The sequence below is a fragment of the Camarhynchus parvulus genome, chromosome 14 (genome assembly GCF_901933205.1).
Source record: "Camarhynchus parvulus chromosome 14, STF_HiC, whole genome shotgun sequence".
NCBI classification, from domain to species: domain Eukaryota; kingdom Metazoa; phylum Chordata; class Aves; order Passeriformes; family Thraupidae; genus Camarhynchus; species Camarhynchus parvulus.
This window is the reverse complement of record NC_044584.1, coordinates 10,621,176-10,861,271: the sequence shown is the minus strand read 5'-3', so window position 1 is coordinate 10,861,271 and position 240,096 is coordinate 10,621,176. Positions and strand designations below refer to the sequence as shown.

General features: G+C 41.9%; 12 protein-coding genes and 2 non-coding genes across 27 annotated transcripts; 10 read left to right on the top strand and 4 right to left on the bottom strand.

The window, feature by feature from the left end:
- Positions 1-1,682: 1,682 nt before the first annotated feature.
- LOC115909165 (putative short-chain dehydrogenase/reductase family 42E member 2) lies at positions 1,683-11,889 on the top strand. The gene is given in 11 exon segments (XM_030958278.1): positions 1,683-2,024; positions 2,547-2,642; positions 3,603-3,660; positions 4,212-4,330; positions 5,711-5,786; positions 7,219-7,301; positions 8,542-8,679; positions 9,695-9,760; positions 10,429-10,492; positions 10,989-11,062; positions 11,644-11,889. Coding segments are annotated over 11 exon segments (1,362 nt in total).
- A 1,493-nt stretch (positions 11,890-13,382) lies between these two features.
- On the bottom strand, positions 13,383-13,464 carry TRNAL-UAG. Its single transcript has one exon. It is a non-coding gene; the product is annotated as a tRNA-Leu (tRNA).
- A 291-nt stretch (positions 13,465-13,755) lies between these two features.
- Positions 13,756-44,374, top strand: EEF2K (eukaryotic elongation factor 2 kinase). Of its 6 annotated transcripts, none has more exons than XM_030958317.1 (19): positions 13,756-14,428; positions 21,697-22,016; positions 23,808-23,858; positions 25,577-25,677; positions 27,240-27,300; positions 28,109-28,146; positions 30,339-30,510; positions 31,645-31,794; positions 33,326-33,458; positions 34,128-34,255; positions 34,641-34,842; positions 35,130-35,182; positions 35,921-35,998; positions 36,804-36,866; positions 38,120-38,254; positions 39,227-39,415; positions 39,775-39,899; positions 40,473-40,651; positions 41,284-44,373. In XM_030958317.1, exons 2-19 carry the CDS (start codon positions 21,774-21,776, stop codon positions 41,391-41,393), a joined length of 2,211 nt encoding a protein of 736 aa, XP_030814177.1. In that variant the 5' UTR covers positions 13,756-14,428; positions 21,697-21,773; the 3' UTR covers positions 41,394-44,373. The 6 variants fall into 6 exon arrangements, with proteins under 6 accessions (XP_030814177.1, XP_030814178.1, XP_030814175.1 ...); XM_030958318.1 differs by lacking the exon at positions 13,756-14,428 and adding an exon at positions 17,538-17,660 and having other exon boundaries at positions 40,473-40,656; positions 41,289-44,374; XM_030958315.1 differs by lacking the exon at positions 13,756-14,428 and adding an exon at positions 17,538-17,660 and having other exon boundaries at positions 41,284-44,372.
- Positions 44,375-47,270: 2,896 nt separating this feature from the next.
- TRNAL-AAG lies at positions 47,271-47,352 on the top strand. The gene has a single exon. It is a non-coding gene; the product is annotated as a tRNA-Leu (tRNA).
- On the top strand, positions 47,285-75,742 carry POLR3E (RNA polymerase III subunit E). Its single transcript, XM_030957997.1, has 21 exons — positions 47,285-47,559; positions 51,504-51,585; positions 52,672-52,722; positions 53,412-53,489; positions 54,986-55,101; positions 55,381-55,463; positions 56,190-56,297; positions 56,747-56,796; positions 57,093-57,212; positions 57,760-57,845; positions 58,872-58,916; positions 58,997-59,088; positions 59,785-59,905; positions 61,613-61,694; positions 63,824-63,883; positions 64,823-64,980; positions 65,259-65,323; positions 66,811-67,307; positions 71,674-71,751; positions 72,549-72,674; positions 74,905-75,742. Exons 2-21 carry the CDS (start codon positions 51,550-51,552, stop codon positions 74,959-74,961), a joined length of 2,109 nt encoding a protein of 702 aa, XP_030813857.1. The 5' UTR covers positions 47,285-47,559; positions 51,504-51,549; the 3' UTR covers positions 74,962-75,742.
- Positions 75,264-90,555, bottom strand: CDR2 (cerebellar degeneration related protein 2). Its single transcript, XM_030957999.1, has 5 exons — positions 90,309-90,555; positions 85,068-85,180; positions 80,406-80,554; positions 80,079-80,243; positions 75,264-78,934 (listed from the first exon to the last, which is right to left on the bottom strand). The coding sequence occupies exons 1-5, from the start codon at positions 90,385-90,387 to the stop codon at positions 78,067-78,069; spliced, it is 1,374 nt and encodes a 457-aa protein (XP_030813859.1). The 5' UTR covers positions 90,388-90,555; the 3' UTR covers positions 75,264-78,066.
- Positions 90,556-90,788: 233 nt separating this feature from the next.
- On the top strand, positions 90,789-108,237 carry LOC115909327 (transmembrane protein 180-like). 7 transcript variants are annotated; one of them, XM_030958555.1, is made up of 8 exons: positions 90,789-90,806; positions 94,122-94,296; positions 95,096-95,139; positions 96,069-96,759; positions 99,663-99,817; positions 101,267-101,350; positions 102,375-102,518; positions 107,127-107,259. In XM_030958555.1, the coding sequence occupies exons 2-8, from the start codon at positions 94,144-94,146 to the stop codon at positions 107,257-107,259; spliced, it is 1,404 nt and encodes a 467-aa protein (XP_030814415.1). In that variant the 5' UTR covers positions 90,789-90,806; positions 94,122-94,143. The 7 variants fall into 7 exon arrangements, with proteins under 7 accessions (XP_030814415.1, XP_030814414.1, XP_030814418.1 ...); XM_030958554.1 differs by having other exon boundaries at positions 90,796-90,806; positions 94,118-94,296; XM_030958558.1 differs by having other exon boundaries at positions 90,800-91,639; positions 94,202-94,296; positions 107,127-108,237.
- Positions 108,238-112,815: 4,578 nt separating this feature from the next.
- METTL9 (methyltransferase like 9) lies at positions 112,816-130,670 on the top strand. 2 transcript variants are annotated; one of them, XM_030958409.1, is made up of 5 exons: positions 112,816-113,333; positions 116,855-117,045; positions 119,241-119,450; positions 119,888-120,072; positions 129,936-130,670. In XM_030958409.1, the coding sequence occupies exons 1-5, from the start codon at positions 113,160-113,162 to the stop codon at positions 130,139-130,141; spliced, it is 966 nt and encodes a 321-aa protein (XP_030814269.1). In that variant the 5' UTR covers positions 112,816-113,159; the 3' UTR covers positions 130,142-130,670. The 2 variants fall into 2 exon arrangements, with proteins under 2 accessions (XP_030814269.1, XP_030814270.1); XM_030958410.1 differs by having other exon boundaries at positions 129,939-130,668.
- On the bottom strand, positions 123,273-129,194 carry IGSF6 (immunoglobulin superfamily member 6). The gene is made up of 6 exons (XM_030958411.1): positions 129,128-129,194; positions 127,184-127,531; positions 126,177-126,277; positions 125,102-125,155; positions 124,425-124,508; positions 123,273-123,311 (listed from the first exon to the last, which is right to left on the bottom strand). The coding sequence occupies exons 1-6, from the start codon at positions 129,192-129,194 to the stop codon at positions 123,273-123,275; spliced, it is 693 nt and encodes a 230-aa protein (XP_030814271.1).
- A 4,721-nt stretch (positions 130,671-135,391) lies between the features above and the next one.
- On the top strand, positions 135,392-168,484 carry OTOA (otoancorin). Its single transcript, XM_030958244.1, has 29 exons — positions 135,392-135,491; positions 135,826-135,854; positions 135,957-135,987; positions 136,081-136,108; positions 136,989-137,076; positions 138,502-138,633; positions 139,239-139,474; positions 139,685-139,788; positions 142,185-142,291; positions 142,739-142,878; positions 145,318-145,441; positions 145,799-146,014; positions 146,527-146,694; positions 147,005-147,145; positions 147,725-147,780; positions 148,146-148,263; positions 148,786-148,859; positions 150,140-150,275; positions 151,132-151,322; positions 152,739-152,832; positions 153,941-154,070; positions 157,357-157,544; positions 161,194-161,349; positions 162,761-162,903; positions 163,302-163,438; positions 164,387-164,484; positions 166,335-166,527; positions 167,724-167,813; positions 168,364-168,484. Exons 1-28 carry the CDS (start codon positions 135,413-135,415, stop codon positions 167,789-167,791), a joined length of 3,405 nt encoding a protein of 1,134 aa, XP_030814104.1. The 5' UTR covers positions 135,392-135,412; the 3' UTR covers positions 167,792-167,813; positions 168,364-168,484.
- Positions 168,485-175,971: 7,487 nt separating this feature from the next.
- Positions 175,972-188,553, top strand: KDELR2 (KDEL endoplasmic reticulum protein retention receptor 2). The gene is made up of 5 exons (XM_030958024.1): positions 175,972-176,177; positions 182,680-182,780; positions 185,187-185,345; positions 186,409-186,661; positions 187,337-188,553. Exons 1-5 carry the CDS (start codon positions 176,087-176,089, stop codon positions 187,369-187,371), a joined length of 639 nt encoding a protein of 212 aa, XP_030813884.1. The 5' UTR covers positions 175,972-176,086; the 3' UTR covers positions 187,372-188,553.
- Positions 188,554-189,155: 602 nt separating this feature from the next.
- Positions 189,156-201,651, top strand: DAGLB (diacylglycerol lipase beta). 2 transcript variants are annotated; one of them, XM_030958492.1, is made up of 15 exons: positions 189,156-189,371; positions 189,925-190,076; positions 192,229-192,403; positions 192,885-193,146; positions 193,224-193,349; positions 194,372-194,499; positions 195,409-195,535; positions 195,857-195,940; positions 196,374-196,451; positions 196,844-196,924; positions 197,008-197,135; positions 197,590-197,658; positions 197,754-197,826; positions 198,825-199,078; positions 200,522-201,651. In XM_030958492.1, exons 1-15 carry the CDS (start codon positions 189,277-189,279, stop codon positions 200,712-200,714), a joined length of 2,025 nt encoding a protein of 674 aa, XP_030814352.1. In that variant the 5' UTR covers positions 189,156-189,276; the 3' UTR covers positions 200,715-201,651. The 2 variants fall into 2 exon arrangements, with proteins under 2 accessions (XP_030814352.1, XP_030814353.1); XM_030958493.1 differs by having other exon boundaries at positions 189,189-189,804.
- A 500-nt stretch (positions 201,652-202,151) lies between these two features.
- On the bottom strand, positions 202,152-216,272 carry RAC1 (Rac family small GTPase 1). The gene is made up of 6 exons (XM_030957916.1): positions 216,102-216,272; positions 209,952-210,023; positions 208,501-208,618; positions 204,714-204,776; positions 203,856-204,015; positions 202,152-203,709 (listed from the first exon to the last, which is right to left on the bottom strand). The coding sequence occupies exons 1-6, from the start codon at positions 216,134-216,136 to the stop codon at positions 203,579-203,581; spliced, it is 579 nt and encodes a 192-aa protein (XP_030813776.1). The 5' UTR covers positions 216,137-216,272; the 3' UTR covers positions 202,152-203,578.
- Positions 216,273-224,540: 8,268 nt separating this feature from the next.
- Positions 224,541-230,837, top strand: LOC115908952 (small integral membrane protein 10-like protein 2A). The gene is made up of 2 exons (XM_030957917.1): positions 224,541-224,776; positions 226,270-230,837. The coding sequence occupies exons 1-2, from the start codon at positions 224,591-224,593 to the stop codon at positions 226,288-226,290; spliced, it is 207 nt and encodes a 68-aa protein (XP_030813777.1). The 5' UTR covers positions 224,541-224,590; the 3' UTR covers positions 226,291-230,837.
- Positions 230,838-240,096: the final 9,259 nt, after the last annotated feature.

Here is a 240,096-nt window from a genome sequence, read left to right as displayed (position 1 = left end):
AACCAAAGAATTCCTTGGTTTTGTGCCTGTAAGTCCCTATGGAGTCCCATCATTTCAGTCCTGTAACACCAAACCTGTGGTTTGTCATTTTGGGTAGGATGCTGTTTACATCACTCTTATAACAGGACTGATTAACAATAATTGCCTTCAGTACATTTGTTTATCTTTCTTACAGATGCAGTATTTGAGATTTTAAAACAATCCTCAGTACCAATTGGGAATAGCCAGCTCTCTTATTTCTGTAGGTCTTTACTGAGTCTCAGTTTAAGCTGACTCTTGTTTGAGTTACTCCTACTCTAACATAACTGCAATGTGTCTTTAAGTGACTAAAATTTAATATGAACGTTCAGACATAGCACAGCTGTAGCAAAAGAGGTAAATGTGTTCAAAGCTTAACTTTTGCCTGGAATGGGTAACTGAAATTCTGCAGCTCCTGACCCTTATGACACCCTCCCAGGCTCAAATGACCAAAGGGAGGCTCAGGTGGAAAGTGCCTATTTGTTTATTTGTGCCTCTTTGGGAACTCCTGCTGTTTTGCAGGTGTCTCACAAGTTCTGCATCTCTATGAGCCATGTCCTGCCACCGACTGTCCAACCAGCAGGCAGGAGGTGGTGTTTTTTTCCTGAACAACCTGTTGAACAGGTACATCAGTGTGACCGGAGCCCTCACTACTGCCAGGATGCTTTAGTGCAGCAGTCACAGCTGTGCGAGGACACTCGAGGTAAGAAGCGCGTAGAAGATCTGGCAGCCCAGGAATACCGTGACATGCTGTAGGATCCCCAGGATGCTGTGGGCTACATGCTGTGTGATGAGCAGAATCCCAGGAAAGCCCTGCAATCCCAAAGCTGCTGCCAGATGAACGGTACCCAGGGGTTCTGTGGGAGCCTGGGGATGCGGTGGGATGTCAGAGATGCTGCGGGAGGAGAGGGTGCGGGGATGCTGCGGGACCCCGCGGGGCCGTGCGGGGGCTGTTGCGGGGCCGGGCCCCGGCCGGAGCGGCTCCCGCGGCGCTGCCCGAGCCCGGCACCAACGGCCCCAACGGCGCCGCCCGCGGGAGCCGCCCGAGGCCGGGGGTCGGCCGGGGCCCGGGCCGAGCACGGGGCCCTGCGCTGCCGCCCCGCCGGTTTGCAAGTGAGATACAGAGAGCCCCGGCGGGGCTCGGGTGGCTTTGAATGTTTAATTGCGGCCGGGGCAGGGACTGGGTGTCGGAGGGAGTCGGTAGCCACAGCCTCTGAAATGTCCCGACTGCCGGTGAGGAGCCCCTAGAAGGGCAAGAACCTCCATGCTCAGAAAATAAGGGATTCACGAGTACTTTTTTCTTAATGCTGTTAACCTTTTCTATAGTATAGCAGCTATTTTATTCGAGTTCCCCTCGAAAGCAAGGGATTTGATAGCCTTGTTCTCTGATACACCTTCTAAAGTTATAAGGATCAGGCATCCCTCTTCCCTCCTGACAGCCTCATCTATCTCAACTCCAGCACTGCCAATGATAACAACTCAGTGTATTCTTAATTTATGTTTAGCTGCTGGTACTTAGAAAGAAGCTGGAAATACCACTTCTTTCAGATGTCTGTCTTGGCAGTAAACTGGGGACTGTAAATTTTGGGTTGCTTTTGTCTTTATCTCTCTTAGGCAGGCTGCATTAAAGCCACATTTTGCTGCTGTGACTAGATCTTGTCAACATGAAACTCCCTGAAATTGTTTGCATCCAGGAGTGCTATGGAGCAACTTTCACCATGTAGAAGGAATTTTTACATGTATCTGGTAGTGCTGGGCAGTATTTCATTGACACAAAACCAAAAATGAGTGGAGTAGCAACACCCACCCACCGAACCTCTGACTGCAATAAGAGCAAACGTGCTGGAACACTCAATAAAATCGATATGAAAGCCGTGGTGACAGGAGGTGGTGGCTATTGTGGATACAAGCTGGGATGTGCTCTTGCCAACATAGGAGCTTCTGTTGTTCTGTGTGACATCCACAAGCCTTTGTGGGTGATTCCCAGTGGAGTGGCTTGGATCCAGGTATGATAAATAATATCTTCCCAACAGTCAAAGTTAGTTCATTTGTCTTTTCCATAATGTCTTCCTAGTTTTCACAGAATCCAAATACCTATTGCCAATTATTTCAAATTTCTGTAACCTTTTTAACTGTGTGGACATCCCACATGAGTTTTGGTGAATGGATTTTAGTATATCTGAAATAATGAAACCAGCAAAACCTGTAATGCATGGAGCAGTTTCTCTCCTGACTCCTCAGGATCCTGCCTTCATCTAGGCCTTAGTTAAACCACCTGTAGAATAAACACAGGACTATTGTGAACCTTAATGAATGTCTTTAAAGTTCTTTGGGTTCTATGGAAGAAAAGTATAATTATCAGCAAGTAGGGAGGTGTGCCCAGTTTTGAGTCCCAGCATACTTGTACAGCAAGTACAGTTCTATATATGCATTTCTATATGGATTCCCTCTGTGCTAACCCACTGTATGACAAATGCTCACCTGCAGCTTTGATCTCATGTCCAAATACATTTTGTTGTGTGTTACAGACAGATATCAGGGATTACAGTGCCATACTGGCAGTCTGTGAAGGGGCTGACTGTATGTTTCACGTAGCTTCCTATGGAATGTCAGGAATAGAGCAGGTGAGTCCACATAGTTTGGTTTTTGTCTGTGTGACTGCCCACACAGAGGGTGAGAGCCTTTGATGCTGTAACACTGCATGACAGATTTCATCTCTTCATAATGCCCTGGTCTTTTGGTAAATTGCTCTGTGCAAAGTGGAGTGCCACCTGCAAGCAGGCTGCTTGCAGTGATTTCCTCTCCATTAGAGGAACCCTGGGAAGGTGTTTGAGATGGAAATGGCATTGAAAAGATCTGAAATACTGTGAAAACAAAATGAAGGACAAGGGAGGCTGGTTCCCTCCAAAACCCTGATTCTTCCCTAAACCTTCACATGGATCTCCTAGGTGTAAAGTCACTAGGAGGAATAAAACCTTAACTAAATTATAAATGATTTCATATATCTGAATTATAACAGTAACAATATTTGAAGTCTTTAATTGTTCACCATAGGGTAAAAAGCTGTACAGATGCACTTGATGTAGGACTCTGAGTCACAATTTTATAATTAGAGTTACAAGCACACACACACATCCACACACTAACACACCTCCTTCTTACTTTATTTACTAAGAGGAACTTCAGTAATTACCCTGTCTGGACAGAACAGCTCACTAAAGTTCTTTGCCACTGAGCAATGCATAATTTGAATTGCTGTGGTTAGAGGCAACTGGTCACTAAAGTACTACTGAAACACAGATATTTAACATACTGCTGCAAGATATGTAATAACTGGACATATATTTTTAGAAGCACTAAAATTTTCTTTGCTTCAAGCAGACTAGCCTGTAAAAACATATGGAAAATACACATATAATTTAAAAATAATGATTAGACTTCTTTAAGGCTAAAACAGCAGTCTGAATGGCATTCTTAACAATCAAAGCACTAAATTATGTTTATTTGGGGACATTTATAACATCCCCCTATTGAATTGAATATGCATTATTACTACAAAATGCACAATTTTTTTCTTTTCCTAGCTGCATAAAAAAGAGATTGAAAGTGTCAACATTAATGGAACAAGATTCATCCTTAATGGTATGTATTTAACTGTGCCATTGGGTGTTAGCATATCAAACATCATATCCCATTTAGAGAAAGCCATATCCCATTTAATGAAGGCCTTTTTGGCACACTCTGTCTGTCACCAAGTACTTGACATTGTTGGCAGAAAATGAGGAAACATGTAATGGTGGGGGTGGAGTGTTATGCACTGCAGTTCAACTACTTCAGCTTTTCAACACCTTGTTTGATGTCAGAATCTGTATCCATGTAATGAGTTAACCAATTCCCTGTGTATTTCATAGTAGTTAACCTACTTGCTAACAACCTGTACAGGCAGTGAGCAGCCCTTGAAGCAGAAGGAGTTCTGTCCTCTGCCCAGCAGGCTGGGGGAGCTCTCCTGAAGCAACTAAAGCACTTGCTTCTACATGGATGTCTTCCCTTTCAACATGCTCTGCATTTCAACTCACCCAGTTACAGAACAGAAGGATTTTCTCTTTTAAGATTTGACACTTTCTTAGAAAAAATGGCACACAAACTTTTTTCCCAAATAATTTTCCACTAAAGTAATTGATTATTCATTGCAGCCTGCAGAAAAAAAAACGTGTCTCGGCTGGTGTACACCAGCTCAGTGAATGTGGTGTTTGGAGGGCTTCCCATTGAAGATGGGGATGAGGAATCCTTGCCGTATTTCCCAATTGACCAGGTATTTCATTGGATTGATTCTACAATTTCTCTGTTTACTTCCACGTTTCTGAAAAAGCCTGGAGTTCTTATGACAGAGTTTTGCCTGATGGCACAAGAAAGGCCAGGTGGGATGATGTAGGGGGATAGAATATAGGAAAATAAAGATAGTGTAGAAAGTAATCTTACCCCTAAGGAGTTGCAGCTGGGCCAATTATCAAAGATCAGGATCAGACCTGACTTTAACAGGCACAGCTGTAAGCAATGAGAAGAATGCTATAGAAGAGTGGGGGGGCTGCTTGAGAAGGGAACTGGAGTCAGTTGGCTGCTTTGTGGAGAAGAAAGAGTCAGTGCTCTGAGGAGTTGCCCACGAGAAACACCCAGAAGGTATGGAACTTTTGTGATAGGAGACAACAGTATGGAACCCCTGCAATAAGATGACAACAGGATGAGAGTTTGAGCAACCTGTGGGAGGTGCCCCTGCCCATGGAAGAGGGGGCTGGAACGAGATGATCGCTGAAGTCCCCTTCAACCCAAACTATTCTGTCATTCTATGAAAGAAAAAAGAAAACTCTTTACACTCTTTGGAGATGCTATTTACAACCTTGGCACATCAGTTTTATGTACATCAATATATATACACTTTTTGTTTTCCTATTAAGGCCTTGATTTTGGAAAATAACTCCCACAGTGCTGCATTAGCATCAGGGATATTCCACCTAGACATGAGGATTCTGTGATATGGCTTGGTGCCTCTTTAGCTATTTATTATCCACATCATTTTTCTGGTTTTCCCTTAGAGGATGCTATATATTCAAAGTAGAGCTGATCTGGAAAAGCAGCCTATTTTTATATGGTTTTATGGTATTTAATTAAAAAAGAGAAAGTACTTTGGCTACTTTGCATACACAGTTGTTTTTGGTGTCCCTCCTCTTTCCATCAAGTACTTCACAGTCTTTCAAGAAGTAAATATGGAGATAAAATATGAATATTTTTAATAACATTTTAAATAACGCTTTCTCTGGGACAATGCCACATGGAAGTGAGCAGGATACTTCAGACCAAGTGTAAGGACTTCAAAACTTGGCTTTTGACTTTTCCATTACCTGAAGAAGAAATCCAGATTACAAAGTAGCGATCAATTACATTCCTGGCAGCATCCAAAGCATACATATATTTATTGCTTCTCAAATGTGCTGAAATTAATTAACCAGATTTGCATATACAAAAATGCTTCCTTATCCTAGAAATATTCATGTGTTTTACTCTGAACCTAATACCCCACAACTTGTATTTTGAGGTATTTGTTGCCATCTGCTAAGTGAAATCTAGTGAAGAAGAGAAGCTTCTCTGTCCTACCATTTCAGGAACAGATACAAATGTATTTGCTTTTTCTCTGTAGCTTGTTGACCACTATTCCAGGACCAAATCGATTGCAGAACAAATGGTACTAGCAGCTGATGGATCTTCACTAGAAGGTACTTTTGTCTGATCATGAATTCATAGTAGAATTTACTCCTCCTCTTCTTGTTCCTCCCCAAAACCCTGTGTCCTGTATCAATCCTTAGTGGACAAGATTGCCCACCAGTTATGAAATTAGGTTACCAACCCCCTCTCATAAATTAAAGTATTTTAATTTAAAAATTACTTTTAATTGGTTTTAAGTTCCCACAATGTCTGTAAAAGGTTTTAGCATGGTAGCAGTAAGTTCAGTATGTTAATGAAAAATAATAAGACAGCTATAAATTAAACAAAAACAAGCATTTAATGTCACTGTCTCATGCAACATAAGTAAAACACGAATGCTGATTAAATTGTTACATCCACACACCCCCTCAAGTTATAAATTAAAATCTGAAGTAGGTACCTGAGCCTAGGGCCTGGAATTATTTATTAGTGCTTCCCAAAGTTTTCCATGTTGAGGAAGTCAGTTATACACTTGAATACTTAAGCTCACCTGTGAGATACTATAACTGCCAGTGCAAAACAAATTAATGTAAAGTGCAACATGATTCTGTGTGACCAAGTGATACTGAGCTAAATTTAGCTGTGGACAACTTAGAGAAAAGACTCTTCACTTGATACTTGCAGAGGGCTATAACGGACAGAAAGTCTATGATGGGAACTCCTCCCAACAAAATTATTTTGTTCAAAATAAGAAAAGGGGTTTTTTTCTCCCTTTATTTCCTCAGCAGCTCTTCACATCAAAGCCTCTCCTAACTACAGGACCAATACACAGTTCTGCATTTGTCAGTGAAATAGAACCAAACATCCCATTTTGATTCTGTGCCATAGCAGGACTGAATATTTTATATGTTTACAAGTACTATTAAGAACAGTTATTAGCAGATGATGAAACAGCCAGCTGATGTACACAGGAAGATTTGATTTTTATGATCCCACTGAAATTGTCAAGAGCTTCTACCTCACTCCAGTGGGAGCTGCAGCTGCTGTTGAGGGAATCTTTCAGCTCTGCCTTGTACTGCTAACAGGTCACTGCTTCCCATCAATAATTTTGTGGGGATTAGTTGGTTTCATTCCACTATCCAATATATTTTTGAACAACCTGCTCATTTCAGTGAACTCATCACCACAGCCAACACATTCATTCACTGCTGTGGCACAGGGACAAGGGATTGATTAGAAAGAGATTTTTAAATATCTGGTATTTTCTAGGAACACAACTATACTTGCAGGACTTCTCTGAATCTTTTCTTGCTATTTTGCATGCTCTGATTCTCCCATCTTATTATCTAACTCCTAATGCAGCACCTTTTGGTATGTATTGTTTTTTAAGGTAGTGAAATTAATTTAGAGTAAGTTTTGCTGCCTCAGCCTTTGGGTCATACAAAAAAGATCCAATGTAGTGATGTGAAGGTCTCTTAAGAATGATCTTATCCCATGTTCTAGGAGGTGGAATACTCCATACGTGTGTTCTCCGCCCACCAGGAATCTATGGACCAGAAGAGCAGAGACACTTGCCAAGACTAGCAGTATGTCATCCAAATTCTTTAACCAGCAGAGTTTTCTATGATATGGGTAAAAAGCTGAAAGGAGCATCACTTATTTGTGTTATAAATTGACTGATCTTATTAGGTAGCAATTCAACAATTCAGTCATCTGCTGAGGATATTATAACTTTTTTTAACAAGCATTATATCTGTAAAGTGTAGATTTTAAAAGCCTTTTTTTTATTATTAAATACAGACACATGAAAATCCAGCTTTATAATTTAATGATTACTGTAAGATTCAGGCCAATCCATGATATTTCAAATGTCTGTTTACATGCAACTTACACCAAATGGTTTTAAATATTAATGAAAAGAGATACAGCAAAATATCTTATTTCCAGTCTCAACTATTAACAGCTTTCCCTGTCCAATGGAGCAGGTTCCAGAGCTGGAAGCACCCTCTGGTACAACAGGTTACTGAAGGGCAGCAGCTGAGGTGTTCACATTTTACTCTTTTTCACTTGCTTTTAAATTGCAGGGCCAATAGATGACATTTAGAGCATGGTCCCTGTAGAATTCTGTGAGCCAGTTATTTTAAAAGAATTAGTGTAACATAAAGTTATACACAGTTTTCAGGAAATAATAGATTCAAGTTGACCACATAATAGATTTTTTTTTTTGTGGCTGAGGTAAAAAATTATATTGCAGTCAGCCAAATTATATGTTATCATCTTGTAAATAATTTTAAGAATGGAAAATGTCATTTTAGTTAAATCTGAGATTTTATTTTAGCCCCTTTAAAAATAGAATATTTTAAAATTTCTATTTGATTTTGAGCTTTATTATTTTGAGCCAAGTTTAAGGCATCATGCAAATGTCATGTTTTGCAGTTTCTAAAATTTACCTGTTCAATGAAAATTGGGACATTTTCCTTCCAGCCCAAGTGTATCTTCCAGTTTTTCCTGGCCAAAGCTATTTGACAAATTTGATCCAATTTAGTAAATACTTTTGATCCACTCAGAACTGTAACTTACTTGCCATACAATATTTTACTTATCCCTAGAACAGACTTGTATTTTTTGTAAATTCAGGACATATTGCAATACATCTTTTGACATTTTCTCATGAGCAGTTCCCTTGAATATTTTTAATTGATTCATGTATTTCCTTTTTTTTTTTTTTAAGTAGAGCTAAACCTACATGTAGCTGGACAAGAAAGTACACTTCACCTCACTCTAAAACTCATTTTGTTATGATTTCATGTTTGTTTATATCTACAGAAGATTATTGAGAGAAGGCTTCTTAGCTTCAAGTTTGGGGACCCTACTGTTCAAATGAACTGGATACATGTAGAGAATTTTGTACAAGCTCATATTCTAGCTGCTCAAGCTCTCACCCCTGAAAAGAACTACATAGCTGTAAGTACACAGTAAAACCACCACAGATCTCACTTGACAGTGGATCCTGCACTGCATCCTGTGCTACAGCAACCACTGCAGTAATTAGTTATTGTCCTTCAGCTCACATTGTTGTCTTTGTGTTTTCACCTGATCAGTGTGCAATGAGCAATGTGGGATGGGGCACAGGGTTGGTGTTGGTTAAGAGATGGAATATTCAGTTCTGTAAGAATGTCTCCATCTTTGCATTTTTAAAATGCAATATTTATAATTTCTGGAAGATGAGCCAAGAATGTTTGCTATGTTGGAAATGAAAGTGGAAGTTCAGGCAGATTCATCCTGTTCCCCTGTACAGATCCAGATTTAATGTTCTGAACTGTGATGGTCAGTTCTTGCCAACAGAGGCACATTTCATTTGGTTTCATTGCTTTCAAAAACAATCACAGCTGTTTTCCTCCTTGTAAATACAGGCTTTTAATCATCTAGAAGCATTGCCCTGAGAGTATATTAGAAAGGGGTTCAAAGTAGATTTTCTTTTCTTAAAGAAAAGTTCTTAAATTTCTTTTTTTTAAGTTCTTAAACTACTTTTTCCTAAAACCCTGAGAGCAAAAGGAAAGCAAGAACATAGAGCTTAGCTACACAGGAGTGTTCTGGGTTCCAGTGAGCCTTAACCAGCCCCAGAGCAGAACATGTCCCCCCTTTGGTGGATGTGCCAGCAGCAGCAGTGAGATCCAGCACCAGCTCCAGTGGTGTCTCTGCACATCAGCACAGCCACTCTGAACAGGCACATCTGTAATAAACCATTTATTCCAAGGCAGGTTAACCACACAAGCCACCTGCTCACCAATTCTCTTGCACCCAACAGTGCCACTGAATGAAACACAAGCAGAGTGTGTGATTCATGTGTGCACCCACTCATATTTGATATTGCTGAATTATTTTTAAGCTGTTCATAAGGGGTGAGATAAAGAAAAAGAAGTCAATATATATGCAGTACTATTTTTACTGACTTGTCTCTTCTCTGCCTTTTTAACAGAGTGGCCAGGTGTATTTCATTCATGATGGAGAAAAATCCAACCTTTTTGAATGGCTAACTCCCCTTGTACGTGCAATACTGATCCTCAAGTACCTTCATTTCTTTAACTGTATGCAACTGCAGCTTTTGTGTGCATGCTACATTTTGTATGTTTGCTTTGGGTGTGAGAATTCCACATGGAACTCTCTGAATGTGGGTTTAATTCCTACTTGAATTTCAGTGTGATTAGCACTGTAACAAAGCCCACCCAAAATACTACATTAAAGCAAATGTCTTCCCTGAGACCAAAGGACCATCTACACCAGCACCCAGTCCTGAGCTGTTACTGTCTTCATTTATGGGGCATGCAGATGGGAATAATGGGCATTTTGGGTGGGCAAAAAATAGAAATCCTAAGTAATCATCTGTTCATTCTTTTCAAAATACCATGTTGTTGTTAATGATAGGCTCAAAACCATAAACATGTCATGATGTTAAATTAGGTATCAGCACACTATGACATTTCAATTAATTATTGTAATTTCTTTCATTCTTTTAAGATACAAAAATGACATAGTGTCTGTGGGTGACATTTAACTGGCATCTCCTTAAAAATGAAAAATCGGAAATACTAAGAGCCATGATTAATTTTTCTGTTTTAACAGTAAATATTTCCATAAATATTTTCTATATTGAAACTTCAAAACTTGTTTGAAGTTTCTGGGGATTTTCATTGTTTTTTAAATCTTTTTCAGTTTGAAAGATTAGGTTGCAGTAAGCCATGGATACGTATTCCTACTTCTGTAGTCTATGCATCAGGTAAAATATTTTATCAACATTTCTCTTTCCTGTTCATGCTACCCTCATTCCTAACTGTAATATAATATTGTTTTACTTACCCATAATGTTCATTTTCATGTATAAAAATGCTATCTGCTCACCTAGTGTTCAGCAGTGTAAAACTCACCTCTGTGCAGTTGAAACCAGAGTGGTCTCTTACTCAAGTCCCACTAAAAGAGGTTCTCTGTTGCCATGTTTTTTATGAAGCCTCATGACCTTTTCACTAGATCTGTGCACAACTTTTTCCCTTTTCCAAAACCTTTTTCCACAAGCACAATAATTAAGATTAAATTAAATTAGATTAGAATAAATTCCAGCCCCTTGTGAGCAAGTAGTTAGATGGTGTTAGTAATGGTGCCCTGAGCTCTCAGGTCTGTGATTATCCTGAGTGAGCATTTACAGTGTGAGATGTCACAATCACAATGGCAAAGCAATTTACTGTTCTTACCTCAAGTCAAAATCTTTTGTTATGCAGCCACATTCATGGAACGCCTTCATGCAATTCTGAGACCAATTGTTGACCTGCCCCCACTGCTGACCAGAAATGAGGTAAAGTCTGTGTTTGTAAACTTTCCTTAATTCCCACGGGATCCATGCATGTTCATCTGAGGGAGACTTTCAGTCAGCAGAAAATAAAATCCACCCAGTGCTACTTCAGCCTTCAGTTTCCAGGGCAAGTACAGGCATTGTGTACAATTTAGGCAATATATTGTGCTTGGTTGCCATGATTTTTGAAAAGAGCTTGTGCTTGCAATCTGGGAGAGGCTTCTTCAGCTCCTCTCTTCCAAGGGTCAGTGTCCTGCATGACTTGGCTGGGCCTTTAGGAACCTACCAGATGGCTTTGACCTGACTCTTTGAGTACCTAAGCAAGAGAACACTTGCAGAACATTTTTTGTGGACATTTACAGATTCTACTTTGCATCTTTTAATGTCTCTTTGTGCTTTCAAGAATCTCCTTTTGAGCGGACAATTTTAAGAATAATGTGTGCAATACTCATAGGACATGGATATAATGTTGTGGAGTTTTTTGTATTTTACATTTCCTTTAACTGTGTCTTTGCTACCATTCACAGTTTGTTCCAGTTGCCTGTGCAGTCATACCTCTGTATGTTGACTCTTTTGCCCTGCAGGTGCAGAACATTTCTGTAACTCACACATTTCGAATAGACAAGGCACGAGCTCAGCTGGGGTACCGCCCACAGAAGTTTGACTTTGCTGATTCTGTGAACCACTACATTGAATCCAGACCACCCTCACATTATAAGCTCTTCCTCAACATTTTCCTTACTTTATTTGTTACTTTAATTTTGGCTTTTCTTTTTACAAAACTTGGTGGCCTTTCAATTTTGCGTTTTTTTAAAGGAAGACGACACTGACCTGCACAAACTGCACGGTCACAGTATTGCTACCCAGATCATTCTAGCTTCCACTACAGTTACTGGCACAGTTTAACAAAGAGGCAGCTACTTTTGAATTTACAAACAACATCATAACAAACAAGTTGCTGGATCTGAGAAATTAAAATACAGTAAACAATAATTGCCAAATCACTGAAACACAACCAGAGTCATGACTGTTGCCTCTATTTCAAACCAAAACAACAACTTTCCAAATTGATTGCTGAAGTAAATGAGAACCTGCAGGAAAAACAAGAGCTGCAGACAGCCTGCAGTGCTTCACCAGTGAAGAAAAATGGCTGAAATAAGAAGAAAGACTGACCACAGCTTCTGTCATGGCTCACTACATTGTGGAACAGAGGAACAAAGGCACAGACAGAACAGATTACTGCAAATAACACACACCAGGCCTACAGAGACTTCACACTGTGTGATTTCATGAATTAGCTCTAGCACCACATCTGAGGGAAAATAAAAGTGTACTTGAAACATTGCTGAAGTCCGTGCTGTGCCTCTGCACAATTTCCCAGAACTGCTCCCTGCCCTGCCCCTGGCACAGAGCTGTGGGTACATGCTGGTAGGGCTTTTCACAGGGTATTTTAGTTAAATTGGAAGTTACTAAGTAAGTTACATTAGTTAAGTGTATTTATGACACAGTAGAGGAATCTGCTGCTATGGCTTGCACAGATCTTTGTACAGCTTTTTTCACCTCCTGTAGTTAAGGGCAACAACTCACAGAGTTCAGTTGCTCCTCAGCTGAACTTAAGGCCTAAGTCTGTTTTGGCACCAAATTTCTGAAGTACAGCAGCTATACTGAGCAAATCCCTGCAGCAGCTAAAGTGAACAATGTGCTTTCCACATTACTGTTCAGCTAAAATGGACCTAAAGCACAGTCCAGCTCCCTCCCATCCACCAATCACAGTGGGAATTCATCAGAGAAATCTCTTTCCCACGTGCATCTTTCTAACCTGTAACATAGAGAGAGAAAAACCAAGGGCAAGATGCAAACAGTAGAGAACTTGGGAAAGGACTAGGGATGAGAGCTTGAGAAATCAGGGTCTGGAGGGGAGTGGTTATGGATGGGGTTGAGAATTGTGGAGAGGGTGCGAACACTGGCACCTCCCCTCCAGGGGAATCCAAGGCAGGCCACAAAACCCAGGGTCGGGCTGCTGTAACGCGAAAGCAGCGCGGAAATGCAGAACCCCTGAAAATTACAGCGTTTCTCGTTTTATTCTTAAAGCAACAGACTCACTCACACAGTGGATAGCCCCTTTTCTCTAGATATCACAATTTTCTGTAATATTGATAATATCGATTGTGACCGACAGCCCCCAGCACCCTGGGCGCGCCGTGCCCGGCCCGGGCAGTGCCACTCGCACCGTGCGGGCCCCGGGCCGCCGCCGCCGCCAGCTCCCGCGGTTCCGCTGTGCGGAAGGCGAAAAGGAACCGCCGCGGCGGGGACAAAAACAACTTGGCAGCGGTGGGATTCGAACCCACGCCATCGAAATGACTGGAGCCTAAATCCAGCGCCTTAGACCACTCGGCCACGCTACCGCCCGGCGAATAAAGCGCCCGCCAGGCCTCTTTGACGGCAGCAGCGCCGCTGTTCTTTCCTCCCACCGGCGCACATTGCCCACCCGTGTCCGTGGCACCACCCCGCCTGCAGCGCCCGCCGCGCCCCGTGAACACCGCCGCTGCTGCCGGTCCCGGCCCCGCGCTCTCCGTGCCCGCAGCTGCGGCGGCGCAGCAGGCCCGGCCCAGCGCAGTCCCCGCCCCTGCCCGGTAGGTGGCGCCGCCGCCCCGTGCCCGGCGCCGCCTGCGCACGTGGCCCCGCGCTCAGCCGGAGGAGCGGCTGCCGGCCGGAGCTCGCAGCCGGGCTCCGGCTCCCTCTTCCCGGTCGGCCGGGCCTTGCGCTTCGGCCCCTTCCTCTCTAGGGGCTTTGGGGCCATCGGGCTGCACCTCGGGGCACTTCGTCCGCGGCAGGCCCAGACCGGTACTTCGGCAAGGCGCTACCGTGCGGTCTGTGCCCCACAGCCGCCGCGGCTGTGGTGGATCAGCTCCAGCTGGTCCTCGGGAGGGCTTGGCCCGTGCCCTGGTCCCGCAGGGTAGAGGGCTGCCCTTGGCTGGTGCCTGGGCAGCCGCCATAACAGGTGCGCACACACTCCCGGCCAGGAAGAGGGTCCGTCCAGCACCCACTGCCTTCCCTGCCCACTGCAGTCGCCTCTGGCCCACCAGGGCACACGTGCTGCCCAGGAGCTGCCAGCTCGCTGCGAGGCCAGTGACGTTCCGGGGCAGCTGCTCCCTTGGCAGGGCAGTGTGTCCTCAGCTGAACCATTCCCACCCCACACGCCTTTATCTCGCTGGCCGCTGGGGTCGGGCTGCCCGCACACGCTTTGCTGTCCCGCCTGTCGGTGCCTCCTTACCTGCTGCTGGGCTCCGGACCGTGCGCGCAGGTGGTTTCCTTGTCCACCTCAATGAGAGCGCTGGCTTTGGCAACCAGAGCCTGATTCAGTCACTGGTGAGTAGAAGATGAATTCTCATGTTCTGGGAGGCCTGCAAGAGAAATTTGTATAATTGCTTTGTGGACGGAGCTAAAAATATCAAGACTAAATGCAATGCAATTAAAACAATATGGAGAAATTATGTCCACCATTGCCCTTCTCCCATAGACAGTCATGTATTGGTGCTCCAGGAAGTTTTAGGTGTGTGTTACATGCACCTCCCGTATGACTGGAGTGAGGTTTATGACCAACTTGATTCACCTTGTAAGACCAGATTGTCATAGGAGTATGAGGGCAAAAATTGTCAGGAAATTGATTGATTTAAAGGCAATTTTTAAATCTGCAGATTTAAACAAATGCAGAATAAAATTTCCCTGCAAGTTAGTATCATATGGGGTGTCCTTTACCTTCTTCCTTTCAAAAACCACAGTTCCCTAGAACAATTATTTCTAAATGAAACCTTATTTAAAATGAGCACACTGGAACTTTACAAGCTATAGTGCTCTTGGAAAAAAATTCATGCAGTGCTAAACATACTGAATGGGAGAATAACATACTAGACTTGAAGGTCACTGATTCCCTAGGTTTCCATTTCTAATTTATTTTTTAATATTTTCAAACAACAAAAAAAGTGACTCAAACTCTTTAAGTGTATACATAATATATAAATAGAAAACTAAAACTAGAACATACAGCATGTCTGGGCCAATGCCTGATTTCAACATGTCTTTAGTTTTTCATCATCACTGATTGTTCTTTTAAAAAATTTTACAGAGAATAGAAGAGAAGCCCCAGGCTTAAACCTGGGAATAAGTACACCCTTGCACCAGGGTAGCAGAGCTGGCTTATTTAAAAGCATGAGAAATGTGTAGCTTGACAAGGCATCACCTATGTTCCTGATAGAGCAGAACATTCTCCATGAGGATTTATTGCAGAAGGCATCCTTTTAATCCAAAATAATGCCAAGTATTTTGTGTCCAGAGAAGGGCAATGGAGCTGGTGAAGGGTCTAGAGGGTAAATCCTACGAGGAGCAGCTGAGGGAGCTGAGGTGTTCAGGCTCAAGAAAAGGAGGCTCTCTGCAACTCCTGAAAGGAGGTTGTGGCAACATGGGGACCAGTCTCTCCTCCCAAGTAACAAGACAAAAGGAAATGGCCCCAGGCTGCATTGGGAGGGGGTTCAGCTTGGATATTAGGAGAAATTTTTCCACTGAAAGAGTGGGTTAAGTATTGGAACAGGCTGCCTAGGGAAGTGGTGGAATCACCATCCCTGGAAGTGTTCAAAAAACAAGTAGACGTGGCACTCACTTTGTGATACGGTCATGTGGGTGTGGTGGGATTCAGTAAAAGGTTGGTCTTGACCTTGGAGGTCTTTTGCAACCCTAATGATTCCATGATTTGCCGAGTTTAAAACGAGCTGCTCTCATGACATGTTCAGTTGTGCTCATGGATCACACCAGTTACAGTACTCCACCTTTATCAGTAGCCTACCATGGCAGGTGGTGATTTTTTAACCATTATCAACACAATTTCACACGGTGGGAACCAGACATCTGGCTTCTCCTAGGCTTTCAGAATTCATTTGATGAGTTTGTGTTCTTCCCAGGCCCTGCCATGAAGCATCCCAACATCAGCCCTGCTGGGTGCTGCTCTCCTCAGGGTGCTCAGCTGGGCTGACAGCAGAGTGCAAAATGAAGAAATGCAGGTTCTGGTGCTCATGGGGCAAAAGTGCTTAGTTATTGATAACTGCTAATATTTACCACAGTGATTTGCAGCTGGGAGATGAACAGGACCTCAAGAGTTTTTTCTGCACAATCACTAACATTGCAAATGTGTTAAACTCTGCATGAATTTGAGAAAAAATGTGCTCTTAGGAGGCAGCATTAAACAGGGGCTCAGTTGAGTGTCTGCTTGACATTCTCAAACCAGGGCTTGCAGCCTCAGCATGGTGCTGGAAATTGGTGACAAAATTACAGGTACCATCAAATTGCAGGTGGTGTTCCTGCATGGGTGTGCTGCTCCCTCCAGTCCCCATGCTGAGACACAGTTTAATTTATGTAAGTAATGGCAGATTTTCCTGGCAGAGAGTTAGAGCATCTGCTCTGTGTGTTTTTAATTAAATATTGGTAATCTTCCTCCTGAAGATTATCTCAGCAGCAGTGTTTTTCTGCTCTCTTTGGAGAGCACAGGGATTGTGCATTTTTCTGTCTGTGGTGCTGCAAGAGACCATCCATCTGTCACAAGGGACGTACTCACATCTTCCAGTCTCGGTTCTGTAACCTCTACTCATGGTAAAAAGCACTAATGAGGATTATTTACATGAGTAAGGGATTGAACAGCAGTAAAAAAGGCAGATTCTTTGCAGGCTGCAATAATACAATTAAGCCAAAACCTATTTTCATTAATTTCCATGTAACTCATGAAAGGATAAGGAGTTTTGTTTAAATTTTCCACAAATTCTAGCTTGAGGAAAAGCTTAAACGCGGGCATTTTCAACCCAGAAAGCCAGTGTTTTGGGACAAATTCAAATGTGGCTGCTCTGAGGAAACACGGACTTTGGAATGTGAAATCTGGTGCATAATACTGCCATTTCTTATGGGGAAATGTGCAACAGCACAATTTAATTTAGCTCTAAAGACCAACCTGAAGCGCAGGCAGGCCCCGTGGTCGCTGCTCCCTGTGCCCTCCCTCAGGGCTGGGATCTTCGGGGGGCTGCCCTGCAGGGGGTGCTTCCCATGGGAGCACCTGCCCCAGGACACCCCCTCCTTTCAGCTCCGTGCCCAACAGGAACAGAAATGAAAGCAAATTTGGGTGGCTCTGCTGTGAACAGCGGACACCCATGAGACCCATCCTGTGAGACCTGCACACCCGCTCTCCTTCCTGTCCGCACTGGCCCCGGGATTTCCCCATCGCTAATACCGAACGGTGTTAGCTGGGGGTTCTGCTCCGATTTTTGGGGGTTTTCTCACTGGAATAAAGCACCTGGCAGGGTCTCGGCGCCGTAGTGCAGCGAAGCGGCGCGCCAGTAGCCCCGGGGGCCGCTGAGGGAGCGGGAGGCGGTGCCTTGCCGGGGCCGCGGGCGGTGAGGGGCGGCCCCGCTGCCCGGCTCCCGCCTCCTCCCTCCCCTCAGCGGGTCGGCTTCTCCTCCCACCGCCTGCCTTCCCTTACCAGGGCGGCGGCTGGAACACGGTGTGGGGGTTGTGGGGTCGCTGCGTGCTGCTTTGCACGGCGGATCTGGGCTCTCCTAAGCCGGTAGGTGCCGTCGCGGTGCGGGGCCTGGCCCGGCGGCGGTGGGGAGCTGCCTCAGCGCCGCCCGCGGCGGGAAGCGCGGGAAGGGCGTTTTTAATTGCGGAAAATGACGTTGGGGTGGTCAGAGCCTGCGAAAGGCCGGCGGGCAAGCTTCTGCACGGGCCCAAAAATAACCTGATTTGTGGCATTGGGCGGCAGTGCTGCGCTCCCACCTGAAGCTTGGCATTTCGTCCATTTATTTTCCACGACAGTGCGCGTAATTTGGTGCTTAGGCTGTTTAAAAGTGCCAGGTGCTGTCTGTGACCGTGGAACAGCTGCTGTGTGCGGGGCTGAGTCCGCCCTGACAGCCTGGGACGGCTCCAGGACGGTTCGTGTTCGGAGAATTCTTCAAATACCTCAATGCGCATAAAGCATGGAGTTAATTAACAACGTGAGGTGCTGAGCAAATGCCTGCAAAAAGTCAGCGATAGCTAATTGTGCAGAGTATTTAAAGCCAGTTGAAATGACAGGTCTGTTAATGGCAGTGGAAGGATATTTTAAAGTTGTCTTGGAAGTTCCTTTTGTGTCGTTTTCAACCCCCGTGTTTTGGATGCTGTTAGCGTAGTGTTTATTTGCTCTTTGGCAGCCGGGTGGATTTCACCGGGAAGGGCTGTTCTTGTGCCTCACTGCCTGCAGCTCTAAAAGCCATTGGTGTGTTTGAAGCCGTGCTGTGTTTGCTTGCCCGGGGTTTTGTCTCAAATGCTTCGTATTCTGAGCTGGTGCAGTTGAACTCACCCTTTGCTTCGTGAATTTTGCATTGTTGCTCTCTAACACTCAGGCTAATAAAATTATTACCCAGCTGTGCTTGCAGGCAAAGTGAATGGGATTTGTGCCATGGTGTTTGCAGTAGTGATGCTCTGGAAGGGACCTGTGTTGAAGGCTTCTCATTAGAAATCTGTCTTTGGTAAGACAAGGTTTTCAAAGATGGACAGCAAGTTGAGATATCTCTGGGTTTTCTTATCTTGTTTTTTTGTCACAGCTCTTACCTGGACTCACTGAACCTGTTTTCTTGCAGTGTGTGGTGCAGATGAGAATAGACATTTACTTTGCAGCGGTCAATTGGGTGAAAGCACATAATTCTTCAATATGCAACAGGACATTAACATAGCTAGTAGGATTGTTTTGGACAAGTTTATGTAGCTTTGGGTCTGTAGCTCATAATGATGGTAATACTTTTTAAGGTGCATAGTCTGTATAGTTGCTTAGGTTAAATTTTGTATCTGGAGTTTAAAATAATGTTAATCTGAAAGGTGAGTTCTCTCTTTTAAGAAAAAACTTGTTTGTTACTCTTACAGGTATCCTGTTAAATGGCTTTAACTGATATGGTATTAAACCAAAAGGGATTTAGTATTATACCAGGGAGAGCTGGGTCATGCTTGCTTTAATGCTTCTCCACAAGACAAACTGGGACTTCTGTTACAGAGCAGTTCCTGCCCCCCTGTCCTGTGTTAAGGAGTTGCAGGTGCTCTGTCTGAGCTGAAGCAGTGAATTAGAAGGAAATGGAGATGCTCCAGTTGTCCCCTCTTTTGCTGACTGTAGTATTTCTGTCACTGAGCTCTTTGGGATGAATTAAGACAGGTTTTTAGATGCTGAGGCCACTATAGAACCTCGGCCAAGAGTCTCACTAAACCCAGCAGTGCTTTGTAGCAACAGACACCCACAAGAAATAAGTCACGCTTCAACAGCCCTGTGATGTGAATTTTCCCTGCTGTTTATCTGTGTTCACATATTTGCATGTTGTCCTTGCCACTCACCTGCCCCTCCTGGCTGCGTGGCTCCTGGTTATAAAGGCAAGAGAAGGAAAAATACTTAAAACAGGCATTGGAAAAACAAAATAAATACAGACTAGAGCAGATTAAGAACTGTATTTTAAATTATCTGCATTTTGAATCACATAGTACAAGGTTGATGAAAAATGGAATAAATTTTCAAAGTGAGTTGGAGTGGGTAGTTAAAATTATAGGTTGTGTGTGATAATGCAGGCTGGCAGGCTTGGTTTAGTGCAGTCTCACCCTCCTTGTTGCTTAGCCTTAGGAACGCTTCTGTAATGGATATTAAAGATTAAATGATCAAAACACAACAGCAGTAGTAACAGAAATTCCCATATAGTACAACTTCTGTGCTATAATGCAAAAACACAGAATATAACTCTTGGGATGAAGCTCAGGCTTTTTATAAGGCTTTTTGTCAAGCAAACTTTGAGCTTTAGAGCAGTGTTTGTATAGTTCAAAATGTGATTATTGAATTCTGTTTTAAAGAGCATTTTATGTGAGTATGATTATTGGTACAAACACTCCCAAAGTAAACATCACAAGTACTTTACAAGAACTATGGTTCCAAGAAAAACCAAGAGACTTTCATAAACACCATTAGCTTTAAATAGAAACTGATTTGTGTGGTGATATGTCATTCACACAAGTCAGAAATCAGAATGTTTGCAGTCACTGCTGCACAAACCCACATTCCTGCATTGCTGCTGCTTCTCAAACTGTCCTGAGCCCCATGGATCTGCTGATGTGTGTGACAGCAGGAGCAGAAGGGAGTGCAGGACAGCACAGGGTGTAATGGGGCTGTCCAGTGCTCTGGTATGTCCTGGATTAGTCACGTCCTTGAGGCATCTGTGACAGCTGCTGGCTGTGTGTGACAGGCAGAAGGCGTTCTCCAGCACTCAGTGCACACTGGTGAGACCATCACAGTGAAAACGGCAGAGGCAGCTGAGGACACCTTCCCCCGCCAGGTGTGTGTGCAGTGACACCTTCCAGGTGTGTGTACAGTGTCGCCTTCCCCCACCAGCTGTGTGTGTGCAGTGTCACCTTCCCCCACGAGGTGTGTGCTACTGCCCCTTCCCAGAATCGGCAGCTCCCAATGGTCTTTGCTGGAGGAGCAGGTGAGCCCTCCAGAGCTGCTCCAGTGCAGAGTGAGGTGAGGTGAGCTGGCTGAGACCTCCTCCAGCAGTGGTGTTCCAGAGCAGCTGCTGCCTCATGGAGTGCTGGAGTTGCTGTGTTGCTGCCTGAAGTGTGGGAATGCTGCCCCCATCAGAAGAGCAGTAACCAGCGAGATAATGCTGCTGGTGGACGCTGCCTCATGTTAAGGCACTGTTTCTGTGGTGACCACTTTCTCAGTAACTGGAGAGTGAGGTCAGCAGCTATGAATACTTGTGTAGGAGTCTATTCATCTTCCTGTTTCATGCAGAAAGAAAACTGAAAATGCAAAGGGCTGAGGAATAACTGTAAAGCAAAACTGAAAACCTTGGTGTATGGTTGTTTTATTAAAGTAGCTGCGTGAAAATCCCTGATTTTGCTGGGTGGGTGAAGAATTAAACAATGTGACACTTAGAAGTGTCTGTTTTAAATTAAATCCCGTTGCTCAGCAAGCATCGTGGCCAAATTTTGAGTATTCTCACTAATCCTCTATTTTGTACATGCCAGTATTTCCAGAGTATCTGTGTAAACTTCCACCTCTTCCAAGGGCTTTAGTCATTCCTCCCCCTAACTCTTCTGCAGTATGCTACACTTTCAGCAGCCTGTGGGCCATTGGCTGTGTGTAAGCTAAAAGCCAACTTAAGTCTTGTGGATGGTGGAAATTTTTTCTTTACTGTCTAATTCATTTGACTGATAATTTGTGCAAATATCCTTGAGAAGACTTGTCCTGAAAAGATTTGAAAATTTGGCGTGGTGATTGAGGTAAGACTGTCTCAAGTTTCTAAGACTAGTGGTGTGAAACTCGGCATTTCATATAAGGAAGAATAAAGACATTTGGAGGAGGAGATAACCAAGGATACTAAGCTCCTATCTTCTCTGTCCTGTAGCAGTTTAAAACCAGAATGCTGCTTTTCAGCAGCTCTAGCAGAGGTGTTCAAAACTACATGTAGGTACTTGAGGATTATTTTTTACAGAACCAGATGCAAATATATTTATTTTCTGCCAGTGTGCTGGCATCAGTGTCATGCATTATTTGTTCTTTTAATAACAACCTTTTCCTTTTGTCCTCTCTCACCCAGCTTCTCCCCCGTTTGCATGTGCATTGGAGTAGAGGGTGTTCCAGTCCTGGCAGGAGTTAAACCAACCTCCTGCAAACATGGCAGACGAGGACCTGATTTTTCGTATGGAAGGGATTGATAATGCCAGAACAACTGCAGTGGACTCTGGGAATTATCTTGATGCTGATAGTGATGATGAAAACAATTATTTTATCTGTCCGATAACTGATGATCCAGTTTCTAACAAGTCTGCCAATACCAAAGTAGATAATTATTACAGCAGCTTAGCAAAAACTGAGCAGTACAGTTCAAGCTCTTCTCCCAGAAGCTTTAGCTTTAAGGTGAGTATTGGCTCCAGTCTTCATTAAGGTTTTGGTTTTACTTAGTTGGCATGAGACATTTTCTAGCTGCTTCATCTCTTGTAACTAACTCTTTTCAATTAAGATATTCTTCTTTTTTTTCCAGACCTGCAGTTAATTCCATTAAGCCAATAGTCTGACACTGCCAGGGAATTGCTTACTGTCCCCTTCAGTTCAGTGGGGGGGATCTTCCTCCATTCAGTCCAGGAGAAAATTCACTGCCATTAGGATCAAACCATTTACAATGTAGTATGTTGATTGGGAGATTCAAAAGATAATACAATTGGTGTAAGAAAAATTGGGGCCTGTCAGAAGATAATCTATTATGAATTTTGCTAGTCTGTGATATTTTGAGTTGGACAAATAAAATTGTAAATTATAAAATTGTAAGGGTAAGTTTTTATCTTATAGCTCCTTCTTAGGGAGCTTTTGAAATGTTGACTGTCATGCTTGGGCATGAGGCATCACCCTGGCAGTAGCTCCTGACAGTGTACACAAGCAGTATCTGACTTTTTGGGATGAACAGCAGCTACAGCATTGCAGGGAGGTGAGAGGGGCTGTAGCTGGTGCTTCCTTGGCAGTGTGTCCTTTTTCACTCAGCTCCCTTCACACAGATCAGGCCAGGCGACGGAGCCTCAAGTGACATCCACTCTGTAACTTACATATCCTAAATAAACACAGTTTGTGTTTTGTTATTTGTGTTTACATGCTAAACCGGCATGTCTCTTAGATTTTCCTATATTTAATGTGTTTTATTAACACATTTCTTATTACAGATATTAACATTTCTTTAATAGATACTCTAAAATCTCGGTTATGCCTAATGCATGCTTTAATTGTGAAAAAATACTGGGGGTTATTTCAGTCAGATAACACAGTGGGTAACACATTGAAAGTGAAGCTGGCTTGTCTGCAGGAACATTTTTGCCAAAGCTAGTTCATAGAAGTATTAAAAGGTACATATGCCTCAGGAAGGTGAGGAGCAAAAGCTTAGTATAGAAATAGGACAGATGTTGGTGTATGCTAAACTAAGCAAGTTAAGACCTGATAGGGAGCTTAGTCTTCACTTGTGTGTACATTTTAACATGTACTAAACACTGGCCTCTGGGTCTGCAGTGCAATTTCTGAGTCATGTAGTCTGAGATAAAACTGATAAGGACTTGAGAAATTGCAATTATTTCCTTCTTCCTAAGCTGTCATTTTGCTTCTGCAGAATGTTTGTACCCATGTTTTGGTCTCTACGATGTCTAGTTTGGAATTGTAGGTTCTATCACAGATTAATTGCTTTGTGTTGAGATGTGGAGCAAGGCGGTGTCCATCTCCTGTTTAAGCTGCAGGACTGGTGATTTCCAGCACAATGAAGCAGACAGGCAGGGCTGATGGCATCCTAAACCCACAGCCTGGCCTAGCAGAGCCTGCCTGTCAGACCTCAAAGCTAAAGCAAGGCAGTGTGTGCCACTGATAATGAAAGGCAGAGTCAGAGAAGTTAACTCTCTGCTTTAAACAGGACTCAGCAATGTTTAATTAGCTAGTTAATAGGCAATACCCTTTTAATAAATACTTTCCAATTTAAAAAATTACCAACTTACCTCAATAGGTTTCTTCACAGGTGTTCTAAGAAGGAACTTAAATTGGGAATATGAATTGAAGAATGGCTTTTAACTGGAATTTTTTTGGGTTTTTTTTACTAACAAAGAGAACCAAGACTCTTTGTCAATCATTTGTCTTATCACATGTATTTTCCTACTTTCATGTCTCTCATGGATCCTTTAGAATGACACACAACATCGTTCTAAGCATGGCTCTGTGGTTGACCATGGTCGGGTAGGTTCAAAAGCAAATGTCAACACCATATCTAATAGATGCATTATGATTTTTTGGTTTGGTTTTGTTGGGTTTTTTTTTCCTTTTATGGCTTTTTTTTGTTCATTATTTTATTGTTTGGGAGGACTGATTGCCTCAGCCCATAAGAGTCATCAAGTCAAAACTAGAAGAGGTACCTGTTAAATGGAATAATACCCATTGTGTGTTCTCTACCCTGAAATTTCACTGTATGGCAGCCATATGCCTCCAGCAGGAGAAAAATTGCACTGTTAGCACCATTTCCATGAAATCCAACTAGTGTTTGTTTGAAGATTAGGATAGAACTTTTGTACAAAGCACCTCCAGAGATCAAGCACGAGTAATTAACTTATTTAAATTATCATCTAAAATGAACACAAATCACCTTTTGGAGAGGGAATCTACCCAAGAACGATTTGATACAGCTGATTAACCAAGCAGTTCTTGTTGCTGTCTCTCCTTATTTCTCTCATAGGTATTTAAGTATGCAAATTCTCAGGTCCATATGAGCTGTCATTGCATGACCTGAGGCAACTTCATTTTCTTATGAAACATGTAGAAAATCTTTCTCAACAAGTCCTTTAAAGTAATTTTCTTTAATGTAGTGTTGTTTTCATTTTCTGTTATTGTCAGAAAGGGGTGCATTTAAATTGTTTGCAAGGTATGCATGGTTAAAGCTGAAATTCAAAATAAACACGAACATTTAAAGCTTAGCTGCTTCAAAAACTTCCTTGATGCCATTCCTGACACAAATTTTAAGTGTATTTTTTGTATAAAAAAGGACTGATTTTAATTCCTGAAGATAAAAAAACAATCACAACATTTTAAAAGTTACTGTTTCTGCACACTTGGAGTTCAGTCAGAGAGGCAGTAATAATATCTCAGAGCTCAATACTTTATTGGCAGGGTGCAGAGTGCTTTTTCTCCTGCTCACTTTGCAGAAGGCATTTGGCACATCACAGGATCATATCTCCAGTTTTCTTGGAAATATACAATATAAGAGAGGGAGAACAAAATGTTAAGAGTAAAGCATACAAATTGGCTGGTAGAGAGAGACTGTACTCCAGAAAACTGCTGTGATATTTTACTCTTGACTTGGTGAACATTGAAATAGCTACTTGTCTGGAATTGTTATAATAATCAATTTTTACAACATTCTAATTTCTTCTTTCTCATACTGAGCACAGTCTGGGACCCTGAGGTTCACAGAATTTCTTATTTTATCCATATTGATTTTATCTTCAATGGACTTTTTTATACTTACTCTATTGCATGCAAAACCAGCATATGCTGCTACATATGAAAAGCTAAAAATCAAAACAGAAAAAGTGAATTAATATCATCTGGGTGTGCCTTATTGCCATTTGCAGAGCATGTTAGAGATATCTGCAAATTGCCACAGGTTTTGTAAATTGTATCTGGTATATACTATGCCAGGTTCTGTTCTCAGTAACTTTACAGTGGTGCAAATTGAACTGAAATCTTTGCTTGATATATCTGAGCTGGGTTTTATTATAATTGAAGTTATTAAAATGTCAGAGTTGTCTTTGGTACTACTTGGTCCCTGCTCTGAGCAGTGCTTTGGGGGCTTGTGTGGTTGCACATCTCCATAGCATTGGGATCCTGATGTGCTCTAGAAAGTGCTGGTTTTGTGAGCTGCTGCTGATTATAAATAAGGTGCCAATCTGTAACTTCATCAGGAAACCTGGAAGCATGCTATTGAGAAGGCCAAGCACATGCCTGACCCCTGGGCAGAATTTCATCTGGAGGACGTTGAGACAGAGCACGCCACTCGTTACAGGTCTGTGGGCCTTCCTGCTTTGGATGCTGATACTCAGTAAGACTGCTGGTTTGTGCAAGGGCTGAGTTTGTGTAGTGCAGAATATCTGGCTGAAGAAATTGCATGATGCCCAAAGTGAATGGGTCTTAACTCAATCTCCCAGGAATATGTAAATACTGCACATCATCAAAAATAAACATTTCAGCAAAACATTGCCACACTTTCTCTTCCACTTAAGCAGTATGTAGGACTTCCACTGTGTAGACAGGAAACAAGGCTGAAAAGTATTTTCTGGTTTATTTGTTAATGCCATAATTGTAATCTAATAAGGAAATCAGTCCCAACTAAGAGGAAGCATACTTAGTTTAAATAGTTAGGGAAAGAAAGCAACATAACCCTCCACAACTTTCCTAAAAACAGCAGTTTCAATTTTGCTACTCCATGCAGTATTGTTCCATGTGGCTGGAATTTAAATCCTTATAAAGCCCAGAATAGCTCAGTGTGGTCTACGTGCTAAAAGGGAGTTTGGCCCTGAAACTGGTTTCAGTGCTTTAACATGAGCTTTGCCAAAATATTAACTCTACTGACACAGGTTTCTGGGAGGAAGGGTTAGGGGTTAGAGGCCACTTAATCACCACTTAGCATCAGTGTTTGGAGAGGCCTCCCTTCCAACCCCATACCAGTCATGCAGTGCTGCTCTTCCCCATAGACTACATCTGTCCCTGGTCAGCCCCACAGTCCTGAAATAGTTTGCATATTTTAAAATACAAATAAGTGATAATTTTAGTTTCGGGATACTCAATATCCTGTTAAAAAGAGATGCCTCTGATACTCTTGCTTTTACCTCTTCCTTTGCTGCGAACTGGGGTATATATACCAATAACATATAAGTGAGAGTATGGGGTGTCTGCATGCATGAATTACTCTGTGCAGGTTGGGGGAACCAGGCTGGAAACAATCATGTGTTGATGACTCAGCTGCTGTGGTTCCCAGTTTGACTTTCACTGTGTTGGGAGTTCAGGGGGTGGGGAGAAGCCACAGTTGTACTCTTTGTACTATCACAGGGTTGTGCAGGGACTCACTCCTCCCTCAGTGCAGTGTTGGGCAGTTCCTGGCCCCACTGTGTCTCACAGCTGGTGCTGCTCACATTCTTCACAGCCCCAAGGCAAATATCCAGCCAGAACCAGGCTTATGCAAGCTCAGGCTTGAGGGAGACAACCTGTCCAGTGTGTAGAGCTTGGTGAGGCCCTTTCTGCCCCCAGCGTGCTGCCCAGGCATCTCAGAGGAGGTTTAACTTCAAAGCAGATAAAGCCTGATCTGAAGTGTTACAGAAGTTCAGATTCTGCCTTAGAGTCTGCTCATTGACAGGAGGGTTCAGTGTCTCTTCAAAGAGCTAAATATGTTTCTGCTTGCCTGCCCAAAATGAGGAGGGCCAGAGTGTAGTGGCAAGACTGGAAGCTTTTGTGTGGGAGTGGCAGCAGCACTTTCCAGAGTCAGTCACAGATAAGGAAGGATAGGTGCTGGAAATGGGAGGATTTGGGTTCCCTTTGCATTCTTCTGAGATGTATCTCCTGATTTTGCAGGTACAATGCTGTTACTGGGGACTGGGTTGAAGATGAAGTCCTTATCAAGATGGCTTCTCAAGTAAGATCACACTGTCCTTCATGTTTGCTAACAGCAAGTGTGTAGTTTCCTTTCTGTTCTGAATAGTGACAGCAATATGTTTGCCTTATAGAAATTTTGAAGTCTCAGTGTAATTCTTTTCACCAACCTCTTTTTCTTTGTGTCCTTCTCTCCAGAATAGAGTAGAAAATGGAGTCAGACCTTCTCTGTCAGCAACATGAGACATTTGTTCCATTCCCAGTGATTTCCCTTCCATGTCACCCCTCCCATTTCCTTCTGGCATAATTTCCCTGCCTGGCAGTAGTCCTACTATTTTGTGTGCTCCCAAATAATTTCTGTTGTTAGAATGAAAACCACCTGGGTTTTCTGTATGTGAGGGTAGAAGGCACTGTCATTTCCCAGTTAAGTGTTGGGGTTGCCTTGCTCTGTGCTGCTGGCTAGCTAGCATCTGGGGAGATGATGCTCTCATTGGCACATCCTCTACAAAAGTCTAAATGCAGAGAGCATGAAGTCTTTGAAGCTTCTTTAGGCAGTCACACAGAGCTGACTCCCAACTGGGGAAAGAATTTAAATAGTTTATTTAAAAGACACAGCATTTCTTCTCCATGGGATATTGGTGGGGGGAGTTTATCCAAATGCCTTTTCCCCAGATACCTGCTTACACTGCCAGTGGGTTTTCACTTTTCCTTGAGGAAATATTTCTATAGAGCCTGTTTGAAAACTGCTTTCTGCATGTATAAAGGGGAAGTCATGGTTGTGTCTCTTACTGGTTATAAATCACTTTTGTGGAAATGGCAATGCTGGGTTTTTGCTCTTTTCTTTTCCCCAGCCTTTTGGCCGTGGAGCAATGCGAGAGTGTTTCAGAACGTGAGTATCTGCCCACTTCAACTTTGTGGCCCTCCTTGAAATATTTTTTTCTGTGGTGACTGGAATTTCACTCAGATGTAGTGGAAATTGTGTAAAGCTCGACTCCTTTCTAAAAGGCTTTGCTGAGGGGTTTATCCCAGTTTGTGGATACTGGGATACACCTGCAGGGTGTATACACCTGCCGGGAGTGGAGTTCAGAAAGGAGAATGTACTCTGAATGTTGTGCTTCAGCCATCCCTGGGAGGCAGAATATTCATGGAAGTATAGTAACAGCCACTTAATTTCTGTGTTCCTTGTGTGCTAAAATATCTTAAAATTTGATACGAGGTCATAGATGTGTGCAGCCTGGAGACCAACTTGAGGCCTATAGCTAGGCACAGAAAAGAGAAAGAAAGAAATCAATCAATTTGCTTGGTGCAGTCTCAACTGGAGAAGCCTCCACTGGTGAAGAAGGTTATCCTCCTAGAATTTGCTTTGGATCACGTATACCAGTATCATGTTCTGAGTAAGGCAGAACTTGAACACTAACAGTTGTGCTTCCCAGAAAGATAAGGTGTGGGGGAAGACTGAGGAGGAACTTTTCCTTCCTTGGAGAGTGTTATCAAATGTTATTGTGGGGATCAGCATCGAGCTATAAATTGGTGTGTGCTAAGAGATTACCCCACCCCTTCCAAGCTCTGGAAATAAATGTTTCCTGGAAAATGTTGGGAGGTGTGTGTTTAAAAACATTCCCCCTTCTTCCCACGTGTGGAATCCAGAGAAATTGCACTTCATGTGTGGTTTCAGCTCTGGAAAGATGTAGACACTCCTGAAAGATGGAAATGGGATGTTTTGAACTTGAGGCAAAAGGAACAAAAGTAACCCCACACTGCTCCAGCTTGGCATTGGCACTTCAGTATCAGTTCATGCTGGTGGCTCTGTTCCTGCAAAGCCGGCTGGATACAGTAGTGAATGAAGCCTAGGAAGTAACAAATCTCAGCCTGCTGACATTGCTTTTAGTTCTTGTTACTTACCAAACTCCCCATTACACAATATTTTGAGTAATGCCATAAACAGAAATTTGTTAGCAGTTTTGCCTTAACCTCTGGTACTAAAACAGCATAACTTGAATGTCAGCTTTCTGCTGCTGGATTTCCCATACGTGTCAGTGGTACAGGGATATTTCCCATCTGGAGCTGTCTCCTAGATTTTTGTAACTCTGCAGGTTTTTAGTGAAGACAGCTGCCCATGGCCCAGTGAACCACTGTGAGGATACTGATTTTAGAAAAACGTGAGCTGGCTTGTTTTATGCAGGGGAGTGAGTTCTTTGAAGAACTGGGAAGGTTTGGGATCTGGCTGAAATTCTTACCTCATTTCCTCGTTCGTTCTTTCCAAGGCCTCTGTTGCTGTGACTGTGTGCCCATTCCTGCAGGAGGACAGGCAGCATGAAGTTGCTTTGCCTGTAGAGTATCCCCTGTACCAAGACCTCTGCTCCAAGTTCTTGGCAGGGAGAGGAAGATGAACGAGGGGGAAGGGTTGAGTGTTTGGGTGCTGCTACTAATTAAAGCACCTGCCTAATGCATTTGTTGGCAGCCAGCAGATCCTTTCTTATCAAAGTTTTCCTGTGCTACACACTACCACACCCCCTGCCTCAGCCCCCTGCTTTGGAGGGATCTGTGGATTAAAGATTTGCACGTCAACAAAAGGGAAAAGCTGCATCATGACAACTGTCAGGTGCAGTTTTCCTTCTGGGAGTATGTGGGTTACTGAACAGTCACTGCTGAGTGTTGAGAAGCAGCAGATTGCTTTTATCCCAGGAGAGGTTTCTCAGTTCATGTTTGAAAGGCCACTCCCTGTTAATTTCTGCAGAAAATAATTGTTGACATTAGAACAGGTTATTGACAAGGCACCAGCCCTTCATACTCCAGGTTTGAGAGGAACAGGAAGGGAAAGGAATTGAGAAAAGGAGAAAGTTCAGAGCACAAGTAGCTGCAGCTAAACCAAACAGTTTGGCACATCCCAGCCATTCCCCTGGGATGTTTCATTTTCCCTTGTCCCTTTCCTGTGCTTCACATTTCAGGTGAAAGACCTGATAAATGACTGAGGGTAATGCTCATCTTGGAGCCTGGCTCTGTCCATGCAGGCAAGGAAATGGGAAAAATTGAATTAAAATCCTTGGGTTTCCTTTCACCAACGATTGATTTATCTTTCAGAAAAAAGCTGTCCAACTTCTTACACACTCAGAACTGGAAAGGTGCCTATAATTATGTTGCCAAGCAATACATAGAGAGTGTGAGCAGGGATGTTTATTTTGAGGATGTTCGACTGCAGATGGAAGCAAAACTCTGGGGAGAAGAGTACAACCGGCACAAGCCACCAAAACAGGTGCATTCAAAGATCTTGCTAAGCAAAAATGCAGTATTGTTCTTCTGTTGGGTTAGTTTTCAGACATAATTTAGAGGGAATTATTTGTTCACATTCCATCACATTTAAATGCTTGGATAGATTCTTTCGCCCTTCTATGTTTTCTGTTAAACGATAGCTGATTTTGAGTGGAGTAATTACAGAAATTGCTTTATATTTCCAAGACTAGGGGCTGTGTGTTTGTGAATGTCTGACTGTCCTTAGCTGTTGACTGAAAACCAAAATAAAATGATGTTTGTATTGTCTCTGATGTGTGCCCTGCTGCTTTTGTGATAACCAGAGATGTCACAGAATTTTTTGCCAGCAGCAGTCTCAGCAAGCACTTAACTGTTAGTGCTCCAGGAGGGTAGATGCTTAAATCTTCTACACCTACCCCAACATGTAACTCCAATAATTTTTGAAAAGAGCTGGAAACCTGCTGGAAACTTTAGCAATTTTAATGGCCAAAATTAATGATTTTGATATGGGGGATATTGGCATTACCTCCCCTATGAGGAGCTGTTACTACTATGTTGTTACTACCTGGCTTGTAATGGCAAGGTTAGATCTACAGTGAAGCACACAGAGAGAAATCTACAAATCTAGAAGTTTTAAATGCCATGTTGGAGAAAATATATAAGTGGAGAGAGAGTTGTGATGGTTTCTGCTTTAGGAATGTATGTGGGACAGAGGGAGAAGGTGAGGCAGGATACAGAGATACCTGAACAGTAGATACCCTCAGCCCTTCTCTGAAAATGCATTTCTTTCAGTTGTGCAGTAGTGACTGTATGTTTTGTTCTCTGGGTGCAGACTCTTTGCAGAGTACTCTAAAGGTACCCACAAGATAAAAAAGAAAGCCAGCACTTGCTAAGAATTTTTTCAGAGGAGTTTGTTGCAGAAGTGAGCTGTTTTGAAATGACTGCTTTTAATTTATGGAATTCCTCCAATAACTCGAGAAGCACATGACTCTTTCCCTGCCCCCTTGTTAAACAGAAAGATCTTTGCAATTGTTCAGATTCTTGCGTTGGGAAAGTTTTCACAGCTGGAGGATTCACACACACTTTGATCTGAAGACAGTATGCTGTTAGTCACTGTTTATCCTCTTTCCCTACCCAGGTGGATATAGTGCAGACCTGTATTATCGAAATGAAGAACAGGCCTGGAAAGCCTCTCTTTCATCTGGAACATTACATTGAAGGCAAATACATCAAATACAACTCAAATTCTGGATTTGTGCGAGACGACAACATTCGTCTAACTCCACAAGTGAGGCTTTGTTTCATGCTTTCCATGGAGTCTGCTGCAGAGAATTTCTGGGCTCTCTCCAGAGGTCTTGCATTACTGCCAAGAAAGGAAACTGCAGGCTCTGCAGTACAATGCCAGATAAATTTCTCTGTTTGCAGTTTGTCTGCCCCTTACTTGGGACCTGCTCTTTCAAGGGCTGAGGGCTTCTTTATTTGATTTCAGTTGATTACAGTTGAGTTGAACAGGGTTAATACTCTTTGGAACCTTAAGCCCTTTGACTCTAATTATAACTGCAGATATCAAAATGTTTCAAACTTTCTTCAAATTGAGGCAGTGAAGGGATCTCTCATGTACTATGTACTGAATGGTCTTTTGGTTCCTCACGTAATACACACGAGGTGTCTGGTATCCAACTCATGTAAATAAATCTAGTCCATTTGCATATAAAAATGTCAGTTTTTCTAGCTGCAGCCTCTGAATAGCTGAATCTGAGATTGCATATAGAAATACAAGGACAGATTTCAAGTGATTCTTGAATCTTGTAAAGTAAATTTAAAATATTATTGAAAAATGCAAAGTGGTCAATGTAACAAAGACATATTTTTACTGGGCCTTGAGAGTTTTCATTTTTACATTTTTTTCCACTATATTTAAGGTATTTGTCATGAGGCTTAATGTAAGCAGAGAATTTGTGTTCTGAGCTGTCATTTGTGCACTGAATCAGTGCTGTGCTTTCACAGGTTGGGAACAAAATGTTCCCTGGTATTTGCTGCAGTTAAAATGTTTGTCTGTCACCACCAGTCACCTCCCCCAGGCCTGGCACCACTTTTTTGGAGACCTTCCCAGAAGATTCCTAATATCTCAGCTTTATTTTAAAGAGAAGGGCTTTTTGTACCTGATTCTTGAAATGTGTTTTTTCAAGAGCACAAATGTACATTTCATTACTGATACACAAATGTAGACACAGAGCAGTTGCTCAGGGGGATCACTCAAAGGGGAAGAAGAATTTGTCTGGATGCTCACATTTATTTATGGGTTCTTTCTCCAAACTGTGGCAGAGCTAATGCTTGTTGGCAGAAGGAAGCAGTGTCCCAGGGATGCAGAGCCTGCAGATTCACAGGCACAGCCTGAATGTTTATACAGAAGTTATTCTGTACTGGCTTCAGAGCCTGCTGTTTTGCTCTCTGCCAGCCAGCTCCCCACTACCTAAGGTGAAGACTATAGTGGAAAACAATCTCTAGTACAAAAATGAGGAATTAAGGAATCTCCTTTCCCCTGCCTGTTCCCACTGCTGCTTTTCACTTTGCCTTTTTTATCCTCTCTGCAAGTTGGAGCAGGTTAGAGAGACAGGATACTACATGCTTTGGTCTCTTGCTGCTTTCATCATGATATTTATACCAGTTATATTTCACTGATAGGGTTATCAGACTTCCCATTTATAACAGGGGAATATGTGTTGCTGTTTCCAGTAGATGAAGGGAGAGTTTTCTCAGACATCTTGTACAATTGCTTTTGTAGAAGAATCTCAGACATCTTGTATGGTTCTTTCCAGGCCTTCAGTCACTTCACCTTTGAGCGCTCAGGACATCAGCTCATTGTTGTTGATATCCAGGGAGTTGGAGATCTTTACACAGACCCTCAGATCCATACGGAGAGTGGTACAGATTTTGGAGATGGCAACCTAGGTAAAAATCAATGATTCTATTTCACTAAGGGGTGCTTCTCTTTTCTTCCCAGCTCTGCTGAGTAGCCACTGCGCTGGGTGAGCTGACACATTTCTGAGGGTTGTCAGCTGGGGAAGTCCTGTTGTAAGGAGTCCTGTACAGGTTAGCTGTCATATAAGGGCAGTCTTAAAATGAGAGCTGATCTTGGCTTATGTCTCCTGGCCTACTCCTAAACAAGTAATGTAATTAAGTAGTTTTTACATTGTGAGAACAATAATCATGGCCTTTGATTTCCTTGCCACATTGCAGGAATGGATACAGCTGAATGCAGAGAGATAGGCATTGTGTATTTTTGAAGTTCCAAGTGTCTATATATGAAGTTGTTTGGAGGACACTACAAGTTTTTTAAGCAGGATTAAATTCAGGCACATTTCTCAGTGATGGATTAGATTTTTGTTATATCTTGTTCATACATAGCTTTCCAAGATTTTTTTACTTGTTTCACTCTCTCATGCAGAGAGAGTGAAAAGCTCTTACAGTTGTTGAAATGGAAGTGGGTTACGTGTGTGCTACAAAGCATTTTCTCTCTCTTGACTTTTTTAGGAAAAGCTTTGAGACTTCCAGCTTTTAATAAGTAATTGTCATATAATATTAGAGTAAACCCTTTCTTAACTTTTTTTAATGCCTTAGGTGTTCGAGGTATGGCCTTGTTCTTTCATTCTCATTTCTGCAACAACATCTGCAAAAGCATGGGGCTTGCACCATTTGATCTTTCATCCAAAGAGAAAGATGCCTTGGATTATAATAAAAAATTGCTTGTAAGTGTTTGATGAGAAAGTTTAATTAACGGGGAACCTTGAAATTAGTGTATATTTGGGACCAAGTAGATCTTAGAATGCTGAAATAAGTTATAAATTTTGGATCTCACAAACCTGATTTGATGCTTGTTGCAAACTGATCTGTTTCAGTAGATTTTGATGGCAGTGGGACTTGATGTAACACTTGGAATGAAACTCGGCCCTAAATAAGTAAAAATGTCAGGGTTTGATATTGTGCTGCAGTGTAGTACTTTTCAAAGCAAATACTTCTGGATACCTGTTTATATTTATAGAGGACTCCTAATAAACATTCACATAGGCTTGTATAGCATGCTTAGAATTCACAGAAGGATTATTGACGGGACTTTCTCGTTGATTTCCCAAGGAATCTGCTCAAACAATTCTCCGTGGCACAGAGGAGAGGTGCGGCAGCAGCCGGGTGCGGACAGTGTCCGGGAGCCGCCCCCCGCTGCTCTTCCGTCTGTCGGAAACGTCCGGGGATGAGAGCATGAGTGATGTGGCGTTTGACTCCCTGCCCTGCTCTCCCTCCTCTGCAACCCCTCACAGCCACAGGGTGGACGTGCTTAGTGAGTGAGCCTCTCATACATCACCTCCGGGGGGTTCCTGAACATTGGACTTGTCTTACATTGGTTTTGTCTTACTTTGTTGCTAAGCAGAACAGCATTGATTTAGTCCAGAACAGTTGTTTCTAGTACTCCTCTTTGAGCAGAAATAAAGCTGAACATACTTCTATATAGATAATTAATGCACAGATGCTTCTGTGAAAAACACAGCAGTAAAATGATGATATCTAGAGCTTTTTCCTCAAGCATATTATCCTTATAATAACAGCAAGGTTTTTTTTCTCTTCTAGATTGGCCTGTGTTCAGTGAAGTAGATAACTTGGATCAGCTTGACAACAAAAGGGTGAGTGTCTTTCCAACAGAAAATGAAGCTGCAGTTGCCTAATAAAATGTCTCTATAGAACTTCCCAAAGGTTTTGTTCAGTAAAAGCACATAAAGGTACCTGCCTATTTCTCTTGTTGCGGATCATGTTGCTTCTGTGCCTTTGTTGTTTCTAGTACAGGAAGAACATTTTATCTTAATATTTTAGTATTCATTATTTTGCCACCAGAAATCCATTTGCATCTGCTGTATTTTAATGGATACTTAAAGCATGTGCCTGTTCCCCTGCCTGCATATTGTGTCTTGGGTGCTTGTCCCAGCTGCTGTGGTATCAAAGCTAAAGAATCCCTATGGATTAGGTCTCTGCAAATATTGGTACCGTGGAATGTTAGAGAACCTTGCCTGAGGAGGTGTAGGAAGTTTGCAATGGGCATTTTCCAGTGCTGGGCCTTAGTGCCAGGGGCTGTCACTTACTGGTTTGTCACTGAAGCCGAAAACTATATTTAGTGGATTCTTGATTTGATAAAATGTGGAAGTCATCGATTTATTTAAATGTATGTAAGGGAGAAGACAATCTTAGATCACTTTATGTATCATTAAGTCCTGCTCCTTCTGACAGAGGTAGCACAATCATTTTCATCCAGTCTAATCATCCAATATTTTTCATTGAAAGAACAAACCATTTGCCCTGTGAGAAATGTCAAGTTGAGGTCCTTACAAAGTGTAGTGCTAATGCTGTTCTGTTCTTGAGTTCTGTAGGATTTTGAAAATGGTGGAGACAGTGGGTATCCCAGTGAAAAGAGAAGTGAGACAGAAGATCTGGATCATAGAGAGAGGGTAAGAACCTGACTGGTATAGCAGAGTTGGTATAGCCTATTCATACTTAAACTGCTGTTGTAGAAGAATCTTTTTTATCCTTCCTGATCTAGATCTGATCCTGATCTAGACTTCGAAAACAGAGGAAACAAAGAAATTCCTCCACATTACACCATTACTTATTCATATTGGGAATGACACTCTTACAAGAAAAAGATTATTTGTAATGAGTAACTTAATTTCGAATATCATATTTGATTCAATGTTATTGTGTGGGTTTTTTAAGTATTACATGTTGCATTTAGGATGTGTAGCCATCTTCTTGTGGGGAATCCATGAATATGATCTGCTTTCAGAATCATTTACCTTCTCTACTTGGTATGGATTGAAATATTACAGAACTTAATGTTGTTGTCAGGTAATAATATGGAATTTTAGAATTCCTAGGGGTTAGTTGCTTACTCCTCTAAAATTTTTAAATAAATGTTTTTTGACCTGGAGATCTTAAGATATTTAATTAGAAGACAGGAAAGAGAATACTGCTTCTAGAGATACCCCTCCTTTTGTCACCTCCTTTGGCAAGGTATTTGTCATGGCATCTCTAGCTTATGGGATTAAAGCCCATATGTGCCAATTTCTTTATCATTTTGGTATGAGTCTTAATATATTGTGATATCACTGAAAGAAATGGATGCAGTGGAAACAGTTTTGGTTTTTATTAATTCACTGTTGCTATTAATTCTAGAAGGTAGGAATAGTCTAGAGGCATATCTGGCACACATCAGTGGCTGCAAAGTGAATGATGCAAATCTTTACATCAACGTAGGGCCATTCAAACAACAACCGGAGGCAGGAGTCTGATGAAGACAGTTTGGGAAGCTCTGCAAGGGTAAATAAAGCAGAAATGTTCACAGGCTGAGTTTGCTGCTCTGCTTGTCCCTTGTTCCACTTACCTGCCACCTAACCACATCACTGAACCAGATGTTGGTTGCCCTTCATTTTCAGCTACAGAAAATATTTATTAATGTCAACTTACCACTCTGTTATTTCCTTTTATGTTTTGTCTTTGTTTTCTTGTTAAAGAAGTACTGTGAAACAAATTGTCACCTCTGTCATAAATTAGTGATTATGTGTGGGTTTCTCACTTTCAAAAAAAAAATTACAGCTCTGTGGATTTATTTTCTACCTAGCTAAATTATATTTCCTTTCTGCACTTTAGTTTTGGAATTCTATCCTGTATGTAGTTGTTCTGTAGTTGAAATCATATCCTGTATGATTTCTTAAAAACATGCAGTGTTTGAAACAGATACACAGTGAGGAGAGCTGCTGTCACCTAACTGAGTTAGGAAAGACCAGAGCTTGTATGCTTTTAGAAAATATAACTTCTGTGATAATTGGTCTTGGATATAAGCTGAAATAACTACTGTGAAAGGAAAGAAAAAACAGAGCTTTGACAACAAATAATAATTTATTTAGATACAATTTTCTTTTCATTATTATATATTCCTGTTTCAGAAAATTGAAACAGCTTTAACAGACTGAAGTTCTGTGCCAGCAGCCTTTCCTGTTGTGTTTTCTCTGTGTAACTGTAAAGGCCTTAATTATGATAGGATTATTTTCAGCTACTGTTTCCCACCAATCCATTATGTTCAAAAATTTCTTCATTTGGGTTGGTCTTCCTGAGAAATGCCAATGCATGTATCTGCCTGTAATCTTCTGCATGGTTACGTATCATTTTTCTAGAGTTCTAGAATGCAAGCTGCATTTAAAGTGTTGGGAACAGAAATTCTGGGCGGAAAAGTATTGGTTTCAGGGTTTTTTTGTGCATGGATAACTTCAGTGCTTGCAGTGTGACTATTCAGTTGCTTATCTGTGTAAGTAACTTCTTCTGATTCAGAACTTTGAGATGATTCTTCAAAGTGATGATGTTCGGATTAGAAATAGAGGGGCTTATTCCATTTCTTTAATGAAGACTAATAACCAATTATTCAGCTACTAACATGACTTTTGAAAGCTGTGTTTTAAAATACAATATTTACTACTAAGTAACAATACTAATAGAGGCTTTAATTCCTGGATGGTAATCCATATGGATGGGAATTTTAATTTTGAATATAAATAATAGTGTATTTTGTATTTCAGGTCAGTGTGGAGAGATGGAATCTTTATAACTCTTCCAGAGTCCACATCCACAGACCGTCCTGTGTTGCCCAAGAAATTCAGAGGCTCAATGCACTAGAACTTGAAAAGAAAATTGGGAAGTCAGTCCTTGGAAAGGTGGGATGAGTCTGCTGATACTGTTTTATCCAACAAGGAATATCTTGTATTTATTACTTACATAGAGGTGTTGCCCTGCTTGCATTTATTTGTGCAGTTGAAAATAACACATCTATTCCTTTCTGTCACCTATCCATGTTGTATAAGTGACCTTTAGTTCAGGAACCCATGAATTCGATCTGCTTTTGGCCTTGTAACTTCTGGGCTCCTTTGGGAAGAACCCTGCTGCTGTTAATCTGTATTTCCAGAGGCATCACACAGGGAGGATACATTGGGATGGGTATGCTGTGCCTGACCCACATACCTTGCACAGAGGCAAAGCTGAGCTCCTGAAAACTGGGAGCATGGACTGACTCTTTACTCCAGACTATTCCAGATAATTCAAATGTGAATTAAGTTTGGGGTTATGTATGGCCTTAAGCCCACTCCTAAAACATGATATAAATCTTACTGAATATCCTGGGAGCCTTAGGTGTTCTCAAACCTTTTGATGTAGGAAGAAACCTGTTTTTCACAGAATCTTTTAGGTTGGAAAAGACCTCTAATATCATCAAGGCCAGCCTGTGACCAATCACCACCTTGTCAACCAGACTATAACACACTAAGTACCATGTCCAGTTGTTTCTTAAAAATGGAAAGAAATATTCTGGAGCTGTGATTCCACAACTTCCCTGAGCAGTCCATTCCAATGTTTAACAGCCCTTCCCATGAAGAAATTCTTCTTGATGTCCAACCTGAACCTCCCCTGGTGCAGCTTGAGGCTATGTCCTCTCATCCTGTCACCAGCTGCTCGGGAGAAGTTGCTGATCCCCATCTTGCTAGAACCTCTTTTCAGATAATTGAAAAGAGGGCTGGGTTTCCCTGAGCCTCCTCTTACCTCAGGACTTAGCTCTAAAACCTGGTAAAGTTCAAGCAGAGGGCTTTTGAAGGATCACATCCCTCATGCTGTGTCTCCTGTGCAATTGTGTGCAGGTGCACCTGGCCATGGTTCGCTACCATGAAGGCGGGCGCTTCTGTGAGAAGGACAAGGAATGGGATCGGGAGTCAGCCCTGTTCCACCTGGAGCATGCTGCAGACTGTGGGGAGCTGGAAGCCATCGTTGGGTTAGGCCTCATGTGCTCTCAGCTGCCGCATCACATTCTGTCTGAGGTCACTCTCGAGGTATGGAAGATGCCAAAAAGCAGAATTGTAAATATACCGTAAGCATAGCAGGAAATGGAGATGAAACAAAAACCATAGTTAGGTGTTCTGCAGCCTGTTCAGAGAAAATAGATTACTTTGTAATTAAGGATTTGGACAAAGCAGCAAAAAAATGTTGCCTCTTTCTGGTTTTGCCAGCAAATTACTGCATGCCTTTGGAAAGCTTTTGAAGCCACCTCTACTGTTCAGCTGCTTTGTTTCTTGTGGCTGTGCCAATTTCTCAGACATACTAAATACTTGCCGACTTTGAGAAACTGCGTTTAATGGTAAAGGGATGGTTTTAGAAGCATGCATTTTAAAGGTTTTGTTTTCTTTACTAGGATACAAAGGAGAACAGAAATAAAGGATTTAATTACTTGCTGAGAGCAGCAGAAGCTGGAGACCGGCCTTCCATGATTCTGGTAGCAAGAGCATATGATACAGGTGTAAATCTTGGTGCAGACAGGTACTGTGCATGGCTGAGTAAGTTAACTTGGTGGTACTTCACTTAGGCAAGGCTGGGGCAATGATTTTTCTGCTTTTGTATTTTAGCATGTCTTTGTTATTTATGTGAGTTTTCTGTTTTGCACAACAGTGGTACTCTTTAAATTTCCCACTGTCAAATAACATTAAACTTCTAATTGAACTTCACTGAGCATTCTCAGTGTGCAAAATAACTGATTTTAAAGTATTTATGAAATAAGACTCTGCAACTTGAGGGTTTTTTCCTAAATTGGTTGCTCTCACAAATATAAATGCCAAAACCATACAACTGATAACGAAGCTCAGACTCTGGAGTTCAGGAAAACACTTCAGTCTGATACTTTCTCCTGTAATTTCTGCACAAGGTGACCCCAGCCTCATTTTGCCATGGTGACCTCATGTCGTAGTGCAGTTAGTGAGTCTCCATGAGAACATTTGCTTTCTTGGAGAGCATTAAGGTTCTGAAAAGTCAGTACAAAATCGCATGCTGAATCTCCGATGCAAAGTGCATTTGTTTCCTAAGGGAACCATCTTCAGAAATTATTTTTGACTTCAGGGCCCAGGACTGGAAGGAGGCACTTCACTGGTACAACGCCGCGCTGAACATGACCGACTACGACGAGGGAGGTGAATATGATGGCACTCAGGATGAGCCCCGGTACCTGCTCCTGGCCAGGGAGGCAGAGATGTTAATGATGGGAGGGTTCAACCTGGATAAGGATCCCCAGAGATCAGGTGAGGCCTTCTTTCTGTTATCTGTAGTCTTGCTTTTCCTTCCCTTCTCCCCAGCATGTACTTCAAAAATAGATTTCTTACTTCAGCTGTTACAAAACATAGAGAGGGTCAATACCTTCGGATTTAATTGTGCTGGGTGTAACAAGGATGGATGTACCAGTGGAAGAAGAGATCTTGGCAGAGACAGGGTAGTGGGTGGTGCCTTGTCCAACCTGTGGCACACTGAGTCACTGCCAGGCAACCGTCACTCCCTCTGAGGTTGCTCTTCTGGGTCACTCCCCTGAGCTGCAGGTTGCTGCTTGTAGTTTGAGCTACACCCATGATTCCCAGGCCCTCCACAACATTCTCTTGGTTGCTGTGTAACCTGTAGGAGTCCTCGGAGGGGGCTCCTACAGGCTGGTCCTGTTTGCAGTCCTTCCAGATCCATTGGGGAGCCATCAGCAGCCCAGCTGTATAACTTGGAGAGCAGAGCCAGGTTCCCAGCTTGTGTAACTCTGACACTGTTAAAACACACCCATACATCCGGCCCTGCAGTTTGACCTCCATTTCTCCCTTTGTCCTTTATTTGCTTCAGGCTAAAGCCATATTCTTTCTTTACTCTGTCAACATAACTGATGCTGTTTCCTTTCTAGGTGAGCTTTACACAGAAGCAGCAGAAGCAGCCATGGAAGCCATGAAGGGCAGACTGGCAAATCAATATTACCAAAAAGCAGAAGAGGCTTGGGCGATGATGGAAGAATGACACTGAAATTAAGCAGATCTTGTATATAAATTTGTTATAGACTTGCTGCATTTGCAGCTACAAAGATGTATTTTTATGTGATGTTACCAGGTTGGTTTTTTTTCATATTTTAGTTTTATAATTTTTTTTGAGAGTAGAAATCTAAATGTAAGTAGTATGTAGGGTGCCATAGCATACGTCTGTTTGTGTTTTAAAGTTGTAATACACACACTTGAACCTTTTATACTTTTTTTTACTGTTAGAACTGAGGGGCCTAGTTTTTTTGACAAAAGAAAACAAGGCCTTATTGTTTAGGTTTTACATGTCCTGTTTTTTACACAGCTAATGATCAGTGTGTTTACATTTTTCTTCTCCTCCCCGCGTACAGAAAAACATTTTCCGAAATTCTCAGCATTTCGTGATCATTTTTGGTGTATCTCTCCAAATTTGCACATGAAGGTAAATTTTCAGTTTATGGATGCAGCTACTGATGTTAATAAGTAGTCCCATTCTATTTTGCTAACATTATTGGACACTTATTCTCAAATGAATTTCGGATAGAATCCTTAGTTTGGGGAGGGGTAGGGAAGATGATTCAGATTGGCTGTGAGGATATTCAGGGTGGAATGTTTTATTCATTACCAACATGACATATTATACCATTAGAAAATCATTCATGTTCCTGATGAGGTGAGGTATCCATGAGGTACCTCTCTCATTTTCATATTTTGCACCGTATAAAAATTTATTTGTATAAAAGTCTACTGATCTTACATTTGTTCAATAATGTACTTGTAATGCAAGATTTGTAATATGTGGGTAATTTGAAGTTAGTTTTACAGGGGCATCTCAAATCTCAGTGAAGCTAGATCATCTCACTTCAAATGAGAACTCGTTTTCCACCATTTCCAGATGGATGTTTGAAGAGGTTAGGAGATGTTGATTTACCTATTTCTATGTACAAAAAACAATTTACATGGTTTAAGTATATTTTTAATGGTATTTTATCTGCAAATACTATTTAGAGAAGAGTTTTTGGTTAGAAAGGGAAAACAGCATTACCCCAAAACACTTGAATTTGTGTCCTCCTTTGCCTAATCTCAATCAGTGAGGGGAGGACAAATACCTGGTGGTGGTTGAAATATCATTGCATAGAGATAAGTTTCTTCAAATCCAGTCTTTTATTCCCAAGCTGCAGTGACATCTATGTGGATAGTACAGAAGCTGCTCCTGTTCCTTGGTTGTGGTTAACAGTCATTTTGCAGGAGATGGAAGATGGAACTCCTGCCTCCTTGGCCTGGCAGTGTCCTGAGGTGTAAATTGATGTGCAGGGGCAACCCCTGTGAAGTGCTGAATGACCTGTGATGCTCACCACTTCAGCCAAGCAGGTGTAAAGTTAAGCAGGCCATGAGATGATGCAGAATTCATTAGTATTTCTCTCGTGCATAGCCAAGGAATATTAATGTCTTGTAAAATACAGAAGCTGTTCAGGGAACAGAAATCAGTTCTTCCTTTCCTGTGCAAGTGCCTGTCACTGGAATCAAATTATGCTCCCATTTTCTCTTTTTTATGGCAAGTGGATCTTGAATTGCTGTTTAGACATTTATCCAAGGGTGATGTCAATAACAACTGCCACTGTCTGAAAGAGGTGAACTCCTGGTGGTTAAGGGAGAATTTGAATCCTTTCTAGGAAAGAAGGGAAAGTTACCCTTGGATGTTGTGCTTCTGGCTGGTGCTGTAACCCTCAGGCAGCTGTAGCTGTGAGCAGCCTTGCAACACATGGCAACATCTTTTTGCTGTAGATTGCAGAGGTTGTGGGAAAGCAGTGCCCATGGCCTTTTTGTTTTTTGTTTTGTTTTGAGAGTAAGGACAAAGCTCTTCACCATTAATGGAGGAATGTCTCGTTTCTAGATCTCAGCTGGTCTTAGGTAATGAGGTACTAAAATGACCAGATTTTTGGACTTAATATTTTTTTATACCTAACATGCTGAAATAGAACCAGAGGACTGCAATTCAGATGAATGTTTTCAGTGCCTATCCACAGTTCTGCTTTAGATGCCTAAAGCCTCTCTGGGATGTGGCATTTTTTGCTATTTCAGTTCATAGCATTAAGGTATCAGCTGTCAGTGAAAGATGAAGCCCCTCACCTCTGAAGGCAATTGAATAGTCTGTTTTGTGCAGAACCTATACAGTGTGGGAACTATAAATCAGACACAAGTATTTGTTTCCCTTCTTTGGTGATACCACATCTTTGAGATTTTCCTTGAGAAGGAAGCATGTGTGACAGCACCACTAACCATGTAGGGAGGAGGTTGAAAATGTCCAAAATGTGCATGCAAAGGATGTAGAGTGTAATTATTGACACTTTTTGGTGTGGTTTAATTTGCTAAATTCAGTAGTTGCTCAAGTTGCCGATAGCTCTGTGTAGATCTGGTATATAAATGTTCACACAACTCAGTGCAAAATTAATTAATTCTTTGTTTGCAAATACTTTTTGGTGATGAAGACTACATTTTGTCCTAAGGTGTATCAGATGATTTAGCCATATAATAAATGGGACTGTCAATAATATGAAAATGGAAATTGTTTACAGAAGTATACACAACTTATTCTGTGACATTCTTTTGAAGGGGAAAACTGTATATTTTAAAGACTTTTGCAATGATATTGCTTTATGCTGTATTTTTAATCTATTCACAATGAATAAATAAAATCTGTATTTTTTAAAAATGGGAAAATAAATCTGAGGCTCAGCCTGCCAGAACTTACCTGGGTTCATTGTTTCCAGATGTCAGTGGGAATATTGCTTGGGTAAGGATAGTGAGATGGAAGACTTTGTATGTCAGACCAGCAAATACTGCTTGCCTGCATCACTTAGTCCTCTCATTCACTTTTCTGGGTTCATTCTGGCTAGTAAATAAAATTGTTCTTTTTGTCAGTTTTCTCAGTAGAGTTTTACTCATTGCTTGTGGGCATTTGCTTTTGTTTGGTTTTTTTTCTTTATAAATTGCCAAAATTCAATCCTACTATTACAAGCTTCCAGAAATCCTCTCTATCATTTGTATTATTCCATTCCCAATTTCATTCCCTTTCAACAGTCAGGAGTAACTAACTGGGAGGAAATTATTAGATGTGCAACAACAAAATCTGTTTTCCTCCAGAAAACAAAATGGTTGATGTGCTCTCTGATTTGCATTTGATTACACATGTCGTGTCTGTAACCAATGGGGGATAAAATGTAAGGACAGGAAGGCTCATTTGCAGGGTGTACAGGGGCCTCCCTGTGCCTTTAGCTTTTGTTTAGTCCTGAGAATGGGCTGGAAATTCCTGGGCTCTGTGATTTGAGGTGGGATACAACATCTAATGATACACTCTCATTTTGCTATGATTTATTTCCCTTTTTGTGCCAAAATAATCTGTTTGATACAGACCCTTTCAAACTGTTCAAAAGGGAGCTCTTAGTGTTGCTTTTTTATTGCTTTATTCAGACAAGTGGAACTTCTTATACCTGTGTAGTTCAAACAATGTGAAATTATCCTCTAGCAAAGGCACTGTGAAATAGCAGAATTTCCTAACAAAAAAGCACCATGTGGGCCTCTGCACTGTAGAATCAGTAAGATGAAAAATGGTGAAATTTGGCACTGCTCTAGCTTTATAGCCTGTGGAGGTTTTAGATATAGCTGCTGTCACAGAGATGGAGTGTTTGCAAGTGGAACAAAGTAAGAATAGTCTTCTTCAGAAACCATGGAGACAGCAAACTCTTATAGCTTATAAAGTGTAAATAAGTATATTGCCTGTTTCTTAATTACTGGTCTGTGGGACTGATTTGAATCTCATTCTCTTCCCCACAGATGTAATTTCACTCAGAGTAGAATGAGTGCTGACAGAGCCAGTGTAGTTACCATGGGTCAAGTCAGGACTTCTCATCTGAATTTGGACAGGCAGAATTTAATTTGAACCTCAGGATGGATGAAGGGCCGTGCTGCCAGGGGTGAGTCAGGATATTTTCAGGTTGAAGTTTAGGGATATCTCTCAGTTGCTCCTGCTGATGGACTAACTCCTGTGTGGGGACAGCTCAGGGCTTTGTAGCCCTTGGGCCTGGCCCTTAGTCTGGGAGTGTTATATACTCCCATATTCTCTGGCTATCCTGTGCTAGAAAACAATGTAATAAGCCTGGTAGCTTGTGTTATGTTGGAGTTCTCCTATATGTTAATTCTTTAATTTGGAAAAGGTCCTGCCATTGCACCTGATGTTGCACAGGTGAAATGAAAAAACTAGTGACCCAGCTGCCACCCCCAAGGGACAGCCTGTGCTCTTGCCCCCTGTCTGTGTCACACATGGCTGAAGTGAATAATCTTGGGTACACAGGCTTCCTTTGGTGCTCAGGAGAAATGTCTCTGTGGCCAGGCACAGAAACATTTCAGGGGCAGAGGCTGAGCTCAGCTGGGACAGGGCAGAAAAGCACTTTTCAGGAGGGTGTTGGTACCTTGCTCTGCCTGGGCAAAAGGAGCTGTGGGACTGAGCAGCCCACTCAGTAAGGAACAGTTTGTAATGAGTGTTCCATGCAGCCTCCTGCACACACACACACACACACACACACACACGCACACACACACACAGAGGCTTGGAGACTGTTAAAACTGACTTTTCTGCTTGAGCAGGTTACAGGTGATTTGCTGTGTGAAGCCAATTCAGGTCTGCCTACCTTCTCTCCTCCCAGAACCTCTCCTGCTGCTCTGCAGTCAGCTCCCTCTGTTCTTAAAAAAACCCCACATCCTGAAAAGGCACTGAACTGAGGGTGTGAAACTGTAGCAGCACTAGAGGAATTTAGTCATGTTTACATGTGTGTGCTGTTATTCCTCAGTACTTGTAGGCAGTGAATGAAGTTTTTAGCAAGACTGTGCAGTGCTGCAGCCTCTCACAATGAGAGTGCCGAAACGCTGGCACAGGTTGCCCTGAGAGGTGGTGGATGCCTTATCCCTAAAAACGCTCAAGGTCAGGTTGGAAAGGGCTCTAAGCTATCCAATCTGGTTGAAGATGTCCCTGCTCACTGCAGGGTGTTGGACTATCACAGCTTTTTTGGACACTTCCAACCCCAACCAAAGCATTCCTTGCTTCCATTTCAGCAGCTCCCTGGAAAGAGAGCTGGCACCGCCGGGTGGTGCAGGGACAGGCTGTGGGAGGTGCCAGGGGAAAGGGTTGAATGATGCTGTCAGCCGGGCTCCAGCAGATTTATTTTCTCTATGCTATTTAAATGAACTGCCACAAGGACAGAATTAAATCAAGCTGCATTAAGGCTATGTGACCTTACCCTAGAGAAGGTGGAATTTTTCTCAAAATACAACCCTTCCGTTGTAGTTAAGTGGTGAAAATAACATTAATTCTTTAAGAAAACTCACCAGACTTTCAGGCAAAATGCAGCCAGAGACTCACAGAGGCAGATTCATGGAGAACAGCAGCTGAGGTGCGCTACCACCTGTTTGCACAAGTGTACTGAGTACTGCCATGCTGCTGACTTTTGACTTTGCAAATTCAGTGAGCTGTGGCTTTGCAACGGAAAATTAGAATTTAGAACTTTTTTTAGGCTTTCAGAGGGGGTGCCCTGGCGGTGCCACACGTACCGCGCAGGGGCTGCGCTGCTCCGTGGCATCCACGTGGCAGCGGGCGCGGCGCGGAGGGCTCGGGCACAGCTGTTCCCGCCCTTCCGTCCCTGGGTGCATCGTGCAACTCAAAGTGCCGCCGTTTGGGAACGGGCTGAAAAGGATTCCCCGCATTTTATTTTTCGGGTAGAAGGGGTGTGTGGGCAGAGCGGTTGCTGAGGATGGAGAGGTGTGAAGGAGACGGGGAAAAAAACTGGTGTAGAGTAAAAGTGCTGCTTAAAAGTGGCACAGTCGTAGTGGTAGCGTGGCCGAGCGGTCTAAGGCGCTGGATTAAGGCTCCAGTCTCTTCGGGGGCGTGGGTTCGAATCCCACCGCTGCCAATAGCGTTTTTTTGCGCCGCGAGCCGGCGCCATCGCCCCCTGCCGGCGGCGGCGGCCGGGAGAGCATTGTGGGTAGGAGGAGGCGCCGCGTCCCCACGTGCCGGCCCGGGGGCCACCAACATGGCGGCTGCCTGACCGCTGCCCCGCCGCCACCGACACGGGGAGCGGGGGAGCGGCGCCGCCGCCGCCCGCCCGGCCCGCACACAGGTACGCCGGGCCGTGCTGTTTTTGCGCCTCCCGGGGCCGCCCCGGCGCAAGGGACCCTGCGGGCGGTGGCGGGGGAGGAGCGCGGCCTGGGCTGGGGTGGTCTCTGCCCGTCCCGGGAGGACGGCGGAGCCGAGACTGCGAGGACTCGGCAGCGCGGGGGCAGCGGGGGCGCGGGCCGCAGCGCCGTGACAGGACCCGGCACGGGCCGGGGTGCGTGGAGGACGGGCCGGGTCCGGCCGCAGCCGCGGCCCCTCGGCTCCCGCAGCAGCACCGGGGAATGCCGGCCGCTCCTCCGGGGGCTGCGAGCGGCGGCCCCGCCGGTGCCACCGGGGCCCGCAGCCCCGCGCCTTCCTCTCGGGAAGGACTCGGCGCACCCGCCCCGAAGTGCAGCGGCTGCCCCTGCGTGGCACCGGCTCTGCGGGGCCGCAGCCCAGCCCAGCCGTCCCGCCCGGGGGGATTCGCTTCGTCCCCGCGGTCGGGGCGGCTCGGGCGGTTCGCTGTGGCCTCTCCGCGGACCTTTCCCCGAGCCCAGCGCTGCTGGGTCAGGGCAGGGCGGGCGCCAGGGCCGCGGAGCCGCGTCCGGCGGGAGCGCTGCCCCCGGGGAGCACGGGACGGGCACCGCGACCTGGCCCGGTGTGTCACACAGTGACCCCTGCCCTGGCAGCACGGCCTGTGCTGCACACGGGGTGAGGTGGTAAAGAAAGGTTCGTGCTTGATGCATAACCTGGTAAAACCCCAAAGGTGTGCTGCGGTGACATCACGTCAGAGATAGGTCCTGGTGCAGAGGAACCCTCTTGGGTTCGCTGCCAGAAGATGACTGTGCAAAGCTGCTTGCAGGCGAGGAGAAAATGAAGCAGGTAATTGGGTCAAAATGGTAATTGCCATAAGTGTATGGAAGGTGCTTTAGCTTCTTCTGGCAGGTTCCATTTTACTGTGTGCCATGGGCCACCCTGAGCTAGAGGGCTGCTCAGAGCCCCTTCTAGAGGAGCCTGGGTGCCAGAGGTAGTTGAGGTAGTGATTCAGGAGATGGCGCTTTTTACATGCTGCTGTTTCAGCATTTATGCTTTCAGGCACTGATCCAGCAGGAATTCTTGGCCTTTCTTTGGCACTGTATGATTATATGAAGAATATTTCAGGTTTCAGTGGTAGCACTTTGGGGGTCCATTATAACTGACAAATTTAGGTAAAAATTAAATACTGGAGCATTTTTTGCAGGCCTGACTAAGAGTCTGTGTGTCAAATGATGTGCAGGTTTGCAATTTACCTTCTTGCAGTTGCATTTCAGTCTTTGATAGTAAAATAAAATTAAATCTCTAATACTCAAATGACCTTCTAAGCTCAGAGTGAGATGCAGGATTCAGTTGCCTCATCACTGATGTTTACAGTTCTTTAACCACAACATTGTTCTTCATTGGTTCTACATTGATGGTGTTATGGGCAGCTAATGAGCAATTTCAGGGATTGGTCCTTGCATTGGTCACTTTGCAGGAGAAATGAGAAGATTTATATCTCTTGCCCTCCTGCAAGCTGATAACTCACACTATACTTTGATTTGCAGATTAGAGGAAAGTCCATAAAACAAAAATGTTCTACCAAAAGAAGTTTGAACCTGCTGACCATATTTGCTGTTTCCTAATGTTTGATTCCATTCTGTAACTCGTGTGGTATCATAAATATATGTATATGAGAAGTGTGGAAATTAACACTACATATGCATATATCAGACATAGGATTGTGTCTGCATGCCTTCCTTCTGATTCAGAGGATTTCTTCCAGTTGCATGAGTATTATGAGTTGTGCTGGGACACACTGCTTCCTATTTATAGATGTGTCAGTCTCACTTTCCAGTAAAAGGATCTGTAGTCATGCTTTGTCTTTACAGGACCAAGAGAAAAATGTAGTTTCTGTAATACAGCATTTCCCCTGAGTAGTGCCAGATGGATTCACAAAGAGGTTTTGTGTATATTTACATAGGCAGTGTTCAGTGAGGGGCCAGAGACCAGGTCCTTCAGGCTGAGTTTCTCTGTCCCTCCTTAGCCCAGGGAATCTTTATTTCTCTTCTCAAAAGTGCAATAACTTTCTCAGAAGAGAGAGAACAAGCCTAGCAGATACTTGGCCTGCAGGCTGTCAGGAAGGGAAGGGTGGTTCCCAGTGTGGGGAAGGGGTGTTTGGATCCAGGTGTCCCACCTTTGGGTGTTACCACATGTCCTCACACACCTTGGGCATCCTCCCACCATCAGCTCTGTGCTGAGTGCAAACTGCAGTTGTGCCATGTCTGCAGAGCTCTCAGGTGTTGGGCTACCTGGGGATGTGAGCAGGGAAAGCAAAAACGGAACTGACAAACCTCATTTCTTTAAAACATATCAGTGTGTGTTTCTGGGAGGAACTGGGTGCCTGATCACAGAAAACACTGGTATCAGTCAAATATCGTATTCTCAGGGTTTTGCTCACAGCCCAGCCTGTGGCTATGATACTGGCTTTTTACTGTGAAGGTGTTCTGCATTTCTACAAAATTACTTCACATAGGAATCTGAAATACTGAGGCATAAATTTTCAAATACAAATGTATGGTACAAAGACCCTGGGACATGCTGGTGCATAAAGAAGTGGAGAATGCCAGCTCAGTACTGGGAGGGGCACTTTTTTGGTAGCGGAGAGAATGTAACTGAAAAATATGGAATTATATTTCTAGGTGGAATGGCAGAAACACTGTAAGCCTGAATGAATGTTAATAACATTTGTATGCAGAATGTCTAGCCTCTCTGAAAGGTTTCTTAGATACCTCTGTGTACATTAGTGTGATATTTGAGAAGCCTGTATGTCAGCTGAAATATACTGAGCTGCCTAAATTGTGTGGTGGCTTGAGTATTTGAAAAAAATGCCATTGTTCTAGATGTAAAATGGATGCTGGGTTCCTTCTTTCCCAGCTGCTCAGTTCCCAGCTGATCCTGGATGCTGCTTGTGTCTCTTTCTCTTCCTCCATAGGAAATCCAGCAAAGAAGTAAGCTGTCCTCAAGGAGTGAGGACAATGAGGGAGAGTTCCTGAACAGATTTTGTTTCTTTGCCTGATCATCTTTGTTGCTAAAACTTTCCTTGGTCAGTTTGTGAGAGGTCGTCTTTTTTTATGCCTATCTTGACCAGTACTGGCTGATTAATGTAACATTGTTGCAGTGGCATCCCCGAATAATTTGTAAATCCTTTTGTTTGATTTCAGCAGGGGAAAACTATTGTTGATTTAGCTGAGAGATCATTTTTTATTCAGAGGTCTGAACCAGGCACGACACTGACTCCAGCACTGGATTGAACATAATGAACCTTTGTTCCAGAGTATCAAGTCCTTAGTTAATATCTTATTTTCATTGGAGTTGGCGTAGTTGCGAGGAAAAATCTGTTCTGCTGCTTCTGGAGGATTCCAGGAAAGGCTGAGCAGTGTGTTCTGGAGCTCTCATTTAGCAGTACAATCTGAAGAGTGGCAGGTCAGGAGACAAGGCTGCAGCTTGTCAGGGAGATGGACCCAAAGTCAGGGTATTCCCAGACTGGAATATCCGAGACAGTGACCCTGCAGGGCCAGTTGTGGCTGGAAAACAGCTGCTACCTGTGTGTTACTGTTGCACAGCGTAAAAAAGATACACTTTATGCAATTGCAAAGGGCTGTCTTTCCCTCAAGGCACTAGTTCAGGGCTTTCTTAGTAACTGAAGCTTCCACAGAAGTTATAGCAGTTTACCTATTTTTGAGACATTTGCTTGCCTCTAGAATTTTGTGGCCTTTGGTTAAGATTGTTGAGTATCAGGGACCTGTTCATGCAAACACATACATTCCTTCAAAGTACAGACTAAACAGATTATCACTGAAAGGAACCAAGTTAACTTGAACAATACTCTAGGCTGCATGTGGTATGTGACACAGATGAAATGATTCATATGACATTCCTGTTTTCTTTCAGGTTGTGCCAAGGAATAAGCCAAGAAAAAGCTTTGTTTTATCCTAGCATGGCAAATGAAGAAGATGATCCAATTATACAAGAGGTAAATGTGCATTGTAGCAACAATGATTGTACATAAGAATTTTAAAATTATTTTTATTACTACAATTCCCAGTATTCCTACACTGCTGAAACAATGTGTCATCAACATCAGTGATTGTCTTATAACCAACGGCTGGGGCTATGCAAAGAATTATGTTGTGTGGACCATGGTATCTGTTTTGCCAGAATATTTTGTCCATGTTGGCAGATGCAGCTCAGGTTTTTCACCCTTTGTAATCTGTCCATGGCAGAAGAGAAGGTGGGGATTTGCTTCTACCATTGGGTGCTTCCAGTGAACTCCATTGCATGTCTCTGGGAGCTGAAAAAATTGGAATGACTTTGATGATCTGTTAAACATGAATCTGCAGTGTTCATGTCTTCTGCTGAAGTAAGGAGTTGTGTTCTGAGTCTGGACTTCTTTAAAGGACTGCTGTGTCCCAAGAAATAGCCACGGTGTCTTGTCACTTGATAATATGTGAGTTTACACACCAGAAGCACAAGGAAGGGCAAATCCATAGAAGGTGAAAAGCCATGAGAAAAGGAGTGGCAATTGTCAGGAGTGTATCTGAAATGGCAGCTTCCATATGTCTTATTCATGAAACATCTGTGCATTTTCAGTTCTGATGGCCAAGTGCAAGTATTGAACCAGCTTGAGGATGTGGGTGTGTCTTGTCTAATTCAGAAAGATTTTATAAAATACCAGTTAGGAACTTACCTTTCAGTCGTGCTGCCAAACTGAGAACTTCCTCCTCTTTCTATAATTGTGATAACAGATTTGCTTCAGATCCTTGGAGGAAAAAAATTCCTCTTTCACATTTGTTTGCCAAGTTTCCTTAGAGAGGAAAAACAGCTAGAGCCACTGGCTGCTACCTCTTTGTAGTGGAATTTTTAGGTTTGGTTTTTAAAAAGGCCGAATGTAGAATGTCATGTCAAAGTCAGTAGAGAGGAAACTTTTGGCAGGAGAGTCATGAATCTATTTTATGTTAGAGTTCATAATGAAAAGCTAATGTTGTCAGTATTTGAGCTCTAAGGGTTCTACTTTTATTACAGTTGGCATCTGATGAAGGTTATTTGTTTTGCTTTTTAGATTGACGTGTTCCTGGCCAGAAGTCTACTGGAGAAGCTCTATCTATTTCAGGTATTTCAGTTAACTTTTATGCAGTGATAGTTTGTTTAAAATAAATGCAAAGATTATAACTTAATGCTTCAGTCTGCCAAGGTCTGGGATATAGAGAACCTGTTTGGGTGTCAGTTTGGAGGCAGGACTGAGGCTGGTTATGGTGGGGTCTGTGGGTGTGCAGACCTGGCAGCTTTGGCAGGATGCTGCTGTGCTGGGAGATCTCACTGGGATGCACACTGTCCTCTCAGCATTCCCAGAGGTCAGAAGAGAGACTCATGTGGCTAAACCTGGATCTACTCTCCTGATCAGCAACGTGTGGCCTGTACTTTCTAAACTAACATTTACTTGTAGACCCACAGATATTTTACTTCTAATAACTCTACAGAGAGTTAATGCTGAGGGATAAGGTTTTCTTTTTCTGCTGGACTAATGTGTTACAGGTTATTGTGGTTTGTGAGGGGCAGGAAGGGGTCTGTGAAGGGACAAAAGCAGAGGGCTGGGAGGAAAACAAAAGACTTTCTAGGTCATGTTCCCAAATCCCCTGATGACTCACAAATCAGTCAATTAATGGTTTTTTTCTGGGTGTCTTGTCTCTGAGATCTGGCAAGTGGATATGCATGTGAGGGGACAGGGGAAATTGAGTTGATTTCTGTGAAATTCTTTGATCTTTAAGAAAAGAGGGGTGTATGAAATGATCTGTTTTGCAGTATCCCATTCGCCCAGCTTCCATGACCTACGATGATGTTACACATTTGTCAGCGAAGATAAAACCAAAGCAGCAAAAGGTTGGTCATCATTTGAGTCCAGTCTGTAGAAGTTTTTTTATGATATGCAGAATGTACTTAAGAAAAGCACATTATGCTGTTGAGCTGTTCTAACCATGCAGCTATTTGCAGGACCAGATCTCTGTGCTTGAAGGTATGAAGAGTCTTTTACTGTGTCTGTAAGGTAGAGTTTAGAATAAAAGTTTATAAATCATAGTGGGAAAGCCATTATTTTAACAGAAAACAGAATCACTCAGGGAAACGTAGTTACTGATGATAATTCAGTCTGTTCGTGCTTGTGTGAAAAGAGCTCTAATGAAAAGGTCTGTACAGTATTCAGAGAAGGGTTGAAGAAGGACTGAGCCTTGGAGCCATCCTCTGTTTCAGTGTCAGTGCAAGTCTTGATTTCTTTCTTGCCTGGCAGTGAATCATCAGGAGTCCTTTTGAAATCACTGGGGCAGTACAGGTAAAGTATAGCCAAAGCCACAATCATTGCACTTGCTTGCAAATGTATCCCAGAAATTTGGCTATTATTTTACAATATCTTATTTTAAAACTGCAGCAGTAAATGTCTGTGTTACTTGAATTTGGTTCTGGGAAATGGTTAAGGGAAATGCTTTGGTGAACTTTGGAGTTAGAATGCATGTTGTGTTCATGATGTCTTTTATTAAAATCAGCAAACATTTGCACTGTAAGCCCTGTACAAACCTTTGTAAATATGCTGTCTCATCCAGGGACTTGAAACTAGTTCAGTTTATGAATAACATAAAGGGAAAGAAAAAATAAGATGGTAGCTGTGATACACGAATTTATAAGGGCTTTGACATGCCCTGAAGAAGAATATGCTCTGTATTGTCATAATATATAAATAGAATTATTATGCAGGAGGATGCTTATTTTTGGACATTGGTCTGAAATTTAAAGTGGGGGGGAATAGTTCTTCTTATAACTAAAGGTTTGGATCTTGTTACAATGCTCTGACAAGTGAAAGTCAGGAGTAACTGAAGTCAGTGCTGAGTGCTGCAGTCTCAAATTAGCAGAATGGAGGCCTTTGCCTCTGAAGAGGACAGAGTTACTTTGTATTCTTGGTACCAAACTAGGAGATCCATCTTATGAGGGATTCTGAATGGTTCCTCAGTGATGGGGAGGCTTGAACGAGCTTGCTTGTACACCTGATCTGTACTGATAAGTAAATTGGACTGATAGTGTCATGGAAGGAATCCAGCAAAGTGAATGTGTATTTCAGGACTGCCTAAAGAACTTTGCTTTTTCTGATCCCATTTGTGTACGTGGGAGTTTTTGTATCTCCAGCTTGTTTTAAAATGACCTCACCATACCAAACCCATCTATGTGCTGTTCAGCTCTGGGTGAGATTTGCCCTGTGGATTTGAATGATGCTGCTTATGTACTTAAGTTTGCTGTAAACCTCTGAAAATGGAAAGTGTGGGGGTGGGTTTTAATTGATATGTTTGGGGTTGTGCCATGGTAATTAGCTGTCTTTCCCTGATATTCTTTAGGTTGAACTGGAAATGGCCATCGATACTTTGAATCCGAACTATTGTCGCAGCAAGGGAGAGCAGATCGCTCTCAACGTGGATGGCACCTGTACAGATGAAACAAGCACCTATTCCTCGTAGGTGTCCTCTTTGCCTTCCTTTCCTTTCTGGGGTGAGCACAGATAGCTGTGTGTCCACCAGTGGCTGCTTTGGACTCTGTTCTGTAGCAAGTATTCTTGAGAGTAACCTACATTTTTGGGCTGCATCACGAATTCAGATTTGCAGACAGAAGTGATGGTTATTTGTCTGGTGCGGTTGTTGAGATTCCATTTTGGGAATTGGTGCTTTCAGACTTTTGGCACCTGCATGCCACATTGCCTGTGGAATGCCATCTCACTGCCCTCCTCTGCCTGCAGGAAGCTGATGGACAAGCAAACTTTCTGCTCTTCCCAGGCTGCCAGTAATGTTTCCCGCTATGCAGCTGCTGTTTATAAAAAAGGTAAGTTTCTTTTGCTTAACCCTTCCATCAGGGAAACATACTCATTTCAGTGTTAAGATAAGACCTATTTGATTTTTTTTTGGGCCTCAGTTTTAATTGACTGATGGGTCTTTGAAGAAAGGAAAATTTTCCCTTGTCAATGTCCCAAGAGTCCTTGAGTAGGTCTAGCAAAACTGTAAATATCATGTAAAAGCACTCTGGGTTTGTAAATGCCTCCAGAATCTTAACAGTTCATGGTGGCCTGAAATAATATGCACTTGTAATATGAACTTATCATTATTATTTATATTGCTTTCTTAATCTAATTGTGTCTGTCTCATTTTCCTGTTCTGCACTTTTTGTCCCTCTCTTGACTGCCCAGCCCATCACAGAGTTTTGGTCCGGGGGTCATTCGAGATGACAATATGGAGATTGTTTTCAGTGGTTACTATTTTACTAGGGGTCTTCTGGACTATGGGTCAGGCGTGTGCCAGAATGTGGCTCTCTGCAAGATCTGGTTTCAACACAAAAGGCAAAATTACAGAAACAAGTCTTGATCTTTCATATTCCCTTGAAATCCTGAGCACTGGATGAATTTTTCACTTCAATCCTTTTTTACGTTTTGCTGTATTAAATATTTATGCTCAATTGAAGCTGTGGCTTTACAGAGACAGGGAGATAATGAAAAGTTGTGTCCTCGTGCAGTGGAAAAAATCAATTTTGACCATCATTAATTCTCTTTTTCAGGTGAACTTCACTTGACTCCACTACATGGAATTCTTCAGCTGAGACCAAGCTTTACCTACTTGGACAAGGCTGATGCAAAACACCGAGAAAGAGAAGCTGCTAATGAAGGTAAATTCTCCACAGCTGTGTTTTGTGAGGGGAGGTGAGATACAAGTACTCTATAATGTGGCTGGTAAGAGTCATTCTGTTCTGAAGGTGTTTATTCTAACAACACAGTCATTATTAGGCCATTTCTTAGATTGTTTCACTGATTTTGCTTTTTTTGCCTAAATGCTTTTATGGGCACAGTGTGAGGGATCGGCAGAGGGATGGGAGGTGCTGGGAAGTGACAAAGGGTGGTGGTGGGGACTGTGTCCCCACTGCCACTGGGAAGGCCATGGCAGCAGGATGTCCTATCACAGGAGCAGTGTGGTGCTGTCATACATGGCACAGTTTGGCAGGCTGGGATTGAATCCATACATATGGAGTTCTCAGTGTGCTGTCTTCCTGCATGGGCCCCCAGACTGGCTTTGGCTCTTTCACTGCAGCAGTGTGTTCACTTTTGTGTTTTCTGGCAGGTGGTGATTCATCCCAGGATGAAGCTGAAGATGATGTTAAGCAAATTACTGTATGTCCACATTTTCCTTTTTATGCTGGTTCAGGCAACAGTTCACAAGAAAGCTTGAGAGTTCAGAGTGAAATGAAAGGACAGCAAACCTCAGCTGGTCCTGCTGACGTGGGCTGGGGTGGGGGAGGCCAGGTGGACTCACCCTTGTTGCACAGGCATAAAGATGGCACTGAGAGCAAGGGGTGATTCCTTGCAGCTGGGGCCCTTAGTTTGATACTGATACACCAAATCAGTAATGCAGATGGGCTTTTCCCAAGGGTTTTAGGGCTGTTTTGAATGATGCCCAAATCTTCCAGGTCCGATTCTCCCGCCCTGAGACCGAACAAGCTCGGCAGCGACGTGTTCAGTCCTATGAGTTCCTGCAGAAGAGACAGGCAGAAGAGCACTGGGTTCACCTGCATTATTATGGCTTGAAGGTAGGTCTGTGCTGGCTCCTGAAGAGGCTGCCTGGGCCTGGAGGCTCAGCCAAGTTCAGAACTTTTTTAAATCTTTGCCCATGGGAATCAGGGAATCATCAAAAGAGTGAAGAGGAGCTCTGCAGGCTGGAACAGACCCTGAAGTGCTCTGTATCTCCTCTGCTGGATTATGCTTTGGAGTCTCCACACTTCAAAACTGAGAGCTGGACAAATATAAAGGAGATCTGAGTGTAAGAATCACTTGGGTCTTGGATTATAAACTGGTCTTTGTGAAAGACTTGGGAAGCCCATTCAGTCAGGTGTGAGAAATCCTGTTTGGCTAACTTGGGCATGTCTGTCAGGAGGTTTCAAAGGCACAGCAAGGGAAATGTTCCCACATCACATGAGCATCATACACGGAAGTGAAAGCAGAACATCAGGTAGCAAGGTGGAACAAGTGGTGGAATGATGACAGGGTGGTCATAGTTTGGAATGAGAAATCCAGCTGTCTGGCATTCTGTATATTTTCAGTATGTGATAATGACTCTTGTTTTTTCCCTGTTTCCAGGATAGCCGTTCTGAGCACGAGCGCCAGTATTTATTTAGTCAAGGTCATGGCCTTGCTGAAAACACAGAATTAATTAAATCTCCCAGGTAATAGCTTGGTGGTTTCCTACAGAAATGGCATTAATTAGTTGGGATTGTTTTCAGAGTAATAAGCAGATATATTCTTTAAAAATCTGCTCTGTGAAAATCCTGTTTGTGACCAAAGTTGAATTGTTTAAAAAAAGTTGAACTGTTTAAAAGAACAGAAGCAAACTGGCTTTCATCTTACTGAGGTTGCTTTCTTTGTTTCCCTATACCCTTGAGATTAAAACCTCATGTTTTTACTCAGGGTTGTAGCTTCTTGTACGTTATCACAGCCCTACATTATTTGGACTGTGAATATTGCAAAGGAAAATTAAAACAAAAGCTTCTTCTGGTTAATATAAATTAATACTCTGTAGCCAGTAACTTCCATTGTTAGCAAATCTTACAAAACTTCCCTTTGTGATTTGTGGGGACAACTGAAACTACTTGAAAGGTGTTTGTGTCTGTTTCTTGGTGACTGCAGCTCTACAGGAGCCTTCCATAATGCAGTCAGTGCTTCCCTGTCACCTGGGACAGCCATGGCCCAAGTAATAGTGAAGTGGCAGAGTCTGGCTCTGGTAATGGTGTTGGCATATTTTTCTTGTAAATCAGTGATAGCTGTTCTGAAGAGTCTTTTGGATGTGATTCTTTCTCACAGGCACTGGTAATTGCATGGGTGGGACAGAAATTTTGCTTTTTGCTGGCCTGATTCTCTGTGTGTGTGGGGTTTCACATAACCCTGCTCATGGCTGTCAGATCACCTGTGTCTAATATATTTCCTTGTGCACATCCTCTGTTTGGATACCTCTGCTGTACAAAAGAGCTGGGATTCTGACTCACATTTACTTCATACTCTCACTTTGGGCAGATGAATGTCAGTAGCTTTTACTAGTTCTGAGGAAGTGGGAGTGGAAGGGAGAGCTCTTTTCAGGCTGATGTTTGTTTTGTAGATTCACACAAGCAGGTTTACTCTAAGTGAGAAATTATTGTACTTAAACCTGGCAAATCTCAAGACAAGCATTTTAAAGAATGTGTTTCCTTTTCTTCTAGTGAATATTTAATGATGCTGATGCCTCCAAGCGTAGAGGAAGAGAAGTAAGTGTTTGTACATAGTGTTCAAAGTCCACATTGGCTGGATTCTCCTTTTCATGGGCTGCAAATCTGTTTATCTGCAGTGAGAAACCAATGGCTCCAAGCAATGTGCTTTCTATGGCCCAGCTGAGGACTTTACCCCTTGCTGATCAGATCAAGATCCTGATGAAGAATGGTCTGTAGCTTTTGTAATACATTTGCACTTCACTTTGTGACTTCTTGTTGCCTCAGATAAAGTGCTTTCCCCAGTATTACCAGTTCTGTCACCCTATCAGACAGACTGTCTGGCTCTTTGATTCTCTGAAGAATCTAAATCCCAAGCCTTTCCATAAAAAGAGCAGAGACAGCTGATCTGACTGTTGATACACTTGCCATCAATTTACTCTTAGAAATTTCTAATTTGATGATAGCTTTCTGGATACACATTCAGCGAGTATCTCCTAAAATGTGGCAGTCTGAGCATGTACAGCCTGCCCTTTGGCATTTTCTGGGAAGTTTTTAATGATACACAATTCATGTGTGTCACCTAGGAATTTTATTTTGTCTCTTTAGGGTTACTCTCTGATGAGAGCAAATCCTGAGGATTTTGCCTCAGGAGCGGCCTGCCTTGTGAGGCATCTCTGCTTACAGATATTGCCAAAGATATAGGTTGGGGTTTTTAAATTATTGTTTTATTAATTTGTGACCAGTTCAGCCAGTCAACTCTGCTGTAACACTAGCAGCTACTTTCAGAACAGATGATGCCTACAGCACAGGGGGGTATACCTAAGGCTTTATTTCTTTCCCCAAGATAAGTCTTTGCCCGTGCACACGCTGAATCCCCGTTCCTGGGTGTGTGAGCGCTGTTTGTGACTCCGTGTTTGCCTTGCAGTGAAGGTGATGCCGTTCGCCAACCTGCTGGGTCTGCTGGGCTCGGGCACCGACCCCACGGCCGTGCTGCGCTGCGTGCAGCAGGTGGCGCTGCTGGTCCAGGGAAACTGGGTGGTGAAGAGGTACGGCCCGGCCCGCCTTTGTCCCCGGCACAATCCGCAGGGATTGTGGATCCCTCCGGAACTGCCCCGGCATCGCGCCGGCACCGCCCCAGCATTGCCCCGGCATCGCTCCGGGACCGCCCCAGCATTGCCCCGGCATCGCTCCGGGACCGCCCCAGCATTGCCCCGGTATCCCTCCGGCATCTCCCCGGCATCCCCCCGGGACCGGCCCGGACCGCGCCGGGACCGCCCCGGCATCCCTCCAGGCCCCCGGGCTTTGTGTCCCCGCCCTCAGCCCAGAACACCCGCGCTCCCAACTCGCGTGTGAAACCTTTGGTGTTGTCTGCATCTCAGTGCAACTATTCTGTATCCAAAAGGTTGCTGTGAAAGGATAATGCCTTAGTACCGGTCCCCAAGTGGGATTGTGGCTGAGCAGTGATGTAATCTGTGTTTTTGCATCTGAGTTGTGGCAGGTTTCTGATGTCTGCGCTCATGTTCTTTTGTGAGAGAGCTGAGTTCTTGCAGAGATTGGCATCAAATAGAAACACAGAAAATTAAACCAATGTCAGCTATAGTATCTTAGCAAAATTCAGTCCTGTAAGGATCTCTGTGCAGTCCTGTTGCTGTTCATCAGTGGATACTGCTCTTGTCAGCTGAAAACTACCCTCAATAAATCAAGCATGGAGGTACTGAGTGTACCACATGAATTGGAGTCTGTATCATCCTGTTTATTAGGATAGAGCATCCTCTTGGGAACTGAAATCTAAAATGCAGTGTGATTTTTTTTTACCTGTGTGGAGCCCTGCATGCAGAGATTTACAGTCTCTGGAGTAGCTGTGTTAGGATGAATGGCATCAGCTGCCAGTCCAAGTATGCCAGCAGGATGTTTCAGCTATTGTGGTGCAGGCCTGTATTAGCAATGTGACCAGCTTTTACAGCAACCCTGCTGTCCCTCCAGCTGGTACAGGAGGATACTGGGAGCAGCTTAAGAGACAGTATGTTAGCATTCAGATTGTTCTTAGGTTATAGCTGATTCTTTGCTGCTAGTCTGAGGAGGATGTGAGGATCTCTAGTGAATGGGATGTTTGGGCACAAAGCAGCACACATCAGAGCTTTGAACAGAGTGGGGACCCATTTCTTTGGCCTGGGTAGGATCAAGATCATGAACCTGAGTTGCTGTGGGGCTTTGGAGAGCCTGGTAACACATGTAATCAGCTGGCCCTGCAAGCAGACAAGGACACAGACACACAGTAATGCTGGTCTTGGGGCTGTTGATTCAAGTATGGCATTTTGTAATATTGTTCTGTTAAACCCTTGATTGCTGGGAAGGAAATAAAAAACTGTCTTGCCCGTACATCAGCATTTTGGCTAAATGCTGCCTTCAAGGCTGCATACCAGGTTAGCCTAAGCACTTCTTAGGATCATTCTGGTCTTGTTTACATGGATCCAAGGGAGGGTAGGCTTTGCAAGAACAAAGCAGAGCTTGTAGCTGTGTTGCACACACTTGCTTGCCACAAGGCTGTGCTTTGCTGGTCTAAGCCTTTCTGTACTAATGTAATTGCAGTGGTGTAATTACACCAATGTTAATGCCTTTAATGAAAACCACGCTTTGCATAAAGGTATAATTTAACTGCAGAACAGGGAGGGCATGTTTGTTATGTTACTCTTCACTAATGCCATTTTTCTGGAGTACCTTGTAACTAATTTCTCTTCCTTTTTAATTAACAGTGATGTTCTCTACCCGAAAGATACTTCTAGTCCCCATAGTGGAGTTCCTGCAGAAGTGCTCTGTAGAGGGAGAGATTTTGTTGTAAGTATAAAAGTGTTTGTTGCTTTTAATGAAAACACAGGTGAGGCTTGCCTGGGAGGCCACAACATTGCAAAACTCTTCTGCTCTGCTGCAGCGAGGTGTTTCCTCCAAGGAAGTTGTTTGTGCTTTAATCCTGAAGGTGTTGTTACAAGTCTGCTGTGGGAATGTTGGTGTAGGCTCACTTTGTGTCTGCCTGGCAGGCTCAGATCATCTGTCATTAGCAGCATTCATCCCTTTCTAGCACATGCTGCAGAGCACTATCACATTGCCCCCACAATTCAGTGTGGGGCTTGCAGAACAGCCAGGACTGGATAATGAAGTGCTTGTTTCTCCAGCTCTGTTTCCAAGGGCTCAGGACTGAGGGCTCAGGAGGGCAGTGTGGGTAAGCCTTGTGCTCCCTGAGCATGCACTGGTGATCTTTTAAAAGGACTTTATTCCCTAGGGCTGCTAATCAGTGAAAGGACTTTGTTCCCAAGCACCTTTTGTGAGCAGTAGCTGCACATGGAAGTTGAAATGAATATGGGTCTTGTAAACACACACATAACCACAGCAAAAAGGAACAGCCTCTGCATTGTGTTTATTTTCACTAACCATGGAAAGAATTAAGGTCCTAAGTGGTTCCTAAGTTCATAATCAGTTTATGGCTTCTGCCCCACCAGAGCAGGTCTGAGTGCACAGCTCTCATTTGTTTCAGTTAGACCTGACTGTTATTGCAGACTTTGTTCATGAGGTTTAGCTCTGAACTGGAGAATGCTGTGCAAGAGACTTTAAGGGTATTACAGTACTACTGTAAGATCAAACTGATGGTGATTGAAGCTGACTTTTCCTTGTCTCTTGGTGGCTGCCCAAGACACTGCCAGATGGAGACCTGGATTCAGGTGTGACCCAGTGACATAAGTGTTTAGGACACAGCAGATTAGGTGACATATCTTGTGTAAAGTTCAGGGACCAGAATTATTGTGCTCAGTTAAGTAAGGGATACTGTTTTAATATTTAGGATGAAAAGATACATTATTTTCATTTGGATTATGTCAAATATACCTTCTATGAGAAATGGATCTGTGTTGATCTTAAAGGCAAATAATTTACTGATTAATACTACAAGAAGGAAAAAGTTTAAATGTTAGGAAATAGAAAAGATCAATATTTCTGGCTTTCAGACAAAGAGAAATGTGTAGTTTTAAGACTCAGAAATAGTATTTAATGCTGTGTGACATCTGTGGAGAAAATGTGTTCTAGCTTAAAAAGTGAACTTTATTTCCCTATATTTGTGTGAAGTTATTAATAAGTTTAAAAAACATTTATGGACTTCTTGTGCTTTGAAACAGAAATGCCCTGTGGCCTAAAGTGAGTGGATTGGGTTTGTGTGTTTGTGGGTACAGAGAAGCTGAATGGGAGAGAAGGAGGCATGGATGATGTTGTAGGCCAGGAAGAAATTGTCAGTAATGAGATTTTGGATTCTTAACAACATTATTAATCTACACAGACTAAAAGAGGCTGTAGCTTATTTAACGGAGACAGGAAGAAATGAAAGGTCATGTTCAGTGTTCTGCCCAAGTCCTGTCAGCCTGCCCTCAGCAGCTGCTGTGCAGAGCACCTGGCTGTGCCCTACCTGGGGACAAGTGTGTGAGTGACAGGACATCTTGGCATGACTGAGTGACTGTGATGGGGGTGGAAGAAGGGAACAGGCACTTGGCAGGGGCTCTGTGCTGCTGAAGGGCAGCAGCCATCAGCCTGCACAGGCCCCTAGGAGTGCAAGGAGAGTGTCCCTAGGCTGATGATGAGGTATGAGAGAAGTGACTTCTGGGGTCCCAGCATCACTGCAGTGGTTTTGTTGGGTGTTTTTTTTTGTTTTGAAACTAAATGGAGTTTGAGTTCAGGAGATTCTTTGTAGTTTTTGTAGTCATAGGTTTGCCAAGGCACACCATGGACTCTCAAAGCTTTGAGGACAGAAGGAGCCAGAAGATGTTTGTCCCCCTAGCTGGCTGAGAATCACTTACTTTTACATTCTTGAAAGGAATGGGGGTTCTATTTTTGTGGTAACATCGTTGAACAGGCTGATTGCTACAACTTCAGTAAAGCCACTGCTACATGCAGTTGTTAGATTTTCCTCTTTTGTTCCCTTCTAGATGTGGAAGTTCACACAGGACCGCTGGGTGGTGAGAAAGGAAGTAGCAGCAGTTACAAAAGTGAGTGGATTCCTTTTCTTCCCAAATCCAAAGGTGGTGATAAGCTGGCCAAATGTTGCTGTGTGGGTGTAGATAGTGGGTGCTGCTGTGAGCCTTTCCTCTCACAGTGCCTGCTTTGCTCTCCATCTGGAACAGGTACAGATAATACTCTTTCTAGAGAAAAACATTCTGAGCAGCTCCCACAATTTTCCACAACTGCAGACTGACCTTGTAGCTGAGCCACTGGAATGCATTCTGTCCTCTGCTGTGTTTCAGTGGAAAGCTGGGCACAGATTGAATTGAGCTGACTGAAGGTGCTTACACAGCCCACAGAAGCTGCTCTGCTTTGGGTGTCTTAAGAGCAGCTCTTCTGTTGGCATTTGCCAGTTGCAATACTGAGTAAAAACTTTAAAGTAACTCAGGCACCTGAACTTTCTGTTAAAAGTAGCAAATGAATGAGGAACATTAAGTCAAAAGGACAAACCCCAAATTCTTTAAATGCACTAAAATGATGAAACATGAGTCAGTTTATGCACAGACCATCTATTTTTGGAATGTAAGAGCCAGTGCTGCATAAAAGCTGGGCATGTGTAGGTGCAGCATGTCTGGCCTGCAGCTCTAAAATAAGATTAACATTGTAGAATATGCTTCTCTTCCCCATAGAGCCTTTTCATCTCAGTTTGGAAACTCCCTTTTCTTTGCAAAACATGCCATGAGCTATTTGACTCTGGGGTGATTAATCACCACGGCTCTCTGAAGTCCTGGGCTTTTGACAGTGTGTGAAAGTGTTGTGCTGCAGAGCAGGATGAGCATCTCTGACTTAGCTGGGTGTGTGCCACAGAGGTGCCCCATGCACACCAGATCAGCCCAGCTCTCCTGTCCCATGCACAGCGCTCACTGCTGCATCTGTCCTGGCTAAACTGACTTCCATGCTATTTATGCTTTTGCTTTTTCTTTTAGCTTTGCCCAGAAGATGTGAAAGACTTCCTAGAGCACATGTCTGTGGCAAGAATAAACAAAGGTTGGGAGTTCATGCTCCCTTACGATGAAGATTTTGTTAAGAAGCATCCAGATATAGTTCAGAGGCAACAGATGCTGTGGATGGGCATTCAGGCCAAGTAAATATTTTACTGTATTTTGGGGAATAAGCTAAAAGCAAAGAACTGTTTAGTACAAGGGTTCTGTAGACACTGATAGGTAATGTGATCTGTATTGCCTCCAAGTCTCTCCCTCACAGTGCCCAGGCAGTGGTGTGGTGGGAGGTGTTACTGCATCCCTAAAGTCATTCCTGGTTCCTGGAGAGATGGAATGTTCTAGCTAATGGCTAAAGCTGGCATGGCTGCATGCAGACATAACAACTGCAACTGTCCTGGAATATTGTGTCTTTGTCTTTCAGATTAGAAAAGGTCTATAATCTCTTAAAGGAGCACTTGGCACCAAAGAAACAAGAGGCACAATCAGGTAAATGGAATTGTGCTTGGATCATGCTGAAGCACTTGCATGTATTCATCTGCCCATCTGTATTCCTGAGTGATGTTTTGTTCCTCTCTTATTTTGAATGTGGTGGAGACTGGTTTTGTTTAATGTATTTTCTTTCTTACTATTTTCCTCTGGAATATTTAAGACAGATCTTGGTCTGTACTAATGTCACTGAGGTTGGGGTGACACCAGCTACTGTGGCATCCTTGTAGCAGAGCCAGGAGGAGTCTGTGGCCCTGGGGACTCGCTGTTTGACACTGTAAAATCAGCTGGATCTCTTACCCACTTGCTCATTTAAGGCAGCTTGTGGGGTGTAACCAGCTCCTGAAGGGAGGACAGACAGAGCCAGTGCACAAATAATTCTCACCTCTCAATTTAATGTTAATGCAACTTAATGTGAGTGAGGTGATTTTTTACTTCCCTGATTTGCAGGAGGCTCTCTGGTGTGGTTGAGGGCCCAGCAATTACTGGAGGATGTAATGGCAGGAGGCTGTAAGGAGGTGTGAAGCTGTCTGGTTTTGGTATCCTTCTCCACTGGGGATGCCAGTGAGAGTATTAAAGTAGCTGCTCCAAAATCCTAAAAGATTGTGAAAACTTGAGATTCCAGAGTTTTAACTGGACATTTGACTTGGTGCCAGACACTGGAGCAATTGAGGAGTGTAAGCAGGACTGACAAAGGAGCATATGAATCCATTTCAATACCCTGTGTCTGATCTGCTCAGAAGGATTAGGTGGTGGGTTATTTGGAGAGGATTAGTGAGCCTAACAGCAGAGAAGGTAACAGCATGTGTGCTGGGCATGCCTTTGCCTCAAACACTGCCCTCCTTGCTTTGGCAGGGACTGGGCTCCTCTGCTGCCAACACACCCCTTCCTTTCACCTTTGGATGGCTGGGTGTGGAGAGGGGAAGAAGGGCAGGATTCCATGGGAGAGAGCTCCTTCCTGTCCCTTTCACCCCATTACTGGGTACTAACACCAGCAGAGGGTCTGAGCCTCTCGTGCCTTGCACCTCGTGCTGCAGGGCTGTTCAGGGTCACTGTTAACCCTTCCTCACTCCTCCCTGTACCTGCTGACATCCTGGTGCTGCCTCTGGCAGGGGCTGCACCAGCCCCCACCAGCCACTACAGAATCTAAAAGACAAAAAGAAGAGGTGTTGGACAGAAGTATTTGGGTCCCAAGCAGAGATGTGTAAACAGTTTGTATCCTGGTTTCCTGAAATGTGGAAAAGGCCCTGGTGATTGAACAAACACACTTTGCTTTGGATTCCTTGACTGGAATACCCTTCCCCAAACATTTGGCTTTAGAAAAACAAACACACACTGCCCTCAAAAATCCAGCAAAATCCCTCAAAATGTAAAATCTAATCAACAGACTGGGTTTATGCCTTAGATTTCATAATCAGATGATGTTTCCTGGTTTCATTTCACTATGAGCCCTGCTGAGATTCATGGTACCTTTTGTTTCTCACCAGCTCATCCGTTGCTGGTTTCTGGGGAGCAAAGGGTCAACATGGCTAAAGCAAAAGTCAAGCAGAACTATGGGCAGCTGGAGAAGGAGTTCCAGAGGCAGAAGGCAGAGATGAAATCCAACGACAGCTCGGCCAAGCCAGATGTTCCCAATATCCGCATCAAGGAGGAGCCTGTGAGCCTGGAGGAGCCCATGGACACCTCAGCCCACGAGGGCCTGAACAACGGCCTGGTGAACGGCCTGCACCCAGCCCAGGGCCCCTTGGACCCTGTCAATGGCCACCTGCCCGGGGGCTGCATCGACAGGGTCGCCCAGGAACTGAAGGCCTTTGTGTCCTCCACGTTTAAGAAACAGTTTGTGCTCACCCTGAGTGAGCTTAAACGGTTATTTAACCTCCACTTAGCCAGTCTGCCTCCAGGACATACCTTGTTCAGTGGCATTTCAGACAAAATGTTACAGGACATGGTGTTGGACACTGGCTGCAAACAGATTTTGGTGCCTGTAAGTATGGTATTCCCTTGGTGTGCTCTGGGGGAGGGATTGGCGGGGGAGCAGTTAAACATCTGAGATGTGAAATATTTGTGTTCTGTGCTGATGGACCAGAAGGACAGATGTGCTCAGACATGATGGAGCTGCTGGAATTCTGTCTGGGGTCCTGCTTCTGGCAGGCTCTGCGCTCTGCCCTGTTGTCCTTGGGACTCTGTTTCCACATCCAGGGTGTTGGGTGTGATTTGCTGTCCCAGCTTGCTCCTGTTAACATGGGCAGTCCCAGATTCCCATCAGCTCTCCTGGAATTGCACAAGCTCCTTCCCTCGGGGACAGGGACCCAGCTGGGGGGGAAAGGTGACATTGACTGCCTGGGAGCAGCAGGGCACACCCAGCAGAGCCTCTGGGAAGTGGCAAAGCCCATGTGCAGCAGGTTTCCTTGGCCTCTCTGTTTCCTCTGGGCTGTGCAGAGGTGTCTGTTTCTTTGTCTGTATGGAAACAATGTGGGTGATTGCGTGAGACAGAGCAGGGCTGGGAGACTGCATTGCTTAAGAGAGCAAAGGCAATCTGGCATCATGGGAAAGAGCCTAAAAGGAAATTAATTTTACAAGACATCTGGCACTGCTGATTGGGTTACAACCAGAAGGAGCTTGGGAGCAGCTGCCTTTGGGGAGAGAGGAGAAGGAACATGTGAACTGCTCAAAAGAGCAGGAAGCAGGAGGGCTGGGAGAGCCTGGAGCATGGGAGCTGCTGGGGGCAGCAGGAACGTGTTCAGTCGTGTGCAAAGTACATGTTGTGGCACCTGGGAACCAAGCAACAGCCTGGAAATGTCACAGGGAGAGCACCAATTGTGGTGCTTGCTGCTTCCTCTCCTGGCAGTTTCCAGGTCCTGGGGTGGTGCTTGCCTGGAACTGTCTCAGTGCTGGCCAGGCTCTCCCCTGCACCTGGTGTGATGTGTGCCTCTGCCATGCTGAGAGTAAACAGCTAAGATCATCCCTGCTCTGCTCCTTGGGACTGGGGCTTGTTTGCTTTGGAAATTTGAGGATTTTAGAAATCCACACGAGAAGTGAGAGTGAGATCATTTCTCTTTTCAAAAAGCAAAATAAAATCCTGCTGAAGAGAGGTGGTCAGGAGCTTCCTTCTGTGTGGAAAACCCTGTCACAGGAGACCTGCAGAGGTGCAGAAGTGGTCCCTGGAATGTCTCTTGAGGAGACTCTTGCAAGTTTTAGTTCTGCTGACTCAGAATTCACTGCAGCTCTTGTGTACAAGCCTGTACTGCTGGCAGCAATGTAAATCACTGCCCCTGAGCCTGCCCTGATGCTCTGTGCAGATGGCAAAGGTGCTGGGGCTGGGTTTCCTCTTTGCATGGGCTCAGACACTTTGGTGTTTCTTGATTGTTCCCCTGGACAATTTTGTCAGAACCCAACAAGGGCGCCTGAGCTCAGGGAAAGCCTGGAGGGTTGTTCAGTGTGGGATTTCATAGTTACTCATTAGTTTTCTGTAATTGGAAGTGCTTTGGTGATAAAAATCAATGATCTGAGGTAATTAAAATGATGTTCTTTGGTGGATGAAGACACTCTTGGCTTGACTGCTTACCTATTATAGAAAATGTGTGGCTGAAAATGGCAATTGAAACTTTACCAGGGGAAAGTAGGATCTGTTACAGAGCTGACCAAGAGCACCCAGGGTGTGAGATAAACAGCATTTGTGGGGAGCCAGGAGAGGCCACTCCAGCTGCAGCTGAGGCCGTGGGGATGCCTGCAGGGTGCTGTGCTTGCTGTCCCTCATCAAGTGGGGGGGAAAAAGCACAGGTCAGGAAAGAGAAATCCTGAGCTGGTGCTGCCATGGGAGAGGGTGAGGAGAGGGGACAGACAGAGGAGAGGAGCCCTGGGCAGGCAGGACTCGGTGCCTGTGCCCTGAGCTGAGCCACTCTCCCTCCCCATGGGAGGTGTCTTGCAGGACTCTGGCTCCTGAGCACCCACACCCATTTCCTGCAGACTGGGGGTGGCTGCTCCTGCCATGGCTCCCTTCCCATGGCCCCTGCAGTGGCAAGGATCTGCCCAAAACTTGAGGATATTTTTGAGGCCTCAGGAAATGATGTAACTGTTGTGTGTGCCCTCCCTGGCTGGGCTGAAGGAGGGGAGTGCAGCCCTGCACTCACAGAGCCCTGCAGGCTGTGCCAATGCCAGGCTCCCTGAGAGGTGAGATCAACAGTTTACCTTTAGGATTTCTCCAGCTGATAAGTTTTATTCTGGCACTCTCAGCCCCTTCCATCTGGTGTAGCTCTAACTGAGGCTGCCTGGCAGTGGCTCAGTGCTTGAGGGAGAACTTCCCAGAGCCCAAGGCTCCTCCCTGAGAGGTTCCACTTGAACGTGGCAGCCCTGGGGCAGCGTGGAGTTCATCTCCCAAGAGCTCTGCACTTGCTCCAGGAGCTCAGAGCAGGAAGGGACACAGGGCAAATATTTTAAAAAGGATTTTAAGGTAGCAGAGAACTGTATCAGGGTGAGGCTGGGGAGACCAAGGTGACATAAACCAGCAAAGGGACAGCAGATGGCAAGGCAGTGAACTGTTTGTGCTGTGTCTCTCTGAGGAATCCCTGGTGGCATTTCCCACTCCCAGGCTGTGTGACAGGAGCAAGCAAGCAGGGAGCTGTTGGCTTGCAGCAGTTTGCAGAGGGAGGCTGGCTGGGAGGAGGAGATTCTGTGCGTTTTTCTTCCCAAGGATTGTGTTTGTTTGGAGCCGTTTCCTCCCAGAATGGCTGGATAAACACAGCTGTGGCTGAGGCAGGAGGGGTTTGCACTCCAGGCTGTGCTGGCTCACTTGTCGAGCCCAGCAGGTTGTGCCTGGGTGCTCCCAGTGCCCTGCTGCACTTTGCCTTTCCTGCTGTGTTGTGTGGAGGGAAGCTGAGTATTTGATTTTATCTCTGCTGAAAACCTACAAGAGAGATTATTCCTCAAAAGCAGGTGTCCTTATGGGAGGAGAATTACGTCAGGTGCTGTGAGCCTAGTCAGCCTGAATCCTGGCTCTAAACCAAGTGTAAAACCTTGTTAGATCCCAGCCATTTGGACTAACCTGCAAGTCAAAGCTGCTAATCCCACTAGGCAGCTCCCACTGGACAAAACCCTTCCCCTTTGCAATAAGATCAGAGGCAGAGCATGAAAGGAATGCTGATCCTTTCACTCTGTGATGCACAAGTCTGCTGGCTGGTGATGGAGGCTGGGAAGAAAGGTTTGGTTTGTACCAGCAGCCAGGACTGAAGGATGCTGGAACAATTGGGACTGGCTTGTTAGCTTTTCATAGATGATTGATTTAGGTCATCTGGCTGGTTAGCAAGGAATAAATCATTAGTGACAGACAGGAAGAGACATGTCAGGAGTGAAGGCATATTCCAGCAGTGCTCATTAGTCACTGCTCCAAGGGGAAATGTTAAGGCAAATGGATGGTATTTTATTTTTTTAGGGGGAGAGGCAGTTGTGCTCCTTCCTGTCTGCAGGGGTGTGAGGCTTCTGCCTCAGAAAAAATGAAAGTGTTTCTCTAGCTTGGCACATGGGGGGAAAACAAAACATGCAAAACCACTGTCACTTCTGGAGCCTGAAATGAGCAAATGGCTGGCTCAGTGTCCCTCAGTGTTCAGTCTTCTGAGTGCTGTAGTCTGCCCCAAACAGAGATGGCAATACAGCAGAAGCACCTGCTTGTCAGTAATGCTCATTTGGGATTAGTGAAGCAGATAACTGCAGGATGCAGTGAATCTGTAAAACCTGCCACTGTAAAGGTGAAAACTGCCAGAAGGACCCTGCAATGCACTTGGTGCTCTCAGCTGTTCTGGATGGTCTGGAAGCAAACACTGCTGACAGGAAAAATCTACAGATACCTTGCCATGGGATAGCATCAAGGTCCAAGCCCTGGGGTTGTTCTGGTACACGGTGGTCAGCTCTCCACCAGTGGGAAACTGTCCCCTTGCACAGTTCATGGGATTCCAGTATGTCCAGCAGTTCCCTTGAAAGCCCAGCTGTGGTTGGTGTGTGACAGATGTGGCACCAGTGCCCCGGGCAGGGTGTCCCACCTGAGCAGAGCCATCAGTCAGAGCTGGGCACGTTGAGACACCTCAGGGTGCCATTCCCTGGGTCACAGCTGTGACACAGACCATGTTTCTGCTCTGGCACTGGGGCTGTGAGAAGGTGCTGGGCAGGCACAGGGCTGCCAGAGCCAAGGCACCCCTTCCAGTGTGGGGTGAGACAGCAGTTGGGTTTTTTCAATAGTTTTTATTCCATGGCAGCCAGAGTTTTGATTCAGTAATGGGTGTCCAGGGATACAGTATGATGGAGTCATTAAACAGAACTCATTAAATAGCTGGTTATTTTTAACAGCCTCTTGTTCTCAGTTTCCTCCACAGACTGCTGCCTCACCAGATGAACTAAAGGTCTATGCACTTTGGGAAGCTGGTGACACTTATGATCAGGTAAAGATAAAAGAAGTGACATTCCCCCCTATATTTGTATTGAGTGTTTGGCATTGTTTGTATTCATGTTTCTGGAACTGGTACAGCAGATAGTTTTCCTCTTTCTCTATTGGTGTTTTCAACACCAACCTGTTTCTAGCTGAAAGGAAGCTCATAACATGTTGGTAATTGTGTCAGTATCTCAGTGGCTATTTCTGAACCTGTGAGAAGAAAGGATTCTCCAATGCAGGCCTCAGACCAGGATCCAGTGCAAGGTTTTTTTCCTTTTGATGGTAATGCAACATTAACCAGAGATTACCAGTTTCTACTTAAGAATAGGAAATGATTGCAGCATATGTGAGGATCTGCTGAGTTCTAACTCTGTCAGAGTAAACGAGGTGAAAGGGCAGGTGCCTGATGACCTCTGGGTGGACAGTGCAATTACCCAGCTCCATGAACTGAGCACATTTCTATAGGAAAGAGGCAAGAACCAGCCAACCTTTGCCTGGAGTGATGTGCACTCCCATGCAAGCATTTGAGAGGAATACCTTGCAATGCCTTCCTCAGTGTGTTTTGTACCTTTGGAGTGCCCCAGGTCACAGAACAGGAGCAGCTGTGGCCACAGGGTCTGCAGAGACCCCTTGGAGGATAAGGCACTGCTGGAGAGCAGCAATATATGGGATGGTTTCAGGATTATGAAGCAAGAATCCTCTAATGTTGTTCAGGGAATGCTTTGTACAGACTAAGGCATGTGCAGTTGTGATAGAAAGACAGGAATAATTGTTCTCTGTGGACTTACAGTACATTTTCTTTTAAAGCATCGCCAAGTTTTGCTTGAAATCTTTTCGAAGAACTACCGAGTGCGCAGGAATGTCATCCAGAGCCAGCTGAGTCAGGAGTGTGGCGAGGATCTCAACAAGCAGGAGGTGGATAGAGTGTTGAAGGTGAGCTTCTGTTCACTTTGGGTTTGAGCCAATTAATACATCAATTTTAATGCTTGATTTGAGCAAAGGATTATATTTTACCCTGAACTGACAAAGGATAAGGATGATAGAACAGTTGTTGTTGGAATATGGACAAAGCCTATGTTTCAGCTTGTTTTCTTAAAAATGCACTTGTCTCACTCCGTCTTCTTTCCCTCCAAGGAGCAGTGGCTCACACATTATTTTGTATTATTGCAACAAATCTCTCTATTCTCTTGAAGCAGCAGAGAATAGAGGGTAGTAAATGTGATACTTGAGTTCTTTTTAAATAATGCAGAATTAAACATTAAGGAGGTGGGAGGGCTCTCCCCAGTGCTCTGAGTTACCAACTGCTGCTGGTTAGTGCTGAAGAGCACGAGTGCCACATGTTCAGAAGGAAGTGGATTTTATTCTCTAGCAGAATGTGCAGCTTTGCACAGAGCAAAACCCTGGCCAAAACCAGCAGGCAGAGTAGTAGTTAACACATCTCATTGTAAATGTTTATTTAAATCCTTTCATCTCTCTTTGAAGATGCACCATTTACTTGCTCAAGAAATTTAAGGTATAAAGTACAGACCACACAGGCCATGACTTTAAAAGAGATGCAGGATGGCCAAGCAGAAAGTTGCCAACTAATGTAAGACTTTAATCATTGTGGCTGGGCCTTTGCTCACTGTCACCCACTTCAATAAGAAAAGTGCTTAAGTACTTTATTACATTGTGATCTGCAAATGAATAATAGCATCTTTGAAGAACTACAGATCTGTTGCTGTGATAATAAGCAAACTGGTCTTGCTTGAAAGAACCTGGTCGTCTTAGCAGTAAAATAAGCTCAGACATTTCTGCCTGCTAGACAATATTTCCTTTGGCTCCCTGTGCTGGGGCATTTGTCAGCAACTACATGAGCTCAAGTATCAGCCCTCCTGGAACATCTAGACAATGTACTGGCATTAGTTTTTCATGATGCTGTTGCTACAGATAACCTATTTCTAGAAAAAATACTTTCCCCTAAGTCATCAGGCACTGTTTTTATGTCAGTCAGTGGGTGACCAGCCTTGTGTTGTGGCAGGCTTTATTGTCTTGAATACATTTGTCACAGGACTAGGGGAAATTACCTTTGTTTCTGAAATAAAATTTAGAAGTGTGATTTAATGAAATGGGAAGATTCTCTGGCTTCTTTAAGCCACAAGAGATTGGATTCCACTTGAAGTGAAATTGGTTTTGTTGACTCCTATTTCCCCATCTGCCTGTGCTCATTTTTATACACAGAGGAACAGACTGACAGGGTTTGTATTTTTTGTATTTATAGATCAGTCTGCAAACCCTCTTTCTAACCTCAGGGTTTGTTTTTGTTAAGGACAAGCCCCAAGACTTCAGAAACAAAGATACATTTAAGCTCCACAGCCTCAGTTCTGCAGTAGTACTTGAGCCTGTGTTGAATTACCTTAGAGGGAGGTTGGAGGAAAAGAAAGGGAAGCTGTTAGCTCAGAACTCCAGAGACTTTGTGCTCACCTAATAGAAACAAGGAAATGAGCCCCAAGACAACCCAATTCCTGTGCTCCTTTGCTGAGGCACACATGTGGTCACAGCAGGGCTGAGGTTTGACACTTCATTATCATAGAAAGGGTTTCTTAAAAGGCTTCATATCCAGTGACTGCCCTCACTCTCCTGCTCTGTCCTGCTGCTCCCCTCAGCCTCTTTTTTCCCCTCTTTACCCCTCTCTGCCCTGCTCCTCCAGCCCTCTCATATCCTTCCCTCCCTCAGCCGGCTTCTGCACGAGCCCCAGGTTCTCCCCCAGGAGCCACTGCTGTTCCTCACTGCCTTGGCATCATTTGTCCCTCTGTGGCTCTCGGCCTTCCCCCCGTGTGTCTCCTCCATTGGAGCCCTCTGTCCTTCGGGGTGGGAACACCCTGTGCCCTGGGGTCACACTCTCTCTGTGCACTGGAGAAGGGCATGATTATTGTCCCAGAGCCAGCCAGTCATTCCCAAGGCTTTATGGACTTTAGAATCATAGAATCTTCAAGGTTGGAAGAGACCTTTGAGATCATCCAGTCCAACCATGAATGAAGCAGCAGCACAGTAACCAGGAGACATCACCCAGCCGCAGATGCACACACCCCTTACACACCTCCAGGGATGGTGCCTCCAGCACCCCGCAGCCCCTCCCAAGGGCTGAGCCGCCTAACAGAGCCTTCCTTTCCCCTCTCCCCAGGACTGCTGTGTGAGCTACGGAGGAATGTGGTATCTAAAGGGGACGGTGCAGTCCTGACAGCGGGGCAGAGGTGTCGGGTGACCTCGGGGACACAGGAGGAGCCCCAGCGGGGGTGGCACAGGCGGAGCAATGCCGCGGCCTCGGCAGCCAGGGCGGGATCTGGGCTGCCCTGGGGCCCGCGGGCAGCCCCTGCCAGCCCAAGACTCAGAGTTTGCATGGCCTCCGAGGCGCGCAGGCGCCGCGAAGGCACCGTGGGACCCTGTGTGCAGCTTGATTAATCTGGGATTTCTAATGTATTGCAATTCTCCTTCTGTTTCGTTATGACAAAATAAAACCATATAGTGACACAGACATGATGGAAAATCATGGTCTAAAACTTTATTTTGTAAGTAATGCCAATAAATTAAATTTGTTTACAAACATCCCAGTTTTTGTTAAATCCCTGGATGCTCATACTTTAGTGTGAGCATTGTCATAGCCCTTGCAGCCCTCTTCATAGAGAGCAGGTGGTCGTGTTCATGGGAATGTCAGGCCTGGGAGGGGGGAACAAAATCACTGTCTGTGAACTCTGTACTACATAACCATTGTTCTCACCTGTTGTCTGTGAAATGAGTTATTTGGAGAAGTACCTACATCTGAGACATGGGGAACAGCTACTGGATTTCTTCTACTGGTGTGGGGATCATTTGAGGGACCTTGTGCATTACTGTATGTGACAGAGCAAGGTAAGTAACTGAGGGCACCCTTTGGAAGGCATCCATCTGTAGTTACCACACGGCAACCATGTAAAACCTCTATTTTGTGTAATTTTTAAATAAAATTTTATCTCAAAGGTCAATTCTACCCCGCCTTGTATTTGTCCAAGAAGAAATAGAAGCTGCACCTGCTCCTTTTACATCCTGAAGGCTTGGGGAGGAAGGATGGAGGCAGAGAGCCAAGTGAGTGCAGTCCCTGAGCTCCCTGGGGAGCCCAGCAAGCAGGGACAGGGACCCAGCCCTGGTGGCTTATCCTGAACTGGCCTCACCTGCAGCACCAGCAGGAGGATCTGCTGTGGGCATTGCTGCTCCTGCTCTCTGCTGCAGCTCCCAGCACATGGGAAGCTAAAGGGGATTCCATTGATTTCCTCTACTTATGCTCAGAAAAAGCTGAGTTGAGTTGTTGACCAAAATAAGAAGATTAAAATAGTTAATCCAGATAAGATTGGCTAAGAATATTGTCCCCATACCTACAGCAGTTCATGGGCACACTCGCCCACACTCTTGCACACCCGGGCACACTTGCTCACACTGGAACTGCTTCTGCCCAGCAGGTGTGGTTTGCTCCATCCCTAGAGTGGTGAGGAACACTGGCAGTGAATCACTTTGTGTCTTTCTCAGGGTGCTGGTTTCCAGTCTCTGAACTGGGGTGAGACAGGTGCAGGTGGCAGGGACACAGTGACATGACAGAAACCTCATGGCAGAGCAGCTTTTCTGCTTTCCCCACCCTTGGCTTGTTTTTGAACAGCATTGACAAAAACCACAACAATGAGGAACAACTACTTACTTCCATCTGGATTTCTGTCCTAGACAGGTCTGTTCTTTTCCATGTAGCATAACTCTTCTAAAATACAAATTTTGTGGGAACTCCATCTGAGCTCTGTAGGAAAGGTGGCAGGACTAGATAATGCAGGTGCCAGCTGAACCAAGTTCAGTTTCCTGATTGGCACAGATGGATATAATTACTACTTACACATGCAGCTTGACTGGATTATTTATTTGCTTAGAAAAATATTCAGAAGATTCAGATTCCCATTTTTAAATAATTTTCAGACTGCAATACATGTTTTAGAGAAACTCCCACAACATGAAGTGTTAATACTGCACCTGAAGGATGAGCAGAACAGAGAACAGTGTAAGGCAGCAGAGCTGCAGCAGCAGCAGCTGGACTAAAGGTGAGAAACTGTCAACATTCTGGGTCAAGGGTTTGGTACCTTGCAGCAAGTCAGCAGGGAGCTGCTTCCCAAAAACTGCTGGCCACATTAAGCTAAGAGACCCTTTACAAGGAGAAGGATGTCACCTTTCATTGTGCCTTTCTTCCTTCCTCCTAATTTCTCTATGTTCTGAAGAACAACCTTTTCCATGTTCATTGTTTTTCAGAAACTAAGTATTGTATAAGTATTACTATTAGGGAATGGAAAAGGAGAGGGAGAACAAGAGTATGGTCCCATTTTCAGTAGAATTTGTGCTGGCAGCCCCCAGGCAGCATAGAATAGATTAAGAGAGGCCAACACTGGAAGCAAGAGACAAAACAATGTAAGGTTTTACCTGGCCTGTCTCCCCAAGCACTTAGTTTGTGATATGCAACATTAAAAACTACTCCACTATGTCAATGCTACTTCTAAAGTTAAATAGCTAAATAACAACTCTCTAACTCACCAAATACACATAAAAATGTACTTTGCAGACATTCCACCAGAGAACCGTAGGTCCCAAGTAACACATAGAGTCAATTCACAGTATCTTGCCTTAAGACAAAGTGCCCTACAAAGGAAACCGTATCTAAAAAGCCACACAAACTTTACATCAAATCCTTTCTTAGTAGAAAGACATTTATACTAATCTGTGGGAGAGCCTAGTGATTGTGAAAACGTGGTAGTAGCTTAAAGCAAGCACAGCTTTCCACCACCCTGCCAAAGCAAGATCAGCTGGACTGCTCCCCTCCTGGAGCTGAGGAGTTGCTGCCCCTGGGACTGGCTGGGGCTTTGCTTTTGTTCATTTTCTCCATCAGTGTAGTCACAGGGCTAGATCATCCCTGTGAACCCAAAGAGAGCTTGAGTCTGGTTCTTGTGAGACATTCAGAGATCTCAGCTCTGTTATTTCTGAAGTGGACTAAAGAAACAAGTGCCAGTCACTGCTCTGGCCAGAGATGAAGTGTAATATGAAGTAGTAGTGTGGCATAAAGCTATGATGTTTGTCTGCTTTACAACCACTGGTTTGTGTGACAGTGCTAAACATTAAATCTACTGCTACACAGGAACAGGGAATCTAGCTGATAACTAACTAGCTTGTTAACTACAGGGCTACCAGCCTATCCAAAACATTCATTTTTAGTGCTTAAGAAACTCATCAGTTTAAGGGGTCTTCTGACATTCATATGAAGTGCTTTCTTGACTAACAGATAAGGTTACGGCTGAGAGGAGAGAGTCTTGTACTTTGCTCTGTGTTCATCTATTTCTTCTTTTGTTTTTCTGATACAGCTAAAAATCTCCTTGAATAGTGCTTTGTATTCAGGGGGAGCATTTGTGGAAGAGTCACTTAGCTCAGCAATCGTGAATTCTTGACTGCTAGCTGCAAGATCATACTGGGTGTTCCCCACGTTTAGGTCTTTGGAATACTGCTTCAGTGTTTGTACAGCCTTGTGTTTCAAAGAATCTTCATCCATTTGACACTTCTTCAAAAGTTCCTCATACTTCACTTTCAGAGCATTGTACTGAGCATCAACTTCATTGAGTACAGAGATCCCTCGCTGCTTCACAGCCTCAGCTCTCCTGATGCAGGTTTCTTCATGGCCCCTGAGGATGTCTGCCCCGGCCGCGCTGCTCAGGAGGCTCTCGCTGCTGCTCCGTTTTAGTGCCTTCTTCTCAAGCTCCGATACTGTCACAAGTCCATCATCTGCCAGGCTCTGACCAAGCTCCCTGTCCAGAGATTCCCTGAATGAAATGAAAAAGGATTCTGGCACCAATTTCTCTGCATTGTGGAGCGTGTTTTCAGACTGAAGGATCTGTCGCATTTCAGCTACTTCTGCTTCCAGCTCCTCTGCCCGAGCCCGATACAAGTCTGTATCGACCAGCCTCCGCTCCAGCTCACAGTTCTCTTTCACCATGAGACTGTATTCCTCTTCCATGGTTACCCTCTTCTCTTTCTCTACGTTCAGCTGGGCTTGCAGAACTGTCACTGCCTTCTTCAACTTCTCATTTTCTTCTTCTAGAGGACTTAGCTGACTATCCATCGAAGTAATCTTTTCTGCAAAGACGTGATCATAAACGAAATACCTGCAGAAACAAAATAAGGATTATCAAAGATAGGAAGTACAGCTGACCACACCTAAAGCTTTTCTGTCCTGGGTAACTAATGACATATTTAAACTGTGTGCTAACACACTTCAGAGCACTAACAGGGGCCATTGCACTAACCAATCAGTCAATTTAGTAATCAGAGCAGAGTCTGTAAGGACTTACATGCCATCGAACCAAGCTCACAGCTTAGGCAGAATGGCAGCTTGTTAACAGTTTCATGTTACAGACAAGCTGATTGAATAATGTAAATTTAAATTATAATTTAAGTTTAAATACACATTGCCTCCCTGTACCACGCAGTACTTTCTAACACTAATTTTTCCTACAGCACTCCACTCTTGTAACTTTTGTCATTATTGATGTAGAAACAAGCTTCATAATTGACAAAGCAATGCTGGAGGCTGGTATTTTCACAAGCCTTTGGCAGCTTGAAGGATTCAGTTACCTTTTGAATTGTCAAGAAATAACTTCTTTTGGATTTACGATTTATTCTATATATACTCTATTCTATATATACTCTATATAATTTATGATTATATAGAGTACCTCTATGTAGACACAAGAGCCTGTTCTGTCTGTAGAGATGCTTTCTTTACAAAATTGCTCTCTAGGCTTGCAGTTAGTCTGAGGTTTTACCAGGTGATTGTCCCGATGGCCCCATTAATGCAGTTCAGCTGGGTCAAATAGCTCTACATTTAAAAGGCAGCCCAGTGGCCCAGGTACCATTTTCCCAGTTTAGGTGTCATTTTCATCAGCTTCAGCTCAAAAAAGCTAAGGAAATATCCATGGACATCCAAGGAAAGAGTAAGTTACAGGAAATATTTTGCATTTAGTGAGTTTGTTTTACAGATTATCTGTGTGTTTGCTTTTATCTGCCTGAAAACACTGGGGTGCAACTTGTTGTAAGCTTTCTAGGCTACCATTTGATGTGGGGACAAAGCGGAGCAGCAATACTGGTGTGGTCTAGAAGCAGGCCAGAAGTAATGACAGCACCATATAGCAGAGTTACTTTTCTAGTTGTGAATATCAGGTAATTTTTTTTTCCAGCTTGTGTCTTAGGTTTTAAAGTTTTGCTTAAAATAGTTTAGTGTTCTTTACTACGTAAGGTAAAAAGTCTTACTGGCGGAGGTCGTAGAGCTCCTTCAAGCATGAGAAACTGTGCATTGATCTTGGCTGCTCAGATCTCTCCTGGCTCATCCGGCCTCGTCCAGGCTTCTTCAGTTCTTCTACTTGTCGCTGCAGGTCATCTATGTGTGTTTGTAGACTTTCAATAGTCTCTGTCAAGCTAAAAGGTGAAAAGACCTTTAAATAAACCTAACCTTTCAATTTGCCAGTATTGTAGAACACCACTAGGCAGAGACAGACACCCAGTAACTGCACAAATACACCTGGACTGCTCTTATTGATATTAACAGCTGGGGGGAGGGAATCTCTAGAAATGTTTTACCTTATTATCTTTTGTTGTGAAGCTCTACTCTCTGCAACCAGTTTTTGATTAGTGTCTTCCAGTTCTCTTGCTGTCACATCCAGCTGTTCATAGACTTTGGCATGCTGGTCATTCATCTGCCGCAAGAGCTCCACTTGCTTTGTGAGGTACTGCAAGACAGTTCTGCTGTTACTGTTTACTCTTGAAACACGAGCCACAGCTCCTATGCTGCATTTCTGCTCACATTCAGAGAGAAACTCCTGAGTTTTCCAAATATAAATTGCTGTGTTTGCTTTGGTAAGCTGAAGAGATGCTATCAGTACATAGGCAGCTTGCCTTTGTTATGGAGGCCACCCCAGGCTCGTGGAGCAGCCCTTACCTGGAGGAGCTGGGTTGGATGGTGCCAGCTGTCTTTATCTGTGCCCAAGCCTGCTGCATGGGGCTGTGCTGCAGTCAGCACTGATAGAGCCTTCAGGCTCCAACACAGCCCTTACCTGTCCCCCATGTGCTAAAGGTTGCAGTCTGCTCCAACAGAAGTTTCTTATCTGCGTTGACCCAACAATTTTCTCAACATTAGAAGTGAAATGCTGGGTAGCACCATCCATAATTAAACATATTTTCAGCTGACCCAAGTTATTCCAGTCTGAAGCAGCATTAGGTTCAGCATGGCAGAATTTAGGATGCGGTCACTCTTAAGATAGTATGTGGCTAGTATGTGTTAGGCAGTCTAAGTTATTGAATTCAAATCTTTAATTACTCACAGGGAACTATTCCAGTTACTGTAATCCCCAAACAAAGGTCTCATGGCCTTTTTTAAAAAGTAAAACCTCACATGAAGTATTCTCAATGTAATCCTCTTGGATTTTACAATTAACTACACACACTATTTAGTTTCTTGAATAACGTCAGAAAGCTTGGAATTCTTAGTCTAAGCAGTTCACAATCACCTAAAGCTCTTAAAAGAAGTGTCTTGTATTCTCCCACCCAGGACATGAGCATTTACATGAGACAGGTCTTTTCTGTTTGAGTCTAACCCCCTAAATGTGAAATATTTTGTTCTTGTATAGAATTTGTATTTTACAATATATTCTGTATTCCTACAAGTTACTTTCTTAAAACTAAGCTTCAAGCAGGAACATCCAGCAAACTCCTAGGCAGAATTACTTCTCTTTACATAGGCCTGTTACATACTCAAAACTTCTAATATTCTACTTAACCTTTTACCTCATTAAAAGATTGTTGGGTTTACATTTTAGGCAATTTAAGAACAGATAATAAGTTAATCTAGGACTAGTAACTGCTCCATACAGACTTCTAGAAGATCAACATGATAGCTGTTGGCTAGATCCTTTTGTAGCCTGTGCACACATGACAGAGGATTTACACAAAAATAGAACGTAGATTAGCAGTAGAATCTCAATGTGACCCATTTCAGATTAACTTTCCCTATTGGTTATAGCTGAAGGAAGGAGCTGGAGATCCTCAGACTTTCTTCTGCAATACAAGAGTGGCTAAGCACAGGAGCCAAGGTTTGGTGCCTGAAGAGACGTTGGTACTTAGTACAATGGGCTCTTGCCGACCTTTGAGATGAATGGAAGGGGTGAAGCATCACTTCCTCCTCCTTCCATCTCCAGTATCTTCAGGGCTGGTGTCCAGTTGGCCTGGTATAACCAGACCACCAAAGATGATGTAATAAATACTTAAGAAGTTCATGTTTAATCTATGTCCCCTGCAATGGAGCACCTAACACAAAGCAGCACCTTTCATTCTAGCACATGAAAACTGGAGAGTGTCAGGATTTCCAAGGTGTGAGGGCTGAGAACAGAGTCAGGCAGGAATAAAGTTGCTGTTTCCATGCAGCCTTTATTGTATCTACAGTGATTAGTTAGTGGCACACGTGTCAGCACAAAGGTCAGATATAGTGCCCCAAAGCTGTAAAATGTTCAGTGTGTTAGTATTTAATATATGAGATGTAATCTTAAGCATACCACAGCCTTTGACCCTTCTCTTCCAGTAAAGGCAATGCTGTATTTCAGAATGATTTCTCAGCCAGCTCTAGATTTTGCCACCCATAAGATCCAAATTAATAGCAAAAGAGTCCCAAAGATTTACATGGATATACTGCACCTAGTACAGAAATTCAGGAGTAGCTACAGGAACAGCTGAATGGTCAAAGTAGGTTACAGAAACAAGCACTTGAAAATTAGGAAAAATCAAGCATAAGACTGAATATGCCATTTGCACATGTATCCTATGCAACATGGTATCCTGTGATCCCACAAGAGCCAGAAATGCTGGTAGGAAAATAATAGACTGAACTGCTTTATACCTTGCATACTTTTATACATTACTTTATACATTGCATATTTTATTCCCATTTGTTTCAGTGAATTCCTGTAACAATTCCTTGTGCCAGTAAGCCAATATATTCAGTTCCTCAATTGGAGGGTCTCTCTGGGTATTTGAACAAGGGGTTCATTTTCCCTTTCCTGCCAGAAATCCAGGTGCAAGAGAAACTTCTTTGGAGGAAGAAAAGTTTTGTGTTGCTATTACACTTTTAAATGGCACTGGGGAAAGAGAAAAGAATGAGACAGGAGATAGGACTGGGAACTCAGCATGTTACTACAGCAGATACAAATACAGCCTTTGGCTCAACAAGCTGGGCAAAGAAAAGGTGCAGGCACTATTTATACATCAGAAGAATCACAAAAACTGTTTTCCCACTCTCCTCTCTTCTTGGAGGGAGCTAACAGGACAATCCAACACACATCTACTCTCCTTGAGGGAGAGGAGGAAAGAGATTGAAGGGGTATCAGATAAAGCCTTCAAAAAGTAGCATTGCCAAAGTCTTGGTAGAGCAAGACATTGAGAGAAAAAATTATTCTGTCATGTCTGAGTTTGTCTGACTGCACATGTACTTGACCCTGCAGCACACCAGCTATAGATCACTGCTGGAAGGACACTGGTGACACTTCTGGAGCTGCAGCTCTCTCATGTCCTCTACAAACACTGAACCACCAGAACAGCTTAAACAAGTAAACTGGCTTAAACCAATAGGATACTGCATTCTTACCAGCACTGCACTGTTTCTGTAAATCAGTGTAGCCAAGCAATAATGTATTTTCCACATTTCTAGATAGTGTTAAAATACAGCTGCTTATTAAGTAGCTACACTCCATCAGCCAGGTTAGTTGCCTATCACAAGTTCTGGTGTGTTATTTCAGAGGTATGTTGTAACTCTGCTAAACACTTTCTTAAATAGGGTTGTTCATACAAGTACCTTGTGTACAGTGTTTGTATAGCACCTTGGAAGTGTTTGTCCTCTCTACACCTTAAGAATTGATCTTTTTATAAAAGGTATTCATGGCAATGAGGTATTTTCAGTCTCTGCAGAAGTAAATACATCTTCTAATGCTGTGGCAGTAATATAAACATCAGCCATTCCAACCACTGTATCTCAGAATGAACAGGATAACAAAGATTACAGTTAGCACATAACAGAAGAAAGAGCCAACAGAGAAGGTACAAAACAAAAGTAACCTCTAAAAACACACCCACAAATCAAACCTGCACTCAGAAATTCCTCCTCACTTACTAAAAATGCTGCATTTGTGTTGACTAATTTAAAGACACCTATAATTCTGTAATTATTAAGGTTAGGATTCTTTCAGTTACCTGTTGTCCCTACAATAGTGAGCATTTTCAGTCTGAAAATGCAGCTGTACAAAATACACATCTCTAATTGCAGTACTGCTAGCACAAAGGAACTCAGATTTTGTAAAAATCTGGTACATACCAGTCAAAGCTTGTTCCCTGTGATTCACACCAGAACCAAATGGAAATGCTGACTACATTTTCAATATGTTGTCAGTCAGCAAAGCCCTGAATATTTAATAATTTAATTATTAGAGACCATGCACTGCAATCTAATAGCTGAAAAAAATCTCATTATCCTGACAAATGCTAGGTCTGCAAGAACACAGGCAATATTAAAAAAAAAAGAGAAATTGCCAAAAATAGCCAGGTTTTTCCACTCTGTTACCTAAAGATGACTGGTTTTGAAAGGATGGTTATGTTTTTGGGTTTTTTCCCTGGAAAATACGGAGCAATTTATCCACTATATCCTATGTTTAGATACTACTTAAATGGGTTTTTTTTCTGGGTTTTTTTTGTCATTGCAGGGTTTCTTTTACATTGAAATAGACTTCAGCTCCCTTTATCATAGATCAGTTTACTGGAAGTACATATCTTCAGATTTTACTTAAATCTCACTTCTGCACTTATCAGCATTTAAATTTCAAAGCTGCAATCATGAATTCTCATGTAATATTTTTAATTATTAATGTCTTTATCACAATATAATTTAAAGTTATTTTACCTGGCAAGATCAGAAAAGTTTAGCAATAAAAATAACCGGAGTATCTTTGTACAAAACCAAAAAATACCAGTCATTTGTCATTAAACAAACCAAATCAAATGTTTAGTGGCACAAAGCTTCTGGTAATCACAGAAACAGTTCTAAGGATGAGCCACCTATACTAGTTCTCAAATTCCCAAAATAGCAGAAGTGGTGAAAGACTGGTCAGTATTTTCCATTAGATCTCAAGAAATTCAGATCTTCACTTATACACTGTATGTTGCAGGTCTAGATGTTCTCACACAAGGATCCTTTAGATATTTTACCTCTATCTCCTGCAATTGCTCTTGATTTGTTGCATACATTTGCTGTAAGGATTCTTCTAGTTCAGTGTTACGGTCCAGTAGTGTCTTGCCAAGCTCAGCAGCAAGGTGAAGATCTAAACAAAGAAATCATGTTTGCATGTAAGTGAGAGAAACAATGATGTAATCTAATTCTAAAGCCTGCTATCAAATACTTGAGGTATTTTCTTATTGCTGTCACAACTGCTGTGAGTTATTTCCAGTACCCAACATGGAAGTTAGCTTAAACCTAAGTAGAACATCACTAATACAAGTCTAAGTCAGCCCTGACACTCGGGGACACTTTTATGTCAGGAAATTTCCTCAGTTCCTCCGTGGCCCTTCAGACACACCCAGCCATGTTCCCCTCCCAGTCTGTGCCCAGTCTGTACCAGCTCTGCCCAAGGTCTTTTGGGCTTCACCCTCTGTACAGCACTCAGAGGAATAAGCACAGCAGACCCTGTAAATGCTCATCAGTCCAGATCCAGGCCAAAGCTGATGAACTCTTTATTGACTTGACTGTTCCTCCCCATTACTCCCCTACCAAGTTCAGGTCACTCAGGATCATAGTGCTAAATGAAGGTTTCAGATGCTTTTCATGGTGAAACAATAATATCAAAAGACATAAAATTGATGGAGACTTGCAGCTATTCTGCTTTTCAAGCTCATAAACTCAGGTGACAAGAACTGTTTCATGTGCTTCAAAACATCACTTTAAATGTCATTTGTTCTCAGGCATTTAATCTCAATTTCACTTCAGTCATCTTCAATCACCTCCAGGGTGCAGTGACTGTAGCTGTTGCAAATTAAGAAATAAGTCATCTGAACACTCAGCTCTGTTCTAGAGGGAAGTCTGATATTTGCTCAACAGCATCAGAAATGCTAGATATTCTGTATTATTATGTTGAAAGACAAGTGTAATTTAAAAGCTAACATAATGTGACAAAGTAATAAATCTTGGTATTAATTCTAAAATCGTAGTTACTCTGTGGAGAGTACTACATGTCAAGGATCCAACAGATTTCTAGAAATATCTCATTTTCCACCTCCTTCCCATCACATGACCCATGACCTGCATGAATGCAATACCACCTTGTTAGCTCTCACATAGGACTTGTATCATTAATCAGAAAGAGAAGAAAAGTCAAGAAATACTTTGAATGACATCAAGAAGCCTTAAATGAATAAACAGGAGACATGTATTGCATCATCAGTAGTTATAGCCAGAGAAGCAAACACATTAATTCCATTTTCATTTGATTGCAATGCCCTTTTTTTACCCTGTTATGCTCTTTCCTGCTCCCTCTCAGTTATCTTATCAGCTGGGAACTGTCACACATACAATACTGCTCCAAGATTGTTTTGTGCTAACCTTCAGTTGGCAGCCTGTCCAAAATGATTTCTCCATCTCCACACATATGCCAAGACCAAATCCAGACTTACAAGGACAAGTCAGTACAAACATTTGTCTATGAAGTTGTAGAAGTCCAATTCTGGCAAAACAACAGCTGTGCTATTCTTTACACACTCTTTACAGGCACAATGCATTGTTTCCTACCTTAAGGTCAGATTCTTAGCTTAAATGCCATAAAATTATTTAATAAAATCTCACTGTATGGGAGTTCTTCAGTTTTAAAACATGCACAATTAGAAGGTACAAGGCATTTTGGTCTGTACTTAGGAGTTTATCCTCACATTGCTTTTTCACTGCAGCATTACTCATTACAAAGCAGGATTTAAAGTATTTGGATAAGGAAACCTTAAGGCATCCTGCTTAAATTTTTCCCATTTGGTAAACAGATTGCACATTGTTTACCCATGGACAGAATAACTCCCAGTCAAACACCAAGCTGTTTGTTCTATCTCGTTACAGAATACTGTAGTCTTCAAATTCAGTGAATTCATTATCCTATAGAAAATGGAGTCCTCCTTCACAAGTTCTTCTACTGCACAGATCTTTACTAGGAGCCACCATCTTTAAAACAATACCAGCATCATTCAAAGCAAAGACTAAATAGTCTATTCTTTTATTTTAATAGAGTAGAAAAAGAGCTTTAGTGAGGATTTAGGATTATGTTAAAGACATAATGCATAATGGAATTACTATCATTTCCCTTCCCAAAGTGAAAGTTTGTTTCCATGTTTAAGTACACTTAGGAGTTTATAGCTTCATTCTTAAATGCCCCCTCACCTACTAATCAAATAGCACAGAGCACACAGTACTTGGAATACAAAGTGAATAATGGAATTCATGTCATACTTCACACTCATTCTGTTTGTTAGACTGGCAGAAGCACAAATGGGTTACTATGGGAGAAACACTTTTATAATTAAGGTAATTTGTTTCTGAGGGGGAAAATACAAGTGGGAGCACTCAGGAATATACAATAAAACCTTAACTCTAGAGGAAGCAAGAACTGAAATAATTTCATCTCTTCTAAAATTCAGAATTTTTTTGCATCTGTTTTTCTACGTTGTCAAGTACCTGGAAGCCCTATAAAGAGCAAATTTTACAAGAGAGATGTGTCATGTATGTTTTCCAGCTACAAAATGGAAAGTATTAATTTACATTTCTCTGGAGAGAGTTATGGTAGAACACTAGAAACAAAACTGCATTTTCTGTTGTAAATTTATGTAAAGCAAAGCTAAATTCTGACAGACATGCCTTTCTCCTTTTCACCATAAAGACGGAAGCAGAAAGGTTTTTAATAATGCAAAATGCGTATGTGCAGATCTAAAGATCTTGGTTTTAGTAAATCTGATTAGTTGCACTGGTGTTTAACAGCTCCATCAGAAATCTCCAAAAGAAGACTTCAAGGATGTCTTCTGTGATGTTGAAAAGCCCTCACTTACCAGCACTTCACAATCTCTTCTGACTGCATTACCATCATTGAAAAAAGATAAAAACAGTACAAAATCCTTCTCTTCTACTTTTTCATAACCCACCTAACAGAATTATTCAGAGAATTTTCAATCTAAAATTAGCCTATTCTTTTAAACAGCAACAGGCACTAATTGTGCAAGATGTAAAAGTAAGCCTAGTGTAAGTTTACTTAGTTGTAAAATTATTTATTTTTCTACTTAGTTTCCTATTCCTGTTCTGTATTTGGGATACCCTCTGTTCTGTAAAAGTGAGTAACAGCAAGATGAAAAAGAGCAGTCCATATAAAAAAATTCTTCTTTAAAGGTCAGCATACTTCAGCAAAACATTGCAGAAGGATGTCTGTTCCCAACCTTACAGGAATTCCATGAGTATTTTATGCATTAGCAATATGCCAGAAAAGCCCATCTCCACTGTCAAGGCAAAAATCTTTGGTACATAGGAAGACTGTCAAGGTTTTCCAAAACCCCTACCCTAATTTCAAGTCTCAAAGACCAACTAACAAGGACTTCAAGCTTGTTTCAGGGTGCTTTCTGATGTTTTACAACCTAGGTTCTCATAACCATACTCATCAGTTTTTAAACATGCACTGATTGTTTGGGTTGTGAAGAGTTTCACGAGACCTTGATAAGCACTTACTACCCTGTTTACACACATCTGTGTGTCTTAGCCTTAGCAGCAGGAGGAGTATCCTTCAGAGTCCAGAAATAAAGTACAGCACAACACTTAAAAAACATTCCTGTAAAGAATTTCTTCTTTACATTTCAACTTGCCTATCACATTTTCCTCCTTTTCCTTTTGGCAAGGCTATTCGTTGCTTCCATTTAGGAAAAAGAGAGAATCCCCAGAAAGACTGTGTCCACATTTTGGGGGTACATTAACCAAACCCCCAAAACGCACTAAACCTCTAGAATGGAATACTGTTTCTCAAAAGATGACAGCAGAGTCAACTGGTGATTATTTCGTTCGTTTTAATTAAAAGATGAAAGTAGAGAAACATCAAGAAGGCAAGAAGTCAGTTGTTATACATTGTGAAGTCTCTTTGTAGGTCTTCAATTCCATGAACACTGACACAGTAAAAACATTACTGAATCATGTCTTCAAACTTTTCACTCTCTTCCCTGTGACAGCATACTGTAGTTTCAGGATCTTATTTCAACTGATTTGTTTGTATCCTGGTGCCAGGAAAACATCTGTTTTGGGTGAAGAGTACCTAAATACAGCTTCCAGTCAGCTATTTTTTATAGCATACAATTAGAGAGACCTGGCCCGTCTCAAAAAGAGTTTCTGTGGTCAGATACCTGATCTCAGTGGGAATACTGCTTAGCTTTCTCTATGGTTTACAATACAGCAGCACCCACCAATCCCAAGAATTAATGTATTTCAACATAAAAGCAAAACGTGTAAGACTGGAGCAGGTTTGCAGGAAGCCACAGCTTTGAACTCCCCTTTCAAAACAAACGGGATTAAGAACAAAAAGTAGAACTAAGTAACTTAAGAAAAGACCAGTCATAAATGCCACTAAGCTCTTAAGGAAATTGCACATTCTTTCCGTATCATGCCTGTTAAAGGATTTTCAGTGCAATTATACTTGTATTCCTACGGCTCCTTTCTCATTTGTGAAATGAACAGCATTTACCTCTTGCATGTAGTGTTTCAAGACCTACTGATGGAATGACGTACAGAAGCTATACATGTATATATCTGAGGCGTAGCGGAGTTATTTGATATTTTAAAAAGAAAACCTAAAGAGTTTCTAATAAGGAACCTGCAACTAATGGAGCATTGCTACGACTACAACTTCATCGACTGGAAGCCCTTACAAAGAGCTCAACAGGGCGCAATAGCGCATCCGACCCGGTGCTTCCAGCACCAGCCCTGAACAGGGCACCTCCACGTTCCGTGCAAGGTGCAACTTTCCGGAGAGCCGCTTCCCTCCCTCCGGCCGGAGAGGGACCCCGGCACCATCAGCTCGGCTGCCGCACCTCCTTCCCTCAGACAAAGACGGCCGCAGTCCTTACCGGTGACAGCGATTCGGCGGCGGCGGGAAGCGCGCCCGTGCGGTGATCTCGGGCTCCGACGCTCCGAGCCCGGCACGACCGACGCGCCCTCCGCCGCCCCGTCACCCCCGGCCCCCGAGCCGCCCCGCCCGGCGCCCCGCACCGCCGCGGCCCCTTCCCTCGCATGCCGCCCTCCTCGCCCAGCCCCTGCCCTCACACACCCCGCGCCCGGCGGTCACCCACGGCCCCTTGCCTCACCCGCCCCGCTCAACGCGGCCCCTGCCCTCACACACCCGATCGCTCCACACCGTCCCTCACACGCCCCTCGCCGCCGCCCCGGCTCACCTTGCTGCAGGTCCTGCTGGTCGTACCAGGGCTCATCCTCGCGGATTTCGAACTCCTCCACCAGGCTGTCGGCCAGCATCGCGCCCCTTCCCCTCACTGGCGGCTGAGCCGGCGGCGCCCACCCCACGATGCCCCTTTGCGCCGAACGGGGCAGAGCGAGCCGGCAGCCGCTCCCCGCCTCAGCAGCCGCCTCCGGCCATTGCCGAGCGGTTCCGGACTTTGCCGAACCTCTCCCCCTTCTGGCCGGGCTGCGCCGGCGGCAACGTGGCAGCTACTGCCGCCGCCCGCCCCCCGCCTCCCGCGATTCAAACACAGCACCCTCGCCTCGCCTCGCCGGCGGGTAGCCAATGGGGAGCCGCCCGCCGCCCAGATCGAAAGGAGGCTACACCAATCATAAGGCGACTTTGTATTAAGCGACCAATGAGAGTGAAGAGAGGGCGGGCCCAGGACAGCCGCGCCCCGCCCCGCCCCGCGGTGCGCAGCCTCCCGTCACAAGAGGTGGGTCGGTGCCGCTGGAAGGGGCGGTGGTCGCCGGCGTTCAGGGGCGTTGATGGCGGGGTGCGGCTGCTGAGGAATGTCGGCTGCGGCTTGTGGCGGAGCAGAGCTGGCACAGGCCAGGGTGGGACAATGCGACTTGGTGTAGGGAATGCCGGGGCTCGTTGTTGCCCCGCGTTGGGAGCGCTGAGGGAAGAGCCTGTGAGGAGGGGCCCGGCCTGGCGTCCAGGTGCGGGCCGCCTCTCCGCCGGAGTGCGGGAGGGGAGGGCGGAACGGGGAGCTTGCAGTCCGCAAAGGGCTGGCTCCATCCCCGCACCTCGCTCGAGCGGCCGCCGCTCGCTGTCCCCTCTTTACCGCACAAAGCCGACGGAGCCGTGTTTCCTGTCCAGGGACCTGCTGAGAAAAACGAGCGTAACTTCCCCATTGTTAACAGACGAGCCCTTCCAAAGGTGCAGTCCCGCGAGCGCCCCGAGGCTGGCCGGAGCGCGGGCTCGGCGGAGCGGGCACCGGCCGGTGCCGCAGCCCGGCTGCCTCTGTGGGCACCCCCGAGCGCCTCCCCTCAGTGGTACCCCTCGGGACTAGCAGCGCGTTTATTCTGGTTTCCGTCTGAATGTGGTGCAGTCACGTCAGAAGGATGAGGAAGATTTTTGTGTCCAACCAGTCTGTCAGGGCTGTGAGCATTGCACAGCGGTTTGGGACCCAGAACAGCAGAGCAGGATGTCAGCTAGGGCGCCCCAGGCAACGTTTGCTATTATCTCTTGGAATCCACTTTTCTTCTTTAGACTCTTGCTCTAATTTCTTTTAGCAGTTGTCATCCTGCTGTGGGAGAAACACAGGTAATGTCACAGTGCATCTCACCGGCCTGAACAGCCTGTTCTTTCAGCCTTTGAGTATTAACACAGTTGTAACCACTAGAAATTTCTGAAAGCGATTTGCCTTCTGTGAGTCACAAAATGTTCACCAGTGCTTTAACCTGCTCAGTATAAAGGCTGACTATTAAGAAGAGGGAGGGGATGCTCGTGCATGATTTCATTGTAGTGCTATTAAAGGGAACATCTGGGGAAGGAAGTGTGGTACCTCAACTTCTAATTGAACCTATTTCATAAACAAGGTACATGACTAGATGTACCAATTAGGGTAGAGTTATGTCAGATCCTGCTTATTACCATTAGTCATGGTACTAGAGACCAGTTTGTGCATTGTTAGAAGATTTTTGTTGAAGAAATTTCAAATATCTTTCAGATTTTCTGAAGGGACCTTTTTTATTTGTGTCAGAAGGAATCAAGTCAAACAATTTAGAAATGACTGCTGGTAATGTTAGTGTGAAACACTTTTATTCCTGGCGCTTGTGGAATTGGAAGGAAAATAAAGTTTCCCAATTTTCCATTTTGAAGACCTGTGCAGGGTGCTCCAGGTGAAAATAGAGGTGAAATGTCTACCTTTCCAAAAGCCCTAATATCCACTATATAAATAATTTCATTAAGCATATTTGTGAAGGTTTGAAAGAGCAAATGTGACACTTGCCAATAACATACTAATTATAATGACTTTCATATGAATATCAAACTTATTTTTAAAAATAATAATTTCAATTGTACATATTTTCAATAACCTTTTCCTTCATTTAGGTTTCTCAGTAAGAGATTGTGAAACCAAACTTGCCACAAAAATGGAAAATTTTGTTCCCTGAAAATGGTATTGTCTTCACAGGTGTAGAAAAATAAGTTTGAAGAGCTACACCATGGTCATTCTCAAATATTTTTAAAAATCAGTCATATCCTCAGAAATAAATTTGCTTTAATGAAACAAATCCTAGGATTCCAGTTGTTCATCAGCTTGACTTTTTTCTTAGCTATAAAGTGAAGTCACCTACTCTTTGCAACATGTTTCATATCACAGCATCTTATATATGCAAAAGTGCATCCAGACATTATTTGCTCTTCAAGAGTTCATTTCCCATGGTGGGGGGATGGAAAAACTGCCTGTTCCATCTTCCCCAGTCCCTACCTGATGTGTGGCTTTTGTGTGGTGATTCGGAAGTTCCTCCCTTCCTGCACAGCAGCCTCTCTTCAGCCGCCTTGTGAACCACAGGAAGGCTGGAAGGAGCCTTGGCTTTCATTTCCTGTTTCTTCCATGGTTATTTTTATGAGGAGCTGCTTCTAGAGCTGCTGATCAAGCAGATATTCAAAGTAGGTGTTTTGATGGATATGTGCAAATTGCATTTACGGTAAAATAGTTGATATGCAGAGGAGCAAAGTGTGAACTATTGGCATAAAGCAGGTTGTAAAGCTCTGCATAGTAAGGCTGAAATTTCAACTTGAGGTATCAAAATTAATAGCAGACAGCTTCCTTTAACAGATGTAAAAATGAATAAAGCCTCAGTTAAAAAACAGATACCTGGGAGTAATTATGTATTGGGCTTATAGAATCAAGTATAATGATGTATGGTCAAGGGCTACTTTTAGGTAGCTGTTAAACAGCTTTGAAAGGTAGAGGTTCCCTGGAGCTGGCTCCTTTCATGGTATAGTTCACACCAAACATGCTAAGATAAGTGATGGAAAAGATCAGCATCTTAAAAATTTGTTGGCTGAATATCTGAATGGTAGATTAAAGAAATCTGTATTCTTGGGCTGAATCTCTGCTATGTGGGCATACATAAAATGGTGTGTGTGCTACTTGTAACATTTTATTTAGATGCACTCTTCCATACCATGAAAATGTTAATTTAAAGGTGTTTTGTTTTAATTGTTTTATGGTTTATTAATTGAAAATATTGCTTCCATGACTTCTTAACAATTAGTATTTTAAAATAGAAGGGCAAAACTTGGTATTTGTTTTGAAGGAAATATTCACCTACATGCATGCTGCATTTGAAATTCATAGCATTGGAATACATAAGGAGTTGAGTCACTTCATTCCAACACAGTCCATAATTTTAAGAATATATAAGTAGCAAGAAAGATCTGAAATGTATGCAATTACTTTGAACTCTACACCAAGATGAGTGTTTGCAGTAGCAAATTTTTAAGTGGAGTCTATACATCAGTTAGGAATTGTTTCTTTCAAATTTTTGTCTACTTTTTCCATTCACTTTTAAATACTGATTATACTTAGAAATGTCATCTAATAACTTGTTATTTTGGGCTCAGTTTCTTATCACTCATTGAAATGTGTTTCTGTTTTAACAAAAAAGGAAGAATGGGAACATTTTCCTCCAATAGTACATTTCTGCACTTCTGAAACAAGCAAATCCCCCATGTTATTTTAATTTGGAAAATCATTCTAATTGTTGTAATTCTCTTTTGTAACTTGAGGAAGAAGAGAGCTGTACTCTTGGAAGATGAAGATTCTTTGGGGAATTCATGCTAATGCACTGGCATATTCTATGACTACCTTAGGTGCTGGAATGATGAACAGCATTTTTAATTTCTACTACGTTAAGCTTTTCCTAAACCGATACAAAATTTCAGAAACAGGATTTCATGTAGCACAGGTACTGTACAATGGAATGTTTTGATTGCCATGTTGTGCTGTACGACAGTGTTATTGCAACAAAATGATCCTTTTAATGACAGATTAATTTGGGAATAATTGCAATTAATTAACAGTAAATTATCTTTGACTTTAGTTAATCCGTAAGCAATGGAGCTTACACATAAAGCACATCATTTACAGTCTGTAGAGTAAAAATCTCCAGACTTAATTGCTGAAAAGATTTTTACATTTGATAGCTTGAAGTAATTTTCTAAACTGATTTTGCACCTCAGCTCCATAGATAAGTTTGACATTAGTGCTTTCCTATGAACTGTTTAAGTACTTAAATACTGCATTTATCCTGCAAGTCATTATCCATGTGAGTAACTCACATTGTAAATGGTCTCCTGAAAGTAATGGGCCAGCTCATGTTTTGAATTAACTTACTGTGAGAATAATATCTGAGCTGTGCAGGATGAATGCCCAGATATAAAAGGTTTTGAAAAAGTGGAGTCTTAGAGACAGTTTATTTCACATGTAGTTGGTCACTTACCTACTTACTCAATCTTATTTTTTCAAAATTTCTATAAACCTATGAATACCCATAAGAATTTGTTTTAGAGTCTGTTTTGACTCTAAGTAGCTGTTACTAAGACCTGAATAGCTGTACTAAGACTCTAAGATCTGTTCTACTCTGAGTAGCTTTTCTATGTATTTATTTATTGTCTGAATAGAAGTTTCTTTTAAATAAATATGCTGTGTTTGCATAATCCCTGTAGAAGAATGACAGTAGTGACAAATTCCCTTGTTTGTGGCAGGTTGTGTTTATGATCTGGAACGCCATCAACGATCCCCTTTTTGGGTATGTGAAAAACGCCAATCACTTGTTTTTAACATTTTAAAAGTTTAATAGTAATAAAATGGCTATAAAAATAGTAATACAATTAGAGTAATAATAATTGGACAATTTGAATTAGGACAATATGAGACAGTAGATACAAAGAGTTACGGATGTCCGGATACCTTTTTCTGGGCAGCACAAGCCTGAAAAATGACGCATGTTAACAGAGGATTAACCCTTAAAAACAATAACCTGTTGCATGTTCATACATCTCATACATGATGCATAATTTCCATTCAAACACAAGATTCTGTCTGGTCATCGTCAGCTTCTTCCTCATGATCCTGATGGCATCATCATGGCTGAGCAAGGCGGGAAGAAGTTCGTTTCTCCTGATAATGGGGCAATAAATTCTCTTTCTTTGAAAGATTTAGGTGTCCTATGACTGCTATCTTGCTGCAAGTCCTTTCTTTTAGAAAGAAAGTATCCTACATAGCATAGTTTCTATTTTAACATTTTGTTGTAACCCAAAACTACATTTAACACACTACTTAAGAGAATATGTCGCTATAGGACACAAAACAACATGAGTGCACACACCACTGCTCTCAAGGTGAAGAAAAAGGGAAGTTTATTTTCTGACTCCAACATTTATAGCTTTCCAAAAGTGACAGTGGATTGGAGGGTGACAGTGCCACCTCTCCAATGACACTGGACAAACTAACAGTCCATCAAATTTCTCCTCCTCCATAAAAGAATGCAAAACATTAAGTTATTTACAGAAAGTGTGTGAGAAAGTTTGCTACAAGAATGTAAACATGAGAAGGCTTAGAAAATCTGAAAAAATCAGGGTGACAAGAATTAATACAGCATAACTTTCTAACACAACACATACAGTATTCACTTGAATATTTGCAAAAAGCCAATGATAAAATCCACATTTTTCCCAGGTACATTCAGGACAACTCCCGGCTGAAGTGCTGTGCACGGCGCCAGTTCTCCATCCTGTACGGCGCCCCCCTGTACGGCCTGGCCTTCCTGCTGCCCTGGTTCCCCTGGAGGCTCTATGGGGAGGGTGACTGGCTCTGCAGCCTGCACCTCATCGTGGCCCTGTGTGCCTTTGATGGGCTGCTGACCTTTGTGCTGCTGGCACAGTGCGCGCTCTTCACCGAGAGCTGCCCCCGGCACGACAGCAGGCTCCGGCTCATTGAGTACAACCAGGTGGCCACGCTGCTGGGCTCCACCAGCGTTCTCTTCTGTGGGCTCATCTCTGATAATATGGAAAACTTTGCTTATTTCCAGGTTTTTGTTGTTTTAATCGCAGCGCTAGCGACAGCTTGTATGTGTTGCACAGGTAAATACAGCACTAGTCAGTATGAGCAGAGGGAAATTCACACGGAGGATGCTCATCTGGAAAACGGTGATGGAACTTTCTCCTTGGCCTCAGTAGTTTCATTGACCAAACAGATCATGACAGAGAAGAACTTTCTGTGTTTTGTAACAATGAACTTCTTCCAAGTCTTCCACCAAGCCTTCTACAACAATTTTATGATGATCTTCGCGGATAATCTTATTCCTAAGGATGTCCTTTCTTCCTCAGTAAGAAGTATCATGTATGGAGCAGGTTTTATTTGTCCTCAGGTAGGTAGTCATACTTTATTTCTGAATATGAAAACCTGTTGTTTTAGTAGTTCACAGTATCCATTTAACACTTGTAAAAAATGCTGTATTTGGCATAAGGCATTTGCCAAAATGAGTACTAAATCTCACTCCCCAGTGCTCTAGAAGAAGAAAATATCTCAGTGCAGGCTGATCAAGTGTAAGGGGTAGAGAGAGCAGACCAGCAGACAGGCTGGTGGAACATGTGTTTAAAACAATGTGAGACATGAGTAGGCAAAGAATGAATGTTTTGTATCCTCCAGCACTTATAATACCTAAGCATAAAGGAATGAAAAACATGGCCAAGATCAAACGTTTCTAAAGCAAAATCTATAGAATTCTGAATTCCTTTTTGTTTTGTTTTGTTTTCCAATGCTGTGTATTACAAATGAAAGACTAAGTTCTTCTGGACGTTTCTGAAATAAGCTGCACAAAATACCAGAAAAAATTATAAAGTATGAAAAGTATTGTTAAAATATGTGGTATCTCAGTCATGGAAACCAAACAAAACTCTAAATAGCTGCTTTTGGAGAATAGTACATTCCCATTTATTTTGTTGATTGGTCTCTTGGTCAGCAGTATTTATGGGGAAGAGAGACATCCTTTTAAGAGCCCAGTCAGGGATGAGGAGAGGAATAATGAACTGAAAAGAGAAAGAGAACCCAAAAGAGTAATATGTGAAAACAAGCAGCAAAAGTATATCTCACAGAATTTGACCATACTTCTCAGCAGTAAATAAAAAATTCCTCTGTTCATTGCCTTCTAACTTCTTTCTCTAGATCTTTAAAAACTTTCTTTGTGTTTACCTGTTGGATGCTGAAAGTTAGGATACTCAAAATATGAGTATCCTGACATTCATCATAGGTGCTGATGGTGTTGAGAATTTTTTTAAAATCAGACTGTTCTATTCATTAAATTTTAATGGGTTTTGGTAAGTAATATGTATAAGAGGATAAATGAAAATGGAACTAGAATTCACAGCTCAATTTCAGTTCCCATTTGGGCTTTTGCATATAAAACATAGAGATCCTGCACATACTTTCTGTTCCATAACTATCTATAATTTCAACTTTTGTCCTCATCACAGCTTTGACAGTTTTGGGATTTTCCCCTGTACCTCAGCCAGTTAGGTAATGAACTTTGGAAACAAATCAGAAGCTACAGAAGTTAGGAAAGCTTAAATAATTTTACACTTAATATATAGCAATCACTTTTATTGATAAAATCAGTGTGACAGTGTGAAAAGAACAATCTTTCAGAAAATGCGTCCCTCTCTGCTCCCCAGAGACTCTTTGTCTAGAAGGTCGCTGAACCATGGAGGGTTTGCTGTGACCTTATTTTTCTCAGGTTTTGTCCCTTTGAGCTCAAGTTACAATAAGAGAATTCTCTGATGGCAATGTCCAGATCTTCACTTACTGGAAAAACACCCAACCCTTGTAAAATAAAGCTCCTTTTTATGAACTCTGCTTCAGTGGCTTCTGCTAGAATTCAGCTTCTGACTTAGGTTCCTTCTAGTAGTGGATGTGAGGAACTCAACCTGCCCACAAGGAAAATGTTGCTGCAACATAGACAAACAACTCTGAATTTGCATCATTGTTAGTATTTTCCTTACAAACACACAGTCTTAAAGACCTGCAAGTAATGAGGAATTTTCTAAGTCATAAGTACTTCCTGAGACAGGGTTATTTTGCAATTACAGGGAGACAGGAACATGGTGTTTACAACAGCAGGCATTACATGATCCCTTAGTATTTCTAGTGGAGGCACTTTTCAGCAAAATCCCTGAAAACAGCCAGGGGGAGGAGTATGTTTTAAATTTCTTATTCCAAGATATTTTTCTTATACCACCTTTCCAGATTTGTTTTACCTCCCTGATCAAGTAGAAATCTTGAGCTTTTTATACAATAGCATTTGCCATGCTAATCTTTGTCTGACCGTAGCATCCTGGTTTTATTTGTTATGTTAAAGCAGTTCAGTGTGGGAACAATTGTACAAGGAAAATTCTTTCCTGTTCTTCATCTGAGTATTACACAGTTCATCTCTGTAACACAGAAGAAAGGAGAAAATGTGGATCTTTATACAGTTTTTATGTTTGTGACAGACATGAGGACCATGTACATGAAGATGGTGACAAAGGCCCATATAATGAAAAGAACATAATTCATTACAGAATGTCCTATTGAAATTGAAAAGTGAGGAGCAACGTGGAACTTAAATTTTGTTCATACTATAATCAGCATTTAATATAATTTTCATGAATTAGCCAGTCACTAGATTCTCAGAATCTGCTCCTTGCCAAGATTGGCAAAATTAAAACTCAGCCATGCACAAGCACTGGCCTCTGGCTTTCTGTGCTTGCTAGTAAAACCTCTAACTTGCTTACTTAAAGCTGTTCTGGTGAACTTGCTTTACCAACTTAAAAATCATGCTTGATTTCTATAAATGTCAATCAAAATAGTAATATTAATAAAAAAAGCAATGACTGAAAATACATCTTTTCAGCAGTTACCTGGCAAGATGCTTGATTTACAGTTACCATGCTGCAAAGCTAATACTTAAGGGATATCAAAAGTAAAGATCATGAGCATTAAATAATAGTTAGGCATTGTGGGGAGCTGTTTTCCCTAGGAGCAGTTCTCAGTCTCTAGTTTTTCAGTGAAAGGAGACTGTACCTAGTAGAAGTGGCATGGTATGAGCCAGTAGAGAGTTGTCTTTGTTCAATTTCTATTTTTTATTTTGTTGAACTTCTTAGAAAGGGTCATTGTTTGCTTTTTCTTTTCTTTAAAGGGTATTAATTATGTCAGGTGTGTGTTTTATAGCTCTCCTAATGCTGAGACGCTGTACTGTACCTTTTCATCTTATATGTGTATATATTATCTTTTCAGTGCCTTGTTCTTCTTAGTCATGCTTGGTTGAAGAAGTTTGGTTATTACAGAATCATCTTATTTTCCTTTTACTATGAAGGAGTAGCTGCTGCTGTCATGTGTCTTCTAGGGCAAGAACACTATTATCTGCTGGCATTCTATGTCACAACAAACATGTAAGTAAATCCACTCCCCTGTTCATAGACAGCTGAAATACTTCTAACAGAGCAGACACTTGCTTTTATTTACCATGAAGATTCTGCCTCTGCTTTTATGGTTTTCATTCTGTTTCACTTACTAGAAAAGTTGAAACTCCAGTTACAGCTTTTTTTTTTTTCATTTTATTTTGTTTCAGCTTTTATTTTCTGCTTGAAATAAAAAAGCTTTAAAGGCAAACAGCAATTATGGTTTGCAGGCACATGCCTCCAGTCACTTTAACCTGAGATGCAAGGGAAGGAGAATCTCATGTTTTGCACAGACCTGGAAGAGCTCAGCAGAGGAACCAGTCTCTCTCCCCAGGGACTGTTTGCTAGGAATGCTCAGCCCTCACCCTGTGTTGCAGGAACCCTTGTGTGCTGCACTGCAGCAGATCTGGGTAACTCAGGTTAGGTACCCAGCACTGAGCCCATTCCCACTGTCCTCAGTGTAAGATGCCAAACTGGAGTCATTTCACATAAATACATAATGATACATGGAAAACTTTATGTCAAGATAAAGAACTGGTTGTATCAGAATACTGTTACAGCAGTTTGGTTTTATTTCTTCATGTTCTCTTTCATTGTTGTCTTCCTCCATGTTCTTTCCTGCCCTCTTTTTCTTCATCTTTCCCTCCCCACCCTGTTTTCTTTCTTATTTTCAGTATTGCAGTCGTGGGCTACTCTAACACTGAATTATGTGAACAATAAATTGAATTTCGTTATCTGCATGTTTTAAATGATGAAGATGTGTTTTGATTTCTCCAAGAAAAAATTCTGAGGTACCTAAAGACTGTATGTTTAAAGTGCTAGTTGTTCAAAGTACCTTGTTAGTAAAAGCTCATCATACCCAAAATTAAATGACACAGAAATTGTAATATCTTCATTTATTTTTTCATTTGGCTATTTGTTAACAATCAGCTTTGTATGTTTGTGTTTCTGTGTGTGTGTTGCATATCTATACATCTATATACACTGTAAATACAGATCTAGGAATGCATGTAAACTGTTCTTTCTATTCTAATTCTTCCATCTCGAAGTTTATCTTCCACATGGTCATGTCTTTTCCATGAGAGCAAATTTTCAGTTTCCCCTTTTTCTGAGGTGTTTCTTTTCTCCTGATCATTTTAAATGACATTTACTGATAATGTAAATTTATTGTATAAGTGTGTATGACCTTTTACACCAACGTCCAGCAAAAAAAACCGAAGAAAACCCCCCACTTTTAGGTTTGCATATTGATTTCTAATTCTCAGCTAAGAATAGATCTGGTAATGCTTTCAGATAAATCACCATGTTTTAAGGAACATCTCAGCTTTGTGTGTTTGCAGAATATCAGTGTTGGTGTGTTTGTGTTGCAATGTCAGTTAGAATTTCATTATAAAGTAAATTTAAGAACTATGAACATTAAAATATTTTGTTTTTCTTTAGGGTAATTGTGCAAGCTTCATTTAGCTTGTTCAATTTGCCTTTGGCAGATATTGTTGATGCAGATTTAATAAAGCACAAGAGGAGGTAAGTCAGTCATTACAGTTTTTTTAAACATGCTGTTTGCCTTGTTACTCTTTGTTAATAAATTATGTCAAAGTAAAGACAGTAAATTATCCAGGATCCTTGATACAGAAGTACTTCTTGTGAGAGCAGCTTAGCATAAGTGAGGATCAGAACTTGAGTAAAGTTTCCTGCAGTTCCTTCAGTAGGGTCATTTAAACAGATTATTAGGTCATTTCTCTTTTTTCTTATACTAGAATATAAGCCAAGTCCTTCCAATTTTTGTAGCTTTATTTTTGTTAGCCTCAATTGAATTGCTTTGTAACCAGGTACATCTATGATCATGTATGGAATTTTCTGAATGAAGCCTTTCCAAGATGGAAATGGTGTTAAGAAAGCTTTGCCTATGCCAGGTAAAATGCAGATTTCAAAGTCTAACTGGTTCCTTTATCTCCTGAAATAAAAGTGATAAAACCTGCTGCAGAATAGCATATTGCAACTCATTGATCTTTTGGATTTTTATCAAAGTACACATAACTTCCTGTTGGTTCAATCAGTTGTTAGGTAAGTGCAGATTCACTCCTGTTAAAGAACTTGCCCCTCAAATCTGTTGCTTTCATGAGGAAAAAATTACCTCATTTTCTGGCCTATGCATGCAAAATCTTCAGTTGTAATTAATTCTCCATGCATTGTTCAGTCTAATTTAACTTCAATAATTAATCAAAGTGCACAAAGTTGAATTTAAGTACGAGTCACTTCAGAATTAGGGCCAAGCTGTGTCTATGTATATATGTCTGTATATATATTTATATATATACTTGTACACACACCCTGTAGAGGTTTGTAACTCTTAATTTCCAAATAAATTTAAATTTCATTATGAGAGTAGATCTGTTTGCTATAATGTGTGAGCTAGATAAATCTAAGGATCATGACATTTAGCATTTGCACATTAACAAGATTTCAAGCTTTTTAAAATCACAATTGTAATTAATACACTAATAAGTTTGTGTTGTACATTAATTTGTTTTTTCCCCAAATATTTTAGATTACCACTTTCCTCTATGGTTTTTGGTACCAATGCTTTGTTTACCAAGCCTGCCCAATCTTTGGCTCCAATGGTTGTGGTTGCAATACTGAATCATTATGGATATTATAATCTGAATAATGTACCTGGTCGTCCTGATATAAGGTGAGTTCAAAAGAGATACTTTAAATCTTAGAAAATAACATTAAATACTCCTGTAATCTAAAAACAAAATTGATCAGCAATTACTTTGCATCAACTGCACTTCAAAAACCTGAACATTTTAAAAATACTTTTCCATTCTTTTTGTCTGTGTAGAAGCACAAATGTTTCTTAAAGAGTAAATCATTTATTAAACCATATACATGAGGATATCTACCTATTTTGAAAAGCAAAGGATACCTTTCATCCCCTGGCTTTTTGCAATAAATGAAGAAAATGTTTGAGATCATTTAATAGCTCTTATTAAGATACATGTTGTCCTGGCATCTGCATTTTGTTTACCTCATAAACCTACTTCCTTAAATATATAATATAAAATGTTAATCAGATTTTGATTTCCTTGCAGTCCCTGGAGACCTTAATACAGCATAAAGCTGTGGTTGCTGGTTAGTTGGACATGTGTGGGCTTTTATAAAAATAAATTAACAGGGAATAACCACACTGAAAGGGTCACAGGCTGTATTTATGACCATCAGGAGGAAGTGGCAACAGAAGGAATAACTGAAGTCAGGGCTAAATGGAAAATTCAGTCCTGATCAGGATTTACTTGAAGGAACAAAATGAATATCCTGAGAGCTACACAGCTCTCCTAAACCTTTAGTAAAAACTTAAAGGAACAGATAAACACAATTTTATATGAACTTCTGTGGAGATAGCTCCCGAGGGAGAGAAGTCTGGTTATGAGTCACCTAAGGTTAGGAGAACATTCCATATTTGAGGAATTTCCTAAAAAAAAATGTATGAGGACAAGCATGACATAAAAGAACAACAGGTGGTCTTCAGAAATGCATCCAGACAGAAGCAAAGGCAGCTTAAGTTTGAGCTGTGTGTGAGAGCAGCTTATTTTAATGCTTTCTGTAGATAGCCAGTGAGATGATGAGAAGAGGACATGAACCTCATTATAATGTCAAATAAGATGAGTGATTTTTGTAGAAGAGTGGTAGGTTGAACTGGATGTGGGTATGAGAGGGCTGAATATATTCATCTTGATGATTCAGAGAAATTCAGATTTGAAACATAAAAACTGCAGTTCTGATCCCTTTCAATCAGAGAAATGATCCCTTTGTGGATGGATTTTAAATCACAGTAGTCATAAATATTTTTTGCGTGGTAAATAGCCCCTGGACTATAGCAACAATAAATTTATCATATAGAGGTTGAAATACTTGGAATGCTCAATCTATAAATCCTGTGTTTTCACTTGAGTCATGCTGAAATTTTATTTATTTCACTAGGGCCAGGAACAGCATAAAACATACAAAGCTGAGATTAGTGAATCAGAGCACCTGAAATATAAATTTCTCTTGCCCATCCTTTCAAAAATAATTTCTTTAATATGAAGCAGTTTGCCTGTGTTGCCTGTATATTTGGTGTGTGAATGGGTTTTCCTTTGCTTGCAAATGGAGTACAGGGTTGATACACAATCCATGAAGACCAGAAAGCTCAAAGTTGTTTCTAGGGAGTCAGTTTGCCCTTGGCACTGTTCTCAGACCATTGACTTATATATATTAAAAACCTATTGGCTGGTCTCATATTTCAGCCATAGGCAGACAGTTAAAATACACTTGCCCCAGGACCAAGTTGTTTGAGGACAAACAAAAATTAAATACAAGAGATAGTTTAAAATACACCCAAACTGTTTTGGGGGAAAAAAGCTTTTTATACACGTCAATTATATAAAATGAAGTATTCTGACCCATGCCAATAAAATCTTAGCTCTGTCCTTCCTCCTTCTCCAAAGCTGGCAATATCTATTAAGTGCTTTGGAGAGCATTTGCTTTATTAGGTGTAGTGGCAGTGAATTGTGAAGATAGTACAGAGGACCCTTCTTCTGCATTAACAAAATGTTTGGGCCCTGAATAAGTATGTCTGAAGAGTTCCCAGCAATGTTGTTTACTGGGACAAGGCAGAATATGCAGTCTGTACACTATTTGCATCCTGAATTATTTTTAATAATTTATTTTACTAATAATGATTACTTTTTCTTGAACTGAGAGTTTGGGGATGACACAAAGCTGGGGCTGTGGCACAGGCACAGAGGATCACACTGCCACTGGGGGAATCCTGGCAGGCTGGAGAAACGGGCTGGAATTAAACAAAGTCCTGCAGCAGGGCAAAGGTGATCCTTCCCCTCTGCACACACACTGTGCCTCAGCCTTAGGAAGTGTGGGCACTGCACAGAAGTTAAGCACTTTGTCATGGAAAGTGGTTTTTAATATCTTTAAAATTTGAGCAATACTTTGCAGAATGGAATGTCCTGATTTTTCCATTCTTCCATCATCATATCAAAGCAGTACGTGCCCTGTATGGCTTGAGATGTTTTTGTTCTTGTTTGGTTTTTGGGTTTTGGGGGTTTTTGGGGTGGGGGGGGTGGTTTTTTGTTTTTTTTTTTTTACTTTGGCTTGATTTTTTTACTTTGCTATGGAAAAGATGCCTAGTTTAAAACCTCCCTCTTCTGGAGAGCCACTGCAACTACCACCAGCTTCTCTTGAGAGTGCTTTTCAATTTCATTCTTCAGAATAAAGTTATTTGGCAGCAATTCTTCATTATTTATTGAAGGCACTTTCAACTGTTAATGCTTTCATATTGAATTACTGAACTACCTGACATTCTGTTCAGAGTGATTTTAGGGCTGTTTAGGGAAACATTGTATGTTTTATTCCTGTGTGTGCAACAAAAATGGTAGATGTGGAAATTTCTGAAGTTACTTGTTCAGCTGTAATTGTGATAAAATCCAAGATCTGCTCTTGATTTATCCCAGTCCCTTAATGAAATATTTTCCCATTCCTTGTTTGGTGTATTATATTTTTTCATAATTCCTGCAATAACTTAAGGTTTTACAGTACAATAGGTAATATTACTTTCTTAAATCAGCATCGTTCCAGTGAAACCAAATCAGGCTTGCACAGTGTGAGTGATTTTGCAGATGTTCTTTGTGTAAAGGTGGAATAATGTTAGCATTGAAAACTGCAATCCTCTTTAGTGTTCAGAGCAGGCCAAATGCAAGCCCCAACATCCTGTTAACTGTGTCTGAGTCCTGTTCTCATCACTAGGTGGTTAAATCATGTGTCTGTGGGCTCCCTGCTGGCACTGCTCCTGCAGTCCCTGGGGGCAGCTGTGCCAGAGCTGTGCATGATGTGGGCTCCTTCTCCTGTAGGTGCACTGGAAATGCACTTGGATACGGGCCAGTAAACAACTCCAAATGGGAAATGATTGTCCCTGCCAATAAACATTGGCTATGGCCCAGTGGCCTGCTAGTGAACATTTCCAGCCACAAATGCAATTGCCCGAGTGATTGAGTGATTCACTTGTGAGCCTGTGGGCTTTTGTTTTCTCCTGTAGCATTAGCATGTACATGGTTTGAGATAAACTGTGCTCATTTCTGAGCCTGGGTCTGTACTAAGGACAGAATCTGGGCTTTGTTGGAGGCTGCAAACATTTTTTCTGTTAAACTGAGCGAGACATGTGTTGATTCTTTCATGATTCAGAGGAGCTCTTAGGTTTTATTTAAAAACCTGTTCAAGGTTTGGGGGATTTTTCACAGATTTTAGGTTTCTTGGACCATGTCCATAGTTGTTGTGTGAGTCTCTTATCTCATCCCTGAATGCTAAGGAAAAAATTAGAAAGGAACATAAACTGCCTCATGGAGAGAAAGTTCACTTAGGGGCTGTTTCTCAGCTTGAGTTGACTTTCCTGATATTTAAGTAATTAGAATCCCATAATTAACAGAATGCAAGTAGATAATGATTCCTACTAGATGAATGCCAAAATGCATGCTTTGAGCTGTCAGAAACCATGCTGCTCATAAAAGGGAACTCATTTAATTCCTGTATTTTCTTGCTTCATTCATATTTGCTGATGCTTTTATTTATTTTTCATTAGAGAAGATTTAAATGAGGAAAGGCTACGCATTCATTACAAAAAAAGAAAACTAGTGTTAATTTCACATTTATTCTTTCTATGGCTTATATTATCTTGTAATCATTTATTTTAAAACCAAATGAAATAAGGCTTGATATTTCAAATGGCCCTTGAAACCACACCTGAATTTTGTGCAATTATCATTATTTCTGTCTAGCATTCAGCATCTAAAACATCACACTATGTGGATAGTTAGAGCACAGATTTCAACTCAAATAAATTAATTTCATGTTAAAATGTTTGCTTCTATTTTCTACTTTTCTTTCTCTTCCAAATTTTTCAGTCCTATTAAAGCTTTTTGGATGCTCTGTTCTATAATTGGATGAAATTTGCTTAAATTGATTTCTATATTACATAATCAGGAAAGTAGTGAACAGGATTTCTTAGGTTGTATTAAAATTAACTCTTTCTATGCTAATTGTCTGAATTCCTCCCACCTAGAGAAAACAATATATAATACATATCTGTATGTAGAATTAGAAAATACACAAGATATTTCTATTTCTTTTACTTAGAATTGACAGTACAGTAGCATGTCTTTGTTTATAATGGGAATGATGTAAAAATAACTTGTTTAGTGACCATGGAAGTTAATCTTCATATTGAAAGCTGTGTTCTCATTTGTTCCAGCAGATCATTTTTAGATCTCCATGATGCCATGTTCTACCTGGTCTGTCTGGTTCCCCTCTGCATTGCAGTCCTACAGATCCTGACCTGGACTCCCTTTTCCATCCAGAACAGCCACCTGGCAGCTCCACAGTAAAAATGGAGCCAGTGGTCAGTGCTTCTCCTTCTTGTGCTGAACCACAAGAGAGTTCAGTAAGTTTTTCATGTGAGAGAGCAAAATTGCAAGATGAAACAGTTTGAGCTGTTTCATTCAGTCTCTACAGACTGTGACTCCCATTCAGCCTTAATGCTGAGCCTACACAAGTTTTTCCTAGTTCAGTTGCTTTCTCTTAATGGGTTTTATCCTTAATTACTTTATTTAAAGTAATTTCTGATATATAATGATTCCTCTTAACTCATTTGAAGGAAGGATGTGGCAGATCAGGGAAAGGGATCCCAGCCCAGCACCTAGAATTCCAGGGAACTGTATTTTCTGAAGCCTACTGGTGGATTAATTTTGCCATACTGATAAAATGGCAGATCTCTGAAGTTAATCTGGAACATCCCAGTGGACATCCCTCATGGATGGCAGGGAGATAAATTTTAGATGGTGTCTAGCTGGCCAGTATCAAGACAGATCTGACAGCAACCATGGGAAGAGCCAAGAGTGGTTAACTACCCTGTGAAAGTCTGTGTAAGGCTGAAGGAGAAAAGGATTCAGATGCTGTTCAGTGTTTCTCAGTATGGAAAGAAAAAGCTCAGTAAGTCCTCACTGGCTTTCAGAATCTCTGGTTGGTGGAAGGTCAGTGCAGTTTTCTGGCTTTAAATGGGAAAATAATTTTGAAGGTGTCCTATAGTTAGTGCTTCATACAAAATGTCATTGTGGCAAGGACAGCATTAGTCTGTGGATGTAGGGTTCAGCTCTTGGACAAATGGAGGCACACACAGTTACTAAACCAAGCTCTCCCTGTTCACTGGTGTTATGTTGGCTAACTCATTTGGTGGGTGACTATTTAAGTTATTCTGAATCACCAAGTTGAAGTTAGTTAATTTCTGATTAATTCTTATCAGTTAAGATTTTAAATGAATCCTGTGATTTTTATAAAATAAAGGGTTTTTGACCAAAATTTAGAAACATTGAGTCCTCTCTTCATTTCACACATTGTAATGATAAGACACATTAGCATGTTTACAGTACTCCCATTGAATCAATATTATTCTTCCTCCAGTATTTCCACGGTGTAATAGTGCAGTGATAAATACCTTTAGCATAATACAATCACTGCATTTTTGTATTTTGTTTTGCCTGGGCAAACAGTTTTAGTAGCACCTTTCTTAGGGAGTCCCACTTGAAAGTACAAGAGCATTGTGTGGATCCTAGTTTTAAAATGCTGAGCAAGCTGATTTTCAAGGCTCTACACTTACTGACAGGTAACTTGGAAGAGAAAGGAGTGTAAGAAATGGCTTTGCATTTTGGTGGACACCAGCATAATTTAATGAAGAAGTTTGAGATTTGAAATACCAGAGTTGAAAAAAAACATTCATTTGTGCCTCAGCTTCTACATTTGCAGAGCAGAAATAACATCATTTCCTTGCCTTTTTGAAGTGTGAAGTGCTTTCAAGGCGATGAATGAAAAAGAGGGAGATCATCATTAAATATTTAGAAATCCAAATGAATCCTTTGATAGAAATATGAAGAATTATGTTAAAATGTAAGAAGCCAGAACTGTGGTGAAGTTTGAAGTTGCCTTATCTGGTTTTTATCTGTCTTGTCAGGGACACTGTTGTCCATTTGCATTGTGCATGCTGACAGCATTATGTGCACATACAGCATCACTTGTGTAAATACTCTGTGGATGGGTAAATACAAATACCAGAGCAGATACAGCCTGGGTGTTTGGGGTTTGAATTTGAAAAGACTTCCTGCATTTTATGTATTTATTTCATGTCTGAAAGGCAGGAGTAGAAGTCGAAGGAATTTAAGTTAATATAATATAATCTTTGATTCATTATATGAAACAGTCTTCTCCCTGACAGTTCCTTTAAAATGGTAATAACATTAAATAGTCTCTTTTTTCTTTATTGTTTCTGTATTTCCTAAATTTCCCATGCTTATCCTAACCTTCATATATTTTAAAATATACAATAAAATAACATTATAGTACCACAAATAGGGTTTGTTAGGTGACCGTGTTAGTTATTTCTAATATTAAGTTATTAGAGAATAGTGTACAACTGGAAGAGTACCATGCTAACAACAGGAAATCCAATAAGTGGTTTTAAGAGTCAAAATTACATCAAGAATTCATTGAAATAACCAGAATTTTTTTTTCTGGAAAATGTCTGGTAAAGTTACCATTAATTTGCTGAAATAAGAAAAGGAGTAAGGAGTGATATGACTCAATGCACTGTTTGAATAGGCTCTACAATCTGCTGCATCTCTAGAATTCTTACAGGAAAAGTACATAATCAAAGATTTCTAAGCAAGACAGCCTGAAGATAGGAGACATTAACTGTAGAATAAACCAGTTTAGGAAAAAAATCTGAGAAATACAATTCAAATTATTTAATGTATAAAATATTAATAATTTTCCAAATTTATTATGCACTATTCTCCTGTTTGTCTGTCCTATTTCCCTTGCTATAAGGGCAGGAGTAATGTCTTTTAGAGTATCAGTAGTCAATCCCAAAGAGGACTAGAAGGATGCTTTAAATTTGGGTGGTGGTCTTCCTCTGGGAATAGAAGGTTGGCACTGTGCTGTGAGTGACATTGCTTATTCTCCATTTCTCTGGCACCCACTAAACTTTGTTATCTTCTGCTAAACCTACATGATTGGTTTTGGCTGTGAATCAAGTAAAGGATGATCAAAGGCAAAAGTTCAGTGTCTTACAACAGCTGGTTTCCCTGCTTTCTCTCCTTATTAGCCAGCAGTATCTGAGCTTGAACTCTCACTGCTGGAAAAATGTCTCAATTTAATCTGGATAATTTAAGAGTGTCTAAAATAGTCTCATAACTGATAAAGAGGCTATAAGTGTGTGTATAGTATAAAATATGAAATGCTGTGGTAAGCTCAGAGGAGGAGAAATGTGATGCTTGAATCCCATTCTTAGAATTTCTCTATAAATTCTGAGAATATGGAACTTAACACACTGAATGAATTTTATTTATTGAAAATCAATAAGCAGAAATGTCTGCTAGACTAAAAGGATGTTGTCCAATAGACACTAAAGAATGTTAGTCTAATATAGTGGTAATATAATATATGGTCAGTGATAGAGTGAAAATATTGAATAAATGACAGCAAAGCATATTTAATTTTAAGTGAGGAAAAATGATGTTTTGTGGAGCTTACATGCTCACTTCTGTTCTGGTCTTGTACAAAAAGACCTCCCCAGTCTCCTGCTGCCCTGAATTTGGAACTGCTCAGTAATTCATGAATGTTCTGTGTTGACATGGCTGGTAGGAATGTTTACATTTGGATCCAGCTCCACAGCGTAATGGGTGCTGTCAGGAAGACAAGCAGGAAGGGGAAGGAACACTTCAGATAAGGCACATCTCCACAAGTACTTCCAGGCACTTCCTGGCATAACTAAGCCAGCTTGTGGGGGGGAAAGGCTCAGTAGTACATGCAGGCAAAGAAATTCAGCTGGTTTGGTAAAGGAACATAAAACTGAGATTGGGGGGAAGTTGTCCTGAAGGTCTGGGGAGACCCCACAGCTGGGCTTCCTGGGTTACCTGTGGGGGAGAGGATTTCAGATATCTGTGTTTACCTTGAAGACCTCTTTCTGGTAATCCCTTTCTTGCTAATGTTTCAGTAATAGAAGGGAAAGTTGTTTTATCACTGCATTTGATGCCTTGAGAAGGCTGACCTAGAACAGAGACTAGATGGAGTTAAAGAATAAAGTAGGGATTTATTAGGAGGCCTCAATAAATCCACCTTGGGCAGCACAAGAGCTCAGCCAGGGTGAGCCCTGGTTCACCCCAGGTGAACCCAAAATGGTCACAAAATGCACAACCAGTCATGGGGTCTCTCCCTTTTATAAGTTCTGGTTTATATGCATATTGGAGTTAATTGTCCAGTTACAGCTTTAGCCCATGCAGTCCCATCCTTCTTGTTTTTCCCTCTTCAGTCCACGTTGTTTATGCTCTTGGGCCTGAGATTTGGATCATTTGTCCTTGGTCCCCAGCTAGAGAAGGAATTGTTTTGTCTCCCTGCTCTGTGAAGAGAGCTCACCATCCCCTAATATGAAGCTCAGAAATACACACTAAAGCAGTACAGAATCTGAAAAATATAAAATCTAAAACCTGAGGCATCACATTTGATTGGGAAAATTGAGGATACGCATCAGACTACACAAGGCTGTGCAGCCAGCCCTGCCCCTGAGTGGGCAGCACACAGCAACAACGGCTGGGCTCAACCCTTTGGGTGGGGCTGGGACCTTTTCTACTCCAGATAAAGAAAAAATGCTCTCCAAATAGTGGAGCAGAAAGCAGAAAAAGTGATTCCTTTATTTATATTTTCCCAGCACACTAATTGAATGACAAAGCTTGCTTACCCCACAAAGGGTTTGCTGAGGTTGTCCAGCAGTTGGTTACAACTCCACCAGCTTATATGCAAATGACTATAGATCAAAATTATTACCTAAATATGCAGGAATAGTGAGTTCTTTATGGCTTGTCAAGAGAAAAATATGCTGAGTATACAACTACTACATCAGAATATTAATGACAAATGCAACACTGGGTAGGAATTTTGAAAAATCCCATTAAAACACACCCAGGTTGTATGCTAATGGTGCAAAGACAAAAGCTAGCAAATGTCTTGATTTATTTGGTATGCAATCAATTATCTGTATTTTTTTATGTGATAAAACCAAGATCTGTTTCCCTGTGAACAACACGTAACTAACCTGAAGTAATTTTATTTACTGGTTTATAATATTGTGAGCAGATGTCTGTTTAAAAAGCAGCAAATTTATCTTTTGTCATTTTGGATTTTGATTACAAAGTTGTCTTATTCCTGGAGGGAAAAAATAAACTAGTCTGTCTATACTAATAAGAAGAGGCATGGAAAGGAGAGTCTTAATCCCAAGCCAAATAAAAATAGACCAAAAAGGCATTCTAGCCCATCTAACTATTGGGAGAAAAAAAAAAAAAAACAAACAATCTTCAGTGGAAAACTGTCTAAACCTCTCAAGTCAAAAACCTTCCTCGAGGGGGTTAAACATCAGTGAAAATGAACTGCACACAAAAATCCTCTGGCAATATTCCGTCGTTGCTCTGGTTTTGCTGATTTCCCAGGATAGGCAAGGTTGGATGTGATCAGTGCTTGATCAGAGGAGGTTCCAGGTAAAAGCCAGAATCGCAGAGGGGTCTGGCTGCCAGTGCCAACCTCCCCATAACACGAAGGGGCTGGACCCGCCATCAAACCCGCTCTGAAGGCTGGGCCCCGCTCTGTGAGGGCTCCACACCAGCGAGGCTCGGGCCCAGCCATCAAACCCGCTCTGAGGGTTCAGCCCCGCTCTCTGAGGGCCCCTCACCAGCGAGGCTCGGGCTCAGCCCCGCTCTCTGAGGGCTCCACACCAGCGAGGCTCGGGCCCAGCCATCAAACCCGCTCTGAGGGCTCAGCCCCGCTCTCTGAGGGCCCCGCACCAGCGAGGCTCGGCCCGCGCCGCTCTGCGCACGCGCGGCTGACAGGGCGGTGCCCAGCACGTGCGCCAGCGCCGCCGAGGCGGCCTCCACCCTCCCGCCGGCCCGAGGCGGGGACGGAGGAGGAGCCCGGCTGAGGGGCCCGGCTGAGCCGCCGCCAGCTCGCCCTGCCCGGCCCCGCTCCGGTTCGAACGCTGCGCGGCCCCGCCCGGCCATTGGCGAGGGAGAGGGAGGGAGCGGGTGTGCGCGCCAGGCCCCGGCGTGTCTCAGCGAAGGCGTCCGGGCGGGCCCCGGTGCCGCGGCGGCGCGTTCCGCCCGGAGCGTGTGCGCGGGCCCCGAGCGGAGCCGCCGCTGCCATGGAGCGGGGGGGCGGCGGCGGCGCGCGGGGCTGATCGCGCCCCTTCCCCATGAGACTGTGGCTGTGCTGGCTGGGCTGCTACACCCTGCTCCTGTGGGTGCTGAGGAGGACGATGTGGGCTGGCCCGGCCCGGTACCTGCGGAGCCCTTTATCCAGGTCCCTCTACGTGAATATGATGGGCAGCCACCGCCAGCCAGCCCCGGACGCCAGGGAGAACCACCAGGTACAGCCGCGCTGCCCGCCCCTCCCTTCCCTTCCCTTCCCTCATCGTGCCGGGCTGGGCGGCGGGGGCGGCTCAGGGACCCCCCGCCCCCGGGGAGCTCCGCCGGGCAGGGGCGGGGGGTCCGGCGGGGGGGATCGGCGGGAGGAGCGGGGAGCCCGGTGCGGGCTGAGGGGGCAGCGGGCCGGGCAGCGCAGACAAAGAGAGGGAACTGCTCTGTCCTGCGGTGAGAAAGTTGCCGTGCGCCCTCCCTGCGGAACGCGCCGCCGAGCGCTCCCGGGGCTGCGGGCTCGGGGGCGCCGCGGGGGAGTCACGGAGAGCCCGGCGGGGGGAGCAGCGCCTGTCCCGGCACCCGGAGCGGGGCGGGTCGAGGCCGGAGCTGCTCCCGGAGAGGGGCACCCTGGGCTCTGAATGGGCACCCCGAGCTGTGGATGTGCGCCCCGCTTTTTTCAATGCACACCCCCGTTTGTCCGGTGAGCTCTGTGAGAGCGCTCCAGAGAAGTTTGCAGGTGCTGCTGACGGGGTGGGTTTGTAATCACAGAGGTGTTTGTAATTAGTACCGGTGCATCTAGAGGAAAAAAAAAAAAAAAGTGGGAAACTGAGACTCCCGCAGAGGCCTTGGAGCAGTAGGAGGTGGCAGACTGGGAATGAGTTGTTGCAATGTGATCCGACTGCGATAAAAGGTTAGTGCTGTGTTTGGGCAGTGTGGCCGCATGGGTCGGTACCTTGTGGAGAAGTTAGGGGCCGTGCCCTTGCAGTGCAGTGGTTATGTGATAGATTTCATTTGGAATGCCTTCAGATCCGCACTATGTTCTGGCGAAACGCTGCTGAAAATCTGACAGGAGTTAGAAGGGCTAATAAAAAGTCTTAGTGCAGAAGGAAGCTGGCAGATTAATCTAGGTTAAATATGCATAAACGAGCTAACGAAGATGTAGTATAAGCACTTGAGGACTGCTGTACAAAGGAAGACCATAATTCTTCCTGCTGATCCATTTCTGCAGCAATAGAAGTGCTCTGGGTGGGCATCCAGAACCTTGTTGCGTGGATGTATCCCTGGAATTTAATGCCTGTGGTCTGCTGTTCGGATCATTCAGGACATAAGTACAAAGAGAAGCAAAATTCAGGTTTACAGGAAGAACTTCCTTCTGGTGAACAAAGAAAATCTGAAAGTCTTTTGTGTTGTTAAAAGCTGTAGTAGAAAGACAAGTCAGGGAAATGTGTTGTGGAGGTGCCTGTGTCATTTGCAGGTAGATGGTCTGCAGTGGATAATTTCCATCTCTATTTTATTTGATCTAGATTTTAAATGTAGGTATTGATTATTTAATACATTTAGTAAGATTTATGGTTACTGAGTTTGTGGGGTAAGCAAGAGTTGCATGTTCAGACTGCTGGTACTTTGACTCTCTGTGGTTTTACTGACTTAACTAGTTTTATGTAAATTATTTAAAAGAAGTATTTCATCCTTTTACTAATATTAGGCAAGAGTTTGAATGTTTGTAATTTTTGTTATAACAAAGGTCTTAGTACAACAATCTGAAAATATATAAGAGATTGACACACACTTTGTCACGTAACTAGTGGCCTTTAATAAGTTGTATGTGGAGGAAAACAAAAGCAGTTTCTGTTCTGATGAAGTAGTTCTGGAATTAAGCTGGTTTTCATCTTTTTTTTTCATTTGAAATTTAGATTGGGGGTTTTGGGAGTTGGTTTTTTTCTTTTTCTCTTATAATGTGTTAGAATTTCTGTTTTTCACCAGTGTTACATAGGTAGTTGTCAATAACCTTTTTTGCAAGATTAACCACGAGAGATCATAGAATCATTGAATCATTCAGGTTGAAAAAGAGTTCCAAGAGCATCAAGTCCAACCTTTGACCAAATACCACTATAGCCACTAAACCATATTGAGAAGAAATTGGAGATCTGTGAACAACACCTAATTTTTGGAAACAAACTTCTGTTGTCACCATCATCCTTCTGCCGGTGGTTATGTCAATATTTAGAAATTTTAAAGACAAGAATTGTAGGACTGTTGTTCTTCAGTGGAACTGCAGGTGAGAGTTCAGTGCAGAGCCCTGAGGTGGATGAGCTCAGGTGTAGTCACGCTGCTTATGGAACAAAGCCTCTGTTTCCCAAGGCTTTGTGAAGGTTTTCTTCTGGGTTGAAACTGGCAACACATTGCAAAAGGCAAATCAACTGAGCCACTCCAAACCTGTTCAGTGGAGTGAGGCAGCAGCCTTGTGAGTGGAGCTGACACATCCCAGCCTGTTCCTCAGCCCCTTGGGATCATTTGCTTCTGCAACACTCTTGGAATTGGCTTCTGAAGGAATGGACAAAGTACACAAGCTGCTGCTTTGGTGGTTTTTCAGGAGCCACTAAGGATTCCTTTTGGAAATCACTGGCCTATGCTGATTCATTTAACAATGCTGAGCTGCAGCTTGAGAAGAGACCTGAATGGTGAATCAGCAGTTTTGGGGATCCCTGTGCCAGGCTCAGAATCTGAGTTTCAGGGGAAAGGATCACTCACTCGTTCTGCCCAGCAGTGTGTTTGAAAGTACAGTCCAGAGCCTGATTCTGCCAGAAATGCACCCATTGTGCAGGAGGTTTTCAAACCTCACCAGACACGTTTGCTGCTCAGCTGAGGGGTCTTGGGGTCTTTCCTCTCTGCTTTGGGCCAGTGTATGATGGAGCCCATGCTCATGAATGTGGCATAGGGGCCCTGGGGCACTGTGTGCTCCCCTCTGCTGCTGGCACTGCACACACTGCAGTAAGAATCCTGTCCCATTGCAGTGATGATTCCAAGTTCCACTGTGCTGAATGCTGTGTAAACCTGCCTTCAGTCAATGTTCCACTCCCAGCAAGGCAAACAAATGTGATGGGATCAGGGTCAGAGCACATGTGTGTTAAATCTTGGGGAGTTACCCCAGCTGACAGGTTCTGTCCTTCCTTGTGCATTTTTTACAAGGTTCTGCTCAAACTCTACATCTCACTTTAGGATACCTAAAGCTCCCTATCTGCACAATGAACACATGCAGCCAGATTAAGGAACATTATTGCAAGATTTGAGGGGGAGATGAGAGGGTGTTGGCTGTAGAGAATAATTCTTAATGGTAGAAAATAGACACAATGGCATTTTATGAGAAGGACTGGCACCAACTCCATGTAAGTGTAGGAGAGTGAAAAATAATAGTGATATTCTTCATTAGAAAGAAATTTGAATTTTTTAAATATAACTTTTGCATAGAGGACCTATGTTGGTTTTCTAGGGAATTTACCTTGTAGATCTCTTCCAACTACAGGGTAATAATTAAGACAAAAATTAAAACCACTATTTCTTAGCAAGTAATCAGTCCTCACTTTGTTCCAATTCTAAGTTAATTTAACCCTGAAGTTTGTTGGAAAGACTGTAGGAAAAGCTAAATTTTTGCATTTATGGAAATTGGTAATAGTTTTGTATGTATTAATTTTGACTACTTCTGGGCTTACATTGCTGAACTTTTAAAATGATCCTTTATCTCTTTCTCTAGTGGTATGTCTGCAACACTGAACAGTTGTCTGAATCCCTTCAGCCTATTTTTGTCCAGAGTTACCTTGACCAAGGAACACAGATCTTCTTAAACAACAGCATTGAGAAGTCAGGCTGGCTGTTTATCCAGCTCTATCACTCTTTTGTGTCCTCTATTTTTAGCCTTTTTATGTCTAGAACATCTATCAATGGGTAAGTGAAAAGTTGATCTTGGGTAAGCTAAATACAGTTTGGATTTAGAGTTTTCAGGTGTTCAGCCCTACCCCTTGATCTGCCAGCTTTTCAAAATGTGTAATTTCCCTTTGCTGCTCTGTCAGATGTGAAATGCCCTCCTGTGTTCATCATTCCCAGCCCTTTTAATGGTGAACACCATTTCCAGTATGGGGGGACAGAGGAGGTAATTGCAATTAATACAAGGCAGTCAGAGGATTCTAATTGCATTTTATAACAATTACTTGTGTTAATTTTCTTCTAAGAGAGTATTCTTTGTGTCTCTTCCCTCAGTATTCTTCCCCCTTTCCCTGCTGCCACATTTTATCAGTTACTGTTGTGATTGTCCTGGTGGCTGTATCCAGACTGTTCTGTATTGTACCTAAAACTCTTCCTGCTGGAGAATGTTTGCCTGTCCATGGCAAATCATGGCACATTTCTAAACACTGCAAAGCTGGCCAAGTGCTGTGCCTGGTAACACAAATGTGGAATATTGTACTTTCTCTTATTCCCTGAAACAATTCTACCTCGATTTGTGTGTAAGCTGCCCTGGAGCAGATGACTTCTGATGGAGCATGTTTGGCTTATGAACCATCAGCAAAGCAGGAAAAGATAAGTCGATAAAACAGCATTCTTTTCTTACTGCATCAGTTGCAGGGGAGTTTGGCTGTTCATGGGTGCTTTAGTATTTTTTTCAAACCAGGCAGGGCTCTTTTTTTGCTCACCTTACCCCATTCAGACACGCTTAACAGCTTATCAGCTTTGACCTTATGAAAAATGCATTTTGCTACATTTAGCCAATTTCTCCAGCATCCCCACCTCTGCACCTGCTACATACTTCTGCACAGTCTGATACAAAATAGGAGCTGTCTACTGGGGCTAGAAAAATAGTCCTTTTCCTTATTTTCTACTCAGATGACTTTATGAGCTTCCCTGTGGTGTTCTTAGTTATGTGTAGCTTTATATAAAGGTTCCTTTGGTCTCTTCTTCCTTTCTCTTCCATTTTTTTTCAAAGGCTCTTCAGGGCTTTGAATAACACCTCATAATGCTGTTAGGAATAATAGCTATGAGCCAATTATACAGTGTGGACTGACACATGTGTGCTGCAAGGGGGCTCTACTTAAATTGGATGTAATGTGTTTATTTTTATACATTTGATATCCTGCTTAGTTTCTTCTCTGTAACTTTGTATACTCTGTCCTTTTTGTTTCTTTGGGTTTTAGTAGTCAGTCTTTCCTAGGCCAGCTCCTTTTCACATTTTTTATTCTTTGAGTCTTTTTGTCCCTGTTTACCTTTTTTCCTGTTTGCTTTTTTTTCCTGTTCATTGTCTTTAAGTTTAACCTGCTATCCAACAGGAGTTTAAAGAATAGTATTTATCTACCTGCAGTCTATTAGTGACCAGTTCTTCTTCCTCTGCCTGTTCTTCTAACTGTTTCATCATTGATTTCTGCTATGACAGCTGAAATGTGTCACTGTGTAGTCTTCAAACAGTTATGGGCGGGTATGGCATCGACTTGATCCATAAGAAATCCAACTGTCACATCTACCCAATTCCTTAATGAGTTGTCTATTTTCTGTTCCACAGCTTTTCATGCTGAATGCAGGATCTGCAGACAGCAGCAAAAGCCATTGTAACACAGAATTTAAAAAGTCTCTTTTGCCCCTCCAGCAGCGTTACCCCCATGCTTTCTTTAAATCTGTTTTCTGTCTTCCCTCCTCGTTCCACATCCTATTCCTCATTCATTGTGCATACTTCTCTGTCTGCAGCCATTTTATTTCCTCTGTTATTTCCTCCTGTTGGGTTTTTTTTGAGGTAGGTAGCAGAGATTCAAATCTGCAGATGTGACAAATAAGGTTCAGTCTTTATCTTTCCTACTCTTTCTCTTCCCCTTCTTTTTTTTTTTTTAACACAATCATTTTCCTGAGCTGCACCCCATGAGCTCTTCCTTACCTAATCAAATTCCTTCTGGAGTCTTAACCACTGTAACTGCATGTGGCTCTGTGTTTGATCTCTTACAAGTGCAAGGCAAGTTGAACTGGATTTAAAATTTATCTGAGCACTGACCTTGTCTACTTTTGTGTATGAATGGTTCCTGCCAAAGCACATTCTAAATTTCTTCACTGCCTGTCCATTGAAGTTTGTACAAAATTGATCATTTCTTGTTTTTACATTTTAGGCTGCTGGGAAGAGGCTCAATGTTTGTGTTTTCCCCAGAACAATTTCAAAGACTGCTTAAAATAAATCCTGAATGGAAATCCCACAGACTTCTCGATTTAGGGGCTGGAGATGGAGAAGTCACTAAAGTTATGAGTCCTCACTTTGAAGAAATCTATGCCACTGAATTGTCTGAAACAATGATATGGCAGCTTCAGAAGAAGAAATACAGGTATTGACTGAATAATTCCTACATCCTTTGTATCAGAAATTAGAGCAAGCAATCTATTTGTAATTTAATGAATGTTCAGTATTTTCAGTCAATTCCTTTATTGTTTGATTGTTATGGAAAAGGTTAGCCTGTACAAAAGCAGAAAACCAAACACATGTGATGATCCCTCTTACCAGTGTTGGTTTTTGTCTCCTTTATTCCCTGATGTTTATCAGGCAGTATAAAGGTTCATAGGGCTGGACATGCAGCCATGCTGATCATTGATTTAGTTTCCTTTTCCAGAAGACCAGAAGGGATCATGTCTGTCTCTTCTCTAAATGGTTGACCTTACCTGCACTATCAACACATCCACAGGGAATTTTTCTCTTCAGTAGTTCTGTCTGAAATCAGCTTGTTTTTATTTAACAGATTGTATCTCTCCCTCTTTCCTTTCACAGGGTCCTTGGTGTAAATGAATGGCAGAACACAGGATTTCAGTATGATGTTATCAGCTGTTTGAATTTGCTGGATCGCTGTGATCAACCACTGACTGTATTAAAAGACATTAGAAGTGTACTGGAGCCAACCAGAGGCAGAGTCATCCTAGCACTGGTTCTGCCTTTTCACCCCTATGTGGAAAATGGTAAGTGCACAGATTAACAGCTGTTTAGGCAGGTAAAGAAAACATTTGTAGGATCTAGTTTCCCAAATTAAATGTTTCATAAAAGACATGTTTGTATTTGATTTTTTACTAATAACTAGTAGAAGGCATGTTCAGAAGTATGAAATCATAGGTAAACAGGCCACATGATGTAAGCTGTTTTGTTAACTCCACAGAATACATTGTTGACACCAACAAAAAGCTCAAATATTGAAGTCACAGTTCCTGTTTTGCAAGTTACCACATTTCAGCTGTGTTGGAGCAACTTGGGAAAACTGGTCCCTGATTAGGGCCTTTTACCCCAGCTGTCTCTAGTGACCAGTTGAGCAAAACGACCAGAACTGTCTAATGCTGAATAGAGCCATTCAAGTCAAGCTGTTTCAGGTGTTCCAGATGAATCCCACCTAAAAATCCATAGAAAGATAACTTTCACTTTCCAGCACGAGGTGTCAAAGTAAAATATGGACTCCTGCAAATATGACATATCAACCATTATTAATATTGTATGAATTGACATTGTACTAGTAACAGGAATACAAAGGTAAAATTGAGTACTAAAATGCAATTATTTACCCTACTTGGAATGTAAAGAAATATATGAGATTTTCAGATGAATCTGTCCTTATGACTAAACTTCTAAAGAGATTAGGAACCTTTTTACATGCCTGTGATTGTGGATTCAGGTTGAAGCACCCTAAAGGTGGTTTGAATTCCAAGAGGCTGATGTTCATCAGTCATATTTCTGGTTCTCCTTCAGTGTTAAGACTTGTCTGTGGAAAGGCATGGATGTCCAGAAAATACAGAACTAATCATGTTCTGGCAATCATAAATGCATCAAACTGAATCTGGTTTTCTCTTTTTGCATGCCAGTGGTATTTTGATGGGAAAAGGGGAAAAAAAATAAGCATAAGAAGTAATGCCATCAGGTGAAGAATTAATTATAATACAGTATTTGAGCTTGCAGTTTTGTAACTATTTTGAAAAGTAGCATGTCTTAAATTAGATTTGGTATTTTACTCAGGCATCTGTAAAGTAGTTCAAACATATTTGGTTACAACTTACTGTTCCTATAATATGGAACAATATGGCTTCTCCTTGTAGAAATCCTTTGCCACTATTTGCCGCAATTATGGATATGGACCCGTATGAAGTGTTAACAGTGCAGGTTAGCACACACAAAAGTTACAGCTTTCCCACTAAAGATCAGTTTAACTGTGGGCTAAAGAAACAGACAATTAGCTGCCAGACTGTCTTCATGATGCAAAAACCATTTTAGAATTTCAGTATTTTCATTCAGCTGTTCTACATGATGCATTTTAAAAATAGATATGTACATATGTTTTATATATAACAAAATTATACTTGGAACATTCAAAGAGGAGAACATTGCACAGCTCAAGTAACTTCTTGTATCAGCTCATTAAAACCAGCTTGAGTCCATGTAGTGAAACTTTTTAATTTTGTAGAGGGAGAACAAATGGAAAAGTGTTGGGGCAGGTAAGGTGTTTGATCCAGTGATAGATCCATAGATTGAAGTGGAGAAATTATTTTAATCAAAATGAGATACATGGGTTATTACATGCAGTATAGTGGAATGGTAATGGTGGAAGCTGTCTATGTGAATAACATAAAACCTGCTCTAAGAGAACAAAGCAAGGTGGAGAAGAAATTAAAATACAGATCTGTGCTCACTGTTTGTGGAATGACAGTGACACCTAGAGTCCAGAGGAGCTCAGTCATAAATTCTCTGTGGGGCTTTCCAGTTTTATTTCAACATGCAGGACAACCAGGAATGCAGTCACTGCAGGTGTCTAAATCTGGCAAGAGAGCCTGATGAATCATCAGGCATTAGACCAGTCACTCAGAAAAAGTATTACCACAACTTCATTTTTAATAGGTGTCTCACAGACTCATATAAGAATCCTTTGTAATTCCTAATATAGACAGAAAAAGTCATTATTGGGTAATACATGACTGGACTGGTGTAAGTTTCTCTAACATAAAAATGTCATGCCATACTTCAGAAAGTAGTGAACACTGGGAGCCTGGGAGTGTGAAATTTCCTTGTTGAGTGTGTTCATATCCTTGTAATGGATTGACAGGGATGAGAAGGCAGAGGTGTGTATTCTGTCCTCCTGAAATGCTATTAATTGAGCTGGAAACACAGTAGTGTGTAAGATGGACCCTTGCTTTGTCTCAGTTGTCAGTTCTCATCTTGCAGAAGTGAGAAATGCCACTCCATTTGTTAAACAAAGCCTTACTTTATTTAAATTATGATAAAAGATGCAGCTGTTCTTTAGAAGGGAAGATGCCTGATACCATCAGGTACCTTGTAAAAGTGCTGATTTTGCAGATTGGCTAGGTAGTAACTGCTAAAAAAGGTACATAAAAATAAGTATACTGGATAGTGTAGTTTTTTCTGTGCTTGTGTCCACATTGAAGAGGTTTGTAAAGGCAAAACGTGGTGCTCCAGGTATTCCTGACTTGGGATGTTGGGACTGGGAGATGGGGGTTGTCAGCCTAGCAAAGGGAATTTTAGTATTGAGGGAGCAATATTTTCACAATGACAATTCCTTTCCTGAATAGGTTTGGAAGATGCTCCCATCCCAAATGAGCTTTTCCAGGATAGTGTGTGTGTTTATATTGTCAGTTTTTTCTGCTTGCCTGTCTAATACACAGGTTTTGCTCTGCTTAAACTGTTTTAAGGCTCATTTACTGTTGGTCTGTAAATGTTACATCAATAACTACCCCATTAACATAAGCAAATCCAGAATTTCACCCATGAAACGAGTTTATTTTCTGTTGCTGTCAATTGTCAAACATCTTTCAAATCCTGTTTTGTGTAACAGAAATACAATAAAGTTATGTAAAGAGAAGAAAAAAGACAGAATTAAATCTAAACTAAAAAAGGAAATTTTTATGAAGCATCCTCAGTTGTCTTACAAAGATGAAGTCTTTTCCCAAGGTTCTTGGAAATGGAGAATGGAATATGTAACACAGATGTAAGGTACAGTGCACTTGGTTCTGGTGATCTGTTTAGAAAATACTCCTGAAGAACACTGCCCTGCACGGTTTTCTCGTCTTCCTTTAAAGCAAAGGAAGTCTGTGAAGAAGCTTAACTTCTTCACCTGCTCCTTTGCATGCAGGAGAACTGCTGAACAAATCTGAAGTGCCGCACGTGCTCATCTGTTCTGATAAACAGTGTCATCTTCCAGATCCTCCTAGGGACAGAAGTGTTTTGTTTTTGAGGTGATTTTTTTTTTAATAAAGGCAGAATTTCTTTTTTGAGGCAAACTCCATCCCTTTAGTGTTTAAGTAAAATCCTTTCTCCCCTCTTATGCAGTTGTTTTTGTCCATGTGGTATCTACAGCCTTGAGAATGTGTTTCTTATCCTGTTGGCTTTTCCTGATCTCCAGGGGGCACAGGGGCAGTAAAAGACAGCCCATATTTTCATATCTGATGGTCAAACCAAGGACCAGGTCATGTCAGCAGGGACTGGAAGGCTTAAAGGGGTAATTACAGAGGAAAATGATTGGAGCTGTATGGAAATTAATGAAGTGAAATGTATATAGAAGTGCTTGACTTTGGTCTGTGTGTCATTTGGTTCCCCCTTTCATCTCTGAATGATCTCTGTGCTCAGAATAGGAAAGAAATAACGTTGTTTCTCAAGAGAAGCAAGATTGTGAAGCAATTTTCCTTGCTTGCAAATATGTGTGATTTCTAAAGTTGTGTGGTTTGGTTTTGTTTTTTGGGTTTTAAAATAATTTACGTGGCATGTGTAAAATTATTGTCATGTAAGACTTAATGGCTTAAATTTAGAATGAGTAATTAAGTTGTGTGGCTTTACCCAGTGATGTTGATTACTTAGTTTAAGCTCTGTGTGCTGGAGGAAGGGAAATACCTTTAAATATATCACAGAGCTTTTATAATAGTTTTGTTATGTTTCTGTCCCCTGCTCTGGGTTAATGGAGCAAGAGGAGCTGAAAAAGCAGTACTTTGCAAACATAACCTCCTAATAGCTCCAGACATTTTACCAAACAGTACAGAACCAGACCTCTTCTTGGCAAAATAAATTTATGGCAGTTCTAATTTTAAATGTACAAGCATACATCTAAAAAGGGGGGTGTGTGTGTGTATATACACAAACATGTATAAATATATATATGTAATTGTATGCATATGGCCATTTAGAATGCTTTATAATATTCTGACTGTCATTCAGAATACTTTTTTTACATCTCTATCAACTTTAAAGGAAATAGATACAGTAAACTCCTAAAACCTTTTGGTTTCTCATTCCCCATAAATTTGGGTATTGGTGGGTGGATACTCACAGGCTGTTGTTGGTGTTGAGCATATCTCTGCTTTTGAAGTTCTTGAGCAATTGCTTGAAAAATTTTTCGGCCGCTATTTATTTTCTGCAAATAATTTAAAATATTTTGGTTCAGTGCAACATTTTGAGTTGGAGAAAACGTCTTTTTCTACCTTTTCTAATTTAGGTTTTTTGCCTGGATATGTCTTTGGGATTGTTACTAAGTAGCATTTTAAAAACATGCAGTTTAACAAGCAGAATGTTTTTAAATTACATTATTATTACATTACCTAACATAGACACCTTCTTTAATGGCTCTTTAAAAGGATGGATTCTGATTTTTATACAAGGATATGTAGTGGTGGAGGTTGTTGTTAATTAATGGTAAAACCTGTTATTGTCAGAAGTTTGAACAAAATTTACTTAAAAACCTAAAGGAAACAGTGTGTTAGAGATGGCCTTTACAGAAATCAACTTTACCGTGCATCCAAGGTGTTAAAAATAAATTACCTGATTTGCTAAAATTAGTTAAATATAAATTGATAACTAATTTTGTACAAATCTAAAATGAAGCCTTAGCAGCTCAGAGTGTCTCTTTAATGGAATCATCAATTAATCACAAATTTGATGCCAAATATACTTCAAAAAGACAAGAAGAAGCTCTGACTCACAGACAAAGCAAATAACATGGAAACATACACAGTTCTCTGTTATTTGGTCTTTCCCACTTTTCTTTCGCAGCTTTGGTTTTAACTGGAGGGAGGGAAAATAAATGAACAAGCAATTAAAATAAAAGAAGTTAGCAGAGTAGTTAAAATTGTTGCCCTTTTGCAGTGTCAGTTTGTAAGTAAGTGTTCACTAGATCAGCTTATACCGTTGGAAAAATCAGATTTTCACATGTGTGAAGCCTTTTTCAGCTTCTGGTAGTAGATACTGCAAGTGTTTTTGCTTTGAGCACAGTGAGACCTGCTTGAAACACTACTTAATTCTCAAAAATAAACCAATGGCATCACAGATCCACTTTTTCCCCTGAAGAAAGCTTGTTTAATTTTTCCCACTGTACTTTTCACTCTGTACCTTCACTTCTAAAGAAAAACAAAAATGAAAAAGCCAGTCCTGTCTTTATGCTTAGACAGTAGTCACTACAGGAAAGAATAATTTTACCATATCATACCAGTAAGGACTGTGAAGTCCTGATTCTCCTGTCAAAGTCTCATTATCATGTAGAGATTCCTGTTGTAACTCTGTTTTTATCTAAACGCAAATTTTGTTCTAGATTTTAAAAACCCAACAATGATTACACAACTTTTAATCATGTGCATTTTAATGGGTTTGTTTCTGTAAGCATAAAACTTTTTCCAAGTCTCTGATATTTTTAAATTTTACCAAGGTCCCTCTTCTGTACATGTATGAAGAGGATCAGTAGACAAGCAAGTAACTTTACTGCAGCTCATAAATACTTTTACATTAATTTAAATTATTTTACTTTTACTGGAAATTTATACTCTCAGGATAATTTTCACTTCAGAATACCTTTTATTTTAGACACTTTACTGAAAAAAGTAAATGTGGTTGCTGTTGAGAGTCCAGGTATGTGCCACGCAGGAGTTCACAGATGTGCATGTGCAGCACATGGACTTCAAGCAACCTCCTCTTTAAAATTAACCATAATAGTTATGAAATCTAGTAAATGTGTTTTTATTCCCCTTATGGACATGTTAAAACTGCATCGATTTACAAAATGAACAAAACCAGAAAATCACTCTGAGCCTACCTTGTAGACCACAAAGGAAATGAGCACAGCAGAGCTGTACAGGAACAGTAAGGACGAGGCAATGATCATGGAGATGAGTTTTCCACGGCTGAGCTGCTTCCCTGATCCTTTATTAAAAATGAGTGTTAGAATAAAGGGCAGTTCTGATTCCCTTAATTTTTTTAAGACTCTGCATTCCAACCCCCTTTCTCTGAGGAATTAAAAAACTATATACCATCATTATTTTCCTGGGTAGTTTTCAGTCTAAATTTCTCAATGAGATCATTTTCCTTTTGTTCACTCATATGTTTTCAAGGGCAATGGAGACCTGTTAGTTTTGATGACAAACCTTTTCTTTAGGGGTAGAGAGACAATGGCATCCAGTGTTCTGCTCCTGTAAAGGTATATCTGAATAAAGCTCATGGACTTTGTTCAGAAATGGAATTAGAGGAAGGAAGGAATATAAAGAAAGTAATAATCCAGCTGAGTGTTTCTGGGTTTATTTCCTTTTTCTCTTTTAGGCATGTAAAACTGAAATGTAGTTACTAAAGTTTCATCACTTTCTTAACTAGAGGCAAGTGATACAAAGGTTTGGAGCATTTTTCTCAGGCTGGCAGTGTGAATCCCCAGGTCTGAGGCCCTGCACTCTTGGCAACTTCTACTAAATGTTGGTTTCTCTACTTCCCATTTTCTAGTAGATACTTCTTTCTGACAGCCACAAAAGTCTTTCTGTAAGAGGATGTAGAGTGTGGTTAGACAGCAATAAATGCAAAACTTCTTTCTTTTGTAGAATTCTAGACTCATCTTCATCATATGACAGAACAGCCTAATTAGCAAATGAGGTTGAGATGCTTATTTGTGGAATCCCTCTGGTTTTACTAATAACATCTTAATATAGCCCTACTACTCCTAATGGGTTTGTTGGTATTTCCATCTTAAATGTCATTCTTGAAAGTATAAATAGAGTATTTAGAAGAGATCATTTATTTCTTCTAAGATGCTTCATTAAGAAGGAATAATCAACTGACCTGTTACTGTTAGTACTGTTCCATCTCCTGTTTGTTTAGAAAGGGGTGACTCTGAGTCTGAAAATGCTATTCCACAGATATAAACAGCACTGTCATCTTCAGTCAGATCTTTGATCTGAAGTAAGATGTTATTTCCTGATGAATGTACTTTGTACTTCTGGTGATCTCTGCATCCAGGAGTACACAAATCCTGATGAGTATTAGTTAAAAAGCGAAACCACAGAACTTCAGGTTGGGATGAGGAGCATCCAGAGGCAGAGAAGGAGCAGGGTAGGGACACGTTCATGGAGGAGTCAGCCTGCTGAAACCTGGGCTGTGCCACAGTGACTCGGCAGTGACCTGCAACACCTGCTGGAAAGGAACAACTGGTGATGGGAGGGACAGCTAAAAAGCCAGGTACAGTCTAAAAAGGAAAAACAACTACGTTTGGTGCATTCAAGGAAAGGTGGGCAGAAAGAAAGAAAGAAACCAACTGTGTTTCAAACTTGAAATTATTAAAGTTGTTTTCAGTGAACTTTGTTTTTAGATAGTTCTACAGCTTGCACATGTGCTCATTTAACACTTTATCTGCAGGGTGATATTCTTGCCTTTCTATTTTTTGACAAAATAGGGAAGATTGATAGATCCAAAGCAATGTGAATGTTTCCTTTGGCACTGGAGAAGACCAGAAGAATACTTTGTGCAGTTTCTAGCCTGAGATTTAGTGCTGCATGTTTGTGGGGGTACTGGCCGGTGGGGGTGGGTGTTGTGGGACATACGTGCAGTTGCTCAGGGGAGCAGTTCTGCAGGGCTTTCTCTCTCCTCCACTGTTCCTGGTCTGAGTCAAACCAGACAAGCTGAAGGCAGGCAGTGGAAATGTCATAAATCAAGACATTTATAATTTAGCAACTTCGTAACATTGATTAGAATTCACAATAGTTCCTAGATATTCTTCCACTTCATCACATATATTGACTCTAGGTTTCTAAGAATAATAGTGCTTGTTAGTCCTGACATTTAAAAATGTGTGCAGAGAAAACAAGAAAGTTAATCAGAGAAGAACATTCTAATTAAGGAACTAAAATGTGTGGTTTAGTATGACTAGTCTGGAAGATTTTTTTTAAGTCTTTATTGAAATCCATGTGAATTCTGTGTTAATATATTTAATTTTATTCAAATAAATAATGTAGTTATTTAAACTACAGCATTGAGGCTATTGCAGTGAGAATAAAGGTAGTATCTAAATAGCATCCTTTTCTGCTTGCCAGAAAATAACAAACTAGAAGATAAATAAACTGACATCTCTTAGTGTACTGCTGAGACACAATTTGTAAACCTGCCCGTGGTGAGCAACAACATTGTCCCTTCACCATTTTTCTCACTAAATCCAATCAGGTTCAGTGGCTGTGACTTCTACAGGAATAAAGTGAAACCGATTCTGTGTCAGGTCCATACCAGAGCCATTCCACAGCAGGTACAGCAAGCTGAAGATTGTAAGTTGTGGGTGTGCTTGCACCCTGTATGATGAAAGGCAGTAGCTTGGGCTTCTGCAGCTGATCCCTTCTCATTTCCACCTTATCCACGGGCTCTGGTGTCCTTGCAGAGCAGAACTCCATGGCCTCAGGTCATAAAGGTGACGACTGAACTTCCCAAACCGTCCACCCAAACGAACACAGTGCTCTGAAACCAGGCTGCTGTTGGAGTGTTCCAAGCAGGGAAGTGCAGCGGGATTTGACCCAGAAATTACAGGTTACAGCAGCGTTTCGGACTTTTGGAAGAAAAAAGCATTTGCTAGCAGTCGTGTACCTTGGAAGTTATATGACAACAGCAGAAATTAACCTGATTTTCAGCAAAACTTTTCACTGCTTTTCTTTTGTAGCTGTGCTGCAAACCATAACTACAAAATTCTGTCTTGTTTAACTGCTATTAAGTGAGAAAATATAAGAAATTTTTTGAAAGTCTTACCAGCACCATACAGGATCCAGTCAAATGCCAGCATTAGCACGTTTTTAAATTTGTTGAAAGATGCCATTTCTTGTATCTCTGTGGAAATGAATCTTCTTGAAGGAAGAGGAACTTAAGAAATGTTTGGATTTGCAGAACTGTCTTAATCACAAGATGTAGAACTTCCTGTTTAGAAGGGTGTTTACTACTGCGTTTAGCAAACTGGTTAAAAGTACAGACCAAACCAGAAAGCTTTTGTTTGTTGTGGATGACATTACTTGAAAAATGAGTGAAGAACTTTAAATTTTGAATTCCTGAGAGTTGTACCTATAATCCTTCAGATTATTTCATTGGATATAACAAATAACAAGACATTTTCCAGTATGCTACTTAATCAGCTTATTAATTTTATATGACCCTGAGCAGCCTAAAGTAGATCAGCTGGTAGGTGGCCACTGAAGGCACAAAGTAGCCATCCACTGTAATGGGGTGATCTGCTGGTGAAAGCTTCACAGCAAATCATAGTTTTCAACTTGCTGACTCTAATTACTGAAATTACCTGTGTGCCTATCTGCTGGACACCCGCCTCACTTTTAGCCACTCCTAGCCCTTCTAGTTAAAAATGTAACAAAAGATAACCTTAAAGAAGCTGCTTTTGAACAGCAGAGATGAACTGGAACTGATCTTGCAACAGGTCTGTGAGTGGTGTGGCAACCTCCTGTGTGGACTGGAATGAAACATAATTAGTGTAATTATCCTTTCTGTAGGAAAATGCAGCACATAATAAAGTTTTCTTTATAATTGAAACAAAGCTGTTCTGTTTTCTCAGTAGGTGGCAAGTGGGAAAAGCCCTCAGAAGTTTTGGAAATCAAAGGGCACACTTGGGAAGAGCAGGTGAACAGCCTGCCAGAAGTTTTCAGTAAAGCTGGTTTTGCCATCGAGTCTTTCACCAGACTGCCCTACCTCTGTGAAGGTGACATGTACAATGACTACTACGTGCTGGATGATGCTGTCTTTGTCCTCAAGCCAGTGTAAGCCTGGGTGAAGTAAAGCTCCACAATCTAACCCAAGAAGCAGCCTCTGAAAGAGGATTTTGATTTAGGGTTACTTAAAGGGAGGGAATTTTGGGATTGCCATGCTAAATAAATATCATGTAAGAAATTTAAAGGCCAAAATAATAATGTATTTCTTTGTAGTGTGATTGGGGGGGGGGGAAGAAAAGGTTGTTTTTTAAATGGACTCTTCAGCTGAGTATTTCTTTTTTACCAGCTCTTAAACCACCATTGCATTCTGCAATCCAGCAGCAATGGGGGATATTTTTTTATAATTACCTGCAACAGGGATCATATCCAAACAAAAGCAATAGTCTTTATAATGGTGAAACTGATTACAGTGTGAACTGTTGTGAAAGAAATCAAGCAAAATCTGGCAATAAAGTTATCCATTCACTTCAAGCCTTGTTGAATAAAACTGTTGAAATGGATAATCTTCCATGCTAAGTTACTTTCTCTCTTACTGTCATTCTTCACATTTTTAATCATGCTAATAAACTTTTTTGAGATGACTTTTGCATTAACTTTTGTGTTCATTTTTGTAACCATAGCCACACTTGTCTGCAGAAGCTGCTCTTTGTGTTGAGAATCAAGCTTTCAGTAGCAACACAACCTTGCATTTATTTAAACAGCATTTAATTATTATTTAGTGAGATAACAGTGCACAAAAAAAGTGTCACTTTTGGTTGGGTTACCTTCATGTTCTTCCCTATCAAAGTCTCGTAAATCCTCATTGCTTTTGCATTTGCCATTTTCCAGCTGAAGGGGTTATGGTAGAACTTGTCAAAACTGCACTTAAAGCTGATGGCTTTAAAAACAAACCCTCTGAGCAAGTTGTTGCCAAATGTTTTCAGCTTTAAAAAGTTGCAGGTGGTTTCTAGCAAATTTTCTGAGTCAAACTGCCTGTGAGGATCAGGCTGTAGGGGCTTGATCATTTTCATTTTAGCTAGCTTGAGACGTTTTCCTTTCTTCGAGAGCACTAAATTAATGCTATTTATTTTAACATCTTGTTTTAAAAACTGTTTAAGTGGATAATTTCTGGCAGTTGGGATATAACTTCTCTTTAAAACAAGAGACATCATAAGTAGACGTGGCAGGTGTATGTCATGCAGTGCTTGGATTGCAAGTGTGAGAGAGCAGAGAAGCCTCGGGTAAGTAAAGTAAGAACTGACTTCTGTTGCTTTCGAAGTCTAAAAAAGTTGTCTGTTGTGGGTTTTTTGTGGTTTTTATAATTAATAGTGATTTTATGCCAGGTTGGATGCTTAACAATGTCATTTTAGGTTTACCTCAAGCTGATGGTTAATGATTTCTCCTGCCAATTTATTAGCTTTTTGTTGTCAGTCATCTTTGTGGAATAATATTCTGTAGTATAGGGCAAGGGATGCTGAAATTTCAAATTACTTCTCAACAGTAATTTAGACTTCGTGTTATTCTCATTTCAGGATGTGCTGTTGCATTTTGGCACATAGTGCAATCAGATTTGTCTGCTGGGAAAATGAGTTATGTATGCTCTGGACTGAATCCATTAATTTATCTTCTGCTACCTTCATTTTATACTCATCTAGTAGTGGGAAAATGTTTTTTAATGTGTCATTAATTTAGGTTAAGGTAGCAAATATGTAGTAAGACAAACTTCTTCAAAGGTACTTAAGTGTTTTAATCCCACATGTTAAAAGTCACACAAGAGACTGCATTTCATGTCTCTCATCTTTTAGTCCTGTCACTGAGGATTTCAGTTTGTAATGGCTTTGAGAGGTTTGGGAACAGAAGGTGCAATGTAAACAATAGGGGTTTTTTTTCCTTTCTTATTATTTTCTACTTTGTTCACTCTATTTAACCAAGTATTCTTCCACTTGAGATGAGGAATTAAAAGATGACCAATAATGAAGAAAATCTTTCTACCAAGCCTAAATTCAGCAGGGTCAAAGACCTGCTTAGACCTGTTGAATAAACAGAATAACCCCCAGGACTGTACCTACACCTGTATTTCTAAAGCCAGAGTTCCTTGGGAGGGAAGGGACTTCTTCCTCCCTGCAGGCACTGAGAGAGCATTCATGTGCCATTAGTGCTGCTCACAGCACACAGAAAGAAACTCGTGAGTCCAATAGTTCACCAAATTGCCCCAAAGATGCCATCTAAGGGAACAAGTGTTGCAATTCCAATGTCCAAATTCATTACTCCTGGGTTTGGGGATCCTGCCATGGCCTGCTGTGGGTGCCAGTGTCCATCCAAGCTGCACTGCAGTGCTCTCAATGTGCAGGGTTTTGCTCTGGAAAGCAACTGAATTGTTCTGTTCTGTTCTGTTCTGTTCTGTTCTCTCAGGGTGGGCTGAGTGTGTTGCACTGCAGGAAAACAATGCTGTGCAAACACACGATTTAGCCAGAAACTTTCAAAGCAAAGTTGGAACAGCTTCAGCCCTCAAAACCCCAGCCCCCTTTTGCCGGGTGATCCCAGGTACAATCAGTTCATGCTCTGAGGGACCCAGGGCCACCTGCCCCTGCTTAGGCTGGGGAGATGGGGCAGCAGGGCAGCTCCAGCCCTGAGTTCCCCTGCACAGATTGGTGACCTCTTCACGTCGGGACAGAAGCGTCCCCTCCTGCCGGCCCCGGGAGCGCCGAACGCTCCCGCCCGCCCTGAGGGCCGGGGCGCTGGGCCGGCGCCTGAGGCCGCAGGGCGGTGCTGGGCCCGGCCCCGCTCTCAGGGTCCCGGCTGGAGCCGCCCAGCCCCTGCAGAGCCGGGGAGGAGGCGCACGCGGCGGAGGCAGGTAAAGCTCTCTGGGGGCCTCGCCCTCCTTCTCTTCTCCTGCCCGCTCTCCCTTTCCAGCCCGCTGCCCTTGCATGTGGTGCTTTCCCTCAGAGCCCGGGTGCCAGGGGGAAGGTGGGCACGGGCAGTGTAAGGACTTATCAGCACGAGTTGTGATTGTAAGGTCAGTTTTCTGGTTATCGAGCTTCAGATAAGGCAGCGACTGCATGGAGTGAGTGATAAAATGTCTAGGATTTCTGTCCATGGAAGGGTGGCTGTTCTGGAAGTGAGGAGAAGGCAATCTGGGAGTTTCTCTTCAGCAGGGAGTCCTGCAAGGCTCAGAAATCTCATCGCAGCATATGCAAGGAATGATCTCTGGGGAAATGCTGGGTGGGATGTGCAGGAGATCCCCACAGCGGGATTTGGGACTGTCTGGAAGTTGCTGTGAGCTGCAAACTGACTTGTTTCACTCAAAAAATGAACTACTTCATCCCGGAGATTGTCTTGCCAGGCAGGGCTTTTCACAGCCCTTTTTGTGCCCTGCTGATTGTCCCGTTGAGTTGTCAGGATGAAAAAGCACTTTCCTTAGCATTTGATCTCATTATACATTGTTAGCATGCTATAATTAAAATTCACTCCCTGATCAAAGTGAATTAATTAGAATAAACAAATCGGGAGTGACATTGGAAGTATGATTTAACCTATGCAGCGTAATCAAAGTTTACTGGAAAATTATTAGGGCACAGGCAGAAACAAACACAAGGAAGTTCATTGTCTAGGAAACCAGATACATCTGAATGAGAGACATTTACTGTGGTGCTCCCAAAAGAGTAGCTGAAAGGGGTTTCAGGTGTGTAAGAACAGGACAGAGGTGATAGCTTCTTGAAGTCTAAAGTTTAAAATTTTCATCATCTGTCAGTTTGAGTCACTGCTGTTACAAGATTGGAGTTAAGTATTTGCAATAGACTGAGGTATTGCTGGAGGCTTGTTGAAAGATATTTTTATAAAAGAGTACCTTGGTACATGAGATTAAACAGTGCAAAAAAGGTGTCATTTATCAAATATTCAGATCTGTAACTCGAGCTGTGGCAGAGAACTTTGGGGGGGAAAAAAGAGAGCACAGAATTCAGCAACAAAAAGAAATGCAGAAATTCAGTGTCTTGCAAATAAACCTTTGAAATGAGGGAAAGGGAGACAAAACCTAACAAAGTCTCATTATGGTCAGAGCCAAGTTGGCCAGTGGGACCCTGTGTGTCATTTGTTAAATCAGGGACTAATCCCAGTGTAAGAAATTGCCATCTGTGGGTCAAGGCATCATCTAATATCTCAGATTAATCTGTTGTTTTACCTGTGGGGATGGTGGCTGTCAGGCTGAGCAGAGGGCCAGGCAGAAAATCCTCTCTGCAGTGTGGATTGAAGCAGCTGGTGGCCCTCAGAGCTGAGGAGGGGATGTGGCTGCAGAAACTCCTGTGTGAGTGAAATCTGCCCAGTCTTTGCTTCCTTTCCACCCTGTTGCATTAGCTCTGTTTGTACCCTTGTCCTTCAAGAACTAGACCAAAACCAACACGTTCATTTTCGTTTGGACAACTGTGAAACTCAATTTTTTTCTGGTGGCAACTGGTGACAACCCAGTGAAAAGTATTGAGTACCCTGTTACTGTCCTTCCAGGCAATTTATCTTTCAGTGATTTTTATGCTGCATAGCACAGGGCAGCACGGATAGCAAGAGCTACCAAAACATCTCTTTCCACACAAACTGTGTCTGTGGTGGGACACTTCTTGTGAGTACAAAGACCAGGGCTTTGATCCATCCAGGTGAAGTGACATGGTCAGTTTTCCCAGATGTGTGACTTTCCTTCTGCTTCAGAAGAGCGTAAGTATGTCTTCTCCCTTTTTGCCAAATGTGGCAGCAGGGAAGGGGAGTGCTCCATGCCCTCCCTGCCTGGAGCACCCTGCAGGGACAGGGGACCGGGGCCAGGCTGTCCCACCCCTGAGTTCAGAGATCTGCAAATGGAGGGTCCCAGAGCAAGTCTGCAGTGATACTGCAGCTTAACCAGCTAGGAAAAGCTTTGGGTTTGTTTGAAGCTTCTTTATAATTTCCTTTTTCATTCAATTTCTCTTCTGTTTTATCTGATTTTAAAAAGATTTGTTTGCCTGTTGTAACAAAACTGCATTGAAGTCATACTTAGGTGCAGTGTAACTTGGTAAATAAATGGTGCTACAAGGAAGAGAATTAAATGAGCCACTTGCTATAGGGAGATAAATCTGTCTGCACACGCACTCTTCATGGACTTGTGTTTGCATAAAATGTATCTCTATCCTAGAAAAAGATCTAAATTAAAAACTTGGGAGCAAGCAGCTTTGGATTGTTCTGATCTCTATCTGTACTCCAAAGTGTAGGCTGTCTCTGATTTATAGCTATGAAATTTGGGGTGAATATTGCATTTTGACTCTGTTCTTCCCATTTTCCTCTTCAATCCAAGTATCTTTTTATTCTAAAAACACCAGAAGAAATGTCCAGACTTTTGAAGATGTGTTTCTTGTTGATATCAATGAATCAAGCCAAGATTACTCACAGTCAGAACTCTGAAGGTAAGAGCAGAACTCCTGTCTGAGGGGTGTATTTTTGGCTCAGAAAAAGCTGTGTGGAATAAATTAGATGCTGTTTAGTGACTGGGACCATGGTCTCTGCTCTCTTGGCTTCATGGAGCTATGCCAGCAAAGAATTTCACCAATTTATTGTTGAATAGGCTGTTTTTCCCCCACTGTTTTTCTGCAAATAAATTTAATTAAAACTGCATTAAATGTTTGCAAATAAATTATATATGTATATGTAATCACTGCATACAATAAATGTATTTTTGTGTAACATAATTGACTGAAAAAATATTAAATTAACTTCTAATAATGGGATAATCTTTTACAGATTTGCCTCCATTGTTACACAAAGCTGTGGTTAGTACTTTTATTTGATCTCTCTACATTTTAACATTATAACATTTTATATTATAATCTAAAAATAGTAATTTATTACATATATTTGTAATTTTTCCTTAGGAGGAAGTAATAGCTGGGAAATATCTGAATGGTAATGTACACAGTTGTTCCCACTTATGCTTCTAAAATGAATTAAAACTCAGTATCTCACCATAACTTTTTATGTTTCATTTTTCATTTGCAGCCCTCCTAGATATACTTTATTTTCAAAGGTAATGTATTACTCTCCCCATCTTGATTTTTCAGTATTATCTTGCACTTCAGATATGATCTGTTTCATATCCACAGAAACTGGAACATTATGGATAGAACGAAATTGGCACATATGATTACTTGGATTTAGGTCTCCTGGGAGGAGTATTTCCTGTTAACAGGGAAAAACTTGTTTGTCATGAAAAGAAAAAAAAATAGAATGAGGCTGAAAATAAATACTTGCTACAGTTTTCAGAAGTTTTGATAATTAACTTTGCTCACATTTGTCCAAATGGCTTCTTAAGAAAATTTGGTGCAGTTCCAGCTGTCTGTCCACCTCCTCCTTTCATTCTCACTCCATCCCCATCCTCCAGCTCCTGGTGGCTTTTGAATTATTTGCTAATTTTGTCCAAATCTGAAAGGGCAGGATAAGCCTCAAAGGCCATTCCACTCCTACATATTTTGAGAAAATCAGTGTCTGTGTAAGGAAGACACAGTGAAATGAATGACTCTGCTGAAGGAAAGGCAGCAGTTACTCCCTGTGCTTTCTGCAAGCAGATCAGAACAGGCATAATGGGGTGCCAGAAAGCACATGCCTTGGAGATGGTACTAATGGCAGCACCTTGGAAAATTGAGTTTATTGTGGGTGGTTATAGAATTAGATGGAAAAAACCTAATTAATTCCATTCCCCATTGAACCATGTATTTTCATTGCATGAAACAGATCAGCTGTTACTCTGGCTAGGCAAAAAAAACTGAATACTTTTGTCATTATGGTGTTAGCATCACTCTTTGTTTCCCTTTTTCTTTTTTACTCCTGTAATCTGCTACTTAACTGGTTATATTATTTTAATTGTTATATTATCCTACTGGCATTTTTGATCCTGTTTTCTGTTACAGCTCTAATGTCTGGACAGCAGATCTGCTTACAAAAGTCATGGCATATTTTCATGCCCAGGAAGTTATGTTTACTCTTAGCAGCCTCCAGGTTTGTGACATTTAAGACACATGAAAATTTTTATTTGAAAAGAAATTAAAAAAACTTAACCTATCTCTGTAGCCAAAGCTAGGTGGTCAATGATAGAGGTAATTAATACACCTACAGTGCAGCAGCTAAATAGGAAGTAGGAATAGGTTGTTTTTCCCCAAAGATTGCAGGACTGTGCAAGGCAGAAATAGTAACAACTTTTTTTTGCTTTTCCTCTGATGGAAAGCAGGAATTAGGATTTTTCATGCCAATTGTTTCTGAGTTGAGTGTATATAAGTGTCATTTCCCCAGAAAATGACAAGTTTCTCCCAGATTTTGGCTGGCTGTAATGCACACAGATCCTTATGTCCCGAGCATCCTACAAAATGCCTCCACCTTTTAGAGCTCCTCTCAGTGCTGTTTTTGTAAATTCTCAGTGTGGAAGTGATGCAGGAAGGAGCTGTTGTTCCTCCTCGTGCTGCTGAGGGTTGGTGATGAGCTGCTTTCAGTGGAGCTGTACCCAGCTAATCACACCTGAGCCCCTCCCTCATCCCTGCACACTCTGGCACAGGGAAGTGTCACTGTGCCATCCCTGAGCCTCAGGCGTTCCCAGGAGCTGCACAGTGCTTGAAGCCTGTCCCAAGCTCTGTCACTGTCACAGCTCATCCTCACCGACATTTTCCTGCCCCTGCCCCTTCCCTTTGTCAGGTTTATTGGCAGCCTGATGTTCTCAGCAGGCTGAACCCCGAGGCATAAAGAACCGTACTAATATTTGGTGGTGGCAATGCAAGTTAAGCAAAGGCAGCAAAGAACAACTGCAATTCAAATTCCAAACCAATTCTGAAATAATTCTGTCAGGAAATAGAAGGGATTTTACTCCAGTCTGCTGCTAATGAGCCTTAAATTTATTTCTGTTCCAGTGTTATGATTCTCCTTCAATTTTTCAAAACAGGCATGAGATTGTAAACTGGTAATGCAGTTTGATGCAAGAGAGAATATTTTTGGCTTATGACCTGGTAGACACTTTTCCTCCCATGTAATTGCACATTTCCTTCCCTTTTTTGAGTAATATGCACATGATACCTGATATTTCTTAGGCTTTTTTTTAGCTCTTTAGAAGTTTCATTTTCACAGCTCTGCTGTGTGAAGCAGAAAAGCTTTATTACTCTTGTTTTATGAAGTGAGAAACTGAGGCACCTTTGTTAAAAAGCTCCTTTGAGAGGACTTGTTCATGAAGCCAAGAATAGGATTTGAAAATTACTGTCTTTCAGAATGCATTTAGATTATTTTTGTTTTCAGTTTGTGTGGGGAATAGTTATTTTGATCATTGGCAGCACAGACAATACAGAGCTAAGCACTTAGTTCTCCTTGAGCACAGATTTTCTGGGAGTAAAAGTACAATAGTATGAGTTTTATGTATATTACACATATTTTTCTACACTTCAGATGTCCATAAAAAGTTACCTGAAGAACCTTTTATACCAGCCCAGGCAACTACTGTCTGAATTGCACCAGCTTGATCAGCAGCAGTTCCAAACTGCAATGAAGTACCTCTTCAACAGCAAAAAGGAGCATCTTGTAAGTGAATTTCCACATGTAAAAAGGAAAAGCTGCTGTCAGTGGTTTGGATAAATGCAAAGGGACAGACTAGGGGGCTCACAGTGCAGGCCTTGCTGTTACTTACCTGGCTTGGATTGGATTCATCTCCTCTTAGGTTAGACTTACTTTATTTAACTCTTATTGTCTAAAAGTTGCTGCAAGTCCAAGTCAGTCATTTGGATTTTCACTGTAATAAATAGAGAGAAACTCATTTCCAGAGAAGAGTTCACCCTCCTACAGTAACACCTAAGGTAGGTAGGGCCAGTTACTCTCAGGGAGTACCTTCTTTTTGGTGGCTGGAAAGAGAGCCAAGATGGCTAAAGAACGTGAAATGAGTAATTTTGTTAATCATCCATTTGAAATATCTTTCTGGGTTTCATTCTGGTTTTGTAAAAAATATTCAAGCTGGTGTCTACCCAATGCCAGAAAGGAATTATCTGCAGTAATGCAAACAACCAGTAGTTTGCAGCTGTTTTTCATGAGAATAGCATCATATTCTTTGTAGAATGCTCTCTGTCAGGCCTCAAAATGAACAATATATTGAATTAATCAGAGATGTTGATTTAACACTTTGTTACTTGCAGGAAATAGGAAATACTATTCTTGACTGGGGCAAGACTAGAGAGAGAATTTTTCAAAGCCCAGGAGTAAACAGGACCTTGTTCCTTGTAACACTGGATAAATGCTTCCTGGCTCTGAGTGCCCTGGACTGTGTGGATATCCTGAGTCAGGTTCTGCGTGTGTCAGCGGTGAACTATCTCCAACCTGATGTTGTTGGGAGTCTCCCTAACCTTCTGCTGGAGGATGCTTTCAGAAACTTGTAAGCCATTTATTTTTCAGACACAATTAATACTATATTGGATTTGCTGGTTATTGAAAAAGAGGTTGCTATATGGTCTCAGTCTGTTTTCCAGATACAGCTTTCTGCTTATGTGTAAAGAATGCTGTTTCTAAAATCATTTGTCCATGTGTTTCTAAAAAAATGAATAGTTAACTCATGAGTGAGCTAACAAACCTGTTTATCACTTAGATCATCATTGTTCAAGGACCTCTATGACAGAACCTCAGCAAGCACTCAGAGAGCTCTCTATGGCTGGATGAAGCAGATTCTACAGAAATCTTACAACATGAGTGGTATGTTATAAAGTGTTTTCTTCTTGTTTATCATAAGAGAAAAGCACTCAGCAAAAGGCCTGCCCACTGTATTGAATTGTTTCCCCAGTTAACACAGGTCTGTGGAAGAGAGCTGTCTGGAATACCTTTTCTGCAGAGCACAGTAAATATAATGTGTTTGTTACTCATGAAAAATAGTTCTCCAAAGATGCTTGAACTTGTAGAGCAGAATCATGTTATTGTTAAGGCTGGAAAAGACCTCCAGGATCAAGTGCAACCAATGGACACTTCTTCTGTTCTGATCAGAGCTATGCACAAAGTCTTTTTCTACTACTCCAGTCTTTTCTCTCTGTACTGTTTCTATGTCTGAAATAGGATACAGTGGCCAGGTGCTCTGCCAAGACATGTTGTTCTCTTCTGAACTCCTGTTCAGATGAGAAAAACAGCTCTGGCTCAGGATACATTATCCACTGCACTGTTTAAAACCACAAATGAAATGCACGATGTTGTGAAAGCACATGGCACCAACTTGATCAACAAAGGGACATGATAAAACCAAAGTTAATTAATCCTGATTGGATGCATTTTCCCGCATCTATTTGCCTGGTTAATGTGCCTGAAACAGCTGTTCCATAGCTGGGACAGGCAGGATGGGCTCCACAAGGGGGCTGTGCAGGGCCCTGAACATCAGAGCTGGTGCCTGGGTTTCCCTGAACATCCCAGCACAGCTGTCCTGGGAACATTTTAGACTTACAGGTGTGTGTGTTCTTCCTCCTTCCCTAGAAATCAAAGGTTAAATGCCCACTTGCTTCAGTGGAGCTAAATTTGCCTCTTGGGTCTCCTGCCATTTCAAAATATCAGAGTAATTCAGTAAGTTGTGGAGAGGAGGCTCATGCTGCTGCTGTGAGGTGATGTTAGAGCCAGTGCGGTGCTGGGGAGGCAAAGATGCAGAATTTGCCTGGTGCTACTCAGCAGTCCTGGGAAAATCCCTCAGCATCATGTTTTGTCTGAAGCGTTGGTGAACCCTCAATTTTTGGAAGATCACACAGCTTGGAAGGGACTAGGAATTGCTGTGCCTCTTTTTCCTTCCTGGTTGCTGCTTCACCTGCCTAAAGCTGCACAGATGTGGTGAATCCACCCCCCAGGGCATCAAGTGTGGGCTGATCCCCAGCTGGTAGTGGCAGTGTGAACCATCAGCCCTGGGCAGGCACACTTGGACTGGAAGTCTGAAGTTGCCTCCTGATGATCTGCACTCCCCAGGCCACAGCAGAGTGCAGGAACAGTCCTAGAGAGGGGTGATTTATTCACTTTGTATGTGAGTAGCTCTGTGACCGCCTGGGATGGGGATCAGATTTTGGGGATCACAGCTGCCATGGCTGGTAATTGCAAGTCTGTTCTGCTAAAGACCACAGTCAACATCCTTAAATGCTGCTGGTTTTTTCTTTAGTTCTCTTTAGTTCTGTCATGTCTTTCAACTCTCGTAATATTCTGGGTAATGGGAGGTAATATCACTTTAAAAAACACAGGCCTGACAGGTCTGCTGGGATCATCATCTTGTCTCAGTTAAGAAGCTTAGATCTGTGTTTTCAAAAAAATCACTTAATGGAGTCCTTCAGCTTCTGATGGATGCAGGCTGTTTTTTCCCCAGCACTGGAAACTCTTCAAAGTGCATGGATGATTTTATTTTAACAGAATTGTGAGTATCAGCACTGCTGAGGAATGTGTTCAGAGATGTCACACACAGAGCCATCCAAATGACAACACCCTGGAGAAAACAGTCTTTGTGGCTCAGGGTACCCATGGAGTCCATAAATATGTTTTTTCTCAAGGATGTTTGGATCTTGATTTCATTTTCAGTCCTTGGGAGAATGTTACTAAATGAATGCCATTTTTTAACTGCTATGCAGTGTTTTGTGGTTTTGTCAGCCTATTTCCATGTAGGTATTTGAACAGTTTTTCATTTTCTCCCTTATTGCTACTGCATATTGCTGAAATAAGTAGCATCATCAATAATAAGATATATAACGTATCAGGCCTTCCTGATGTTCTTAAATATTGCAATTGATTAGGAAAAGTGAAATTTAAAAACACTGCTACATATTTAATACTTTTGGGTAATTTTTTCCTGTCCCACGCTTAATCCATTCTCTTTTTTGACAACATAAAACATTAATTGTTTTTGTAAGAGAAAATCTGAGACACTTGAAACTATTTCATTTTCATTTAAAAATATATGGACTCGTAAAAGCATGGTGCTAAAATGTAGCAAATGGGGGAAATCTGACACTCTCTGCTAAGGATTTTTCTGATTTGTGGATTTTTTTTATTATTTAACAATAACAATATACTGGGTAAAATATATTTGATAAGTAATTACTTTCTGAACATTGTAGTGAGTATTTATTTGTACAAAACAGAGTTCAATGAATCAACTTCTTGGGTCAGTGCAGAAAGCTTATGGATTTTGGGAAGATACATGGTCCATCTCCCATTAGAAGAAATTCTGAAAATTAGTCTCAATGAAGTAAGTAACAAGGTGTGGTTGGATTTATTATTGCTACAAACAATATGAACACAAATGCAAACTTAAACATGAAAAATAATATATCTTGATTAATTAATTATAAAGAGAAACTACAGAGGAGAAATATAAATGTATTCTTTACAAAATTCTTCTATCTTTTTAATTTTAAAGTGCCTGTCATTAATACATAATTATTTATCTGTATGAGGCTTCCATGACTTCTATTGAAAGGGACCAATGATAGAAGACCATCAAATTATATGACATTTTGGCAGAGAATCACTCAAATCACTCACTCAATTTTGCCTTCAGAAATACTGGTTTATCCAAATCTTCTTCCTTTCTCTATAATATAAACAGGCTCAATTAATTTTGAGTGTCAGACAGAGACTTTACAGGATTCATTGTCTCCCAGTGCTGATGCATGATTTTGTTTGTGCTGGTCAGATCAGACTGTTCATTAGCTACGACAACGCAACAAAGCAGTTGGACACGGTGTATGATATCACACCAGAGCTTGCACAGGCCCTCCTGGAAAGGATAAACTCCTCAGGGTTTGATATGAGGAACACTTCAACTATCTACAGGCAAGGCTGCTTTGCTTTTTCTTTTATGGCTGTAAATGGATGGAACAACTAACTAAGGAGAAAATGGAAATTGATAGCGTGGCACAGCTTTTTCATTCCAGAGGAAAAATCTAGGCTGAAATCCAGCTCTGTTTAGCAACAGTGAAGAATTGCTACTTTATGAATTTTTGGAGGTGTGCCTAATTAGCTAATGCTTTGTGTCCTGCTCCACAGTGAGGAGATGCCTGTAGCATTTGTAGGAAGGCTGCAGCAGTATCTGGGGGACTTAGGCAGGGCTTCACCACATTACAGAGCAATAAACTGGGACAGCAGGACATGAGTTGTCTTGGCTGCTTGAATCACAGTACATGGAGGTGTTTGGGGGAAATAATTTTACAGTTAGGATTGAAGGAGGAAATCTCAGCTCCTGCCAGCAGGACTGCAAGTGGGTTTAAAGTGACGTGGCTGTCACCAGGGAAGCCACAAAATGAAGCAGTGTAAAGCCTGCCCTGCTGTCCTCTTTGTCCTGCAGGATGGAGATGAGCCATGCTTAAATATGTTTGGATTTTAGGTGTGTAAGCAGGAAACTGAATTTTCAGGGCTGTCAAATCTGCACTGAACTAACTTTACCACTAATAAACAACCAAAATAAACTGCTGTTACTCGTAAATATGCAGTGAGCACGAGAGAGCTCTGCACTCCACATTTACATTTACATTGTCATATCAATGGATGTATTTAGTCCCAAGACAATGCTGCCTGAAATTATTTGTAGTCTCCTTGGGGGATACCTTGGAGTTTTAAACTAATGGAGAATATGCTTTATGGCTTCAGAGCTGCTGTCATTACTGCAGTGCAGCTCGCTGACTTCCATGAAGCATTGCTCTTGTCGGAGGAGTAAGCGAGAGAAGAGTTATGCCCACGCTCTAAATTTCAATGTCAGAAATCTTAAAAATTATTTTGTCACTCACAAGAGCTGCCACATTCTCGTGGATGAGAGAAATGTCATGCTCCATAATCCTTAATATATTCCATTTTTACAACACACTTAGTTTATGTTACTCATTTTAACCATACTGTTGATTTAAATGCACTTTTACTTTTAAGAAGTAGTGTTACTCATTTCTGCTAATCCCAAAGGAGATGAAGAGCTTTTGGTGGCTATGCAATAATGCATCAGAATGTAATTATTTGTTATAAAAATGCTCTTATAGATGTTTCTTTGATTTGTGTGTTGGTTTGATGATCTCCCATGAATTCAGATGTGCTGCTGAAGCAGTGTTTTGTTATATTGCTGGCAGGTTGTTGTTGAGGGACTGGAGGAACTAAAAGTCTTCCTGTGCTGCAGAATTTGACTGAGTTTGTGGTAGTGCTGCAGCATTGTCCACTGATGATTTGATTCAAATCTGGACATTACTGCCCAGACTCTGCCTGTACCTGTCTCACTGAACTGTGAAAAACCAGGGACTGTAGCAGGAAAACTGGGCTTTGGCCATTTCTTTGAGGTTCTTGTTCTTTGTAAATTATAAAAGCAAAGACTGAGAGTTTACAGGAGGAGGGAATTGACTCAGGTGTCCTACAAACCCGTTCATCCCCATCACTATCGAGTTAAAAGACACAGTGATGCACAATTCAGAGCTCTTTGCAGGGCTGCAGGTAAAGGCAGTTAATAAGCACAAGGTCTAAGCCAGAAGGACACATACAACAGGCACTTCCTCATGGTGGTGTGACTCCTACTCTCCAAAAACTATGGCTGTGGTTGCACTTTACAGAGGTTAATGGAAATGTTGACTTAAATATTATGGCATAGGAGCTGTGAAGGAAAAGGAGCTCAGTTCAAAACCCTGCCTTGCAGACTGCTGTGCTGGCACCAGTAGGCAGTGAGCCTCAGTGTGCTTTCTCCTGAGCAGTGTTGAACTGGACAGGTCTCCATCCATTGGCCAGTCCTGTGTTTGATGTGAAATACAGCAGGCTTTGTTTAATCCTGAAATGATAAAGAGGCCATGTCATGCCCCAGCTGCTGCTCTGAAACACAAATGGGTTGTGTTGCATGTGGAATTCAAGCAGGACTTAGAGTTCAAAACATCCAATCAAACCAGATAAGAACTCAGCAAGCCACTTCTAGAGACTTAGTGATAGCCCTCCATCATTTTCAAAATTATCCTGTTGAGAGAAGTGGAGTCATTAAGTGGGACAATCCAGCCATGAGCAAATGGAACCAGAACAGGTAAATCCTCAAGCACAAGCAATCCAGGCAGGATTCAGCTGAGTACAGAGGCCAGTGCATGTTCTCATACCCCTGTTACAGGCTAAGTTTTAAAGACTGCAGGTTGAGGCACTCATGACAAACAGAAATGGCTCAAGCTGTGATCACAAGGAGAGGGTACCAAATTGTGTTCCCATTGCCCATCAGTGACACCTTTTATGTCAGAAGGGAGCTAATGTATTTCTGCTCTATAGGCTGGGTTTGTTGGTTTGCTTTTATGATGACCTGCAACAGATGGATGCAGCTGTGGCCCGGGCTCTACTTCATCAAATGATTAAATGCAATCAGCTGAGAGGTTTCCAGGCCAAGGTTCATGAGGTGTGTACACTTGTTCTTCTTGCCTTACAGAATCCTGTAAACAGAGGAGGAAAGATGTTCTTCTTAAATAAGGAAAGAAATGAGAGAAAAATTACTGGGACTTAAGAAATAAGGGAAAATAGTTATTGGGAATACAAATAATAGAAACCCATTTTGGGTGCTTATTATTTTCTCATTCTGTTTCATATTCCTGTTCCATATACCTTTCACAACTGTGGTTCTATTTTTGAAATTTTATGAAGTGTGTGAATAGTTGCCAATGCCTGCTCCAGAGATTCCAGTTAATGCTTTAGGTGGTGGTGGAAATTGGTTCCTGGCAGACTTTTATTTCTGATCTGCTCTTTTTGTTTGATTTAGCTCAAATCTCAACTCCTGAACATTGCCATGCAAAACCAGACATTGAATGATACCCTTGGATCTCTGTCAGATGCAGTGGTTGGACTAACTTCAAGTCAGCTGGAATCTCTGTCACCTGAAGCAGTGCATAATGCTGTTGCAACATTAAACCAAGTCTCTGGGTGGGCAAAGAGCCAAGTTATGATTTTATCCAGTAAATATCTCTCCTATGAAAAGGTACTTCTGATAACAGCTTTCCTACCTTCTGTTTTTAAAAGTGAAATGGCTTTTTCTCAACAATAACTGTAGATTTTGAAAAGTTTAGTGCAAGAATTCTATTTAGTTAGTGGCCTGGAAAATGTGTTTAAATCAAATAAAAGCATCCAAGATTGTACATCCCAAAGTAACTCTCTAGTGACAGAGAGAATGAGTATTTGGATTTGGCAGTTGTGTATATTATTTTTTCTGTGTCACTGCCCTAAGCAGAGTTTGCATGATCAGAGATCCCAGGCTGTATATTCAAATATACTGCAATGCAAGGAATCAGGTCCTGGTTGAAGTTTCAGAAAAAGGAACTTCTGAGGAACTTCAGGCATTTGTTCCATGGACAGACACAGAAAATGTATTCCCAGGCAAGAAATATATTAAGTATTTAATAAATACTTTGCTTTATTTATTGACTTTTGCTTTTAAATACATCTGCTGGTCTCAATAAAACTTCCTGTTTGCTTGTGCTGTTCTCCCTGCAGGTTTTATCATTTTACAATGTGAGCCAAATGGGTGCCTTGGTGACAGGAATTGGCACTTGGTCACTGCACAGCATGAGCCCCAGGGAGCTGGCTCAGATGATTCGAGGCACAACATCCCAGTACTTGTCTGACTTATCCCCTGCACAGCAACAGGGCATCCTCAGGAAGGTGATTGATTATTAACTCCAGTCTGTGGGAGGTTCTCTCTGCACAAGAGCACCATAACCAGAACTGTAGAGCATGAATTAAACCAAGATATGTCCTTTAGCTCAATGGTTAATGGTTCTACTGCTTTTTTCCTGAACACCAAGTGTATTTTGAAGGCTCTGTCTTGCTTATTTCATTGTGGTTTTAATATTGTCGTGTTTTTTCGTTATCCTCTTAAGAGAAATATTACACAGAATAGAAAGAAGGGCAAATCCTGTAAATCTAAGCATCAGTTCAGAAATGCCATGTATTTTTGTCTTCCTCTTTTTAGATTGCTGCATCTGGAGATTTTTCTTCATCAGTCAAAGATATACAAGGAGCTTTCTTTAAAGAAGTCTCTCTTTCTGGTTTATGGAAGCAAACTGGATATAATTCTGCAATGCTGAAAGAAAAAGAACTAAGAAGCAGCCAGGTAAAAATTGTTATGCAGTTCCCATTCCACTGCAATGTAGTGTGATGGGAGAATTGGAAAAGTGGTATAATATATTTGTGTTCAAGGAACACAGGTAAAAGGAAGGAACTGCCCCAATTATGTCTCAGCATAAACACCAAAGGGCATTTAGAGCCCAGGCAGCTCTATCAGACAATGCTATGGAAAAAGAAGCATTAATATGCTGAATTTAAGCCCTCAGGTTTCTGCCATGTAAATTTTCTTTTTGCAGTACTGTGTATTAGATATTTGCATATAAAGTCTTTGACTCTGTCCAGAAAGGTGGAAGGTTGGATTAGATGATCTCCAGAGGTCCCTTCAGCCCTAAGTTTTTTGGTCGCTGTGGGCCATTTACAGGTTTAGCATCATCCCATAATGCCAGTCATTGATGGCTTGAATTGTAAAGAAAAAATTCATCTGAACTGGATGCCAAACCTTTTCGTTGCTCAAGCTGGACCATAGAAGTACCTTTAGAGTACATAAGAGAACTCAGAGTACAAAAACATTGCAGTAGTTATTGTCTCTTACAACTGGATTAACTAAAGTTACCTTTAATTTCAGGCTTTGTATCTCTATGAATTACTGTCTAAGGAAAACCATCCTGTTGACCTTCTAAGGTATGGACTGTATCTCTGTTGAAATGGGGTTTAAGACTAGTTTTGTGATGAGAGCAACTTTGAGGTAAATCATATGTGGTTGTTATGTATTGCCTTATGTTTATTCCTGGATACCACAGGATAATTCACCTTCCTTATTAAAAGGGGTCTTCAAAACCAAAATGAGGCTCAAAGCATTGCAGAGGTTTGAGTGTTTTAAGGCTTTGTTGATATTTTTCAATTTGTTTGCATTTTTACTTTCAAGAGCCTTATAATTACAGGAAATGGGAGAGGTGAAGAAACTATGTCTTAGGATGGGGTTGTGGGGACTAAGGACTAGATCCTGCTTAAATATTCATGAGATTGAAATTTGCCTTTCCTATCAGCACAGGACAGCTTGTGAAAGGAGTAACTTGTCAACTCTTTGAAAGTATGGACGCAGACATATTTTTAAACAGTTTTAAATTCTTTGAAACTAATCTTCATCTGCTTTCTCCATGTCAGGTAAAGAAACCAAAAAGACTTTATGTACATAAACATACTACCCAATATCCAAATTAGGTAGATTAAAATTTGGTTTATTCTATTTTGTCTTTGGTTTTTTTTTTGGGACTTTTTTTCAGAATCCTGTATGTCTCAGCTTGTCTGTTAGGATATTTTATTTAAATCTTTTATGTGTGAATTTGTCTGTTTTCGTACTTCATTTTGACAATTTCATTTGTCACTTACAAATTGCAAGAAATTCCTACAGCCCTTCTGACTTGTTAATTCATGAGTAATCTGTTTGGAAATACATAGAAGTTTCAGAAACATACAAATGTTCTCATGTTCCCAAATATATAATGTTTCATCTCTGATTTCTACAAAAAGAAAACTAAAACAAGCCAGATAAAAATGCTCTCTGAAGATGATATGCACAGTCTTATATATGCTAATTTATATATATGCTGCAATAAACAAGCCATATTTTTTATTCTTCTTCAAAACTACTAGAGGTTTAAGAACCTAAATTTTTGTTGCCTTTAGGTTAATTGTTTGGCTTGGAAATTTTGGAAAGTCTCCAATGCATCCATTCCTCCCTTCCTCTTACTGGCACTTCCGTGAGTTACATCTTAGTCCATCTTAACTTCTGAGCACTTTTCAAATAATCTCTTCAGTCCTAAGAAAACTGATGATTCAAAGAAATGGTGATTTATCAAAAGTGGTCACTGGCTGTTGGCAAAATCTGTCTCAAGTGAAAGTTGGTAATACTTTGTGTCTTTTAGTATGGTACATTTTTATCACAATGGTGGATTCTTTTCCCCCTAGGTAGGCTTATATGGTTTAGGTTTGCTTATTTGTTTAGGAGTCTTTTTGAGAGTGGATATATAAGACAAAACCACTGGATACTGCTGAAGCATATTGCTCTGTATGGTTGGAAACATTCCAGTGTGTTTCAAGACATTTGTGTAAGCTAGCAAAACTTCCCAGTGACAGCTTTTTTCCTTTGAAAAAAAAAAACCAAACTTGTGTATGTATGAGAACTCCTGAATTGTAAAATTTGTTAATTCCTTCCTTCCTTTCCTTCTTTGTCTCTTTCTGACTTTCTCTTTCTGTCTCTTCCACCCTTTCTCTCTTTCTTTCTATGTGCCTGAGGGGATAAAAGGGACTGAGAACCCTTCTTTTTGTGGAATATTTTTTAATTGAAAAAAGTAAGAAAAGTGTTCAGTTTGAAAAGGCTCTATTCTATTTAACAACTATAAAATAGTAATAGACTTTAATGCAGGGCTGCCCATAAACTGCAGCACTCAGTTATTTGGCAGCAGTTGCATGTTGGCTGTTCAGGGCCATCAGAAGTTACTGATTCTGTTGCCTACAGCCCCTGGCAAGGCTGGGCCTGGGCAGATATGGGCTGTGGCTTTATTTGCAAAGGTTGTCTGCCATTCTGTGTGGAGAAGAGCATCATTTTTTTAATTTGGCAGGATTTTTGGATTTTGATAAAAAGGAAACTTATTATAAAACTACTTGTGGTCTTCAGGCCACCCCCTTTTCATTCATCAGAGAATTATTCCTAATAAAACAGAGAAAGGCGAGAACCTTCTGACCTGTAAACTGTTGTTTCATATAGTGTTAAAGCATCTCAGAGCACTTTCTTACACTTGTAGCTATTTATATTCTTAGCCATTTTTTTGGTGTTCAGTTCATGTCCTGATGGACTGGAAGAAGACAGATATTGAAGTAAGGTGAGGGTTAATTGCAATTTTTTTGGCCTGTTTGGTTTATGATTTTTCAAGTCCAGCCTTGTCTTTAAGTATCTCTGTCATCACAGATTTCATAGCTATGGTTATGGGTGTATGAAGGTCAGGTTTGCGTTCTGAGACCTTTTGAATTCTTTCTGCAGTTCTGAGTACCTGGAGTATGTTACAGGCCCTTTGTGTGTCCCTTTCCTTGAACGTGTGGGCAAGACTGGAATGGACCTTCTGAACCCAAGCCTTCACAAAAGGGATGCTGTCCTGCAAAAAATACAGGAGTGCTTGGTGGGTATGGCTGAGAGGGGTCAGCAGAGGAGGAGACACCATGGAGGAGGAAAGAGTCACCACATGAGTTCTTCACCCATCCATCTGTATTTTTGGGGGGGATTTATGTACTGTTTTAATTTTATTGTTTGCTCCTTAGGCAAACCTTTTTATAGCTTGCTTAGCAATTTTCCTTGACTCCATGCATGTTCCAAAGTGTCCTCATGAAATGTCACTGCTGGCCAGGACAGCCTGGAGCTGACCAGTTTGCACCTGGAGCTGTTCCCCTGGCTCCAAGCAGTGCCAGCCCAAGCAGAGCTGTTGTGGCACAGGGAGCTCTATGGGAGGGATGGTGGTACCAGGAGGATTTTGTGATTTCTGCTGTCTGGGAGCTGCAGCACTCACCAATTTTTAGGGGAAACTAGTTCTTTGATGTAGCTGTGGCTATTCCTGTCCTTACACACAGTACCAGCTGTATAATCCCCAGTGTTTTGGCAGCTGCTTGAGATGCCCCTTAGAGCTCAGCCTTCTAACAGCAAGAGCTTGGGGCCCCTCTGCTGCAAGGGGCCACATGAGGGCTGTGCTACCAGACAGAACTGCACCAGCTCTGCAGGTGCTGGGTGGTCACATTCTTCGTGTGTGATTCAGTATGGAAAAAAGAATACTGAAAGCTCTGAGAAGTGCTTATGAAATATCACCAGCTGGATTGGTAAACCAAAAAATGTAAGGCAGTCTCAGCAGAAAATGTAGATTAAGTTGCCAGTGCAAACTGTTGTGTCTTTGTTCCTTCCAGCTTAAATGAGTTGTAATGCAGCTGAGTGGTACAGGGCAAGAGCCCAGTTAGGTCTGCCAACAGGGCAAATGCTTCTTGTTTCAGAACAGCTCCATTGCTGATGAATATGATGTTGACCTCCTTGGAAATCTAATCTGCCACTTACCTCCAGCCTTTCTACATGGCAGAATGTCCCTGAAGGCAATGGCAGCAGCCCTGCATCAATTCAAACTTTGCCAACAGCTCAGCCATGAGCAGAAGATTGAAATTAAATACAAACTCCTCCAGTTATATGGGTAAGGTATTGGATACACCACCATGGCCATGCTGGTGGTTAGGCCATGCAAACACCAAACATTTGCTTTGCCCAGATGAACTGTTGTGAAACCAACACAAAGCAGCTTCTGTCACTGCCCAAGTTCTTGTCCACTATAATGACATTTCTGTTCTTGTGTGTAATGTGATAACTGTGGAACAAAATACAACCCCAGGGACACCCTGCATGTCCCAGAGGAAAAGGAGAGAAAGTGCAATATTTATGTGGGGCAGGCAAATAGACTCACTGGCTTGGCAAGAGAAAGGGGTTACAAGTGGAGAATGGTGCAGGAACACAAAGAATGGGAAAATGGAAGTCGGGTACTTGCTGTGCTGGTGTGAGAAGCCAAGTGAAGAAGACTGCAAGCACCTGTGGCAATAGGAGAGAGCAGAAAAGCAGCAGAGGGATATAAAGTTTGAGCATCTGCAGCAGCAGAGTGGGCAGTGTGTGGGGTGTCACTAAGGACTCAGATTAGGAGAGTGAATGGAACCTCACTGGTATCAGTCATGCAAAGAACAAAGCCATCCTCTATCTGGCAAAAATATACTGTTTCTGTCTTGCATTGTCCCAAGGAAGTATCTTGTATTTGGAAAGGGAGACTGGTTGCACAGTTTCTAACCACCCCTTCACCCCAAAGTGGGTCACTTGATCCACCTGATCACATCAGATGTTGTTCAGCTTCCTGCTAGTCAGCATTTTTCTGTGGTAGGATAGCTGATAGTTGTATTTTCCAGCAGATTCAATCCCTGCATTGGTCTTGATACAAATCAGTTTTATTGAATTGTGGCACACTCTGCTAAATAAGATTTTATGTTATTTTATATCATTTAATTTTGAAGATATTTAAACATCCTCATAGTGAAGCACCAAAGCAAATAAAATTATATGTGGGAACATGAACTAGTAACATATTTGTTACTACACTCTTCTGTAGGCTCTGTCAGACTGAAAATAACTTATCTAAGTGTTTTATTAAGTCACTCACCAAATGGGTTGACTGACATTTGTCAGATTTGAATGATGTTTCTACTTCTGTTTTGATAACCTTTTTGCAGGCTACTATTGCAATATGAACTGATGGAAAATGGTAAATTTTCTTTCAAAGAAAGAATTGTTTCTCCTTGTTCAAACACTGTAATGCTAAGAACACTTGACTATTGTGGGAGAGCTCCATCACCACCATATTTGAAGGGTTTTTCTGATTATATTGTGAGTTGTACTAATGCTCTGTGCCCAGAGAGATGAGAAAATGCAATCTGATGCTTGTAACAATGAATCATCACATTGGCATAGAATTGTTTCCTGTATGGTAAAGTATCATAAACCTACTGAAGTTTTAGTATTATTTTTATTGTAATGTTCTTTATTAATAGAATTTTTCAAAATACTTTTTCAGTCCCTCAAACAACTGGACAGCAGAAGCAACATTAGATGTTGGACCATTCATAGTTCTGCTGCCAAAAGAGGAATTAAACGTCCTTGCTAAAAAGGTGTGCTTTTATTAAAAAACTTTAATTTTTAACATAAATTTTAGAACTTGGAATTGTGAATGTCATAATGCAGTCTAAATTATGTCACCTGAATGCTGAACTAGGTAAATAATTCTTTTGTCAAGGAATCCTGTAGTGTTTCACATATTCTTGACTCCATCAAAGAGATTTCTTCTTGAGAGTAATGTTACTATAAACAATCAGTTGTATGTGACAATTGTACATTGTCACATAGGGGAAAAAAGGGGCATTTAGAGTGATGCAGACTCATTTTTAGTACTTTACACCTTGCAGTGCTCTTTGCTCCATCCTTCTGCCTTCCAACCATAAAAGTTGTGTTTCTTATCCTGTTATTAATGGGATCATACTGATCAAATTAGCATTTGCTCATGTGGCCCTTTGCCCTGGGGTCAGCATAGCTCAAGTAACAATATTTGATGGCCTCAGCATTGCACTTTGTAATTTCCTTGCCCTCTTTAGTTCATAGAATCTTAATTTTTTTTATGCATAGGAGTAAACTATACTGGCATGAGGGATTCATTCTTCAGCAGAAATATGTGAGCACAGTCAGCAGCTTTTCCACTGGAGATAATGCTTATAATTGGCCAGATAGAACAGGACTCTTTCAAAGGAAAGGAAGGTGTCTAGCAGGGTGGAGGAGAGAGGTCAGAAAAGCCTAAAGAAGGCAAACAGGTCAAAGTTTTTTCTCATCATTTAATTGGGTCCCTGTCCTCAATTCATGTACTTACCTGGCAAATTTAAGACAAGTGAAATGAAACCTGAATTAAAATGGTGGCACTCACTGCTCCAGGAGGGGCTGGACACAGACACCAATCAGCCAGTGCTCAGGTGTTGCCAGAAGCTGGGAGGGCACACAGGATGGAGAATCACTCAGAATTTGCTTTGTTCCTAATTTTTTCCTCCTCAAATGTGTGCCAATGACCTTTCAGTAGCAGCCAATTACTCTTTTCTGAAACATCTGCACAATGGGACAAGACTGAACTGTTACTAACCCCTGCTTTGCTAAGGTCTGCACAAGACTTTCTCTACAAATTGATTTGCTTTAAAAGGGAGAGAAACCTTATTTATTCTTTCTTTCCTTTTGAAGTTCCCAGAGATCATGTTACAAATAGCAAAGACAATTGGACCAGTTTCTTCAGCTGAAGAGCTCCTGTCAGCTGTGTTTGAGTCAGTCTCCAATGGCCCTGGCAGCGTTCTCCTGTCCCTCAGCAGAGCTGGTCAGTATTGCACTGGGGCCTTTCCTGCCATTTGGGGCTGAGATGATGCAATTCAAACAGACTTTGTCTCACTTTGTCATCAAATGCATTCTGAGAGGCCGAATGATAAAAGGGAAGTATTGAGTCACTTATAGACTTTCAGGATAAAACAGTGAGAGTCTTCATTCTGCTGCTCATCAGAGTTGTATAATGCACTAATTGCTGAAACTTTCATTACAGAATTGCATAATTGAGCATTTCCTGGAATCCTTCTGAGTGCACAAAGGAAAAACACAAATGATTTGAATTAGAGGCGTTTGTTTATTTTTAATTTTTTTTTAATTTTTACTTCATAATCTAATTGAAACCCCTTGAATTAAAAACCTGTGAAGGTGACAAGTTGCCATTGTGCCAAAAGATTGCACATAGTTAATCCTTTGCCAGACATGAGCATATGGTGACTGATCTGTTCTTAAATCTGACAGTGGTGGCACTGTTTTTTCTGTCCAAATGGACAAGTTTGTAATCATCTAAAAGGTATTTTAATTAGCAACCAAACTAATCTATTAGAATCTCTGGTGACAAATGGATCATTTTCTTTATATCAGATAGATACTCTGACTATATTCTCTTATTATAATAGCAACTATTCTTTCTCTTATGTGAAATTCACCCAGGCAGAATTTGTAAGCTGTGCCATCCTGTGCCATGGAAAACAATCCTGCTGTGGGGGAAGCTTTTGAAAAACACCAATGGGACTTTAGACCCAAACATATTCAAGGAGTTTGATCTTGTCTGCCTTTGTCTTTGAAAATCTCCCCCTTGGTTCTCTGCCTAGCAGAATAGAGGTTCAAGCTCTCAGCAAGCCCTGAGCCACCCTGGAAATCCATCTGCTTGTATGGCAGGAACTCTGAATGATGACTGTGTGTCTCTGGAAATGAATTTTCCTCTTACAGTGCTGTATTCATAGGCAGAGAGAGGTGGAGGGAGTTCTGAGGGTTGTGGTTTTTCATAGTCTGAAACAAAACATGACCTCAGTTGATCAGAGGAGTCATTACACAATCATCAGGCTCTGAAAAAAGCAAGACTGAGCTGGTGAAATAGCAGGGGGTTAGTTCACCTGTATGCATGAAATTCACTCTTCCTTCAACAAGTAAATCAGCAGATCATGAGCCATATTTCTTTAGACATGGGCCATAGGACTGAAGGTTCAGCAACAATATGCTTGTGTCCTTAAGTGTTCTTTTTTTAAGCCTCTGGATCTACATGAATCCCAAAGACCTCTTTAATCAGCCCAGCTCATGTCCAGTGCAGTTGCAGAGCTCTCTCATCTGCATTGCAAGAGCAGTGCCAGCAAAGCTGAGGGTCTTTTTCAAAGGATGACTTGGTTCCAAGGCCATGGAGGCTTCTCAGTCTTCCCTTGCGGTGCATGAGCTCAACCTGGGGGGAATCTGGGAGATGAGAAGTTGAAGGATTGTTTGTGCTACTCCAGGAAATGTTTCTGCAGCCCAAACATGGTATTGAATTTCTGTTACCAAACAATCTCATCAGCTCCATACAACTCACACAGTGGTTTCAGTAAGGAATGAAGTTTAATTACTGATTTGTAAATCACTAAAAAATTAAGTATTACGAAAATTACTTCAGAATAACATTAAAGCTTTTCATGCCACCAATGGTATTTTGCATTTCTCACAGACCACTTGTGAGCTAATGTTAATAACAGTAGCAATTACCAGTGACAGACTTCTTGTATCTATGTCTATATCAACATTAAAAGCACAGGTTTTAAGGTGCTTAAGGCAAGATGGAACATGAAAAGCAAAACTAGGGAGCTATGTGTCTGAGATGCTACCAGAGGGCAGTGGCAGTGCTGGAGAAAAAATTCAGGTTTCTCACCACAAGCACTGAGATATTATAATGTGTGTATATATATATATGTATATATATATTTCATAAAATTAAATCTATAGCAAAAGGAACAGCAAAGTGGCATCAGGTCAAAAATCTAATTAGTGTTTCCCTCTTTAATTGCATCAGCGTATCTGGTGTGTTAAAAATTATAAAATCAATAGGTTTTTTTCAAGGGCACCTAGTCTTAGGTTTGCATGACTTGGGGAAGGGAGCTGCACTGTGTCTGCATGGGCAGTATTTACATGAGAAAAGCTGACCTTCTGCAGCAGGGGAAAGGGAAACAATGCAGCTTCACAAGAGGGAGGTAAAGGGAGAGCAGAAGATCAGCTGGTACAGTGGAAGCTGAGCAGCATTTTCATTTGCTCAACAGATTCAATCTTTTCAGTGTTCTACCCACTACGGCAGCTTCCTTTGATGCAAATAAATCCCTCCTCTGCCTCCTTTCAAAGTACAAATCTACTTTGTACATCCTCACTTTAATTTATTTATCTGGGGGAGCTTAGCTGAGGCACAGCATCTGTGAAATTCATGCTTTTTACTGGTAATGACTGTATCCAAAGACATGTAGGGATTATTTGGTTTAGATAATTATTTAATAAGGTTTTCCTAAATTAGTGACAGGAGAGGGAGCAGTAAACAACCACATTAGGATTCTGATTTCTGCTTTCCATCAACATTAGAGGTAGATTATGTCAACAAAGACTAGGATTTGTTAAAACACACAATGGAAACTGTCTAGTTTGATAATGCATAGGCCTGGAACCTGACTGTAAATAAGATTTTTAAAGGCAGTTTGTCTGTCCGAACAGTGCTGTGGTGAGTGTACAGCCCTCTCTAGATCCTGACATTTTAACAACAGGCTTGACATAACCAACAAGCACCGTGCTTCTCTGACACATCCAGCTTGTCTTCACCTTGTTTAAATGTCAGGCAAGTCTTACAAGACATATATCTCTATCAGGCATTGCAGAGTGCGAGGACCTCTCATGTCTGTTACATTCTTGTTGAGTTGGATCCACTGTTTGAATGTGATGTTTATTCAGCTGAAGCTCTTTTTGGTGAATTTCCACCAGGGTCATCCCAAACATTTGCATTTCACTCCTGTTGAATCAAGGCTCCCAGCAAATGGTGGCTTAAACTCAGAACAAGCCCTTGCCTGGGTTTTGATGCCTTTAGAAAATTAGACTTGAAAGAAACTTGCAAGATACTGGTAGTTTATATCCAGAACATAATAATAGAAATATTTTTTAAATTCTTCAATTACAAAATAATTAACTTAACAATATCACATCAGCAGCAGTAAATTTTCATAGTCTGTTGCTCTCTTAAATGTCAATATTGCTTTATTTTGATGTCTCTTTGATGAAAACTCTTGCTATTTGACCTTTTTCAGACTGTCTGAGAACCAGAGCTCCTTCTTCAAATGAAATCATTAAATTAGGGGAAGCAAATGTCTTTTGGTCAGTTCAGGAACTGAAATGCATGGATCCAGAGACTTTTGACAAAAATGTGGAACTTCTTGGGGGTGTCTCAGGTTTTAACAGCTCCCAGCTGACTGCCTTGAAGGAAAAAGCCAAGCAGGTAACTGTCCTGTCTGTGAAGGAAAATTAAATCTGTAATTTGATTTGGTGTTATTGAACTATGCAGTTCTAAAATAACTGTGCTATGTCAATGTCACTACTGCCACAAGAATATCTATGGTTTCTTGGAAAAATAATGTGAGGTGGTGATAGAAGACTATTGCCCTTGGTTTAGAGTCAACAGGCAAGTAGTTCTGAGCTATTGGCAGCTGGAAAAGTGAAGTGGTTTTACTTTTGAATTACTTTTCTGCTTGCTTCTCACTTTCCTTTCACAAATGAAACATCAGCAAGCAGTACTAGGGGCTGTTGATTGCCCTGCTGAGAATTAAGCTTGGCATGTTAAACTGTCTACGTGGATGCTAAATATAGCTTACAGTGGGGTAAACCCAAACTGACTGAAAGGCAGTTATTGGCTGAATAAAGCTCCTTTTTCCACCTTCTCACAGGCAGGGACAGACCCATCAGTGGGAAATTTGAGGGAGGAAAAATCCCACCTGCACTTTGTCTTTACCAGAAGCACAGCTGGACACAGGACTGTGCTGGGGGCAGGTCAGCACTCTGCCTGAGTCTGGGGCACCAACAGAGCTCTGGGCAGCCCTGCCTGAGACACAGTGGGCTGGCAGAGAAGTCAGACACTACTCCATCCCTGTTGTTGCCATTGCACTTGTTCCTGGAGTGACCTCCTCTTGCTGCTTTGTGGTTGCCTGCACTGCCAGGGAATGGGCCAATTCCCAAACATACTTTTAGTTCAGCAAGAAAAAGCCGTAGGGTACAGTGAAACAAATTGTTCTGGTTGCAGAAAACTCAGAGGTGAAGAGGGTACTGCCCCAGCCTGGCTTCAGCTTCTGTCAGCAGCATCTGCTGGAGGTTATCTGTTCTCTGCTTCCATCTCTGCATGGCTACTCTGTAATCCCCTTCTGTCAAAATGATCCCACATGTAAAAATCCTTTTTAGGTTCCATCAGATAGTTCTGACAGAATGAGGTTGGGAAGCATCTACAAGTTGCAGTTGGCAGCAAGCAGGACAGAGTGCAAGAGGCTTGGAGACCTGAGGGCTGTGACTTCTGGAGGAAAGCAGGAGCAGGGGGCCACATGGGCCTGGGCAGCATCTCCTTAAACCAGCATCTGCAGCCAGTAGTGGAGCTAACCATGGATTTGGGGTAAATAAGGCCAACTGTGCAATTTTTAGCAGTGAAGCTCAGCTTTTAAAGCAGTGCAACTGCAGGTGCTTGGAGAGAAGTGGCTCTGCACAGATTTCTGAAAGCAGATGGTGACTCTGCAGTTGTGTCTCTGCTGCCTTCTTGCAGGAGGACAACTGCAGTAAATGTATTCTTCCCAAGTCAGCTTCTCTCTGTCAGCATGGACACAGGTGGGTAGGAAAAGGGGGAAAAATGTAATCCTAGAAGAAAATAAAAACAGTGCTCCCCTGACATAGTGAAAACTACTATTCTTTACAGCAGTGCAATATATTGGTGTACTTACAGATTGATGTCAGTTGTAGGGAAATTGCTAACAAGGTTGATACACTCACATTTCTGGCTATATTCAAAGACTCACAGCTCTGTAGTGCACTGAATGGCAGTATATTCTGTCTGTGAGTGTTTGTACACATTTCTGCTAGACAAGGACAGACTTCCTATATATTAATTTCAAAATGCAATGTGGTGTTACACTGAGCATGAAGCATGAGAAATGAGATAGGACAGGCAAAGCTCTTTGAAATTGTATGCATAGATGCTTTTATATTATTAACATCTTTGATTAAAGGTTTCATTAAGCCTGAACTACTCATTGTTCCAAACTAATTCAAAAAGTCTAGTTATCAGATTGTATCTTAATGAAAGTAAGAAGCTTAGCTCACTTGTAAGTGGAAGGTCTCCCAGCTCTGCAGCAGTGACAGCTGCATGGATCTGCAGTTGTAGGTGAATGAGGACAAAGGAGTGTTTCAGTTTCATTTGTTGTGTTATTTATATCATTCTGTCTGAGATTTCACCCTGCCCTGTCAGATAATACTATTTATGAAGTACTTCAAATTCTGTACTTTATGGCCTAGATCAGGAAACAGACACTTGGCATTTTTGCCTGCGTGTGTTTCATGTATCTCTAAAGCTAGAGAATTAAAAGCTTTAAAATTGGGCTAATGCTTTTTACTATCTATTTGCTTTGGAGAAGATTGAAGTTTCCCAGACTTAGACCCTTTATGACATTGTAAAACCAACATAAAAGATCTGGTGGAAACTCAGTTGGGAGATACAAATCCAGCAATGCATCTCTTAAACAAATCCTTAACCTGAGGGTCATAGCTGGGAAAAGCACCCTGGCAGCTGAGGCTGCTCTGTGCTGGATGTGCACAGCAGAGAGCCTGCAGCTCTGTATAAGGAGTACTTAATTTCAGACATCCAGATTCCTGAGCCCTACTTTGATATTTTCTGGAGATTGTGCAGCTCTGTGTCTATCTGATGGTGCAAATGCTATTTAGTAGGCAACTGCAGAGATGCTCTTCAGCAAGTCCCCATTAGCTTTGTCCTTTCTAACTTTTTGAACAAAACTTAAAATTGTTGCTATCTCAAAAATGGAGTAAATATTTTTCTGACTCAGATGGTAGCCCAGCCCTGACCTTTTAGTTTTAATTTTCCAGGTGCTGTTAGCAGCATGATGTTATACTAGAAACCTGTCATGTATTGGCTGACACAAAGCAGAGTTGCTGAAGTACATGAGAGCTTTAAAGTGAACTTTTTTTTTAATGTGTGCCTGACTTGTTCAAGTTCCTTCCTCCAGCCAAAACCCAGTGTCTTTTTCTGTAAAGGTATTTGGCCACATCCGGGGAGATACCGACCACTGTCTACAGTCTTCTGCCATTGTCAAGGAAATGTAATTGACAGTTCTGGCCTCTGAAAATTCAGCTCTTGATGGACTTTTTATTATTCTTTACTCAGACAGAACTTTTCTTTATACCAAAATTTCCTTCAGGCTGCTCAGTGACAGCTTTTCAGTCACTGCAACTTTATCACAAATAAAAGCAGAGGAAGTTGTCAGTTGAACTACATTGGTACTGGTTTAGAAGAGCTCCTGCTTATTTCCTTGGGTTATTTACAAAGCTTTACAAATTTAACCATATATCTGTACAAATGCTTTGAAATTGTTTTTTATTTTAACATTGTATTAACACAATCTAGAAATCAGAACTTTAGGAACTGCTTCTTTGTCTGTATTACTTGATTCTCTACTTTGTCTTTCCTTGTCAGTGACTGAGCCAGGGTGACTGGTCACCAAAGCAACTTAAAGTCAGTCCCCTGGAGCGATTGCAGCTGGGAAGAAGCCTGGATAGTGCAGGTGCTGCTTTCTTGGCAGTGTAACAGTGTGGATCTAGGCACAGATTCCCATTTTTATTGTTCTTAATGGTTTTGCTCTTACAGCCACACTTCCAGCAGTTCATCAACAAGTCCAAGCTGTAGAAATTGCAGTATTTTTAGATGAACTAATCATTATTGGTGTAGAACTTCAAAAACCTTCACAATACGTAAGCTCTGCCTTTTGTGTGCAAAGAGGAATATTCAGGTTTTAGGACTTTTGAACCAAAGGATTTGAGAATGATGTATATAGAGGAAGATTCATAATGATTTAACAAATATTAATGACTCTCATCTAAAGGTTTGGGGGTTGCTGCCAGACTGGAGGAGTTACCAGATCATCTCCCTGGGCCGCATTGCTCTGGCACTCAGTGCACAGGAAATCCCAGAGCTGGACCTGAGCTCCATTGACACCGTCTCTGCTCTTACTCAGCAAACAGGGTGGACTCTTACCCAGGTGAGTGAGTGAGGGAGCTCCTGAATGTACTCCTAGTGAAAGGCTCTGCATTCATGCCCTTTGGGACTCAAGTCCTGGAACTGCCTAGAAAATAGATCCAGGGACCCACACTACTCCCTGCTGCTTTTCTGCAGCTGTGACCCCAGTGAAAGTGGCCAGATGGGTCAGCACTGGTGTGTGCCTGGCTGGGGTTTCCCTGGGGAGGTGGCCAAGACAGCATCAATCACTGTTAACTGGGGTAGGGATGAGTGTGTTCTTTAGCACTTGTCCACTAAGCAGTGGAAGGAGGGGAGCAGCTCCTCTCACACCGTCCCTGGAACAAACACTACTGCTAGGAGTACTGGTCCTTCCTAAGGACAATCACAGAATAGGCAGTGTGCCCCAACCCCAGCTTCCATTGCCCTAGAAGCCCTTTATTAGCAGATACACTCCTCTCATGTTCCTTTCCTTGAATAACTTCCAGTTATGTCAATGGGACTTTCATAATAAGAGTTAAAAACTTTTATTTACATATGCAATAGGCAGCATATTTCTGACTTTGTGGCCTGTCAGGGCTCTGTGGCTGCACAGCTGCTGGCATGGTGGCAGTTCTGGAAGAATATCACAAATCTGTTTAATAGATTCATGTTCTGAAGGGCACCATAAGAAGGAGGCACTTGGGAGGATTTTATACAGAACCAGTTTGCTTTTGAGGTTTCCTGCTGTCAGTAAGAGTAGTTAGTTAAAAGAGATTCATCCTGCTGAATTTCAGTTGTCTTAAAACTTTGGCAGATAGTTAAGCTAGTTACTTGAAGCTCAGCATTGTGGGTAGATTAGGAAATCTTGGAAGATGATTATTTCTTTCACTGGCTTTGGAGGATGCCTTGGTGACGTGCTTGAGATGGGCTCAGTTTTTAAAGGATTAGTTTAAAATGAGCACCATCCTAAATTACTTTGGCTTGCAAAGGCACTTTGGTACCAATATCCCATTCATATCTGAATATTAATCCTTGACACAGGTCACCACTCATATATGGCACTTAAATAACACAAGTCATCCTGAGTATCAAAAATAACAAAATTACATATTGATCCCCTTAGGTATTTTATGTTTTCTTGTAGCAATGTAACTGATCCTGCGAGGCAATCCAGCACCATTTCTTGTGGTGAAGGCTTTTCCTGTGACCTGGCAGAAGAAGTACAGAGTGTTTTTCACACCATTTGCATTTAGCAAGTGGTTGGGTAACAGTGCCTGGTTTAGTGTCACATGTAGGTGGTGACAGTGCTCCTCCTGAAGGCCATGGCCATACACCAGCCAGGCTCAGGATATTTATTTATGCTCCATAGCTTCTGGTAAGATTTTAATCATCTAGTAACAAACCTCTCAATTATATTTACCCTGTTCATGCATACTATCTTACTGCTTTTGTAGGCAAGAGCTATTTTACAAGGTTTTCTAGACGACTCTGGCCAGACCATCAGCACATTAAAAAGTTTTGATTTAGTTGGATTAGGAGCTGTTCTCTGTGCTTTGAACTCCACAGAAATCACATCCATAAGGACTGCTGAATTCAGGTACTGCATTTTATATCTAATGAAATATTTATTAGTAGCTCTATTGATAAAATAAATTGTGCCATTTTTGTTCCATTAAGATTTTCAGAGCCTAAAGGACACCTTTTTACATTTTAAATGCTTTTAGTAAAGCAGAAGGCATGCAGCAGTTGTTTCAAATGTGTTCTTTTATAGTTTTCCTCTGCCATTTATATCCCACCATTTAAGTATTGCATCAAGAAATACAGGTTTTTGCTTAAAACCTGAAATATTTGTATGCAATTTGTGTACATATATTTTAAATTGAAAATGGGATTTGCAGTTTTCTTACAGCAGGCTTAAGTATATTTAGTACTTAAGGCCTATTTAGTACTCCATGTAAATGCAGCTTGTAATGATGACCTTGTTGCCTTTTGCAGTGCTGCAATTGCAAGAATTGGCCTGTTGTTTTGTAGCAGCCCTGTTCTGAGGCAGTTTAAGAAGATGACAGAATCTGTGTTTGGTGCTGCTCCCAACTGGAATGGCTCTGTTTTACAGGAAATTGGTACTATAGCAGGTAACAAAGCTACAACTCCAGATGGTGATGGTTGTGAAGCATTGCTATTAAGAGATGGGTTCACCTAGCAGGGGATTTTTCTAGACTGGCAAAAGACATTTCTTCCTGAGGGGAGTCACCTGCAGGGACAGATATCCAGTAATTTCAGAAGCACTAAGGAAAAGTCATGGGATTCTCTGTAAGCTTCTGTAAATCTGCTCAAACTGACCTTGGGAAGCACAGCCTGAAGTTACTTGAGTCCTGTAAGTTGGAAAGGGTAAATCAAGGATAGCAAAACCTATCAGGATTCCAGCCCCAGTCACTCTTTGTGAACCAGGCTGTCCTGGGAGGAGCTGGGCTCTGGCTGCCCAGACATCCTGCCTGGAAAGAATGGGCTGCCCGGGGAGGAGCACAAGGACAGGACTGGCCTGCAGTGATACTTCTCCAGAGGGCTCTTGCAGCCTCTGAGACCTCCTGAGCCAGAGGTCACTCCCAGTTTTGTTCCTGGATTTGTTTCCCTGTTATCATTTAACTGCACATTGGGCTCTCAGAATTTTTAGCATCCCCAATGCCTGTGGCAATGATTCCCCACCACAATGACATAAGTGCTGAAGAAGTTACTCCCATTGCATGATTATGCTCCCTAACCATAGATCAGAAGAGACTGTGAATGAGCATTCCCTGATAGCATTGCTTATGATTTTATAGGCTTTTATAATTCTCTTTTCCAAGATAAAGTAATTCAGGTAGAGTACATTCCATGTCAATGGCTAAGGTCAGAGGATTTGTAATGCTGAAATATAATGAAAGAAACAAAACAGAAAGAACCAGCATCTCTCTATATAACACCCTGGAATAAACAATTTATTATGTATTTTTTATAAATGCTTAAAGTTTATATTACCTTAAAAATAAATTTAATAAAAATAACATTAATTGAGTTTTGTTTCTATTCTGTGGGGTTTTTAGGTGGTTTGAATGAGGATGAATTAAAAGCTTTTGATAAAAGCTTGATGCCATATTTCCAGCCATCAGCAGTAAGACATATTCCTCCTGAAATTTTCCAAGTAAGAGCTTGATTACTGAAGAAGTTACTAAATTTCTATTGTTTTTACTCTGGTATAAATACACTGCAGCACTGATTTATAGGTTTTGGAAAAAATTTTCTATGGTCTGTTAAGTGAGAGACTATCAAGGATCTGGAGCATTAACTTTCAGCTGTATAATCTGTATTTGTGATGCCCATGAAATATGCTAGACAAGCTTTATTCATCCTTCAGAATGCATCCCAAAGAAATAGCAAGTATCACAAAATAGGGAATGGACACTGTATCTTCCAACATTTTATTCAGATCTGAATTTTTGTCTGTTTATTAACATTTGCAAAGATGCTGTAATAGCTACAGATTACTCTGCTGACTGTGCAAGAGCTGTTTTATTAACCTAAAATCTGGCACCATTCTCCCAAGTTAGCTCTGAAAAACAGATTGTGCAGGCAGATGCAGATCAGAAAGGAATTACATCTAATTACAGCAGTACTGAATGTGGACCAGAAATTAGAACAGGGATCCTGAGATCATTGCCCCTAACTTTTTTTGACTTAGTGACAAGATTAAAACTCTGCCTGGGCTGGTCTCTTTCAGATGCTCAGGCAAGCAGTGTACCTATGGACAGTTGAGCTAAACAGAGAGTTAACTGTGTCAGCTCCCATAAAAAGGAAAAACTCCTTGAGCACTAACTTTGCACAGAACCACTGACAGTTCAGATAAGCCTAAAATGTCATTACAGGAACTATTTCTTTGCAAAACAGGTCTATATCATCTTGTAGAATTTCTAACAAACAACATTTTTGTTTGTAAGAGTAGTAATGATACTACAAAAAGTGATTAACAAAAAGCAGGGAAGAGTTTGAAGAGTTTTCTGTATTTGAAAGATTCAAAGAAGACTGGTTTTACACAGGTTTTTTATGGCCTCATTTTGCAGCTGTATAAATTATTCAGATTTTGATTTATGAAAAATTACATTGCATTATAGACTTCAAGTGAGTTAAGATGTTCAATTCAAAATGTCTGAACCTGTAGGCATTTCCATGAGTTTGCTGAGTTTAAACCAGCACACCATTTGGTAGACAATGAAAGAAGGGCAGGGGTTTGCTCCATCATCTGGCCCGCTTGCAAGGGGAATTCCGTCTTTCCAAAGTAGAACCTGGATGCAGAATTGTTGCAAGAAAAAAGGCTTGTTGTGTAGGAGAGCTAAAATGCTTGTGACTGCAGAATGTTAACTAGAACTAAAGCAAACCAGCCTGCTCAATAATGCAGGCTTTACAAACTGCTTAATTGCTATATGATATAAGATAATTACTGTAAGATTATGATTGCCATGTTTAATTTTTAAATTTAATATGAACAAACTGGGAAGATTTTCAATCTAAATGAGAAAATTGAATAATAAGATTAAAGCATGGGGTCTTTTCATCTCATTGCTCTACTGCTAACTATAATCAAAGGTCAAATATAAGTTCAAGTGAGGTTGCTTGGGAGCAGAAATAAGAGGAAATAAATGAAAACACAAAAGATTGCACAATACCATCAGTCTTTGAACAAATCAGAAAAGAAATGGCTGGAAAATTAAACTCCAACAATATATTGAGGAAGTGTACAATACAGTGCTGGCATAGAAAGCTTCTCAAGCTGTCAGCTTCCAGCATCAAAGAGAAAGATGACAGATAGATGAGTGGTCAGGGAAGTAAATGAGTACAGAGGATTCTTTTAAGCTCTATTGAGCTCTTTTATAGCAACACAATGTTGAAGGCTAATGTCTCTCATTCCAAATGCAAGGCAGTGCTGACTTCTGATTCCTTACTTGCCTTCTATAATTGACAGCCTAAAGCAATTTTTCTGTCTTTTGTTCCTCTCAGGCATTGTCCCCAGAGCAAATAGCAAACCTGGGCCCTGAGAACGCCGCCATGGTGACAGGATGGCAGCAGGAGCACCTGGATGCAGCGCAGCTCCAGAGCCTGGGGCTGGCACTGGATGGAGCCAGGAGCAGCAGCCCAGGGACACAGAGCCCTGCAGGGTCTCCCCAGGAGGGACAAACTCCAGCTCCCAGTGGTGAGTGGAGTCCTCCCTGCTCCTGCCTAGAGAGGGACACACACCAGTGGAGTTCTCCCTGCTCCTGCCTAGAGAAGGACACACACCAGTGGAGTTCTCCCTGCTCCTGCCCAGGGAGGGCCACACACCAGCAGGGTGTGGGGTCTCACAGCACGCACCAGGGTCAGGCCTTTATTCATGAGGTTGGGTTACAGTGAATTTACTAATCAACTTCTACAGTCGTGCCTCAAATCACATGCCTGCCCAAGACAAACAGCCAGGAGGATGCTGGATTTACCCACAGCAAGAGGTAATGGAGGAAGACTGTCAGATGGCATTAGCAGCTGTCTAGTAGCATTACACTGTGCTAAGCACTAGCTTATGTAAAAGGTAGTCTGAAACAGTCAGCTTTTCCCTCTCCTTCTTTCGAATATTCTTTGCCTAAATGTAAGGCAAGGGTCTCCATCTCTGGACCTTCAGGTCAGAGCCTTTATGTGCAGCAGTGTTGTTTGCAGAGCTGCAAGGGGGAAAGGAGGTAGTGCTGGGGTGGATTAGCATCTTTATCCAGACTGTAGGGCCACTGAAAAGTTTTTCCTGCCATTCCCATCCTATTTGGAAATAAAGCCTATTAGTACCTATACTTCAGTAGTTTAATCTTTTACTTCTTCGTATTTCAGTTTATACTGGGCAATGTCAGTGGATGTGTTACAGTGAGAGAGTTTGCACATAGTCAAGACAATGTTGAGAACTTATCCCTATCAGACAGCAATATTGTTGTTTCCAGTGACACCAGCAGGACATAAGCTGTTGGAGGAGAGAGAGGGAACCTGAAGTGCTGAAATAGAAGTAAGGGCAGCTAAATTGCTATGATGCCCTTGCTGGAATGAGAGCCGGCCTTCCCAGAAGCACCTGGGGAGTGCTCTTAGCCCAGCTCCCTCTCACATATGACCTGTTCCTTCTGGAGATCTGCCAAAGGGAGGAGTTTTCTGGGTAAAGATCACCTGAGATGTTGAGCTTCTTGTCCATTGTTCCTGGCTCCCTATGAAATGCTTCTCTTTGGAACTGTGTATGTTAAACTGAAGTGACGTCTCTGGAGAGCTGAATGTAATTAGGATTCAATTGTTGCAATTTGCTGCACCTCCTTGGGGTGGTGTAGATCAGACTTCTAGTCCTGAGCTGTAGCGTGACACTAAGAAATAAAACCTTCTGCTTTCCAGGTGCTCCTTGTTTGAGAGGCTTTGGCATCTGGCTGTGTGCTGTGTTTACACTGCACCTACCTTTCTGAACCCTCAAGGGTTGAGCTTGAGGTAAGTTATATTTTCAGTTAGAGGTAACTTTATAACAGAAGCACAGATCACCTGTAACAGGGAAGAAGGACTGTAGGATCCTCTTCCTGCTTTGAATATAAAGATAACAATTCTTGAATAATTTTTCTGTATTAAAAGGTGTCTTGTACCTTGGCTAGACTATCTCTGAATCTAATCAAAGGGAAAACACTTTATCTTATCTTTATTGTAAAGCCAAACATAACAAAGGTGTATTTAAAACTCCCATGTAACACCAATCAATTATTGCATTGTTATTTGGAACATGTTCTTGGTTTTACTCTGTGTTTTGCCCATTCCAGGCTATTTATAAGATTTTATTCCACAAACAATTCTATTTAGTAGAGTATTGCCATTAACTTTCACTGGATTTTAACATTTTGACAGCCTAATATGTAATAAAAGCACTGGTGGGCTTGAACTTTAGATTCCAGTTAGGCAAACTAAATGCTTAAGTATTCTACTTAGTCTTTAAGATTGCAAAGCAAGGCATGTCAAAAGACTTAATGTTTTTCTTTGCTTTGATTTTCAGTGTCCTGGAGCTTACAACAGAGATGCTAGAGATAAAAGAGTGTCAGCTCAGCTTGAGCAGTAGAATCAAGAGGCTCTGAGAATTCTGAGTGCCGAGTGGTTAAATTCTTACAACCAAGACCCTCATCTGCCATCATTATCAGAACTATCTCCTTGCCATAGCTTTACCATTAACAAGTAACACAGTATCCCTTCAAATACTTAAGAGTTTAAAAATTGCAAATGGTTTATCTGTCTCATGAGAAAATCACTGAAACATAGGATTGTGTGTTAGGTAGAAACTTGAATTATGGGGAGGAGAGGTGGTAGGGGACTGTTATTTGGAGGCTGATGTCTGATACCCAGTGCTTTTTACATGGGCTAATTTGGTCACACACTTGTGTCCTTTTGTTGGATTTTCTTTTTCTTCAAGTGTACATCCCCTGGGGAGGGGCTATCCTTCTGTGTGGTGTAGTAGAAGCTGCACTAAAAGTTACTGCTGTTGCAATAAAATAGCTTCATCTCAGAGCTGCTGGTTTAAATCCTGCTCAGACAAGAAGTGATAACAGGCTCTTAGAATTTAAGCACCTCTACAAAATGTTGTTTCCCCATGGCTGTTTGTATTCAATATAGAACTGTTGACACTGGGGGCATTGGCAATACTATGAGTATTTCATGTGACAAAATGCACATGGAAACCTGCTTGTGTTCATCAAGAGATAGTCCTTTCACTCCAGGGTGGAGTTGAAGTGTACACCTGGGAATACTAAGGGGAAACTGTTCACTGGGCCTATGCACTACTAGGACTGTCAATCCAGTATTTTCCATAAGACCTAGAAAAAGGAATTTCTCATAATTATAAACCATAGATATTTTCCTGTGTTTTATCAGCATATGATTTAAGTGTCTAATATTAGCTTCTTATGCCTCAATATTTCTCAATAATTAGCTTCTCAATATTTTAAACAATGGGGGAAAAGATATATTAAAAGTCCTCTTCGTGTGAGCATACATTTTGATGTTGTTCAACATGATTTTTGACCATGAACACATGGCGCAGTTTTCCATTTTGCCATTGTAAAAGTCTTATGTTTTCTAGACTAAAGAAGGCAATGCATGGACCAAAAAGTTTAGCTTTTTCATGGACCAAAAAGTTTAGCTTTTTCTTTCAGGGCTGTACTGTACTGCCCTTCAAACTGTAATTTGTATTTCTTTATGGCAAACATTACATCTGGCTTCTCAGCCCTGAAAGTAGAATTGAAATTTTTCTCAGGTGGGGAAGCAATAGAGTGGGAGGGAGTGAGAGCTGGAGGGAAGAGCCCAGCTGCTGCTGGGGCAAGGTCAATGTGAGCTCTTGCTGCAGTTGGGAGTAACAGCTCCACCACAGTCCCATGTATTCTGTAATGTTAGCAGGGGCTAACTTGATTCTCAGGGCTTTGTTATTGGCAAAGTAGGCAGTGAGAGCCGTTTCTCACCCCCTCCTTTCCCTCTTCCCCCTTCAGCAATCTGCTGCATTGGGAACTGCCTTTGCCTATAACTAACCCTGGCAAGTGTGACATGATGTTATAGATAATAGTACATGCTTTAGTTCTGCATTTTATAAGCAAAGAATTATGATTGCTGCAAACTGCCTGGCACTTTTTTTCTCTAATCCTCATGGTAAGATTCTAGCTTCTCCAGCTGTGTTTCCTTTTCTGCATGGGAACAAGGGATTGAGACATATATTTAAATAGAAAGAAGTTTGTTTTATTAGTCCCAGCAAATACATGCAAATGTCAACTAAAACCAAAATGCATTATAAAGATTGATCTGTGTTTTCACATTAGAAAGTTCTGCTTTACTCAGATGTGAAAGTGCTAAAAGGTTTTTTAATTTCTAGAAATTGCCTGACTTGAATTGTGTGTGCACTTCTGAAGATGCTGGAGAGTGTTTTCATGTCAAGACGACAGTCAGCATTTCCAGTTCAGCTGCTTAGGTCAGATATGTGACTTAGCTCTACCAAGCCCTTCACAAATCTATGAGAGTCAAAAGTGATCTTCTGTCAATGTACCTGGGAGTGATTCTGTTTGCAATTATGTGAGTCAGAGTTTAGCTTTTAATTGGAGCAGGAGTGAGTTCTTTGTTTTGTGCCATCTGTGCTGTAATTTCTTTCAAGCACAAGTGCTTTTAAACAGCTGAACTGCTGGATTATTTATATATTTTATTAAATTAATAATTACATTAAGAACTTTGGCATTGCATTTACGTTTGGTCAAGGGCTTATCTATTTCTTACAAGAGTAGTGTAGGAGGGGTAAATGTGGAGCACTGACTTAATGTTCTACTGATTTCACTGTGAGATTACAAATCCTGTTTGGTTCGTGAGATGGTGTGAGCATTTTGGATGGCAAGTACTGTAGAAAAGCAATTTTACTCCTGCCAATGTCCCTCTTGTAGAGGTCACTGATGGAAAAGCCCATTCTACAAAATCTGGGATTCATTAGACACTTCCATCAAAACTGTTGAAACTGAATTTCTGTGGGAAGAATAGATGGAAAAGGGAGAAAGGCACAGAGAGCACAAGTATGCACGGTATGTAATCTGTGTGTGTGACCTGCCATCCATTCACAATCCTGCACACTGCCAGAGGAAACTGAAACATGGACACTTTACTTCCATGGAACAAACCACAGAACCCCTCAGTGCAGGTATCTGTCCCCTGTGCAGATGTGTATTGCATACAACGTGCATGTGAGCACTTCCACTGGAATGCATTCATGGGAAGAATGTCTCACACTCCCTCTCTTTTTGCATGAACAGGATTTTGGGGAAGAATATACTACAGAGAAATGAGGTACCAAGATTTGATTCTTAAAGAAATGTTGCTCTTTGTAGATGTGGGTAACTTTTGTTTAAACCAAGCTTAATTTGTCCTACATTCTTTTTAGTTCTTTTAGATCTTTGAGAAAAAAAAATCAGATTTGTGCATGAATCTGCTGTTGAATATAGACCATGATAATAATTGTATCTGCTTATTGTGAGAACTGCAGCTCTCCTCTCCACTTGTGACCCTTCTGATGGTTGCTGGGCAGTGCCATACATCTGTGGGATGCACATTCAACCATCCTACTGCTGACAGTCACAACTCTGGTGTAGGCCTGGCTCCTCTGAGTGCTTTGAGCCCTGTAGCAGGTGACCCTGTCCAGCAGAATGTGAGAGGAAGCATTTCATTCCTGTGATTGAATGTAGGATCCTTCAGGAGTTAACAAATAGGAAAAAATACTATTGTTGGTTTATTATTTCAGTGCCTGATACCTTTATGTTCAGAATTGTATTTAGAAATGAGAAAAGGGCTACTGATTCTGGATCAGCAGGAGAGAAAATATCCCTATGACCTGGTACTGAGGTAAATGGCACATCTATGGTTTCTGTAAATCCCTGAAAGGAAGAAAACAACTGCCCATCCACAGTGTCCGAGAAGTGCCCCTGTTAAAGCTGGCATTCTGGCTGTTGTCAGGTTTTGTACAGTGCATGGAAGGTTTGACTCCCGGTGATCTCAATCTGTCACATCAGAGCTAACCAGCTCCTCAGTCTGAGGCTCTAAAGATACTGTTAAAAAAAATAAAAGGCATCTTTCCTTAATTTTAAGAAGCCCTTTATGCCTCTGTATAATCTGCTCAAATATTCCAGAGGCAATTACATACTGCATTATGGCAGGTTTAGCTCTCACTCTCTCATTTACTTTCCAGTAACACAAATTGCAGCCCCATCACATTAGGCTGGAACCTTTTCAGAGCCCCACTGGCTGCCCCCCCCTTGGAGCAGATGTGAGACATTGCTCAGGATGTGCCAGCCAAACACACCTGGGGCTAAGGGAGAGGCCTGACTCACTCCAGTGACACCAGAAAGAAGCAAGGAATCAGCAGTCACCTGGAATGTGTCACTGGAGCAGGTACCTGGCCATAGGGCACCGTTGTATTTTGGCTCCTGCTGTGTTGTGGTTATAGACACCACACACTGCTTCCCAGTGGGACACTGCCAATTTCCCCATGGCAGTCGAGGAACGGCCAGCAAACTGCAGTACCTCGTTCCCCTGTCATACTCTGAAATAATCTCTTCTTTTTTTTTTTTCTTTTCTCTAAAGAGAATATTCCAGGCTGGTACACAGATTTAAGCAATGGTGTCTCTTTATTTCAGTGAAAATAAATCTTTACATGTTTTTGATAAGTTTGTGGGATTTTTTGGTGTGTGTGTTTTGGGTTGCTTTTTGGTTTTTTTTGGTTTTTTGTTTGTTTTTTTTTTTTTTTAACAAGATCTCTAGGCATGGGATGAGGAGAGCTAAGAACCTTATAGTCCTGATTAGTAAAATATTTTCATCCATGCCATATGACGTGGGACAGCCTTAGGGACTGTTTACTCCAGTGCAGTTGGAAGGGAGGGATCTGACTTCCTTTGCTGGTAAGGCAGGAGGGAAACTGGATAGAAAAGACAGAAGAATAGCAAAGAAAAGAATAAACAAAACTCCACTGTAAGTTAAATTTCTTTTATTGGTACCCCAGAACATTTGGAATTGGTCCTCAGAAAGAGTATTTTCTGCGTTATACACAATACTGTTGGAAAGTGCAGATAAATAACAAACCTGTCATAAAGCAAAACAGACCTGTGTGCTATCCAGGTATCCATAATTTCATATTTTAGTTGAGACTGTGATCCGTTATCAGAGCATCTTTCCATATCTTTCTACCTAGTCCTTAGACAGAAATTATGAGACTGCCTCAAAGACCACACCGGACCTTGCCTGGCATCAGGACATGTAGGAGTTTTGCACCATAGGCTATTTTTATCAAAGTTCACATCTGGTTCTTTATTTGTACCCAAAAATAGCCACAAAATGTATTACAATTTTTTCTGCAACGAGTAGAAAGCAACCAATGTCCATCTGCCCCTTTCTGTTCAGCATCAGTCTGCTTCTTCAATCCGGATTAATGAGAGGATTTTCTTTCTCTGATGATGCAGGAACCCAGGCATGTTCAGAGCTCAGAGTCCAACTGACTGAACGTTGAAATATTAACTGGAGAAATTGTGATTGATGGATTTCTTGCTTTGCTGGCAACAGTATAGCATTTATTTTCTAATGTTTTAGCTGGTATAATTAGCCTTACAAATACTTAATATCTGTAAACTTCTCTTTGAGGGACAAAGAGAAAAGGAGAGAAGACAAAAGTAAATTCCTGTAGGAGAAATATGAAAACAGGGGAAAACACTAATCTGTCACAGATACAACAGATACTTTTTCTGGTACTGCTTTCCTTGATAACTTTTAGCCATTGTATATGGAAGTGAACTGTATTGATTTATCAAAGAATAACCATTGCTATAGTTAAAATCACATTGGTTTGATGCACAAGCTGAAACTGCCCTAGGTCATGTTTAATGGGGACCTGACATGTTTCAACATTTAATCAGATGTCAGAATATAACTTAGATCACAAACAAGTTCTGAATATGAACTGCATGAACTGAGCAGGGGTTGAGAGAATGGATGTCAGTTCTCTGCCTTTAATGTATCTATTAAATAGATTCCAGATATGCATCTGTCAGTGTTTTTATTAGCTACTTTTATTTCAGTATTCACCCTTTCAGAATTACTGAGATCTCACATATTAAATGATCACGTTTCAATCAAGCCTGGGTCAAACAGGCTGGTCCAGCCAGTGCTGTAAGACATGTCTGTGTTTTCAGACCTCTCATGTGTGTGCAGTAATGGAAGTGCCTCAGCACTGCAGCTGCTGATGTTGTAGTTATGAATTTGAACTCTCTCCCCTCCTGTTGCAGTTGGTACCACAGATTTGGGGAGTTCTGCCAAACGCTGCCGTCTTCAGTACAAATTCTCCCAGTACTATATTTGGGTTTTTAACATGTATCCTCAAGTAGGCAACTCACTGGTGGTTACATCCAACAACATTTGATGCCAAAATTATTCCGTATCTGTTTAAAATAATTATTCTGATAGAGTTCAGATCTATAAAACTTTTCAAATACAACCTCTTCTCTTGGGAAGTAGTAAGAGATACTAGGGAGCTTGTCAAGGAGTTGTACTGCTGTACTTGTATACAGAGTGCTGTAAGAGGACAGGCTTTGATTGCTAATCTCTGAAAATAAGTAAATTTGTTTTTGTCACACAGGGGGTACTTACTAAAAAAGATAAACACCATAGCAGGTACTAATCAGTTCTCCCTTCTCAGGATTATGTAAACTCTCTAAAGACTTCAATCTTTGTGCCACATTTTAAACAGAAAAGTTAAAAGATTGTAGTTAGGATCCTTTTCTTAAATTTCAAACAGTCCATAACCTTCTGCTGTGGGAACTTTTCAGTGTATAATTCTGTAACAGTAAAGTCCTTATGCTATTTCCTCAAACAGGCTGTGAAACAATGTAAACCCAGAGATTTTAAAGAAATGAGCTACCCAGCAAAGCACCACTGTTTACCTGGAATAAGCTGTTACCCATTTTTTACAACCATTGGAAATCCTGTTCCTGGGCAGCTATTCTTATTTTTCTTTGCTCTTGTTTGGATTGTTGGGTTTTTTTACAGAGAACATTGGAGAGTTATTAAGAGGAGATGCCTCTTTTGAACTGCCCACTGAACTTTGCTGGTCATGTCCTGTTTTAGGGATTAAGGACTCTGAAGAGGCAGTGTGCTGCCTCTCAAGGCATGATTATTGAAGAAATAATTGCTTTTTTTCTTTTTCTTGGAAGTTTACACAGAATCACGGAATTGTTAGTGTTGGAAGGGATATCTGGAGATCACCCAGACCAACCCTCCTGCCAAGGCAGGGTCACCTGGAGCAGTGATACAGGAACGTGTCCAGGTGGGTTTGAAATGTCTCCAGGAAGGAAGAATCCCTGACTGCCCAGTCCTGTCCCAGTGTTCTGTGGCCCTCAATGTAAAAAAATTCTTCTTGTGTTGAGGTGAAACTTCTTGTGTTTCATTTCATGGCCATTGTTCCTTGTCCTGGAACCACGGAAAAGTCTGGCACCATCTTGGCACAGGCTGTCCAGAGAAGCTGTGGCTGCTCCATCCCTGAAGTGTTCCAGGTCAGGCTGGATGGGGTCCTTAGTACCCTGCTCCAGTGAGTGGCATCCCTGCCCACGGCAAGAGGCAGAACGAGATGATCCCTAAGTACCCTTCTCACCCAAACCATTCTGTGATTCCAGGTTCTGTGACCCTCTTGGCACCCACCTTTGAGGTATTTATATGTATCGAGGAGATCCCCCCTCAGTCTTCTCCAGACTAACAAGGCCCAGCCCTCGCAGTCTCTCCTAAGAGAGACACTATCACCTTTATGGCCTTCGCTGGACTCTCTCTAGTAGCTGATGTAGATTTTCACACTGTTGGCCTCCAACACACTATAAAATATACATATAATATAATAAATATTCTATCCGCTATTGTGTATATATCTATATCTATATATATAGAGAGAGAGAGAGATAGATATGTGTATATATATATATACAGATCAGCTTCTCGGCCGCCCCAAGGGCTGTGTCCCGCGGCCGCTCCCCTCCGCGCCCGGGCCCGCGGCCGCCGGGGCGGCCCCGCCGTGAGGGCGGCGCGGGGCGGGGCGGGCGCTCCCCCGCTTCCCGGCGTGCACCGGCGCCGGGCTGCCTGGCCACGTCCCCGGGCCACGTCGCTCGGTGCCCGCTGAGCTTGCGCCATCTTCGCTCCCCGGCTCCGGCTGCGCCGCCGCCTCTGCCGCCGCCATGAACATCTTCCGCCTCACCGGGGACCTGTCCCACCTGGCGGCCATCATCATCCTGCTGCTCAAGATCTGGAAGAGCCGCTCCTGCGCGGGTGCGTGCGGAGGCCGCGGGGCGGGACGGGCCGGGTGGCTCCGGGCCGCAGAGCCCCGCGGGAGCCCCGCTGGGGCCGGGCGGCGCAGCCCCGAACTCGCCGCAGGGTGCTGTGATCGCCCCCGAAGGGCCGCGCCCCGGGGAGAGCTTATCGAGCCGAGGCGGCGGGGGGGTCCCGCCTGTCTCAGTGGCCCGGGAGGCGGCCCCGGTGAAGCGGGGAAAGGCGGGGAGGGCATTGACCCCGCTGGGGCGCCCTCGAGGGCCCCGGGGCGGGCGGGCAGAACTCGGCCCGGGCAGGTGAAAAAGGACGGTCGCTCCCGTTCGCGCAGGGGAGGGGGCTCTGCCCTCCTTCTGACCTCCCCGCGACTCGGCCCCCTCCAAATGCAGCGCTGGCGGAGCGGGTGAGCGGCCGGGAGAGGGGGAAGGAGGAGGCGCATCCCCGCTCCGGGGTGGGGGTGCGCTGGCGGCAGCTGCATTTCCCTGAAAGGTGTTGTGGTTGCCATTATTTGTACTTTAATCCCTGTGCACCGGCGCTCCGGCTGTGTCCGGGAGGGTCGCTCCTTCCTTACGTAACTGCCCGGCGGCAGGCGAATGAATGGGGAGGCCGGTTTGGAGGGCGGGCGGGGGGGAGCAGCCGCCCTCCCTTCATCCCTCCGTCCCTCCATCCCTTCCCTCGCTTGCCCTGGCCGCGCCCGGCCCCCGGGCCGCCGGTGTGCGCGGTTTGGTGCAGAGCCGGCCGCCGCTGACCCGCGGTTCGCAACCTCTGAAGTTTCCCCGCTCTTCCCCTCAGCGGCGGCCTCACGCTCCCCCTCTCCTTGGCTTTTGTGCAGGAATTGAGCCGTGCTTGGTGCCGCTGTTAGGGCCGGTGGCGGGTTCGCTGTTGGCCCGCGGTAGGAAGCGGTGGGAAGGAGATTCTCGGCGGGAGCCGCGGGCTGTGTGTGTGACGTGGCAGCGGGAGCCGCGCCGGGTCCCGGGCGAGCCCCGCTCCGCCGCCCCCCGCTGCCGCTTCCCCCCCGTTCGCGACGGGCGTGCTCCAATTCCTTGTGCCGTGGTTCGCTCTCTCCCTTCGGTGTACGGTGTGGTGGTTGCAGGGAATTGCAGGCAGTTCCCATAACTGCAGCGTAGCTGATTTCTTTCTGAAAACTGGGAGCTGTTGTCATGCAAAATGGGCATTTCCTTGCCGTGTGTGTTACGTGGATGGGTTTTATTCTGCACGGGAGTTTGACTGTGAGCTTGGCTTTGCCTTCTCTCCAGTGAGCTTCTCCTTTTTTAGTGAGGGCGATTGTTCTTTAAATCAGTTTGCCGTGTTTTGATGATGCTATTTAAATACCGGGTTAGCGCTGTTGAACAGATGTGTCTGTAAAGTTTTCAGTTAAAAGCATGAAGAATTAGTTGAAGTTGTAACCTGAAATAACTGAGAATGGGGAAATGAAAGAGATTTACACTACAGGTAGGAGGAAGTACAGGTTCTGTGTGTTGTCATGTCAAATCACCAGCTAATCACTTGGTAGCACAAAAAAAAGAGTAAGTGAATAGTTTCGTTTTTTAAAAAGTAAACTAATAGCTTTGGCTTTAAACAGACTTAAACTAAAAACTGTTCTTAACTTTACAAAAGAGGTCAAGCAAGTGACTCCATGGCCCACATGCAGCGATATTGCAGAACTATTGTTGCTGAGGTCATGGAGCACAAGAGCACCTTCCTGCTGAACTTACCTGGCTCAGGCTCTAGTGCATCGCAGGAATCCTGCCTGGATCTGGCAGGACAGGGCCTTGCCTCCTCCAGCTCTTGAGGAGAGCTTTGTCCTGTGTTTGAGAAATGCAGTTGAGATTACAAACAGCAGGATGGTTAATGATCTAAAAACTGAATGCCATTTAATGTCTGAAGAAAGAAAATGTGAAATTCTATTGCAAGGCTGAAATTCAGATAGGGTTTGAGCCAAGAGATTCTTAAGTGACCTTTGGATGTGAGATTATTTACACAGTATAGTACAATGTGACCTGGTCCCATCTTTCTGCTTAAAAAGTGGTCAGATGTTGCTTTCCTTAAGCCAATTATGATTGAGAATCTCTCCTAGTAGAGGTTTATTCATAAGATAGCAGCCTCACACCAATCATTGGTACAGCTTTCTCCAGGACAGAAAAGTAAACAGGCCTGTGTCACATAGGGGATACAGCTCTCCCCTTTCCCAAATTAGCCAATGTCCCTGGACACAAACACACATGCATGAGCTCTTTCAGTAAAAATATTTGCTTAATTCATTTTCCTCAGGAAAAAAAAAAAAAAAAAAGAAAGCATAAATGTGTTTGTCAGGGTTGTTTCTTTGGTGTCTTCTAGTTCTGCCTGAGTCCTGAGGAGTAAATCCAGATTTATCTTGCTGCTGTGTGATTGGTGTCTGAGGCCTAGCAAGTTTGTCTAGAATGAGAAGAACATGAATACCTCAAAGGACCACGAGCAAAGTATTTTATTTTTGGGGCCCAGTTCTGTTCCTCCTAGTGGTTCATTGATGTTAATTGAGGTTTCTATTGATGAAACTGATGTAAATATACATTTGCATATGTTTGTAAAGTCATGCACGACAATAACCCCTAAGTAGTTACCAGTTAATGTTGAGCGGCTACAGAGAGCCACTTATTAGAGGGCTTTCTGCCATTTCTTTGCATTGTATGGTTATTAGAACCATTAATAAATTAAATAAACTTATACCTCGTGGTTATTGGTGACTAAGGAAACACAAGCAAACCAGCTGCTACTTTAACCAGGCACTTTTGGAGCAGGCTTTGAAAATAAAGGAGGGCTTCTAACTGCTGGCTGAACTGCAGGCTGTGATCCATGGAGAGCTGGCAAACCACATGGTGCCGACTCCTCTCTTCTGGTTGCATCTGTGTGTGTCTGAGCCCTTTGTTCCAGGAGAACTCAGAGCTCTGTAAAAGCAGCTGGAAATGAGGGAGACAGCCTGTGCACCTCTGCTGCAACCTGCTGCTTTTTGAAGACTCATAGTCCCCATTTTCTTTCTTAAGAAGTGACTCCTCTAATTGAAGAAGATAGGTAAGGCTAGGCTCATCTGCACTTTGAAGCAGTTTGTGTTTTCTGTGTTTGAGAAACTTAATTTTTTTTTCTTATTTAGTCAATAGGTTGAAAAGATAAAAAGGGGAAAGCAAATCAAATCTTGACTTCAGAATTTTAGAGCTGGCAGGGAAACAATTTTTTGGATGTCTGGTTGAGTTTCCAAATTTAGAATTTGGAAAAATATTTGCCACTCAAAATAACAGTTCAAAAATCATTAAGAAGAGCCATGGAGAATGTAATAGATAACTCCATTATCGACATCATGTCATAATTAGGAAATTCATGAGACTTAAAGAATCCTGTGCTTTCAAACATTGTCCTGTTCAGACTGTATTTTCTTACCAATTTCAAGTCAAATTAGGTTGTTTGCAGTGCAAATTACTGCCTGAAAATTGATTTGCCTTTCTCTGTGCCATTTATCAAGTGTTAAAGGTGACCTGCGGTTGCAGCGCTGTCCAATTATAAGCTGTATACTCTAAAAAAGCAGTATAGAGAGTAAATGTGTAGTACTTCTGCTAGGTAATGTAGCTGTATCTCAATTTTATGTGTCTGTTGTGGACCAGATAATATGCTAAGATGAAGACTTCTGACAGTACTTTGCCATAGGCTGCTGCTAATTTGTCTGTATTTTCACAAAAACTGCTGCTTTAGGTAGCTTTGAAATTTTTTTTTCTCTGTCTCTTTGAAGGAAAGTATTCTCTTTGTCAGTTGGAAATTTTGTCTTTAAAATTAGGTTGGATTTTTAAATTGGAAGCACAGGAGTCAATGCTGGTACTTATTAGGAGAACCAAAGGAGTTGTGGTTCTGTGGGTGATGTGGACTTGGTACAGAACTGAACTACTTTATTTTTAAAAGTCTGTGAAGTATCCATGGCAAAGTATGGACTGACCTTCCTTAGGAGAATTTTTGTTTGTAGGTTTTATGACTGTGCTGTGCAGTTCATGGTTGGTAGGTGTTGTACACACTGCCCAGCTGAGTGCCTCTGCTCCTGCCAGTTATTCCTTACCTGACTCACCACAGCAAAATGAAGTTGATAAGAAAGTACTACAATTTCGGCTCTGCCCTCCTGCCTGGCTGTGAAAATCACCTGAATTAAAGTTTCATGCTATGGCTTTCAGCCAAGCTGGAGTGCAGAACTTTAGGGACTTTTTCCATGTGTAAGGATGAAACAAAATGTAGAGGTTTGGTTCTTCCAAATTTGAGCCCAGAGCTTTGGAAGAAATAAAACTATTTTTATTTAGTTCAGGAACTAAGTAACGTTTGTGGGAGTAAAAGGAAAGGGAGAAGGATGAGAATAGCATCATTGTAGCCTCAGTGCATTGAAGTTGCCAGCAGTGAGCCGGGGTCAGTGCTGGGACACATACATTGATACATTTCCTAAAGTCTTAAAATGCACAAAGTGGTTCAACTGTCGTGTTTATCTGTCCCCTTGCCCTGTTTTTGTTTGTAGTTTAGATGTTTCTCCCGTCCCTTCATAGGCCTTTGGTTTACAATTTAAACCTTGCCTAGTCTAGTCTAGCCTACTTTTACTTGAAAATTAGTTTAATCTTGGGTCTAGGGTGGGTTTCAGGATATCACAACTATTCTAAAGATTCAAAAATCAGCGAGAGTATTGAAAGCCTTAAAAAAAATTACAGCTTTGGGGTTGAGGAGGTAAGATTGACAATGGCTTATAAGAATTTCTCAAGTATATTATATGTATTTATGACAGTATATCCAGGTCCAAATTTATAGCTGTTATCAATAATTAATGTTTCTTATATGCTGGTTGGTTTTTAGTTTTGTTTTTTTTTTTCTGTTCCCAGTTACTTGCTCAAAGAAAATAGCATGCTAAATAATTTAGCCTAATTATACTCTGTAGTATCACTCTGTTCTGTAATTTGTCCAGGTGGATTTCTTTGTCCTGTGGGTTCTGTCCTTAGGACAGCTTTGCTTGCTGGGAGGTTTTATTGGCAAGTTGTGATGCCCACAAGCACACCTGGGATGAGCCCAGAGTTCTGCTTCAGCTGTCTGTGCAATGTGGTTGTAGTTCAAGAAATGTCAAATGTTTTTTTTTTCCTTAACTTTGGGAGGTAGTTTGTTTGTGGGGGTTTGTTTTAGTGTTGGTTTTGGGTTTTTTTGGGGGGTGGTGTGTTTTGTATGTGATACTTGCAGCTTGTGTTTTACAGCTCTACAGCCTGCAGGTTTTGAGGTGGTTTATGTTCCTTGTACTGTACTTGGGCTGTTCTGTAGGTGGCACATGAGGCTCACCTGGCAGATATTTCAGATATGAAATCTGTAAACCCCTTTCTAATTGTTACTCTTTCAGCCATTTGTGTACTTCAGAGGTTAAATTCTTTCGTCTGGAGCAGTTTATTCCATGTTCCTTAAGCTGGAGTGAGAAAGGACTTCAATAGCCATAGCAGATTGCCTTCTCCTAATTGCTTTATGGTGCTGTTAATAAAAGCCTTTCTAGAAATATCTCTGTATAAAGGGACAAGGATTTTCAGCCTCTCCTACAGAGTATTTTTCCCTCTTGTTTTTTGAAGAAGACTTGCATGCTTAGCTGAACAGATTCAATTATTTTCGCCCTGGATGACTGAAAACAAGAATAATTGGAGTAACAAGACAGAGGCACAGAGGAGGTTGTTTTGTCCCCCTGCTGTGACACACCACCACATCAGTATTATGGAGCGATGCTTCACCTCAGCTTTCAGAAGCTTTTAGTGACTGACTGTGCAAAGCTTTTAGGCTTCTAACTGTGCTCTAGTGCCTGAAGTTAAGTACAAACAAACATTTTGACATTGGGGCTTTGACCTAGAATTGAAAGTTGCTTTGAAGATGCAGTGTAGATGTCTGACATTTTATCTCACTTCTCTTCCTTTTTAAAATTTTGTTTTAGTACATTATATGTGGGTTTGATTGTTGATGTTTTTCTCACCATGTGGCCAGTTGAGTCTGTGAATTGAATTGCCTTGTGTTTTAAAATCTGTGTATTCCTCTAAAACCCCATTATCAATGCCATCTTACCTTCTGCTTGTCACTGGGTCTGTTCTGTATTGCCCTTGTACCTTTGCAGCTATTCAGCATCTATAGATTGTACTGAGGCGCATGACAGCATTCTCAGAACTGAAAGCTAATGCAGCCTTGCCCAGTGATAATACAGAACAGATAGCTTGCAGGTGATATTTTTGGAGATGACACTACCTGCTGTGAGTAACTTCTAAACCTTGTGTAGTGCCAGCACCTCTTCCAGTACAGGGTAACTTATGTTCACACTACTGAGCTATATGGGCTTAGAATTCTGTTTGTACAGCTTGGCAACTTGGATTTTGTCCTAATTTTGTGATCAACCTGCTTAAAAGTAAAGGATATATCCTTTCTCATCCTGGTCATCAAATGTTGCAAAGCACCTCATCACTTTCTGAATGATTAATTATTTCCTTTATCACTTTAGGTATTTCTGGGAAAAGCCAGCTTCTGTTTGCACTGGTCTTCACTACCCGTTACCTGGACCTCTTCACTTCATTCATTTCATTGTATAACACATCTATGAAGGTAGAGTATGCTCAAGAGTTAGAAAAGCTAGTGAGGATGCATGCAGAGTGCATAATGCCATTAATAAAAGCCATTTTTAATGGCCCACTGCACCAAAGCTCTAGATGGGCTTTGGATAAAGAGTGTGGAAGATGGACTCAAAATCCTACTTCTTTTCTGCACTCTACATGCAATTTTAAAAAACTGTTTATATCAGGATTGTGACATTTAGAACAAATGACATTTTGGTTATTGAAAGTACAAGCTTTTGGAAAAATGGTTCAGATAAACTGTATTTCTCATTTGAGACATTAAAGTTCAAGTAAATCTCCTTTTATTCACTACAAGGTAAATTAGTATTCAGAGTGCACTGCCAGAATTGCAGCTACTGTCTGGTCAGAGGCTGATGAAAAGTTGACATGAGTAAGCTGTAAGGAATGTAGCTTCTTTGAGTTATACCCCTGTCACTTGCCCACTGAATGCCAGTGAGCCTGAATTTGAGGTTTTTACTTGATCATTTCTGCAATTTCTGGTGCTGGGTACAAGAAAATAAAGCAGTGATCTGGGAAAGAGCAGTATGTTTATGTTTTTTTAATCCAATTCCTTTATTTTTTGATTTTATTGATGCTTTTCAGCTTTAATTTAGAGGGTAGTGTAACTTTGCCAAGAGGAAAGACTAAAATAATCAATAACACAAAATGGATGGATAAATTAGGGAAATAATACTGTTAAATAAAATAATGTGTCTTAAACTCACACTTGCTTTCCAACAAGTGAAATGTGTATGCTTAAGTTTTAATATTAACAGTCTAGATGAAGAGCTGTGGACTAAATAAAATATTCTTGAAACAGAAGTTTTTTCCATATTTAATTTCTGATTGGAAGTTACCATTAGGTGCACTAAAGGAGAAGGTAGGGGGTTTTTGCCATTAATTTATGTATTGGTTGTGATTCAGGACCATGAGCACATCTTTGTTCTGCAGCCCTCCTAACCAAAAAAGGAAGGAATGTGGAAATACTACCTTTCAAAATGGTAGCCTCTATTTCAGTTTCAAAGGTTATTGCTTAGAAACTGATGTATATAATTTTCTTTTCAGCCCATTACTGTAGTGTGAAGATGAAGCTGCTTGAGTGTCTGTCCCAACACAATTTTGTGTTATATTTATTTATGTGTAGGAGGATATAATGTTACACAGTTGTTCAGAACAGTTGAGAACTTGAGAGAACTTTAGCTGAGAAGTCGAGAGATGAGATTCTTGAGATGAAGAAGTTTGTAATGTAAGAAATTTGGATTCATTCACACTTTCTCAGTGTCTTCTATGACCATACTTGCTGTGATTTGTTTACACCCATAGTAAAGGTTCCCTGTATCCTGTCCTGTGGTTTATCTCCACTCAGCTGGGCTGCTCGTGTAGCAGAGCCTTTGGATTCTGAGCTCCTTAATACAGTATTTGTAGGATTTTGTCTGTGAGGAGAACATTTAGTGATTAATAGCATCTGCAAACAGTGGGATTTTTAATCTGTTACTTCTGTGTTGCAAAGAACCCTTTTTTAATGTGATAAATGGTTAGGAACATTTAATCTTTGTGCTGAAAGTGGCAGAAGCTAAAATATTTGTCTAGTCTGCTGTACTGTGTTCACTCCAGGACAATGAGCTCTGTCCTGATGATGGCAGATTGACCTTTAGAAAGTCTTAGATTCTCTCTAGTTCTGTTTTCTCACCTGTAAAATGAAGCTTTTTGCTTATTCCACAGGGAATAGCTATAAAGTCTACTGTGCCATAACCCTTCAAAATGGTTAGGCATCAGCTCAGATTGAATTCTGGTTCATTGCTGCTGTCAGTCTTGTAGGTTTTGGGGCCTCTTGGTTGGTGAAGAACAGTGTCCAGTTGCCACTCTTCAGATTTTAGAGATGTTCAAAGGTCCAAAGGAAATCAGCTAACTTGTGATATGTTTAATGGTTATCTGAATGGGGATTATTTAATATTTATTTATTGCCACATGAGCCACTCCATGCTGGGCTTTCTGAATGTAGAAGGGCCCCTTCCATTATTATTGTGTGTATGCACCTGCACATTTTTAACCTAAATGTTTGGGGCCAGTCCTTCCCCTGCAGTTGCAGAACATATATTCCTTCTCCAGTCACTTCCTTAGTTCTGGAAAGGGTCTTCACCTTTGGGCAGTCACTTCAACCATGGGCATGTGATGCCTTTAAAACAACAAAACCAGTAGGGCCCAGAATGGCTGGTTTTGAATTATTACTCTGCTGACAAAAGTTTAGCACCACCAACAGCCTTCAAAACCACATAAACAATGCAAAGAATCAAAAAAGACCACTCTTATTCATCTTAGTGCTTATTCAGGGAGTGTGGTTTAATCCTGGAACCTCTGTGGATTGTTTTGGGGTTGTTTCTTTCCTTGCCCTCAGCTTATCTACATCGCTTGCTCGTACGCCACCGTGTACCTGATCTACATGAAGTTCAAGGCCACCTATGATGGAAACCATGACACCTTCCGAGTGGAGTTCCTGATAGTTCCTGTTGGTGGGCTCTCTTTTCTTGTCAATCACGACTTCTCTCCACTGGAGGTGAGTTGATTGTGGGCGTGAGATGATATTTTTTTTGCTGAAATATTTAGAACCTGAGGATGAGCATTGTTAGCCTGACAAGTAAATGGTTGAAGGATGTCTCTGTTTAGTAGGTTCAGGCTAATCCTTTTCCTCAATGAATCTCTGTGGTGCAGATATCTGTGCAAATTTAAGGCACCTCAGGAGACCAGCACTGTTATCAGCATACATATTTTATTAAGCAGAAAACTCTGTTTTTCCCAGTACACTCTGATGGCTGTATTAATTCAGAATTCCTTTTGTTCTGTTTCTTAAAGAAGTCCCCAGGAATGCAGTTTGTGAATAGTTGGTGCCACCTGGTGAAAACAAAAGGAATTATACTACTACTTAAATTCTATAGAATTGCAAATGATCTAGACTATAAAAAAGAATTGCATTATATTTAAAATGCAGCTATGTGTTTAATTACAGAAAAATTATATTAAAAATGTCATTACAGAGAGTTCAAGCAGGTAATTTTTTCCTACAAAGTAGAGAGTAACTTTAAATGCTTGTTTTATGTGGACTGAGCTGCATTTTTATATTGGGGTTGAATGAATTTATTACAGAGTAAGGGAATTTGAATTGCAACACTTTGAGACATACTTCAAATTTTGTTCTGTGTTAACTCATTCTTTAAACAAATAGATAAAAATGGAAGAACATTAAGCAGGGGAAGGGACTTCATTTTCCCTGCAGCTTTCTCAGCAGGGAATCTGTAAGCTGCAGTTCATGGTAATGTGAACTGGGCGCACACAAGTTCCCTCACAAGTAAACCTGTGTGTGGCAGCTCAGCAGAGAGCTGGTTTGGAGAGTCTGCTGTCTGCCAGGAGAGTTCCCTCCTCCCATCCTCTGGCTGATTATGAAGCTTTCATTTAGTTTTTCCTGTATCAGGGAAAATTTGCCAAAATACTGGACCTCTATGAATAGATATTCATCCATCCATAACATTGTTAGAGAGTGAAAAGTTGAGCCAAGTCAAATATTTTCTGTCCTGCTGTTATCAGTAAGACAGTTAGATATAGCTGTGGTTTTCTCCTTTCAGATACTGTGGACCTTCTCCATCTATCTTGAATCGGTTGCTATTCTCCCTCAACTTTTTATGATCAGCAAAACTGGGGAAGCAGAGACCATCACTACTCACTATCTTTTCTTCCTGGGTCTGTACCGTGCCTTGTACTTAGTCAACTGGATTTGGCGCTACTACTTTGAGGGATTTTTTGACCTCATAGCTGTTGTTGCTGGTGTGGTCCAGACCGTTCTGTACTGTGACTTCTTCTATTTGTATGTTACAAAAGGTAAGTAATACAGTAACTTCCAGCTTCAGGTTGTGGAATGTAGCAGTTAACAGCTTCATAGGGGTCTGCTACATCAGCATTAACAGCTCATTAATTCTGTGTGCAAATTAGTTCTGAAATACCCTTAATTTATCAAGTACACTTTCTGCTAGTGTGGGGCATTTCTGAGGATTTTTTTGGAGTATGGGTAGAATATAAATGTCTAAATGGTCTGATGAACTTTTGGAAAAACTTAAGTATGGCTAAATATATATTGCTATTGCCTTCCATGGATAAGCATGATCCTCCTGCTTCCCCTGACCATGCACACTGTTACATACAGATCCTGTGATACAGACACCTTTCTCAGTGGTTTAAATACCACCAAGAGTTGAAAGTTTCCATCATGTAACCACAAAGCTGTGTTATTTTTGTCATAATTCTTAAGAGGCTGTGGTGGGGGTCTAGTATGTCCTGTGAGGATGAAAAGTGGGAACTCCAGGGTGCCACAGGAGGGCAAGGTTAGAATTCTAGTTTTACCAGTATGTATTGAAAAGAGGCAGCCTAGGAGGACTGTCTGCAGTGGACCCATTTGGTGTAGAAGGTTTTGGTCCCTGGGACGTTTTAGCAGTGTGTGCTTCTCCTGCATCACAACTTTGTTTTGCTGACTGTTTTCTTTCCCACTCCTCCTTGCAGTTCTCAAGGGAAAGAAGCTCAGTTTGCCAGCGTAAGTGCCAAAACATCACCAGCATCTGTCCTGTTGGATGCTTGGACAGAACAATCCTTATCACAAGCAAAGGTGAAGATGCTTGAGACAGAAAGTCAGAAACACAGCTCTTTATAGTGCAGGTAGTCATCAGCGGCTCTGTAAGAACGGAGGAAAAACAACCAGCAGATTTCTGTTTGATGCATCTTGCCTTTATCTTTTTTATTACTATGTATAAAGATTTTTTACATAAAGAAACTTATACTGTATTAATAAATTCAGTGTATGGTTTCAATTGGAATAGTTCCAAAAGTGAGATTTTTGTGAGATTGTTTATGACCAGGAACAAGTGCAAACGTTTTTTTAATTTTCAAGATTTTCTTTGAAATGACTGATTTTTTTTCTTTTGTTTTTTTTCAGTGCACAAATATGTGCATCCTTGATGGATGGTAGTCATCTGTTCTTTCCCTTTGATTCAGTTTTCATTCCACTATATTTATTTTTTTTCCAAAAGGCGAATATATGTCAACTCTAAATCTGAAGCCACCGATGTTTGATGTGATGTGCTGGTGCCCAGTCTTTGTGCCATCTGCTGACATGGAGTTCCTTATTCAAAATATGTGCTGGTGCTAGAAGGGGAACAGTCACATTTTGAAGTTGTTCCCCTTCTAAAACAGACTGATGGCAAGAGGGCAATGAGGAAATCACTTGAGGCCGCAAGGATGGGCTCTTTCTGTTCTGCCATGATGCCTGGGAAGGTAATCCCAAAAATGAAAGCACTTGGCAGCCCAGGTTGTGAGGGGTAAGAGATGAGATTGTGTTAATTAGTGGGAAATGTCTGTGACTGTGTTGTTTGTTCGGGAAGAGGAGGTTGAATATCTTGGATGTCCAGCCCTGCTCCACCATTACAGCTATGGGAAAGGGAGATGTGTAAGTTGTTGATTACAGAAATCTGTGGGTGATCATTTTAAACAATATCTACATTTTCTTATTAATGAATGCTTTATAAGCAACTTCCATGTTCAGCTTCAAGTGGTTTTCGATGTCACTTTTGGACAATTAATATTTTTTTTATAAACTTTTCAGAATCAGCAGCACCAGTTACCATTCTTCATCCTTTAAATGATTCCCTTTTTTTACTGAGCTGTTGCATGATTTATCCTGTGTTACCATCCTCAATAAACACTTTATGAAATGGTGAAAACATTTTGGGTTTTTTTCATTTTTTCATTCTTGAATGTGAAAGTTTTCTGTTTGCCTGGGACTGGATGAAAAGTTCCGGTGAGGATGAGCTGCCTAATGTCATTGCTGTATTGAAATAAAAAGTTTTTAAGGCTCTGAGGGGCATTATCACTGATGGAAGCAATGATGGCTGAGTTCTGGCTTGTTTAGTAAGACCTCAAGTCTTCAGCCTGGTGCAGAGGAGGGTTTGGTGTTTGGTTTTATCTGCACTTTAAGTTGCCATCAGTCTCTGCTCAGTGAGCGCTGGCTCTCATTGCTGGCCCAGCTGAGCGCTGTTCCTGCCTCCCTGCTCCGAGCCCCGCGGGAGGGAGCGCGGGGCCTGCCGTGCCTCGCGCTGTGACGTCATTCAGCGGCCCTATTGGAGCCTTGTTCTCGTAGTGTGACGTCATGGGGCAGTGACGTCGCGGCTCCGGTATACCCCGCCCACTGGGGCCGCGCAACGCACGCGCCCTGGGCGCCGCCGCCCTTCCCGCCGCCTCGCGCGCGCGCCCCGGGACGGGGCGGGGCTCCCGCCAGGCGCGTGCGCGGCACCTCCCGATCGGGGCGGGGCGATGTCCGCAGGGCGGAGTGGGCGTGCGTGACGTCACTGCCCCGTGAGGTCGTACCCGCCCCGGCGGGCCGTGAGGCCTGAGGCGGGGGGGCGTCTGGAGCCGGGCCCTGAGGGCGCGGCGGCGGCGGGACCCGCAGGATGCCGGGGCTCGTGCTCTTCGGCCGGCGCTGGGCCATCGGCAGCGACGACTTCGTGCTCCCAGGAGCCTTCGAGCTGTTCGTCAGGCTGGTGTGGTAAGGCGCGCCCCGGGGCTGCTGCCCGCCGGCCCGGCCGCTCAGCGGCGGGACCAGCGGTGCCCGCGGCCCGGGCTCTGCCAGTGCCTGGCACAGCTCGGCGTCGGTGCACAGTGCACAGTGCGGTGCCCACGGCCCGGGCGCTGTGGGTCCGTGGCTCAGCTCGGGGTCGGTGCACAGTGCACGGTGCGGTGCCCGCGCTGCCGCTGCGCTCCGGGCCGCCCTCACCCGCCGGGCTTAATCGGCGAGTAGCGCTCGGGTGTTTTCGTAATGCACCCGGTGACTGCTTTGTGTCCGCGCCGCTCCGGGAGCCGAGGGAGGCAGCGATAGCACCGGGCAGGGAGCCTGTGGCTCCGTGTGCTCTCGGCGGAATTGTAATTCCTGCTGAGTGCTCGTGTAGTGGTTTCATCCCGGCACTTCCCTTATGTAACAGGTCCTTTGCTGTTGATCTCTGTGCAGTGCTTTCATTGAGGCGACCACTGTCGATCAGGCGATCGCTTCACAGCAGGAACTTCTCCCTTCCTGCTCTAACTGTTATCTCCCTTCCTGGCAGGTGGATTGGGATTTTTGTCCTTTACACAGTTCACAAGGGGCAGTTTAACTGTCCTGGGGGAGGATTGCTGCACAGCTACCTGCTCGGCCTCATCATTCTTCTGGCTTCCATAATATGTGCATTATGTGCTCTTGTATACGTCAGTATGCAAGGTAAATAATAATAATGTTTTGTCTTTATCTAGTAGGATTGTAATAATGTCTGGTTTTAATCCGGAGCTGACATAAAACCTATCAAAAATTGAAATCTTTTAATGGTAGTCAGACTTGAAAAACTTCAACAGCATTAACATATTTGCTTTAATAGTATTACCTTTGTTAGTCTGTAATCTAACATAATGAATAGATACAACAGCTTAGTTCAGCTAATGGTTCATTGCCATCAGAGCATCCTAAAAGCTCTGTGTGTGACCTCTGATGTAACACTGCTCCACCTCTCTGACAGGGATTTAGGGAAGTGTGTCCAGAATCATTTAGAATCATTATCCTGTTAGTTCTGCCCTGCATAGGCAGGTTTAGTCATATCTTGTGAAAGTCCCTTAGCTGCAGTGACCTGCCTGGGGAAAAACACACAGAAAAGTGAATTACATAAATGTCTTAATAAAACTGACATTGAGTACTGTTAAATAGAGCAGGACCACAACTTGAAATGAATGGCTGAACAGAAGTAAGGACCATAGTGCAACTTCTAATTATTTGTAGAAATGGTTCATTTTGGGTTAAAATTGCTAGGAAAGCTTTTTTCTGGTGAGGCACCTGATCATCGAAGTAATGTTAAGAAGATTAATTTGAAATATGTGTGTGGTCTCTGGAGTAACAGATGAGACTCCACAGTTTCCAATATCTTGGTTCTCATGACTCACTGAAAATAAGTATTTATGCTCCTGTAAATAAGTATTTATACTTCTTTCCATTTAAGCAATTTTAACAGTGCATGAAGAGAAACTATGACAGAGCAGAGGTGTGCCTGATAATCCTGGCCTTGAACCTGACCACTGGTTTTCCTAGAGTTTCCAGAGGAGGGGAAGTAAGACCAGCCAGACTGTGATGTTTATATCAAAGTTTCACAGAATATCCTGGGTTGGAAGGGACACACAAGCATCACTGAGTCCAGCTCTTAAGTGAATGGGCCATGCAGGGGTCAAACCCCTGTCCTTGGTGTTGTTAGCACCGGGCTCTGACCAAAGCTGCAGAGGTGAGGGATGTAACTGTAAATAGCAGTGATGAAAGAACCTTGTTCAGTGTGAAAGTACAGCTGTGAGGCCATTGTAACTGAGAAATTGAGCAATTCTGAGGCTGAATTTCCAGGAAAACACAGGGTGAGGTGTGTTGGAATGCGTGGGTTTGGGTGTGCTGGGTCTTGCACCAGCCCTTGTGCTGTCCTGAGGGTCGGTGATGCCAGCAGGGAACCTGCCTGCAGCCCTCACACCCTGGGGGTGAAGTGAGAAAGGAAAGTTGTTTTGAGGAAGCACAGTTCCATCTGATTGTGTCTGTGTAAGCATCCACAGTGCTGCAGGACAGGCTGCAACCTGAGAATGGGAAAAAGCAACCTCTGGATCGGGGGCTTTTGAAACAGCTTCATCACTGGGTGTGAACCACAGCTTTGTTATTGGAACAGTTCCCAAAGTTGTTTTTGTTCTGCAGCCTTGACAAATCACTTGTCTACACCTGAGCACTCACACCCCAGTACCCATTACCTTGGGATCAGCAGACTGGTTTAAGAGATGAGCTGGCCAAGTTACTCCCTTTTTTATTGCCTTAGAGTGCTGAAACTGAGAGGTTATTAGTAAATTAACAATAGAGAAAAGAGCCTGAGAAGTATTTGTCCTGGTAATGGTCCTACTTTTGTTCTCCTCTTACTATTTAGTAACTCCAGTAAAAAAACTTCATTGTAGCCCAGCAAAATAGGATGTGAAAATGAAATATTAACCAGGTAAAAGCTAAACAGAATAATAAAAGCAGGACCCAGGAGTCATGAGGAACTGTAGGTGAGCCCGTGCTCCTGGATGCAGCTCTGGCTTATGTGGGGCACAGCACTGCTGCCTCAAGTTCAGTGCAAAACTATCTCTGGCTAGAGTTGTTTTGGGTTTTAGTGGAGTAGATTCTAAGAGTCACAGCTATAAATCCACTGTTGTTTTTCTTAGCTTCAATGGTAGCTTTCCATTAGTATGAAAGAACTTGATAGTTTCACTTAAGTTTCTTACTTTCTGTGAAGCCCAGAAAGTTCATATTTCCAGATAGGATTTTATGTACTTGTGGTGCATTCATGAACAGTTCTTGTTTTAAATTCTCTCTCTAATTTCAGGAACAATTTCTAATCCAGGCCCAAGAAAATCACTTCCCAAAATACTTTATACTCGCCTGCTTCTCTATTTCCCTGAATTCATCTGGGCTGTTGTAGGAGCTGTGTGGGTGTCAGACAACAGTGTGCAGTGTGAGAAGACTGTGATAAATGGCGTCATTGGGACAGTTATTGCAAGGTAAAGGTGCCTCCCCACAAATCTGAGCTTGACTGTGCATGGGAAAGCGAAAATGAGTTGGTATCCTTCCTTAAAAGCGCTGCTTGCCTTGGGAGAGAAAGTGTGTCCTGCAGTGAAGGAAAGGAGGTGAAGGTCAGAAAGGGTAAGAGGAGCAATGGGAGTGTAGAAAACTGGATAAATCTGAAGAGTGCAGTAACCTGATCACTTAGCTGGTAGTGAAAAATGGAGCTGCTGCTCCTCTGTGCTGCTGCTTCCAAAGCTCTGGGCTGTGGTTCCGGCTTTGGTGCCTTGTTCTGGTTCCCAGAGTATTGCAAGCACAATCCAAGAGCTGCAGCCTCAGCACAGCAGCAAGAGGTCTCCATACAGAATTCAATCCCCAGCTTTGGTTTTGGGCTGCCAAGAAATGTAGTTGGGAATTCTTGCACATTGTCAGAAGTGTCTGGTTTCACAGTCTGCTATCCCACTCCCTCCTGTCTGGCAGCTGGATTATCATCGTCTTTACCATCATTGGAGTTGTCATTGTCTTTGACCCCCTCGGGGGGAAGAAGACGTTCTACCTGCCTGACGGTGTGAGCCGCAACCTGGAGAGCAGCCACTCGGGGCAGCTGCTGTACAACGTGAAGAGCTCTGCCACCAGGGTGTGGGAGAAGAGGATCAGGCTGCTGTGCTGCTGCATCGTGCAGGACGACGACCACCGCGTGGCCTTCACCAGCATCGCCGAGCTCTTCCGCACCTACTTCTCTGTAAGAGCCTTACTCATGTTTGTGTTGGGCATGGAGCTGTGGGATGGTTTTACAGAGCCTTCCGTGTCTTTGTGCAGGACACTGATCTGGTGCCAAGTGACATAGCAGCTGGTTTGATTCTACTCCATCAAGAACAAGATAAAATGGAAAGTTGCCCCAAAGAGCCTGAAGAAGTCCTGTGTCATTCTCCATCATCTCTCGTGGTAAGATGGGCTTGGTGCAGCCTCTGGTGTCGTCGTTCTGGGAAATGGTGCCAGGTCAAATTGAAATGCACTTCTTTCTGGAGAGGGTTTTCTTGTTTTATTTTGTTTATTCTTTTAATAAAATTAAACACGGCAATAAAATTCATAACAATGAATTATAATTCATCTTTATTAATAAATGTAGTGAAAACAATGAGTTTGTGGTCAAAAACAATTTTCTGCTTTTGCATGAGTAGAACTTTGAATGGGGAATTAAGTGCAAAAAAAGGAACCATTTGGGACATTTGATCATTGATGAACAGTTGGGAGAGAAAGGGAACAGAGGGAGAATGAATATTTGGTACTGTTTGCATACAACTGGGAAGGTAATCTAGCATGTATTGTGGGCTGTTTGTCTGCTGCAAATACTCAGGCAAAGTAAGAAGCAAAAATAGCAGCTTTTAAATGCTTGCAGGTGATGGGTTAGTTTCCTAACTGATTTTTGCTGGTCTTTGGTGGAAAAGTGCCTTTGTAAATTTTTCCCCTCCTTTTAGCCTGTGTTTCGTAGGTGTATGTAGTTTTACTTTAACCAGGAACTCTGGTTAAAGTAAAAGGAACTTTAAAAGGAACTCTGTCAAGTTCCTGTGGAATGCAGCCAGTGGGATGGGGTTGTGCTTTAAAAGTCTGGACCAGAGGGCTCTGCTGCAGACTCTGCAGGCTTCCCTTGGACATCCTTAGGTAGCATAATTGCAGTGAATGTTTTCAGCATGGAGCTTATCAATGTATCAGCATTGGAAAAAACTGATTCAGTGAGAGCTTTTCAAGATCTTTGAGCTGTGTAGCTACGTAAATAAACACAGATTTTTTCCTGAAATACAAGTGGCTATTTTTAGTTCCTCTTAGACCTTGAGGTTTTCCTTTTGGGTAGTGTGTATTTCATAATGCCTTGATTTTCACTAGCCTGTTTTCAGTTTTATTCTGAGGCTGCCTAACACAACTTCCTCCCTTTCTCTGCTTCTTTTTCTTTCCCTGTGTGCCTCCAGACTGATGACTTGGATGTTGAGCTGGAGAATGCTGCTCACTACATGCTGTTTGCTGCAGCTGCCTATGGCTGGCCCTACTACGTGTACACCAACCCATATACTGCACTCTGTAAGCTCAATGGTGACTGGTAGGTTTGACCTCAGAGCTTAAAAACTCACATCTGCCTTCTATTTAACTAGTCTTAGCAGAAGTAGAATAGTTACAATAGCAGCATTTTTGTTGCATTAAATTATATCACTCTTGGGTGTACATGAGCTTGACTGCTGGAGTAATCTTTCAGAAATTCAGAGAAACAAAATTCCAGTGTCTTTCCACCCTCAAACAGATTGGGGTTTTTTTCCATGGGTTTGTGATTGAGATAAAAAATAATTTAGCAAAATGACAAAGGAAGAATTCAAATTAAATGAAATATGTTTTAAAATGAGGCTTTTTAGATGTTCCTTTTGGGCACAGATTTACATGTAGAAATAAAAGTGTATCAATAGTTTTCTCTGTCCTAAGGAATTAGCAGAAGTTCCCTGTCCCTCCAGCCTCCTTTTTGTTCCTTTTGACTCCTTCACTCAGAAATGTTTATGGTCAGTAAGTAATTTTGCATATTGCTAGATAGAATTACTGTATGTGACCACTGGTATTTGTGACTAGAATAATAATTTTTGTAATTACTAATATGAAATGTCCATATGATTTACTGAAATATAAGTCACTTGGGGAAAAAATATCCCATAATACTGTGGATAAAACATGAGATCAGATTGCTGTGCAGATTTTTGTTTGAATTTCCTTTTTCCTTGTTTGTATTTTCTCTCAGTGGCTTGTAATGTTAAGAATCCTTTTCTTACTGCGCTGTTTGCTCTGCCAATGCTCCTGTAACAAGGCAGAGGTAACATCTTGCATCAGAATGTTTACTGGTGCTGTTGCAAAGAGAAAGCACTTCTGATTCCTGGCAGAAGGCCCTCTGCAAATTTAACTGAGTTTGATTCCTTGAAAGGAAACCTAACAAATTGGAACATGAAAGTTTTTCTCTTGTGTTTGTTAGTTGCAGAAATAGACCAACAGATTCTGAAATAACAGGCAGCGATCGTCATAACTTTCACTTTGGATCCATCCTAAAAATAACAGGGCTGCAGTACAGAGACTTCATTCATATCAGCTTTCATAACAAGGTAAACAATCTGGACAGGCTTTGGGCAAGCTGTAGTGATGAATTCGGGGGAAGCAAGGGCTGAAGGGTCTCGTTTGCCTTCTGCATTTATGAAGTGTAAGATGCAAAAACAAATGAAAACATTCAGTGTGGATTTCTTTTCTATTCTAACAGAACAACCATGAAACCATTGCTATAAATCTGTCTCAGTATTGAAAAAAGGCACTTAGACCAACCAAATAAGAGACCAATTCAGCTTCTTTCCATAGTACAGCATGGAGCTCAATAAGAGCTTGCCCTTTTAAATGTTGGTGTCTTTACTGATTACATTTTTCTCCTCCAGATCTATGAGATTCCATTTTTTGTTGCTTTGGATCACAAAAAAGAAGCTATTGTGGTCGCTGTGAGAGGAACCTTGTCTTTTGAGGTATGATGCATCTGCTATCAATAATTAGCTTTATAGAAATGAGTGAACTCCCAGTACCCAGAGGAAACTGTGTTAGGCTGGCACATGTTAAAATAACTCACTCACAGGTATGAGTGTCCCAGGTTTAAGTGGTAAGCCCTGCTGCCCTTGGATGGGTAATATTCCCTGTGCTACTGGAGGAGAGAGAGGAGGACAGGCAGGGGTAATTGCAAGTGACTGCATGGAGGTGCATCCATAATGGGGTCTCTGCAGTTGAAAATAGTTGCTAGGCTTGGAGCTGTGCTTGCTGTGTGTTTGCTGGGGTTGGGGTGTGTGGTGGGATGTGTTGTGCTGCTCACACACCTGCAGCCAGCTGTGACAGGGGTGAGCAGCACTGCATGACCCAGGAGCCTCCCAGCCCTGCAGGGAGCTCTGACCAAGGCTTTGTTCACAGGACATTCTCACTGATCTGTCAGCAGACTGCGAAGACCTGACACTGGAGGAGGTCCTGGAGAATGGGTTTGTGCATAAGGTGTGTGTGTGTGTGTGGCCTGTGGCTATTTGTAGGTCAGCTCAGCAGTAGCAAGCTAAATCACCTGGGATCCTTAGTTAAACAGAAGAATGTTCTCCTTGTCAGATGGATTGCATGAATTGTTTCAGTGTTTGGTGCATCAAATGCTGCCTCTGGCACTGCAAGGTAGAGTTTTTAATCCTCTTGTCAGACTTAATGTACTTGTGAAATATCCCCAAACCTTTTTAACCCATACCTACAATACATACAGAGCTCTTGGTTCTAGCCAGACCTCTGTCAGGAGGATGTCAAAGAGAAGACCAGCTTTGCACAAAGTTGTTCTGTGGTGGTGTTGTATTTAAACTACACCTCAGATTAGAGACACCCTTCTAACCTGAACTGCTCTCTTGTAGGGAATAACTCAAGCTGCAAATTACATCTATCGAAAACTAATAAATGATGGAATTTTAAACCAGGCATTCACAATTGCCCCAGTAAGTTACCTTCCAAATAATTTGATTTAAAAATTACCCACAGCTTTTTCTGTATCCATCTAAGTTTGTCTTTCTATCTGCAGGAATATAAACTTGTGATAGTTGGTCACAGTTTGGGTGGTGGGACAGCGTCCATCTTGGCCATCATGCTCAGGAACTCCTTCCCCACCCTGAGGTGCTTTGCCTTCTCCCCCCCAGGAGGGCTCTTAAGGTGAGAGGCTTCTGTTGCTGGTTCTGTGTCTAAGCTGTAAAAGTCAAGGCAGCTGCCAGCTGTGTTAGCTGGGCTGACTGTGGGAAGAGTTTTTATCTTCTCCACTCTCCACTCAAATTCATTTGCTCCATCAGGAGTTGAGTTCTTGATGGAGAATGAAACACATCTGGGGAATTCTGTCAGGCAGTACAATTAAAGTTTAAAATAACTGTTCCAGTTATTAACTGACTTGTCTGCCTTGGCCTTTTGGACATCCACACACCCTTAGGGTCAGCACTGAAGTTACTCTGTTGCCTTCAGCAGGAAGGTCTGAACACCCACTGAGCCACTGACTGCAAATGGTGCTGCCACATGCTTGTATTTCTACTGAATTGTTATGATCATCCTAAAACTAAAGTGTGGTTATCTCCTTAGTGTATCTAAACTGCCTTTTTTTTTTCTTCTTTTTTTTAAGCAAATCACTTGCAGACTACACTAAGAATTTCATCATTTCAGTCATTGTTGGAAAAGACCTTGTTGCAAGGTGAGATGAAAATACTTTTAAATTGGTGTTTGGAGATGTGTTTGATAGTAGACAATAGGAGGCTTTGCTTTACTTTGTTCTGTGTGTTTAAACAGGTTAAGTATGCCCAACATGGAGGATTTAAAGAGAAGAATAGTGAGAATTGTGGCAAACTGCAACAGGCCCAAGGTAACCAAATGCAGTTCCTGGTTAGAATTGTGGAATTGTTACCTGGGTTAAGCCCCAAATTTAATGCAGTGACTGCTGGTGTGTGTATTTTTGATCTTAAAACCGAGTTACAGTTGTGTTTCAGAACAAAATTGTTTGCATTTAATTCAGTGACATTTGTGTTAGTCTCCTATCCTGTAAAGTTGTGTTGTTGGATATTAGGATTCAGTAAGACTCCCAGTATACCAGTTTACAACATCAAAGGCCTGAAATTATCTGTTTGCTAGTTTGGCTGATAAAAGGAAACTACTAAAAAACAAAAATGGGGAAAAAACCCCCAAACAGCTAAAATTACAAAAAGTTAGTAAGATTACTTACTTTAATAGTGTAATAACTAGTACCAGTAGGTAAGCAAATTGTTGATTTTACTTATATTTTATTGTCAGAATTCATTTGGAGAGCAAATATTTCTCTGTTACAGCGTTAAATCTTTACCTCTTTTTACGGTTAGTGGGAAACAGTTTTGAATGTGCTGGATCAGGTGGTGTCAGGCAGGGTGGTACTGGACATGCAGAGGTGTGGCCTAAAGATTCAGAACTGCCATTTTTGAGCATCTGAATTTGAATCTGCCATGCCCCAAAATTTCAGTGTAGTCCTTGGGATCAGCAGAGAGTCTGTGTGACCTCATAAATACAGAATAAGGTAATGGACAGGTAGAAGTTACAGGTGCAAGAAAAGTTAAACCTGCAGAGCAAGAATCCACATGGAATAATTCAGCTGGTAAAGATGGTAATGTTTTCTGTAGTGTTACTGGAGGCTAAGGATCCATACTGCTGAAATTAATGTTACTGTGAGGAAAAATTGGGAAGGAGATCATTATCAAACAAAATTTGGGGAGCATGTGCATCAAGTAATTTTTAATCTTTTAGTTGTATTTTCAGATGAAGTGTGTGCAAGCACACAACTAGAATAAGTTACCTAAAGGGATGCCAGACTTCAACTGTTCTCTCTGATTTCAGTACCAGATTTTGCTGCGGGGATGTTGGTATGAGGTGTTTGGAGGAGATCCTGATGATTTCCCCACAGAGCTGGATGGGAGGAACCAGGATGCCCTGACCCAGCCCCTCCTGGCCGAGGAGAGTTTAATGGTTCATCGATCACCTTCGTACAACGCCCTCGAGGAGGAGCCACACTTGAATTCACCCCCTCAGTATCCTCATCTGTATCTGCCTGGAAAGATTATCCATGTTGTTGAAGAATGCAGCTCTAAAAGGTAAGTGGAATAATGAATACCACTCTCCTGTTCCCTGAAGTCCACTTACAGCTCCTTGTCCCTTTCAAAGTGCCCATTTCCAGCTCTGTGCATCTCCAGTACCCAGTTTTGGTTATTGCACGTTACCCAGTTTTCAGTTTCTATTCTGTCTCCCAGCTTCTGTCTGTTTCACTTCAAGCCCTGGACCCTGTTCTCTTTATTGCCTTATCCGGCCGTTTATTGCAGCTGCTGAAGTGAGGACTTTAAACCCAAACTTGGCAAGCTCAGCTTTGCCAGGTGGCAGTTTCTGCCCGAGACTGCAGATCTGCAGTGTCCTGGTAGAGGTGGAGTGGTAACAATTCCTCATTCCTGAGCAGTCCCCTGGGTGTTGGTGATGAGAAGGAGGTGCAGTAGTGCCTGTAGTGCTGCCCCAGTACCCAGTGTTTCTCCACGTAGTCTGTAGATTTTCCTGTCACTTGCTGCTTTTCTGTGGATGCAGGAAGCTGAGACAAAGACACCAGAAAGCTGAAACTGCTGGAAGGGTGAGGATTGTGGCTTTGTTGGGGCAGTGTTGTGTTCAGGTGGTTTTTTTGTGTGTTTTTTTGTTGATGTTGGGTTTTTTTAGACAAAGCAATGTGAAACAGCCCATAAGCCAGGCAGGCCCTGATAGCCTCTCATGTTGTGAAACAGAAATCAGAGCATTTTTAACTTGCACAAGTCTATCTTACAGAAGAAAAGGGAAATTGCCCCTTACAGAGAGGAAAAAAAAGGATTGGAGAAGAAATTCACTTCTTTCCTCCCATTCAGTAGATCAGTGTTTTGTTTAAGCTGCACATCTTTAATTTCTAAGAATTTTAATACTGATTTTATAAGTTAGACACTTGAACACCTCTGACCTGAGCAGGTTTTCCCAATGGCTGCTCTTCTGCTTTATTGAGCTAATTTCTTTTCTTTTAATTTTTATTACTCCATAGCACAGCAGTTAATAGTGGGAGTTTTTCTAAGTAGGCCTAGCACACCAGAGCCCCCATCGTGTATTTGGGATTTGATTTTACAGACTGGTGCATCCTATGTGCAGCATTAAATGTATTGCCTGGTCTCCTATTGATACCACTGTGATTTATTGCCTAAATTTGACATTAACCACATGAATGTGCAGTGTTCAATGCCCTCCCCCTCCTTGCTCAGGCTCTATTCTGTGTTTTTGGGAGCAGAATTATTTCATCTATGGTGGCTTCTTTCCCTGTTAAAGCACAATGTAATGTGGTGCAGTTCTGCCCTCAGGGACACTTCACGGCAGCAATTTTGCTGTTTGCTGAAGGGCAGACCTGCAGCTCTCTGGGATCTCACCTGCTGCTCTGAGAGGGTTCCAGTTCCTCCCTCAGCCATGTCCAGAGCCTCCAGGTTGCCTGTTCCAGTTCTGACAGAGCCATTTTTGCTTTTTATTGTGTGTTTTTTCCCTAGGTTGTGTTCTTCAGATATTAAATACACGGCACGATGGTCAAATGAAACCGTCTTCAGCAGCATTTTAATAAGTCCCAAGATGATCACAGACCACATGCCAGATGTTGTGCTCAAAGCTCTGAACAGTTTGTCTCAGGAACATGGATCGTGTCTGTCTTGTCAAACACGAGAATACAACCCCAGTGCAGTATAACCACAGCTCCAGGAGGACCTGGGGGCTTTTTTGCAGGTTTCAGGTATTCAGGACACATTCCACTTTCATGCTTAAGTGGATTTCAGTACTTTTCTCACATTGCATAAAATGAACAAGGGTGTTAGTGCCCTTGCCTCTGCAGCACTCGGGGAATGTTCTGCTGGTGAAAGCACAGATTGTGGCTCTGTGCTGAAGGCTGGGCTTGCCCAGAAGGGATCAGGATGAGGAGCTCCAGCCCAGCCTGTGTGCGCTGGCACAGCAGCTGAACGCTGACCAAAGTGAATGTGTGAGAACCACGGGGCAGAGCAGAGCCTTGCCAGAGCTCATCCAGCACCTGCAGCTCCATTCTGCTCCCTGTCCCTCCCTGGCTGCCTGGGCCGTGGCAGAGCCCAGGGGCTGCAGCTCAGGGCTGCAGGGTGAGAGTGAGCCCAGCCCAGGCAGGCTCAGTGATTGCACTATTTTTTCTTACAGATTGTGCTGGGATCCCAGGGTTGCAGGGGAGGGCTTGTTGTGGTCAAGTGCTGCTTGGATATACATGTGCAATATTCTTTAATCTACCTGTCTTTTGTATGTGTTGATCTACATCACTGCTTTTATTGATTTTAAACTAAAACTACTTAATGAGAAGGAAAAAAAAAATAACATTCAGGCCCTGGCATCATGTTGGTCACCTGCTCTAGCTCCAGCTACTGAGCACCACTCTGATTCTGCCAAGAACGTGTAACCAGTTGTAATGATTTCTAAAAAGTGGATTCCTTGTTTCTAGTGTGTAACTATTTTAATTCTTTTTTCCTTTTTAAGGCTCAGCAGCATTTATTTAAAAGAAATTGATGTAAGTAAATTATGATGTGGTTGAGAATTAACTGTGTGGATGTTCCTGCTGTGATACTCGATATGGAGACAAAATTAAATAAAACTTTGGCTCCTGTGCAAGGACAGTGCTGGCTGTCAGAGCAGTGAGGTCAGGCAGCAGCAGGAGGGACCCTGCTGCTTTTGGGGCCTGTGGGGTGCCAGAGCCCCAGCCTTGGGTGCAGCCACTCCGGAGGAGGGGAGGCAGCACACAGAGCAGGGCTTTCAATAAAAGCCTGGGATCTGGGCCATTTAAGCACAAACTGTGACCGGTTCAGAGCAAAGGGATTTCTGTTTGCATAGAGGGCAGTGGAACAGAGAACCTGGCCCTGGCTGCCAGCAGCTTTAGGGCACTGCACAAGCAGCAGCAGGAGCTGTAACAACTGCACTGAGAGGGCAAGGCCTCTGCAGAGCTGCTGCCAAGTGCTGGGTTTAGTTTGGGTTCTCAGGGGAGCACTGCCAGCCTGGGCTTTGCACACTGGCCCTGAGCAGACACGTGCACACAGGGCTGCTGGCACAGAACAGGAATGTGTGCTCAGAGTGGCACAGGAATGAAACACTGGCTCAGAAACTCAAACATTACCACACTTATGATTCAAGGATTTATTAAGTCATACATGCAAAACATACTGCCAATTGCATTAGCAAAAGATCAATGTAAAAACTTCACAATTTTGCAACTTTTATTTTTAAATTTTGCTTTAGTGGTTGAAAGGGTGTAGGTCAACATCCTATTCCTGCCACTTTGGAAGGTACAGAACATGAGCACTAATTACAGAACCTCACAGACCCAAGTTACCGTTACGCGATTGCTGCTGCACATGGAGTGACAGAAAGAACACTTGGCTGCATTAGTCATGTTACAGTGGGGGACCTTGCAAATAGTGATGGCTGAAAGGTTTGTCAGTTACAGAAGTTTAAAATATAAAAATTACTAAAATGTGTAAAGCTGCTTCACATGATTTTTACACCTAGTTAATAGACTAAAAGCTCCTCAGAAAGCATAACTTACTGGGTCAGAAATAACAGGAAAATCAGGATATGCTTGAACATTCTACTCTAAAAAAAAAAAAGAGGAAAAAAGCAAACTTCTATCAATCAGAAGGTTTAAAAATACAAGTTATATTGCTCAATAAGAAGAGATTCTACAAGAAAAGCATTTACTACATAAAAGTGGGAATGACTGATTCAGAATTGTACCTACCATGAATGCCCTACTTGAAATTCAAAGGAATTTACCCATGAACATCAACCTCTCTCCACTACTGCACCTCTGGGAAAATGGTTGCTGAGCTACTCTGGCAGTGTAGTGTAAGTCAGCTGTACAGTGTCAAAATACTGTCTGGCACTATCTCCTGATCCAACCCAATATTCCATTTATTTATCACAACACAACGCTGTTTAAAGGACTAGATACACTTCAGTGAGAATAGTTAATTTTCCAATCACAGCAGCAAGAACTAGATTGCAACCAAGCCCTTACCAATGATAAAGCATTTACACTGTGACTCAGGCGTGGCAGTCATTGCCAGAGATGGGTGCTGGATGCACCACCAGGCAACAGCTGTGCTGGCAAAACAGTTCAGAATAAAATACATTAGAGCACAATGTTCTGCTAATTCCCCGGTACTGTTACTTACTGTGAAAAACTAGAAAGAGATTTTGCATTTCCTACCAGAAATTAGAGTCATTTTCAAGAAGAATCTTTAAAAAACAGTTTAGTGCTTAGTGTTTGTAGCACAACAATGCGACTTAGTTCAGCAGATAGTTTGGCAACATTTAATTGAGCAAGAAGAGGATTTTAAAAATAAGGCTTTACATAGGTGTGTCTTTTCAGGAGTTTGCTCTTAGAAGGATGCAAGGTAAGGGTCATACTTTAAACAAATGAAACCATGAAATTGTCAATTGGTTGAAGAATTGATGGAAGAGAACTAATTTATAACAGAAAAAATTGGCATGTGAATGCTCCATTGTATGAGCAAAGCACAGGGTCGATGGGCTGGGGGAGGGTGAGTTTACAGCAGCAGACATTTTCTCTTCCTCTTCTTTACAGGAGGGGGGCACAGCACTGCTCGGATGGCTTCATCAAACACTGTCTTGAGGCCTCGCTGCGTAAGTGCTGAGCATTCGAGATATTTCACTGCGCCTGGGGGAAGCAGAGACACAGTTACAGAGCAGCTCTGCTCCCAGCTGGCTCCACAACAAAAGCCAGGCACGCCATTTAATTAAGGTACAAGGTCTTCCACAAACACAGCCTAGATCCAGCCACCAATACCCCCCCTGCTGCCATACCGATCTCTTTTGCCATGGCAAGGCCCTGTGGGTAGGTGATGGGCGTCAGCTTCTTCTCCTTCAGCTTCTCAATGGTGTCCTTGTCATCCCGCAGGTCCAGCTTGGTGCCCACGAGGATGATGGGGGTGTTGGGACAGTGGTGCCGCACCTCAGGATACCACTGAAAAACACAAATCAACAATGGGGTCTCGTGTGGGGGCTGAGTTCCCTGGAGGCCCTGGAACATCACAGCTGAAAGCTCCCAGGCCTTCACTTTGGGTCAGTCGGAGCAGAGGGAGCACCCAGATCCCATCAGGGCAGGATTAGAAAAGGGCACGTCACTGTTAGTGAAGCCAGCAGCTATTTCCATATACTTTAAAATGTAGCCCATTAAGGGCTGTATTTCCCTCACACCAGAAATACCCTGACCCCTCCTTGCCCATGGAGACACCTCCTTGTGCAGCTGAGTTGTCTGAGGCCATGGAATACTCCCAGTCACAGAGCACGTGCAGAAGGATGCCTGATGCAAGGAACAAGTGCTATCAACCCAATTTTTACATGCATTTGTTTTAAAACTCTTTTTTTTTTCAAACTGTACTAAAAGGAAAGCTCCCGTTTGTGATCCCAGCACCTTGCTGGCTGAACACTTAAATTACTGTTATCAATGCATCAAGGAACAATTCGTACTGAAGTGTTCATGTGCCCTAAACTTCCATGACTCACAAGTTAGACAAATGGATTTCTGCTTTTCCAAACTGCATTTCATGGGGCCTGTGGGAAAAACAATTTAAAAAAAGCACCTAATATTTCCCAAGCTCTGCTGTAAAGTGAACAGTATGAAGAACATTCAGAAATAAAACAGTACAAGCTCGTCCTTACCTTAGCACGGACATTTTCAAAGGAAGCTGGGCTCACGAGGGAAAAGCAGATTAAGAAGACATCCTACAAAACAAGGTGACAGAGTCAGCCCAACAGAGAAGCCACTATACAGTGTCATGAACAGGCCAATATCATCAGTATCTCCATGATGTGCCAGCTCTACCACACTTGCAAAAGGCAAGGTCAGCAATACAGTTGCACATGATAATCAGAGGCAGCTTTCCCAGTGGGAAATCCACTCCCAGGCAGCTACAAGCAGCCAGAGAGAAAGGGGGGAAAATAACAAATAGATTGCAGTCAAATTTATAATCAGCTATTGCAGTAGCCAGCAACTAGGACACTAATAATGTCTTTCAAGGGTTTTTCCCTCTAAATGTCACTTCTTCTTCACTGACCTCATCAGCATAGGGTGTTGCAAAGTGTTACCTGTTAATACACAACTCTAAAGTAGTCTTAAATTGCAAGGCCAATTTCAATGGTATGAAATTTAAAAAAAAATGTACACAAGAATTTCTACAATTATTGCTTCCAAATCAAAAGCAGCTTGTTGAACTTACAGAACTTCACTCCTACTGAATGCCAGTAAAAAAAAAGATTAAGAACTTCTCTATAACCAAATTAGGATTGAAAAGGGCATTAAAAATCTCCAAGTTCCTCCCTTTCCTTTCTAAATAATGAGAAAGCAGAAAAAATGGGTATTTTTAGGGATCTTGCACATCTTGCTTTTCTGAAGGCAAAAGATTTTAAGTAAGAGCAGGTAAAACCATTTCAGAGCATGTGTTGATAGTAACCACAGGATACAATTCAGGTTTCACAGATGACACACTCCAGGTCTGCAGGCATTCAGAATAACCCCAACACTCATTTCCTCCATCTGGGTTGATGTAAACTTGCTGTATGACCCAAAACTCAGTAGGTGTCTCCCAAACAAGCCCAACTCTCCCCAACCTACCTCTGCATCCGTACTTATTGCAGTACCAAACGTGCTACAGAATCAGGCAGTGCAGAGTGTTAGTTGATTGTGCTGCATTTCAAGGCATTTTGTTAGGTCAGCAGCTGACATCTCACTGCTAAGCACTTGCAACCCAGTTGTTCATGCATCACCCCAAGTTTCCGTAGCAGCGTCCCAGAAGAAGAAAGAAACAACATCAAATAATGTGATACTATGGCCACTACTTCTGTTTTCCAATTCTGCTGGTTTGTGGGGACTCAAGGGCTGCACTAGAGGAGATTCTCTCCTCCACTAGCTCCAGAGATCAAAAGATTTGGTGTAACCACAAGGAATTATTGGAAGATCTCAGGTGTCTTGCACACTAAAAGGAAAAGCTATTTGTTTTCAAGAAAATATTTTATCTTAGCAATTCATACAAATTTGGTAACAGAGTTCTCAGATCTAGCAATTTGATAGTTCCAAGGAAAGTATCTGTTCAAAAAATAGGGGCCAATTTATCACTATCATAGGCAAGACAAGATGACAGAACTTGGAACTGAAGTTTATTTAAAGTTTTACATACGGCAATAGGTTGATCTGTCAGACTGGAAGATATATTCTTACCATTGCTTCCTCCAACCTAATAACAGTAGGAGATAAAGTTACTCCCCAAATGGATTTAAGGGAAAATGTTTTCAGTCAGCAATTTCTGCTCACAGATATTCTCAAGGAGGATTTTCTTCTTAAGAGAGACGCTGCCCTGTAATTCAGCACAACCAGCTGCACCCAGAGCAGACACCAGCCTTCCCCAGAAACCAGTTCTGCACTGTCAGGGGAAACCTGCAAGATCAAACCTCTCCCAAAAAGCACCCAACTAACAATTTCTCTTTGGTTTGGTCTCCTGAGGAAACAGACATGACCACTTTTTCTGTCCCAACTTTTTCCTTCCCCAAATATTTGGAAATAGTAGTAGATTTCACATGCATTAAAGAGAAGATATTAAATTCCTGTATGTTTTAAGGAATAAAATAAAAATATGAATAAGGAGAAAAAGATACAAATTAATGCCTCACTGTGAGGTTACCAGCTGTTAACTGCTGGGTCACTGATCTCAGCACACACTGCCCAAGGAACCAACACCTGCTGCTTTCACCTTGCCCCAAACATCCTTCAGGGGCACAAATGGGGAAAGCAGGACCATGAGAACATGCAAGGGCTGAGTTTTAAATAGCACATTGAAGGAAAAGAGAGGCTGAACACAGATCCTAAAAAAAGTCAGGTTTCGTCAGCACCACTGTTCTCTTCCTCAGTGCTTTTTCTTAGTTTTGTGGGGGTGATGAATCTTTGATACTGCACAAGTCTGAAATCTGAAGACTTCTTCACAAGAACTTGAAGACTTACAGCCCCATTTCATTTTCTGCTGCAAAAAACCCATCCAAATAACTGAAAGTACTTCAAAAATAACTGTACTGAGCAGTTATACATCCTTGCACAGACAACACTTTTTCCCTAGGACACTTAGACAAGGAATTATTTTGTAGTCTACCAGAAAGCCACAGTTACTTCGGCAGGCTGAAGACATGTATGTGCATTCTGTCCCTTTGTCACAGACATTCTGTTCCTACTAAAGATCTTTCAACATACCTTCTTCTAATTTTTGGAAAATATTTTTATGATGTTAAGCAAAACTGAAGTTTTAAGTATCCTATAGATATCTAAGTATTAGAGAAAACCAGCTTTCCATTGTCTCTCCTAAAATAGACAGGTATTTCTGACATTTCAACTATAGTTGCCCAAAACTGGCAAATTCATATCAATTTTGTGTATCATAACTGATGGGGAAGCCTAATGACTGTAAGTTAGTGAGCAGTGAATTAACGAAAGATTACTGAAAATAGCACCAGAGTTCCTTAAATAAGATTCACATTATTCAAGAGCAGTTATGCTGTAGAGTGAAACAATTTTGCATTTTACATTACTAGCATTTAACATATATTTGACAGTCAACAGCAAGAGTAATCAGTGCCAAAAAAAACCCTGCAAATTACCCTTTCTTTACTTATAGTGCAGCTCCATCAGGTAAAAGCCACTGCTCTAAACAGATTACAAAACCACCTTTACAAAGATGAACTGTAGCTGAAGTCACACTGGAAAGAAGAAAGCAGATCACTTCAGTGTTCTCCTTGAACATGGAAAGATGCAGGATATGCAGGCAGGACTTAACCATTTGACACAGGGCAGACAGAAGCACATTTGTATCGATGTCACAGCACAGCTACAGCAAACAGTAAAATAACCACGGGTTCGAGTACTGGAAAGCTGGGACACCACAGCCTCTGTCAATAGCAATAATCTCTTCATTCAGGGCTGCCTCTTTCACATGTAGAACATCTTCACACAGACTAAACAATATCAAGTGCTTAGCAGTGACAGTGTCAGGTTGCAGCCAAACATGGCCTAAAACCAAAAACAAACCCTGCCTTTGGCAGGCATGCTAACCTTAAAATCGACGGACTAGCTGATGGGAATATTCACCGAGATTTTTTGAGCTAGTTTCAGGGTGGTTTGTTTTTTTATTTTAAATCAGGCATTCTAGACAATTTTGAGGCTGCAGCTGCACAAAATCCAACAAGTACCAGTGCACGCAAATACACAGGGCATGCAAATTTTAACTTTTTTACAACTGCACACACCCCAGAGTTTATAAATGACAGCTACAGCACAAGAAATGAAAAAGGGTCAACGTTACTAATAAATACAATTCCAGGTGTGACAATGTTGGCCTTGTTCAAAAAGAAAAATGCTTTATGTTACAAGGCTGTAGAGACTGCTCTGGTTTCACCCTGCAGCTCTTACTGTTTGTGGGTAGGAGAGTGGACGTAGTCTGTCATAGTCCTCTTGTCCAGCTGTGTCCCACAAACCCAGGTTGACCGGTTTTCCATCAACCATTACATTGGCAGAGTAGTTGTCAAAACTAAAAATAAAGAGAGAGTTAGCTGCATTAGCTTGCAGTAAAATAAGGCACCCAAGGATTTTTCCCTCACAGAGGGAAAAACTGGGAAAAGTGGGGAAGGGAACATTTTCATTGCATCCGTCAGCTCCCCAGAGACTGTAAAGTTGTTCTTTAAATAACAAGCGTGACATTGGGTAATGGAATAAAAAATTACACACAACAGACTTGGTCTAGTCTGAGCAGAAGTGATCTGTCATGGCTCTTCCAAAGGAAGTGTTAATCCCAGCGAGTACAGGAAAGCAGGTGATGTACTTAGCAAGCACTTTCCAGTCTTAGTGGGACACTCAGCAAGTTAATCTGTCTCATGGTGGGCGATTTAGAACCGAAGATACAGGAGCAACAACCAAGAAATCCGTAATGACAACAGTAGGTAAGAAAAAAGCTAATTAATCCTGCTAATCAAATTCCCTCCAATGAAATATCAAAGCTCATAACCAGGGGCCAGTGGAGGCATCGTTTCTATATCATCACTGCTGTGGGTGCAAAGGTTTTAAGTTCACTGGGAACACAAGTCACTGTAATGCAAAAACTTGAATTTAAGACCAAAAAAGAGGAAACAGCAGTAACTAAGGCGACAAGGCCTTGGACAGGTAACAAAAGTCATTTATAAACATCATTAGAATGTATTTTGTTGTCTGAAAAAACTTCAGAGAGCAGCATAGCCAGATGAAAATACAGAGACATCTGAAAAGGGCAAAGAAGCTGTACATGTATAAAACACACCCAACAGGCCCTGGAAAAGAGAACTGCACTAATACTGATACTGACAAACCCTTATGTGAATGAAAAAGGGAAGCACCAGAATAAATGAGTCTCCACAGTCTCGCCTGAGGAGCCAAAAAGCTGTGGCTGGCTTAGCACAGGATTGGCAGTAGCACAAAAAGTGGAAGGAACAAATAAACAAAAAAATCACCAGCCATGTAAGACGACTATTTCTGACTATGATATAGTGTTTTACAAGCTGTTCAGCCTTGGGACTGCTTATTATGAATGACATTAGAGACAGAAACACACTATTTTGGAAGAGAACAACCTCTGGCAAAATGTTAACAAATGTTAGTCCCAAATCAGCCAGGCCCAGAGGGCACAGAGAGCCAAAACTGAGCCAAAAGTGAGGGACCATCAGCAAGCACTGGTGTGTGTGGCTGTGCTACAGTAAAAGCTCCGAGTGTTCCTCACACACACCTGAAGGGTGCTTGCAGCCAAATCAAACAATTCAGTTAAGGAATCTGGAATGGCAGCAGGCACTGAGAAGCTGACAGGAATGAGTTCTTCGCATTTTACAAGTACTTACACCGTGGGTATGTACTCTCCAGGAAATGCATTGGTTGTGTAACTGATGAGTAGGCATGTTTTACCTACAGCACTGCAAAGAAAGAAAGTTCACATGTAAAACACATTCATCTTGAAAAACAAGAAATAATATTCCTGTAGGGGGAAGACGACTAATTACATCAGACACCCAAGGACAACTGAACATCTCCAGTCACTACTGTGCAGGAAAACAGCTGGCAGACTGCAGCTTTAAAACGACTGGCAATGAAAACACACCTAGTATAAACACGTATTTTGTGAAGTGATAAATTACCAAATTTTGTTTATTTTTAGTCACAAAAACCTCCCAAAAACCCACATGTATTAATTAGACCACTAATGTCTCCTAGCCATCTGACTGAATACTCAGAAAGATGGCCTTCTTCCAACTCTCTGAAATTATAAAGAAACTGAGAAGTATTTCCAGATACCCTTACACAATTCCAAAACTCTTATCTTTTCCAGAAAATTGTATACTTGCATATAAGTGAAGTTAAAGAAAGCTTGAAAAGTATAATTTTCACATCATTACTTTTGAGTATTTAAGGAATGAATACAAATGATAACTCTCATATTATTTACTGCTATTACAAAGTGACTCCCCACATGCATTCACCCACTACTCAAACATTTCATTAACTGATTTAAAGATAAATTACATTCCAGGATTGGAAAACTTGGAACAGCAAACCTCTTCCTACTGATCTAATTCACAAGAGCCTCAAATGGGGGCAAGACAAGGCTCTGTTCCAGGATTCCTTCAAAACTCTGGCAGCCAGCTCATTCCCTCTCTACCCTCCCCCCCACATCTTATCTGGAGTCAAACATTTGATTAATGACAGCATTCAATTTTTGTTACAGTTTCAATTAAGTGTTGGAAAACTTGAAACTGGGCCTTATTTCTCTTTTTAAAAGTATCTGCAAAGAGTGTGACACTGCAGACTGGTTCCCTTGCAGCACACAATCCTTTGACCCTGTGAGAGATTCCAGGGATGCTGCCAGACAACCTCCCAGCCCGATCCCCCTTCCTGCTCCTGGCCAGGGAAAACTGCATTGTCTTGCAGAGGTTTTATCACCACAGCGATTTGCTCAAAGCCAGTCAGCAGTAACTTTGAAACCTTGCTGCACCTACACGTAATCGTGTCATTAGGATGAGGTTTGACTCATGAGCTTCCTGAACTAAATCCTTCACCAGTGAATTTGAGCTTTGTCATATCCATATGAGCTTTGTCACGGCTCAACCTCTAACTAAAGTGTCTCCATTCAACTTGAAGCAGTTCCTCACAGCATTAGCCCAAGAAGGTATTTGATAGCAGCTTCTGACATCACCTGAAATGCTTGAGCTACAGAAGAGACACTTCAGCGTGCAAAATTATTTGGGATTTTGTTCCACACATCCATTTCTAATTGTAATTTGCTTTATGTTTCTTAGCTAATACCTGCCATAACACCCTATCTGCTGCAACTCTGATCATTCTGGGCAGTTTTCCACCCTGGTTTTCTCACCTGCTTCTAAGACACCAGCTCCTCACACAGTCTGAGGGTTTTTTCCTTTCAGCACACACTCTCTTTACCAAGCTATAATGGCATCATGAAAGGAGGCATTTCATTCTGTTCTCATTAAGTACAATCTCTCAACATTCCCTCGCTGTAAAAGGTCTGAGATATACTTGTGCTCAAAAGTAGTTGGATTTGCCCTTAAAAAAAAGTTGTGTGGGAAACAATCAAGGAGAGTTCACCACACAGATACCTGTTTAACAGCTGTCAGAGAGGAGATCCCATCTTAGCTCCTGAACTAACTCTAACAAGCCAGAACAGGGAGTTAAGGAAAGTTATTCCTCCCCCATAAGGACAACTTGCTATTTTAGCTGCCTGCTGATGAGTTAGATCAGTTGGGATGTGCTGCTGAGCTGCTCTCACACCACCCAGCCGGCTGTGCTGGGCCAGCTCACCAAGGACAGGTGGGAAAAGCTTCAGGATCCCGAGCTGAGAACAGCCAAATGCTCTGGGAACCTCTTCAGGCACAGAGACAACACATTCTCACGCCTCTGGAACCTGTCTGGGCTGACACTTCAGCTTCCAGTAAGGTCATTACAGGTAATTTGAGCTTCCAACAAATTAATGTTGAACTCAACATTTTCAGCAGCAGATCAAGAACTATTCTGTGCATCCAGGCTCCTTTGCCTGCCTTGAAACTCCCAAGCCTGCTCTGGCTAATCAGAACAGCACAGGAAGGTGGTGAGAGATTTCATTTCCAGTTCAGAAGTGCCTGTAGTGTGTTTCTGCAGCACCAATCAGCCAGAGCCATTTAAACAAGAAAAAACACGTTCAACAACCCCATTTCAGATGTACTCCAACCAGGTTTCCTGCCTTCCTTGCCTTCTGGCTCACTGCCACACGAATCAGATCCTTATGGTCACCAGTCTTAAAAATAAACACTAATGCCTACCTTTATAAAGTACATCCTCTAAGTGCTTTATCAACTTTTTTAGACTACTAATTTCTGTAATAAAGCAACTCCCTCCTAAAGAGAATTCCAACTGTTTGGCAAAGTTTAAATCCTTACACATAAAGGCTGAGACTAAGAATCTAAAATAACACCAAGATTAGTCATAAGATTTCTAGCAACTACTTAATCACAGCTCTGTCCACCCACTATTACATAAATGAAACTAGCAACACTTGACTGTCATTAAAAACATGGCCTGCAGAAATCCAGCTTTAAATGCTCAACAAAACTACCTTAACAAACGACAGCAGAGTCCCTTTTTGATTCTGAGTAGCACCCAGGAATCAATGTATTACCACATATGTATAACCACATATGTATTAATCCCTAAGAACAAAACGTATCTTCTCTTTATTTAAGATAACAAGTTTTATGAAATTTCCCCACTGTAGTAGAGCTCCTTGGAGCCATGTTTTACCTGCAAACAGGGGGTAATCTTCATAAATGGCTTTGCTTGTGCCATTTCTTTCTTTCTCTGAAGACATGACCTACCCCTCTGGCAGACAGGATGCCCAGGTCTGTGCTCAGACACTAAAGAGCAGCTGAGATTTCCCGAGTACCACCCTGGGATCCAGAGTTCAGTACTGCTGCTGCAGGAGGTTTAGCTACACACAGCTCAGATAAGCTCTATTACTCAATGTGCCACACCCTCTCCCAAATACGCTCTTCAGTACTTAGAAAACTGCTTTTTAAAGAACTTTTCCAGTAACACACGTTACCAAATTTCAAGTCATTGCACTTTCTCCAGATGGCACGGGAGGGATCTGAGGTGTTCAGCGTCTCACAAACACTGCACTACACTCAGTAAGAAGCCAATGACTGTACACATCCCTCTCCTTCTCCCCAGCCATCAAAGCAAATACACACAAAAAAAAGCACAGCTTTAGCAGACAAAGGCCTCAGATCAAGCAAAATTCTAAACAAGAACTCCTAAATTACTGCTCTTACAGCATTTCCACAATTAAAAAATGCCTACAACAAAAGAGCATGAAGCGCGACAACTTCTGTAGCATCTAGTAATTGGTAATTTCTCCCAAATACAGAACTTCTCCTAACATTACACAACATCACTGGAGGTTTTGTACCACTGAACAGCTGCCTTTTTGGAGTGAAAACAAAAGCTGCTAAAAATAACTTCCATCAATGCTTTTTCTACAGTGTCAATCAACAGCAACTCCTGCAGTTACTCCAGCGGCTGCTCTTCATCTGTCCTGCACATTCTTCCTACTCTCTATCATGACAGCTCAAAGCAACAGTTGTCATTTATTTTCAGCCAAACAATCCCCAAAGCAAAATAAAAAAACCCAGGGGAAAATGTGATAGCCCAAACTAGCACACATGCCACACTTTCCTAGTCAAGTTAGTTGTCCAAGCATGCACTAGCCAAAACTCTAAGAACAAAAAGCGACTTACAAACGAGAAACAGCCTACTCATTAACAAAATAGAAAAATAACCACAGGTACTTCTAAAGCTTTGTTTATTTTTGTTCCTAGCAGATCTTTGTGGAGGGTAGGTAAAACAATACCCAAGTTTTATATTACATAAGCAAATCTTTAACCTGCATTGTTTTACAGGAACACTAAAACTTTGGCCTTATCTAAGCCAAACAAGACGTTTCCTAGAATACCTGCAATGCTGGAGCTCTTGAAGCAACAACAGCACAAAGAAAGACAAATAGTTAAATGTATTTTAAAAACAGTGAACAGGGAATGACCAAAAATGAGCAACAGTACCTGAAAAGAACCTTAAGAAAGATTTGTTTCTAACTAAAGAGGAAGGACAATAAATTAAACTACCGTATTTTGTTCACACATATGTGCAAAAGTCAGGTAGAACTACACCACCTACATTTCCAAGACAGAAAAAACAGAAGTGCTAAGAAGAAGGATGGTTTACAAAGCAAATGACCCAAAGAACTGTTCTATTGAATGAATTACTGAACATTATACAGCTGGTTTGTGCTGAGTTCTCACTTCTAGAGAAGTAGACTGAACCTTATCCCCACCCAAACATGATGCATCACATTTATTTACAGCATTGTAAATACAGAGTTCAGATGAATTTTTAAAAAACCAAACACATATATATATATATAGAGAGAGAGAGTGTGTAGAAAAGCAATTTTGTTGGGTTTAAATTCAATATAAGCAAAAGAGCAGTCCACAGTTATCCTATCTGGCATCAAAGAATTACACTACTATGACAATGATTTATTGAGATGCCACTTTCATGTTCATATAGCTCCAAATCATACATAGTGATTCAAAACAAATTTGGCACACTGTAAGGTTTATCTTTCAGCCATACTTTGCTGCCTTTTTAGGGATTTTACATCCTTAAAAACAAAACAACAACCCCCCAAACACACACAAATAACTTCAAAAATAAGGCACCATGTGAAATTATAGACCACTGTACTGAGTCTATTCAGCTACACTTCGGTCCTCTGTAATCTACAGAAGTTTGCTGTGATACCAATTATGCTCAGTCTACACTAGGATTTTTGTTTCTCCTAAAAGAAAAAAAAAAACCAAACTCAAACTGCATAAGACAAGTCTTGTTTTCCAGCTGGACTGGGATGTTCCCCTGAGCTCTGACATGCAGGAAGAGAGAGAATCCCTCTGAGCTGAGCAGAATAGAATTGTGGAGAATATTCAAAAATACCAAACACAAACTCTTTACTCAATTCCAGCACTCCTCACAGTGAAATCCAATTGCTAAACTTATGAGTTAATTCAATTCTAAAAAGCATCCCCAACTTGTTTCACATATAAGTAACACCATATTAAGATACTGTAGGTGTAACCACTCTTTACAGAGAAGTATATCATTAACCATTTGTATTTCAAGGGCCTATCATTCTCCTTTAGACAGGAGCCTTACAAGACCAGATGTCTGCAGGCAAAAAATCAGTTTCTGCCCAAAAGCATTTATGATCTGCACAGAGTTGAACCCATTTCACTCAGTTTTACTGCAAAAGTCAGATGTCAAAAATCAAGATCTTAAAAGGCAGTGAGTTTGTTACTTTCACAAAAAAGTATTTCAAATCAATATTAATTTTCGCATATAATTAAAACCACAGTAACTATTTTAATACACTTGGACTACTTCGGTGATGAAAGAACCCCAGCAAGCAGTGGCAGTGCAGGGACACGGCCCGGCCTGCCCAGCACACCCTGTTCATTCACGGCGGCCACTCCTGCCCGCACCAAGGCGTAACCCTCGGCCACCAGCACGGCCCGGCCCCGGCGCACCAGTCCCAGGGCGATGCGGGGCTCGGCCCGGAGACGCGCCCAGCCCGCGGACCCCCGCACACCCCGGCCCCGCCGTGCCCGCGCTTCCCTTCCCGCCCGGCAGCAGCAGCAGCAGCAGCAGCAGCAGCAGCAGGAAGCCGCGGCCGCCACCCACCCGCCCCCGGCCGCCCGGCCGCCACGGCCCAGCCCCGGCCCCAGCCCCAGCCAGCCCCGCTCTCTCAGGACGGCCGGGCCGGGCCGCGCCCCGCGCCGCGATCGCCCACACCCCGCGGCGGGGCCGGGCGTCGCTCCCGCCCCGCGGCCCGACACCCCAGGGCCGGCGGAGCGGCTCAGGGCCGGGCCCGGCCGAGGGTCCCTCGGACTTACCCGTCGCCCACCACCACACACTTGATGGCCTGCATCGGGGCTGCTGCTGAGCGGAGCAGGGAGCGGCGGCCGCCTCCGCCCTGAGCCTGGAGCAGGGACGAGGCAGCGGCACCACCCAAGGCAGGGAGGGAGAGGGCGGACTGCGGGCGCAGGAAGCGGCGCCGCGCTCACATCCGGCCGGGCCGCGCCGGGGCCGCCTCACGGGCGGTGCCTCGGCCGGGGCGGGAGCGGCCGGAGCGCCGGAGCGCCGGAGCCCCGCTCCTGGACTGGGTCAGTAGCACAGCCCCGGCCCTTGGTCTGTGCGTGGTGCATTCGGGCGGAGCCGTTCTGAGCGGGGATGTCAGCGCTGGCGCTGCTGGCACAAGCCCGCAACCCGGTCAGGGACAGCGGGCTGAGCATCGTCCCACAGCAGCCCCGTCGTGTGTAACAAGTCACTCTCGAACACAGAGCTGCCTTTGACGCCACCATGTATCCCGTCTATCCCGGCTGGCACCCATCACGCAGCAATCTCTTGAAGCACATTAATATGTGTTTACAGACGTACTGAGCACGTGTAACTCAGCTCACCCCGACGTTCCCCCTCTGCTGCTGTGGGCAGGTGCCCACTTTCCCCAGCCAGGCACCTGCCATGGGACCATCTCTGTCACTGTGCCACCACTGCAGAGGCAGTTTGTTTCCCTTCATCCATGGATCTTCGCACCATCCTCCCTCCTCTCGTTATCCTGTGTCTGACGTTAATTGTGCTGGCAAGTTTTAGATCAGATCAGTGCACGTCCAGCCTTCTCAAGATGGGAGAACCCAGGGACTGTCAGGCCTCACAGAGCTTTGGGTTTCCTTTTTCACTCAAGCAAACCAGTTATTTCCATTAAATAGTGAAGCAGAAGTCAAGCAGAGCAGGTCTGATGATCCCAGCAGTCTTAATTTCTACAATTAGTTCTTGCCATAGCTCTACTTGCCAGAGCATGTCCTGGTTGGGCTGATGCACAGGAGCACTGTTCCCTTTGTTTGCGTTGCCATCTGTTCCTGGTAGGAAGTGTGAGGAGAGGACCCATGCACACACTGCTCCTGCAAAGTGAGGAGGAATGAAACCACCAGCAGGGGTGGTTTTCCAGTGATTTGATCACCTCTTAATTTCAGAACATTTTGAAGTTATTTTGATGCCACATAATGCAACTTCATCAGTGGACAGAGCATTCCAAGACAGTTACTCCCTTTCATTTTTCTTTCATTGAGCAGAAGTAATTCTCAGATATTTCCCATCAGAGAGGAAATCCTACCACTGTGAACCTAAAGGCTATTTTTGCAACACTTGTATGTGCGTGTTCCCTCACACAGATGGAACCTGAAATGAGTTCTCATGTAAGTTCAGTATCTCTAAAGCCAAGCCTGTGCCGCTGCCAATGGCACCGCTCTGAGCCCTCAGGAGGGAGCTGCGAGGGGAGGTGCGGGCAGGGTCACCGCGCTCCTGCTGCTCCCGGCTGCTGCTGCAGCCTCCGGGGCCTCGGAGATCCCACACAGGAACAGGGCAGCACCAGCAGCGTCTGACTGATGTCACACCCAGGACATGGCAAGATTCCAGAGACACATAAAACTGCTTCTGATTTTCCACCACCTATCTCTTCCTTCACTGGTTCTTTTTTTATCCAGTGCATAACACAGGGATGATTAGAGCTTTTTGTATGAAAAAGAGGTACAACAGCATCTACAATATAATTACAAAATAGAACACAAAGACTGGGATGAAGGCTGTAACAGACAAAACACTTCAGCACTAATTGTTTTATGATCCTGACATGAGACAAGCATTATCTTTTTATATATGTTCTCAGTGCTCAACCACCCTATTGTTTTGGGATCAATTGTTTTGCACTGTCAAAAAATACTTAAGTTAAAACACAGGTCACGGCTTAAATAGGTTTTAAATTGACAACTTTATACTGAATTTGGTATATAATTGACAACATTAGAAAATTAGAAATATTAGAAAGTACAGAAATACTTACTGTTAGTCATTAAAAATAGTATTACAGTTTGGGTAGATGATGATAATGGCAACATATTTAGACAATTTTTCTCCACACATTTGTAAATATTTATTTCCTCAAATGTTATAGAAAATGCCATTTGGAATTTTTAAAAATTTTGCATTTGAAATCGTAGCTGATATCTCTCTTACAGTAGGTTTATTTGTCCTGGCAGACAATTATGTGTATGCTCCTTAAAATACATGATGTGATAATTATTCTATTGTGAAACATTACTATATTCCAGCTACATTTTATTTTATTCTTGCATCTTTTTTGGTTTACCTCGTATGTAGTGTGGTTTTTTTAAAGAGAAAAAGATAACTTACATCATGCTACAAATACTCAACACTTTGCAGGTATGGATTTTCCCCCGAGAGTGAGAAGAGAGAGCAACATGGAATATTCCAAAACATTAGTTTAACAAAAGAAACTTACAAGACGAAATATAGGGCAAAGGAGTGAGAAGTTAATAACAGACAACTTATTAGAAGAATTCTCAGTTTGATACATATGACTGCAGTGCTGAGTTGTATACAGAATAGTTACAAATGCACCTCACAGAGGAGTAGGATGGAAGAAAATAATGAATGGCAGTGACAATAATCCATTATAAATCTTTCCATACCTCTGATAAAATCATGAATCATACAGTTGAAGCTTAGATCAGTCTTAATATTATTCCATGCTCTATCACCTTGTCTTCTCTCACCATTACAATTGCTGTTGAAAGCCTTTTTCTTAGACAACAAGAAGAAATCATTATTTAAGATTGTTTGGGAAACTGCCTGAATGTGTGTATTGTGTGTGTGCTGGCACTGAGGGAGGATTATTCTCCTTTGTGGATGGGGAGTGGCAGGGTAATCACGCTGATGCAATACCAGAAAGTTCTACTCACCATGACACAGACTATCAACATTACAGAGACAGTAATTATTGGCACTTTTGTAGTATCTTTCATCCCCAATTACTACTGTGCTCTGTAACTGACAGCTCATGAACGAAGCCACAGAGAAGTAGAGAAGAGCCAGTGTACACTTTGTACAGGGAAACAAGCAGAACACCTGGCAGTGATTCATAGGTGTGCTCCCTTACTCACAGATGACACCTCCAGCTGACAGGGGTTCTGTTCAGTTGCCTGCAGGACACAGCATGTACAATTCTGAGGTCAAAAGTAACCTTCTGTCCTTAACAATAATGGAAAAACTGGTTCAGGGTGAAAAGCTGTAACTGGAATTCACAATCACTGGAAACTGGGGCTTGGACTAAAGTGCAAAAGCCAGTTTTATGTGAAGCAAAGGTCTGAAGTGCTAAATGGTGGAATAAGGTTTTCAGCACATTGCACTCTTCTTCCTTTAGATAATTTCTATTAAATCCAGAAGCAAAAACCCCCAAACCTCACACAAAACAGAGAAACCTTACTGGAGAAAACAGGGTTTCCAGATGCTTTTTCATATTAAAATAGCTGACATAATTGTCTGTAAGAATTGTAATTAAGGCTTGACCCTAATTGGAGTTGGTGGCAAAAGTCAGATATTTAATGATGTAGTATTAGGTACAGAGTAACTGGCAGAAAGAAGTCAATGTTAGATAGCAGTGAGGATTCAAAATTCCTTTCTGGACTAGAGTTCCACCTGTGGTGTTATCCACCTTTCTGGCCTGTCACTCTCTGAGCCCTTCTGCCCTCCTGTTTTGAAATCCAGACAGTAGTACTTATTCCAGCTGTTTGGACAGTAGCTACCACTTAAAGCTTCTCACCTAACAGTTGCCTGAGATTCCAAGTTTTTTGCTTAATGATGTTTGAATTCTTTAGTTGATATCTCTTTGTCAAGGTAATGGACCACATATTTTTAACTGGGGAAAGTGACACTATTGCTGTGGAGGAAATTCAGAATTTCACTGAATTTGGGGAAGTACCATGACAGAAAATGACTGTTAGAAAATATTCTAATCCACAAGTAATGGACAGATATTCCAGGCAAACAGTTTTGGCATGATTAGCTTCCTGAGTGTTGAAAAAACCCTGTACTTGCATGTGATATGTACACTGTTCAAATATAGCAGTCAGTCTGCTCTAGAGGAACCAAAGCCAGCAATAAAAAAGGAACCACAACTTTTAAATGTCAGCATTTGCTGCATCAGAAAGAACAGATTAAAGAAGCATAAAAATCAAATGTTAGCATGTAAATCTTTACATTATTAATAAAGCATTGTAAAATAAATGCATCTCAGTCATGTGATTCTACCATAGATGATTTCTCTGGTATATGAATAAAGCAGAAACAAATCCTGTATTTTCTTTAGGTAGTTCTGATCAATCTCTCTTCTGTCAGGAATTTCAGTTACAAAAACCACATAAGGCTCTGCATTCACTGATGTCTGCCCTCAGGTTTAGCAAGCAGTAACAGACAGTGCTTCAACTGTTGTGGAAGGCCGTGGGACTACACACAGTAATCCCTGTATATGGCTGGGAGCTTTTGGAATAGAGGCATCATTATATATTTATAAACAAGGACCTGAGACTTCTCTCTGTGTTTTTCTCTTCAGTTTTTTATCCCCTTTAACTCTCTCAGCAGAAATATGGGAATCAGCCTTTTATAGGCATCACATCATGCCCTGAGGTAAGGCATTGCTGAAACACACAGACATGGAAGCTGCAAGTGCCCCTCAACTTCTATCTTGACATCAAGCATTTCACAGAAATGAGCCTTAAAATAGCAAGAAAAAGGATATAAAGGTTTAACCATGACATAAGCCCATTTGGTATTACTAGTTTTGCTGCCTTCCATTGTCCAGTCATTTTTCACATGAATAAAATCCAAAGCTACAAGCTGTGATGTTGCCCCTGATTTCCTCAGAAAGATTTAGTGTTTGTTTTGCTCCAGACTTGCAGACAAGCTTATGGACTTCAGCAGAGCTAGGACCTAAAAAAGGACCAAACCTTCTGTGGTTGGTTTGTCTGAGAACAGATGGAATGGGAAGAAGCCTACTTCCTCGTGTCATGCTGCACAGCTGTGACTCACATCCCAGCTGAACAGCTTCTCTTGGAGAGGAGAGCAAGACAAAAACCAGACAAATAGCACATTAGATCAAAGCCAGAAATTAAAATCAGGAGTTCATCATATAGCATGCTCAACACTTGAAACAGAAATGCAGATTTATTACAGAAATAAGACAATTGTTAAGAAGTGATTATATATTCTGGAGTCTATTACTCACTGGGACCATTTGTGGAAATTCTGAAGAATTTTTAAGAGTAATAGATATAATAAATAAACACAAAATAGCTTATTTTAGCATAAATAGAATATGCAAATTGTATGAAAACCTACAGTGTTTTTCCCCCCAGTGATTTTATACTGATAAGCTGCTAAGTTACAATTTTGGTGAAGAGGAAAACTTCTCAAAATAAAGTATTTGATTTATTCCCTACTTCCTAAATATAAAAATGACAAAATTGTTCTCTTTGTAAAACACTCCAGGCCAACAGTGACATACATCAACCACCTTCTGTTTTACCAAGAGATGCAGCTGGGTATTTTTGGGTAATTCTGCTTACTGCTGGCACTTGGGTATTTTGAATTATTGTGAGACCCTTTAATAAACTGATTAAACATACCTGTCACTGTATTTCTGTGTGACACTGCTATAACCCAGCAGCTGGTGTGGGAGCTGTCCCTGCTGTCAGTGACCTCCCCTGTAGGTGACTGTCACTTGCACGTGTCGTGTTGTGCCAGTCCAGTGTGTTGTGCTGGTCATTTTCTAAGAGGTTTTGGAGAGGGAGGGCTCTCAAACGGCATCACAAACTCAGTGCTTTTGTCACCAGGGACAATAAACTCTCTGAGGAGTGCCTGGGAGTGTCCTGGCAGGTCACTGCTGCGAAGGAAGGCAGGGTGGCAGCAGACAGACCACCACAGCTGATGACAAGTTTCCTTTCACTCCTAAAATACCTACTCACAAGAAGGGGTTTGTTGGAACTCTCTAGCTTTTTTTTTTTAAACTGAACTTTCATTCTATTCAATCTAAAATATTTGACTTTTCCCCTCTTCCAAGTGCCTGTTTGAACTTGGGCTTTTGCAATCAGTTAATGCAATTTTTGCTTACATAGCAGTGGATATAAAAGGCAGCAGAAAGAAAGAACTGTAAGCATAAATAACCCTAAACTCTGTCTCATTTGCACGCTCACTGTTCACAGTTTATCTGTGTCATTTTTAGTTCTTGGAGACCTGATCTCAAGGACAAGGATTGTTCTGTGTCATGCTGCAGGGCCAAGAAAAAGAATTTTTTCATAAACCTATGAGGAACTACTAAATATTATAGATATACATTGAGAAACCTAAGGGGATGCTTTGAAAATGTAACAACTCAATAATGTTGGCTCACAACATTTTTTCTTTGAATAGAGGAATGCCTGAATATCTGAGAAAAAATTTAGGTAAAATGCAATAGAGCATGAACAGTTTAGAGAAGATAAAGATGTTCTCTGATGCAACAGAAAAACACAAGTCAGGGCTGAGAAGCAAAAGTGAGATGATGGCATTAAAGTGATGGAAAATGATCTCTACAGGCATCAGCTGCAAATTGCATGTCAATACTTTTGGACTTCTGCATAATAAAGTAATCAGTGTTTTAGCTAAATTGAAAATGATTTTACCATGACAGAGCTGAAATCAAAAAAGGAAGTGTGGGATGCCTTTGAGGTTTAGTTTCACTATCAAAATAATTAGCTAATATCCAAATCTTCATGTGACAAAATCTGGTAAATCTCTTCAATTGGCATTCAATTGCATTATCTGCTAATTTCTTTGTTGGAAAGCAAAAGAGTATTTTATCAATCTCACTATTTAATGAAATGATTAGATCCAAATAAATACTGATGCTAGCTTGTTATTATGACCTAATTTGTAATTATATTGCCTATTTCAGTGTAGAAAGTAATTTACTCTTAATCAAGATTTTAAAATCGATACTGTGTCACTCATGTTGCAATGTGCAACATGAGCCAGAACTAATGAGACTGGCAGACATCTACTGGTAAATATAAAGTTAATCTGCTTCCTGATTTAACCTTTGTGTATCCTACATGGTGTTCCAATTAGTAATGGAAAGCTGCTAAATGTCCTGCTCTGGAATTATTCTTTCTCTATATATCAGCTTGATTCTGTGTCAATAAAATAGTATTTTATAAGAAGTTTAGGTCAATGCATTGATTTTTTCTGTTTTATTTCAGTTATTGAAAGTTGATTGAATGGAAACTGTAAAGAACAGTTATAGGGCAAAAAAAATGGGGCCATGTCCAAAAATTATATTGGCCAACTGTTCATCTGTTGGGACATTTTTGCCTACTTGAAAAGTGTCATGATGGTAATTTATCTCAAAGACCTTCCTAGGAAATGTTTGCAAAATGGTTTTAAAATCTTGTGTGTAACCCAGACCTGAACAGTGTATATTTAATTCATTATGTAACTCAAATATTGGCTTGAAAGGCAAAGCAAGCATTTCCTTGTGACAGTAGGTGGCTCACTGAATTTATCACATGGCTGTGTAAACAACAAAATAACAAAAAAATGCATCAAAATCCAGAAACCATCACTGACATTTCACACTGAAAGAGTGGGTTTAGATGTTAGGAGAAAACTCCCCCATGTGAGGGAGGTGAGGCCCTGGCACAGGTTACCAGAGAAGCTGTGGCTGTCCCAGCCCTGGCAGTGTCCAAGGCCAGGCTGGATGGGTTTGAACAACCTGGGACAGTGGAGGGTGTCCCTGGGTGGAACTGGGTGGCCTGAAAGCTCCTTGCAACCCAAACCCTTCTATGATTCTACGACATCCATCAGTGTAGGTGTCACTGAGCAGGCCCGAGAGCACACCTGGCTCAGGCCCTCACAGAATGGGCTGAATCACGGTAACCCAGGGGAGGTTAAAGCTGGGTATCAGCAGCAGAACATTCCCCAGGAGGGAGGCGGGGCTGGAACGGGCTCCCCAGGGAAGCGCTCGCAGCACCAAACCTGACAGGAAGTGTCCGGACAACGCTCTCAGGCCCACAGCGGGACTCTTGGGGAGTGCTCTGTGCAGGGCCAGCAGCGGGACTCCGTGATCGCCGCGCTGGCCCCACAAGCTTCCCGTGCACTCCCAGCACGACAGCGACACGGACACGGACACGGACACGGACACGGACACGGACACGACGGACACCGGCCCCGGCACCGACACCCACACCGGGGGCCGAGCCGAGGGGCGGTGCGTGAGGGCGGGGCCGCTCTCGCGCCAACGGCCCCGCCCCGCCCCGCCCGCCTCCCGCGCATGCGCAGCCAGCAGAGCCGCGCACCGCAGCAGCCCGGCCCGGCCCGGCCGGCGCACGCGCGGTGCTGACGCGCGGCCGCGCGCCCCGCCCGGCGGGCACGCGCAGCGCGGGGAGGCGGCGGCGGCGCCCGGGCGCGGCGCGGCCGCGGGAGCGGGGGCGGGTTTATGGCGGCGGCTCTGTCCGCACTCGCTGCCAGGCTCTCCCAGTCGGCCGCGGCCAGATCCTACGGCGTGTTCTGCAAGGGGCTCACCAGGACCCTCCTCATCTTCTTCGACCTGGCCTGGAAGCTCCGCATTAACTTCCCCTACCTCTACATCGTCGCCTCCATGATGCTCAACGTGCGGCTGCAGGTGGGCGGGGGCGGCGGGGCCGGGCCGGGCTCGTGTCCCGGTGTCACCGGCCGGGCCCGGGGGCGGTTCGCAGCCGCTCTCCCAATAACGGCGGAGCGCCCCCGAAGGAGCGCCCGTCCGTGCGGCGGGGCGGGGGCTGTGCCTGCCCCGTGTCACCGGGCAGTGTCGCTTGGCTTTGCACGGATGCAGCCCCGCAGCCTTGTCCTTGCCGGTGGCCGGGGGCGAGTGCCCCGCTGTGCTGCTCGCTCTGCGCGTCAGCAGCAAACGCGCCGCTTTCTTGTGCCTTTGCCTAAGCTATAGCTGAGTTAAATACTGCGAATAAATCGTGAATATGTGCACTTTGATAGCACGGTCCTGACACCTTGTAAGGAGCAAACAATTTCCTCCATCGGTTGATTTGAGTTTTTTTGAAATCAAGAACAGTTGCAGCATGGAAAATGCAGACAGTTTTAAATACCAGTGTTATTGCATGAAAAAGATGCTTCAGATTGAATTTGTATCTCTCCTGTTTTGAGCCTGTTTCTGCAAAACGTGGAGCTCTCTAACACAGCTTTGACCTGTTGTAGGGTTGGAGTTTCATTGTTTTTGTGATAAAACAAAAGATTTACTTTTACCTTAACTGGCAGCAGGAACAGGCTGTGCACTGTCGCTACAAACATCTGTTCTAGCCAAGGATCAGACACTCTTTCTCCTCGTAAACATAGCTGTAATGAAAGTTTTGACATCTGGCCAGTGGCCAAGGGCTGAAAAACAAGTCTGGTTAGAGTTTGTTACTTGTAAAAGGTAATTTGAAATGGGAAGAGGTCAAAATGTGGCATCTCCTATTTTTGTTGTTGCGATTTGCCCTAAAATTCTGAAGCTTGAAAATGAGCCAGATGGCCAGGAGTTGTACACGTAGCTTGGTAACCCTGGTAGCTGAAAAAGCCTTGCCTTTGCTCGTTATCAGTGTTGGTACAGAATGGCTCTCCTGGAACACCACCAGCTTTCCTTTGTGCTACAGCTGATACCCGCTAACCGTGCTGGGCCAGCCAGTCTGACCAGTTCCCTCCGGGAAGCTTTTGTTGATTGCCAGTGTTGTGTGTCTGATTTCAGCTTGCACTTCTGTTTACAGGAGGATTACTTTAATATTAACCTTCCATGTTAAGCCTCTAATGAGCCCCAGCCTGTCCCCTGGTGAAGGGAAAGGCTGCTGTTACACAGCCAATCTCTCTGGCTGCTCCTTTGCTGACTCACTTTCATGCCTGTCACCGAAAGAGAGCTTGTAGCAGATTAAACTGAAACTATAGACGGGCAGCTGGTATTTGGGCATACTTCCTACCCCTCTGGATGTGCTCAAGCAGCCTGCAGGGAGACTTGTCTGTTGGGACAACTGTTACTTTCTGTAGCTGGGTTATTCTTTATGTGAAAGGTTGTTAATTATTTTTGGTTCAGTACACTGGGAACCAGGAAACTGGGTTATCAGTGTAATAACTTCCTGCATTCTTTCTCTTTAGGTCCATATTGAGATCCATTGACTTGTGACTTGGTGTGCTGCTTCTGCTGTATGCTGCAACTAGAGTCAGTCACTCTTCATCAAATCCAGCCTGTTGTGAAGCATCAAAGCTGTGCTCGTGTGCTCTAGGACTATGAAGAAAGAAGATTTTACCCAGAAACGAGTATGTGACAATGGCCCAGATCATCACAAGCCAGCAGCTCATCTGACACACGTGCATTCCATGTTGGACAGTTCTCAAAATCATAGTAGCAGTTTACAAGAATTACATAACACCAGGAATTTTTCTCTCTTTAATACTATACCTCTATCTTCTGTTGGCAAGGAAATGCCTCTGAGCTTCAGTGAATCAGCAGGGACGAACTCAAGTGCAGCTGCTCCTTGGAAGGATTCATTTCATCTGCATTTTTCTTCTGGGAAAGACAATCTCGATAGGGTTTCTCACTGCATTGGTGGCATTTCAGTAACAGGCTGGCTGGAAGAAGCTTGTAGCATCTCTGGAGACTTCAGCTCAGGCTGCCCAGGAGACAACTTTGTATGTTTTGCACAATTCTGGCTGGGAAATTCGCAGTATAATAAAAACCTGTGGTTTCTGGAATTAGAAATGAGCAGTAGCAAAGAGAATGAATTGCAGTTTGTGTTTTTTAAAGCACTGGAGCTTGGTGCACTTCCTGATTCCTGTTCTAATCCAGTTGCCTCTCTGAACAACTCTGCTATGGGACTCTCAAACAACCAGAAACCATGTTTTTTCCTTTGTTGCTTAAACCTTGTATCTTCAGAGCAAACACTTGGATATGAGCAAATGCTTATGAATATAGACTATGTGACTAATAATTTTCACATCATACAGCTAGTAACCTCTGTGCTAGCTTTTGCACTAGCAGGTCTCTGGTATGCAGTAGGGAAGGTGAAAAAGTACTGAGATTTTAATAAAGACTATTTTTAATATTAGCAGAAAATAAGAGAGACAAGGTTACAGTTCAGGTTTTAGTGAGAATTAGCTGAAGTAAAAACTATAGTTGTATAATTGCTAGTTAAAGTGGCTGATGGAAGATAATTTTTGTAAGGAATAGCTGCATCTGAGTGTAAAGAACATCATCTTCAGACTCTGGGACTTCTGCAGGTCTGCTGTTAACACTAAACTAGAACCCAATTTGATTAGCACAGATCCTTTGTTTTCTATAGAGTTTGTATTAGTGGAGTGTTCTGGCTACTACTATTTATACCCATTTCCAATGAAATTTGTTTCTTGTAGAATTCAATTCCTGCTCTGAACCAACAGCAGCTGATGTATCAGTCCTTAAAACACTTTGAACTGGAAAGCTGTTGGGAGGGTGGTCTTCAATACAGCATAATTGTCAGCAATGTTCTTTCCAAGGATGGTACTGCTCTAATTTAACAATACCTTGTGAGCTTTATTGTGCTACAATAGACACTGTAAACAACTTTCAAAACAATTCTTTTTCCTTGAAAGAATGATTGTTATTGCTGAGGTACAGTAACAGCTTCTGGACCTGTTGACTCTGGCTTTGGGACAGGTTTGCCAAAGAACAGGGCAATAATGCTGGAATCTATAGAGCTGCTGGTGAATAGAATTTTGAGGAATAGGCTCCTGGTGGCACTTCGGTGGAGAAACTCATCCTGCAGGTCAAACTTTGAACTTGATGTCCAAAATCCTCAGCCAGGGGTGTTGCTGTTGATCGGCTTAATGTGCTCTAAAGGCTCACATAAAGAGGGAGGTATTGGTGTGTGGGGTAGGATGCATTTTCAGCTTTCCCTTGACTCTGACTTAAAAGTGAGGACTTAATGTGGAGTAAAGTGGTTCACACACTAGGTATCCCTGCCAGTGGTTCACACACTAGGTATCCTTTTGCCAGCTGGTCTTGCTTCATCTTGGAAAGAGAGGAAGTGATGTTGTACTTAGTTTGAACTGAGCTGAGCTGGAAAGCCAGTAGTTTCCAGTGTGGTGGTTGTTGAACTGTTAGCACCACATGTATAGAGAAATCCTTGATTATGAAGATAAGATGCTGATTATCAGTCTTAGGGAGAGAAGTGTTTAAATTTTTAAATCTTATTTGAGTGCTGAAAATGAGATATGTTACTTTTTGTGTTAAGTGATACATTGTGTTTTCATTATCCCCATTGGCTGATTGTTTCTTTTGGATACTAAAGAGATGAAAAGCCCCTTACTTTCATTTAGAAAATAACTTTTTCCTGGTGTGCATTTAAATGATTGCTTAACTTGTAGACTTTTGACCATGCAATCACCTGTCACAAAGTGACTGAAAGTCCCAAAATAGTACTGGATTATGTATCATAAGTAATTACTCTGACAGCAGCAGTTCCCTCTCAGTCAAGCCATCCACTCTCATCTCCACTGCTGTAATTTATCAGCCTTGCAGTGAGTGGTATTAACACAGGTTAACACGTGGTGTTGCAGAGGTTCAAGATTCCTGAAGTGATGTGGATCTGACATCCCAGAACACCAGAAACAAACATTCCTCCAAATGTCTGTGGCTTGGAGTCACGGTGTTAAGCTGCTGTCTGCCTGTATCTTGACCCAAAAAGCACTTGGCAGAGTTGAGGGTAGAGGAATGAAGGCTGGGAGGGGTTGGAGCCTGTTTAAGGCAGCTTGATTCCTAAAGACAACGTTGTGCAACTCCATATTAATCTCTATGCAGCTGCACAGGTACAGCCATACCCTCCCTGTATGGTGAGCCTTACCTTCAGATGTGCACACAGTCCTGCACCCAAAACTTGAGTGCTTGGACTTCCTGTACAAAGGATCCATTGGCACAGCTGTACCTGCAGTTGTTACTTGAGACCTTGTTTGTACAGCTGACTGCTTTGCTCTGGAACATTCTCTGCTGTGTGTCATTTGGGAACTACGTGTTTTGGGAACCGCAGTTCTGTACAAGAACTTGTAGGTGAGATTGTCAGGTTAATAGGCAAGAGGAGTAGCTAAAGGCATAAAACCACAGTTTTTAATGCACCTTTTTCTCATGGTGATTTCAAAGGGGAGGAAATGAAACATGAGAGACACTACCAATAAACTAGAATTGAAATGTGTGTACAGCAGAGTGCCAAGGGTTTTCTCCTTATGAATGATGAGCCTATGGAGGAGGAGATCTTGGAATATTGAATTGTGTTACATATCACAGTCTAGCTAATACAGTCCTGTTTTAAGCAAAGACTTGTCTGAATGTGTGGCCTTTCATTACTTACTACAGGATCACTTTAAATACAGCTAAGTGAAATGATGGATGTTTGTTGTGTATTATATGTATATTGACCATAAGATACAAAGAATACTTAAATAAGTGGATTTAATCCATTTTAAGATAGATTATGTACCTTGCCTTGAATTTTATTGCTTAAAACCTAAAAGGTAATTTTAACTTGAACATTCCTTCTGAAATTCAAATAAAGCATAGTTTGGTATGTTAAAATCTCATGTAATAGTCTGCACTTTAAGCCTGGGGAGGCCATGGATTGAAAGCGCTGTTCTTGCACTAACAGAACTGCCTGCCCTGACTGAGGCAATGTTTCAATGGCTTTTCCTGTCTGGAGGGAGAATAAGGAACCTGAAGGATGGCATCCATCCTTTGAAACTATAGATAAATCTAACACTATGTGGTTTAGGCCACTGTTCTCTTCCTACAGATGTTCTGATATTAACTCATCTCAAAAGATGGAAGGTGTCTTGGCCAAGAACCAGTTTGTGTGGAGTTTCATGGCTTCACTATGTCCAATGTGGAAAACTTTCCTGAGTTTATGTGCTGTTAGGACTGTCCCAGATGATTATTACAGTACAGAAAAATAATATTCTTAGTAGGGGTAAGGGACCTTTATACTCAACCAAGAGTTGCCTTCATATTTCTGTATTTTTGTCTCTCATCCTTCTCTAGGAAGAGATTATTTCTAAGCAAAATGTCAGGGTTCTACTAAACAACTTGTGCTATCTGAAATGTCATTGATTAGTGTCCAGATCCTTCCTGCACTACATAGCAAAGTTTTATTTCTGCCATTAGAAAAGAAATAAGAAAATACTCAATATTAAGAGAATTTCCTACTAGTTACGCGTGAGTGAAAATTTACTATGTGGTGTACTGCTATGAAAAGAAAATATACTTTTAAATGTATGCGCAGAGCTCTGCATGTAGATAAAAAGTGTTTTACCACAGTATGATGTTGGGATGCTTATGCAAATGCTTATTTACTTTCTGACATTGCAGTGCAAAATGCAGTAGAGATGGTGGTGTTACTTCTCCATGTGGTTTTTAGCCAGTGCAATCTCAGCTATCGTGTCTGCATCATCCTGCACAGGGGACAGTTCCAGCTGTAGACATTTTTTAGCCTTTTGCTTTTTCAGTGTTTGGTTTGGTTTTGCTGTTGTTTGAGGTTTGGTGGTTTGTTGTTTGTTTGTGGTTTATTTCTCTTTTTTTTTTTTTTAAGTTATCATTAGGACTGTAATGACAGCACTTTCTTGAACTTCGCCAAAGTTTTCTTCCTTTCTCCTTCTCTCCACCTTTGCCCCTTATAGGTATACACATTTCAATTTTGGAAGAAGCAAGCCTGTATGTACTCTCCTAATATATAATCTTATTGTCAGGTTGCTCCTTTTTTTTAATGGCCTGGTCATGCACATATTTCTCTCCCTATAATTTCTCAGCATAAGCATATGCTGATATTTTGTTCCACCTCAGAAACATTGTCCTGTAATTAATTATGCACAACAAATTGACAGAAACCATGTAGAGATGTAAGAGTCCATAGTCTCTCATCAGGGTGTATGACAGGTGGTATAACTGACAGAGCAGTATGTAGTCACTGTGACATATTTCTGCTTTTTTTCTTTTCAAAACAGCTGCTTCAATTAAAATCCAATATTTAATTTGAGTATGTGGTACCTCTGACAGCTGAGAATTGCAGCTAGAATCTGAGGCTTATAAAACACATTAAGGTTAGAACTTAGTGTAACTTTTCAAAAAATTGAAGAGTATATTAAAGAGTACGTGAATATTTTGAAACCTTTTTTTCCCCTAAGAGTGCACAGAATAAAATATGTTCTGCCACTTGTTTCTGTTAAAACCAGTAACTGGGGGTGGGGGGAGAACCCTTTTTAGACTGCAAAGCCTCTGATCCTCAAGGAAGAGCTGCACTTGCTAGAACTTTAAAATAAACCAAATGTTGCCTATAGAAGTACTGATATTTATGATCAACTGTCATACATAAATTACAAGGTCATGGATGTCAATCTCCTGACAGTGTGAAAACAAGAATAATAAATTCAGAAGTGCTAGAATAATGCTGAGAAATCCTATTGTACTTTGAAATTTATCCTCTACTGCATCCCAAAATCTCAATTATCTTAGTATTTTTGGAAGTAGTGATAAAAGATTCAGACTAAGATGGTTATTTCATGGTTAATGATGAAATCAATTTAAAAGCTACAACATTTTAGAAAATGACCAGAGGGACTTCCACAAAGAAAATCTGCCTTGAAAAAGTCTATTTTATTTGTGTGATCTCTATATATGTATAGTCTGTTTTGCAAATTCCTTCCTTCTTCATGGAAGATCGCTATAAACCTGACAGCAAAAGTGGTCAAAACCCAAACTTGCAAAAGTATCAGTGTTTCATTTTATGTTTGTAGTCAGTTTTAGCTATTATCAAACATAATACCTAAATGTAATTTAAACTTTTGTTCTTAAAAGTAGGGAAATCAAATATTCAGTGCCTGATTCATCACTTGAAGTTGAGTGAAACCATTTCTTGAAAATGGGTTCTGCTACCTGATGGTGACTAATTTTCAATGCTGATACTCAATATTTCCTGTAAACTGTGATGACATCCCTGCAGAACAATTTTAGTCTATGGCCTTGGTCTTTAGCCCTATTTTTATTATTATTACTTTTTTATTGCAATGTGAGGGGTGGAGAAGGCTGGCACAAACCATTTATTTTTTGTTGCAGAGAAAGATGTTTACAACTTTGTATGTATTTTAAAAATGCATTGTGACACTTTTAACTTGGGAGAGAAGTTTCCACAGTAGACTTGAAACCTGAAGAGAGACTTTGGAATATCGGGAGTGCTCCCCAAGCTGCCAGAAGCTGTTGAGGGTGAAGCTGCTCACTCACACCACAGGAGGGAGTTACACATCAGTCTTTGGAGTATTTTCAGTTATGGCATTGTTAGTACATCTTGGTACAGTGCATTTCAGTTTGCCTTGTCTTATGGATTGTCAATGCAAATAGGTTAATGTACAAAATCAATACACAGCAGTAATGTATTGTAACTGTTTACATTTGAACTCAGAGTACCAATGGATGGGTTTTGTCAAGCTATTTAAAAACAGAAATAAAAATGTTTTCTAAAAGACAAGAGGTAGTTTTGGTACTTCTCATTCCAATTTTCCAGTGTATAAATTGTACTTGAAGAGATTTGTGTTTCTGACAATGTGAAGTCAGACAGGGAGTGGCTTTTCCAGAGGAACAATTTGAGAGGTATGTGTTTACAGAAACCAAGCAAATTTTAAACCTCTGTGAGGATACAAAGGCTCAATGCTTGCACCTGACCTTGGAAATCTAGTATGTGAACGCAAGGCTAGTTTAATGATGTTAGCCACCAGTATTTATTAATGGGCATTCTTTTTACACACTTTATTTTAGTGAGAAGCCTTAACAAGCCAGTTGCTTTCAGTGTAGTTCCAAGATATTTCCTAAATAACTAGCTCCAATCTTACAGCATAGCTTCATTTTAAAGGGGAAAGCAAACCATGGTAAATACATGTAATGGCTATAGCAACTCTCTTGCATCATCCAGGATAAACACTGCTGGGTGTTTCTCTGCACAGTTAAAATCACCATGATATTAACAGATATGGCAGAGCTTTTGTTTCTGTTGAATGAAATACTCCCATTAAGGGAGCAGAATAAAGATGTATCCTCTGCTAAATGTTGAACATTAAAAAACATTTAAACAGGAGCCAATCACCCTTCAGAGATCTCTTCTGAAAGCTGCTATGAGGTGACCTTTTGATTCTAGACTCAAAAAACTTAGTTTTTGTTAGGTCTGGAGATCCCTTGCTGCCACAACTGATAGTTTTGAGGAAGAATGTTATTGTTATGAGCTGTATTCTGAAAAGAACTGGTATTGGCAACTCTGAAGAACAGGCTGATACTCTGAGTACAAAATTAATGTGTACTTTTTTCTTCATGATGAATGCTGAGATAATATTGTCCCTCAAGCATTTAAACAGAAAAAAAAAGGAGAGAGGAAAAAACTGAATATAATAAATGTAATAAAGTTCTGTAAAGTTTTGGCATGTGGTTAGACCTCCATGGCTAAGAAAGTGCTATCAGTGCTCCCTGCACATCACTGTAGGTTCCTCATGGCTTTTGGAATTTGTATGGCAGATCCTGCAATAGTAAACTGTAACCTTTGTCCATGATATTCCAGCCACCCACTGTGACAGTGGTGTGACACAGCCTTGATTACTCATGTTGTCATCACTTTCAGATGGTTTATCAATAGTTTTACATACATTTATATAATTGGGCATGATACCTGCAATGGGGAATGTTAAGGAACTCTAAATACTTTTGCAAATAAACTCAGAAATAGACATGCTACTCTGTGCACATCCAAATCTCTTCCTATTGGGATCTGAGATGCTTTGAAATCAGATTTAAGGCGGTGGCCTATGACTTTGTGGTAGTCTCTTTGTTCATCTCATACTCAGAATTTTACATATAAAATTCTGTAAGAGCAACTCATCTGTACAGGAACCCAAATTTGCTCTCTGCAAATCTGAGATTGCCAGAGGAACTTCTTACCAATTTACACTCATCACAACATTTATCTCTTCAGTATGTTTCTTGGCTCTTGCTTTTTCTGGCAGATATTATAGCAGCTTAAAATTTAAAACCCCCAAAACCTTAAACCAAACACAAGTACCAAAGATTCTGCTGAAGATGTTCACATTTCTTAGAGAGATGATTTTTTAAAACAGGATGGAGTGCTCTACCTTACATTAAAAAAAAAGAAAAGGTATTGGATAGGGGTTTTGTTACCAAGAACTGTGGCATGTTTGTAAAGTGCACTTTTAAGTCTTGAACGTTAGGAAGTGCTTTGTCTTTTTGTTATCACAAGTATTTTTCAGACATATCAAAATACTCCTTTATTTATCTTTAACCTTCTAGTTCAAAGAAAAGAAAAAAAAAAAACAAACACATTTTGGAATTCTTTCAAGTATTATATTTTGTTAAAAGTGCCCCCAAGGGCAAAGGACCAAAACCAACACAGACCTCTTGCTCATTGAACAAAAAGCCAGCAGCAATGACAAGCAGGATGTTTTTGATGCTCTTTGTTGGTTTTTTTCTGGGGCTAGTGGCTGAAGCCCTTAATCACTTTAGCTGGAAGTTATGCACAAATAACCCTTCTGAGCTCAGTAATCCTGTATTGCTTTGTATCATAAAAAAATCTTTTCTGCAGCAGGGATTCCTAAATGGCCTCTCAGATCTTAGCCTTGCATTCCAGGTACTGCTGACTGCAAGCACGTATGACCCACTCCAGAGCTACAACAGTTACAGGATTTCCAATTTTTGTATAAAAGCATTTAAGATTAAAACAACAAAAAACATTTCATGATGTTGTATAGCACCTTCTTAAGGGTTCCCTTGTATCCCTTCAGGTGTTTCTCACTTTAGGTCAGGTTTGTAGATGCTGAATTTTCTACCACACTGAAAATCAGAGACTAGCATAAAAACTTGTCAAAACTGAATGAAAATTCAAATCTTTTTTGAAGTTGGACAGCCTTCTTTTATCTTCTGTTCCCTCTAGCTGCTTTCTGAGTGAGAACATCTGTACAGACTACAGCAGGTTTCAAGTCCTTCACTTTGATATACGGTGTATGTTCCCAACAATCTGTTGCTTAAAATAAAAGCTGTCTGGTCTGTGTTGTCACTGTCAATCATAATTTTCAGAGCTCTTCCTCACATTTTCTTTCTGGTTTATAATCATTCGTTTGCAGTTGATAGCTCTATCTTCTGCTTTCCTTCTATTTAGCAAAACTACTTACTTGCCAGTGCTGGCAAGCAGAAGCCTGAAGAGCTTTTCATCACTGGATATTTTGTAACAGTCAGTTTTTTTGCTACTTGCTCAATTTCCAGTTAATTCTAATACATTTTCATTAGGTATCCATAAGGAATTGTAGTATTCCTGAACGGATTTTTGAGCATTTCTCTTTCATCACACAGAAAGTGATTTTTTTGAAGGCCTCTATTGAAACAGCACTGTCCAAAGGTTTGATTCCCTTTTATATATGGCTATTGTTACTACAGTTAGTATAAAAGAATCCTTTTATAAGTGACAATATTTCTGGTCAATCTTTGTTATTCACATGTGTTTGTTAAATTCAGCAGGTGATCTGCCTGGGAGGGCTCGTCTGCCTCCTAGCAGATATTCCAGCCACAGTAAGATAATGGGATACACAAGGTGACTCCTCTCAACCTAACATACAAACCTGAGAGAAAAAAAAACCAGAAAGACCAACCAATTAAAAAAAAGTGTTTTGAAAAATTAGTGGTTTAATTCTATAGGTTATTTTGCCAGAAACATGGGATGAGAAGGTATGAATTAAAACTTGAGACAGGAAGCAACCCAGACACAATTTTCCTTTATAACAGAAATTGTCAAGTAGTTCAGATCATATAGGGAGGGTAGGGTTAACTAAGGACTGGAAGTGGGCTCAGAGGAAATTAAAAAAGCACAGATATTTTACAACCTTTTTGTAGAAAAGGAAAATCACACTTTTACTATTATTGCCCAAGAGGTATTTCTGTTGTCCTTCCAGCCCTACATGCACCTTATCACAATGCTACGTGGAGAAAGCAAGCTTGGGGGTTTTTGTTGTTGTTTTGTTTTCTTGGTTTTTGGGGTTTTTTTTTGCACTTCAGAAAGTGTAATCAGTAAGAAAAGAAATCTGATAGTAGGATTTATCTGTTTAAGTACCTTAGAGTGGTTTCAGTAGGACAAATCACAGCTCCAATCCTGTAATCCAATCACACAAGATCAGTACTGATGTCTAGCCCTGTTGACTTAATCAGAGCTCTGGAGCTGAGGATCTGCCTGTGGGAGCTGAGCTGCAATGCCTGGACTTGGTGATTTATGGGAATATCATTAAATTTAGCCTGGGTTAAAAGTGCAGCCCTATGCACAGTAGAGTCAATGTGAATCTTCCCAGCCACTCCAATTGAGGCAATATCATGTTCTTGAAGAGCCTTGAAATTTATTGCATACATTCCAAATACTGTTCTCTTCACAGAACAGCCATCTTTAAGTGTATTATCTTGAAAAAAAGAGACAGAATTTACCATCTGACAATTATAATAATAAAATATATCATGTCTAAAGTTATAGCATATGGATGGTCTTCTAAGAGAAATCTCCTGGGAATTCCAATTTAAAAAAGGGTAACATTTGCTACTTTGTTTGAATGATTAAATTGATAACAGCTTTTGATAAGACTTTTTACACAGCTTTAAGCTCACTACTGCTTTTTAATCTTAGACATTCTCAAATGAACTGCTCAAAGTAATTGTTAACAAGATTATTAAAGCTTTTTATGATAAGGAAGTGTAACTTTTTTATTTCCTGGAGTACTAAATTCTAGTTTTTTCCTTTCTCAGCTACACAATGTTCATTTGTGATATGCTGGGTCTTGTATTACTTTGCTTGCTGTTGGTGCTGCAGTTAAACATAATTTTAATATTTTTATCTACTACTATTGATCAATTATTCAATTATTCAGGGACATATGTTAGATGACATCTCAAAAAGTTGCTGTTATTATCATGGTAAAGAAGTACTACAGAAGTGTTAAACAATTGTTGATCGTTGGCAGAAGGGGAGGAGACATTTTTTTAACAATGGAAGCAGACTCCAAACTCAAAGGTGGAGTTTGTGTCTAAACTTTTACTAAAGGGCCCTGCAAGAAAATTAAAGAGTTCCTGTTATCGAAGTGAATGTGAGTGGACAAGGCTCTGTTCAAAACTGGGCTGAAAACAAGGTAGGATGTCCAACCAGCTTTGCAGCAGCATGCAGGGAGTCTTTTGTTCATCATGCTCCCAGCACACCTCTAATATTGTGATCTAGAGCTAAAGGACCATTTTGTTAACATAAAATTTGAAATTGTAGTTTTCCTGACTGCATGTAGTAAGTATATATAAACACTTAAATATAAACATACACATGGATTAATATCTGCTTGTTTAGATCAAGGACATATTCCTGCCTAAGTACCTTCCATAAATGATTAAAAGTGCAGTGGAAAGAATGGAAGCACACCCCAAGTGTGTAGCTGTAGGTGCTGCAATAAGCATGGTAAATGCACACCTTTCTTTGCTGTTGTGTTACTCTGGAATTAGTACAGACCTTCCAAAATCCCATTGTGATAAAGATATTGCTTTACTCATTGCTGCTGCCTATGGTCAGTATTCTGGAGTAACATCTTTTATTGATTAGCAGTTTAGATTTCTAAGAATACTGATTTATCTGCATTTATCTGTCATTACTTGCAGTTTCATAATCTAATAAAAATAATGTTATCTCATTTTTAATAGGTTCAAGGCAGCATTTCATTATTTTAGCTGAAGAATATATCTCTTTTTAACTCGTATCAGAATATCCCAGCTTTACTATAACAAAATTAAAATTACATTTATAGAAGAGAATGCTTTGTACAAATTATAAAGGAAGTCCAAACCATTTCAAGAAAAAGCAGCAGCTAGGAAAAGAACTGCCAGGCAACTGTACTTTGTAGAGAGTAAATACGGAAATTCCACAGAAACAATCAGGATACTGGAGATTCAAATATAAGAAACACATAGAAATACTCCATTGAATGATTTAATGTATGGAGGAGATAACCACTCCTGCCAACAGCATGAAAAGGTTTTAACTGTGAATGAGACAGTATTTAAGAACATAACTAGTACCTGGCAGTGTATTTATCTTGCAAATGTGATTAAGACATTGAAAAAATTATCTGTTTGTTTTAATTGTAGTTATCTGCCACCTTGTTTTTCAGGTTTGGAGTCTTCCTTAACTGCCGAGCTCTGGAAAAGCCTTTCAGAGTAAAGAGCAGGGGCAGGGTTTTGTTAGTCATGAGAACTCAGCTGTGCTCATTATCCATGACCTGCTGGATAGCACTTCCAGCAGGAACAGCAGAATGCAGGCCAGGGGGAAGAACACCCCTGCACAAAATAATCCATTTGTTCTCAGCTGGTACAATAACTGAACTAAGTATCCAGATTCTCATGCTTTTGAAGTGTTCTCCATCAACAGCAAATGCTATGTGAAAGTCTTTTAGGCATAACTGTACTGTTATTCCCTAATGCTTTCAATTTTTCCCCACAAACATAAAAAGAAATGGAGAACATAGTCTATTTAAAAACATATTCTTTATCCAGTGTGAAAACACTGAGCAGTTCACATTTTCTTAAGCAGCTTTGTGCATTAAAACTGAACTAAATTGAGTAACTTTTTATAAAATATGCTCTAATGTTTCATTATTTTGAAACAAAATTATTTGCTTTCAAAATATAGCTCCACCATCATTGTTTAATTTGTATATTTGGGAATTTCACATATCCTGCTGAATGGTTCACCTGATCAATGCAGACATCCTTAAGAGGAGATCTTGCATCTGTGCAAATAAGATTTCTGCTGTTTGAAAATCTAACAAAACTTTTAAAGATCCACATTAAAAGGAAACAAAAAATGTTTAATTTAATCACTTTGTAGGACATTGTTGTTTCTATTGTGTTTTGTACACTAAGTCAATTTTTTTTATGTTACATTCCTTGTTTAGTCCAAAGCATGGCAATCTGCCAGCCAGAGCTTTTAGTGATAAATTCTGCTATACAAAGCAAAAGTTTTTATATGTGAGGCCACTTCCTTCTGCTATTTTATCATCTTCCTGGTTTTGTCTGTTTTCAATAAATGCCTTTGTATTTTCACATCTTTTATATGCTTGTATACACAGACACTTTCCTCTGCATTAAAACTGATAGTTGCAAGTTGTTAAGGATAAAAAAGACAGACTGTTGACTTAAATTTCACTGCACTAATACATTATATGAATGCTTTAATGTTACTGTATTAAAAGATCTTAACATTGATATTAAAAGTATTTCCTGAATTTGGCAGGGGGGAGGAGAGGCAAGGATGATGTTTCATAATAAGGTTTTTAAATGGAAATAATCTCTGGGTACAGCTACACTTTAGTACTACAGATTGGTATATGAAGGCTGGGTTCTCACAGCGAATTTGCATTATTTTAAAGCATCTCAAATTTAAACATATTGAAATTGAAAATCTGAAAAGAAATTATGGTGGAGGTTAAACATCTCTCTTTTACCTGTCCCAAGGGGCTGAACATTTCTGCCTGAGGAGAAAAATCTAAAAAAACTCATCAGTAAACAGAAGCCACAGAGGCCCCTGCACACACAGTGGAACCCAATCAGTCTTGAGGGAAAGGAGAATTTGAATTAGGGGTGGTCAGAGGAGAAGGATGAGGTTGGAGGGAAAAAGTTGAAGTTGCAATGCAAACTGGAGAAAAGCTTCTGGAACATACAAGAAAGAGAAGCTGCCTCTGCTGTCCCTGCCCATCTTAGCAGTCTGTCATTAATTCCTTTTTTCCACAAAAAATGTTACCAAGGATGTCAGCTACAAATCATCATGTACTAATCTTTTTATGAAGACTTTTTTTTGTTGTTCTGCAGACGTATTGTTCTTTTACAATCATATTAATAGACTAAAAATA

What these genes read in the sequence shown, in the direction of transcription:
- EEF2K (XM_030958318.1), top strand. Translation starts at nt 21,774, where the DNA reads ATGGCAGACGAGGACCTGATTTTTCGTATGGAAGGGATTGATAATGCC. An exon ending in TTTTGGAGATGGCAACCTAG is followed by an intron (nt 33,459 to 34,127) that starts GTAAAAATCAAT and finishes TTAATGCCTTAG; the next exon opens with GTGTTCGAGGTATGGCCTTG. An exon ending in ATCAGCTTGACAACAAAAGG is followed by an intron (nt 35,183 to 35,920) that starts GTGAGTGTCTTT and finishes TGAGTTCTGTAG; the next exon opens with GATTTTGAAAATGGTGGAGA.
- POLR3E (XM_030957997.1), top strand. Translation starts at nt 51,550, where the DNA reads ATGGCAAATGAAGAAGATGATCCAATTATACAAGAG. An exon ending in TGCATTATTATGGCTTGAAG is followed by an intron (nt 57,213 to 57,759) that starts GTAGGTCTGTGC and finishes CCCTGTTTCCAG; the next exon opens with GATAGCCGTTCTGAGCACGA. An exon ending in GGAAACTGGGTGGTGAAGAG is followed by an intron (nt 59,906 to 61,612) that starts GTACGGCCCGGC and finishes TTTAATTAACAG; the next exon opens with TGATGTTCTCTACCCGAAAG.
- CDR2 (XM_030957999.1), bottom strand. Translation starts at nt 90,387, where the DNA reads ATGCTGGCCGACAGCCTGGTGGAGGAGTTCGAAATCCGCGAGGATGAG. An exon ending in AGCAATTGCAGGAGATAGAG is followed by an intron (nt 80,555 to 85,067) that starts GTAAAATATCTA and finishes ACTGTCTTGCAG; the next exon opens with TACCTCACAAAGCAAGTGGA. An exon ending in GAGCTCTACGACCTCCGCCA is followed by an intron (nt 78,935 to 80,078) that starts GTAAGACTTTTT and finishes TTGTTTCTGCAG; the next exon opens with GTATTTCGTTTATGATCACG.
- LOC115909327 (XM_030958556.1), top strand. Translation starts at nt 94,144, where the DNA reads ATGAAGATTCTTTGGGGAATTCATGCTAATGCACTGGCATATTCTATG. An exon ending in CAGGATTTCATGTAGCACAG is followed by an intron (nt 94,297 to 95,095) that starts GTACTGTACAAT and finishes TGTTTGTGGCAG; the next exon opens with GTTGTGTTTATGATCTGGAA. An exon ending in TTAATAAAGCACAAGAGGAG is followed by an intron (nt 101,351 to 102,374) that starts GTAAGTCAGTCA and finishes CAAATATTTTAG; the next exon opens with ATTACCACTTTCCTCTATGG.
- METTL9 (XM_030958409.1), top strand. Translation starts at nt 113,160, where the DNA reads ATGAGACTGTGGCTGTGCTGGCTGGGCTGCTACACCCTGCTCCTGTGG. An exon ending in ACGCCAGGGAGAACCACCAG is followed by an intron (nt 113,334 to 116,854) that starts GTACAGCCGCGC and finishes CTCTTTCTCTAG; the next exon opens with TGGTATGTCTGCAACACTGA. An exon ending in TCTAGAACATCTATCAATGG is followed by an intron (nt 117,046 to 119,240) that starts GTAAGTGAAAAG and finishes TTTACATTTTAG; the next exon opens with GCTGCTGGGAAGAGGCTCAA.
- IGSF6 (XM_030958411.1), bottom strand. Translation starts at nt 129,194, where the DNA reads ATGGCATCTTTCAACAAATTTAAAAACGTGCTAATGCTGGCATTTGAC. An exon ending in TTTCCTTTGTGGTCTACAAG is followed by an intron (nt 125,156 to 126,176) that starts GTAGGCTCAGAG and finishes CCCTCCCTCCAG; the next exon opens with TTAAAACCAAAGCTGCGAAA. An exon ending in CTCAACACCAACAACAGCCT is followed by an intron (nt 123,312 to 124,424) that starts GTGAGTATCCAC and finishes TTCTGTCCCTAG; the next exon opens with GAGGATCTGGAAGATGACAC.
- OTOA (XM_030958244.1), top strand. Translation starts at nt 135,413, where the DNA reads ATGTCCAGACTTTTGAAGATGTGTTTCTTGTTGATATCAATGAATCAA. An exon ending in AACACTTCAACTATCTACAG is followed by an intron (nt 142,879 to 145,317) that starts GCAAGGCTGCTT and finishes TCTGCTCTATAG; the next exon opens with GCTGGGTTTGTTGGTTTGCT. An exon ending in ATCTGCTTTCTCCATGTCAG is followed by an intron (nt 148,264 to 148,785) that starts GTAAAGAAACCA and finishes TGTTGCCTTTAG; the next exon opens with GTTAATTGTTTGGCTTGGAA.
- KDELR2 (XM_030958024.1), top strand. Translation starts at nt 176,087, where the DNA reads ATGAACATCTTCCGCCTCACCGGGGACCTGTCCCACCTGGCGGCCATC. An exon ending in GAAGAGCCGCTCCTGCGCGG is followed by an intron (nt 176,178 to 182,679) that starts GTGCGTGCGGAG and finishes TTATCACTTTAG; the next exon opens with GTATTTCTGGGAAAAGCCAG. An exon ending in ACGACTTCTCTCCACTGGAG is followed by an intron (nt 185,346 to 186,408) that starts GTGAGTTGATTG and finishes TTCTCCTTTCAG; the next exon opens with ATACTGTGGACCTTCTCCAT.
- DAGLB (XM_030958492.1), top strand. Translation starts at nt 189,277, where the DNA reads ATGCCGGGGCTCGTGCTCTTCGGCCGGCGCTGGGCCATCGGCAGCGAC. An exon ending in TCTTCCGCACCTACTTCTCT is followed by an intron (nt 193,147 to 193,223) that starts GTAAGAGCCTTA and finishes GTCTTTGTGCAG; the next exon opens with GACACTGATCTGGTGCCAAG. An exon ending in GGAAAAGACCTTGTTGCAAG is followed by an intron (nt 197,659 to 197,753) that starts GTGAGATGAAAA and finishes GTGTTTAAACAG; the next exon opens with GTTAAGTATGCCCAACATGG.
- RAC1 (XM_030957916.1), bottom strand. Translation starts at nt 216,136, where the DNA reads ATGCAGGCCATCAAGTGTGTGGTGGTGGGCGACGG. An exon ending in CACTCTCCTACCCACAAACA is followed by an intron (nt 204,777 to 208,500) that starts GTAAGAGCTGCA and finishes CTTGTTTTGTAG; the next exon opens with GATGTCTTCTTAATCTGCTT. An exon ending in TTGAAAATGTCCGTGCTAAG is followed by an intron (nt 204,016 to 204,713) that starts GTAAGGACGAGC and finishes TGTGTTTTTCAG; the next exon opens with TGGTATCCTGAGGTGCGGCA.
- LOC115908952 (XM_030957917.1), top strand. Translation starts at nt 224,591, where the DNA reads ATGGCGGCGGCTCTGTCCGCACTCGCTGCCAGGCTCTCCCAGTCGGCC. An exon ending in TGCTCAACGTGCGGCTGCAG is followed by an intron (nt 224,777 to 226,269) that starts GTGGGCGGGGGC and finishes CTTTCTCTTTAG; the next exon opens with GTCCATATTGAGATCCATTG.